The 251,978-nt window shown below is 43.2% G+C and overlaps 9 protein-coding genes and 2 non-coding genes across 25 annotated transcripts; 7 read left to right on the top strand and 4 right to left on the bottom strand.

Annotated features, from left to right (window-relative positions):
• Positions 1-6,233: 6,233 nt before the first annotated feature.
• On the bottom strand, positions 6,234-6,315 carry trnal-uag. Its single transcript has one exon. It is a non-coding gene; the product is annotated as a tRNA-Leu (tRNA).
• Positions 6,316-15,722: 9,407 nt separating this feature from the next.
• On the top strand, positions 15,723-39,429 carry eef2k (eukaryotic elongation factor 2 kinase). 4 transcript variants are annotated; one of them, XM_024401499.2, is made up of 19 exons: positions 15,723-16,155; positions 18,899-19,177; positions 19,854-19,919; positions 21,478-21,578; positions 24,197-24,257; positions 25,920-25,957; positions 26,979-27,150; positions 27,271-27,420; positions 28,681-28,813; positions 28,938-29,065; positions 30,315-30,546; positions 30,871-30,938; positions 31,057-31,134; positions 31,402-31,461; positions 32,174-32,308; positions 32,400-32,588; positions 36,410-36,534; positions 36,722-36,900; positions 37,054-39,429. In XM_024401499.2, the coding sequence occupies exons 2-19, from the start codon at positions 18,929-18,931 to the stop codon at positions 37,167-37,169; spliced, it is 2,280 nt and encodes a 759-aa protein (XP_024257267.1). In that variant the 5' UTR covers positions 15,723-16,155; positions 18,899-18,928; the 3' UTR covers positions 37,170-39,429. The 4 variants fall into 4 exon arrangements, with proteins under 4 accessions (XP_024257267.1, XP_024257269.1, XP_024257268.1 ...); XM_024401501.2 differs by lacking the exon at positions 19,854-19,919; XM_024401500.2 differs by lacking the exon at positions 31,402-31,461.
• Positions 39,430-48,948: 9,519 nt separating this feature from the next.
• Positions 48,949-49,030, top strand: trnal-aag. The gene has a single exon. It is a non-coding gene; the product is annotated as a tRNA-Leu (tRNA).
• A 250-nt stretch (positions 49,031-49,280) lies between these two features.
• On the top strand, positions 49,281-62,697 carry LOC112224390 (DNA-directed RNA polymerase III subunit RPC5-like). Of its 2 annotated transcripts, none has more exons than XM_024387918.2 (20): positions 49,281-49,402; positions 56,079-56,178; positions 56,310-56,360; positions 56,463-56,540; positions 56,693-56,808; positions 56,924-57,006; positions 57,118-57,275; positions 57,359-57,478; positions 57,580-57,665; positions 57,788-57,832; positions 57,920-58,011; positions 58,105-58,225; positions 58,431-58,512; positions 58,685-58,744; positions 58,928-59,085; positions 59,199-59,260; positions 59,355-59,848; positions 61,137-61,214; positions 61,478-61,603; positions 61,932-62,697. In XM_024387918.2, the coding sequence occupies exons 2-20, from the start codon at positions 56,140-56,142 to the stop codon at positions 61,986-61,988; spliced, it is 2,106 nt and encodes a 701-aa protein (XP_024243686.1). In that variant the 5' UTR covers positions 49,281-49,402; positions 56,079-56,139; the 3' UTR covers positions 61,989-62,697. The 2 variants fall into 2 exon arrangements, with proteins under 2 accessions (XP_024243686.1, XP_024243685.1); XM_024387917.2 differs by having other exon boundaries at positions 59,352-59,848.
• A 13,485-nt stretch (positions 62,698-76,182) lies between these two features.
• LOC112224389 (cerebellar degeneration-related protein 2-like) lies at positions 76,183-87,965 on the bottom strand. 2 transcript variants are annotated; one of them, XM_024387916.2, is made up of 6 exons: positions 86,953-87,965; positions 84,883-84,995; positions 80,822-80,970; positions 80,388-80,558; positions 78,295-78,511; positions 76,183-78,147 (listed from the first exon to the last, which is right to left on the bottom strand). In XM_024387916.2, exons 2-6 carry the CDS (start codon positions 84,919-84,921, stop codon positions 77,503-77,505), a joined length of 1,221 nt encoding a protein of 406 aa, XP_024243684.1. In that variant the 5' UTR covers positions 84,922-84,995; positions 86,953-87,965; the 3' UTR covers positions 76,183-77,502. The 2 variants fall into 2 exon arrangements, with proteins under 2 accessions (XP_024243684.1, XP_024243683.1); XM_024387915.2 differs by lacking the exon at positions 86,953-87,965 and adding an exon at positions 86,004-86,640.
• Positions 87,966-88,524: 559 nt separating this feature from the next.
• Positions 88,525-93,630, bottom strand: LOC112224388 (zinc finger protein 888-like). Its single transcript, XM_024387914.2, has 7 exons — positions 93,450-93,630; positions 92,672-92,874; positions 92,465-92,566; positions 92,264-92,353; positions 91,949-92,059; positions 91,706-91,829; positions 88,525-91,595 (listed from the first exon to the last, which is right to left on the bottom strand). The coding sequence occupies exons 1-7, from the start codon at positions 93,475-93,477 to the stop codon at positions 89,263-89,265; spliced, it is 2,991 nt and encodes a 996-aa protein (XP_024243682.1). The 5' UTR covers positions 93,478-93,630; the 3' UTR covers positions 88,525-89,262.
• A 14,234-nt stretch (positions 93,631-107,864) lies between these two features.
• Positions 107,865-114,794, top strand: LOC112224387 (ER lumen protein-retaining receptor 2). The gene is made up of 5 exons (XM_024387913.2): positions 107,865-108,183; positions 110,634-110,734; positions 111,106-111,264; positions 111,737-111,989; positions 113,565-114,794. The coding sequence occupies exons 1-5, from the start codon at positions 108,093-108,095 to the stop codon at positions 113,597-113,599; spliced, it is 639 nt and encodes a 212-aa protein (XP_024243681.1). The 5' UTR covers positions 107,865-108,092; the 3' UTR covers positions 113,600-114,794.
• LOC112224386 (zinc finger protein 841-like) lies at positions 114,089-136,000 on the bottom strand. 2 transcript variants are annotated; one of them, XM_024387911.2, is made up of 7 exons: positions 135,637-136,000; positions 122,970-123,172; positions 122,752-122,853; positions 119,380-119,472; positions 119,120-119,230; positions 117,824-117,947; positions 114,089-117,719 (listed from the first exon to the last, which is right to left on the bottom strand). In XM_024387911.2, exons 1-7 carry the CDS (start codon positions 135,929-135,931, stop codon positions 114,991-114,993), a joined length of 3,657 nt encoding a protein of 1,218 aa, XP_024243679.1. In that variant the 5' UTR covers positions 135,932-136,000; the 3' UTR covers positions 114,089-114,990. The 2 variants fall into 2 exon arrangements, with proteins under 2 accessions (XP_024243679.1, XP_024243680.1); XM_024387912.2 differs by lacking the exon at positions 135,637-136,000 and adding an exon at positions 129,586-130,056.
• Positions 136,001-151,504: 15,504 nt separating this feature from the next.
• On the top strand, positions 151,505-174,000 carry LOC112224384 (zinc finger protein 420-like). The gene is made up of 7 exons (XM_024387910.2): positions 151,505-151,681; positions 167,858-168,060; positions 168,169-168,270; positions 168,423-168,515; positions 170,886-170,996; positions 171,102-171,225; positions 171,331-174,000. Exons 1-7 carry the CDS (start codon positions 151,654-151,656, stop codon positions 173,811-173,813), a joined length of 3,144 nt encoding a protein of 1,047 aa, XP_024243678.1. The 5' UTR covers positions 151,505-151,653; the 3' UTR covers positions 173,814-174,000.
• A 9,340-nt stretch (positions 174,001-183,340) lies between these two features.
• Positions 183,341-199,154, top strand: LOC112224383 (diacylglycerol lipase-beta-like). The gene is made up of 15 exons (XM_024387909.2): positions 183,341-184,176; positions 184,666-184,817; positions 185,067-185,241; positions 194,942-195,209; positions 195,299-195,421; positions 195,523-195,650; positions 195,848-195,974; positions 196,084-196,167; positions 196,253-196,330; positions 196,439-196,519; positions 196,603-196,730; positions 196,845-196,913; positions 197,392-197,464; positions 197,601-197,848; positions 197,970-199,154. The coding sequence occupies exons 1-15, from the start codon at positions 184,082-184,084 to the stop codon at positions 198,163-198,165; spliced, it is 2,025 nt and encodes a 674-aa protein (XP_024243677.1). The 5' UTR covers positions 183,341-184,081; the 3' UTR covers positions 198,166-199,154.
• A 1,929-nt stretch (positions 199,155-201,083) lies between these two features.
• Positions 201,084-248,006, top strand: LOC112224382 (C-Jun-amino-terminal kinase-interacting protein 4-like). Of its 9 annotated transcripts, XM_042306095.1 has the most exons (31): positions 201,086-201,719; positions 214,555-214,675; positions 220,263-220,333; positions 221,800-221,897; positions 227,032-227,176; positions 228,827-228,895; positions 229,630-230,113; positions 230,318-230,408; positions 230,624-230,760; positions 230,973-230,999; positions 231,107-231,164; positions 231,390-231,542; positions 231,662-231,722; positions 233,363-233,493; positions 233,735-233,791; positions 234,459-234,461; positions 235,679-235,858; positions 236,047-236,179; positions 236,294-236,389; positions 237,950-238,117; positions 238,266-238,437; positions 238,549-238,758; positions 243,179-243,347; positions 243,440-243,568; positions 243,653-243,801; positions 243,901-244,049; positions 244,199-244,370; positions 244,599-244,712; positions 245,048-245,221; positions 245,299-245,436; positions 245,557-248,006. In XM_042306095.1, exons 1-31 carry the CDS (start codon positions 201,420-201,422, stop codon positions 245,667-245,669), a joined length of 4,272 nt encoding a protein of 1,423 aa, XP_042162029.1. In that variant the 5' UTR covers positions 201,086-201,419; the 3' UTR covers positions 245,670-248,006. The 9 variants fall into 9 exon arrangements, with proteins under 9 accessions (XP_042162033.1, XP_042162029.1, XP_042162030.1 ...); XM_042306096.1 differs by lacking the exon at positions 234,459-234,461; XM_042306098.1 differs by lacking the exons at positions 201,086-201,719; positions 234,459-234,461 and adding an exon at positions 207,993-208,154 and having other exon boundaries at positions 233,735-233,792; positions 235,677-235,858.
• Positions 248,007-251,978: the final 3,972 nt, after the last annotated feature.

Below are 251,978 nucleotides of genomic sequence, written 5' to 3'. Positions count from 1 at the left end.
CAAGAGAGACCCTCAAGTGTTTTAGTACTATATCTCTTGACACAATGATGGAAATAATCATGGCCTCTAAACCTTCAAGCTGCATACTGGACCCTATTCCAACTAAACTACTGAAAGAGCTGCTTCCTGTGTTTGGCCCTCCTATGTTGAACATAATAAACGGCTCTCTATCCACCGGATGTGTACCAAACTCACTAAAAGTGGCAGTAATAAAGCCTCTCTTGAAAAAGCCAAACCTTGATCCAGAAAATATAAAAAACTATCGGCCTATATCGAATCTTCCATTCCTCTTAAAATGTTAGAAAAAGCTGTTGCACAGTAACTCACTGCCTTCCTGAAGACAAACAATGTATACGAAATGCTTCAGTCTTGTTTTAGACCCCATCATAGCACTAAGACTGCACTTGTGAAGGTGGTAAATTACCTTTTAATGGTGTCAGACCGAAGCTCTGCATCTGTCCTCGTGCTCCTAGACCTTAGTGCTACTTTTGATACTATCGATCACCACATTCTTTTGGAGAGATTGGAAACCCAAATTGGTCTACACAGACAAGTTCTGGCCTGGTTTAGATCTTATCTGTCGGAAAGATATCAATTTGTCTCTGTGAATGGTTTGTCCTCTGACAAATCAACTCTAAATTTCGGTGTTCCTCAAGTTTTAGGACCACTATTGTGTTTTCACTATATATTTTACCTCTTGGGGATGTAATTCGAAAACATAATGTTAACTTTCACTGCTATGTGGATGACACACAGCTGTACATTTCAATGAAACGTGGTGAAGCCCCAAAATTGCCCTCGCTAGAAGCCTGTGTTTCAGATGGCTGCAAACTTTCTACTTTTAAACTCGGACAAAACAGAGATGCTTGTTCTAGGTCCAAAGAAACAAAGAGATCTTCTGTTGAATCTGACAATTAATCTTGATGGTTGTACAGTCGTCGCAAATAAAACTGTGAAGGACCTCGGCGTTACTCTGGACCCGGATCTCTCTTTTGACGAACATATCAAGACTGTTTCAAGGACAGCTTTTTTCCATCTACGTAACATTGCAAAAATCCGAAACTTTCTGTCCAAAAATTATGCAGAAAAATGGTTAGACTACTGCAATGCTCTACTTTCCGGCTACCCGGATAAAACACTTAATAAACTTCAGTTAGTGCTAAATACGCTACAGTCACAAGACGCAGGCCTCCTAATTGTCCCTAGAATTTCTAAGCAAACAGCTGGAGGCAGGGCTTTCTCCTATAGAGCTCCATTTTTATGGAACGGTCTGCCTACCCATGTGAGAGACAGACTCTGTCTCAACCTTTAAGTCTTTTCTTTAAGACGCATCTCTTCAGTGGGTCATATGATTGAGTGTAGTCTGGCCCAGGAGTGTGAAGGTGAATGGAAAGGCTCTGGAGCAACGAACCGCCCTTGCTGTCTCTGCCTGGCCGGTTCCCCTCTCTCCACTGGGATTCTCTGCCTCTAACCCTATTACAGGGGCTGAGTCACTGGCTTACTGGTGCTCTTTCATGCCGTCCTTAGGAGGGGTGTGTCACTTGAGTGTGTTGAGTCACTGACGTGATCTTCCTGTCCGGGTTGGCGCCCCCCCTTGGGTTGTGCCGTGGCGGAGATCTTTGTGGGCTATACTCGGCCTCGTCTCAGGATGGTAAGTTGGTGGTTGAAGATATCCCTCTAGTGGTGTGGGGGCTTTGCTTTGGCAAATTGGGTGGGGTTATATCCTTCCTGTTTGGCCCTGTCCGGGGGTATCATCGGATGGGGCCAAAGTGTCTCCTGACCCCTCCTGTCTCAGCCTCCAGTATTTATGCTGCAGTAGTTTGTGTCGGGGGGCTAGGGTCAGTTTGTTATATCTGGAGTACTTCTCCTGTCTTATCCGGTGTCCTGTGTGAATTTAAGTATGCTCTCTCTAATTCTCTCTTTATTTCTCTCTCTCAAGGGACCTGAGCCATAGGACCATGCCTCAGGACTTCCTTGCTGTCCCCAGTCCACCTGGCCGTGCTGCTGCTCCAGTTTCAACTGTTCTGCCTGCGGTTATGGAACCCTGACCTTTTCACCGGACGTGCTACCTGTCCCAGACCTGCTGTTTTCAACTCTCTAGAGACAGCAGGAGCGGTAGAGATACTCTCAATGATCGGCTATGAAAAGCCAACTGACATTTACTCCTGAGGTGCTGACTTGCTGCACCCTCGACAACTACTGTGATTATTATTTGACCATGCTGGTCATTTATGAACATTTGAATATCTTGGCCATGTTCTGTTATAATCTCCACCCGGCACAGCCAGAAGAGGACTGGCCACCCATCATAGCCTGGTTCCTCTCTAGGTTTCTTCCTAGGTTTTGGCCTTTCTAGGGAGTTTTTCCTAGCCACCGTGCTTCTACACCTGCATTGCTTGCTGTTTAGGGTTTTAGGCTGGGTTTCTGTACAGCACTTTAAGATATCAGCTGATGTAAGAAGGGCTATATAAATACATTTGATTTGATATTTGCATACCGCCCCAACAGATCCACAGATGATGCAATCTCTATTGCACTCCACACTGCCCTTTCACACCTGGACAAAAGTAACACCTATGTAAAAATGCTATTCATTGACTACAGCTCAGTGTTCAACACCATAGTGCCCTCAAAGCTCATCACTAAGCTAAGGACCCTGGGACTAAACACCTCCATCTGCAACTGGCTCCTGGACTTACTGACGGGCCGCCCCCAGGTGGTAAGGGTAGGTAACAACACATCCACCACGCTGATCCTTAACACGGGGTCCCCTCAGGTGTGCGTGCTCCTGTATTCCCCGTTCACTCATGACTGCACCGCCAGGCACGACTCCAACACCATCATTAAATTTGCCGATGACACAACAAAGGTAGGCCTGATCACCGACAAGGCAGCCTATAGGGAGGAGGTCAGAGACCTGGACGTGTGGTGCAAGGACAACAACCTCTCCCTCAACGTGATCAAGACAAAGGAGATGATAGTGGACTACAGGAGAAGGACTGATCAGGTTGAAAGCTTCAAATTCCTTGGCGTCCACATCACCAACAAACTATCATGGTCCAAGCACACCAAGACAGTAGAAGAGGGCACGACAAAACCTATTCCCCCTAAGCAGACTGAAAAGCTTTGGCATGGGTCCTCAAATCGTCAAAAGGTTCTATAGCTGCACCATCGAGAGCATCCTGATGGGTTGCATCACTGCCTGGTATGGCAACTGCTCGGCCTTCGACCACAAGGCACTACAGAGGGTAGTGCGCACGGCCCAGTACATCACCCGGGCCAAGCTTCCTGCCATCCAGCCCCTCTATACCAGTGTCAGAGGAAGGCCCTAAAAATAGCCACCCTAGTCATATACTGTTCCCTTGGTACCGCACGGCATGCGGTACCGGAGCGCCAAGTCTTGGTCCAAGAGGTTTCTAAACAGCTTCTACCCCCAAGTCATAAGACTCCTGAACATCTAATCAAATGGCTACCCAGATTATTTGCATTGACCCCCCCACACACTGCTGCTACTCTCTGTTATTGTCCATGCATAATCACTTTAATAACCAGTGCCCCTGCACATTGACTCTGTACCGGTATCCCCTGTATATAGCCTCACTATTGTTATGTTACTGCTGCTCTTTTATTATTTGTTACTTTTGTTTCTGACTTTTTTTTGTATTTTCTTAACTGCATTGTTGGTTAAGGGCTTGTAAGCAAGCATTTCACTGTAAGGTCTGTTGTATTCGGCGCATGTGACAAATAACATTTGATTTGATTGACCGTTGGAGACCACTGCTCAAGAGCAACAAGTTAAATAATTTAGAGGCAATGCTACCAAATACTAATTAAGTATATGTAAACTTCTGACCCACTGGCAATGTGATGAAAGAAATTAAAACTGAAATAAATCATTCTCTCTCTTATTATTCTGACATTTCACATCCTTAAACTAGTGGTGATACTAACTGACCTAAGACAGGGAATTTTTTACGAGGATTAAATGTCAGGAATTGTGAAAAACTGTGTTTAAATGTATTTGACTAAGGTGTATGTAAACTTCTGACTTCAACTGTAGATGTGACCCAGCCATGGCAAGCTGCAGGTTGGGCAGCCATGATCATGGATCTCTTATTTAGAGGGATTCACTGGAAGCCATTTGCGACAAATTTAAATACCACAAAATAATGTTCCAGATACAGACTTATTTCTTAGCAGTAAGCATTCTAACTAATAAATTATGGAATTGTCAACAATGCCCTTGAGTGGACTCCTCTTTGTAATGACTATGCAACACCACAAGATGGCAGTAAAGTAAAGGTCTTTGTCATGGCTATTGTAGTTTCACCACTAGTCACCAGTCTATGAAACAGACATGTTTTATAGTTCACCTGAATTACCAAGGTTTTCTAACTCGTAATTAGGGCTGTCAGAGTTCAAATCAAATTGTTTTTGTCACATGGGCCGAATACAACAGGTGGTAGACCTTACCATGAAGTGCTTACTTTACAAGCCCTTAACCAACAATGCAGTTCAAGAAAGATTTAAGAAAAGATTTACTAAATAAACTAAAGTAAAAAAGTAATGAGCCTGTATACAATAACGAGGCTATATACAGGGGGTACCGGTACCGACACATCTCTGAATACCCATCGCAAGACCCACCGGTTGATGCTTATTTATAAAACCCGCTTCGGCCTCATTCCCCCAATCTGAGATATCTACTGCAGCCCTCATCCTCCACATACAACATCCGTTCTACCTGTCACATTCTCCCCAGAGCAGACACATCCCTGGGTCGCTCGTCTTTTCAGTTCGCTGCAGCTAGTGACTGGAACGAGCTGCAACAAACACTCAAACTGGACAGTTTTTTAAAATCTCAATCTCTTCATTCAAAGACTCAATCATGGACACTCTTACTGACAGTTGTGGCTACTCTCCGTGATGCATTGTTGTCTCTACCTTCTTGCTGCTGTCTGTTCCCAATAAATGTTTGTACCATGTTTTGTGCTGCTACCATGTTGTGCTGCTGCCATGTTGTGTTGCTACCATGTTGTTGTCATGTTGTGTTATTACCATGCTGTGTTGTCTTAGGTCTCTCTTCATGTAGTGTTGTCTCTCTTGTTGTGATGTGTTTTGTCCTATAAAAAAAATATATATTTTCATCCCAGCCCCCGTCCCAGCAGGAGGCCTTTTGGTAGGCCGTCATTGTAAGTAATAATTTGTTCTTAACTGACTTGCCTAGTCAAATAAAGGTTAAATTTAAAAAATGTGGTGATGCAACCAAACCTTTTGAGGATCTGGGGACCCATGCCGAATCTTTTCAGTCTCCTGAAAATGTGTTGTCGTACCCTCTTCACAACTGTCTTGATGTGTTTGGACCATGATAGTTAGTTGGTGATGTGGACACCAAGGAACTTGAAACTCTCAACCTTCTCCACTACAGCCCCGTCGATAGTAATGGGGTCTGTTCGGCCCTCCTTTTCATATAGTCCACGATCAGCTCCTTTGTCTTGCTCACATTGAGGGAAAGGTTGTTTTTCCTGGCACCACACTGCCTGGTCTCTGACCTCCTCCCTATAGGCTGTCTCGTTGTTGTCGGTGATCAGGACTACCACTGTTGTGTCGTCAGGAAACTTAATGATGATGTTGGAGTCGTGTTCGGCCATGCAGTCGTTGGTGAACAGGGAGTACAGGAGGGGACTAAGTACACACCCCTGAGGGGCCACAGTGTTGAGGATTAGCGTGGCATATGGGTTGTTGCCTACCCTTACCACCTTGGGGCGCCACATCAGGAAGTCCAGGATTCAGTTGCAGTGTTTAGTCCCAGGGTCCTTAGCTTAGTGATGAGCTTTGAGGAAACTATGGTGTTGAACACTGAGCTGTAGTCAATTTTAGTGCACTCATTTGTTTTAATCGTATTGTCTGAAAGCGTTCAAAATACACTGAAAGCATCCAAAATACATAAGCGATGAAAACAACAATGCGATGTCAAAACAAGTTGATATTTGGATGTGTGTGCCTTATCAAGGTGTGCTTTATCAATTTAGACTTCAATATTCTTGTAATGCTTTTTGTATAAAAAAAATCTTAATTTACAGTTCAATTTGAGAAAATGAATTGTGATTAATCACAGCAAATCCTGCAACTAACTCTTAAATGTTTTGTATATTGTTTGACAGCCCTACTCCTAATACATTGTTCTGTGTAGTGTAGAGATAATTAAGACCTGACGTTTAATCAAAATATTTTGGCAGCGGTGGGATTCGAACCCACGCCATCGAAATGACTGGAGCCTAAATCCAGCGCCTTAGACCACTCGGCCACGCTACCTTCCGAAGTACGGAAACGGATTTGAATATATACAATATTTCATAGGGGGTTCCAAAAGCAATAATATTTTAGTTTTGACTTTACCTTGCCAACATAACAGACGGAGACGTCCATAATACCAGTGGTGGTAGGTTTACTTCGCTGGAAGATTGCTAACTTGTTGCCGCCAGGGACCCACCCTTTCATGGGGCTAACTACTGTAGCTAGACTTGGGCTAGAAAGTTTAGCTGCAGAATCATGCATTGCAGTCTTTTGAAATGTAGATAACCTTAGAGAAGAGAACTTCAGGTAAATATTGCGATAACAACCCCTTTCATTTGTGGCTACTTACTTGAGATCCCCTTTTAACACTAACAGTTGTTTTTAATTTTGACTTTCACCACGTGGCTCACCAATGCTGCGTTCATAACCAAGATGGAAGGTGGTAATTTACCTGGATAACAGAATTTACGGAAGTTAAATCAGAATCACCTTTATTCGCCAGATACATGTGCATGTAAAGAAATTTGACTGAAATGGTGCTGCCACAATAAAAAAAGAACATGCACACAATAAACAGAATATAGAGACAGGATATATAGACGCAGAATTTACACAATCCACATACAGTATGTACACAATGAACACCAAGCAAAAAACTAGACTACACTATAAGATACAATATGAATTGTGCATGTATAGATGTACTAATAAAGACATTTACAGGATGATGTGCAAATTGTTCACCTAATACCTTTTTTGCATTATTGGTTAGGGGCTTGTAAGTAAGCATTTCACTGTTGTAGGTCTACTACACCTGTTGTATTCAGCACACGTGACAAATAAACTTTGATTTGATTTGAAATTGCAATAATCTGTGTGTGTGTGGGTGACCTTCTGTGTAAGAGATGGGTGCCTTTTTAAAAGTGTAACTTGGACCCAAAAAACGCTTGATTTCGCCTAATTTTAACATTCTGTCAAAAAGATCACGTTCCACTTCATAAAAAACATGTTTACCCGTCTCAAGAGATTAAATCAAATCAAATAAATACTATAGTAAGTGCCTGTTACGTGCCAAATAAAGTCACAGGGTTGAACGTAACAGGGTTGACGATTTCATCTTAAATCAGCCATGAATCCGCTGGTGACGTGGGAATGGAAGCTTGTTATGTGCAACAGGGAGGGGCAATTGAATGCAAGCTTCACAAAAAATAAATACATGTTATATCATTTCTAGCCTGTCTATGGATAAGATGGTCGACTTGTTATGCTTGACCCGCTCAGTTTCCCTCCACAAAACACCAGAAAATGGCCAAATAGAGTAGAACCAGCTGACCTGATATAAAGAATGATAGTAAAAAGCTTTAGAGTACCTTAAATAACATTTTGGGCAAAAAGGCAAACTCAGCTCCATCATTCATTGAATCAGATGGCTTATTCATCACAAAACCAACTGATATTGACAACTATTTTAATGATTTTTTCATCAGCAAGTTTAGCAAACTTAGGCATGACATGCCAGCAACAAATGCTGACATTACCCATCCAAGACTTGCCTAGTTAAATAAAAGTTCAATTCAAATTTAAAAAGTATAACTGACCAAATTATGAAAGACAAGCATTGTAATTTTGGATTCCGAAAAGTGTGTGTGGAAGAGGTGAACAAATTATTGATCCAATACATGTTAGCTGTTGTCTACCAACAATGACAAGCCACCTGGGTCTGGCAACTTGGATGGAAAAATACTGAGGATAATAGTGGACAATATTGCCACTCCTATTTGCCATATCTTCAATCTAAGCCTACAAGAAAGTATGTGCCCTCAGGTCTGGAGGGAAGAAAAAGTAATTCCCCTACTCAAGAATGGTAAAGCCCCCTTTACTGGCTCAAATAGCCGTCTAATCAGCCTGTTACCAATTTAGTAAACTTTTGAAAAAAAAATGTGTGTGACCAGATACAATGCTATTTTCAGTAAACAAATTGACATCAGACTTTCAGCACTCTTATAGGAATGAACATTAAACATGCACGGCACTTACACAAATTACTGATGATTGGCTGAGAGAAATTTCTGATAAAAAGATTGTGGGAGCTGTTTTGTTAGACTTCAGTGCAGCTTTTGACATTATTGATCATAGTCTACTGCTGGAAAAACGTATGTGTTGTGGCTTTACACACTCTGCTATATTGTGGATAAAGAGTTACCTCTCTAACAGAACACAGAGGGTGCATCTTCAACATAATCCAGATAGAATCAGGAAATCCCCAGGGCAGCTGTCTAGACCCCTTACTTTATTCAGTCTTTACTAATTAATGGCATGCCACTGGCTTTCAGTAAAGCCAGTGTGTCTATGTACAGTATGCGGATGGCTCAACACATTACAGATCAGCTACTACAGCGAGTTAAATTACTGCAACACTTAAAGAGCAGCAGTTAGTTTCAGAATGGGTGGCAAGAAATAAGTTAAGTTATAAATATTTCAAAAACATTGTATTTGGGACCAATCATTCACAAAACCCTAAACCTCAACTAAATCTTGAAATGAATGATGTGGAAATCGAGCAAGTTGAGGTGACTAAACTGCTTGGAGTAACTCTGGATTGTAAACTGTCATGGTCAAAACATGTTGATGCAACAGTAACAAAGATGGGGAGAAGTCTGTCCATAATAAAGCGCAGCTCTGCCTTCTTAACAGCACTATCAACAAGTCAGGTCTGACAGGCCCTAGTTTTGTCACACCTGGACTACTGTTCAGTCATGCGGTCAGGTGCCACAAAGAGGGTTTAGGAAAATTGCAATTGGCTCAGAACAGGTCAGCACGGCTGGCCCTTAAATGTACACTGAGCGCTAACATTAATAATATGCATGTAAATCTCTCATGGCTCAAAGTAGACGAGAGATTGACTTCATCACTACTTGTTTTTGTAAGAAGTATTGCTTTACAATTCTGGCGAAAACCTGGACAAATATTGGGATTAAGTGAGTTAAAATCTTCCTAGAAGTCACAGAGGGTACATTGAGGGATGTCAAAATGCTGAATCTTGGCACTTTAGCAAGTATAATTCATATTTAATTCTCCATGTGTTCTATATTAAAGGACACTTCGTTTCATAAAAGAGGCTTTAAATTCAATATTGGTAGGCAATTTCTACTTCAAATATCAAAGGGGCAAAAGGCACTCTTCATGGAATGACCCTCGTGCAGTTGAATGAGTATATAAATAGTGTAGATTGTGTGTTTATGTAAGCGTGTGTGTGTGTGTGTGTGTGTGTGTGTGTGTGTGTGTGTGTGTGTGTGTGTGTGTGTGTGTGTGTGTGTAAGAGAGATGGATGTGTGGAGAGTCAGTGCAAATAGTCTCTAAGGTGCAGGTCTGAGCTGATAGACAGCTAGGGTTAGGTGTTCAACAGTCTGATGTCTGATCGCCTTGTGGTAGAAGCTGTCTCGGGGGCTGTTGGTCCGAGACCCGATACTCCAATACCGTTTGCCAGATGGTACCAGAGTGGTGATAAATATACTTGTGTATTGTGTACAGTACTTACGGTTTCTACTGGCTCGCTGCCAGCTGCACAAGAAGGGGTGTGGCCAAATTCTATTTGATGTGACTATTGGCCAGAAATACTTTGTGGTTGTCAATGACGGTAAGTAATACGTGCAGGGAGTGCATGTTGCCATGGTGGACGGGTGGACCACAGGCGTGTTTAGCAGGACACAAAGTTTTAAAACATTCGTGAAATTTCACATATTAAGGAAATTACTTTGATTTTTCGGCAGTTAAATCAGAATCACCTTTATTCACTAAATACATATGCATGAAAAGACATTTGACTCAGTAAAATAGTGCTGCCACAATAAACAGAATAAACGGACAAGACAAGTATTCAGACCCCTTGACTTTTTCCACATTTTGTTACGTTGCAGCCTTATTCTAAAATGGATTAAATATTTTTTTATTTCTTATCGATCTACACACAATACCCCATAATGACAAAGAAAAACATTTAAAACTGAAATATCACATTTACATAAGTATTCAGAACCTTTACTCAGTACTTTGTTGAAGCACCTTTGGTAGCGATTACAGCCTCGAGTCTTCATGGGTATGACACTACAAGCTTGGCAAACCTGTATTTGGGGAGTTGCTCCCATTCTTCTCTGCAGGTCCTCTTAAGCTCAGTCAGGTTGGATGGGGAGTGTCGCTGCACAGCTATTTTCAGGTCTCTACAAAGATGTTCAATCGGTTTCAAGTCCGGGCTCTGGCTTGGCCACTCAAGGACATTCAGAGATTTGTCCCAAAGCCACTCCTGTATTGTCTTGGCTGTGTGCTTAGGGTCATTGTCCTGTTGGAAGGCAAATCTTTTCCTTCTATCCTGACTAGTCTTCCAGTCCCTGCCGCTGAAACACATCCCCACAGCATGATGCTGCCACCACCATTCTTCACAGTAGGGATGGTGCCAGGTTTCCTCCAGATGTGACGCTTGACATTCAGGCCACAGAGTTCAACCTTGGCTTCATCAGACCAGATAATCTTTTTTCTCATGGTCTGAGAGTCTGCAGGTGCCTTTTGGCAAACTCCAAGTGGCCTATCATGTGCCTTTTACTGAGAAGTAGCTTCCGTCTGGCCACTCTACCATAAAGGCTTGATTGGTGTACTGCTGCAGAGATTAACTCTGTCAGAGTGACTATTGGGTTCTTGGTCACTTCCCTGACCAAGGTCCTTATCCCTCGATTGCTCAGTTTGGTCGGGAGGCCAGCTCTAGGAAGAGTCTTGGTGGTTCCAAACTTCTTCCATTTAAGAATGATGGAGGCCACTGTGTTCTTGGGGACCTTCAATGATGCAGAAATATTTTGGAACCCTTCCCCAGATCTGTGCCTCGACACAATCCTGTCTCTCGACACAATCTTGTCTCGGAGCTCTACAGACAATTCCTTTGACCTCATGGCTTGGTTTTTGCTCTGACATGCACTGTCAACTGTGGGACCTTATATCGACGGGTGTGTGCCTTTCCAAATCATGTCCAATCAATTGAATTGGCCACAGGTGGACTCCAATCAAGTTGTAGAAACATCTAAAGGATGATCAATGGAAACAGGATGCACCCGAGCCCAAAGTTGAGTCTCATAACAAAGGATCTGAATACTTATGCAAATAAGGTATTTCTGTTTTTGCTTTGTCAATATGAGGTATTGTGTGTAGATTAATGAGATATTTTCCATTGGGAAAGAGAAATGGCCCTATTTTTACCAGAAAAGTTAGCTCATCCACCATGGCAGAAGAGGAAGATCCAGACTGTTGATTGGGAAACAAGAACAAACTTTGAGGCATGTTGAGGGACCACTTGTCACGTTGTCCGAGGTGGGTTTGTGTTATGATAAACAATGCATTTTCTGTCCAGATAAAGATGATGATACAGCATTGAAAAATACCTACCAATGCATTCCTCAGACCATCCGGTGCATGGATATCCTGTGCCAGTGTGATGACATCCTGTGCCAGTATGATCTGAGCGCAAGTGTCCAGTTGTAGAGACTACAGCAGATCGAGCCTGTGGACAGACAGGTCAGTAACTCATCAAATGTGATACAACAATTCATGTGTATATTTATCTGCAGAGTATATGTGTATGTGTATGGTTCCAATGATTTAAGATTGGGTGTTGAGGGACCACTTGTCACATTATCCAAGCTGTGTTTGTGTTATGATAAACAATGCGTTTTCTGTCAAGATAAAGATGGTGATACAGCATTGAAAAAGACCTACCACTGACCAAATGTCTCTTTTTTTCCAGTCTAACAGGAGTGCATCCTTCAGACCATCCGGTACATGGACATCTTAGTCCAGTGTGAATCGAGCATCCAGTTATACCAGGCGGTGTCGGAGGAAGGCCCAAAAATTGTCAAAGACTCCAGTCACCCAAGTCATAGACTGTTCCCTTTGCTAACGCACGGCAAGCGGTACCAGAGTGCCAAGTCGAGGTCCAAAAGGCTCTTACCCCCAAGCCATAATACTGCTGAACAATTCATCAAATGGCCACCCGGCGTATGTGACAAACATAATTTGATTCGATTTTTGATTTGATTTGATCAGCCCGGCAGAGCAAAACTAAGATGTGGGGGACCAGGAGCTGTTAGCTGTCGTAAAAGCCTTGAAGGCGTGGAGACATTGGCTTGAGGGGGCTAAACACCCTTTTCTCATCTGGACTGACCATCGCAATCTGGAGAACATCCGGGAAGCGAGGAGACTGAATCCTTGTCAGGCAAGGTGGACCATGTTTTTCACTCGTTTTGTGTTTACCCTCTCTTACAGACCAGGCTCCCAGAACGTTAAGGCAGACGCATTGTCCCGGCTGTTTGACACAGAGGAGCGGTCCATGGATCCCACTCCCATACACCCAGCTTCTTGTTTGGTGGTGCCGGTAGTGTGGGAGCTGGACCCGGACATTGAGCGGGCGTCACGTGCAGAGCCCTCTCCCCCTCAGTGTCCAGCAGGGCGTCTGTACGTTCAGTCTGCTGTCCGAAACCGACTGATCTATTGGGCCCACACGTCACCCTCCTCTGGTCATCCTGGGATAGGTCGGACAGTGCGCTGTCTTGATGGGAGGTACTGGTGGCCCACTTTAGCTAAGGACGTGAGGATTTACGTTACCTCCTGCTCAGTGTGCGCCCAGTGCAAGGCTCCTAGACACCTGCACAGAGGTAAGTTACAACCCTTACCCGTTCCACAACGGCCGTGGTCGCACCAGTTGGTGCATTTTTTAAGTCCTGTCGTCTCCTCCCTTTGCCTGGTCTCCCTACGGCCTTACAAATTGCGGAGGTCCTGTTTACACACGTTTTCCGGCACTATGGGGTGCCTGAGGATATAGTGTCTTATCGGGGTCCCCAGTTCACATCAAGGGTCTGGAAGGCGTTCATGGAACGTCTGGGGTTCTCGGTCAGCCTTACCTCAGGTTTTCACCCCGAGAGTAATGGGCAGGTGGAGAGAGTTAACCAGGATGCCCAGAACTTGCTACGCCACTCCTCCACTAACCTTTATCCCTTTCAATGTGTATTAGGGTATCAGCCGGTTCTGGCTCCTTGGCATCAGAGTCAGACCGAGGCTCCTGCGGTGGACAATTGGTTCCGGCGCGCGGAGGAAACCTGGGAGGCCGCCCATGTCAACCTTCAGCACACCATACTGCGCCAGAAAGTTGGCTCAGACAGTCACCGCAGTGAGGCCCCGGTGTTCGCACCAGGGGACAGGGTCTGGCTCTCGACCTGAAACCTGCCCCTCCGCCTGTGCTGCTGGAAGCTGGGTCTGCGGTTTGTGGGGCCGTTTAAAGTCCTGAGGAGAGTGAACGAGGTATGTTATAGGTTACAGATACCCACTAATTACCGTTCCATGTGTCTCTCCTCAGGCTTTTGGTGGCTGGCCCGCTCCAAGAGGCTTAAGTGCGGGATGTTACTCCGCCCCCTCTGGACATCGAGGGGTCCCGACGTACTCCGTTCGATCCATCTTGGATTCGAGATGTCGGTCAAAGGGCCTTCAGTACCTAGTGGACTGGGAGGGGTACGGTCCGGAGGAGAGATGCTGGGTTCCGGTTGAGGACGTATTAGATCCTTCCATGCTGCAAGAATTCCACCGTCTCCATCCGGATCGCCCTGCACCTCGCCCTCCGGGTTGTCCCCGGGGCCGGTGTGGATGCGCAGCTGGAGCCGTGCTTCAGGGGGGGTACTGTCACGACTTCTTCCGAAGTCGAAGCCTTGCCTTGTTCGGGCGGTGCTCGGCGGTCGACGTCACCGGTCTTCTAGCCATCATTGATCCATTTTTCATTTTCCATTGGTTTTGTCTTGTCTTCCCACACACCTGGTTTCAATCCCATTCATTACATGTTGTGTATTTAACCCTCTGTTTCTGTTTCCCCTCATGTCTTTGTCAGAGATTGTTTGTTGTTCAGTGTTGTGTTGGTTTTTGTATTGGTGCGCGACGGACCCTCGTACCCACTTTGTTTATTGTTACATTTAGTGTTGGGAGTATGGTTAGTTTATTGTTATTTAATAACTCCATTACACTCAGTTTGATTCTCCTGCGCCTGACTTCCCTGCCACCTATACACACGACTCTGACATGAAAGCTCTTACAATATTCAACAATGACATTTCTCTAAAACAGGCTATAGGCTACATGTGCACCACCAAGTCAGAACAGTAGGCTAAATTATGAAGCGAAAAGGGACCAAATTAATAGGGTGAGGCACATGGGCTACTAACAGCTTACTACACAACATACACTTAGTATTAATGTATTAGCTACAGTATACATATCTCCCTGGCATATTACCTCATTTATGCAGCAGCATACCATTTTTGGATTCACCTGGTTGTTCCCACTTGAACAGGAATGTGGCACGGCGGTCCTTCGTGGGCAAATTTTGTCATCAAACTTTGTCATTCTCTGGATTTATGGTGCTTTCAATACAACTGGAAACTTATGACGTTAGTGATCTTCAGGTTGGAGCTCTAGAAAGAGGCCTGAGTTCCCGACTTGGAATTCTGAGCTTGTTGTCATTGCAGGCAATCTCAACGCTGTGCGTTACAGGGAATGCCAAGAGTGTGCAAAGCTGTCATCAAGGCAAAGGGTGGCTACTGAAGAATCTCAAGTATAAAATATATATTGATTGTTTAACGTTTTTTTGGTTACTACATGATTCCATATGTGTTATTTCATAGTTTTGATGTCTTCACTATTATTCTACAATGTAGAAAATAGTAAAATAAAGAAAAACCCTTGAATGAGTAGGTGTATACAATCTTTTGACTGGTACTATATATATATATATATATATATATATATATATATATATATAGCTAAACAGGTGGGGCTCAAAATGATGGGTCGCCCCTGCTTGTAATATAACCTATTGGGTCGCCCCTGCTTGTATGTAATATAACCTATTCTGGGAGCCTAGTGAGTGTGTGTGTGTACGAAATATTTGAAGTGTTTGTAAAATTCACGATGTCAAAAAGGAATGGCGGAAAAACGATTGTAACGATTTCCGTGTTTTACTGCTAGGTTTTATGGATATTATGACACATTTCCCCCCCAAAGAGTTGTGGATTTTTGTCAACCCTCCCGATTCAGGATATATCATTAACATAGTCATTGCACGCTTTGTGTAAGACCTATTGAAGATTGATATGTATTTATTACTATGGTGTGGATCGTTCTCCATTGTTCAGAATATACTGTACCATCTTCAGTCATATGCTTGGGTCAATAGCTTTTGACGAGAGAAAACCAAATATCCACCGAATATCAAATATAAAACACATTTTATCTTAGTAAATAACCTTGTTTATTTGTGTACCGTACTTGCAGTTTATATTGGCTCACTGCCAGCTGCACAAGAAAGGGTGTAGCCAGAAATACTTTGTGGCTGTCCTAGACTGCAAAGATACGTGCAGGGAGTACAAGTCGCAGTGGCGGACGGGTGGACCAAGGGCGCCTTCAAAAAAAAAAACGTTTTGGAATGTTCAGATAGAGATGTCATGAATAGATGCAACATGATTCCTTGGTCTTGTTCTTCTATATGTTTATATCTGAAACGTTCGACAACGTTTGGTAACTGAACGTGGCCCAGGGAACAGACAAAACAGAGAAGCGCGACTCGTCCTGGATCCTCAGGCCAGAATCCACCACAAGTCCAGCAGTGGTCCTCTGATTTGGCATGCACCTGGAGTAACAGCTGTCAAGCTAGCAACTACCTGAAAACTGCAAATACCGCCAGACAGACAAACCGCAGGAGACGAAGAGGAAGTTGGTGGAGGATTGTCAGGGCATGCATATTTTCATCAAGTAGTCTCTGTCCACCGTTATTCAGATTAGGTAAGCAATAGCAGTACTGTCTGTCTTTGCACACACGTGTTACGTAACTGCACTGCAGCAAATGTTTTTATAAACCCGGGTCTTTACAATAATATTGTTAACAGGTGAATTAACAGGGTCTAGTATCAGCGTACAGCAGACTGGGGGTGTGTCGTGTGGGGATTTGTGTTGTGACGATCGCCTGCACACCAATACGTGCCACGCGAGAGTTGGGTTGGCTACACTAGTAAGCTAACGTTACTTCTCACGCCATAACGTTATCAGAACTACGGGAAAGCAGTGCTCGACATGCGGGGGCGAATGACACTGTACCGATGTTGTGAAAAACTGACTTTCCGTCCAGGCTGCTATGCTACTTAAAAAAACTTGGAGGAAAATATTTGGCCACGTTAACTACTGCCGGCGTTGTGCCGAAAATCTCCACCTGCCAAAATCCCCCCCCCTTCGCGTGAACGCGCACACTAAATTCTTCCATGCTTCGACTTGCTTGCTATTTGAGATTTCTGTTCTTCCCTCCCTTGTCAGTTTAGCCTACATTTCACTGATCTTAGTAGCAGAAAGCATTTTTATTTTATTTGTGTCCCTTCAAGGCAGCTGTCAATGATCACGTTAGGCATTTCATTATATTTTTTCTGGCGGTTTGATCGCAGGGGAGGCACTAGTAAAGTGCAGTTTTCGGTTTGTTTCTAGTGTATTAGTCTATAAATACATGTCTTTGCCAAAATTCGTCATCTCTCCCACGTCTTATTCGACTAGTAGTTGTTCTTAACTGTTTATTGCCTGCCTAAATTTTACTCCCTCTGTTTATATAACACACATACATTCATTTCGGTTGCCTATCTTAACGTTTGTTCCATAGAAAGTATTTGACTCTAGTGACCAAATTAAGGAAATTAGTGGGTAGGTGGGTGGGTCGGCAGGCAAGAAAATGGCTTTACCGAACCGAACCCCCCACGCGATAAACATTTCAGAACACCTACTAGTCGAATAAGACATGGGAGAGATTATACATTTTGGCAGATCTATTTATAAACTAATACACTTGAAACAAATAACTAAACCGAAAACTGCAAACATTGCTTGTGCCTCCCCTGCGATCAAACCTCCATTTTAAAAAAACGCAGCCTAACGTGATCATTAACAGCTGCCTTGAAGGACACAATTGTTTTTTTAAAGGCTTTCTGCTACTAAGATCGGTGAAATGTTGGCTAAACTGACAACGGAGTGAAGAGCAGAAATCTCAACTAGTAAGCAAGTCGCAGCAATGAAGAACGCGAATGGGGGGAGAATTCTGGCAGGGGGGGCACAACACTGGCACAACACTGACACGGTGATACAGCTTCCCAGTGGGAAACAGGCACCTTGATACAAGGGTTAGCCACAACTGTTCCGATCTGAGATTCAGGCAGGCAGTAAATACATTTTAACCTTTCAGGTTGGAATGTACAGCTGCCTAGCCTGTGCCCGAGCCCCTTTGCCCTCCTATAAATAAGTGCCCTCGCAGCTCATGGATTTTTAAATATTTTTTATGAATAACTTTTTGAGTTAAATGTTTTGTTTATTTTCAATGTTTTAATTTGAAATGTATCGAGTTTCAAATCAAATTAGCTAATTTCGTAAACTCTTGAACCAATGAATATTCCCCGCCCCATGTCCCCTGTATTAACTGGGGGGTTCGAGCCTTGAATGCTGATTGGCTGACAGCCATATACCACAGGTATGACAAAACATTTATTTGTACTGCTCTAACTAGTTGGTAACCAGTTTATAATAGCAATAAGGCACCTCAGGGGTTTGTGGTATATGGCCAATTTTCCACAGCTAAGGGCTATGGCATTGCGTAACACCCCGTCAGGCCTTATTGCTAAAGTGACCATTTGCCTACATTTCCGATGTATCTTTCATGTTTATCTCTCACTTATGGACAGAGAAGAGGGCAGATATACTTTTTTTTAAAGAGGCAGTTGTCAGCAGCCGAACAAACAGCATAACTGGCTAGCAGGTAGACCTCATCATTCACTATCAGCTGATAGCCTCTCTTTTCCTGAAGTCAATTGTCTCCAGTAGTCAAGTTAAAAGGCCTAGCTGGCACTTGCTTGCTAAGAATGTCAGGAGTGAGTGTGTTGCAGAAAATGAGTAGGCCTGTAAATGTTGACATTTTGGCTACAGAGGTGGTTGGTGTGTATTTAGAGTTATGTATTATGGTGGTGCCGTTTTTTTTCCTGAAGCGGCTCGGGATATTTTTGGGAAAACATACCTCAATCTTAAGATGGAAGATGTTGCTGTACCCCTAGTTATACCATTATCCAAAATAATTTAAATGTGGGCGTGGCATGTAGTGAAATGCTAATGAACGTTTCGTGTGGAGTTGTACCTTGTAGGAACTGCAGTCCGTATATAGACATGGAATTTACGGGTGTGATTGAGTGAACCCTGACCGAGGGTTCCTACAGTCCTGCTGCATTTAAAAAAAAAATGGTAATGCCTGTAGTAATAATTATATCTTAGTTATAAAATAGTTGTAATATAGTTATTTTCAAAATTGTTCCTGTATGCAAAGTAATACCATCATCCACATGGGACAATTTCATTGTTGCATTTGTGATTGATTGAACACAGTTAAACACACTTAGCTAGATTGTCATTGACTCAAAAGCAGCCATCTGTCGGTTTGTCTCTGTGTGTACATTAATATTCACATCTTTGTGTGCGTGTATTTTTTTCTTGTGTTAACCCATCCCAGTACTCATCACACAGACCCCTACCAGTCAACATGGAGGATGAACTGATATTCAGTATGGATGAGGTGGGCAGTGCCCAACGTAACCCACTGCAACAGAGGACCCCTGATCAACGGGCCCCGGCTCTTAGCAACGCTTACGATAGCGACGAGGACGACTATTACATCTGTCCAATCACAGACGACCCTGTCAGCCAGGCCGAAGACATCTGTGGCTATTTAAAGAATCTCGTCCACAGCAAGCAGCTGTCTAACTCCCCCCAAAACTCATTCTCCTACAAGGTGAGCAGCAGTAGTGTAGGTGCAATATTCACACGGTTCAGTACATTCTGAAAGTGCCATGGTGTACTGGGCAAAAGCTGACAGGACAAGAGCTGACTTGTTGCTTTGTACTGTTGCTCTATTGTCAGTATGCAAAATGGTGCCCCTCCTCTCACTGCTAGAGATGTGGTCAGAACAACTCTGCCTTAGAGAGAGGGCTTTCTCCTTATATCTTTCTCTGCATGTCTGTGTATGTGTGCATCTGCTGTGGCTGAGAGCAGCAGCTTAACTGCCTCTTGTCTGTGTGCTCTTTCTCTCTCTCAGAACAGTAAGTACCCAAAGAGCGTATCTCCCTTCATAATGATGTGATATGTAAACATCCCTCTCACAGTGCGACCCTTGGCCTTCTGATCCAGTAGTCCAGCCTGTAGAGTGGGCTTGATGTAAAGGAATTAATAGCCCTTCCTCATCAGCGTTATAGTTATACATACAGAGTTGGGAAGACTGTTAGAGATGTAGAATTTATGGGTCGCAAGGTTGGAACCAAGTTCCAAAACACATTCTACTGTCAATAAGGCCAAGAATTCCGTTTTCATGGAATGTTCATAGTCAACTAAACTCAATAAGTATTTTTCTCTGTAGCTCATGTATGGTTAAGTTGCTGATATAAAACAGTTAATTTCTCTACTCCACATAGAATGAAACGGAGAAAGAAACTCCACAACAGTCTGTCGGGTTTGGGGCGTTTTCTGACAATGCACGGGTACGTTAATCATCATGTTTAATTTACCCCTCCTTTTGCATCAGTGACTGCCTCCTTCCTCCTCACCTTCCTAATATTAATTTACTCTTTAAATCATTTATTCCTTCCTCCTTTCTTTTTCCATTGTACCTGCATGATCGTTTCCCTACCCAAGAAATGTGTTTTTTCCTTTAGTTATTAAACAAAAATCTAGATCCTTAATCCACCTAACTGTCATGTTTACTCTCCCCTAACCCATGCAGCAGTCCTCAGGAATCTTATGAAGAGTTAGGCTAATGTAAATGTAATAAGCAGCAAGTAAGCACATTATGATAATGGTTGAAACAAACAGTATTGTTTCTCTTATTCTAAATGTAATTTTCAGCTCCAGTGCAGTAGAAAAGCAGCAACCAGGCATGCTGCTTATACAGTACCATAGTTTACCACTACTATATCTTATGTCTGGTGGTCCGGTTTTGTGCGGAGATGGTGTCTCTCATCACAAGGGTACAACTGCACCAGAGACACAGTATGTATATACCATCAACTGGGACGTGTGAAGGGACACGCAAACTTCAAGTGACCAGGGGCTGACGTGCAATATCTGGTGTATGTTTCTCACCAACCAGCAGTGGCCTTCAGCCTGTTAAAAACATGACCTTCATATATCAATGTAAATAGTTCAGGCTAAATATACACCAGCCTAAAATGCCACATGTTTGTGAGTAGGAGGGTGCTACTGTAGGGGAGGTTCAGGTTACTAACAGGTTTACGTTAATAGCTAATGCCACTTGGACCACTGTTAGTTCTGAGAAAGTGGAATGCAACAGTCCAGAGTTTTTGGTTGGGAAAACCCCTGGCCCCAAGTGCTGGCTGTGGTTATTAGCTGGTTATTGTGCAATGTAGGGCTCATGGGTGACAGCTAGTGTGACACTTCTTAATCTTCCAGTAGGTCGTTTGTGGTCAGAAAATACTTTTGGCCCTGTGTCATATAATCCTGTCCTGATTGAAGCAACCTTCTCATGATCCTCTGTTGATGTGTGTGTCTGTTTGCCATATCTCTCGCTGTATTGTGTTTTCCTCTATCAATTCAAAAGAGTGATTTGCATGTTCCTCAACACTTCCACAGAACCGGAAAGATTAGCAATCCACCTGTCAGGACACTTAAAGATGGAATCCGCAGTAGGGCAGTAGCCCTACTGTCTGCCCCACCACCAGCGTGGTTGTATTTGTTTTGTTGATGAACCGGATGTGAGAAGCGTTACGCAATGTGGTAAATAAAAATGTCAGCACATATTCTGCTGTTCTATTGCGTGTGAAATGATGTCGGAGGGGGGAAAAAACTGTTTGTTGTTTGCAGTAACGTCTTTGTTTTTGTAATATTGCAAACTGCCGTGGCAGTTTCACCATTAAGGAGTCTCCCGTTTTAATCCTGCTATCTGGGTTTGTGTGTAGACAATGTATCTGTCTGTTTCATGTATATATCCCCAGTGTCTGACGCTTCCCTTAACATAAGCTGTATTACACAGTGAGTGTGATGGTTACCTAAAATATATGTCATGTTTCCCCATTGTCCCAGGCGGTGTGGAAAAGAGCCATAGAGAAGGCTAAGGCCATGCCTGACCCATGGGCTGAGTTTCACCTGGAAGAAGTCAAGACAGAGCCATGCATACGATACAGGTACATATTCCTGTGTTTGTGTGTCAGTGGGCTTGATCCCTACCCTGTACTAGAGTTTAGAGGTTGACCGATTAATCAGAATGACCGATTAATTAGGGCCGATTTCAAGTTTTCATAACAATCTGTAATCTACATTTTTGGACACCGATCATAGCCGATTATATTGCACTCCACGAGGAGACTGTGTGGTAGCAAGGAGCCAAGTTAAGGTGCTAGCTAGCATTAAACTTAACTTATAAAAAACAATCAATCTTAACATAATCACTAGTTAACTAGACATGGTTGATGATATTACTAGTTTATCTCGCTTGTCCTGCGTTGCATATAATCGATGTGGTGCCTGTTAATTTATCATTGAATCACAGCCTACTTCGCCAAACGGGTGATTTAACAAGCGCATTTGTGAAAAAAAAGCACTGTCGTTGCACCAATGTGTACCTAACCATAAACATCAATGCCTTTCTTAAAATCAATACACAAGTATATATTTTTAAGCTGCATATTTAGTTAATATTGCCTGCTAACATGAATATATTTCAACTAGGAAAATTGTGTCACTTCTCTTGCGTTCTGTGCAAGCAGTTTATGCAGCAGTTTGGGCCGCCTGGCTCGTTGCGAACTGTGTGAAGACCATTTCTTCCTAACAAAGATCGTAATTAATTTGCCAGAATTATACATAATTATGACATAACATTGAAGGTTGTGCAATGTAACAACAATATTTAGACTTATGGATGCCACCCATTAGATAAAATACGGAACAGTTCCGTATTCACTGAAAGAATAAACGTTTTGTTTTCGAAATGATAGTTTCCCGGATTTGACCATATTAATGACCTAAGGCTCGTATTTCTGTGTGTTATTATGTTATAACTAAGTCTATGATTTGATAGAGCAGTCTGACTGAGCGGTGTAGGCAGCAGCAGGCTCGTAAGCATTCATTCAAACAGCACTTTCCTGCATTTGCCAGCAGCTCTTCGCTGTGCTTCAAGCATTGCGCTGTTTATGACTTCAAGCCTATCTACTCCCGAGATTAGGCTGGCAATACTAAAGTACCTATTAGAACATCCAATAGTCAAAGGTATATGAAATACAAATGGTATAGAGAGAAATAGTCCATTAATAACTACAACCTAAAACTTCTTACCTGGGAATATTAAAGATTCATGTTAAAAGGAACCACCAGCTTTCACATGTTCTGAGCAAGGACCTTAAACGTTAGCTTTTTTACATGGCACATATTGCACTTTCACTTTCTTCTCCAACACGTTGTTTTTGCATTATTTAAACCAAATTGAACATGTTTCATTATTTATTTGAGACTAAATAGATTTTTATTGGTGTATTATATTAAGTTAAAATAAGTGTTAATTCAGTATTATTGTAATTGTCATTTTTACAAATGTGTATATATATATATTTATAAATCGTCCGATTAATCGGTATCGGCTTTTTTTGGTCCTCCAATTATCGGTATTGGCGTTGAAAAATCATAATCGGTCAACCTCTAATAGAGTTGTTGACAAATACACACCATCCCCCACCCCTGCCCTTTCTGAAGGTACAGTACATGATATCACTCCATTTCCAATGGCCCTTCCAAGTTTTCTTGGCCAGTGCACAAAGTTCCCTCGTGGCAGATATCAGGGCTGCCTGCCCACACCAAAACGCTTCGTTTGAAGCCAAAAGGTGCATTCCGGGGTCAGTCATTCCAGTATCGCTGCACATCTAAGAATAATGCTATATCGTTGTTCCTGAGACGTTGAACATTTCTCCAGGCATTGAGATTACATAGAACTCGCCCAAATTCTCCAGGCAGTGCAGCCACGAGAACAACTAGAGGGATGCCCCCCCCCCCTTTAGATAATAGGGGTTAGACTTCTGCATTCTCTAACGTGTTTGTTTGTATTACTAATCACCTCTTACTGTATGACAAAGCCCATAGGGGGAGAGGTGTGTCTGGGTTGATTTTTAACCCGTTTGTAACCTTACTCTTCTTAAGCCTCTCTGGTCTCTTAGCTATTGGCTTTGTGCCATCTTCCTGTTCCATGCCTCCAATATGACAAACATGGTACACAGAGTTCTGGGCCGAGAAATACGCATGGAACGGCAGGACAGACTGTGTAAATATTAGCCTTAGCCTCTGGGTCTGCTGTGTGTCTTCTTATCTGTGTATGGCTGACCCAGTCTCAGACAAACCAAGCTTTCAATATCAGTGTGCGTGTTTGAAATGTTCCCCTAATTTATTGTGACATGTAACATCAATATCATATTGGTAATAATGGCATTCCAACAGAACAGAGTACAAACAGGCATATTTGTTGAGTTTGTTGTTGGTAAACACACACTCAATTGGTTGACAAGAATTACATGCTATTACCACGGATCTGAGGATAAGCAGCTCAGGTCCTGGTCAGAACAAATCCATGTACTCTGTTTGTTTCTATCTTCTGTCCTAATCCTGACCCCTTCAGTGTACATAGATCATTGTGGTCGAGGTTACACTTTCTAGTCATCACCATGTTGGTTACACAAGTCCAGAATTCTGGCCCATATAGAATGGAATAATAATGTTTGATTAATGTTTGGTGAATGTTATTTGCTTTATCTTTCCTCAGGTACAATGCAATCACGGCGGCATGGTCTCAAGACACAGTGCACATCAAGGTTTCTGGCCAGGTATGCCTCCGCTCCTAAATCATCAGTAATCTATAATTGTATTATTGATCAGAACATATGTATGTGGAATATACAGTGAACAAAAATAGAAATGCAACATGTAAAGATTTGGTTTCATGAGCTGAAATAAAAGATCCCAGAAATGTTCCATACACACACATTTTATTTCTCTCAAATGTTGTGCACAAATTTGTTTACATCCCTTTTAGTGAGCATTTCTCCTTTGCCAAGATAATCCTTCCACTTGACAGGTGTGGCATATCAAGATACTGATAAACAGCATGATCATTACATAGGTGTACCTTGTGCTGGGGACAATAAAAGGCCACTCTAAAATGTGCAGTTTTGTCACACAACACAATGCCACAGATGTCTCAAGTTGAGGGTCTCAAGTTGAGGGAGTGCTGGCATTGGCATGCTGACTGCTGGAATGTCCACCAGAGCTGTTGCCAGAGAATTGATTGTTCATTTTTCTACCATAAGCCGTCTCCAACGTTGTTTTAGAGAATTTGACAGTACGTCCAACCACCCTCACACCCGCAGACCACGTGTAACCACGCCATCCCAGGACCTCCACATCCAGGTTTTTCACCTGCAGGATCGTATGCGACCAGCCACCCAGGACAGCTGATGAAACTGGGTTTGCACAACCAAAGAATTTCTCCACAAACTGTCAGAAACCGTCTCAGAGAAACTCCTCGGCATGCTCGTTGTCCTCACCAGGGTCTTGACCTGTCTGCAGTTTGGCATTGTAACCGACTTCAGTGGGCAAATGCCCACCTTCGATGGCCACTGGCACGCTGGAGAAGTGTGCTCTTCACGCCTGAATCCCGGTTTCAACTGTACAGGGCAGATGGCAGACAGTATGGCGTTGTGTGGGCGAGTGGTTTGCTGATGTCAATGTTATGAACAGAGTGCCCCATGGTGGCGGTGTGGTTATGGTATGGTCTAGCATAAGCTATGGACAACAAACACAATTGCGTTTTATCAATGGCGATTTGAATGCTCCGAGATGCCGTGATGAGACCCTGAGGCCCATTGTCGTGCCATTCGTCTGCCACCATCACCTCATGTTCAGCATGATAATGCACGGCCCCATGTCACAAGGATCTGTACACAATTCCATGAAGCTGAAAATGTCCCAGTTCTTTCATGGCCTGTATACTCACTAGACATGTCACCCATTGAGCATGTTTGGGATGCTCTGGATCAACGTGTATGACAGTGTTTTCAAGTTCCGGCCAATATACAGCAACTTCACACAGCCATTGAAGAGGAGTCGGACAACATTCCACAGGCCACAATCAACAACCTGATCAACTCTATGTGAATGAGATGTCGCACTACATGAGGCAAAAGGGTGGTCACACCAGTTACTGACTGGTTTTCTGTTCCATGCTCATAGTTTTTTTTTTTTTTTAGGTATCTGTGACCAACTGATTCAAATCTGTATTTCCAGTCATGTGAAACCAATAGATTAGGGCCTAATACATTTATTTTAATCTGATTTCCTTATGAACTGTAACTCTTAGAAATGGTTGCGTTTTTAAATATTTTTGTTCAGTGTAGTGACACTGTTTACTTGAATGTGAACGTTTACAAAAGCTTGGTAAATTGATTGACTTTCTCATATGATTGATTTGTAATTTTTCTTTCTCACAGCCTTTTGGACGCGGGGCCATGAGGGAATGCTTCAGAACGTAAGTTTCACTCATTATCTAACCTGTACCCCCGCACATTGACTCGGTACTGGTACCCCCCTGTATATAGCCTCGTTATTATTTGTATTATATTTTTTACTTTATTTACTAAATATATTTTTTACTTTATTTACTAAATATATTTTCTTAATTCTATTTCTTGAGCTGCATTGTTGGTTCAGGGCTTGTAAGTAAGCATTTCACATTAAGGTCTACTATACTTGTTGTATTCGGCAAAGGTGACAAATACAATTTGATTTGGATTTAATTTGATTATCGTTCAGAATCGTTCAGAATAATTAGTCATGTTTGCCATACAGTCTGAAAAGACGGCACAAGATGCACAGGTCCCCAATTCACGTTCCACAAGTATCGCTCTTAGACCCATTTAGTCCAGCTTAGAGCAATACATAGATATCCAAATGGAACCAAACATTCCATAACTACAACATTCTAATTCACATTTTTTTTATGGAATGTGATCACCATTAAACTTGTCATGGCACCCAGTAGAGTTCTCTATCTCAAACTTAGTTTGCTGAACTCTGGTCGAGCCTGACTTTTGCAGCTATAGGCAGCGGGAATATTATTAATATTATGACCTTATTATGATTTGACCTCTTTCTGTGGGAACAGAGTACGGGAGGCAATGAGGCATCCGTCATGTCTAGATCAGACCACTAGCAGTCCATGCCTTCCACAGAAGAACATCCCTCTTACAAACACACAGAGGAAATAAGCCCTTGCCCTCTAACAAGCCCAAACACTGTTTCTAACCACACAAAAAACATGTTTATGGTTTATCATCAAAAATACACAATGCCCAAGAGATACACAATTTCAAAACCTTGGGAATATTGTAGGATTTATTTGGGTAATACCATCTTAGTTTGTTGTCAGTCTGATACACAACTAACATTCTCCAGGGTTTACTTTTTTTAAACGTTCCTTTCATTTTAGTACAGTGCCGTTCTTGTCTTTCAATGCCTCTTTTTCCATATTTCCTTTCCTTCTTCTACAGGAAGAAGCTGTCTAACTTCTCCCATAGTAGTAACTGGAAGTGTGCGTGTAACTATGTGACGAAACGCTACATGGAGCCTGTGGACAGGGATGTGTACTTTGAGGATGTCAGGCTGCAGATGGAGGCCAAACTCTGGGGAGAAGAGTACAACCGCCACAGGCCACCCAAACAGGTATGGATGGAACATTTTAATTAACCAATGAGTCATCCTGTTGATTGATAGATTGATTGGATTGTGGATTTTCCACATTTTAAGTTAAACTAACCACTCCTCCCTCTCTCTCCCCCCCAGGTGGACATCATGCAGATGTGTGTGATTGAGATGATGGAGCGTCCAGGTAAACCTCTGTACCACCTGGAACACTACATAGAAGGGAAGTACATCAAATACAACTCCAACTCTGGCTTCGTCAAGGATGACAACATCAGGCTCACTCCACAGGTACAGTGGGTGTTACTACTGTAGATTTATTGTCCAACTCTATATATAACTCCTGAGCTGCAGAAACCGAAGATGCATCTTCATCTTTCTGTTATCAATTGCTAGATTTTTCAATATAATAGATGTGGTAGAGAGGTCAATAGAACTTGATTATGTACATTAATCCTGCTGCTCTGATTGGATAGAGTGTTGCTGTATTTCTCTGTTTCGGTCTGATCATTCAGACTGCTGCTGCCTCCTACTATTTGACCTTTTATTGAACTAGGCAAGTCGGTTAAGAACAAATTCTTATTTTCAATGGCGGCCTACCCCGGCCAAACCCGGACGACACTGGGCAAATTGTGCGCCGCCCTATGGGACTTCCAGTCACGGCCGGTTGTGATTACAGCCCAGGATCGAAGCCGGGTCTGTAGTGACGCCTCTAGCACTGAGATGCAGGGCCTTTGACCGCTGTGCCACTCGGGAGCCCATAAATGAAATGGTAAAGACGTTGAGGACAGACACGGGTCAGACATGCACACCCCTCCGCTGAGTTTAACCTGAGGCTTGTTTGGTCTATAAACGTCCATGGAGATGGGTATTTCTTTCTACATTTAGTTTTTTTTTGATCACGAGTATCATTCGATCCGACTATCAACTGTCAATTTATGGATATGAGTATGGCCATGTTAGCACACCCCTAGCTTGTATGGATGTCAACCCCATTACATGTTTATCATCGTCACCAATCAACTGCATTGTTGTTAAAAAAGACTAAACGACCAACGCCAATTTCTGTATGTTAGCTATGCTACCAGCTTATACGAACGGGAGTTAGCATTTAGCAGTCACTTCTTCTAAACCTGAAAATGAACAACTTCTAATGTTATGCAGCGAAAACAGCATCCTTCTTTCCCTCATGGTCTGTGTTCCATTGACCTCTTTACCAAATCTATGCTTTTTCCCCCCCTTTGTTCTGTGAACCTGCAACCTTTCCAAATATCTGTAAGCCGCCGTCTTTTTGTTGTCTGCCTGTAACCCTAGTATTTTTCTTTCTGCCTGTAACCCTAGTATTTTTCTTTCTGCCTGTAACCCTAGTATTTTTCTTTCTGCCTGTAACCCTAGTATTTTTCTTTCTGCCTGTGACCCTAGTATTTTTCCTTCTGCCTGTGACCCTAGTATTTTTCCTTCTGCCTGTAACCCTAGTATTTTTCCTTCTGCCTGTAATCCTAGTATTTTTCCTTCTGCCTGTAACCCTAGTATTTTTATTTCTGCCTGCAGGCATTCAGTCACTTCTCGTTTGAACGTTCGGCCCACCAGCTGATCGTGGTGGACATCCAGGGGGTGGGGGACCTCTACACGGACCCTCAGATCCACACAGAGAGGGGGACAGACTTCGGAGACGGAAACCTGGGTACGGCTTTCTCTCACACAGTCAGTGTTAGCAACACAATGAGGTAGACTGACATTTTGAATTGTGACCCACCTTAGCGAAAGACTTTCAAATAGATTACAACATATGTGTGTGTGTGTTACAGGTGTGCGGGGCATGGCACTGTTCTTCCACTCCCACCTGTGTAATAAGATATGTAAGAGTATGGGGCTCACACCCTTTGACCTCTCCACTGCAGAGAAAAGCCATCTAGACTGCACCAACACACTGCTGGTGAGACCATAGAAATACAGTGCATTCGGAATGTATTCAGGCCCCTTCCCTTTTTCAAATTTTGTTACGTTACAACCTTATTCTAAAATGTATGAAATAAATAGTTTTCCTCATTGACACACAATACCCTTAACCTTATTAAAAAACCTTATTTACATAAGTATACAGACACATGGCTATGAGTCTCGAAATTGAGATGAGGTGCATCCTGTTTCCATTGATCATCCTTGAGATGTTTCCACAACTTGATTGGAGTGCAACTGTGCGAAAGGCACACACCTGTCTATATAAGGTTCCACAGTTGACAGTCCATGTCAGAGCAAAAACCAAGCCATGAGGCCAAAGGAATTGTCCGTAGAGCTCAGAGACAGGATTGTGTCGAGGCACAGGTCTGGGGAAGGGTACCAAAACATTTATGCACATTGAACTTCCAGAAGGACAACCATCTCTGCAGCACTCCACCAATCAGGCCTTTATGGTAGAGTGTCCAGATGAAAGCCACTCCTCAGTAAAAGGCACATGACAGCCCTCTTGGAGAATGCCAGAAGGCACCTAAAGGACTCTGACCATGAGAAACAAGATTCTCTGGTCTGATGAAACCAAGATTGAACTCTTTGTCCTGAATGCCAAGCATCATGTCTGGAGGAAACCTGGCACCATCCCTACGGTGAAGCATGGTGGTGGCAGCATCATGCTGTGTGGATATTTTTCAGCTGTAGGGACTGGGAGACTAGTCAGGATTGAGGGAAAGATGAACGTCAAAAAGGTCTCTGAATGTCCTTGAGTGACCCAGCCAGAGCCCGGACTTGAACCCAATCGAACATCTCTGGAGAGACCTGAAAATAGCTTCAATTTTCTATTTTTAATACATTTGCAAACATTTCTAAAAAAACTGTTTTTGCTTTGTCATTGAATAAATGTATTCAAAAACAATTTAATACATTTTTGGAACAAACCTGTAACATAACAAAATGTGGAAAAACTCAAGGGGTCTGAATACTTTCCAAATGCAATGTATAATCATCTTGAAGTAGAATCAAAGGGCATGTGGCTGACACACAGCATCACATATCTTCTAGGTATAGCCACAGTCGTCATATTACCACAGAAATTATATCAGTACATTAGACAGAATACTACCTCACCACAGGCTAAGACCTCGGTCACTGTTTGCAGCTTTTATGCAGCTATTTAGAATGGTAATTTTAGTAATCTTTTAACAATATTTTCAACTCTCTACTCCAATCAGAAGTCGGCCCAGACGGTACTGAGGGGTAGTGAGGAACAGTGTGGTTTCACTCGTTTTCGTACTATATCAGGGGGCCGTGTGCCCCCACTTCTCTCCCACCTGTCGGAGACCTCGTCTGGGGATGACTCTATGAGTGACATAAGTGACTCCATCCCCTGCTCGCCCCTCGCCTTCCCCGGCTCTCCACTAGGACAGCACTTCTCTATGGGCTCCATGGGCAGGTCTCCTCTGGGTAAGAACAGTTTTTAGAGGTTATAGTTCACCCAAATTACAAATGTATCAAATATTTTGAAGATCTAGAAGGTAATCTGTGGGCCTGTAAAGTCAATAACCCACCATATGGGTTTGTTTTCTTATTTTCAGCTCAGCATTAACATTATGTTCCAAATAGCATGCCTAAATCCCCATAAAACTGACTTCAAAACAGTTTTATTTGGTACCCGAGGCTAGAGTGCTCTGTTTGAGATATAGTTGAACTACTTCAACTTGATTTAAAAAAGATAATAATTATCAGCCATTAAACATTTTAATCTAACGTCTGGTTTCTCACCCTCAGGTTGGTCTTTCATAAATGAGATGGATGAACGGGAGAAACACAACCGCAGCCACAGCCCAGAACACAAGGTCAGTCAAGGCTTTGTTGAAATGACTCTGGTGATTCTGATCACAAGAATGACATTAGTTATGGTTGGTTGGCATGTACTGAGGGCTGTGTTTTTTATTTTTCTTCTTCTTCCTGTAGGACTCAGAGAATGGAGGAGACAGTGGTTGTCCAAGTGAGAGGAGGAGTGAAGGGGACCCAACCGACCATGCAGATGGGGTACATCTTCTCCACACCAACACTTGGTCTTAGTGAGCCTGTCCATCATAAATGCTTTATGGAAACTATGAACTGCTGTAATTGTCAACTGCTGTTATTGTTCATGTTTGCTCACCATGACATGGATTCTTTCTTGACTCACCAGCATTTAAAGCTGTTCAACTATTACCCTTTGTATAGCTATGTTAGTGTGAACCTGGCCCTCTCTTTAGCTCTGTTTATGGCCTCTTAGCAGTAGGTTTTATACTGTATGATGTCACCATGTAGGCCCGCCCCCACCGCTACAACAGATACTACTCTGAGTCGGACGAGGACAGTGTGAGACGGGTAAACAAAAATAACGATGTCTAATCTTCCATCACCACCATAATCAACAAAGCCACCATCGCCATAATCAAATAATCCTGTCTTCATCCCTCTGTGTCACCTACTATCCCCTTGCTCACTAGTGTAGTGTTCCTGCTATCTAATCTTTGCCTTCATCCATGAGCTAACTGAGTTCTTGCTGCTGTCTGTCTCCTTACTAGAGAAAGGTTCCCAGCAGATCTTCCCCTAACCCAAACTTAAACTCTCCTGCCATAAACACCCCCAACAGCCAACCGGTGATTCCCTGCCCTCTGCATGAAGGCCTCTAACACAGGCCTCTCCCTCTAGTGTGGAGCAGCTGTTGATTTGAAACTTGCTTGTTTTCTAATGACACATGCTTAGTATTGGCAAAAGTTTGAGTGCACCCAAAAAACTGAATGCAAACTTGTTGAAACACAACAGAGAAATCACCAGCAGCCCTGTGTTTTAGTCTAATTCCTTGTTTGGCCTGTCCATGTCAACATGTCTACCTGCCCCAATACTTATCAAATCACCTAACCAATCAATCAGTCTAACTGCCTGTTCACCAGAATCATGTTCCGCCTCTTAGTGCATGCCTGGAGTGTGAAATATGATTTGCATTAGTGCTTGAGTTGTTGTTACTTTGAACAAGCAATACTATAGATACAGTGCTTCATTGTCAATTTCCTAAGCTCTGTGTGTCTGTGTCCAGCTGACAGATGATAAATGGAGTGTCTACCACTCGTCTCGTTCTCACATCCACCGGCCATCCTGTGTTGCTGTGGAGATGGAAAGACTTGACTCGCTGATCCTGGAGAGGAAGATTGGCAAGTCCATCCTGGGGAAGGTGAGTGGCGCGCACGCACGTGCACACACACCCGCTCACCCACCCACACACTAAAAACACACACTATATCTCCTCTGGACTCTTCCCCCAGGTGCACCTGGCGATGGTGCATTACCACGAGGCTGGTCGGTTCTGTGACAAGGAGGAGCAGTGGGACCAGGACTCAGCCATGTACCACCTGGAGAGAGCCGCCATGTGTGGGGAACTAGCGGCTATCGTTGCCCTGGGACAGTGTTACCTACAGCTGCCACACCATATACTGTCAGAGATGGAGCTAGAGGTATTTAATCAAATCAAATTGTATTAGTCACATGCGCCGAATACAACAGGTATAGTAGACCTTACAGTGAAATGCTTACTTATGAGCCCCTAACCAACAATCCAGTTTTTAAAAATTCAGATAGGAATAACAGATAAAAGTAACAAGTAATTAAAGAGCAGCAGTGAAATAGCAATAACAAGACTCTATACAGGGGGGTACTGATACAATGCGCAGGGGCACCGGTTATTTCAGGTAGTATGTACATGTAGGTAGAGTTATTAAAGTGATTATGCATAGATGACAACAGAGAGTAGCAGTGTTGGGGAGGGGGCCTTGCGGTCGGAGGCCGAGCAGTTGCCATACCAGACAGTGATGCAACCAGTTAGGATGCTCTCGATGGTGCAGCAGTAGAAACTCTGAAGACACATGCCAAATCTTTTCAGTCTCCTGAGGGGGAATAGGTTTTGTGGTTCTCTCTTCACAACTGTCTTGGTGTGTTTGGACCATTCTAGTTTGTTGGTGACGTGGACACCAAGGAACTTGAAGCTCTCAACCTGCTGTACTGTAGCCCAGTCGATGAGAATGGGGGCGTGCTCGGTCCTCTTTTTCCTGTAGTCCACAATCATCTCCTTTGTCTTGATTACTTTGAGGGAGAGGTTGTTGTCCTGGCAACAGACGGCCAGGTCTCTGACCTCCTCCCTATAGGCTGTCTCGTTGTTGTCGTTGATCAGGCCTACCACTGTTGTGTCATCGGCAAATTTAATGATGGTGTTGGAGTCGTGCCTCGCCATGCAGTCATGAGTGAACAGGGAGTACAGGAGGGGACTGAGCACGCACCCCTGAGGGGCCCCTGTGTTGAGGATCAGCGTAGCGGATGTGTTGTTACCTTCCCTTACCACCTGGGGGCAGCCCGTTATGAAGTCCAAGATCCAGTTGCAGAGGGAGGTGTTTAGTCCCAGGTCCTTAGCTTATTGATGAGCTTTGAGGGCAGTGTGGTATTGAACGCTGAGCTGTAGTCAATGAGTAGCATTCTCACGTAGGTGTTCCTTTTGTCCAGGTGGGAAGTGTTGAGTGCAATGGAGATTGCATCATCTGTGGATCTTTTGAGGCGGTATGCAAATTGGAGTGGGTCTAGGGTTTCTGGGATGATGGTGTTGATGTGAGCCATGACCAGCCTTTCAAAGCACTTCATGGCTACAGATGTGAGTGCTACGGGTCAGTAGTTGTTTAGGCAGGTTACCTTGGTGTTCTTGGGCACAGGGACTATGGTGGTCTGCTTAAAACATGTTGGTATTACAGACTCAGACAGGGATAGGTTGAAAATGTCAGTGAAGACACTTGCCAGTTGGTCAGCGCATGCTCGCAGTACACGTCCTGGTAATCTGTCTGGCCCTGTCTGGCCCTTGTGAATGTTGACCTGTTTAAAGGTCTTACTCACATCGGCTTTGGAGAGCGTGCTCACACGGTCTTCCGGAACAGCTGGTGATCTCTTGCATGTTTCAGTGTTATTTGAGTCTAAGCGAGCTAGAAGTAGTTTAGCTCGTCTGGTAGGCTTGTGTCACTGGGCAGCTCTTGGCTGTACTTCCCTTTGTAGTCTAATAGTTTGCAAGCCCTGCCACATCCGATGAGCATTAGAGCCGGTGTAGTACGATTCGATCTTAGTCCTGTATTGACGCTTTTCCCGCTCAGTGCGGATGCTGTCTGGTTGGGGTATGTACGTACGGTCACTGTGGGGACGACGTCATCAATGCACTTATTGGTGAAGCCAATGACTAATACTCCTCAATGCCATCGGAGGAATCGCTGAACATATTCAAGTCTGTGCTAGCAAAACAGTCCTGTAGCTTCTTAGCATCTGCTTCATCTGACCACTTTTTTATTGATATAGTCACCGGTGCTTCCTGCTTTAATTTTTGCTTGTAAGCAGGAATCAAGAGGATATAATTATGGTCAGATTTGCCAAATGGAGTGCGAGGGAGAGCTTTGTATGCATCTCTGTGTGTGGAGTGAAGGTGGTCCAGAGTTATTTTTCCCTCTGGTTGCACATTTAACATGCTGATAGAAATTTGGTATAACGGATTTAAGTTTCCCTGCATTAAAGTCCCCAGCTACTAGGAGTGCCACCCCTGGGTGAACGTTTTCATGTTTGTTTATGGGGGAATACAGCTCATTCAATGCTGTCTTAGTGCCAGCTTCTGACTGTGGCAGTATGTAAACAGCTACAAAGAATAAAGATGAAAACTCTCTCGTTAGGTAGTGTGGTCTACAGCTTATCATGAGAAACTCTACCTCAGGCGAACAATGGCTTGAGACTTAGATATCGTGTACCAGCTGTTGTTTACAAAAATACTTAGACCTCCGCCCCTTGTCTTACCAGGTGTCGCTGTTCTAGCCTGCCGGTACATTGTATAACCAGCCAGCTGTAGGTTGATGTTGTCGTCGTTCAGCCACGACTCCGTGAAGCATAAGATGTTAGTTTTTTTTACAGTGCATTTGGAAAGGATTCAGACCCCTTGACTTTTAAAAAATATATATACATTACAGCCTTATTCTAAAATGTATTAGATTGTTTTTTTCCCCCATCAAACTACACACAATACCCCATAATAACACATTTATAAAAAACTGAAATATCACATTTACATAAGTATTCAGACCCTTTACTCAGTACTTTGTTGAAACACTTTTGGCAGCGATTACAGCCTTGAGTCTTCTTGGGTATGACGCTACAAGCTTGGCACACCTGTATTTGGGAAGTTTCTCTCGTTCTCTGCAGATTCTCTCAAGCTCTGTCAGGTTGGATGGGGTGTGTTGCTGCACAGCTGTTTTCAGGTCTCTCCGGAGATGTTCGATTGGGTTCAAGTCCGGGCTCTGGCTGGGCCACTCAAGGACATTCAGAGACTTGTCCCGAAGCTAGTCCTGCGTTGTCTTGGCTGTGTGCTTAGGGTCGTTGTCCTGTTGGAAGGTGAATCTTCACCCCAGTCTGAGGTCCTTAGCGCTCTGGAGCAGGTTTTCATCTCTCTGTACTTTGCTCTGTTTCTTTCCCTCGATCCTGACGAGTCTCCCAATCTCTTCTGCTGAAAAACATCCCCACAGCGTGATGCTACCACCATGCTTCACCATAGGGATAGTACCAGATTTCCTCCAGGCGTGACACTTGGCATTTAGGCCAAAGAGTTCAATCTTGGTTTCGTCAGAGCAGAGAATTTTGTTTCCAAGCGGGTCTTCATGTGCCTTTTTTACTGAGGAGGAGTGGCTTCCATCGGGCCACACTACCATAAAGGCCTAATTGGTGGAGTGTTGCAGAGATGGTTGTTCTCCTGGAAGGTTCTTACATCTCCACAGAAGAACTCTGAAGCTCTGCCAGTGTGACCAAGGCCCTTCTTCCCCGATTGCTCAGTTTGGCCGAGCGGCCAGCTCTAGGAAGTGTCTTGGTGGTTCCAAACTTATTCCATTTAACAATGATGTAGGCCACTGTGTTCTTGGACCTTCAATGCTGCAGAAATGTGCCTCGACACAATCCTGTCTCATTATGGACAATCCTTTACGAGCTCATGGCTTGGTTTTTGCTCTGACATGCACTGTCAACTGTGGGACCTTATATAGACATGTGTGTGCCTTTCCAAATCATATACAATCAATTGAAATTACCACAGGTGGGCTCAAACCAAGTTGTAAATGACTTTGTCTTTATGGGGTATTGTGTATGTAGATTGAGGATTTGTATTTTTTTAAATCCATTTTCGAACAAGGCAGTAACATAACAATGTGTATTGGAGAGGTGTCTTTTGAATCTCTCTCTGTTATTACATGGCTATATGTTGCTGTCTTGTCATCAGGACAACTCAGGGAGCCGTATGAAGGGCTTTAAGTTCCTTCTGCAGGCTGCTGAGGCAGGACACAGATCCTGCATGATCCTGGTGGCCAGGGCCTTCGACACCGGCATCAACCTCTCACCAGACAGGTCAGAGACTGGTGGAACATATCAGAAACAGTATCAACTTGTGATGGGCTGTGTCTAAAATGGCACCATATTTATTGATTAGCCTACATGGTGATATCTACCTAGAGATCTGAGAAAGATTAGAATTGATCAGGACTGTGAAATGGATATTATAAAAACTATTATAAGCCTTCTCTGTGGTTCTCAGGTCCCAGGACTGGAAGGAGGCGGTGAGATGGTACAACTGTGCCCTGAACATGACAGACTATGATGAGGGGGGCGAGTTTGACGGCATGCAGGACGAGCCTTGCTACCAGCTGCTGGCCAGAGAGGCTGAGATGTACCAGGAGGGGGGCCACAGCCTGGACCCAGACCCACAGAGAGCAGGTAAGATACAGCAGAGAGAACCACACCTGAGCTTAGAACCTAGAACTATTAGCCAACAGTCCTAACTCGAGCCTTCAGTGTGATAACCTTTGTTGTACTTACAGTAACGAACCAAAGACTCACTTTCTCTCTCTCTCTCTCTCTCCTGTGCAGGTGATCTGTTCACAGAGGCAGCAGACTCAGCCATGGAGGCGATGAAGGGCCGACTGGCCAACCAGTACTATATGAAAGCAGAGGAGGCCTGGGGCATGATGGAGGAAGAGGAGTAGGAGACGGGCTGGCACTCTGCAAGGCCAAAGGAATCGGCGAAAGCAGAAACAAGCTGGCACCCAGGATAATGTTGTGATGGATTTTCCTCCCTAATGGTTTAAAGTTTACAGACACATTTACTGTGTGATTTCCAAAATGCTGTGTGATTATTTGATCTGTATATGACCTTTTATGCATCCGTCCTCTAGCCTAGCTATCTTTCTTGGTGCTTCAGAGGGAATTATGTCTGGTCCTTGCCTTGTACATTTTTCCCCTTTTCTATTCCTGTCCCCCTTTGGACTAATGAATATGGTTGCATTTCAGAGGCAATTTACCTAACTAAAAATAAGCCATTTCAAACTAGAAAAGTACACTTCCTAAAAAAGAATGTGCTTGCTAGCTTAAAGGGATATTTTAGGATTTTTTCAATGAGGCCCTTCATCTACTTCCCCAGAGTCAGATCCACTTGTGGATACCAATTTTATGTCTTTGTGTCCAGTAAGAAGGATGTTGGAGGTAGTTTTGTGTGCCAGTGCTACCTAGCATTAGCACAATGACAAAGTCTATGGGTATCTGCTAGCATGCTAGTAGATACCCATAGACTTAGTCATTGTGTTAAAGTTAGCCGTGTTAATATTTGTAGCTGAAATTGTTACAGATAATTAGCATTGTAAGTGTCTACCATTGTGTTCTTACGGTTGGCATTGAATTCATGATAGTTTATACAAATGAATTGAAGTTGGGATAGCCTAAATATTTTGAAGTTGGTATTGTAGTTTATTCCATGGGTCTCATTCAAACCCATGTTAATATATGGTAATGTGAAATGGTTATAGTATAAAAAAATCTGAATGCAAGCACGCTAAGTTGATTTCAAAGTCTGGTTGGAGTTGATAGCTAAGCATCCCGACACTGTACAGCATCCCTTAAGGCGTGCTTCAGTTCGGCTGGCCCTTAGCCAAACTCGGCTAGCCAAACTGAACTAGTGGATCCGGGATGGGTAGCATCAAGAGGTTAAAACACATTCGCTCGAAAAACAGAACGAAAAGCGCCAATAATACTGTTTGTCCATTTTGAGATGAAGTAGCAAGTTTACACTTCTTCAGAATAGTCAGAAATAATTTAAAATAAAATCAAGAAATGTCATTCATTTTGATGTTTTTGCCTAGGAGATCTTAGACCCACAATTTTACATCTAACTAGGATGTTTGGTGCAGTATTATTTTATGAAAACGACTCATCTCTCGTTGAATGACAGACATTATGGAAGAATCCCTACTGTTGACCTACAGTATACTTCGTTCGGCTCCAAACTTCGGCTTGCCTCCAGAAAGAAATGTGTGCCTGAACAGCCGGGAAAAAAACTAATCGAAGTCCGAAACTTCACAAAATGTCGTCATAATATATGCACAAACTCTACCAAACTGTTTCGGCTGGAAAGTGTGCAGATGCCTTTTAAAAATACGGTGACAATTTCAGAAATGAAACTGTTACTGCAAGTTCAGGTGAACACAAAACAACTCAAATGTATGAAAATGTCTATACATTTCAGCTATTTCAAAAACATTGCTCTGCTATTAGTATTTTTACTGTATAAATGTTGTGCTCAACGAGAAAATTCTGCTTACACTGCCCTGCTTAGAGGGGGGCAACGGTCGGCCGAGTGTCGTGTGCGACCTCCGGAGGTAGCGTTCGAGACGTGAGAAATGTGCAAGTTTACATTACGATTATGTCTCTCGAGAATCCCTCAATTCTCCTTAATAATCTTCAATGAGAATAGACCCTTAAAAGGTTCAAGAGGAGATGCGTTTTGACTTTTAACTAAAAGGGCCATTAACTAAAAGGTAATGGTCCTTTTATTGCCATTAAATGCATTGGAGATAATGTTAAAAAAAAAATGTAGTTCAAAAAGTATAAATGCTCTAAAATGAATACATTCTCAAGCAATCTAAGTTTGGGCTGGTTGTATGTTTTTAAAGTTTTGAGTTCATAACTTAAATCGTTTAAGCTCTAGAGCGGGTGGAAGATATCCAATAATAAGAATGCATATTACATTTTAAGAAATCTAGAGTGGTCGTGCCTTCAGCAAGCACTTTAATTCATGTTTGATTCATGAAATAAACATTTCTTGAACAAATGTTGTTTACTTTGTGTTGGTTTCGCCTAACACTTTTGTAATAGAGGGCACTTGTTGCATTGTTTGCATACTTGTGTATATGAATGCATGGAAGTAGCTATATGTAAATGTCTTGACTTTGGAATAAATATGATTTTATTGCATTTTAATGTTTTTATATATATATATATATATATATATACACAGTGCCTTCGGCGAGTATTCCGACCCCATCACCTTTTCCAAATTTTGTTAGGTTACAGCCTTATTCTAAAATTGATTAAATGTTTATTTTCCCCCAATCTACACACAATACCCTGTCATGAAGTGGCCCTCTTTGGGTATAGCGAGTACCCTCCCCCTCTATCTCACCACCTCTCTCTTTCCCCTACACCCAGGCTCTGTTATCTCAAATCAAATCAAACTTATTTATATAGCCCTTCGTACATCAGCTGATATCTCAAAGTGCTGTACAGAAACCCAGCCTAAAACCCCAAACAGCAAGCAATGCAGGTGTAGAAGCACGGTGGCTAGGAAAAACTCCCTAGAAAGGCCAAAACCTAGGAAGAAACCTAGAGAGGAACCAGGCTATGTGGGGTGGCCAGTCCTCTTCTGGCTGTGCCGGGTGGAGATTATAACAGAACATGGCCAAGATGTTCAAATGTTCATAAATGATCAGCATGTTCGAATAATAAGAAGGCAGAACAGTTGAAACTGGAGCAGCAGCACGGCCAGGTGGACTGGGGACAGCAAGGAGTCATCATGTCAGGTAATCCTGGGGCATGGTCCTAGGGCTCAGGTCCTCCGAGAGAGAGAGAAGGAGAGAATTAGAGAACGCACACTTAGATTCACACAGGACACCGAATAGGACAGGAGAGGTACTCCAGATATAACAAACTGACCCTAGCCCCCCGACACATAAACTACTGCAGCATAAATACTGGAGGCTGAGACAGGTCATATCTCCGGTCATAAATTCCTAGAGAAGACTCTCCTGAGGGCCAGGCAGTATAGAGAGAGAGGGTTTCACAGTAGAACAAAGGAACTTCTTCTACATCACAGAACTTGAGAACTGAACAATATCCATGTTTTGGAGAATGTGTAAACAGTCGATGGAGAAGCCAGCTATGACCGGTCTTTTTTGTTTAATGTTTGTGACCTCACGAGAGACAATACAACCACATTACCATAACTCTGTTTATACAAGAGCCTCTGTTATGAGGTTTGAGTCTAATTATTGGATTAAATGAATGAGTAAAGATTAAACTATTTGTGAAATTAAGTAATGTGATTTTAAACTGTTTAATGAAAGGGAATCCAATTCTCTTTAAAGTTGAACTAAGTCATTGGCCCGCCCCATGAGTACAGACATTGATCTGGCTCATGGGACAGCCCATTTTACTGTTCCGAATAAAAACCCCACCTGGAGATATCCTCTTCAGACCATGCCTACCTCGGTCAGCTCAGGCAGCTAAGGTTGAGTAGAGACCACAAGAATCTCAGTATAAGCTAAGGTTGTAATGGTGGTTTAAACACTGAGACTATCGATTCCGACAGAATAAGAGCAACTCTTCGATACTAATTACTAGTCTGCAGCTAGGAATTATGTACCATTGAATGCGAAGACCGACAACCGCCGAAACATCTATCCTATAAGAACATTTCTGAATTGGACTCTGAAGTATCCATTCTAACCACGAAAGACTCCTTGGAAGCAGATGGAGAGACAAGCAGATGAACTTTCCAACAGAAAGACGGACGATTCCAACAGAGATCACGACGACACACTGAGCGTAAATATATACACTGCTCAAAAAAATAAGGGGAACACTTAAACAACACAATGTAACTCCAAGTCAATCACACTTCTGTGAAATCAAACTGTCTACTTAGGAAGCAACACTGATTGACAATACATTTCACATGCTGTTGTGCAAATGGAATAGACAACAGGTGGAAATTACAGGCAATTAGCAAGACACCCCCAATAAAGGAGTGGTTCTGCAGGTGGTGACCACAGACCACTTCTCAGTTCCTATGCTTCCTGGCTGATGTTTTGGTCACTTTTGAATGCTGGCAGTGCTTTCACTCTAGTGGTAGCATGAAACAGAGTCTACAACCCACACAAGTGGCTCAGGTAGTGCAGCTCATCCAAGATGGCACATCAATGTGAGCTGTGGCAAGAAGGTTTGCTGTGTCTGTCAGCGTCGTGTTCAGAGCATGGAGGCGCCAACAGGAGACAGGCCAGTACATCAGGAGACGTGGAGGAGGCCGTAGGAGGGCAACAACCCAGCAGCAGGACCGCTACCTCCACCTTTGTGCAAGGAGGAGCAGGAGGAGCACTGCCAGAGCCCTGCAAAATTACCTCCAGCAGGCCACAAATGTGCATGTGTCTGCTCAAACGGTCATAAACAGACTCTTTGAGGGCCCGACGTCCACAGGTGGGGGTTGTGCTTATACAGCCCAACACCGTGCAGGACGTTTGGCATTTGCCAGAGAACACCAAGATTGGCAAATTCGCCACTGGCGCCCTGTGCTCTTCACAGATTAAAGCAGGTTCACACTGAGCACATGTGACAGACATGACAGAGTCTGGAGACGCCGTGGAGAACGTTCTGGAACGTTCTGGCTGGAGTGTGTCAGCAGTTCCTGCAAGAGGAAGGCATTGATGCTATGGACTGGCCCGCCCGTTCCCCAGACCTGAATCCAATTGAGCACATCTGGGACATCATGTCCCGCTCCATCCACCAACACCACGTTGCACCACAGACTGTCCAGGAGTTGGGTGATGCTTTAGTCCAGGTCTGGGAGGAGATCCCTCAGGAGACCATCCGCCACATCATCAGGAGCATGCCCAGGCGTTGTAGGGAGGTCATACAGGCACGTGGAGGCCACACACACTACTGAGCCTCATTTTGACTTGTTTTAAGGACATTACATCAAAGTTGGATCAGCCTGTAGTGTGGTTTTCCACTTTAATTTTGAGTGTGACTCCAAATCCAGACCTCCATGGGTTGATAAATTTGATTTCCATTGATAATTTTTGTGTGATTTTGTTGTCAGCACATTCCACTATGTTTAGAAAAAAGTATTTAACAAGAATATTTCATTCATTCAGATCTAGGATGTGTTCTTTTAGTGTTCCCTTTATTTTTTTGAGCAGTGTATATTGATTGCAATTATTCCAGAATGAGTGAGCATTCATGTGCAAAGGATTAGCATTTCAATTGTTATAATTATCAACTGTGTAGTGACTTTTGTCTTTCGCGCCCTTCTCAGTCCACACCCACCTCTTTTTGTCTACCAAGTCGTCATATCGGCTTAGCCCACTAGGGAAACTCCCCTATCATTTCATTGTAACCATATCTACTGTGTTGTTTGTTATGCATTTCTGTGATTATTTAGCTAGTCAATAAATGATTAAGACAATTGATGTATGGATGATTCATAGTGAAGGCTGGGTTCGTGCAGATAACCAACAACTTATGACATTTAGAATGAGACTAACGTGAGGTAAAGAATAATTAATTAATTAGAAGACTAATTGATCAGATATTAAAATATCAGAAAAGTTATATTAGGAGAATTATAACTTTGTAAACTGAAGATTTTCCTTGGTGCCCCAACTTCATAGTTAATTACATTTACATGATTAGTTTAATCACGTAATAATAATTACAGAGAATTGATTTGATAAAATAACAGTCTTCAATTTAATGATGCCAAAGACACGACAACCCCATAATGACAAAGAAAAGACAGATTTAGACATTTTTGCAAATGTATTAATAATAAACTGAAATATTACATTTACATAAGTATTCAGACCCTTTACTCAGTACTTTGCGGCAATTATAGACTCTCGTCTTCTTGGGTCTGTCGCTACAAGCTTGGCGCACCTGTATTTGGGGAGTTTCTTCCATTCTTCTCTGCAGATCCTCTCAAGCGCTGTCAGGTCGGATGGGGTGCATCACTGCACAGCTATTTTCAGGTCTCCAGAGATTTTTAATCGGGTTCAAGTCCAGGTTCTGGCTGGTCCACTCAAGGACATTCAGTGACTTGTCCCAAAGTCACTCCTTTGCTGTGCTTAGGGTTGGCCCCCCCCTTGGGTTGTGCCGTGGCGGAGATCTTTGTGGGCTATACTCGGCCTCGTCTCAGGATGGTAAGTTGGTGGTTGAAGATATCCCTCTAGTAGTGTGGGGGCTGTGCTTTGGCAAAGTGGGTGGGGTTATATCCTTCCTGTTTGGCCCTGCCCAGGGGTATCATCGGATGGGGCCACAGTGTCTCCTGACCCCTCCTGTCTCAGCCTCCAGTATTTATGCTGTAGTTGTTTATGTATCGGGGGGCTAGGGTCAGTTTGTTATATCTGGAGTACTTCTTCTGTCCTATCCGGTGTGCTGTGTGAATTTAAGTATGCTCTCTCTAATTCTCTCTTTCTCTCTCTCGGAGGACCTGAACCCCAGGACCATGCCTCAGGACTACCTGGCATGATGACTCCTTGCTGTCCCAAGTCCACCTGGCCTTGCTGCTACTCCAGTTTCAACTGTTCTGCCTGTGATTATTATTATTTGACCATGCTGGTCATTTATGAACATTTGAACATCTTGACCATGTTCTGTTATAATCTCCACCCGGCACAGCCAGAAGAGGACTGGCCACCCCACATAGCCTGGTTCCTCTCTAGATTTCTTCCTAGGTTTTGGCCTTTCTAGGGAGTTTTTCCTAGCCACCGTGCTTCTACACCTGCATTGCTTGCTGTTTAGGGTTTTAGGCTGGGTTTCTGTACAGCACTTTGAGATATCAGCTGATGTACGAAGGGCTATATGAATAAATTTGATTTGATTTGTCCTGTTGGAGGTGAACCTTCACCCTTAGTCTGAGGTCCTGAGCGCTCTGGAGCAGGTTTTCATCGAGGATTGCTATATAATTTGTTCCGTTCATCTTTTCCTCCATCCTGACTAGTCTCCCAGTTCCTGCTTCTGAAAAACATCCCCTGGTATTGGCCAGGTGATGAGCGGTGCCAGGTTTCCTCCAGACGTGACGCTTGGCATTCAATCTTGGTTTCATCAGACCAGAGAATCTTGATTCTCATGGACTGAGAGTCCTTTAGGTGCCTTTTGGCAAACCCCCAAGTGGGCTGTCATGTGCCATTTACTGAGGAGTGGCTTCCGTCTGGCCACTCTACCATAGGGCTACCCGTTCCTGATTCGAATCCAGGCTATATCACATCCGGACGTGATTGGAAGTCCCATAGGGTGGCAAACAATTGGCCCAGCGTCGTCCGGGTTTGGCCAGGGTAGGCCGTCTTCGTAAATAATAATTTGTTCTTAACTGACTTGCCTAGTTAAATAAAAAATATAAAAAGGCTTGATTGGTGGAGTGCTGAAGAGATGGCTGTCCTTCTGGAAGGTTCTCCCATCTCCACAGAGGAACTCTGGAGCTATGTCAGAGTGACCATCAGGTTCTTGGTCACCTCCCTGACCAAGGCCCTTTTCCCCCGATTGCTTAGTTTGGCCGGGCAGCCAGCTCTAGGAAGAGTTGGTGGTTCCAAACTTCTTCAATTTAACAATGATGGAGGTCACTGTGTTCTTGGGGACCTTCAATGCTGCAGAAGTTTTTTGGTACCCTTCCCCAGATCTATGCCTCGACACAATCCTGTCTCGGAGTTCTACGGACAATTCCTTCAACCTCATGGCTTTGTTTTTGCTCTGACATGCATTGTCAACTGTGGGACCTTATATAGACTGGTATGTGCCTTTCCAAATCATGTCCAATCAATTGAATTTACCATGGGTGGACTCCAATCAAGTTGTAGAAACATCTCAAGGATGATAAATGGAAACAAGATGCACCTGAGCTCAATTTCGAATCTCAAAGCAAAGGGTCTGAAAACTTTATGTAAATAAGTTGCAGTCTGTTTTGGAATGGGTGGTCAGTCTCTCTTGGCTAAGAGTTGAGAAGAGACTGACTGCATCACTTCTTCTTTTTATAAGAAACATTAATGTGTTGAAAATCCCAAATTGTTTGCATAGTCAACTTACACACAGCTCTGACACACACACTTATCCCACCAGACATGACACCAGGGGTCTTTTCACAGTCCCCAAATCAAGAACAAATTCAAGAAAGCATACAGTATTATATAGAGCCCTAATTGCATAGAACTTCCTTCCATCTCATATTGCTCAAATAAACAGCAAACCTGGTTTAAAAAAAACAGATAACGCAACACCTCACGGCACAACGCCTCTCCCCTATTTGACCTAGATAGTTTGTGTGTATGCATTCATATGTAGGCTATGTGTGTCTTTAAAGAAAATGTATGTAGTTCTGTCCTTGAGCAGTTCTTGTCTAATGATGCTCTGTATCATGTAATTCTGTTTTGTATGGACCCCAGGAAGAGTAGCTGCTGCTTATGCAACAGCTAATGGGGATCCTAATTAAATACCCAAAATATCAAATATTCATGATAAAGATCATTTTTTGCCACATTTTTTTCAGTTTTACTTTAGTGCCTTATTGCAAAAATATATATATTTATTATTCTGTAAAGGCTTCCTTTTTTCACTCTGTCATTTAGGTTAGTATTGTGGAGTAACTACAATCTTGTTGATCCATCCTCACTTTTCTCCTATCACAGCCATTCAACTTTTTTTATTTGTATTTATTTATGTCTTATTATTATTTTTAAAATGTTCCCAATTGGTAGTTACAGTCTTGTCCCATCGCTGCAACTCCACTACGGACTCGGGAGAGGCAAAGGTCGAGAGCCATGCATCCTCCCTGCCAAGCTGCACTGCTTCTTGACACACTGCTCACTTAACCCAAAAGCCAGCCACAACAATGTGTCGGAGGAAACACCGTCCAGACCGTGACTGAAGTCAGCTTGCAGGACCCGGGCCAAGACACTAGGCCAAACCCTCCCCTAATCCGGACAATGCTGGGCCAATTATGCTGCCTCATGGGTTTCCTGGTCACGACCGACTGTGACACAGCCTGGAATTGAACCCAGGTATGTAGTGACGCCTTATACCCCTGTGCTACTCGGGAGGCCAACTCTGTAACTGTTTTAAAGTCACCATTGGCCTCATGGTGAAATCCCAGAGTGGTTTCCTTCCTTTCTGGCAACTAAAATTAGAAGGACGTCTGTATATTTGTAGTGATTGTGTGTATTTATACACCATCCAAAGTGTAATTAATAACTACCCTGTGCTCAAAGGGACATTCAATGTCTGTTGTTTTTTACCCATCTACCAATAGGTGCCCTTCTTTTTGAGGCATTGGAAAACCTCCCTGGTCTTTGTGGTTGAATCTGTGTTTGAAATTCACTGAGGGACCTTAGAGATAATTGTATGTGTGGGGTACAGAGATGAGGTAGTCATTCAAAAATCATGTTAAACACTATTATTGCACACAGAGTGAGTCCATGCAACTTATGTGAGATGTTTTATCCTGAACTTATTTAGGCCATAACAAAAGGGTTGAATACTTATTGACTCAAGACATTTCAGCTTTTCATTTTTTATTAATTTGTAAACATTTCCAGAAACATAATTCCACTTTGATTTTAAAAGGTATTCTGTTTAGGTCAGTGACACAACATCTCAATTTAACCCATTTGAAATTCAGGCTGTAACACAACAAAATGTGGAACAAGTCCAGGATACTTTCTGAAGGCATTGTATGTGTGTGTGTGTGTGTCGTGGTGTCAGTGTAAGTATGTGCGGGTAGAGCCCAGTGTGTGTGCATAGAGTCAGTGCAAGAGTCTTAGTGCAAAAAAGGGTCAATGCAGGTAGTCCGGGTAGCCATTTGATTAGTTATTTAGCAGTTTTGTTTAGAAGTCTTGTGGCTTGCGAGTAGGAGCTGTTCAGAGTCCTGTTGATTTCAGACTTGGTGTATTGGCACTGCTTGACGTGCGGTAACAGAGGGAACAGTCTGTGGCTTGTGTAGCTGGAGTCTTTGAAACATTTTTGGGCTTCCTCTGACATCACCTGGTATAGAGGTCCTGGATGGCAGGGAGCTCAGCCCCAGTGATGTACTGGGTCGTACGCACTTAAATAAAAATTATTTCAATAAACAACATGAAAAACAGACTGTAAGAAGCACTCATCATTTCAAATAGTCTACATCTCGTATTAAACATCATATAAACACTCTAAATAGATCCGGTGCCAGACAGGTAGCAAAAGAAGGAACTAAACTGAATCATTTAGGCTATATTATTAGCCTGTTATTTCAATTAATTCAAGGCTCTAGCCTACAAATAAATACATTGTGAAGCATATGCAAGTGCAACACACTCAGCTGGCAGGAACATTATGTGCTCAGCATTTAAACAACATTTCGTTGTAGTAAATCATTTTAGTCTATAAATGTGAATTACTGTGACTTGGAATTAAATGAAAATTGCTTTATTAGGCTCAGTCTACAGTGCCTTGGAATTAACTTTTAGAAACACGAGTTTGTCCAGGGTCTGTGGCTTCAGGTTCATGCAATGGTGCCTGGAGAGCAGGCCGGCAGTGGAGAATACCGTCTCTGTATGGAACCATACTATGAATGCTAAACACCCTTCGGGCCACTCTTGCCAAGCTGGGCAGGGATGCAGACTTGTTTTTGGCAACAAAACAAAAAGATTTAGGCTAAATAACCCTATCAAAACGGATAGCTCCTTGAAAGAGGTCATGTCAGGCTTATAGGGGACAAAATCAATGATAGCCTATTGTATTGATAATATAACGAAAATGAATTAAACGTTTCAGAGATTTGATTCTTTGTTTATAAATACTTTGCTATAGTGACAGACACACTTAGATAGCTATCCACCTCGTTCCATTCTGTTAGCATGTGCACTTAGTACATCATTATGTTTCTTTATGAAAATATTTAGCAAACTCCATGACAGTAGCTAAAGCAAAAATCTAATGTATTTATAAAGCCCTTTATAAAGCCCTTCTTACATCAGCTGATATTTCAAAGTGCTGGACAGAAACCCAGCCTAAAACCCAAAACAGCAAGCAATGCAGGTGTAGAAGCACGGCGGCTAGGAAAACCCCCCTAGAAAGGCCAGAACCTAGGAACAAATCTAGAGAAGAAAGCAAGTGGCTATTGTAGCACACAATTAGCCTACAAATGCATGCTGGGCCGGGCATGCCATGAGCTTGTAAAGTGATGGCTTTTAATAGTACTGGAGCGAAATTGGAGAGGGCAAGAAAGACAATGCTCCAGTATTTGGGAAACTCGCTCTGCGCTCGATTCAAATTGGGCACGCTCTCCAGCTCGGCTCCGCTGTGCTCTGGTATGGTCACTGTGGGGAGGAGTTGTCAAAGTACGTATTAATGAAGCCGGTGACTGATGATTTGGTAAAATCCTCAATGCCATCTGAGGAATCACCAAACATATTCCAGTCAGTGCTATAACAGACCATATACCACGGGTATGACGAAACAGTTATTTGTACTGCTCTAATTACATTGGTAACCCGTTTATAATGGCAACGAGGCACCTCTGGGGCTTGTGGTACATGGCCAATATACCAAGGCTAAGGGCTGTATCCAGGCATTGTACCACAACCCCTCGGCCCTTACTGCTTAGTTATCAATATTTAGCGGAAATGCTGACTGTTTGTAAACAATTAAAGAGAACAATATGTATTAATTGTGTTATTTTCCACGCTTATGTTATGTGATAGCGTGGCCGAGCGGTCTAAGGCGCTGGATTAAGGCTCCAGTCTCTTCGGGGGCGTGGGTTCGAATCCCACCGCTGTCAATATATTTTAATTTTTTTATTTTATCCCGGGTGATGTACTCAGACAGTGCAAGCGGTAACTCGCGAACAGGGAAGACTATAATTATGTATACACTGTATTAACAAAACGTAGCAATGCTACTCAATTTCACACACGGTATTATGACATCAAGTACATGATCTTATTTTAAGAGCTTTTGCGACATCTGCAGGCAAAAAAAGTTAACGTTTTTATCGCTTTGCATTGTGGGAACAGAAATAGCAGCTCCTCCCCACGTGTGGCCATGTCTGTGTGAAGCTCTACAGCCAAGCAACATGGCAGCATTCGCAGACAGCCACCTCACCTAAAGTGAACGTGAATGAAATAAAAGAGAGGAACGGTCAAATGGGCAGGTGAGATTTAGTCATCAGTTTAATTGATATACCAGTGAAAACTTGTTTTAAAACAATCGAGGCATGGCAAATAACTTTCAATTATTTTGATTGCTCGGTACATTAATAGTTAACGTTACAGATATAACGTTAGCTAGCCACAATTACTTTGCTGTTTTGGACCGCGTTACTCTTGTTAATTCACGAATTTGTTTTGTTTAATGATTCGTTTTGACTCACTGGGTTTGGTCGAATGACTAGCTCGCTAACACAGATATGCTAGCTAGTTAGCTATTAACGTTAGCCGCCTTAAGCAGGTGACTTGTCATGATGTGTCAATGTAAATAAGCTATGTACGCTAACGGTAGCAAATTCCACGAACGGATGTTATTTTACTGCGATAACTACACATGATAAAGGTATTTAGCTACGTTCTTACACCTTTAACTTAGCTACATGGCTAGTTGTTGGCTAGTTAGCTATGTTGCTTATAGTGATAATGTGTGTCTGTAGCTAACGTTAGCTAGCTCGATGGTAGTCTAATTAATCAGTCTGTAACACACAAGTCATTGTAACGTTATAGTTAGTCTGCCTAATAGGGGAAATGTTCCTTACCAGCCAGAATGTTGAATACAATTACATTTACTCGACCAGTTGTCTGTGGGTTTTGTCCTTAAGCTTGTTGGAATTTGAGACAAGGTATGCACAGGAAGGTATTGTTTACCTAATGAAATGTTATGTCACATGCGCCAAAACACAACAGGTGTGTAGACTTGACTGTGAACTGCTAACTTATTGACCAACAATGCAGAGTTTAAAAGTAATGAATAACAAGGCTATATACAAGAAGGTACGAGGTAGTTGAGGTTGGTGCGGCAGGGAAGCCTAGTGGTTGGAGCGTTGGACTAGTAACCGGAAGGTTGCAAATTCAAATCCCCGAGCTGACAAGTTACAAATCTTGTTCTGCCCCTGAACAGGCAGTTAACCCACTGTTTCTAGGCCATCATTGAAAATAAGAATTTGTTCTTAACTGACTTGCCTAGTTAAATAAAGGTAAAAAAATATGTAGGTAGGGGTAAAAGTGACTAGGCAAACAGGATAGATAATAAACAGAGTAGTAGCAGCTTTTATGGAGAGTGTGAAAGCGGTTGTTGTGTCTGACATCCTCCCTGTAGTCTAATCATCGTCTCAGCAAACTTGATGATGGTGTTGGAGTCGTTCATGGCCAAACAGTCGTGGGTGAACATGGAGTACAGGAGGGGACTAAGCACGCACCCCTGAGGACCCCAGTGTTGAGGGTCAGCATGGCAGATGTTGTTACCTACCCTCTCCACCTGAGGGTGGCCCATCAAAGTCCAGAATCAAGTTGCAGAGGGAGGTGTTAAGTCCCAGGGTCCCGAGCTTGGATGGACTACGGTATTGAACGCTCAACTGTAGTCAATGAACAGCATTCTCACATAGGTATTCCTCTTGTCCAGGTGGGAGAGTGCAGTGCAATAGGGATTGAGTTGTCTGTGGATCTGTTGGGGCGTTATGCAAATTGGAGTGGATCCAGGGTTTTCATGGTTCCAGATTTGAGTCCCATGGTACAATAGTCATTTAGGCAGGTTGCCTTCGAGTTCTTAGGAACAGGGACTACGGGGGTGTGCTTGAAACATGTTGGGATCACAGACTGTGATAATGAGATATTGAACATGTCTGTGAAGACACCTGCTAGCTGGTCAGCTCATGATCTGAGAACGCGCCCTGGAATTCCAAGTGGCCTTGCGAGTTTGAACTTGTTTAAAAGTCTGGTTCGGTTCGGCACCGAGAACATTAATCTGTTTTTTTAAATTGGATATTTGGTTTTCTTTGTCAATAGCTATTGAACCAAGCATATAATGAACATTTTATATTCTGAATCAGAGGAGGATTGAGATTTATTTTTGAAAAAATTATTCAGGATATACCATGCCGCATATGTGATATAAAACTCTGGCGGGGCCATGGGTGGTCCTGGGAGTGTATAGGTCCACCCACTTGGGAGCCAGGCCCACCCACTGGGAAACCAGGCCCCACAGGTGAAGAAGCTGGGTGTGGAGGTCCTGGGCTGGTGATAACAGAACTTTTAAGTCAGAATTGGCTGTAATTATGTTGCAGCTTCAGCAACACGGACAGTGCAATAAACGCTGTTGATGTTCTGTGGTGGTCGCTGCAGCAGGGAGGAGAGCGAGACAATGGGTGCTAGTCACAGTCACTTGCTGTCAAGTATGAGCCTGGCCGTGCACAATAGAATCGATTGCGGTCGGACTCCTTCTAGTCGTGTCTTACTTAGTTCATCAAACTGTGTGGTTAAAGCATCAGACAAGCTCAGTGCATATGTTTATTAAAACACAGGTAGTCTATATATGGAAAAATACACGTTTAAAAATGTCAACCAATTGATTGGTCAAAAGAACCGATCTAGTTTCTGCAGAAATTCTTCGGTTGTGGACTGGCGTGGTTACACGTGGTCTACGGTTGTGAGGCCAGTTGGACATACTGCCTAATTCTCTAAAAGTACGTTGGAGGCGGTTTATGATAGAGAAATTGTAACATTAAATTCTCTGGCAACAGCTATATCTTAAGTTATAAGATATCTAGGCGCGTGCTTCACACAGTGAGTGACTCAGATTGCTCTAGTCTTGTCGTTGTGTGCTTGTCAACAAACACCACATGACTGGGGACTACCAGTAAGCTTCATAATGAAAATTATGTGACAGATGAACTGAAGAACGCAATCTGCTTTATATCCTGTCTTATTGTACTAGTTAACTGCCAGGGTTTAGTTAAAGTAGCTACAAATATTCAAATGTAAACTTGTTTTTTTTCTTGAATCGTACTCCAACAATTTTGATACTTCATCCTCCCTTTTAAACTCCATGACACTCCCTCCATTGTCACTATTAACTTAGGGCTTGGGGCTCATTAGTATCTTGGCAAGGAAACAAAACATGAAGCGGATTTAACTTCTTTAGGAAAATAGCCCTAATGTTAGAAACAAACAATTTTGTTATCCGGAGTCCGATGTAGTTATTTTCCATGCTATAGCACACAATATATTACATACAGCAGGTTTTTAAAGGACCAAAGAGTTCGGTCTGTTTTGTGTGTTAATTTTTGCCATGGAATAAATATTGCGATACTAGTATCGTCACAGCCCTATATTAACAGGAGATAAAAGGTACTCGGCCTTGTCGTGACTAACTTTAATCTGAAGACAGTTAGCTTATTAGATGAATAACAATGTTTAATTGTTACCTGATTTTTATTTTTTATTATTCATGTAACAATTAACTCATTAGGGTCTGGGGCACCACGAGAGTGGTTCTTTAAAGAGTTATCATCCCCAGAGTTAAACTCTAAAGGTCTTTATCTATCACATCTATAAACAGATAACTTATTAATACTAACCTAGTATCATATCACCATTCTAAATCTCCCTGCATCTGCAAAAACCTGAGCCTTACTTATGATTCAGTACTCCACAAATTGGTACATTTTTATTTACTAGCTAATTAAATGAGAACACAGGATAAACACACACACACTGCACCAGTTATTGACTGGAAACATAATACGCTGAAAACAGGTCCCTAGCAGAATGACATCAACATGGATGCTTGTTAACTTCTTGCGTCGAGCCATCCCGGATCCGGGATCGTGAATACAGCCTCAAGCTCATTACCACAACGCAACGTTAACTATTCATGAAAATCGCAAATGAAATGAAATTAATATGCTAGCTCTCAAGCTTAGCCTTTTGTTAACAACACTGTCATCTCAGATTTTCAAAATATGCTTCTCAACCATAGCAAAACAAGCATTTGTGTAACAGCTAGCGCAGCTAGCGTAGCATTTAGCGTTAGCATCAGCAGGCAACATTTTCACAAAAAACAGAAAATCATTCAAATAAAATAATTTACCTTTGAAGAACTTCAGATGTTTTCAATGAGGAGACTCTCAGTTAGATAGCAAATGCTCAGTTTTTCCTGAAAGATTATTTGTTTAGGAGAAATCGCTCCGTTTGGTGCGTCACGTTTGGCTACCAAAAAAAAAACGAAAAATCACTCATCAAAACTTTTTCCCAAATTAACTCCATAATATCGACTGAAACATGGTAAACGTTGTTTAGAATCAATCCTCAAGGTATTTTTCACATCTCTTCATGATATATCGTTTGTTGAAAGCCTCCTCTCTCCTCTCAATCACTGGATGACTGCGTGCAGCTTGTAGATTACGCACCAATTTAGACAAAGGACACCGGGCGAACCCCTGGTAAATGTAGTCTCTTATGGCCAATCTTCCAATGATATGCCTACAAATACGTCACAATGCTGCAGACACCTTGGAGAAACGATAGAAAGGGCAGGCTCATTCCCGGCGCATTCACAGCCATTTAAGGAGACAATGGAAAACAGAGCCTCAAAAATTCTGCCCATTTCCTGGTTGAAGTTTCATCTTGGTTTCGCCTGTAGCATGAGTTCTGTGGCACGCACAGATAATATCTTTGCAGTTTTGGAAACGTTAGTGTTTTCTTTCCAAAGCTGCCAATTATATGCATAGTCGAGCATCTTTTCGTGACAAAATATTGCGCTTAAAACGGGCACGTTTTTTTATCCATAAATTAAGAGTGCCCCCTATATCCAAGAAGTTAAAGAAGATATTTAAAAGGAGAGAGTGGGACAGAGACACTTAACATTACCACATTCAGAAACCACTCTCACCTCCAATAACCATATACTTTGCACACAAACCACCACCCGCTTTGAGCAAGAAATCATGAATGTATTTACGTGAAAGGGGGTTGGGGTTTTTCGTGTCACGCTTGTAAGTCTCTGTCGGAAATGGTTCCAACAACTCTTCTACTGTTGTCCTTCTTTGTAGGTGCCTGGTATCCGGTGACTTGTCATTTAATCCTGAACAGAACTACAGAGTTGATTTTCCTTCCATTTGCTATTGAAGATACTTCTTTGGAGATAGGCTAGCCAGCTGTATCGATGGTTCCCCAGTGGGGTGATTTAGAGTTGTGTAATACGATTGTTTGAGCAGAGTAACAGGATGGTCCTTCTTAAATTCACTTTCAAAGATCCTTTACTTAGGGCTGCTTATCAGCCGTACCAGTGAGGCGAGTTTATCGTCTCCACCTCATGTTGAGATTCGAAGTTAAAACCATTTTAAATGCGCAGCTTCACGCTTTTCTGGTCCAATGTGTTAATTTTTCAACCCATCATGTATACCTTTTGCTTGAAAGGGGTGGTTCTGGCAGGCTGGCACGATCCCTGACCTCACTCTGGGGCGGTGATTACACACTGTGCAAAGTTATGGAAAACAATCTCTTAACATCTCTCTAACAAAAACACAATTTTTCATATTACATGCACAACCCATAGAATGGAAATGTCATCTATGTAGTGGGTATACTTTCCAAGTTACAGTATTTCCTTCATAACATTGTTAATGACATCACAAAATAAAACACAATTAAATTAGTGTTCTATAGATTGCTTCTGACCATTTCCCATGTTCTACGTTAGAAATATTTTCCAGGTTTAGCTTTTGAACATGTTAGAGTTTCAGAGGGAAAAAGTCTGAGACAAAGCACATTCCTTTGGTAGATTTTGAGAGCACAGGCCTGAATCTTCTCCCTTGATTTACAACAGGATGTGAGTTGTTAATCCCTGCTAGTTCTTTCCATCCCCTCTATGGGTGAGAGGGTGTCTGAAGTTATTCATTGCATATCTGATCTGACATATTTGGGTTCTTGTAGTCAGTCATGACATTGTTTTATATTCGCGAGGTCCAGTACTAGCTGTATATACGGGAGACGTAGGTCTATATTCTGAAGACGCAGGTTTGATTTTAGCGCCATTCTTCTGCGTCATAATTCACAAGACTTCTCTCCAACTTTGCCACTGTCTCAACCTGGCCAGCTAAGCTTATGCGCAGAAACACGTAATTAGGTCTAACGGTTGTCTCGTGCCGAACTGCTCATGTGCAAGCCTTGAAAGGCTCTCTGTCGATTTTTGACAAAGGAAAACGTGTCACTTACACAAGGTTCGAATAATAACATGTTGAGCTACTTAAGACATTGGCTCGAATCTACATTGTGCCTTTAGATTTTGAGAATTAACAACTAAAGGAAGAAACATTTCCCAAACTCGTCTGGAAGCATTGCAATGTTGGGCCTCTGGGTTTAGCAATTCTGTGGCATCTCTAGTTAGTTTTCCATCCAATTGGTGACAGATTTTCACATTAATATTCAATCATCTGCATTAAACAATATGCACATTTTCCCAACAGATGTTTCCATCAAATTGATTAAAGGCTGCGTGTGATGAGTGCACATAAAAAATATCCTTGGAAGTTAAATTCCCACGTACCAAATAAAGTTAAATGGGTTTTTATCGCATCATCAACTCTACTGATGGTTTTCTCAAAGAAACATTGCATTGTATAGCAAGTGTGCCCACTCTGGTATTGGCACATGTGCTCTATACTGTATCTGCACGTATAGTTTACATGATGAGATTATTATGGACAAAAGAGCAAGATTATTGTTGTCAAACGGAAGCCGAGCATCGATCATGTAACCAGAATAAGACCCTTGATATATTTATTGTAAAGTAGCCTCTGTTAGTTTGAGTGTCTCCGTCACTCAGCATTTCTTTCATCCTAGGTTGGGTCCCCAGAGGTCTGCTGCTCTTCTTTGACGTCTCCCCCAGACCTCTCCCCTCACTATGGCCAGTGAGGAGGACGATGACCCCATCATACAAGAGGTGAGTGACTAGTTTCCCCAGTTCCCCATTTACCAGTATGTTTCTGCCCAAGCCTAGGTTTGATTTTCTTGGCAAGGTGATGATGAGTGATGAAAAGAATATGAACCCAAGCCTTCCCTTTCTGTCTTCAGATTGATGTATACCTAGCTAAAAGCCTTGCGGACAAGCTATATCTGTTCCAGGTAAATCTACATCTATTCGGCATCAAGCTGTGTCGATTTGATATGTTTGTGGTAAGTCATTCGTTAACCTTCCTTTATCTTGATTTTTTTCTCCTTTTATAGTATCCAGTACGCCCTTCCTCTATGACCTATGATGATGTCACTCATCTATCTGCCAAGATCAAGCCCAAGCAGCAGAAGGTGTTACAGGGCTCCCTTGTTAAAGAGATTTCCATCTCCCATTGATACCTAAATGACAACTTATGATCCATCTTGGATCAGCCTGTTAATTATAAAACATATCAGCCTGTTAATTATAAAACATTCTTAGATTACAATTTGTCTCCCTGTAGGTGGAGTTGGAGATGGCCATTAACACTCTGAGTCCTAACTACTGTCGAAGTAAAGGAGAGCAGATCGCCCTCAACGTGGACGGAACCACCTCAGAGGACTCCAACACCTACTCTGTGTGAGTGCAATACTTTGTGCTGGTTCACTTCTTAGAACTCTGTCAGTCCTTACGTCTCAGTTGTGCATGTGGCATGCTGGGAATTGACACTGACCATTGATCAATCTCCTTGCAGGAAGATGATGGACAAACAGACGTTCACATCCATCCAGTCCACAACCAACACCTCCAGATACGCTGCTGCTGTCTTCAGGAAAGGTAGCTGTGTTTCTGTACATTCATATCCAATCAGCCCTCATCAGCACTGTCATTGCTCTTTATGTTCGTGTCAGTATCTAAATGTTTGTCACTGACCTGTGTTGTCACCAGGGGAGCTCCACATCACGCCGCTGCAGGGTATCCTTCAGATGCGACCCAGCTTCTCCTATCTGGATAAGGCTGATGGCAAACACAGAGAGCGGGAGGCTGCTAACGAAGGGGGAGACTCTTCTCAGGATGAGGTGGAGGAAGACGTCAAGGCTGTCACTGTAAGGAAACACACAGTTACAATCACAGTTCTCGCACAATGATCCTCTTAAAACAATTGTTGAGCTCCGTTTCTTCGCTCTAGGTGAGGTTTTCCCGTCCTGAGTCGGACCAGGCTCGTCAGCGGCGTATCCTGTCGTACGACTTCCTTCAGAAGAAACAGGCAGAGGAGCCCTGGGTCTACCTGCACTACCACGGCCTCAACGTAATGAGGCGGTCTCATGCACTCTTTTCTGACCTCTGTGAATCCAAGTCACTGCCAGTACCAATTCAACACCTACCTTATGTGTGTGTGTGTGTGTTTAGGATGGCCGTTCGGACCACGAGAGGCAATACCTGTACTGCCAGGCCATGGGAGGCTCTGAGAACACAGAACTGGTAAAAACACCAAAGTGAGTACTAACACGTAGTGTCCCTATTTAAGTGTCTGCTTTTGCTTTATTTTTGTGCTGCTTTTGTGTGACCTCATGTCTCTTTCCTCCCACTCCCTTTATTCATCTCTCTCTTCTCTCAGGGAGTACCTGGCAATGCTCATGCCCCCTATCACAGAGGAGAAGATGTAAGTAACACTTACATGAAGTGTGTAATGTACTACTCCATGTTGTAACATTTCAGGTATGAAACCGATGTCCTGTGTGTGTATCAGTGTGAGGCCCGTAGGTCCCAGTAACGTGCTGTCCATGGCCCAGCTCCGGACCCTGCCGCTAGGTGACCAGGTCAAAACCCTGTTGAAGAACGGTACGCTCACTAACTGCTAACCTTAACGGAAATTGAAGTATTTGTACAGGCTTTTCTCCATCTTATTCTTTCCATTTCTCTCCTCCCCTCTAGTCAAAGTGATACCGTTTGCCAACCTGATGGGTTTGTTGACCCCTGGGACAGACTCCACTGCGGTGCTGCGCTGCATCCAGCAGGTGGCACTACTGGTGCAGGGTAACTGGGTGGTCAAGAGGTGAGACCAGCAGAGCAGGACTGTGGAGGCACTAGGCCCTAGGTACCAGGTTCACAGATCAAAATGTAGTTCTAATTCTGGTTTAGTTTTCCAATAACTAGATTATGAGATTATGCTTGAATACTAAAAATATATTTATATTGTCCCAGAAATATTTCGGGTCATGTTCCTGAAACCAATTGAACAGTTTTTTTTCTTCCCTCAGTGACGTGCTGTATCCTAAGAACAGCTGTAGTCCCCACAGTGGTGTGCCTGCTGAGGTGCTGTGTCGAGGAAGAGACTTTGTGGTGGGTCACACTGTTTATATCCCTACCATATCTCATAGCACATCTTCCTGCACAGGTCCACAATCAAATGTACCACACGACACAGGTTCAAATTTCAAGAGACTTCATGGTGAAATGTTTTTAAAAAAAAGTTGTCTTTTGAATCCTGTTAATGATCTGTTTCTCTTTTCAGATGTGGAGATTCACTCAGGAGCGCTCAGTGATGAGGAAGGAGGTCACAGCCATCATCAAGGTAATCAGCTGTTTAAACAGTTGATACTACTAGTGATACATAGACCTATAGTCTCTCACCTGGCCAAAGATGGATATACACAATTAAAGTACAACTTTATTTAAAGTACATGGTGTAACACACTCACTAACAGTTAGCCCTAGAGGGTGTTACTAAATGTCTGTTCACACCTATTATTTTCAGCTCCTGCCGGAGGATGTGAAGGACTTCTTGGAACACATGGCGGTGCCTCGTATAAACCGTGGCTGGGAGTTCCTGTTGCCAAGCGACAGTGACTTCATCAAAAAGCACCCTGACGTGGCCCAGCGGCAGCACATGCTGTGGATTGGGATACAGAGCAAGTAAGAGACGATATTCGCGAACACACACTATCACTCACTGTTTCTCTTGGTATGGTAATGTGGAAAGAGACTGTGGGTTGATTTTATTGTTCATGGTGGTTTTGTGTTTGCAGATTGGAGAAGGTCTTCAACTTCTCTAAGGAGGACCTGGTATCCAAAAAGGACCCACAAACAGGTGTGTACTGATTGTGTGCTCATAGGAAAGTCCCTCTGGCATAAGGTATTTATGTGTCTGTAGCTGAAAACTGTGTGCCTCTCTGTTAAAGAAGCTATGCACGTGAGTGGCGAGCAGCGTCTGAAGGCAGCCCATGAGCGTGCACGACAGAACCAGCCCTCTCTTCAGAAGGACCTGAGCGCTCGTCGACAGGGAAAGGGTGGAGCCGGACCGAGCGGTGGAGCCGCGGTCAGAGTCAAAGAGGAACCTGTCAGCGACGGTGAAGACGAACCCATGGACACATCCTCTTCCTCCTCCGCTCTCCCTAACGGGTTGGTAAACGGTTACCCATCCGCCGCCACTTCCGCTGCCTTGAATCCTCATAACGGGCACGGCGGGACTCCCATGCCCTCACCGTCACCTGAGCTGAGGGACTTTGTGTGGAACATGTTCAGGAAGCAGCATGTGCTGACGCTGAGCGAAGTCAAGAGGCTGTTCAACCTCCACCTGGCCTCCCTGCCTCCCGGAGACAGCCTGTTCCACTCCATCTCAGACCGCCTGCTACAGGATACTATACTGATGAGCCACTGCAAACAGATACTGGTGCCTGTGAGTATTAGAGCCCTAACCCTGCTACAGGATTAGTATCCGATGAGGTTTGGTCTTGGTTTAAGATTGTGAAAAGGACATAAGGCTGGGGATGGGGTTAGTTCCACTAGAAAGCGTAAACTGACAACCCACTGTGGTACTGGAGGATTTCAGTTAGACAGGCCTATTCTTCCACCCGATGAGTAAGCCTGGATATCCAAAGAAACAAATCCTCTCCCTGAACTAAAGAGATCGGCGTTAGACTCCCAGCCAGATGAAACTTAACCTCCCTGGGCTCACTGCTACTCCTGAATGGTGGTCTCTTGCTTGCCTCCGGAGTGCGGCTATCACCTTTCCTAAACAGAATAACAAACTAACGGTGGTTTTGGTATGTGACCTATCCCTGTAGCAGCACACCAGCTTTGCTCCTGAGGGTAGTAAGTAGGTAGTAGAGAGCAGTGATGCACTGGAGGGTTGGCCTTCTCAGGTTCAGCTCTGAATAGAGCCTGATGGCTGTGGGATTGTAGAATCTAGCTGTTCAATTGAACTACAACCCACTGGCCTGCACTGTACCTTAGGTGAAGCCTACATTTTCCTGTGAGGTGTGGCTCTTCAAACTTTGCTCTCATTGTTGTGTCCTATGGAATTAAGACATATCAGAGAAACAGTTGAATGAACATTGTTAGCATTAATACCAAGACACACCTATTGTATGGACATGGAGCTCATCTTCTCCCTCCTATCCGATCCCCTTTCAACCTGGCTTAGGTTCTTATCCTCCTCTCTCCTCAGGGGGTGGTAGGGTTTTAGACCCTGGAGGGGTGGAGGAAACCAGCCCACTGTTAAATAGCTTCTGTTATTGGCTGAGAGGACAAAGCCTATTACTGGTTAGAAATTGGCCATAATCACAGATCTAGGATCAGATTAACCGTAAACATTAGGCAGACGGAAGGCAGACGGAGGGCAACTTCATCCTATCCCAGCAGGGATTAATGCCTACAGGGAGTGGAGAGGGTTGATTTAGTGATTGGTTTATTTGTTTTGGTCATTTAGCAGATGCTCTTATCAAGAGCAACTTAGTCATCTTATGAACACAGCACGCCTGTCTGTAGATGTGCATTGCCTCAGTGTTTTTTGGGGATTGGGAATAATCCGAAGTGTTGTTAAAAAAAAAAGTCTCTTCAGTCTGTAAATCCAAGTGAAATGAGATTGTGAGGTTCACTGCAGCGGTTTCTTTCCTGTCGCCTTAGTTTCTTCAGTTGTCATTCTCTTCAATAGTTGTTTCCTTCCTCTCTTTTCTTCCCTGTAGTTTCCAGCCCAGAGCACAGCAGCTGCTGATGAGCAGAAGGTGTTTGCTGTGTGGGAGACAGGAGAGACCTTCGACAAGGTAACAACAACAGGGGCCCGGGTGGGGTTCTTTTAATCAAGTCTGTACAAATGTTTTTTTCCCCCCTTTTTGTTCCACATTCCTACTGCACCCACGGAATCACTCTGAGTATGTGTATGTCCTGTATTATGGTTTGAAGTCATGCAGAAATACATTGATCATGTCTTAAGCCGTTTGCCTTCTCTGACTTGATCAGGATGTGTTTAAAGGACCCTATTCTACTGTCGACATTTCAAGAGCTTGTTGTATGTCCTGCCCCTCAGCATCGTCAGGTCCTGTATGAGATCTTCATGAAGAACTACCGGGTGAGGAGGAACGTGATCCAGACCAGGCTGACGCAGGAGATGGGAGACCAGGTTACCAAGGATGATGTGGACCGCCTGCTTAAGGTACGACTGGTCTCCGAACATAGTTATAGAACAGACTGTTGAACAGCGTCTCAAACTGGCTTTAGAAACAGGCTCTAGAATGGGCTGTTAGAACCAACTTTATAATAGGCTCTGGAACCAGCTTTAGAATGGGTTCTAGAACCAACTTTATAATAAGCTCTGGAACCAGCTTTAGAATGGGTTCTAGAACCAACTTATAATAGAGTTGCCATTGAGTAACTGAGTGTGTACAGAGTTGACACAGTTGCAAAGCTCTAGGAACCCCTTCAGAACTGTCTCAAGAACCAGCTGTGTTTCTAACCTATGTTCTCTGGTCCTTCCTTATTAGGAGTGCTGTGTGAGCTTTGGAGGGATGTGGTACCTCAAGGGTACCCTACAGTCCTGACAACGTTGAGGACATGCCCCTGTGGCCACCATCAACCAACCAAACCCACTCCCCCAGAGCCTAGTGGGAGGGCTCTGTACGGGGAGGCGGGACAGCCAGACACACAAACCAATTGTAGCCCTCCTGCCCCCAGCTCTCCGGACTGGGATTGGAGGAATGAGATGTCCGTCATTTGCTCCGGTCAGAACATGACACTTGTTGTTAATTAATGCAGCTAAAGAAGTCACTTCTAAGCTCGGCCCAAACGGAGCCGATCTGTTGGACAGAAGACCTTCCATATTCATGCTAAGGGCTGGAGCAGGAGCAGAGGAGATGTATATGACTGAGACAATACTGAAAAAGTTGGAGGTGATGTACAATGCCATTATTTCCCAATCTGTTTCTCTAGTACCCCCCAGAACTGCTAATTTTTGCTCTAGCCCAGAACCGGTACACTTGATCCAACTAATGTAGGTGGGCTGGTTCAGGGTCTGAGCACAAATGTGCAGTCCTGGAGGTACTCGAGGAATGGATCGGGGAACACTATACCAAAAGTTTTGAGAATGACACACACATTCATTTTCACAAATCTGCTGCCTCATTTTGTATGATGGCAATTTGCATATATTCCAGAATGTTATGAAGAGTGATCAGATGAATTGCAATTAATTGCAAAGTCCCTCTTTGCCATGCAAATGAACTGAATCCCCCAAAAACATTGCCACTGCATTTCAGCCCTGCCACAAAAGGACCAGCTGACATCATGTCAGGGATTCTCTCGTTAACACAGGTGTGAGTGTTGACGAGGATAAGGCTGGAGATCACTCTTGTCATGCTGATTGAGTTCGAATAACAGACTGGAAGCTTTAGGAGGGTGGTGCTTGGAATCATTGTTCTTCCTCTGTCAACCATGGTTACCTGCAAGGAAACATGTGCCATCATCATTGCATTGCACAAAAGGGCTTCACAGGCAAGGATATTACTGCCAGTAAGATTGCACCTAAATCAACCATTTATCGGATCATCAAGAACTTCAAGGAGAGCGGTTCAATTGTTAAGGCTTCAGGGCGCCCAAGAAAGTCCAGCAAGCGCCAGGACCATCTCCTAAAGTTGATTCAGCTGCGGGATCGGGGCACCACCAGTACAGAGCTTGCTCCGGAATGGCAGCAGGCAGGTGTGAGTGCATCTGCACGTACAGTGAGGCGAAGACTTTTGGAGGATGGCCTGGTGTCAAGAAGGGCAGCAAAGAAGCCACTTCTCTCCAGGAAAAACATCAGGGATAGACAGATATTCTGCAAAAGGTACAGGGATTGGACTGCTGAGGACTGGGGTAAAGTCACAGTCGCTGATGAATCCCCTTTCCGATTGTTTGGGGCATCCGGAAAAAAGATTCTCCGGAGAAGACCAGGTGAGCGCTACCATCAGTCCTGTGTCATGCCAACAGTAAAGCATCCTGAGGCCATTCATGTGTGGGGTTGCTTCTCAGCCAAGGAAGTGGGCTCTCACAATTTTGCCTAAGAACACAGCCATGAATAAAGACTGGTACCAACACATCCTCCGAGAGCAACTTCTCCCAACCATCCAGGAACAGTTTGGTGATGATCAATGTCTTTTCCAGCATGATGGAGCACCTTACCATAAGGCAAAAGTGATAACTAAGTGGCTCGGGAACAAAAAAATCGATATTTTGGGTCCATGGCCAGGAAACTCCCCAGACCTTAATCCCATTGAGAACTTGAGGTCAATCCTCAAGAGGCGGGTGGACAAACAAACAAAAAACAAAATCTGACAAACTCCAAGCATTGATTATGTAAGAATGGGCTGCCATCAGTCAGGATGTGGCCCAGAAGTTAATTGACAGCATGACAGGGCGGATTGCAGAGGTCTTGAAAACGAAGGGTCAACACTGCAAATATTGACTCTTTGCATCAACTTGATGTAATTGTCAATAAAAGCCTTAGACACTTGTGAAATGCCTGTAATTATACTTCATTATTCCATAGTAACATCTGACAAAAATATCTAAAGACACTGAAGCAGCAAACGTTGTGGAAATTAATATTTGTGTCATTCTCAACTTTTGGCCACGACTGTACTATGCCATTGAGAAATTAGACAATTTTGATAGTGATCCTTAATTATTTTGTTTTTGAATTATTAAGCAAATCAAATTGTGTTTGTCACATGCTTCAAATACAACATCTTACAGTGAAATGCTTACTTACAAGCCCTTAACCAACAATGCAGTTAAGAAAATTACCTAAAAAATGCAATTAAGAAATTAAATAGAAGTATTTTACTAGACGGAGGGTGGTGTCTGCTAAGGAAACAAGTGAATGCAGTTCATAGTCGAATTGTTTTTATTTTTTTTCTCCACAATTTCGATCTTGTCTCATCGCTGCAACTCTCAGCGGGCTTGGGAGGTGAAGGTCGAGTCATGCGTCCTCCGAAACATGACCTGCCAAACTGCGCTTCTTAAATTACAGGTCGTAGAAACATGTCAAACTAAGTATAGAATCAATCTTTAGGATGTTTTTATCATAAATCTTCAATAAGGTTCCAACCGGAGAATTCCATTGTCTGTAGAAAAGCACTGGAACGCAGGTCGCTCTCATGTGAAATGCGTGTGACCAGGACCTGGCTCTCTGCCAGACCACTGACTCAAAGAGCTCTCATCCGGCCCCGCATCACAGTAGAAGCCTCATTCAAGTTTCTAAAGATGGTTGACATCTATTGGAAGCCTTAGGAAGTGCAACACAACCATTATCCCACTGTGTGTTCAATAGGGGCTGGGTTGAAAATTGACCAACCTCAGATTTCCCACTTCCTGTTTGGATTTCTTCTCGGGTTTTTGCCTGCCATATGAGTTCTGTTATACTCACAGACATCATTCAAACAGTTTTAGGAACTTCAGAGAGTTTTCTATCCAATACTAATAATAATATGCATGTATTAGCAACTGGGACTGAGGAGCAGGCCGTCTACTCTGGGCACCTTTCATCCAAGCTACTCAATACTGCCCCTGCACCCGGAAACCAGCTGCACCACTGTGTCGGAGGAAAACACAGTTCAACTGACGACAGAGGTCAGCCTGCAGGCGCCCGGCCCGCCATAAGTAGTCGCTAGAGCACGATAAGCCTAGTAAAGCCCCCCCCCCCCGACCGAATCCTCCCCTAACCCGGACTATGCTGGGCCAATTGTGCACGCCCTATGGGACTCCCTATCCCGGCCGGTTGTGATACAGCCCAGGCTTAAACCCAGGTCTGTAGTGACACCTTCAGCACTGCGATACAGTGCCTTGTACCGCTGTGTCACTCGAGAGGCCCAGTCCAATGATTTTAACCTGATAGTGGCCTTTAAAAAAATAAAATAACAAACATTTGTCATTTTACTATTCGCCTCCCCCGGAGTTTAAGGCCTTAACTAGGGTAGCACATTGCCAGGCTTGAGTTTTTAAATTCTCCTTACTCTTTTCTTGACTTTTAATTTAGGGAGAGTGGAGGAATTATAACTTTGGTTAGATATTCACTCCCCCGTCACTGATACAGACCATACAGAGGACAGCCCAGCATCGTGTTGAGGGTTGTAGACGGGTTGGCTGACATCGCGAAAATGATGCGCTCATCGATGTGGCTGGAAGGCGTAAGTTATGATTCTGAATGGTCAGATAGCTAGCAACAATGACAAGTTGCAATGTGGGTGGCTCGTTTCAGCTTGTAACTTGTTAACCCTTTGACGCATACAATCACTTATTGGTGATCAATATTGAGTGGTCCCTGCAGCGTACGATCTCAAATACGTGATTGGAACAGTAGCAACATAACGTATGACGCAACAAACGTCTAAACACCATTGTTGTCTGAACAGCATCTAAATATTTTTTGTACTGATGGAAAGTAAAGGTCTTAAAAGGTCGAATAAAGTTTATTGTAAAAGATAAAAGCGAACTTCATCATCCAAGCATCACATGGAACACATCCACAGCTCAAACTCATTCAATAAACCAGTCTAACACAAGTTGGCAACCTAACAGCTAGACTAGTTTACAATATACCACATCTCTGGCGAGCACAAAAGACGAATGTCATGTTTAGAAAATAAATGCGTGTCAGCTAAACTAAAAGCAGCTACATTCTTTATGATTGCAGCCATGTTTTTTTACATTTTGCGAGAACTCCCTAATCCCAGAAGGCGACTTCACTATAATGCCGCATTCAAAACTGGGAAATTGGAAATCTCCGACTTCAGTGTATTGAAAACCACTGGGAACTCTGAAAAATAATGAGCTCCGACTGGTGAAAATTAGATTTGAACGCCGTACAACTCGGGGCCTCTTTCTAAAGCTCTGACTTTCCGACGTGAAGGTCATGATTTTACCTTGTATTTTTCCGAGTTCCAAGTTGTTTTGAACAACCTCCATAAGACGCAAATAAACGAAGTCAAAGATTGCCCATTGCCCAGAAAATATCATGTTAGTTTGGCCACTTTTCAGCATATTACAAATCTGCATGAGCTTGTTACCAGAGAACATGACAAGTTTACAGTTTTTGACCAATCACACAAAAAAAAAATGTTATCACCTCATAGATCAATACAAAAATACAAGCCTATTGCCTAGCCGTAGCTCGAACAGGGCTGACAGATTTGGTTGAAACCATTTTAGTGGAGTTTGAGTGGCATTCATTTAATTTGTGGGGGGTTTCAGTGCATGGGGGAAGGTATCGTGGGGGATATGATGGAGGAAATATTACTATGATGGGGGATTTATCAATACATGGGGGGCAAACACAGAAGTTTATAAACTATAAATATACTGTGTACTGAGTAATACTTGAAGTTTATATAAATGTAACCAAGTTTTGGAAGGAGAATGATAACTGACCCACAACATTCATCCCCTTAGATGGCACCAAAGCTTAATCCTGTCTCTCTCCATAGTTTACGATAACCCATTATATCTACATCCTCGCTTCACTCGTGCCACGTTCTCTGCATACAACATAGCTGATTAGACTTACGCACCATTCAATCTGATCGCCTGCACAAACTACCTCACTTTGTTGCTTACATGACTTTGTCCACCACCCTGTTCTCATTCTCCTCGACCAGGCTAAAACCTATCCAAGCCATAATACTCAGCGCATTTGAGAAATATCTTCCTCGCTTGGTGACGAGGCAGGCCTCTGTAGGCTACATGTCCAGTGGTGATAATACGTTGACATGGTGATGAAATGTAGCCACCGCTATAGCCTAGTTTTTCCAGGGGAGAATAAATTTGTCATTTTTTTAAATGAAGAGAAAGTATTTAGGATGCCAGCCTTTCCCGGCCTTAGACATGTTCGGCATATGTGCTATATATGCTCATACCACGCTCACTTGTTGTATGCCACTATTGTATCAAATACACCGGATTTAGTGCCTCAGGTTTCCCGCCCTATCTCACACGCAGCCCCGCATACAGGCTAATACCAAAGCCTTTTTCAGATAATAATACATGTAATATACATAATATAATTATAATACTATAGATACTCACTGCTACTATTATAGGAATAACGTTTTATAAAGCCTCATATGAAGCAGACATTGCAGTATTGATACAATGCAGGGTGTAGAGAATAGCGACAAAATGCAACAATCAAATTCTCCCAACAGCAGGATAGAATTCTGGTACCGCATGCTAAAAACTCCCTCTGTAAGGCCCGTGTATTAATATTTAGAACTTACGCGTCAAAAGGTTAATGATACCATGTCGTGTTTTGACTGATGTAATTTCTATGCTATTATGGCAAAAATTCACAAGCTAGCTAACCAACAACTCTAATGATGTATTTGAGGAGACAAGTGCTCATTGTGCAAATGTATTTGTTTTCAATAAACATTTGGAGAATATAATTGACATGTCAACAGTCTAAGGGCTAACACACCCCCCCATCTATTTTTCCCCATAGTTGCACACGTGTTGGTTTTGTTCCTAAACAGTCTATAAAACTGATTGTTGTACAGCAATCAATGAATAGTTGGATCAACATGAGTAGATAGACACATTAAACTACTGTTGTGAGTAAACTAAAAGAGAGGAGTGTGCCGAGGACTGAGGTGAATTATAATACAGGAGTGAATTGGTGTTGAAGTTATTGCAATTTACAACCAAATACTGTCTGAATAAAACTTACATTTTTTTATTTAACCTTTTATTTAACTAGGCAAGTCAGTTAAGAACAAATTCTTATTTACAATGACAGCCTACTCCGGCCAAACCCCTTCGAGGCTGGGCCAATTGTGCACCGCCCTACGGGACTCCCAATCACAGCTGGATGTGACGCAGCCTGGTAGCAAATCGTTTAAACTGTGGAGGTGAATGTTACTTTGAAAGAAACTTAAACAAATTCATTTTATATTCGATAGACATATTTCAAAACTGGACAGTTATGCACGTGGTAGTGGTTCCTCGTGGAAAATGTGAATAAAAACAATTGAATGTCGATTGGTTTGCTATTATTTAATGGTTAGAGTTTTGAGAAGAAAAGAGGATTGGCGACTTCTGGGAGATGAGTGGATTTCATTGTTGGCGCATTCAAAGGAAGCTAACAGAGTACATGTTAAAATATCTGCCAGCATTGTTTGGACCTGGTATGATTTGGTTAAGATATGCTTACTGCTGTGTCGCTCCTTGCTCCCATCTTAGGTCTCTATAAAAGTGCCTCCGCAGACATTCAGGACAAAATAAGTAATCACTGATATTAATATAAGAGGTCAAATTAGACAAAGTTGTTTGTTTTTCTGACTAGATGCTTTTGTTGATGTTGAAAATAGCTATCTGGCATTTCATGAAGACTTGCACAATCAGTGCAACCGTCTGAAGCATTCCACAACTTTCTGTCCATGCAGTATTCAGGTTTTTCAGGTGTATTAATTTGATCAATGATCTCAATAGGCTGTTGGTTATTTTTCCATTGGTATGTTCTTTTGCTCAATAAAAATTGCAATAATGGAAAGCCTATTGTCTGATGTTCATATCCTTGAGATAAGCTGTCACACACACACACACACACACGAGTGGATTGCTTGATATGCCAGTATTACATGCCTGTTGATGTACAGGTCTTGATGTGATTTAATGAGAAACAGCAGAGACACAAATGACAGAGGGAAACAGGATCTTTTAGTGGTGATGAATGATTTACTGAATTGTAATGGAGAGAACACAGCCCCTTTCATCTGTCATTCAGTCTACTCTGTGGCCAGTTCCATTTTTAAACCTGTAGAATTAAAGACCTTTGAGTTGGGTGACTCAGATCTAAGGTACATTTTGTGGTGAGGTCTAAGGTGAGTCAGAGGAACAGGAGAGGTGCAGGGACTGACCCCAGTTTAGCCCCTCCCACCAGCCTCCACTGGTACAAGCCTTATCAACATGTCTGCCAAGAACACTGTAGTTGACATTTACAGTAACTAAAATACATCAGTTAACAGTCACTCAGATTAAAGGAGTGATGTGTGGACTCAATGGTAATCTATTTTATTCCTTGACTACTATCAACAGCATCATAGGACAGTTAATGTTACATACACAAACATTTAGCAGATGCCAATTCCATACAACATTACCATATAAACAGCAGTGAATGAAGTGTAGTACATGTGTCCCACACAAGGACTCATCTACCGTGGGCTTATTCTGCATGTACACAAGATTTTACTTCTGGGTTAACCGATTATACAAGGTCATGTTTTATGTGAAGAAATAATATGTGCAAATGTATGGCACGTTTGTGTTTGAACCGGAGCATGACGACTCAGGACACCCACAGAGTGCTGTTCTCCGTCTTACAGGGACACCGAAGAGCCTTCACAAACTCCAAACCCTGGATAGAGGGGCTCAGTGAATTTGGCGTAGTGGTTCAGTGCGTCAGAGGAGACTGTAAAAGGACAGAGTGCCACCAGACCAGTCCAGATACATAGAAAGGTAACCAGATACACACTTATTCTGCAAGAGTGGGAGGAGGGGACTTGTTAGGTAGTGTTTTCATTATTGTTCCAGGCAATGTAGTTGCCATCAGGACATGCCATTGCAACCGAGCCAGGTATTACCACCCCTTCCTTTTCTGCTGATTCTTTTATACAGTTGAAGTCGGAAGTTTACATGCACTTAGGTTGGAGCCATTAAAACTTGTTTTTCAACCACTCCACAAACTTCTTGTTAACAAACTATAGTTTTTGCAAGTCGGTTAGGACATCTACATTGTGCATGACACAAGTCATTTTCCAACAACTGTTTACAGGCAGGTTATTTCACTTATAATTCACTGTATCACAATTCCAGTGGGTCAGAAGTTTACATACACTAAGTTGACTGTGCCTTTAAACAGCTTGGAAAATTCCAGAAAATGGCTTTAGAAGCTTCTGATAGGCTAACTGACATAATTTGAGTCAATTGGAGGTGCACCTGTGGATGTATTTCAAGGTCTACCTTCAAACTCAGTGCCTCTTTGCTTGACATCATTGGAAAATCAAAAGAAATCAGCCAAGACCTCAGAAAAAAATGTGTAGACCTCCACAAGTCTGGTTCATCCTTGAGAGCAATTTCCAAATGCCTGAAGGTACCACGTTCATCTGTACAAACAATAGTACGCAAGTAGAAACACCATGGGACCACTGTCATGAGAATTTTTATCCCAATGGTTGAACTCAACTATCACTATACCTTTGACCAATTCCCAGAGGTTGTAAGGCCCTGGTTAATGAGGAATTAGACAAAGTCCCAGTCTGCAATAGATCAATACTTTATTCAGAGAGCGCTCTGACTTCAAAATGAGAACACAATCTTTTTATCTCTCTCACGCACACACACACACGCAAACTCACATCAGTAGGGACTCCACCTCCCTTTAGATGGGCTGTATTTTTCCACAATACTAACACACAGTTTCTCATTATCTTCTGCAGGCCTATCCATTTCTAACAGTTACTACCCTACCTAGGTTGGGGAGGCCTCTTTTCTGTTATTGGTTTCAGAGTTATCACAAGTTGAGAGTTCAGTTGGCCTTGAATGTCTCAACTATACCCAGCTCATATTGCAAAAAAGTAACACAATGGCCGAGTCACACACATTATTGAATAATGACTCTAACACGTTTCATACAATTATATGGTTTCAGGGTGGAATACTTTAGTCATTATCTTAAACATACAAATTATTCTATCAATCCATCCTTTGACTAAATATTACATCTTGATACAACATTTGTCTATTACAAAATCACATTATCACACACAAATGTATTTACAACGTCTATTTCACCTCACCTGGGGATATTTCTACTTCCAGTTAACTCTTCCTTTTGAGATTTTCACTATAACCTTCACACGTTAGAACTAAGAAAAGTTTTATCTAATTGTAAATTATCGGCGTTGAAGGGATCATCAGTGTCCATCATGCGTCCTTTGCTGGTACAAGCCCACCATACATCAGTTATAGGTGCAGTGAGGTTAAGAATTTTCTCCTGTGCTTCTAAACCTAAGTCAGTCACATTAACAATCAGTCTTACATCCATTAAAATCTCATAAATTCCTGGTGCCATTCTTGTGTCTATAACACTGGTACTCACCAGGAGTTAAAGTGAACCGAGGTGGGTTGGCCGAGTACCTCAATCTGGCCAACCCAATCCCTGTACAGTTGTCTGCTTTCCTAGGGAATTGTTTGTTTACCTTAAATCCTACCTTGACCTTCTTTGACTCCTATTCTGTAAGTCACTCGTCCTTGATGGTCAGTGTGTTATATAGTTTGTCTTTTACTTCTTATCAATGACAATGGCGTCGTATAATTAGTACCGGAAGGTGGTGGATCTGGATGTATCAGAAAGGTTACCAAGACTATGATGCAGCTCAGAGTCTCTAATATTCCCAAAAACCGCCAACCCTCTCCTGCCCTTAGTCGATCTGCTAGGAACCACCCCATACCCACACCTCTATGAGTGCACACAGTGATGATAGGTCAGGATAGGGAATCTTCGTTAGGGAGGTAACCTCCGGACCCTATTGGTACTCGGTTCTGCTCCCTAACTCTGTGTGTGTTCAGCAGTGTTTGTATGTGTTCCTACCTTTTTGCAGTGGGTAACTTGGACCCAAGTGGCTCTCTCTGCCATTCGGCAAAGGTGGTGGTTAACAGAACCTGGTATGGGCCTTCCCAACGGGGCTGCTTCCAGTCTTTTCTCCTCAAGGTTTGAATCCACACCCAGTCTCCCGGTTGGATCGAGGGAATCACCTTCTTCTGTAACTCGCCTTTAGGACACAAAAGCTTTGACATACGGGTTAACACACAACCTTCTCATGTGTTCTGCTAAGGTATGTTCTATTTCTATATCTGCTTGCTCTGGTCCTCCCAATTCGGGCATTCTATATGGTTTACCTGATTAGCTAAAATGTAATCCATTGTTTAAAGAAATAGATCCTAGTAAACCAACTCTAGGGATAATATCTGGACCTAATATTTTAGCTACCATAATCGTGTCCGCCAAGTAAGTTGGGAACGCTTCTAACCATTTAAATATTAATCTATTATTAAACACCCCTTCTTTCCCTCACTTTGGGATAGTTCAATGAAGTCCATTTCCAATTGTTGGAATGGATATTCTACCTGGGGGTATTCCCCCAGTGGTGCTCTTACTCTAGCTCGATGATTATTCTATGCACAGATAACACATAGTGAACCATTTATTTATTTATTTTCCAAGCAGTTAGTTACACCATAGGCCACAAAGTGTTTCCTAACCTGCTCTACCATCCCCCCTATTGCCTAGCACAATATTACCGCATATCTAAACAGTAACTTTAAAAAAAAATTTTTTTATCCTTATACCAGACATTATCTCGTAGAATTACCTCTTTCTTTTTCCACATGTCCAATTCCTTTTGAGGTGCTTGTTCTTTACTTTACTGTAAGAAATCTTTGTCAATTGTTCTGTCCTCTTTAAGATTTATCTGTGCTGCTGTGGTTTTGAAGCTGCCTTCTTTGCACTCAACTTCCCTATATAGAAAGCATAATATAGCACCCAGACTCTGCAGTAATGAATAATTCCAAGAAAACTCATGTTTTTTTTTTTTTTTTTTTTTTTTAATTCATAGGTTTTGGTACTTCCAAAATCATCTTTTTTCTAGAGGGGTTCAGAATACACCCTTCTCAAATTATAATATATCCTAGATAAATGACCTCGGTTTACCACAATTATAATTTCCTTTTACTTATCTTATGGCCTTATTCTACCATATACGTATAAATCAACATTTAACTTCCCTCTGGGGGCTCAAATTTTCCTAAATTACTAATAATTACTTTAAATAAAATCTATAATTTAACTTCGGGACACCTTATACTTAAATAACTCCCGTTGACCCCCCCGTTGTCAACGGGTCCTTGGGACCATAACACGGAGGGTACAGCTTCTAACTCCTCTTCCTAAATTAAAAACACATCATCCTGTCATTAATTGGGCCCCACATCTAAGTGGACCCCAGGTTAAGTTCTCGCTTCTCCAATTCAGTTTTCATCTATACCTGTCTATAAATTAACCATGCTGGTCTCCACTCAGTAACTGTTACCAATCAGTAGTTAATTTTCCCTAATGAACCCCTTTCCCCAATGCCAGCCATTCCTCAGATGGTTCGTTCACTAAAGACACGTGTGGTCCCCCTGTCTTTTCCTATTCTCTGTCTGACGGCCCTTTCCAGTTCTCCTGTGTTCAATTTGAAACTGGCCAAGAGACCCTCTAGATCTCTTCTGAATCCCTCTATTCCTGTCTTAGGATGTGCGACTCCTTCGGCTCTTCTGCTCTGCTCTCTATCGTGTCTGGTTGTGCTCTGTCCCCAGCTCTGGGGTTGGGTAAGGCTATGATTGGGAATTGGGGTATCGCCTCATCGTCATCTAACCATTCTGTGTCGCTTCTGTCATCTCTCAATCCTGGCTTATTATGAGATTCTAACCTTCCTAACGCTCCAGGTCTCCTGCTCCTCACTCCCAGTCTCTCCCTCTCATTCTCCTCAAATTCCTTCTGATCTCTCTCTTGCTCTCCTCCTAGCCCCCCTCCTCTTCCTACTACTCCCAAACCATCAAGGTCACTTTGGGCTCAGCATAGGGCGGGGGAGCCCTTCTCCGTCTGACGATCTTTCTCTCTGTTCTTTCTTTACGTTTATACCTTTCTTTCTTTTATTTCCCATAACAGTCAGTGTCAAGTATGGTTTCTGTTCCTGTTGTAATGCTAAATCTTTGTTGGCCAATTCAAATACCTCGTAGTCTAGATCTAATGAGTCCTCACTCTCACTATCCTCCTCTTCCCAATCTAGTCATGTTTCCTCCTCTTCTTCAGTCTTCCTGTCTCCTACTATTCTTGTTCTGTCTTTTCTGTCTGTCGCGATACTGTCTTTGTCTCTCATCCTTTGGAGGAGCTCTACACTCTCGGGCCAGACGTCCTGTTTCGTCACAATTAAAACACTTTCTATCGTTTGATCCTGTTGGCTTAAAATATGTCCTAAATACTTAACATAAGTCTACCATAATTAAAACTTGTTCTTGCTAACTTTATAACCTTATTCAACAAAAAAATATAATACTATAATATAAATTTTACAGCCTTGTGTTAAATTTCTCACAAAAATATAATCTCCCCACAACAACAGCTAACTACCGAAGGGAGAATAAAACCCAGAATCCAAACCACCCCTAACTATCTTGGTGAACTAAAATTTAAGAAAAACGAATTTACCAAATCAATCAGAGAAATATCTACTATCTAATTTTACCAAATTTAGGAGAGTACTCGAATCAGGGATGCAAGAAACTATTATAAGGAGTAAATAGAAGTTAATATAAGTCCAGCACCATTCTCTATCCTACTAAGGGTGGAGCCTTTCGGACTAAAAACATGGACAAGTTTCATAAAACATCTTCTCCTCCAATAATAACATCATTATCCATTATTTAAGCAGAAAATGAATATTTACAGGGCATTGGTGTTTCTACCAAGAAAAATCATTAAGAAAATGCCAATGTCCAAGAATGCAAATGTCTTAACCTTGTTTATCATCAAAGGCTCCATGCTTGGATTATATTGGCAGTATCATAGACAGGTCATTCTTCATGGACACACATCTGGGCACAAGTGAATCTGGTCTCTCCTGATTCATTCCTCAGAGAGACTCATATTAGAGTCAGTGGTCCCCTTCTCTCCCCAGAGACTAATTTTTAGAGTCAGTGGTCTTCTCTCCCCAGAGAGACGGATTTTGGAGGTGGATATAAAGGCTTTGAGAAACCCATCAGTGTACAGTGAACACATGTGGTTTTGTCTTGAAGTGGAACAATGGAAGACAAAGTTTTTAAAAAGTTATCCCGCAGAAAATCTTGAAATCATATGTTAAAAAAAAATTTGGTCAGTGATATTAATTTGTCTATTTGTTTCTTAGCTTTTAAAAATCTATTGCATAGCACCATATTTCCTCATCACCGCCATCTTCATGCCGTTTCATTTCTTACAGAGAAACCAGCTCTATTCATACACTGGAAGGTTCAGCAAAAGGTTTGTCTACATTCCAGTTAGTGCTACGTATGTTTAGTTTGTATAAAATAAAGCTTAAATCAGGAAATAGTTTTATATCTACATCTACTTTACCAAACTTTTCTCCTTTCAAAAGACAGCCTAATTATGTACAGGTACAATCATAATATAAAATTCTTATTGGCATTTGCAACAAACTGATTTTGAGCACCGATTGCCTGGAACTAAAGATTATACTAACCCTCAGAATTTGTCTTACTCCTCATTTCCAAAACACCAGACTTTTTACTCCTTCCAACTCAACTGTTTTGTAAAATGCCAAACAAGGCAAGTGAATCTGTTACTATGTAGACTATTAAATACAAATAAATAAATGCAATTTAGCAGCACTCTTACCCAGAGCAACTTACATGTTCGTACAGGTTCCCCATGAGAATCAACCCCACAACCCTGGTGTTGCACACATGTATACAGTAGAAAACAGCGACTTAGAGTCCCACCGTGCTCTGCCCTCCATCCGGTCCCTTCTGCAAAGTGAGAGTTGTTTCACTGTCTTGTGATACCAGTGTGATGATGTCCCTCTGTGTATAAACTGGTTTGTTAAAATTGCATGGGTGATGATAGCACCTTGACAAACCACGTAATAACTGACCAATGGACACACAGAATCCTCTTAGAGTTTGCATTCATCAAAGGTTACGCATACATTTGACAATATTTTGGTATCTAATACAGTGAACAGGGACTACTAATAGCACTTGTTATACAGTGGCAAGCTACATAAAGTGTCAGAAAAGAACAACGATCCCTGTGCAAGTCTTAAGTGCATCTCAATACAATGTGATTTTACAGTGATGTCCACTAAGGATGTGGCTATCATGAACAATTAGGATAGCATGAGTTTAAAAAACATTTGATTAACCAGACAGTTTCTGACAAAGAATCGGAACAGCACTTATGAAATGTCTACATTGTCTGTCATTGTATTCGTAAAGCACATCAATATCATAGCACCGTACAGTATATAGCTGAGTTTTGGTATAGCCTCAGTAGATTATCACTAGCTACTACATTATTCATTAACAACTCATTCTTCGTACCCAATTACTTTCGTTTTTAAACTTCAGGATCGGGCAAAACACTTTGAAGACATACAGTACAATTGAGAAAGATAGAGTTCCGGAAATTATAGTGCAACTTGGACCTTACATGAGCACCAAAAACCATCAGGTGTTTTTTCTGGTAAAATATTCAGAAACTTTTAATAATGACAAAGATCTAGGCCAAACATTTCATAGCTACAGCTGTTCATAGCTGTAGTTGATGTTTATTGTATAGCTGCACTGAACAAAAGCGATAACAAGCTCTCCCTTTTTAAAATGTACAGATTGCCTTCACACCTTGCCTTGCAAGGTAACTCATTACCAAGAGTAGGAAACAGTGGCATTTCTAGGCACACAAAGATGGTAAAAAGTTCCCGTTTTGACCATCAGGCTCAGACAAGTCACTTTAAAAGGATGTGCAACTTTTGATTTAACAGTGCATAGACGTACCATTGAAAAGAGCTAGTCCACAGAAATAGTTTCCAGAGGTCCTTGGTTTCTCAGTGTACAGTAAAGTTGCCCTTAGATGCTAAGCAACTGGCTCAGGTATACCTGGGAGATTGAGGCAGAATTATGTACAATAGACTGAACGTTAGGCACTGTTGTTTCCATGCATAAGAGCTGGTGTATCTTGCCTTTCTTTAGCTGTGCCAACGTCCATAGATAACGATGAGCCCTTTGAGAAGGTTATCAATTCATCTTCACTTCTAACAGATTTAACACGTCAGTTCCCAGGCACACTTTTAAAGTCTTTCAAATAGTTTACAGTAAGGTGTTTTGCTTGCTTAGTAGCTTGCACATACAGTATGTCCCAGCTCCAATTCGGGAGAAAAATAGCTTGTTCAGCACAAACCCATTTTTCTACGTTTATTTGCGAAAGTAATGCTACTCCAGCTGCCAAGACTTTCCCCTGTTCTCACTCAGATCCTCTTTGGTTTTCTTGATGCAGGTAAAGATCTCCTTGAACAGGGCCTTGTACTCAGGCTGGTGAAGTTCATCCTCCTGGCCCTGGCGGAGGGAGGCTGGGCTTCGTGGGCGGACCAAGGGGGCTCCGCTGGGCTTTTGGACCTCCTTTTGGCTGTGCTGCTGGCTTGGGTCCTGCTCCCCCTGGTGGCAGCGCCGCAGCAGCGCGTCATATTTGACCTGCAGGGCGCTGTACTGAGCGTCAACCTCGTTGAGAAGGGAGATCCCACGCTGCTTCACCACCTCCGAATGGCGGACGCACGAACGCTCGTGGTCATGACTCTCGTATACGTCTGACCCCTCACCCCGTAGAGACCTAAGCTGCTTCTCGCTGTTGCAGTGCTTTAGGACATCACAACCTTTCACCTTGGAACGGTAGCTGACCTCCATCAGGTCTCCCTCACTCTCTCCATCCTCCCCCATCCCCCTCTCCTGGTTCAGGGGGAAGAAGAGGGCATTGGGCAGCATGCCCAGGCTGACCCTTGACCTCAAAGCTTTGTTGCTGTAGTCGGCTCTCCACAGCTGACGAAGCTCCTCAGCCTCACACTCCAGCTCCACTAGTCTGGCCTGGAGAGAGAGAGAGAGAGAGAGAGAGAGACTGGATTCAGTAATGTCACATGGAACTCTTGACTTTTCCATTTCCCTACAAACGATTTGAATTTGAAGCACGCATCTGCTTCCAATTATTCTGTGTGTGTTGCTTCTCTTCCTCACCTGGCACCCCTCCATCATTCCCAGGCGCTGCTCTAGTGCCACATTCTCATTGGCTAGGTGGTCTGCATCTCGCTCTGCCCCCTCTCTCCGAGCACGTTCATTGGCCAACTGTGTCTGTAGGGAGCGGAGCGATCTCCGTAGTGACTCCTGCTCCTCCTCCCGCCACGAGATGTCAGAGGGAGACCAGGGGTCATCCGAATGGTCTCCAGAGTAGACACTTGAGTACCATGGAGGGGTCAGAGAGAATCCAACCAATCAAACTTTAAAAAGGATGGGAAACAGCTTTTGTTCCAGTCCAGACCAGCACTTACACCTAATTAGTGTAATAAAGTCACTGATAAGCTGCCAATAAGACTAATCAGGGAGTGATGTTTAGTGAAGGCCGAGATGAGTGGCCTTACGGGTGGAAAATTATCTTAAATCAAATCCTGTGGGTGACAACTGTGACCAGTGCTCAGTGAGGTCAGTAGGGAGAGAGTACTATAAATCTGCTTGGCATGTGTGTTTATCAGTGACCTATGAGTTTAGGCCTGGATTAAAGGAGAGGAGCCCATCCCTAACTCAATAACACGGTCTGAACTGCTATGGCATCAGAGGACAGGAATAGGGCTAGAGTACTAGCAGCGGCACTAGTCCCCTTCAACAGCTGCAGTGTACGGCGAGAGAGGTAAGAGAGCGAGAGAGAGAGCCAAACCGCAATGCTAGGGCAGGGCCAAGAGACTTGTTGAAACATAGTGGTATTGAATGAACGCAATCTAAAGTGGGGCTCAGGGCCTTAGGCCATCAAGAATAGAACAAACTAATGGCAACTTCAGTGGGGCTACGTCTTATCACAAAACAATTTCTACCTGCAGCATAAAAACAATTATTAATGCACAAGCTATTCAGCTGTAAATATCTCAAATGTTAATACATTCAGGTCCTTTAGCCATTTTGCCACAACTTTGGAAGTATGGCTTTTTTATTGCGGTTTTGGAGCAGTGGCTTCTTCCTTGCTGAGCGGCCTTTCAGGTTATGTCAATATAGGACTCGTTTTACTGTGGATATAGATACTTTTGTACCCGTTTCCTCCAGCATCTTCACAGGGTCCTTTGCTGTTGTTCTGGGATTGATTTGCACTTTTCGCACCAAAGTATGTTCATCTCTAGGAGACAGAACGAGTCTCCTTCCTGAGCGGTATGAAGGCTGCATGGTCCCATGGTGTTTATACTTGCATACTATTGTTTGTACAGATGAACGTGGTACATTTGGAAATTACTCCCAAGGATGAACCAGACTTGTGGAGGTCTACAATTGTTTTTCTGTCTTGGCTGATTTCTTTTGATTTTCCCATGATGTCAAGCAAAGAGGTACTGAGTTTGAAGGTAGTCCATTAAATACATCCACAGATACACCTCCAATTGACTCAAATGATGTCAATTAGCCTATCACAAGCTTCTAAAGCCATGACATCATTTTCTGGAATTTTACAAGCTGTTTGAAGGCACAGTCAACTTAGTGTACATAAACTTCTGACCCACTGGAATTGTGATAGTGAATTTGAAGTGAAATAATCTGTTTGTAAACAATTGTTGGAAAAATTACTTGTGTCATGCACAAAGTAGATGTCCTAACCGACTTGCCAAAACTATAGTTTGTTAACAAGAAATGTGTGGAGTGGTTGAAAAACTAGTTTTAATGACTCCAACCTAAGTGTATGTAAACTTCTGACTTCAACTGTATATACACAACAGTATGTGGACACCTTTAAATGAGAGGATTTGGCTATTTCAGCCACACCCGTTGCTGACAGGTGTATAAATTTGAGCACACAGCCATGCAATCTCCATAGACAAACATTGGCAGTAGAATGGCCCATACTGAAGAGCTCAGTGACTTTCAACATGGCAGTCATAGGATGCCACCTTTCCAACAAGTCAGTTTGTCAAATTTCTGCCCTGCTAGAGCTGCCCCAGTCAACTGTAACTGCTGTTATTGTGAAGTGGAAATGTCTAGGAGCAACAACGGCTCAGCTGCGAAGTGGTAGGCCACACAAGCTCAAAGATTGGGAACGCCGAGTGTGTGTATTTCATGTATGAGTGTTGTGATCTCACCTGTGTGTGCGTTGCAACTCATTCAGGCAGGACACGCTCTGCACCCCGTAGGGCCGCCATGATTCTGCAAGGGGTTTCCTATGGGGATTAGCAGGGGCGGTCTTCAGATCCTCTACCTGACGTTGCAGATCCTCCACCTGGGTCTGCAGAGCCTCGATCATCTCTGTGAGCCTGGAGAGAGACTGACTAATCAAGTTGCTTTTGCCCTCACACATTTAGCTCTCCTCTCACCAACTCAAGTCGTTCACCATTTCATCTGTATTCTCTGCAGAAAGACTCAGGCTGTGTCCCGATTCTCCACCCCGTCATTGATTTAGATTCATAGGATTGGTATAAGCATTGGCTGAAGGGAGTTTCCACCACTGTTAAGATTAATTTGAGAAATTGTGCGAGAAGGGTGAAGAATTGGGACGCAGCCTCAGGTTTCAACCCACCCCTGGATCTTGTGCTGGGCGGTCCTGTTGTCCTGTACCAGGCGGGTGTTGCTCTGCTCCTGTTCTCTGGAGGACTGATCTAACTGCTCGTACACCTTAGCATGCTGATCATTCACCTGTCTCAGGAGGTCCACCTGCTTAGTCAGGTACTGGAGGGAGGGAGGGGGATGGAGGAGAGAACCAGGACTCAGTATCATCACATAACCGGCCACCTTCAAATTCACAATTAATTTCTACTTTGAATCCAGATGACATATTGGTGTAAAGTACTTAAGTAGAAATACTTTAAAGTACTATGTAGTAGTTTTTGGGAGTGTCTGTACTTTACTATTTCAATTTTTGACAACTCATACTCCACTACAGCCCTTGGCTGTCCGTAAAAAAAAAAGTGTGCCGTCTTGTTGGCTTTAATATAAGGAACTTCATGTATAGCATTTGCTTTTATTCAATAATGACAATTTAGTACTTTTTACACCACCGTACATTTAACTATACTGAACAAAAATATAAAATGCAACATGAAACAATAAAGATTTTACTGAGTTACAGTTAATTTAAGGAAATCAGTCATTTGAAATAAATTAATTAGGCCCTAATCTATGGATTTCACATGACTAGGAATACAGATATGTATCTGTTGGTCACAGATACCTTAAAAAGGTGGGGGTGTGGATCCGAAAACCTGTCAGTATCTGGTGTGACCACCATTTTCCTCATGCAGTGCAACACATCTCCTTTGCATAGAGTTGATCAGGCTGTTACTATGGCCTGTTGTCCCACTCCTCTTCAATGGCTGTTAGAATTTGCTGAATATTGGTGTACACATCGATCCAGAGGGTGACATTTCTGGTGAGTATGCAGGCCATGGAAGAACTGGGACATGTTCAGCTCCAGGAATTGTGTACAGATCCTTGCACCATTTTTTTTTACCCTTAATTTTACCAGGTAAATTGACTGAGAACACACTGGGGGAATAGTTGCAGGGGATTAGGTGATTAGGTGACATGATGGTATGAGAGCCAGACTGGGGATTTAGCCAGGACACCAGGGTTAAAACCCCTACTCTTACAATAAGTGTCATGGGATATTTTAGTGACCACAGAGTCAGGACACCAATTTAACATCCCATCCGAAAGACACCCTACACAGGGCATTGTGATATTTTTTTTAGACCAGAGGAATGGGTGCCTCCTACACCACTTCCAACAGCATCTGATCTCCCATCCAGGGACCAACCCTGCATAGCTTCAGACGCAAGCCAGCAGTGGGATGCAGGGTGGTATGCTGCTAGCATGGGACTGTGCAGGTGATGGCGGCGGATGAATGGCACGACAATGGGCCTCACGATCTCGTCACTGTACCTCTGTGCATTCAAATTGCCGTTGATAAAATGCAATTGTGTTCATTGTCCACAGTTTATGCCTGCCCATACCTGAACCCCACCGCCACCATGGGGCACTCTGTTCACAACGTTGACATCAGCAAACCACTCGCCCACACAGCGCCATACACGTGGTCTGCGGTTGCGAGGCCGGTTGGATTTACTACCAAATTCTCTAAAACAACGTTTAGGGCGGCTTATGGTAGAGAACTTAACATGAAATACTTTGGCAACAGCTCTGGTGGACATTCCTGCAGTCAGCATGCCAACTACACACTCACTTAAAACTTGAGACATCTGTGGCATTGTGTTGTGTGACAAAACTGCACATTTTAGAGTGTCCTTTTATTGTACCCAGCACAAGGTGCACATGTGTAATGATCATGCTGTTTAATATGCCACACCTGTCAGGTGGATGGATTATCTTGTCAAAGGAGAAATGCTCACTAACAGGGATGTAAACAAATTTGTGCCCAAACTTAGAGAAATAAATTGTTTTTGTGCGTATGGAACATTTGACACATTTTTATTTCAGCTCATGCAACCAACACTTTACATGTTGCGTTTATAGTTTGTTCAGTGTAGATACTTTTAGACATTTTAGTCAAGTAGTTTTTTACTGGGGGAATTTCACTTGAGTCATTTTCTATTAAGGCATATTTACTTTTACTCAAGTATGACAAGTGAGTACTTTTTCTACCACTGAGATTACACCATTGTACTTGTTCACGTCAATACAATTGGTTTTAAGCCACTACATACAAGGCATACACATTATTTCATTTGGCTGCTTGTTCAGCCATGAATGAGATCAATCAAACTTGGCAAAATCAATGACCACTACCTCCTGGCTGGGCGACTATCATTGCTTTGATAGCAGCATGTCTGTAATGGCGTTTGAGTGGTCTGAATGAGTGTCTGTAATGGCGTTTGAGTGGTCTGAATGAGTGTCTGTAGGAGCGTAACAATTCTGGCGAGAGGCTGACTCCTGAGGAATGTAGAAAGGCCCCAGCACAAGGTTAAGGTCAGGCTCTTATTAACACAGGTTGATTCAGACTGAAGGTCTAAATACACTAACAATGGTGCTGGGATAACATAACACTTTCTCTGCTTCTCCCTAAACCCTTCGTCTTCTGTTTTTCTCTATACATCTCTCTCTCTCTTTTCCTTTGAGAACAGTTTATCTAATCAGGGTAAAACAGGGAGAATGCCATAGATAATAACAGTTCAATATCTATGGAGAACGCTGTGAACCTTTAGTCAGCTCATGAAGTAAGATCAGCCACAAAACACCTACTAAAAACATAAATCCTGGCAATAAAACAAATACTGCTACAGTAGATAGGAGCTGTAAATTATCTTGCCACGCAGTTATCTACTTAGTATTTTGAATTCTGCATGTTAATATCATGAAAAATTGTGGTGATGATCTATTGTGTAACATATTATAGGCAAGGTAACATAATTCACAGCATCAGCTTTCTCCTGTACCGTTTCTACATGCAGTCAGGTCATGAAATGGATGGCACCTTCAGAGAGATTAATTCTGTCAGTCAGCCGTTTCAGAGACGGGGGAGGATTTAGGAGTCGCACATCCAGAGCTGACCCTGCTCAGGGAAATTAAATCCAGAGCTCATCTGGAAATTAGTGGCGGTTGCTGACCATACAATATAGATTCAGTATTGATACAAGAGAAGAAGAAAAAAATATCACTGAATGTGATATTTAAATACAAACTCAATAATTGGCTTAATAGATTCTATAGCATTATAGCATGGAGAGGCTATTTAATCTAACATTATTTTGAGTCACAACAAAACAATGGCGGCAATGTTGGTTCAAAGGTATGTCCAAAAAATTAAAGAGGACAACTGATATGGGCAGTCTATCTTTCCTAGTCAAATCAAATTTATTTATATAGCCCTTCTTACATCAGCTGATAATATGAAAGTGCTGTACAGAAACCCAGCCTAAAACCCGAAACAGCAAGCAATGCAGGTGTAGAAGCACCTGAAACTTCACTAAACAAGGTGAAAAGCATTGAGGTATGCTGTTTTCAAAGGAGTAAGAGATCCCAATCAGTGCACTACTGTTTGATAATGGTTTTGTAAACACTTATCACCTGGGGATTTCTAGTATAGAAAAAGAAAGACAAGGATTGGAATATAGATTTTGTAGCCTTGTCTTGACAAAACCATTTCAGATGAAAAGTCTGCATTATAAAAAAGCCATTATATTCTGTTACCTTTGTGTTTCCAGAGTCCTACCCTACATGGACCCATGGTAAACAACAGGTGCAACCGAGAGATTAAGTAATCAGTCCATCAGGGTCCAACCCTCTCATTTCAGCTTCAAAGGGAGTTAATGGTAGCCTGCCTTTTGGCAATATGGAACACTGATTTGATTAAGGAATTAAAGGAGCACAAATCTGAGGAGAGATCCTTTTGTTTTCAACATCTCTTGTTTTCAACTGGAACAGATTGTAGCCTAACGGACAGGCCTCAGGTGTCAACTAGTGCTCGATTACTTAGATAATGTGTGCTTGTGCTGGGATGGGGAAAAAAACCTGCACACACTACAGGAAATGCCTATAGCTTGGAACTGTGTCTGCTGACTACTGATTGGTCAAACCCAGTTACCTCTACCCTCGTAGCTACAACCTGATTGGTTAAACCCTTACCTCTATCTCCTGTAGCTGTTCCTGATTGGTGGAGTACATCTGCTGCAGACCCTGCTCCAGCTCTCTGTTCCTGTCCAGCAGGGTCTTCCCCAGCTCAGCAGCTAGGTGCAGGTCTACATGGCAGAAAAGAGAGAACAGAGAGTGATCATTTATCGATCCTATTGTGTGTCACCAACGAAATAATGGCTTGGGCAAAGACGCGGCCATTAGTGCGACAAGAGGTTGCAGAGGGCACCTATGGCTGTGTCTGTGCCTCAATGCTCAAGGTCAGGTACATGCATCCATCTTGCAGACATGGGTTGGTGTGTCAAATACACGCTACTTGTGCTGCCCATGATTTACAATAGTTTGCCAACAATTGCCTACAATGGAACTGATGGAATATAGACCCCAAAAAGGGATAAATCAAACACACATCAAATATATTGGAGATATGTAGGCTATTTGACCCATGTCAGGGAATTTACAATCAGAAAGGTAAGAAATATATACATCTACCTTCATCACTCTGGCCTAATTCAAGCGTTGTGAGACTGTCTCATGTACAGGATTTGTGATGGAGTGAGTTTATGAGCATGAAAACTGAATAGATGTTTCTAGAGGCATTTCCGTTTCCTTATTTCTATTCCAGCATTCATCAATAGATAGCCAATGATAGATATTGAACAACGCAAATTCGTGGAATAAAACCTTAATATGCAGAGAAGTACATTTAAAAATGTGTAGCAAAACTAAGACAAAGGATTCATTTTTTCAAATGGTTGCCTACTAAATCCATGGCAATGGAATGATAGCCTAGGGGGTGATGGAAATTCTGCTTGAGACTACCTTGAAATATTTTTGTCCGAAGTCCGACAGTGTGTTCTGCCGCAGTAGGCTACCAAATGTGTCTCGTAGCATGTAGGCTACTACATTTGCTAGTGACATGACACCTGCTATATGAAATTGGCGGTGCACCAGGCGCTCATTGTTTCAGCGCCTGCTTGAAAATAATTTTGTCTTACGCTGTGTCAAATTGTGGCCAATGCCTGGTTTATTGCTGCCGGCCACTTACACGCACAGCCCAGGTCGACCCGCGCTTTCCCAGTCTCGGTCATAATTATGGATATAATAATATTTACCATGTTCAAGGTCCTGCTTGTCATACCAAGGTTCATCCTCCTGGATTTCGAATTCTTCCACCTCAATCATATCTGTAAGCATATTCGGCCACAATGAATCCCCGACTGATCAATGGGCTTTCATTGGAATAGGTAGGATACTAATTTCGCAGCCAATGCAACATGCCTTTGAGATATATTGATCCACCAAATGCGTTTCCCCTCATCAGCTGTCTAAAGCGTATGTCTATTCACCGGCTACAACCACAGTATGATGAAACTGCCTAAGCATCGCACTCCACACACATATCCCCCTCCAGCAGCAACGTAGTTTACCACGTCAGTAAACGCGCACTGGCCTATTCTTCTTCTCATTCTTTGATATCATGGCGTTCGCACATTTTGTTTGTGCATGTTGCCACCTACTGTGCGGTAGTGTGTGGTCTATCACGTTACATTACATGCTAAAAGAAAGAAAGGGGGACTATCTCTACGCCTCTATACCACTATTTAAAAAAAATGTGTAACACCATCCCATTCCACTACTTTGACCTTAATTGATCATACACCATAACAACAGACTCTTTCGTTCAACACACCATGTAACTATTCTGCAGCAAAGCCTTGTGCACCAGTGGAGGCTGCTGAGGGGAGGACAGCTCATAATATTGGCTGGAATGGAGTGAATGGTATGGTATCAAACACATGGTTTTTATGTGTTTGATACCATTCCATTCACTCCATTCCAGTCATAACACTTTATTTTAGACATCATTATGAGCCGTCCTCCCCTCAGCATCCTCCACTGTCGTACACCTAAGTACTTCTCTGCAGCTGCCATCACAACATCTATTTTCTGTGACTTACATTACATTTATGCGGTACAATTGAAAACCAGGGCAATGAATGCTAAAAAGCCAACCTCAGTGAAGCACAAATTCGTATCACTCTGTATTGGCTTACTACTCACCTTTGATCCCTCATCCTCTACTCTCTTCACTGCCTCAGCATACGACACCTTCTGTTCAACTCTGACCCTGGCAACCTTAACCTGTCTCTCTCGCACTGGGCACTTCTGACATATCCTAACATGACTTTGTCAGGTAAAAACTCTTGCTTCAAAACTCAAAAGAACAGTGTCTTCTCAGTTGCTCCACCTCAACACTTAATACCACCCAAGCCATCACTCCTTTCAAAGGCGCCCTGCTCTGGAGAGCAAAGCAAGTCACAGGTCTTGTCCCAAGGCGTGTGAAACACAGAAAATCATCACTTTGAGCTACCTTCAGCAATTTAACAGTACCCAATTTATTATGGATCCCCATTATCTGCACTCTTCCTGTGGTCCGGCAAAATTAATGCAGTTATACAACTTTAAAAACATTACAATATATTCATTACAGAATTCACAACACTCTGTGTGCCCTCAGGCCCATACTCCACTACCACATATCTGCAAGGCAAAATCCATGTGTGTGTATAGTGCGTATGTTATCATGTGTTTGTATGCATGTGTCTGTGCCTATGTTTGTGTTACTTCTACCCAGCCTGAGACATGTGGGTCAGCCAAAAGGAAGGGATCATCCTTTGCATGACCATTGGGGTGAGGCTCGGACTCTGAGATCTTCATCACTCTTGTCAGGTAAAATTTCTGAGCCATGGTTTGTATTCTTCCTCAACACACAATCTTCCCTCTGCACTCAGCTTTTCTCCTTCTTCCTCGCTGTCCATAACCACATCTACCCTGTCACAACGCTCATGCCGCGCCTTCATCCGCTGTTCCGTTCAACACCCCCATTCTGCTCCTTCATCCACTGTATTGTTTGCAGAACATGCACTGATGGCCTTTCTCCAATACCCAACTTCTGTTCCTTAGCCCAATTTACTAGTCTGGCTCTCTCTGTCTTCTCCATGTTTTTAAAACGTGCTGCACCCTTGACCTTGCAATTACACAAGTTCTTGGCAACATACTGCACTGTTATTTTCTATCAGTTACTATTGCACTGCACACTTCCCTTTGCTGATAAGTTGAAATGACGTAGGCATCCTAAGTGTGTGCCATTGGATGACTTGTACTATCGAGTATGAATAGTCTTGCCTTCCTTTACAGGCCTACTAAGCTATCTGCATATTGTAGGGTCTGGGAAAACTTGTGCACATAATTCGTTCATCGATGTCTACTCCAGCCAACCTTAATAGCCTACCTCTGAAAATACCTATTAAAGACAGTTATCACAGACCATAAAATACATAATAAATACACAAATTAACTATTGAAAGCATTATTTAAAAAATATTTTGTATTCACAATCATTCAATACATTTTATTTGTACTTGAAACAACAAAGCTACGCCCTGTGCATGAGAACAGGCCCAGGGGTCTCATAGGCGGCGTTTAGACAGGCAGCCCAATTCTGATATTTTTTTCCACTAATTGTATTTTTTTTTTTTTAAGTCAATCACACCAGATATTTTTCAGAGCTGATCTGATTGGTCAAAAGAACAATTAGTCAATAAAATATCAGAATTGCCCATCTAAAATCAGCCATAGGGACCATTATTAAAACTGAAACATTATTGGGTATGATTGGCAGGAAACCCCTTCCACTGTAGAATGCACTACAGCATACATAGACTAGTCTAGTATCTATCTGACAGTACGAAAATGTCAGAGCCTTATCTTAGAAAACCCCTGAACATCTTGAACTTTGAGCTCCACCTCTGTGTTGTGATGCTGCTGATCATCACCGTTCATAAACAGATGCTGCCCTCATGTTTTTTGTCCAATTTTGTAAAGTACAAAACTGAAAATATACATTTCACCATACATTTCAGAAAGCACAACTTATGTTGACTGACAAAAACAATGTACATTCCAAAAGCATGGCCCTATCTACTTTTATTCAGAGTGAAGTGTGAATGGATGCTTGAGAAAGATGACAAACTCCCTCTAGCGGCGAGTACAGATCTGCACCAAAATACACATGGTTTTATTTGAATGAGGATAGATAAAAAGCCGTTGACTAAACAACTATCCAATCTATTGCATCAGTGTTAATAGCTTGCATTATTTCCAACTCTTGTCCCTAAAAGCATCTCAGGGATACATATTCCTAGACAGGTCATGTTTCTTAGATCCTTAATTTTTAAGACAACATTTCAGAAAAGATCCAGAATAAATTCACAACATAGTAATGAAACATTTTGTTCCTCTAACATCTATACAGAAGAAGAAGAAAAATACAAAGAAACAAAATAAAATAATCCCTGGACTTGAACTTGTTCAGTGTTCTTTCCTGTCATGTGCTTTCAACAGGTCTGCCCGACTGAAAGCTTTCTCACATTTCAAACATTTGTGGGGCTTCTCTCCAGTGTGAATCATCATATGCCTTTTCCGTTTCCTAGAGTCATCAAATTTTCTTCCACAGACAGAACAAGGATAAGGCTTCTCCCCTGTATGAGTTCGCATGTGTTGAGTGAGATAACAGTTTTGAGTAAAACCCTTCCCACAGACTTTACACTTGAATGGCCGCTCCCCAGTATGGTATCTCATGTGTACCTTCACTTCAGATTTTGATTTGAAACTTTTGCCGCACTCCAATTCGGTGCATTTAAAAGGCCTCTCCTGAGTGTGAATCAGGTCATGCCTTGTCAATGAGGACATGTTCAGAAACAGCTTACCGCAGTATGTGCACGGGAAACGCACCCCAGCATGATGTCTCGCCACATGGACTTGTAACGTCCTTTGTAATGCGTAAGATTTGTCACACTGGGAGCAGGAGAAGTGTTTATCTTCAGGTTTTCTGTGAACACACAGCATGTGCATTTTCAGTTTTGCATTGCTGATAAATCCCTTTCCACACTCCCAGCAAAGGCATCGTTTCTCTCCGGTATGTATTCTCTCGTGTTCGACAAGAACCGCTGATAAGTTAAACTTCCGTGGACAGTGGGAGCACTGGTATGGGAGGTCTCCGGTGTGAGTCCTCTCGTGTCTGATGAGAGCTGCTAAATCAGTGTAGCTTTTATCACAGGAGGTGCAGAGGAATGGCCCGCTGAATTTATGGGCATCCAGATAGTGTTTCTTAAGGGGCTTGACCCCATTGAAGCTGTTTTCACACATGGTGCATTTCAAAGGCTTGTGCGACAGCTTGTGCCTGTCTAGCTTTACTGGGTCTGCAAACATCCTACTGCACTCAGTGCAGTGGAGGGGGCTGTGGGTGAGTGCATGTACCTGGGCCTGGGCCTCTTCAGGATCAGCTCGCAGCACCTTGCACACAGTCTTTACAATGTGCTTCCTCATATCATAGATGTTCTTGAATGTCTGCCCACAATGAGGACATTTGTGAGGGCGCAGATCTGAGTGGGACCTCATGTGAACTTTCATGCTGTAAGATTTTGGCAAACGTTTTTTGCAAATGCAGCACACTTTTGACTGCTTGTGTTTTTCGGTCTTGCTAGGTTCGCCAGATGGGTCGTAAGATGGGTCCTGGGGAGTACTGGTGGAGGATGAGTCACTGTCCTCGGGTGTTGCCTCAAGAGTAACACCACTGGACGGCTCCGTGTCTCTTCCCTCAGGTTTCTGGATTGTGTCCTTCTCATCACTATCTGGAGATCTGCTACGCCTTTTCTTGGAGTCTTTTTCACATTTTAGTCTCGGTTTCTCCAAGCTTTGTGGGTCCTTGTAACTCATATCACACATATTCGACCTGCCTTTGAGCTGCTTGGATGTTTCACCTTTAGGTTCTGACACAACTACTTTACACACATTTTGCCGATGTCTCCTCAGATCAAAATGGTACAAGAAGCGTTTCTTACACTGGAGACACTGAAATGGGCGCTCACCTGTGTGGATTTTCTGGTGTCGCTTCATGTCAGCACCTCGACTGAAAGTCTTCCCACAAATTGGGCATTTTTTGAATGCATTTTCTTCTGAAAGTTCTGTTTTGGTTTGTTGCCGTTCTCGTGCTAGCAATGTCTTCATCTTACGCCCCCTGTTTTGTCTAACTGGTCTAGATGGTAATATCAGGTTAGTAGTATCAATTCTTTGTAGCTCCACTGAAGGCTTGTGAAGCATTGAGGATATGATCTTATCAGATACATCTATGCTTTTCATTTGTTCTCCATGACTTCCACTGTCTTTATGAGTCTTTATTTGGGGCTTTCTGACACTTGAATCTTCATAAGGCTGTGCCACCCCATCTTCCCCGATAACCATCACTGTTCTGTACCTGGGGTTCACTTCTTCAACAATACCTTCCGTCTCATCTTGTACTGGTCCAATCCCCAGAACATTCTCTTCTTCATTTCCGTCATGAACCTCCATGTCCTCATGTTCCACAGGGTCCGTTAACTCTATAGATTGTTTGTTGTTTTTCTCACATTCCACCCTCTTCTCGCTTTTTATTACATCCATACTTGTCCCGGGTTCCATCTCTGTGTACTCTGTCAGTGTTGCAGAGTCCACTTCCAACTCTTTGGTAAATGTATCCATGAAGACATTCAAGGATAATGTCTGTGTTTCTGACTCTGTCTGTTCAGTTGCAATCACCACCCTTTCTACTGGAGGGAGACAGAGAGCTGAAAGAATGCAGTCCCCATCGGAGGAAGACAGAGTATCTAGAAAGGGAAGCGAGAAATGAAAGACAATGGTTAAGAAGTGAATAAATGTCAACGTCCCCTACAGAAGATTGGCCAATATCTACATGCGTCCTATGATAGATGTCTACCATGGTTGTCCAGCTGGCTGAGGTCTCTGTGGTACTGAAGCAGGGTTTTCAGCTGCTGAGGGTGAGACACAGACTGCACACATTCCTCCAGAACAGAGGGGACATCGCTGAGCAGGGACGCAGCCTGACACGGAAGGAAAATGGATACGATTTAGGGGTGATTCAAAATATACTCTATGAATGAACCTTTGTGAATAGCGATCCTTCACTGAATTGATGAAGGTACTCTTCTAATTTCAGTACCTGTTGAAAGTTTGATACTGGAAGTAGCTTCTCAAGTCTTGAAAGAAACTGACACATTAGTTTCTCGATTGCTGCATCATACTTGGGACCAAATTCCACAGGAAAAACATCCTGAGAATAAGAAATTAGTATAAAATAAATAATATCTGATATAAGAACATTTGGCACCTGCAACTCACATGGACACATACAGCTGTAATCAGAATAAAAGGAGGCCTTAAAAAAAGGTCAACATTGTTTATAAATAACAAAGACTACGAGTGTGCACTTCTGGGTAGTAGTATACCTACACAGCTATTCCAAAGCCACACTGACCTGGAAGAAGTGTTCCATCTCATTTGGGTCGTTCAGCAGGGTTTGAATCAGCCCCAGAAAGTTAGATTCAGATAAATCTTCATCATCAGTCTGCAAGAAAGAAAACACTTTTGTTATAATGATCATTATCAAATCAGTTGTGTGGGACTGACTGACTGGCTGATGTAAACCTTTGCTGAGTCTCTGACCTTAAGAGCTCACCTGTGTCCCCCAGAGAGGTGTGAGGGTCTGTATCCTGTCCAGGTGTGGCTGAATGGTCTGGAGGTCTGTGATCGGCTTCGAGCGACACAACTCCAGGACCAGCTGAAAGCAGAGCAAACCTGTCAGGAGACTTAGAGACCATAAACATGACTAATTATGATCATATCTCCCCCTTAATGATGAGCACTAGCTCCACCCCTCTCTCACCCGTGCTCGAAGACCCAGAATAAGTTGGGCCCTCTGTCGGATGTTCAGAAGCTCTGGAACCATCTCTGTGACCATGGTAACAAACTCCTCCAGCATCCCATAATCCATCACGTGTCTCTGCTGGATCGTTTGCCAGATGGCTGCTGAAACCAGCCGCAGTGGCGGGACCATGAGGCGCAGAGAGGGGAGAGGAAGAGGGGGACCTGAAACAGAGAATTTGACATAGGTTGTTCACAAATCAAGCACTCATTATTGCACAGCACATCAAACTTTAGCGTGTGGAACTACTATGTGTGTCATTGTCAAGAATGTTGTGTGAGTGAGAAGACCTTGTCCATCCAGAAACAACCCCTAGCCCTTCCCTTGGAGTCACAGTTTTCCTTTTGATTAGCTTTGGGGAGTTGATCAAAGCGTGGATCTAAAATAATGGGGACAGGTTGCAGGGTTGTTTCTGGAAGGGCCTAGAGAAGCAGTGAAACGACTGCAAAGCAGCAAATAAATTAGCTTGTTAGCTAGCAAGCTAAAACGTCAAGGAAGTGTAATTATTCTACTGCATTATTCATTAAAAGGCCGGGCATGAAATCAGAGAGGTTTAGAAATGCTGCACAACTTCAATAATTCCAAATAAAAGACCCGCAAAACATATTATAGACGTTCTGGAACGAGTCCAGTTCCCGCACAAAACAGTAGGAAGTTAGCCATACTTAGCTAGCTAGCTAAGTATGGCTAACTATGCCCTAGCTCTAATATCGTATACATTGCTAGCTATACATGTTACCTTTCCCCCCAGACATTTGTTTTTGCATGTCTCTCCACTGCAGTCACACTAGACACACGAAAATGCCAATCGTTTTTGCCAATGTGTGCCACCCAATAACTGCATATAAGAAGGCGTCACCAGCGAGGAAGAGGCGAAGCGAGAGGGTTTACGCCGCCCAAAATCAGTCCACCAAAATAAAGGCCAGGAAGTGAGGCACTTTGTATGGAGGTCAAAGTGGATAACAGAAAATGTAATTGCTAATTTGCTACGTCAGGCTTATTTGGTTGAATAGACGTTTCGTAATGGTTAGGTTGTTACGAATGCACCGATATAAGGCAACGCACGCGGCATTTCTGCAACTTTGATAACAATTACTTTATATCGGAGTAGTGTATGCGCTTCACACGCGTATCTGCATTCTCATTGGCTAGAATGGTCCCGCCTGATCTCGCCTCCTCCCACCTGCCGTCCATTTTTGAGGATATGCAGTTCCACTGTTGGAGTGGTCACTTGATAATCTTGTCAATATATGAAATAATCTTCGGTGCCACTGTGTGTGAGTACTGCGGGGACCTATTTAAATGTAACACACGAGGTACCGGTAAACGTGTAAACGGGCTTGTTTGACATTGCAGCCGACTGACTGATCTACAAACCATCATAAATAACAACTCGTTATTATTTGTAGATCAGTCAGTCACCATTTACCCTCAATGCATCATGGATTTCCAACACGACCAGTTATAACTAAAGCGCCTCTGTGGCATAACCAGTTGGGTACCATCATTCCAAACACTTAAAAGGCACACCCTCAAATTAAGTCGACACTTCTGATGACGTTTCATAACGTCTGACGAGTATACACTTGCAGGACGAGGGGAGAAGGATTTTTTAAAATTACATTTTAATTTTATTTATTTATTAATTCTTTTTTTTGGGGGTGGGGGGGGTCCACAGGACTCTTCATCTTTCTTATTGGACAACACACTTCCAACACGCTTAGAACATGTTTCATGTAAAAACAGGAACATTTAAACAAAGCAAGGGAACGTCAGGGAGAACCGTTAATAAACCAGGACTAAGGTATTACCCTAGGAGAACCAACTGTGGAGGAGGGAGGCACAGAAACACACAACTCACTATGGGGCGGGTCGCACTTTGCTTCCTACACAATCATGAAATGCTGTTTAATTAAAACAAGATTTTAGTGTGTTCATCTTGCCTGCAGACACTTTGTTGATATGACCACTGCAGATCTGCATCATGTTATTCAGCTTGACTTTGTGCTAAAAATCTGTACGGACAGTAGATAGTATACTTATAAAATCACTGCTAAGGTGTCCTGGAGGGCAGGTAGTTTGCCCCCGGTGATGCGTTGTGCAGACCTCACTACCCTCTGGAGAGCCTTACGGTTGTGGGCGGAGCAGTTGCCGTACCAAATCTGTACGGACAGTAGATAGTATACTTATAAAATCACTGCTAAAAATATTCCAATGTTAACAATACGCCTTGGAGGGGGACCACGAACACTGGGGCAGGCTGGGGGGAAGGGTTGGGGACAGAGGTTAGGGGTCAGGGGTTGGCAGTGTTGCTACTCAGACTAGCTTCCTCCTTCTCCACCCCCTCCATCTGGTTGGACTTGGCGCCTCCGTTCTCAGAGTGGTTCTCAAATCAAATCAAATTTTATTTGTCACATACACATGGTTAGCAGATGTTAATTCGAGTGTAGCGAAATGCTTGTGCTTCTAGTTCCGACAATGCAGTAATAATCCAACAAGTAATCTAACTAACAATTCCACAAAAAAAACTACTGTCTTATACACAGTGTAAGGGGATAAAGAATATGTACATAAAGATATATGAATGAGTGATGGTACAGAGCAGCTTAGGCAAGATACAGTAGATGGTATCGAGTACAGTATATAGATATGAGATGAGTATGTAAACAAAGTGGCATAGTTAAAGTGGCTAGTGATACATGTATTACATAAGGATGCAGTAGATGATATAGAGTACAGTATATACGTATACATATGAGATGAATAATGTAGGGTATGTAAACATTATATTAGGTAGCATTGTTTAAAGTGGCTAGTGATATATTTTACATCATTTCCCATCAATTCCCATTATTAAAGTGGCTGGAGTTGAGTCAGTGTGTTGGCAGCAGCCACTCAATGTTAGTGGTGGCTGTTTAACAGTCTGATGGCCTTGAGATAGAAGCTGTTTTTCAGTCTCTCGGTCCCAGCTTTGATGCACCTGTACTGACCTCGCCTTCTGGATGATAGCAGGGTGAACAGGCAGTGGCTCGGGTGGTTGTTGTCCTTGATGATCTTTATGGCCTTCCTGTAACATCGGGTGGTGTAGGTGTCCTGGAGGGCAGGTAGTTTGCCCCCGGTGATGCGTTGTGCAGACCTCACTACCCTCTGGAGAGCCTTACGGTTGTGGGCGGAGCAGTTGCCGTACCAGGCGGTGATACAGCCCGCCAGGATGCTCTCGATTGTGCATCTGTAGAAGTTTGTGAGTGCTTTTGGTGACAAGCCGAATTTCTTCAGCCTCCTGAGGTTGAAGAGGCGCTGCTGCGCCTTCTTCACGATGCTGTCTGTGTGAGTGGACCAATTCAGTTTGTCTGTGATGTGTATGCCGAGGAACTTAAAACTTACTACCCTCTCCACTACTGTTCCATCGATGTGGATAGGGGGTGTTCCCTCTGCTGTTTCCTGAAGTCCACAATCATCTCCTTAGTTTTGTTGACGTTGAGTGTGAGGTTATTTTCCTGACACCACACTCCGAGGGCCCTCACCTCCTCCCTGTAGGCCGTCTCGTCGTTGTTGGTAATCAAGCCTACCACTGTTGTGTCGTCCGCAAACTTGATGATTGAGTTGGAGGCGTGCGTGGCCACGCAGTCGTGGGTGAACAGGGAGTACAGGAGAGGGCTCAGAACGCACCCTTGTGGGGCCCCAGTGTTGAGGATCAGCGGGGTGGAGATGTTGTTGCCTACCCTCACCACCTGGGGACGGCCCGTCAGGAAGTCCAGTACCCAGTTGCACAGGGCGGGGTCGAGACCTTGGAGGGTACTATGGTGTTGAATGCCGAGCTGTAGTCGATGAACAGCATTCTCACATAGGTATTCCTCTTGTCCAGATGGGTTAGGGCAGTGTGCAGTGTGGTTGAGATTGCATCGTCTGTGGACCTATTTGGGCGGTAAGCAAATTGGAGTGGGTCTAGGGTGTCAGGTAGGGTGGAGGTGATATGGTCCTTGACTAGTCTCTCAAAGCACTTCATGATGACAGAAGTGAGTGCTACGGGGCGGTAGTCGTTTAGCTCAGTTACCTTAGCTTTCTTGGGAACAGGAACAATGGTGGCCCTCTTGAAGCATGTGGGAACAGCAGACTGGTATAGGGATTGATTGAATATGTCCGTGAACACACCGGCCAGCTGGTCTGCGCATGCTCTGAGGGCGCGGCTGGGGATGCCGTCTGGGCCTGCAGCCTTGCGAGGGTTCAGCGGCCTTTCTTAGTTTTCTTCTCCTCCTTGTCATTCACAGCCTTCTCTTTCTTTGCTGGTTTCTCCTTATGGCCTTGGGTTCAGTCTTGGCTGGGGCTGGTTTTGCTGATAACCGGGTGGATCTCCTCGGGGGCTCCTCCTTGGCATCCCCAGCAGCTCCTTGCTTTCTCTTGGGCATGTTGGATTCTTGGCGATTCTCTTTCAGATGGAACTATAAAGTGTTTAGCTAGCTAGCTGTTGTGAGTTGGGTGCATGTGAAGCCAAGTGTCTGCTGTTGCCTGGTCCGTCGGAACAAATTGTTTTTAAATGGACAGCCTATGCCCGGAAATTTGTCAGTCGTTCATCCCGCGAGGTTTGTGTTTTCAGCCACCGGTAGCTTGTGGGTGTTTATATGTGCTACAGTCAATAATGATTGCATGTCTACTTATATTAACTATTTAATTATTAAAATACGCCTATTGTATGATAGCTAGCAAATTAATTAGCTAACTAACGTAGGCCTGTAGGCCATGAAGGAAAATGTTTGATTTCTACAATTTCCAAAAGCTAACCAAACAAAACCATAATTACTTTTACGAGTCGTGTTTTTGCCGTCATGTGCATTAGTAGCACAATTTGTAACCTTTTTACATGAGTTTTTAACTTACATTTGTTTGTTGACATATCCATATTGACACTGAGGTTTTAAGTTTCGACTGACTTTTCTTAGCGGATGTACAATCATCGCAAATTGAATTATGGGGTGTTTCAGGCCCCGAGGTGAACATAATTTACAATAAAATTTGATTTGATTTGATTGTACACTCACAAACTCGATCAAAAACGAAGGCTGAGGGGCTTACGTTGCAAACTTCCCTTGTTTGGCTAATCGTTTGGACCGACGTCCAAGATGGGGAAGAAGATTCCCCCAAGGGCATACGGTGAGGATATGTGGACGAGGGTGGGTCTTTAATGAGTTTGAAACGCAGCCTTGGTGTTGTCGTAGAAATAGTTGCTCAATAATATTTCTCAGACACCGGAACTTGTGAATTGAAATAGACTTTATTACAAAGTAACAAGCCGAGCTGGTCCATGGAGCAACTGACTTTCCAGCAACGGCACACACTCTTTATACAGTTTTCATCCTTAAGTCACACAGATAGTCACTCCTCTTCATGTTAATTATTCATCCCCTTGGGTATTTAGCCACCATTATCTTTTTTGCCTTATCACTTATTTCTGCTTGGTTTACATTTATTGGCACAGACCTTAGGGCATAGATTCTACTGGTGGCGTAACCATAGCGATGATACAAAAATAAACAAACATGCACACTCCTAATGTAGGTGCATGTCTAATGGTGATTTTAGTAATATACAACCCTATGCTCCTAATGCACATCTAATGAACCTTACGGTACTAGGTAATGGCTTCCCTTAGCCTAACAACCTATTGATGAATTGTTTCCTTTAGCCTAATGACCCAGGCACATATGGCTTCCCTTAACCTAATGACCTATTGATTAATGGCTTCAGAGTCCACATCTAATGGCCCAGACACATATGGCTTGATTCTGCTTACTACTCTAAGATGTATAATGTGCACATACTGGAAAATTCCCCAAAAATCCCTCCTTTGGGGCTTACTGTGTCCCAAATCATAAAATTTGTTCCAGTACAAGTGAGAAGGGAAGCACCTTCTATGTTGCTCTCACCTTATCAACCATTGCTTCACTTTCTCATTCATACTGGGGAGGCAGGACCAAACATCTCCTTTCACATATAGCTAGAAAGAAGTAAAAGAGGGCCTCCTGGGTGGCGCAGTGGTCTAAGGCACTGCATCGCAGTGTTAGGTGTGCCACCAGAGACTCCGGGTTCGAGCCCAGGCTCTGTTGCAGCCAGCCGCAACCGGGAGGTCCATGGGGCAACGCACAATTGGCCTAGCATCGGGAGGGCCTGGTCGGTAGGGATATCCTTGTCTCATTGCGCACTAGTGACTCCTGTAGTGGGCTGGGCACAGTGCATGCTGGCCATGTGCACAGTGAATAATTTTGCACGCCCAATTTTTCAGTTTTTGATTTGTTAAAAAAGTTTGAAATATCCAATAAATGTCGTTCCACTTCATGATTGTTATTGTTATGATCCATTCTAGGTTTTTGTTTGTTGATATCCAAAGAAATATTGATTCAAATCCTGACTTAACCTCATCTCTTGCTTTGTATTCTTTGGGGATTCCTCTAGGTTGTCCTATTGCATCTGAATAGACATTGGGGACTTATATTCTCTCCTTACTCTGTTTTGTAGTTTGTTGCTTAGTATTACTAGGATTCCTTTCAGTAACATTTATCTGTTGAATCAACCTAACTCTTGCACAAAGGCCTGTCCATCCTTTTGGTAATGTTTCCCTTAATCTTTTCCCTCCACATATCCAGAAGAAATCTGCCACTACCACAGTCTGTTCTTCATATGGTGCAATTTATGGTAGTGCTAGAGTTTGCTTTTGACAACTATCGTGAGTAATTACTTTTCCCACCCAACTTCCAGCTGCTTGATACGTAGCCCTTTTTGGTGTGTCTGCATTCCAATTGGTGTCATTAGTTAAGTGCCGTGTGGTCTCACATGTGCCTCTAAACTACCCCATCACATGTGCCTCTAAACTACCCCAACTACCCCATGTTAAAACATTCATACGGTTGGTTATAATCTATTCAATATTTATATGGGGTCTCTAACTTCTGTGCTTCCACCCGTACATCCATTTTTTATTAAAGTCAGCACAAGCCCTATAATCATAAGGATTAGGTCCCACCATTCATCATTTCAGTGGAAAGGGCGCACACAATAAGCAATTTGTCAGTCTAAATTTGGATGCTGTATATTGAGCCCATTCATACCATTCATTTTTTGCTACTTTCTTCAAAGATGTGTCCTTGTATAGTGCTGGGGTTGAATCATCAATTGGGGTTACAGTCTCCTTTTCTTGACTTAAACTACTGGGATTGGTTAGAAGGTTCCAAATGTTTTGGAGGAACCCAACTGATTCTGATGTTTCTGGCTTTTTTGTAATGGTAGTGGACGGTAGCTGGGTTGATACTGCTGTTGTTTTTTCTGCAGTCGTTACTGTTGTTGTTTTTTCTGCAGTTGTTACTGCTGTTGTTTTTTCTGCAGATGTTACTGCTGTTGTTTTTTCTGCAGTCGTTACTGCTGTTGTTTTTTCTGCAGTCGTTACTGCTGTTGTTTTTTCTGCAGTCGTTACTGCTGTTGTTTTTTCTGCAGTCGTTACTGCTGTTGTTTTTTCTGCAGTCGTTACTGCTGTTGTTTTTTCTGCAGTCGTTACTGCTGTTGTTTTTTCTGCAGTCGTTACTGCTGTTGTTTTTGTTGCAGTCGTATCCCTTCAGACCATTTAGAGCTAACTATTTCTATTATATATTCTTCACCTTCATTTTGGTCATGCTTTTCCATGGTAATCAGCCAATTAGCTTCTCCTTTGTTTATTCTTAAGTTGCATCCTTTTAAGTCCCAGATGGCTTCTCCCCTCATCTGATGATGGGACCATCCACAGAGTCGTATTTCTGGTAGAGGTCTGGTTCTCTTAATTGAGAGGGACCTCTGAACTTCTGCTTTCATTATTGTTTGGGATGGAATGGGGATGCTGATCCTATTTTTTTCTAAATAAGATTTCGTAGAAACTTGTTTTCTTACACTACTTTTGGCATACTTTATGGTTGTAGGTGGGTTTGTTACCATGTTTCCTAGGTTTGCTGCTGTGGCTGTCAAGGCTATTTCACCACTCTTCAGTTGTTTTGGTTTCCAATGTCTGTCAGGGAGACCATGTGAGGGCAGAGAAGTCGATGGTAGACACAGGCAACTGACATAGACATAGACAATAACCCAGGAAATACACAAAGAAGATGGCTGCCTAAATATGGTTCCCAATCAGAGACAACGATAAACACCTGCCTCTAATTGAGAACCAATCTAGGCAACCATAGACATATATAAACACCTAGATAATAAACAATCCCACAAACCTACAAAACCCCTAGACAGTACAAAAACACATACACACATGGTTATATGTACTTAATTGAACATGCGCTACCCTTGGATTGTCACGCCCTGACCTGAGTATTCTTTGTTTTCTTTATTGTTTTGGTTAGGTCAGGGTGTGACATGGGTGATCCAATTAAGTTCAATTAACATGGGTTCAATTAAGTACATATAACCATTGAGGAAGTTTAAATCTAAGGATTGGAGGGAGTACAATGGAATTATCATTATTATTAGGTTTTGTTTGTAGTCAACGTTTGGGTTTCTGAATCGGTGTAGTATAATGAAATGCTGACCAAGTGGTTGTGTTTTTTTTCTGGGAAAAGGAGTGCTTCAATGTCTCTCTTTGGAAATGTTTTCTGGGGGCAGGAATCTTGTAGGGAGCGAGTGAGATAGAGGCATATTTCTACCAAATTGAAAAGGCCTGGAAATGTTTTGTTTGTTTAGAACCTGGGGGTTGCCTTTGGGTTTGAGGAGATTTCCATTTTTCGTAGAGACAAGATATCTTAAAGGGGAATTTTAGAAGTTTTATTTTCTGAGTTTTAATTAAACACATAAATTCTTTAGATAAGGGAATGTTCTGGGAACCTGGGATACAGCATGTAGAAAATGTTTGATGTTTTTTCTTTAATTTGTCTAATATAGTAAGAATTACTCATCAAAGGTTAGTGATTCATTTCATCTCAATTTCTGCTTTTTGTGTCTCCTCTCTTTGTCTTGAAAAAATGGCTGTGTTTTTCTGTGTCTTGGTGGTGACTTAACATAATCGTTTGTGGTGCTTTCGCTGTAAATCCTTTTTGAAATCAGACACTGTGGCTGGATTAATGAGACTTTTATCTTTAAAATGGTGCAAAATACTTGTATGCTTGAGGAATTTTAATTATCAGATTTTTGTTGTTTTGAATTTGGCGCTCTGCACTTTCACTGGCTGTTGCAGAGCGGAACCCCAGTCCTAGACAGGTTAACATAAAACCTCAATAATGTTCCAACCGGAGAATTCCTTTGTCTTCAGAAAAGCACTGGAACGAGAGGTAACTCTGTCGGGAGCGCGCGTCATGAGACCCAGGCACTCTGCCAGACCACTGACTCAAAGAGGTCTCAAAGGATTCTCCTTTATAGTAGAATCCTCATTCAAGTTTCTAAAGAAGGTTGACATCTAATGGAAGCCGTAGGAAGTGCAACTTTATCCATATCTCAATGTGTATTCGGTAGGCCAAGCTTTGATAAACTACAAACCTCAGATGTCCCACTTTCTGGTTGGATTATTCTCAGGTTTTCACCTGGCATATGAGTTCTGTTATACTCACAGTCATCATTCAAACAGTTTTAGAAACTTCAGAGTGTTTTTTTATCCAATACTACTAATAATATGCATATATTAGCATCTGGGTGTCACGTTCTGACCTTTATTTCCTTTGTTTTGTCATTATTTAGTATGGTCAGGGCTTGAGTTGGGTGGGCAGTCTGTTTGTTTTTCTATGATTTGGCTATTTCTATGTTTCGGCCTAGTATGGTTCTCAATCAGAGGCAGGTGTCATTAGTTGTCTCTGATTGAGAATCATACTTAGGTAGCCTGGGTTTCACTGTGTGTTTGTGGGTGATTGTTCCTGTCTCTGTCTTTGCACCAGATAGGACTGTTTAGGTTTTCCATGTTTATTGTTTTGTAGTGTTCATGTGTACATTTACATATTAAAAGAACCATGGACACTTACCACGCAGCATTTTGGTCCTCCGATCCTTCTCGCCTCTCCTCTTCAGATGAAGAGGAGGAAATCCGCGGACAGAATCACCCACCCAACTCAGACCAAGCAGCGTGGTAAACAGCAGCGACGACAGCAGCAGCAGCAACAACAGCGGCCAGCATCACAGGACTCCTGGACATGGGAGGAGATACTGAACGGAGCGGGACCCTGGGCACAGGCTGGGGAATATCGCCGCCCCAAAGCAGAGCTGGAGGCAGCGAAAGCTGAGCGGCGGCGATATGAGGAGGCAGTACGGCAGTGCGACAGGTACGAGAGGCAGCCCCAAATTTTTTTTTGGGGGGGGCAGACGAGGTGTGGTACTAAGCCAGGTAGCAGACCTGAGCTCACTCCTCGGGCTTATTATAAGCAGCGCATTACTGGTCAGGCACCGTTGTTACGCACGCCTCTATGAAGAGGCAACGCAACACCCTGCTACAACTAAACTCTCCGTGAAGCGAAAAAGGTATGGACTGTAGGTGCAAGTAAGAATGACAACAGGCAGAATGTGGTACCATTTACAAGGACTTTATTCCTTTACACGGTAATATGGGGAAAAAGGGGCTGGACGGAACCAAAGCAAAGAAAGTAAATCTCAAAGCCCCCCCTCTCCTATCTTACCTGCCTACCCACTACTTACCTAATTTAGCACCACCTGGTGCCCTAACCAAAATACAAGGGGTGGTCCGCCCAGGTCTTACCTAGTGTGTCTAGACAGCGAATATGCTACGGGTATATGTATGCCCGCGGGCCTCTTGCCTAAGCACTCCCTAGGTGCCTTCCCCTTCCCCCCTGGGAACAAATGAAACAGAATATTAAACAATTTTAAACAAACTAAGAAACAAAAGGATGTCAAATAAGTTCTATCTGAGCAACAAACTCACAGAACATACCACTTTCCAGCAATGTACTCCCAGCAAAATCAACCTCTATCACAATCAATCTCAGCAATCCCTACCTCCAGCAAAATCTCTACCTCCAAAAAGATCTCTAACAAATCTCTAACAAATCTCTAACAAATCTCTAACAAATCTCTAACAAATCTCTAACAAATCTACCTCCAGCAAAATCCTCTACAAAAAGAAAAAAAAGATCTCCTGAACAGAACACTGGCTTTTATATAGCTTCTGAAGGAATGGGGAATTGGAGACAGCTGTGTCTTGACGAGGGGGCGGGGTCAGCTCTCCAATTAGCCCTGGAGTCGACCAATCAGCTGCTTGAGGGATTTCAGGAAGCCATTTCCTGAAATAAACACATGCAAATACACAAACTACAACACATAATCTGGGGAACGTAACACCGTGTTATGCGGTTAAGCGCACGGTGTCGCCAGTACGTGCCCATAGCCCGGTGCGCTATAGGGCAGCCCCCCGAGAGTGCCATGCGAGTGTGGGCATCGAGCCAGGGCGTATGGTGCCTGCTCAGCGGGTCTGGTCGCCGGTACGCAGTTTTGGTCCAGGTTATCCTGCGCCGGCTCTGCGTGCTGTGTCTCCGGGGCGCTGGGAGGGTGCAGTGCGTCCTCTGCCTGCGCTCCGCTCGTGCCGGGCAAATGTGGGAGTGGAGCCTAAGGGAGAGGTGCGTGTAGTGAGCACTAGATCTCCCGTGCTTACCCACAGCCCGGTTCAACCTGTGCCTGCACTCTGGAGGGTCCGGGCTAGAGTAGTTGTCCAGCCTGGGGAAGTGGTGCCAAGGTTGCGCACCAGAGCTCCAGTGCTCCCCCACAGCCCGGTCCTTCAGGTGCCTCCTCCTAACACCAGGTCTCCTGAAGGTCTCCCCAGCCTGGTGGTTCCTGTGGCAGCCCCACGCACCAGGCTGTCTCTCTGTCTCCTCCCTGCAGGTGGTCCTGTCTGTCCGGCGCCGCTGCCGGAGCCTCCCGCCTGTCCGGCGCCGCTGCCGGAGCCTCCCGCCTGTCCGGCGCCGCTGCCTCCCAATAAGGCAATAAGGCGGACTAAGACAATGGTGAGGTGGGGTCCGCGTCCCGCGCCAGAGCCGCCACCGCGGACAGACGCCCACCCAGACCCTCCCCTATAGGTCAAGGTTTTGCGGCCGGAGTCCGCACCTTTGGGGGGGGGTACTGTCACGTTCTGACCTTTATTTCCTTTGTTTTGTCATTATTTAGTATGGTCAGGGCGTGAGTTGGGTGGGCAGTCTATGTTTGTTTTTCTATGATTTGGGTATTTCTATGTTTCGGACTAGTATGGTTCTCAATCAGAGGCAGGTGTCATTAGTTGTCTCTGATTGAGAATCATACTTAGGTAGCCTGGGTTTCACTGTGTGTTTGTGGGTGATTGTTCCTGTCTGTCTTTGCACCAGATAGGACTGTTTAGGTTTTCCATGTTTATTGTTTTGTAGTGTTCATGTGTACATTTACATATTAAAAGAACCATGGACACTTACCACGCCGCATTTTGGTCCTCCGATCCTTCTCGCCTCTCCTCTTCAGATGAAGAGGAGGAAATCCCTGACACTGGGACTGAGTAGGAGGCAGTTCACTCTGGGAATGCTATTCGTCCAAAAGTGAAAATGCTGCCCCCTTTCCCAATTAAGTTAATTATGTTAAGTATTTAGGACATATTCTGAGCCAACAGGACAGGGACATATGACATCTGTGGTGATCCAGGATCATTGAGAGCATCGAGATAACCTTAATCAAACTATGTAATAACCTTAGAGATTACTACCATAGACATGTTGATTTTTCAAAAGAAATCAATGAGTGCAGACAGGGCGACAGTGAGACATTTAGTCAATATTTGAAAACAACCTATATTTGATGCTGACGGTTATAAGAAAGAGCGGCAGACAGATAGTAGAGAAGGGCTCCCCCGCCCTATGCGGAGGTCTAAGGTGACCTTGATGGTTTGGGAGTATTAGGAGGGGGGGGGCAGGAAGTGAGCAGGATAGAGAAAGAGCAGAAGGAATTTGAGGAGAATGAGAGGGAGAGACTGGGAGTGAGGAGTGTTACGAAGGTTAGAATCTCATAAGCCAGGATTTGAGAGAAGATATGTGTGTATGTATTTATATGTGTGTATGTATGTACTGTCTGTCACAGTCCCCAATTTACCATAAGCTGTATTTTTATCAGTTTTTTTAAATCTAATTTTACTGGTTGCATTAGTTACTTGATGTGTAATAGAGTTCCATGTAGTATTGGCTCTATGTAGTACTGTGTGCCTTCCATAGTCTGTTCTGGACCTGGGGACTGTGAAGAGACTTCTGTCGGCATGTCTTGTGGGGTATGCATTGGTGTCCGAGTGCCAGTAGTTCAAACAGACAGCTCGGTGCATTCGACATGTCAATAACCGCTCAGAAATACAAGTAGTGATGAAGTCAATTTCTCCTCTTTGATGCAGGAGAGATTGACATGCATATTATTAACATTAGCTCTCTGTGTACATCCAAGGGCCAGCCGTGCTGCCCTGTTCTGAGCCAATTGCAATTCCCTCTATGTGGCACCTGACCACACGACTGAATAGTAGTCCAGGTGCGACAAAACAAGGGCTTGTAGGACCTGCCTTGTTGATAGTGCCATTAAGGCAGAGCAATGCTTTATTATGGACAGATTTCTACCCATCTTAACTACTGTTGTATCAATACGTTTTGACGATGACAGTTTACAATCCAGGATTACTCCAAGCAGTTTAGTCACCTCAACTTGCTCAATTTCCACATTATTCGTTACAAGATGTAGTTGAGGTTTAGTAAATGATTCGTCCCAAATACAATGCTTTAAGTTTATGAAATATTTAGGACTAATTTATTCCCTGCCACTCATTCTGAAACTAACTGCAGCTCTTTTTTAAGTGTTGCAGTCATTTCAGTCAATGAAGTAGCTGACGTGTATAGTGTTGAGTCATCCTCATACATAGACACACTGTCTTTACTCAAAGCCAGTGGCATGTCGTTAGTAAAGATTGAAAAAAACTGCCCTGGGGAATTCCTGATTCTACCTGGATTATGTTGGAGAGGCTTCCATTAAAGAACAACCTCTTTGTTATGTTAGACAGGTAACTCTTTATCCACAATATAGCAGGTGGTGTAAAACCCTAAAACATACATTTGTTATAGTAGCAGACTATGATAGATAATGTCAAAAGCTGCACTGAAGTCTAACTAAACAGCCCCCACGATCTTTTTGTCATCAATTTCTCTCAGCCAATCATCAGCCAATTATGTAAGCGCTGTGCTTGTTGTATGTCCTTCCCTATAAGCATGCTGAAAGTAGCATTGTATCTGGTCAACAACAACAAAAATCCCAAAAGTTTACTAAGAGTTGGTAACAGGCTGATTGGTTGGCTGTTCGAGCCAGTAAAGGGGCATTACTACTCTCAGGTAGAAGGATAACTTTTGCTTCCCTCCAAGCCTGAGGGCACACACTTTCTAGTAGGCTTACATTGAAGATATGGCAAATAGGAGTGGCAATATCGTCTGCTATTATCCTCAGTAATTTTCCATATCACTGTGCAAATGGTCTGTTCTTTGTTGAAGTATATTGCTTTAAATGTATTGTCTTATTCTGGGTTGATACTTAATATCTCCAGCAATAACACATTGTGAAACTGTACATATAAATAGTTGGATCTCCATTGATTCAGTCAAACACTTTCTACCTGTTGTATTTTCAACTGGGCAGTGTCGTTCTGTTACAATGACACTGGTATCTGGATTGATTATTGATAGTAATACGAGACCTTATCAGTGAATACCTCCAAACTGAATTATTATGGGCAGCAAAACTCGTTAACGTTAAATAATGTGCCACTCACTGTGTATTTTACTTCAAAAATAATATCCCCTCAACAACAAATACATTTATTTTTTCTGCGACATGTCATTCTTGATCTTCATATTCAATAGTAAACTTTTGTATCTTTTAGAAAGCGCAATAGACGTTTGAGATGACGTGTAAATGTAGTATCAGATTAGGATGTAATTTGAATGAAGGATATTTGATGTGTGTCATGTACAATGTGCATTTGACTGACTGGTGATTATTTCACTTTCATATGAATGTCTTCTGCAAAGTTGTTGTTTATTCCACTGACAAATTCTCAAATTAGTCTATGGGTTAGTTTTTATAAATATAGTAGTTGAAAATATAAAATATTTCCGTGATCACGGGCGTGTCCAACCTCTCATTAGGCGAACGTACATTTTTTCCCGGCTTGCATTGGGCGCGACTATCCTTGGCCACGTCTCCGGGCCACGTCGCGCATTACTCGCCATTTTCCCATCCAGACCGTGGAAAACGTCGATTTAGGTGCCTGACAGACCCTATTGTAAGGTTTTAAACCTGCAAGTAACGGAGGCTTGAAGGTCGTATTTGATTTGACCCGCATAGGTTCGTTCTAGCGAAGGCACAGCCGCCTGCAGCACCCAGCAGAATCATGAACATTTTCAGACTCACTGGTGATCTCTCACATTTAGCAGCCATCATCATCCTGCTGCTAAAAATATGGAAAACCAGGTCCTGTGCTGGTGAGTAAGATTCCCATTTGGACTATTTGCAAGCTGCATACATCTCCAATTGCCATCTCAATTCCAATGCAATGTACCTAGCTATTAAACTAGCAACGTTTCTTTGTAGTGGATTTTTGTTGACAAGCTAACTGCTACTAGGCAACTAACGTTAGTTTGAGGCTTCATCAAATCAGATTGTTAGCATTGATGCTAGCACGGCCTAGTAAACAGGACAGTGTTGCGAAAGGACAAAGTCCACAAATCAAATACACCCAAATGAAATGCATGCAATGTCCGTTGCTAAGTAACGTTAGTTGACTTGTGTTGAGTACCCCACTCATTTATTAGCTAGCGATATCAGGTCAACATCTGCGCACGTCAGTTTACAGGGCCCACTAAACGCTTTTCAGTGTGTGGTATGTCCTGCCTCATCATCCCTGTTGTAGTACAGAAACCTTTGATCTTAGTCCGCTAATTCACCCCCCCCAGCGTCGCTACCCTGGTCTGTCCTTTGATGTGGTAGCGCTGTCACTTAACGCGGATAATATGGTAAAAAAATATATAATTGCTGTCAAATGCACAGCTGATACAGGACTTTGTTACTCTAACTTATACAGAATTAAAGTAGTCAATTTCCAATGTCCCCTGGGAATTACAAGGCTTGTTGCAGTCTGTTGTGTAAGGCCACAAGACTTCTAAACAAGACTGCTAACAAGCTAATCAAAGGCTACCTGGACTACCTGCACTGACTCTACCCACACACTCAGACATACTGACACCCCAACACACGTGTACAAACACACTATCACACTCACCACATATGCTGCTGCTAGTGTTTTATCTAGCCTGTTGCCTAGTCACTTAACCCTACTTATATATACAGTACATAGGTACCTCAATTAGTACTCAATTAGTACCCCTCCCTGCACATGAACTCGGTACTGGTACTCCCTGTATATAGCCATGATATTTTCTACTCCCTATATATAGCCATGTTTTATTTGTTATTCACTGTGTATTTATTCCTTGTCATTACTTAAATTTATTAAATCTTTAATTTTTGGAAATAGACCTGTAAGTAAGCATTTAACTGTTAGTCTACACCTGTTGTCTATTAACCATGTGAAAAATACAATTGGATTTGAAACAGGTTTGGGGTTGAAGGTTAGGTTTAAGATGATCTGACTTGTCAAAGGAGGCACTGATACCTGTCACGATCAACAACTTCAGTAGGCAGGTAGCTTCTCACACAAGAGATTGGATTTGACACATTCCAGCCAGGCAAAAATCAGTTTGTGCTCAGGTACTGGGCCTGTCATTAGAAACATAATCTCATCACTGCAAGCGCTGAAGTTTAATTCAGTTTTTAATATACTCTTGTCTAGCAATGTTATTCATGTATTTTGTGCTTCTTGACTACAAGAGGGTGCTACCACTTGCCAGTGTTTGCAGGTTGGCCTTCTGAGGCGGAGCAGCTGTAAGTCTATCTATGTCTCTGTTTTAAAATTCTTTGGATTTTTATCACAGTTGTCTCTACCTGGCCATGCTAGAGAGGAAAGAAGCTCTCAAAACATAACTGAGATTGTAGCCACTGACCATAGCCATACAATATCTTTGTGTATTGTTCAGGCATAGGAAGGTTGAGGGATGGATCTTCTTTCAGCACAGTGTGAAATAGTAGGTTTTTGCCATGGCAAGCCCAGGATTGTACATCAGGTGGTCTAAGCATTTGTATGTGATAATGCTGTACTAAGCCTACTTCTTATCAGACACTCAGTTGGTTGTGTGTTTGCAATTCACCTGTATGGAGTCCGACTAGCTTTTACCTCATCAAAGATGCTAAGTGGATTTGATCTGTCATGTTTTCATTCCTGCAGTTAGAATCAGAAATTAATGTACGCAAGCATCACAAACAAAGGTCACCTTATATTAATTTGATGTTGCTGCTTGTGGAATAAGTCACAGCCATAATGCCTGTAATGTCAGGAATTGCCATAGCAGTACCTTCAAGTTGATGACATTGACAAGTGTAAGATGGAACACAAAACATTGTAGTTGAGTCTGCAGGTCCTAACTGGGTTAGCCAGTGAAATGGGACAAAATTAGCTTTCCGGGTTTCGATTTCTACCAAGGGGCCACCAAAGTCCTTGTTCAAAAACACTTCTTTCCTTTCTGCCTCCCTGAGAATTAACACTGATCTGACCTGACTGGATAGGTGAAAGCAAGGATTTAACTTCATAGCCTCACACCAACCCTGTCCAGTGAGATCAGTGGTTACTCTAAGGAAGGATGCAAGGTTAACATCTCAATTCTTTCACAATTCAGATGAAGTTAATGAGACCGAATGAGAAGAAGCCACTTAGGGCTTTTGAGATGTACTCATGGTGGACTGTTGTGAGTTTAGAAGAGAAGAGAGACAGACATCTGACGTCTCATACACTTGGTTGGTGTTTTGTCTCTCTTGATAGGTATCTCTGGGAAGAGTCAGATCTTGTTCGCCTTGGTGTTCACCAGTCGCTACCTGGACCTGCTCACCTCCTTCATCTCCCTCTACAACACTACCATGAAGGTGAGACAAACACAAACAATGGACCTTGTGAGGGTGACAGGCTAATCCTCTTAGAGATCTTTTTTCAAGCAACACACCCTGCCCATTCTCTATAGTAGTGAGATCTACTCACGAGTCAATATTGAAGTACTGTTAAGTTGACACACCCTTGTATACCCAAGGTTCATTGGTGTATGAGTGGGTGCATCAAGAGTGTGTACCTCTAATTATGGAAACCACTAGTACGTTGAAAACACAAGCAGCTAATTTGCTCACTTTTCTAATCGGTTTCTGAGGTTGCCGTGTGCTTAACCTAATTGGATGTATACACACATCTTCCAAATAACAGTGAAAGGGATCAAGTTAGTGATTGGTGTATTGTATCGTTTAAGGTAATCTACATTGGCTGTGCGTACGCCACCGTGTACCTGATCTACGCTAAGTTCAAGGCCACCTATGACGGTAACCATGACACCTTCAGAGTGGAGTTCCTGGTCGTCCCCGTAGGAGGGCTGGCGTTCCTTGTCAACCACGACTTCTCTCCCCTCGAGGTAAGGACACACACCCTCTTGTCTCTCATTAAGATGAATGCATACTGCATTATACAGCAACCGATAGAGGCATTTTTTGGGGTTAAAAGCAAACGTCACATTCGAGTGATGCGTGCACATTCTCGCAACAAAACGCCCTGTCGCAGTTAGCATACACTGTCGGTACCTTCAAACTTAGCAGTGAGTGATGACCATGAAAACACAGAAGACTGACTATAGCTATGCTCAACAAGTATATTGTTCTTCTATCTCCATTTGTGATATTTTACCATGCCTCGCTGGCTTGCTAGGTAATCAATGCTCTGACATTTGCGATGTTGTCATGACGATAAGTCGGATGTGATCATATTTACTTTCATGTAAACAAACCGCTTTCTGATTCGGAACTGCGCACGCAACTTTTCACGACACCGCCGGGAAATGGGTCTACACAGCCACACACTCCACCTCTCACTATCTCCTCTCCCTCTAGATCCTGTGGACGTTCTCTATCTACCTGGAGTCGGTGGCCATCTTACCCCAGCTCTTCATGATCAGTAAGACGGGCGAGGCGGAGACCATCACCACCCACTACCTGTTCTTCCTGGGCCTGTACCGGGCTCTCTACCTCATCAACTGGATCTGGCGCTTCTACTTCGAGGGATTCTTCGACATGATCGCCATTGTGGCCGGTGTTGTTCAGACAATCCTGTATTGCGACTTCTTCTATCTGTATGTGACAAAAGGTGAGTCGAGCTTGCAGTCTTCGGCCTTATTTTCTAAGTTTGGAGCAGTGTTTCCGCAGCAGTCATTTAACTGTTGTGTTGCGCCACGGCAAAATTGCCACCACTCCAAAAAAAACATGGAAACATATTTTGGTCGGCACAATTTGAAGGTGTTAGAACGATCTCCATTTACTTTTCCTCTGCAAACAAAACAAGCAATTAATAGAAAAAACAGACAACCTCGTAGAATATTTTATCTACCTAGTTGGCTTGTGTGTTCTATACAAGATAAATATTCCTCTCCAGGTGCATTCAAGTTGCCGTGGCGCAGCACACCTCATCCCCATAATGTTTTTATTTACTTTGCTGCTCTTTTGCACACAAATATCACTACTTACACATCATCTGCTCATCTAGCACTTGTGTTAATCTGCTAAATTGTAATTACTTTGCTACTATGGCCTATTTATTGCCTTACCTCATGCCATTTGCACACACTGTAGACTTTCTTTTTTTCCCCCTATTGTGTTATTGACACTACGCTTGTTTATCCCATGTAACTCTGTGTTTCTGTCGCACTGCTTTGCTTTATCTTGGCCAGGTCGCAGTTGTAAATATAAAATGTATTCTGACAAGCAGTCAATGCACAACTATTCTTGCAATCGCAAGGAAAACAGCAGCTTTAATGGCCTTTGATAAGAGGGCGATCCCAGCTTTCCATTCCTACTTTATTTATTTCTCAACTCACAAATGTGTGGACTGAACCATTTTTAAACCAAGTTTTTAGCAGGGTCATGGTTAAACATGCTCTGCAATTCACTGAGTGAATAGTGGGGCTAAACATAACACTGGTCAATTGTAGGGTAACTAGGGGTAAAATGCTACCCTACACATTTTTTTGAGTGACTTAAAAAAAAGTTGTACAATAAGTTTCAACCAGGGAAAGTGTTGAGGGAATAGTGACATGAAGTGGTTTCTGTGGGAGGTACAGGCATGGTCATGTTATGCTGGGTGCCAGGTTACCCCTCTGCCAATAACGGCACATTTTCAGTTTTCCCCTCCCCACTCAGAACATTCCCAGACAGTCCTTGAGAAATTGCCTTTTGTGAAGATATTTTTTAATTGAAAACAATCCCAGTAAGGTACATGTTATCCCAAAATGGTTTAATATTGAGATAGAAATGGCTGCATTGGACCTTTAAACTTCAGTATATACACTGTAAACACTCAGTAAAAGATGGTGGCCAGTATGTTGCAATAATCTTTAGTGAACTATTAACAGAAAATATTTACAAAATAGCTACGTATAGGAGCAGATCATCATTGTACATGAGAACACACAACTGCAACGCATTTCGAATTCTTGTGCACCATTATGCACGATGCTTGAATGTATTCTTTTGCCAATATTATCTGTTAATAGTTCACTAAAGTTTATTGCAATGTAATGGCCGCCTTCTCGTCTTCTTTCTCAAGTTCATTCTTGAATATACCTGCCCACATCTCCACTGTAAAACACTCACCGGGAACTTCTGGTATTTGTCATAATGTGCTAAGGTCATCTGTTTAACCTAAAAAATCTCTCCTCTGTTTCAGTACTGAAAGGAAAGAAGCTGAGTCTGCCAGCCTAAGTGCCAAAGATCACCGATTTGGCAGACTCGCTGGGGGGGGTGGCACATGAGTTGCCCCCCTCCCATCCCCCCGCCAGTGTAAGATGCCTGAGACAGAGAGCGAGCCGCTTAGTTTGTCCTGTTTTTTGACCACTATCAGCAACACCTGTTCAGGAGGGTGCAAATGTCAGAGCGCTCAGATAGAAATGTATTGTATAGAGCTAGGGAATTTTCAGCTCTATTAATTATATTTCCATCTGCAACGCTTCACCTTGTTGAATGCAACCCAGAACAAACCCGAAAAGGCCATCCTGAAGCCTTCGGACTTCTGTTTGATGCATCTTGCCTGACCTTTTTTTATTACTCTGTATAAAGGAAGAAAAGTTTTCTAAATAAAAATGTGTACTCTGATTTGACACATTAGTGAATGAGCTGAAAACATAAATTGCCTGTGATTTGGCACTGTAAAATATTGGAGCGGACTTCGTGGTGGGATAGTATTGACTAAAACCGTTTAAGAGTATTTGCAACCTCAAATGTACTTTTTTTTTTTCCCTTCCTTAATCCAGAAAGAGGGGAAGTGTAATGGACTGTTATTCCCTTGGCTTTGGTTGGCAAACTTTTGTATTTTTTTCGCTTTCTGACCCAGTGTACATTCCTGTATAAAGACAGCCAGTTACTGTTCATTCATGACCTGGTCAATACTTAATATCCCACAAAAAGATTAAACTAATCAATTTATAGTTTGAATTGACCTGTAACTGTCACCTATTTGAAATCTCACTTACACCCCCAAAGAGTTTCACTGAAATACAGTATCGATAAACTGCCTTATCTTCATTGCTGTAAATTGCTTTCTTCATTTAAATTTACACCAAATCCCCTGTATCTATATTTTACTACCTGAGTATCATTTCAAAATGAGTCCATTCATTGGCAATATATAGGCTACCAACTCAGACATCAGCTCCTGAAACCAGTCATGTTTTATGCAGATTCATGTTTCTTAATGTCCATAGATTAGTCTACATGATGTGCATATTGTTGAGCTCACTTCAGATCTTTGACACATGATTATGGGCATTGAATTGTAACCAGACATCTGCCTTTAATTATTTGGCCTCACATGCAGATCATTCCTATTTTTTTTTTTTTTTACTGAGTTCTTTTGCATGCTGTTGCCACCACAAATAAAGATTTTACGGAAAACACTTGACTGAATGAGAAGAGGTGGGTGTTGATTGTACTTTATTAATACCAGAAGGAGAAAGTAGTCATTACAGCCATAGCAACAAACAAAATGTGCATGGTAAGGTTAGGCTGTCATTTGTTACTGGCTACATAAGCAGTTAATTTACAATTGCAAAACACAAATCCGCATTTATAGAGCATTGAGAACAAATTATCTTTAACTAAAAAGCTGGATGGCATTTATCTTGATGAGTCCGCAAACGGTCTCTACGATTGAAAGCTTTCCCACAATCCGTACATTGGTAAGGCTTCTCTCCTGTGTGCGTTTTCATGTGTCTGCTCAACTGATGGGAGGTGCTGAAGGACTTGTTGCAGGTGAGACACGAATACGGTTTCTCCCCGGTATGACTTCGCCGGTGTATGGTGAGATAATGGGCTTGAACAAAACCCTTCCCACAGTCCTTGCACTTGAATGGCCGGTCTCCAGTATGGTATCTCATGTGTATCCTCAGTTCAGATGCAGATTTGAAAACTCTGGTACATTCCTTATATGTGCAGGAATAAGGATTCTCCCCTGTGTGAATCAATACGTGTCTCGCCAATGGGGCAGGGCTATAGAATCCCTTACCGCAGTAGGAGCACGGGTAACGCACCCCTTTGTGATATACATTCTCATGCATCTTCATTTGACCTTTGTCCCTGAAAGCTTTGTTACACTGGGAACAAGGGAAACGTTTCACCTGAGGAGTGTGAACACGATTCATGTGTGTTTTCAGAATCCCCTTGGATTGGAAGCTCTTTCCACACTCCCAGCAAAGGCACGGTTTCTCTCCTGTGTGCGTTCTCTGGTGTGTCACAAGAGCAGTTTCAAAATGGAACTTCTTGGGACAGTGGGAGCACTTATATGGAAGATCCCCGGTGTGTGTCCTCTCGTGTCGGACGAAGACAGATAACTCGGCATAGCTTCTCTCACAGTAGGTGCAGCGGAACGGCCCGCTGAACTGATGGTCATCCACGTAGTGTCTGGAGAGGTATCTTATCACATTGAAGCTCTTCTCACACATGGTGCATTGAACCGGTTTGTGCTCTACCTTGTGAATTGCAAGCGTTTCTTGGTCTGGAAACATCCTTCGGCAATAGGCGCAGCGGAGCGGGTTGTGGATGCGTTTGTGTGCTGTCAGTGTGGATTTTAGCCCGAATTCCTTCCCACATTCATTACACTTGTGGATTTTCTTTTCCCCTAATTCAACAGGTTCACCCTTCCTCACCTTGCAGAACAGTCTCATGTGCCTCCTCAATACAAAGTCGAACTTGTATTTCGACCCACAACGGGGGCAAGCATGTGGGCGCTCATCTGAGTGAGAGAGAATGTGATATCTCAGGTATCCCGATATAAATTTATGGCAAATAGGACACCTTGCACAGCGTTTGGATGATCCTATAGGTGTGTTTGGTTCCGGGGTGGAAGATGGGTGTTTGGTTGCATTGGTGGAGGACGACGACTCACTGTCCTCAGGTGTTTCCTCAATAGGAAAGACACATCTTTCAATATGTTCCTGGAAGCTCCTCAAGGTCTTGTAAATCTTCTTACAGGTGGGACATCGATAGGGCCAGTCACCAGTGTGGGTCACCATGTGTTTCCTCAGAACTGCAGGACGCTGTACAACCTTACCGCACACCTTGCATGTCCTACGCTCCAGAGACCTTTTTGCTCTCGCTGATGACCCCTCCACAGAATGCATGTAGGTGAAGGCAGAATTCTGTTTGCTCAGAGTTGCAGAGAGTTGTATGATTCCTGCTTCACATGTCATGCTCTGCTGGTGTGTACTGCCTGATGGCCCTGGGTCTGTCTGCCCCGTAGCTGGAGGACCACGGCTCTCTCCAAGCTCCCCTTGTTGACGACTCAGAAAAAGACAAGCCTCTTCATGAGCCTTCACACTGTAATCGTGCTTGAAGGTCCTCTCACAGTTACTACATTGATGGATTCCTTTTTTCGGATGGGACTCCATGTGGATCTTCAGTTCGGAAGAGTTAGGGAAGATGTGTTTGCACACTCTGCACTTTTTGGGCTCAGTGTGGATAATCTGATGCCGCTTCATGCTTGAACCTGTTGCAAAAGTCTTCCCACAAACAGGACATGTCTTGCAGACAATGCGTTTGAGGTTTTTTTCATTTGGGCCTGCTTTTTGTCCTTGCGGACGTGGTAAAATTTTCTTCAACATCAGACCCTTGTATTGCATCACTGATATGGATGACTCATTGTCCTCAGGTGTTTCCTCAATAGGAAAGACACATCTTTCAGTATGTTCTTGGAAGCTTCCCAAGGCCTTGTAAATCTTCTTACAGGTAGGACATTGATAGGGCCAGTCACCAGTGTGAGTCAACATGTGTTTCCTCAAGACTGCAGGACGCTGTACGACCTTACCGCACAACTTGCATGTCCTACGCTCCAAGGACCTTTTGGCTCTTGGGACCTGTTGATTTGATTTGGGGGTCTGTGTCATGTTAGCAATGACAATCCCTTGTAGGTCCACCGAGGGTTTTTGTATCATGGAGAATCTGATTTCTTTAGACATGCCCATGTTTCTCTTTTGTTCAGGTTTGGGCTTTTTTCTGAATTTTTCATAATGGGTTTCTTCTTGCGTTTTGATTAGTTTAAAAGGCTTCTCTATACCATCTTCCCCTATACCCATCACTGTTTCGTACTCTGGTTCCACCTTGTCTGTCTCTGGGTCAGCAAACCCTGCATCATCCTCCACCTCCTCATCATCACTAACAGAGGATGTTTTGTTTTTCTCACATTCCCCTGATCTGCTATCCACCCCTTCTCTTTCTTTTACATCCATACGTGTTCCTTCTTTTTTCACCTCTGTTGTAATTACCACCCTTTCCACAGGAGGAAGACAGAGAGCTGAGAGAATGCAGTCCCCATCGGTGGAAGATGGAGGGTCTGAAAAAGGGAACCAAAATGCAACACAGACTTAAATTTGCAATGGGGGGGGTCCAAAACAAATCCATGATATAGCATGAAAATGATGGGTGCGAGATGCCTACCATGGTTGTCCAGCTGGCAGAGATCTCTGTGGTATTGAAGCAGGGTTTTCAGCTGCTGAGGGTGAGATATGGACTCAACACATTCCTCCAGAACAGAGGGGACATCACTGAGCAGCAAGGCAGCCTGACACAATAAGGAATAGAGTTAGAAGGAATATACAGTACCAGTCAAAAGTTTGGACACACCTACTCATTCAAGGGTTTTTCTTTATTTTTTACTATTTTCTACATTGTAGAATAATAGTGAAGACATCAAAACTATGAAATAACACATGGAATCATGTAGTAACCTAAAAAAAGTGTTAAACAAATCAAAATATATTTTATATTCTTCAAAGTAGCCACCCTTTGCCTTGACAGCTTCGCACACTCTTGGCATTCTCTCAATCAGCTTCATGAGGTAGTCACCTGGAATGCATTTCAATTTAACTGTTGTGCTTTTCTAAAAGTTAATTTGTGGAATTTCTTTCCTTCTTAATGCATTTGAGCCAATCTGTTGTGACATGGTAGTGGTGGTATACAGAAGTCCAGATCCTCTCTGGCTGGGCCACTCAAAGAGTTCAGAGACTTGTCCAGAAGCCACTCCTGCATAGTCTTGGATGTGGCCTCTGCTCCATTCATCCTTCCCTCGATCCTGACTTGTCTCCCAGTCCCTGCAGCTGAAAAACATCCACACAGCATGATGCTGCCACCACCATGCTTCACCGTAGGGATGGTGCCAGGTTTCTTCCAGACATGAGACTTGGCATTCAGGCCAAAGAGTTCAATCTAGGTTTCATCAGACCAAAGAATCTGGTTTCTCATGGTCTGAGAGTCTTTAGGTGCCTTTTGGCATTCTCCAAGCAGGCTGTCATGTGCCTTTTACTGAGGAGTGGCTTCCGTCTGGCCATTCTACCATAGGGCGTACAATTGGCCCAGCGTCGTCCAGGTTAGGGGAGGGTTTGGCCAGGGTAGGCCTTCATTGTAAATAAGAATATGTTCTTAACTAACTTGCCTAGTTAAATAGGTTAAATAAAAAAGAAAAAGTTGTAGAAACATCTCAAGGATGATCAATAGAAACAAGATGCACCTGAGCTCAATTTGAGTGTCATAGGAAAAAGGGTCTGAATACCTTTACAAATAAGGTATCGTTTTTTAATATTTTTAATACATTTGCAAAAAAAATAATTGAAAAACCTGTTTTTCGCTTTGTCATTATGGGGTATTGTGTGTAGATTGCTAAGGAAAATATTGAAAAAGTCAAGGGGTCTGAATACCTTCCGAAGGTACTGTATATACTTGTATTTCTACTAGTACCTGTTGGAAGTTTGACACAGGAAGTAGCTTCTCCAGTCTCGATAGGAATTGCCACATGAGTTTCTGTATGCCTACGTCATAACTTGGACCAAATTCTACAGGAAAAACATCCTAAAACAGAGTAAAGGAATATAAGCTATGAAAACATCTTAGAAGAGTATTATTGGATTTCTGGAAATACACAGCAGTGGAAATACACATAATGGAAGTGACCCACAACTCCATAGCCAAATCAATTCCATAGCCAAATACTTACTGACCTGGAAGAAATGTTCCCTCTCGCCTGGGTCTTTCAGAAGGGTTTGAACCAGCCCCAGGAAATTGGATTCAGATAACCCTACCTCTGCATCAGCCTTAAACACAGAATATTATTATTTTTGGTTTTTAAACAACTAATTGACCATCCTCGGTTCAATTATTTGAATTCATTTTGTTCTTTTTTCCCCTTCTGTGAGCTCAATGAACACATTGCACAGTTTCTCTAGAAAAATAAAATCTAGACGGAACTGTGCGATGTAGTAGGGAGTTGTAGATTCCAACAGGCCAATATTCTGCATAGTTTAACACAAACAAACATAGTAGTTAACTACAATGACCATAATTCATTGCGCATCTACTTGTCCAGTCTGTGTATCTTTTATGCCTGCTACGAAGAGAGAAGAATGCGTGACCTTGAGGTGATATAGAGAGCAGCTGTTGCTTCGTGAGGTATCGCTACCTGAAAATACATGATCTAAGTGATGGATAGTTGGTATTCAGCCTCATGTATTTCGAAAAATAGTGATTTTAATGTGAATGAATTATGGTTAACTTCTTAAGGTATAAGGGGCAGCATTTTCACTTTTGGATAAATAGCGTGCCCAATTTCAACTTCCTGCTACTCATGCCAAGAATATAAGATATGCATATTATTAGTAGATTTGGATAGAAAACACTCTGAAGTTTCTAAAACTGTTTGAATCATGTCTGTGAGTATAACAGAACTTATGTAGCAGGCAAAACCCCGGGGACTAACCGTTCAAACATTTTTTTTTTTGAAGTCTCTGTCTGTTCAGTGAGTTCTCATTGGCAAACGATACTTCTTAGGAACTTGTTTTCAGTTCCTACCGCTTCCACTGGATGTCACCAGTCTTTGGAATTTGGTTGAGGTTATTCATTTGTGCAATGAAGAAGTATGGCCATGTAGGAACTGCGTAACACTGTTGAGAGTTACGCAAGACTTAAAGTAGCTTGGATTGTTGTTTTCCTGTATTGAACACAGATAGACCAGACTTCAATTTGATCGATTATTAACGTTTAAAAATACCTAAAGTTGTATTACAAAAGTAGTTTGAAATATTTTTGGCAAAGTTTATAGGCAACTTTTGAAATATTTTGTAGTGACGTTGCTTATTTTGGAAGCTGTTTTTTTCGAGATCAAACGCGCCAATAAATGGACATTTTGGATATATATGGACGGAATTAATCAAACAAAAAGGACCAATTGTGATGTTTAAGAGACATTGGAGTGCCAACAAAAGAAGCTCGTCAAAGGCAGGGCACGTTTTATATTTTATTTCTGCGTTTTGTGTAGCGTCTGCAGGGTTGAAATATGCTACTCTTTGTTTACTGTTGTGCTATCATCAGAATATAGCTTCTTATGCTTTCGCCGAAAAGCCTTTTTAAAATCTGACATGTTGGCTGGATTCACAACGAGTGTAGCTTTAATTGAGTATCTTATATTTGTGATTTAATGAAAGTTTGATTTTTATATATATATATATTTTTTAATTTGCCGTGCTGCATTTTCCCTGGCTTTTGGCCAAGTGGGACGCAAGCGTCCCCTATACCATAAGAAGTTAATAAGTGATAAGCATTAAATGGGCAGTCACTACCATCATGGGACTTTTATTAATAGTTTTTCTGCATTGTTACAGCATTCAACCCACATAATGTAAAAATATACACTGCTCAAAAAAATAAAGGGAACACTAAAATAACACATCCTAGATCTGAATGAATGAAATATTCTTATTAAATACTTTTTTCTTTACATAGTTGAATGTGCTGACAACAAAATCACACAAAAATGATCAATGGAAATCAAATTTATCAACCCATGGAGGTTTGGATTTAGAGTTGCACTCAAAATTAAAGTGGAAAACCACACTACAGGCTGATCCAACGCTGATGTAATGTCCTTAAAACAAGTCAAAATGAGGCTCAGTAGTGTGTGTGGCCTCCACGTGCCTGTATGACCTCCCTTCAACGCCTGGGCATGCTCCTGATGAGGTGGCGGATTGTCTCCTGAGGGATCTCCTCCCAGACCTGGACTAAAGCATCCTCCAATTCCTGGACAGTCTGTGGTGCAACGTGGCGTTGGTGGATGGAGCGAGACATGATGTCCCAGATGTGCTCAATTGAATTCAGGTCTGGGGAACGGGCGGGCCCGTCCATAGCATCAATGCCTTCCTCTTGCAGGAACTGCTAACACACTCCAGCCACATGAGGTCTAGCATTGTCTTGCATTAGGAGGAACCCAGGGCCAACCGCACCAGCATATGGTCTCACAAGGGATCTGAGGATCTCATCTCGGTACCTAAAGGCAGTCAGGCTACCTCTGGCGAGCACATGGAGGGCTGTGCGGCCCCCCAAAGAAATGCCACCCCACACTATGACTGACCCACCGCCAAACCGGTCATGCTGGAGGATGTTGCAGGCAGCAGAACGTTCTCCACGGCGTCTCCAGACTCTGTCACGTCTGTCACATATGCTCAGTGTGAACCTGCTTTCATCTGTGAAGAGCACAGGGCGCCAGTGGCAAATTTGCCAATCTTGGTGTTCTCTGGCAAATGCCAAATGTCCTGCACTGTGTTGGGCTGTAAGCACAACCCCCACCTGTGGACGTCGGGCCCTCATACCACCCTCATGGAGTCTGTTTCTGACCGTTTGAGCAGACACATGCACATTTGTGGCCTGCTGGAGGTTGCCCTCCTACGGCCTCCTCCACGTCTCCTGACGTACTGGCCTGTCTCCTGGTAGCGCCTCCATGCTCTGGACACTATGCTGACAGACACAGCAAACCTTCTTGCCACAGCTCACATTGATGTTCCATCCTGGATGAGCTGCACTACCTGAGCCACTTGTGTGGGTTGTAGACTCAGTCTCATGCTACCACTAGAGTGAAAGCACCGCCAGCATTCAAAAGTAACCAAAACATCAGCCAGGAAGCTTAGGAACTGAGAAGTGGTCTGTGGTCACCACCTGCAGAACCACTCCTTTATTGGGGGTGTCTTGCTAATTGCCTATAATTTCCACCTGTTGTCTATTCCATTTGCACAACAGCGTGTGAAATGTATTGTCAATCAGAGTTGCTTCCTAAGTGGACAGTTTGATTTCACAGAAGTGTGATTGACTTAGAGTTACATTGTGTTGTTTAAGTGTTCCCTTTATTTTTTTGAGCAGTGTATATAATACTCAAAACTGAAAACTGTGATTATTTCTGTAATAATCTAACAAACTACATAAAAACAGCAACCGCTCAGCACTACACTTAGTCTGCATATGTTTTTTCCATGTCATATCAGAAATACATGAATGTCTATCACTGACCGGTTTAGACATTAGCTGAGGCTCTGCCTTAAGGAGCTCACCTGTGTCCTCCAGAAAGGTGTAAGGGTCTGTATCCTGTCCAGGTGTGGCTGAATGGTCTGGAGGTCTGTAATCGGCTTCGAGCGACACAACTCCAGGACCAGCTGAAAGCAGAGCAAACCAATCCAGGACACGTATGAGACAATAAACACTACTAAATATGATCATATCCCATCTTAACCATCATAATGAGCACTAGCTCCACCTCTAACTCTCTCACCCGTGCTCGAAGACCCAGAATAAGTTGGGCCCTCTGACTGTCATTCAGAAGCTCTGGAACAATCTCTGTAACCATGGTAACAAACTCCTCCAGCATCCCATAATCCATCACGTGTCTCTGCTGGATCGTTTGCCAGATGGCTGCTGAGACCAGCCGCATTGGAGGAATCATAAGCCGCAGAGAGGGGAGAGGAAGAGAGGGACCTGAAACACAGAAATTTACCAAATGATAAAACAATACCTCAACCACCCACCACCCGATGCTCCAGAAGAGGCGAGGGAAGTGCCAAAGCTAAGACTGAGCTTCTATCTCAAGGACATAAACAGCCACCACTAAAAAGAAGTTTGAATGATGAGCAACAAGTAGTGAATTAATGAGTACTGACTAGTGAGTGATGAGTTAAACACTCACTACCAGTCAAAAGTTTTAGAACACCTACTCATTCAAGGGTTTTTCTTTATTTGTACTATTTTCTACATTGTAGAATAGTAGTGAAGACATCAAAACTATGGAATCATGTAGTAACCAAACAAATCAAAATATATATGTTATATTTCAGATTCTTCAAATAGCCACCCTTTACCTTGATGACAGCTTTGCACAATCTTGGCATTCCCTCAACCAGCTTCATGAGGTAGTCACCTGGAATGTATTTCAATTAACAGGTGTGCCTTCTTAAAAGTTAATTTGTGGAATTTCTTTCCTTCTTAATGCGTTTGAGCCAATCTGTTGTGTTGTGACAAGGTAGGGGGGTATATAGTTGATGGCCCTATTTGGTATAAGACCAAGTCCATATTATGGCAAGAACAGCTCAAATAAGCAAAGCGAAACGACAGTCCATCATTACTTTAAGAGATGAAGGTCAGTCAATACAGAAAATGAAGAACTTTGAATGATCAAGCTCTATGATGAAACTGGCTCTCATGAGCACCGCCACAGGGATGGAAGACCCAGAGTTACCTCTGCTGCAGAGGATACGTTTATTAGAGAGTTACCAGCCTCAAATTGCAGCCCAAATAAATGCTTCAGAGTTCAGGTAACAGACATCTCAACATCAACTGTTCAGAGGACACCGTGTGAATCAGGCCTTTATGGTTGAATTGCTGTAAAGAAACCACTACTAAAGGACACCAATTATAAAAAGAGACTTGCTTGGGCCAAGAAACACAAGCAATGGACATTAGACCGGTGGAAATGTGTCCTTTGGTCTGGAGTCCAAATTGTAGACTTTTGGTTCCAACCGCCGTGTCTTTGGGAGACGCTGTGTGGGTGAACGAATGATTGCCGCATGTGTATTTCCCACTGTAAAGCATGGAGGAGGTGTTATGCTGTGGGGGTGCTTTGCTGGTGACACTGTCTGTGATTTATTTAGAATTCTAGCCACACTTAACCAGCATGGCTACCACAGCATTCTGCAGCGATACACCATCCCATCTGGTTTGCACTTAGTGGGACAATCATTAGTTTTTCAACAGGACAAAGACCCAACACACCTTCAGGCTGTGTAAGGGCTATTTGACCAAGAAGAAGAGTGATGGTGTGCTGCATCAGATGACCTGGCCTCCACAATCCCCCGACCTCAACCAAATTGAGATGGTTTGGGATGAGTCGGACCACAGAGTGAAGGAAAAACAGCCAACAAGTGCTCAGCATGTGTGGGAATTCCTTCAAGACTGTTGGAAAAGCATTCCAGGTGAAGCTGGTTGAGAGAATGCCAAGAGTGTGCAAAGCTGTCATCATGGCAAAGAGTGGCTATTTGAAGAACCTCAAATATAATATATTTTGATTTGTTTAGCACACTTTTGGTTACTACATGATTCATTGTGTTATTTCATAGTTTTGATGTCTTCACTATTATTCTACAATGTAGAAAATAGTAAAAATAAAGAAAAACCATTGAATGAGTAGGTGTTCTAAAACTTTTGACCGTACATCAATTAGTTAAAAATAATGTAATCATATGGGCAATGATCACATCAAATAGGTTAAAAAATGCTCGTGAAAATTATATAAAAGATATATTAGCTTGCTAGCTAGCTAGGTCTAACAATGTTATCTGAAAAAAGAAAGAGGCCATTGAGTATCTTTGTTTAGTAATTACCTTATTGCTACAGAATTGGACCACGATCAGACTTCACATTTTTTTGGTTATCATCGATTAGGGCGTTTCCACGTCAGCATGACACGAAAATAGTTTGGGTATCGTAAGATTGTTTTGGCAATTCTCACATAGAAACTTAATTGGGAGGAAGAATGTTTCATTTGCTTTTTGTATTTCTATAACAAACATATATTTTTTAAATCATGATGTAAGTGGCCATTTTAAGCTCCTTTTAGTCCCGACACAGGGGTTAAAGCAAAAAAAGTCCAATGACAAACTTATGTCGATCTCAGATCGATAGTCTGGGGCCAAGTTAACCTCCCCTTTCATGTAAGAAGGTTTGACCAATTCCAGTCCCCTTGCTGAGGAGGTCTGGGGAGAATTTACAGTGGGGCAAAAAAGTATTTAGTCAGCCACCAATTGTGCAAGTTCTCCCACTTAAAAAGATGAGAGGCCTGTAATTTATCATCATAGGTACACTTCAACTATGACAGACAAAATGAGAAGAAAAAAAAATCCAGAAAATCACATTGTAGGATTTTTAATGAATTTATTTGCAAATTATGGTGGAAAATAAGTATTTGGTAAATATCAAAAGTTTCTCAATACTTTGTTATATACCCTTTGTTGGCAATGACAGAGGTCATACGTTTTCTGTAAGTCTTCACAAGGTTTTCACACACTGTTGCTGGTATTTTGGCCCATTCCTCCATGCAGATCTCCTCTAGAGCAGTGATGTTTTGGGGCTGTTGCTGGGCAACACGGACTTTCAACTCCCTCCAAAGATTTTCTATGGGGTTGAGATCTGGAGACTGGCTAGGCCACTCCAGGACCTTGAAATGCTTCTTACGAAGCCACTCCTTCGTTTCCCGGGCGGTGTGTTTGGGATCATTGTCATGCTGAAAGATCCAGCCACGTTTCATCTTCAATGCCCTTGCTGATGGAAGGAGGTTTTCACTAAAAATCTCACGATACATGGCCCCATTCATTCTTTCCTTTACACGGATCAGTCATCCTGGTCCCTTTGCAGAAAAACAGCCCCAAAGCATGTTGTTTCCACCCACATGCTTCACAGTAAGTATGGTGTTCTTTGGATGCAACTCAGCATTCTTTGTCCTCCAAACACCACGAGTTGAGTTTTTACCAAAAAAGTTATATTTTGGTTTCATCTGACCATATGACATTCTCCCAATCTTCTTCTGGATCCTCCAAATACTTTCTAGCAAACTTCAGACGGGCCTGGACATGTACTGGCTTAAGCAGGGGGACACGTCTGGCACTGCAGGATTTGAGTCCCTGGCGGCGTAGTGTGTTACTGATGGTAGGCTTTGTTACTTTGGTCCAAGCTCTCTGCAGGTCATTCACTAGGTCCCCCCGTGTGGTTCTGGGATTTTTGCTCACTGTTCTTGTGATCATTTTGACCCCACGGGGTGAGATCTTGCGTGGAGCCCCAGATCGAGGGAGATTATCAGTGGTCTTGTAGGTCTTCCATTTCCTAATAATTGCTCCCACAGTTGATTTCTTCAAACCAAGCTGCTTACCTATTGCAGATTAGGACATCTACTGTGTGCACGACAAGTAACTTTTCCAACAATTGTTTACAGACAGATTATTTCACTTATAATTCACTGTATCACAATTCCAGTGGGTCAGAAGTTTACATACACTAAGTTGACTGTGCCCCTAAACAGCTAGGAAAATTCCAGAAAATTATGTCATGTCTTTAAAAGCTTCTGATAAGCTAATTGGCATCATTTGAGTCAATTGCAGGTGTATCTGTGGATGTATTTCAAGCCATACCTTCAAAATCAGTGCCGCCTTGCTTGACATCATGGGAAAAATCTAAAGAAATCAGCCAAGACCTCAGAAGAATAATTGTAGACCTCCACAAGTCTGGTTCATCCTTGGGAGCAATTTCCAAATGCCTGAAGGTACCACATTCATCTCTACAAACAATAGTACGCAAGTATAAACACCATGGGACCACGCAGCCGTCATACCGCTCAGGAAGGAGACGTGTTCTGTCTCCTAGAGATGAACGTACTTTGGTGCGAAAAGTGCAAATCAATACCAGAACAACAGCAAAGGACCTTGGTGAAGATGCTGGAGGAAACAGGTAGAAAAGTATCTATATCCACAGTAAAACGAGTCCTATATCGACATAACCTGAAAGGCCACTCAGCAAGGAAGAAGCCACTGCTCCAAAACCGCCATAAAAAAGCCAGACTACAGTTTGCAACTGCACATGGGGACAAAGATCGTACTTTTTAGAGAAATGTCCTCTGGTCTGATGAAACAAAAATATAACACTTTGGCCATAATGACCATTGTTGTGTTTGGAGGAAAAAGGGGGATGCTTGCAAGCCAAAGAACACCATCACAACCGTGAAGCACGGGGGTGGCAGCATCATGTTGTGGGGGTGCTTTGCTGCAGGAGGGACTGGTGCACTTCACAAAATAGATGGCATCATGAGAAGGAAAATGATGTGGATATATTTAAGCAACATCAGTCAGGAAGTTAAAGCTTGGTCGCAAATGGGTCTTCCAAATGGACAATGACCCCAAGCATACTTCCAAAGTTGTGACAAAATGGCTTAAGGACAACAGTTAAGGTATTGGAGTGGCCATCAAAGCCATGACCTCAGTCCTATAGAAAAGGAGGAGGCAAGGAGGCCTACAAACCTGACTCCGTTACACCAGCTCTGTCAGGAGGAATGGGCCAAAATTCACCCAACTTATTGTGGGAAGCTTGTGGAAGGCTACCTGAAACGTTTGACCCAAGTTAAACAATTTAAAGGCAATGCTACCAAATACTAATTGAGTGCATGTAAACTTCTGACCCACTGGGAATGTGTTATTATTCAGACATTTCACATTCTTAAAATAAAGTGGTGATACTAACTGACCTAAGACAGGACATTTTTACTAGGATTAAATGTCAGGAAATGTGAAAAACTGAGTTGAAATGTCTTTGGCTAAGGTGTATGTAAACTATCGACTTCAACTACATTTGCCAACTGCTTTCAAAAAATGTTTTCTGCGATTGCACTAAGAATTGTTGTGCATTTGACAGCTTGTCAGAAAACATGTTTCCCTCCTATAGCTCTCGCAACTGGAATGTGCCTCGAGAGGAATATTTATCTCTCATAGAACACACAACAAGCCAACTAGGTAAAACTATTCTACCATAGGGTTGTCCGATTTTGTTTTAATAACATTACATGGCAAAAATAGCAACACTGGAAAGTTACATCCTGAGTGAAAGTATATAGGCTTTGAATTACTTTGCCAGCAGTTGAGCAGTGCATTATAGACTATTTAGTTTCCTAAATTTTAACATCAGAGTTTCATAAACAATCATGCATGTCAGTTCAGTGCACAGAGCAAATATTTTTGGGGGGAGAATACATTTATTTGGGAATATATTTCATAGCCTAATACAGACAGAAGCATGTCTGTTCTATGTCATCTCCAAACCAGCCCTCCTGGAGATTTTTATTGCGGATCTACACGGATAACAAAAACGACGTGCAGTGACGGGGAACATTAGCCTCTGCCTATACATGCCTCCTGTAAGACCCTACGATCTGTGAAACGTACATGATACAGACATCATCTTGGTGTCATTATACTCCTTATAGTGTGCTCTAAAATATGTATGTCTACATTCTGAAAATGTGTTAAACATAAAAAAATATCAAAAGTACCTTTTTGATTTGGTTCAATTTTAGACATACTGTTTAAAACACTACACTCTAAGTAGATAACATTTCCAGAGTGAGCTCACTGCTACGTTTTAAGTAATGATCAAATATATGAGCAACGCCAACACAGTGAATGGGAAATGGACTCAAAGGGCACTCCCTCTGCTGGTGATGTGCTGAATGTGCAATCTAAAGGAGGTCCGATTGGTTACATTTTTATGCATAAAATGGGTAATATTTTCAAAAGTACCAGATAGTACACTTTGGAAATTTGACGAATTTGAAGAGTATATTGTGTACTTTTGAGATATTCATATTAATATGTTGGATAAGTTCTTAGTAAACAATTATTTCAGAATCTAGAGACTTACTCCATATTTGGGACCACACTATAATGAGTATAATGATACCAAGATATCTGTATCATGTAGTTACTGTTCACGGATCATAGGATCTTACAGGAGGTATGTATAAGTAAAAAATGGCCTATAATGTCCACTTTCTTCACAATTTGCAAGGACAAATTTTGTCCTACAAATGTAAAAAAATAATCTAAAACATTCTTCCTCCCTATTGAAGTCTGTGACAACTGCCTGAACAATATTTTCAAGACACGCTGGGGGGGGGGGTCGTCTATTACAACGTTTACCTCGACATAGAACCTACCTTGTGACAAATATGTTTTTGTTCCTATTCATCAACATTCGGTTTCAGGAAGTTAGCCACTTAGCTAGCTAGCTCGCCATGTTTTTGGTTACTGGAGGTCTATCCACTATAGCTATATACCTTCCTTAGATAAGAATGTTTTTACCTTTTACTCCACGGATGTGTCTTTCCATCTTGAGTGTTCCTTGCAGTTACATCCGAAAACGTTTGGTATGAGAATGAGGTTAATAATATCCACGTTTACTCCCAAGTTTGCAAAATACGAAATGTCTCGCTTTTACATCCGTGTGGAAGCTATTTCGACAGTGTAATAGTTCCGACACAAGTTCGCTGGAGCGGAAAACTTGAGCTACGGAATAATTTTAGAGTAGGACTGCCGACCAGCGTTTTCATTACTAATAATACGGTTAGTGCTACCCGGGATCCTTGGGACGTCCCTAACCCTAACCTTTAAAAGCCAATTTATGCTTGAAATGAAAATGTGTTCGGAGGCTCCGTATGCATACAGATGCCAAATTGAGCTCTGTACCGCATCGCTGTGCGTCTCATAAATGTTGTAGGAATTTGACTTGAGGTGGGCGGGAGGTACTGTATAAACACCAACTCACTTCCTTGAAAACAGCTCTGCTCAACAGCTCTGCGCTGCAGTGGCGACCCGATTGGGAAAGGCCCCACCTGTTCTGAGTCCCACCCATTTAGCTAAAAAATAATAATTAAAGTTGCTAATGTTCTCTAGTTGCTCAGTGTTCTTTCACTCATTGGGACACTACATCACAGCAAAATCTACAGGGAGAGCTTGAAAATTCAAGCCATAGATTTACATTAGAAGTGCCCATCAAGGTAATTTGCCACAGATAAAAATGTCAAATTGCTTTGATTGGACTGATCGTGTCAACATTATACTTTCAAAATCTTAGCTAGCAAGCAAGACAAGCAGTCATCATCAGGAATCAAGTTGACAATCTACTGGCAAATCCTTGGACATAAACATTACACAACAATTTGGAAATCGCAAATTCATCAATGAGTGGTTTGGAAGGAATCATTGGCTAACTGCAAGCGTTGCAAAGCAATCACTAGCCTGCTAGTCAGTGGAGAGGGTGTGTGGTCCAAGTCTGGGTTTAAGGGTCTCTTTTCCAAGCTTAAAAGGATAAACATTCACATGCCATGGGTCAGAAAAGTTTGACAACCATGCTGTCAATCCAGCATGACTTCTACCGCATTCAAAACAACTAGAAACTCTGAACTGGGAACCTCAGACTTCAGTGAGCTCAAGACAACTGGGAACTCTGAAAAAAAACTAGCTCTGACTGTTATAATACTGTTATAACACGTTTTGAACTATCATCCAACTCGGAATTCCAAGTCAGAAACTCTGGCCTCTTTCTAGAGCTCCAACCGGAGATCACTGACGTCATGAGGCAACCTTGTTTTTTTCTGAGTTCCCAGTTAATCCATAGAATGCCAGACTTTGATGACAAAGTTTGATGACAAATTTGCCCACAAGAAGGACCGCCGCGCCACCTTCCTTTTCAAGTGAGCACAGCACAACAAGTATTGTATGCTGCTACAGAAATTATGTAATATGCCAGGGAGATATGTATAGTGTAGCTAAGAAAGTAACACTAACTGTATGTTGTGAGTAAGCTGTTAGTAGCCCATGTGCCTCACCCTAATAATTTGGTAACCCTAACCCTAACCCTAACCCTTCCCCCTCATAATTTAGCATACTGTTCTGACTTGGTGGTGCACATGTAACCTATAGCCTGTTTTAGAGAAATGCCATCATCGAATATTGTAAGTGCTTTGATTGTCTGCTCATCCTACAGTTCTGACTTGGTGTACAGGGAGAATACTGTAAGAACGGCCAATGTTCTGAATTCTGTCGCTGTACATTTCAAAAGTGCTGAACAAATAGTTACATTGACTACGTCCATCCTAGCTCACTCATTAATTTCTTAATCGAAATGACAGATTGCCTCTTATCTGCTCAAAACGTGAACATAAAATAATCCCGCACAAACAAGGGCGGGCTTCACAAGCATTTAAAAGGTAAGCAAATCAAGAAAACACAAATAGGAACAGGTGCAACTCATAAGACTAAACTAACAGAAAAGGGAAAAGTGGCGGCTAGTAGGCCGGTGACGACGACCGCCGAGCACTGCCCGAACCGGCAGGGGAGCCAACTTCGATGGGAGTCGTGACAGTGGGCACCGTTTGTTACCGTTATAGTGCAGTTAATGTATTGTTTAGTGTTGTGTGGTGGCTTTGCTGGCATGCACCCCCAAAATATTTTGGGAGTTTGCCTCACCAAGATTTACATGCTGAAATCGCCACTGCTGCAATGTTCCGCGAAGCAGACGTATGAATGCCTTGACTTCTGCAGAGGCCGTATCACCATCAGTGCTGCACGGCAAATGCAGAGGACAAAAGGTACTATAAATGTATAGCTCAATGAGCTCTACCAGGGCGTTGGCTAAACGGGCTACAGTTTATGTCAAAGTGATGTCACACTCTCGCTCTGAACTCTGGGTTTTCTTGTTTGGGCAAAAATCCATCATGCATCCTCTCACCTGATGCTGACTAGGAGGGATGCAGCTAAGACCGAAAGTGACATTTTCGTAGTAGGTTAGGAGAACCTACTCAGCAGGTTACTGTTAGGAAAGGGGTAGCTAAAATACTTTCACGGTCATCATAAACAGGAGACCAAGGCGCAGCGTGGTAGCGAACATAACGCTTTATTTAAAGAGAGAACACTGAACAGAACTTAAACAAAATGTGAAGCAATGTGGCTAGTGCAGAACAGGCAACTAAACATAGAATAACAACCCACAAAATATCCAAGGAATATGGCTACCTAAATATGGTCCCCAATCAGATTGAGAACCAATCTAGGCAACCATAGACATATAAACACCTAGACTAGAAAAACCCTAGACATACAAAAACCTGTAGACAATACAAAAATTAAACAAAACACCCTTGTCACACCCTGACCTAACCAAAATAATAAAGAAAACAAAGCTAAATTATATAATGAATGATAGTAAAAAGCTTAAATAAAATTTTGGGCAAAAAGGCAAACTCGGCTCCATCATTCATTGAATCAGATGGCTCATTCATCACAAAACCCACTGATATTGCCAACTTCTTGAATTATTTTATCATTGGCAAGATTAGCAAACATAGGCATGACATGCTAACAACAAATTCTGAACCTACACATCGATGTATAACTAACAAATTATGAAAGAAGCATTGTAAAAAAAGTATCATTGTCTATCAACAATGACAAGACACCTGGGTCTGACAACTTGAATGGAAAATTACTAAGGATGATAGCAGACGATATTGCCACATCTTCAATATAAGCCTACAGGAAAATGTGTCCTTAGGTCTGGAGTGAAGCAAAAGTCATTCCGTTACCCAAGAATAGCAAAGCACCCTTTACTGGCTCAAACTGTCGACCAATCAGCCTGTTGGGATGGCGCACCACAAATCAGTGAATTCCAAAAAGGGATGTAAAGAAACGTGTACAGGGTTGCGTTCTCAGCAGCAGCACCAACTGTCAGAAAAGGTATCCAAAATTGAAACGGGGTGGAATACCATCAAATCGTTTGATAAAGAAGAGGTAATTTATGAGAAACTAGGAGCCCGACCAAGGGGCCAAACACAACCAGAACCGCTTGAGCTGCCGATTGAACCACTAGATACAGCCATAAAAAGACCAGCCGACTGAAGGAGCAGTTGGGGGAACATAACTACACCCAATCATGGTAGCCCTTTTCCAACAACTTCTCATCTGCCTGGAGAGGAGGGACGAAGACCTCAAGCAGGAGTTCCGGGGCCTATGACAATCTATCCTCACAGCTCCTCACCAAGCGGAACTCGTCAGTGAGAGCACAAGATTGGGTCTGCCAACACCAGGACGTCAGAGGATGGACACAGCAGGGTCTCCAAGCAGTGATGAGGCCAGCCCCAGCACCAGGAGATCAGTCCAGCAGCACTAACGTCCACCCCCCAGCATTCCTGAGGAAGAAGCCGAAGATGCCTGCATACCAGCAGGGGGAGGACATTGAAAACTACCTGCTGAGGTTTGAGCGAATGGCCAAGACGTGGCGGTGTCCAGAGGTAGAGTGGGCCTGCAGGCTCGTCCCATTGCTCATGGGCAAGACCTTTAGAGGCTTACACAGCAATGGCTGAGGGGTTGTCCAACGTCTACAAGGACCTGAAGAAAATGCTGGTGAAGTTCCACATCTCCCTGGAGACCTACCGTCAATGCTTCATAGCTGCATCGACACCATCGGGTGAGTCGCTGAAGGAGACGTACCACAGTCTCAGGGGCCTCTACCGACAATGGGTTTGACCGTAGGAGAAGAACCAGATTAGAGATTGGTGAGGTTGTCATCCTCGAGAGACTTCTACAAGTTCTCCCACTCGACACTCAAACCTGGGTCCGAGAGCACAAGCCCAAGGATGGGCTTATGGCGGACAAGCTGGCACTGCAGTACCTTAATGCACGTGAAAGGGGCCCACTGTTACGTTCCCCAGTTTATGTGTTGTAGTTTGTGTATTTGCATGTGTTTATTTCAGGAAATGGCTTCCTGAAATCCCTCAAGCAGCTGATTGGTCAACTCCAGGGCTAATTGGAGAGCTGACCCCGCCCCCTCGTCAAGACGCAGCTGTCTCCAATTACACATTCATTCTGAAGCTATATAAAAGCCAGTGTTCTGTTCAGGAGAGAGATTTTTGGAGGTAGAGATTTGCTAGAAGGTCATTGCAGAGAGATTTTGAGAGGTTGATTTTGCTGGGAGTTCATTGCTCAGATAGAGCTTATTTGATGTCCTTTGTTTCTTAGTTTGTTTGTGAAATTGTTTAATATTCTGTTTCATTTGTTCCCAGGGGGAAGGGGAAGGCACCTAGGGAGTGCTTAGGCAAGAGGCCCGCGGGCATACATATACCCGTAGTATATTCATTGTCTATGCACAATAGGTAAGACCTGGGCGGACCACCCCCTGTATTTTGGTTAGGGCACCAGGTGGTGCTAAATTAGGTAAGTAGTGGGTAGGCAGGTAAGATAGGAGAGGGGGGGCTTGAGATTTACTTTCTTTGCTTTGGTTCCGTCCAGCCCCTTTTCCCCATATTACCGTGTAAAGGAATAAAGTCCTTGTAAACGGTACCACATTCTGCCTGTTGTCATTCTTACTCGCACCTACAGTCCATACCTTTTTCACTTCACAGAGAGTTTAGTTGTAGCAGGGTGTTGCGTTCCCTCTTCATAGAGGCGTGCGTAACACCCACCATGAGTGGCAGCATCCGCTCCAAGGAGTTTCAGAGACACAAGGAACATCAAAGATGGTGGAGGTAACTCTGGGGGGTATGTGTCTGGGAGGAGGGAGGTAAGGGATCATACAGTTCGCTCTGATGGAAGGGCCTAACCTGTTTTTACTGCCAGCAGCAATGGCACAAAACTTCAATGTGTCTACTTCATAAATCCAAGCTCTCAGGTTACAGTTATGTTCCCAGAGAGGGGGATGGTTTTCAGGATAGGCAGAGGGGGAAGGGTCAGTCTTGGTACCTGTAAAAGTGAATGGTTAAAGTCTTACTGCAATGATTGACATCGCATTTCGCTGTCTTTGATCAGAAAATGCCATGTACCTGGTTATGGCATTGATTATGGTCACCAGACACTCATCCAGTGTGTCCACGGTGACCAATCGCAGCAGCCCACAGCTGAGCTCACAGGGCCAGAAGTACCTCCTCAAAGTTGAGGTAATGGAGAAGCTACCTTTTGAGATGATTAATGGGAGGGATGTGCCTGTATGGAAATATGGGGGGTCAGTTAAATGAGCAGTCAGTTTGCCAGTCTGATGTTCATGTATCATGCTCAGTTGTCACTTGTTCCCAGGCCAAAGCTAATTTACAACCTCTGCTTGACTTGTGTGATAGTCTGTGCGAGGGGGGAACCAAAGGGCCCAGAAAGTAACGCCACCATCGGCGTCTTGAGAAGTATGTGGGGACTCCTGTGCCTGTCAGTGATGTGTCTGGGTTAGAGGTGCAATGGGATGTTCCACAAAAAAATTTTACACTTCAGAAGTCTGATGCAACCTTAAAACGTTTGTTTGACAAGGCCTTAGCTGGGGACAGCCAATCTTCATGTGGGGGGATTTACACAGTAGACAACCACATACTCTACCTTGGATCAGAAGCAGATGCAGGAAGTTAGTGGTGCCGTCCTCAAGGCCTAGGAAGCGAGGGAGGAACACTCCAAGGGGACGTCCTTCTTGGTCCGCAGAGTAGAAGAAGAGGCGGATTCGGAGAGGGTAACAGAGGCATGCAAGGGACGAGCAGAGGTCATACTGGCTCACCTGGAAGAAGGCAAACAAGATGAGCTGAAGCAGCTGTTTGGCAAGTATCAGAGGCCAGGAAGAACCAAGATCCTGGAACATGTCATCCGTTTGAAGCCTGACCAGAACCCTGTGCGCCAGCATCCTTACCACAACACTTAACAAAGAGCTGCAGTCAGTTTCAGAATGGGTGGCAAGAAATAAGTTAAGTTATAAATATTTCAAAAACATTGTATTTGGGACCAATCATTCACAAAACCCTAAACCTCAACTAAATCTTGTAATGAATAATGTGGAAATTGAGCAAGTTTAGGAGACTAAACTGCTTGGAGTAACATTGTCTCACAACTTGATCTGTTTCACCTGTCTTGTGCTTGTCTCCACCCCCCTCCAGGTGTCGCTCATTTTCCCCATTATCACCTGTGCATTTATACCTGTGTTTTCTGTTTGTCTGTTGCCAGTTCGTCTTGTCCCAAACAGCAAGCAATGTAGTTGTAGAAGCACGGTGGCTAGGAAAAACTAATAGCTAATAGCATTTCAATCGGTGACGTCACTCGCTCTGAGACCTTGAAGTAGTGGTTCTCCTTGCTCTGCAAGGGCCGTTTCATTTGTGGAGCAATGGGTAACGATGCTTCGTGGGTGTCAGTTGTTGATGTGTGCAGAGGGTCCCTGGTTCGAGCCCGGGTATGGGCGAGGGGACGGACTAAAGTTATACTGTTACAGATGCGCTCTGTGTTAAGAAGCAGTGCGGCTTGGTTGGGTTGTGTTTCGGAGGACGCATGGCTCTCAACCTTCGTCTCTCCCGAGCCCGTACGTGAGTTGTAGCGATGAGACAAGACAGTAACTACTAATAATTGGATACCATGAAATTGGGGAGAAAAGGGGTTCAAAAAAAAAATCATAAAAAAGAAAGGCCAAAGCCTAGGAAGAAACCTAGAGAGGGGTGGCCAGTCCTCTTCTGGTTGTGCCGGGTGGACATTATAACAGAACATGGCCAAGATGTTCAAATGTTCACAAATAATAATTATCACATCAAGTCAGCACCTCAGGAGTAAATGTCAGTTGGCTTTTCATAGCCGATCATTGAGAGTATCTAGGCGGGGCGGGGGGGCAACCCAGACAGGAAGACCACGTCAGTAACTCAATCCACTCAAGTGACACACCCCTTCTAGGGAAAGCATGGAAGAGCACCAGTAAGCCAGTGACTCAGCCCCTGTAATAGGGTTAGAGGCAGAGAATCCCAATGGAGAGAGGGGAACCGGCCAGGCAGAGACAGCAAGGGCGGTTTGTTGCTCCAGTGCCTTTCCGTTCACCTTCACACTCCTGGGCAAGACTACACTCAATCATATGACCTACTGAAGAGATGAGTCTTCAGTAAAGACTTAAAGGTTGAGACCGATTCTGCGTCTCACATATGGGTAGGCAGACCATTCCATAAAAATGGAGCTCTATAGGAGAAAGCCCTGCCTCCAGCTGTTTGCTTAGAAATTCTAAGGACAATTAGGAGGCCTGTAGTAAGCGTACGTGTAGGTATGTACGGCAGGACCAAATCAGAATGATGGGTAGGAGCAAGCCCATGTAATGCTTTGTAGGTTAGCAGTAAAACCTTGAAATCAGCCCTTGCCTTAACAGGAAGCCAGTGTAAGGAGGATAGCACTGGGGTAATATGATCACATTTTTTGGTGCTAGTCAGGATTTTAGCAGCCGTATTTAGCATTAACTGAGGTTCATTTAGTGCTTTATCTGGGTAGCCGGACAGAAGAGCATTGCAGTAGTCTAACCTAGAAGTAACAAAAGCATGGATTAATTTTTCTGCATAATAAATTTGCGTCAAATTGACATACCCAACAACGATATACGCCGCAGAGTTGATACTTGTAAAGCAGTTACAATGTCTACTATCAAGACTGTAAGGCATCATTTAAAAGGCAGGGAAGAAGGTCAAAGTAACCAGATAGAGCTGCACTGGAAGGACAGCAATTCCTTGTGTATGTCTGAACCCTCACATAAGTCAAGTCTCAACTATCAGCCCTCAAGTGCTTCCTACCAGTCTCAAAGCAACTCAACTCATCTGTCAAGAGACAAGAGGCTGCGGCGGAAGTTGCTGCTAACCAAGCAGCTTTAGAAGTAATGGTTAAGCAAGAACGCCAACTAGAAGAGCTTCAGAGACTCGAAGATGAAGATAAGAAGAGGACAGCGGAGCAAGAAGCCGAGGCTGTGAAATGCAGCTTAGAAGAAGCTAGGCTGCGAGTCAAGTTAGAGGTAGAAAATGCTGCCAGGCGAAGGACGCTAGAAGACAAGCATAGAGAGTGAGAGTGCCTAGAAGTGCTCAAGAAACTAAATGCTGCCAAGGCTGCGGATGCAAGTGTATGAGCAAGATGAAAACTCAGAGGACAAGAAGAGAGAACTACTCTCTAACTGCAAATCTGTGAAAGAAATCATGCACAGAAGTGGCTCATTTCACAGTCTCTCACCACAACATGTTGTGACAAGCACACAACAAGAAGATGGCACCAAGACCATGTTCAGGTTACTAGCGGAATCAATCAGCGATAGCCGCCTCCCCATACCAGAACCAGTAACATTCAATGGAGAGCCACTCTCGTACACTGACTGGAAGGTCTCTTTTCAGACTCTGATAGACAGGAAGAACATACCAGCAACCGAGAAGATATATTACTTAAGAAAATATGTCGGTGGGCATGCCAAGAAAGCCATCAAAAGTTACTTTATGTTAGGAACAGAGTCAGCCTACCATGCTGCGTGGACCATTCTTGAAGAAAGGTACGGAAACAAATTCCTAATCGCCAAGTCCTAAGCTCAATGCATGGCCTACGATAGGATCCAAGGACAGTCTTGAAATTAGAGACCTTGTAGACTTTCTTTGCAGCTGTGAAGCTGCTATGTCTCAGAATAAGGGCCTGGAGGTGCTTAATGACTGTAATGAAAACCAAAAGATCCTCGCTAAACTTCCATATTGGCTAACTTCAAGATGGAATAGAAAGGTCATAGACATTTTAGAAGAAACTGAGATCTTTCCTAGCTTCAGTCAGTTTGTGAAGTTTCTCACAAGAGAAGCCAAGATCGCTTGCAATCCTGTAACATCCCTTCATGCTTTGAAACCAAGCGAAGATGGAAAACCTAAGACGCCAAGGATTCAAAGCCCCGAAGCAAGGGTATTAGTAAATAACTCTGATGAGAAAGATACTGTTACTAGTTGTGTCTTCTGTGAGAAGTCAGGTCACAGTCTCCACAAATGTTGGAAGTTCTTGGATAAGCCCACCGCAGAGAGACAGAAGTTTGTTCAAGAGAATACATTGTGCTTTGGCTGTTTAAGGCCTGGGCATCGTTCTAAAGATTGTGGAAACAGGAACACCTGTGACACGTGTCAGAGGAGGAATCCATCCTGCCTGCACGAAGATCGTACTAAAGAAAGGTCAAGGGATAGGAAGACAGAGTCCCCACAAGATAAGGGGACAAGAGCGTCAAGTGAGGCCATATCTAACAGAGTCGTAAGGGACATTAACAACACTCACACCTCCACAATCATTCCAGTATGGGTGTCAACCACAAGCGAGCCAAATCATGAAGTTCTCGTGTATGCAATTCTTGACACCCAAAGCGACACCACTTTTATCCTTGAAGAGACAACAAAAGCTCTCAATACAAAGAAGGAGCCAGTACAACTGAAACGCTCTACAATGGCTTCAAGGAATACCATCGTGCCCTGCCAGAAGCTGTCTGGTTTGCAGGTTAGAAGGTTTTACTTGGAGAAGAAAATCCCTCTGCCAACTACCTACTCAAGAGAGTTTATTCTGGCAAACAGAGAACATGTTCCTACTCCAGAGACTGCAAGAGCATGGTCTCATCTTGAACACATTGCAGGGGAGATTGCTCCTCAACAGAGCTGTGATGTCGGTCTCTTAATTGGCTACAACTGCTCCCAGGCTCTCCTTCCAAGAGAAATTGTGTCTGGTAAGGGAAATCAGCCTTTCGCTCAGAGAATAGACCTTGGCTGGAGCATAGTCGGCTTTGGAAACCCATGTATCGACTATGGCGACGCTATTGGAATGAGTCATCGGGTTATCGTTAGACAGGTAATGCCAAGTCTACAATCTTCTTCCAACCTCACAAATCAAGTACACTATGTTTGTAGAACACACGTAAGAGAGGTAATCACAGCACTGGACATTATCAAGATGCTTGAATCCGACTTCAACGAGAGAGCTGCAGAAGAGGACCTCATATCTCAAGAGGATATCCGGTTCCTGACAAAAATGAAAGCGGGCATCAGACATAAGGACAATGGGCATTACGAGATGCCGCTGCCGCTTATTAAGGAAGAAAGACCCGACCTGCCGAACAATAAAACATGTGCAGTTCATCGTCTCAAGTGCCTGGAAAGGAGGCTAAGGAGAGACAAGCAGTACTACAAGGACTACACAGCATTCATGGAAGATACCATAGCTTGTGGAGATGCTGAGAAGGTTTCCAATGAGGAAATTAACAAGCACCCAGCATGGTACATCCCGCACCATGGGGTTTATCACCCACAAAAGCCTGGGAAGATACGAGTCGTCTTTGACTGCTCAGCTAAGTTTCGAGAGGCGTCCTTGAATGACCATCTCCTTACCAGTCCAGAGTTGACAAACACATTGCTGGGTGTCCTTTGACATTTTCGTAAGAGTCCAGTTGCAATCACGTGTGACGTAGAGCGCATGTTCCACCAGTTTCATGTGAAAGCAGAAGACCAAGATTATCTGCGGTTCCTTTGGTGGGTGTAGAGTCTCAACCCTCAGTGTATCGTATGAAGGTCCACGTGTTCGGCGCAGGTTCATCTCCTGGTTGCTCCAAGTATGGTCTCAAACATCTTGCGGTCGAAGTACGAGGAAGCTTCAGCGAGAAGTCTATCCAGTTCATAGAAAGGAACTTTTATGTTGATGATGGGTTGACGAGCGTATCGTCTGAAGCTGAAGCGGCCCAGCTGCTGAAAGAAGCAAGAGAGCTTTGCAGCGTTGGCAAACTTTGGTTGCACAATTTTAACTCTAACAGCAAAGAAGTTAAAACCACAATTCCCAAGGAAGAACGGGCAGAGGGTGCCAAAGACCTGGATATGGCTCTGGGTGAACCACGCATGGAGAGAGCGCTTGGTGCACTGTGGTGTGTCGCATCAGACGAGTTCCAGTTTAGAGTAGTTGTCAAGGAACGCCCACTCACAAGAAGAGGAGTGTTGTCTACAGAAGCCTCTGTATATGATCCGATGGGTTTGTGGCACCCTTTGTCCTGGCAGGGAAGCAGATCTTGCAGCAGATGTGTCGTGACAAGATCGACTGGGATGACCCCCTTCCAGATGACCTACGTTCCCAGTGGGAATTCTGGCTCCAAGGTCTACAAAACTTGTCTGAAGTAAGGATCCAACAAGGCTACTTGCCATCAAGTTTCAAGGAAGCACAGAGTTATGAGCTCCATCACTTCTCCGACGCTAGTACCTCAGGTTATGGAGAGTGATCATACCTAAGAACAATCAGCACAGCAGGAGAAGTTCATTGCTCCCTAGTTATGGGGAAGTCGCCCCTTCCAAGGTTACGACCATACCACGACTGGAACTTTCAGCAGCGGTGGTAGCTGTTCGAAGAAGTGACATGCTCAAAAGGGAGCTAGCGATACAAGTTCTACAGGAATACTTCTGGACAGACTCGAAGGTAGTTCTTGGCTACATCAACAATGAAGCCAGAAGATTCCACATCTTTGTAGCCAAACGTATTCAACGCATTAAGCAAAGCACAGATCCCGAACAATGGAGATATGTGACCTCTGAAGAGAATCCTGCGGATCATGCTTCCAGAGGTCTCACATCAGAACAGCTCATGGCTTCCAACTGGTTCACAGGTCTAGACTTTCTTTGGCAAGAAAACTTCCCAAAGGACAAGTCAAGGGGGGAGAGTTCTCAGACAACGATCCAGAGATGCAGAAATCCCTGGTCCATGATACCCAGGCAAAGGAAGAAAGATCGTTACTAGATCACCTTCACAAGTTCTCAGACTGGGCAAGAGTGGTGAAAGCTATTGCCAGGCTCAAACAACGTGTCAAGGAAGCCATGGGCTTAAAATGGAGGTCCAGTGAAGCTACAAGCAAAGAAGAAAGGAGAGAGGCAGAGCTCACCATTATAAAGATGGTTCAAGAAGCAGCCTTCTCCCATGAGATACACAACCTTAGGCATCAGAAAGACATCAAGACCAAAGATAAAGCAAACAAGTTGAGTCCATTTCTGGATGAGCAAGGTATCCTCAGGGTGGGAGGTCGCTTGGCTCATGCAACTCTTCATTCCCATGTGAAGCATCCAGCAATCCTGCCAAGAGATAGTCACTTGTCAGTGCTGCTCATCAAGACGATCAAGAAACCTGCAGACCCCTTTCACAGAAATCACCGGTGATTGGTGGGAGTGTAACTGACAAGTAACCTGTAAATCTATGTCGTTTTTTGTTTGAATTGTTTACGTGTTCGCTATGCGGGGGAAATGATAAAACAAGCGGAACTACGTAGCTAATAACTGTTGTAACGGGGACAGTATTGTAGCAACACACCTTTGGAGGGAAGGCAGTCCCGCGCTGTGTTAGCTAAGTTTTCATGTCATCAGGTGTAGTTCGTAAAAGTTGAAGCGTGTACGTTATGATGTTAACGTTATAATAATTAAGGATGAAGTGTGAATTCATGCCAGGAAAAATAAGTGTGAAGTTTGATTTCCTCCCTTCTGTAATAAGCAGCCAATGAGGTATTTTTCCTTTATTCATGTGTTTAATCTGATACTGTATATACTGTATATAGCTCCGGCTAAACTGTTTATGTATGTAAGCACTTCAGAGTTATACCAAGCTAAAAAGTCACTCATAAGATAAGGTTGTAAGAGTGTGCTTAACTGTATTTTCATTTACTTTATAGTTCTCACGGAAGGTGATAATTCTGACTAAAACTACAGAATAAAGCCGCCAGTTAAAATCAAGGAACGGTTGTGCTCGTGGTTACTGAAGGGAGCTACAGGGATCAATACAAATACAAGCTCCTTGCTTGTTTTGCCCACTATGATTAATTTGCTCCCAAAAATTGGAAACGACAGGCTGTGGTCTATCTTAGGTTAGTTCGTCACAACTGTTACGGAGTCTAGTTGATAGGTAATCAACTAGCCGGACTGTTCCCCGGGACTCCAGTTGTAGGGATTTGTACAATGCACAAACAAGGCTATTGAACCTGACATTGGTGTCTGTCTTTATTCCTTTATCTAACATATCATACTGAAACAACAACCGTCTCTCCTCCGTGATCCGGAAACCTGTAAGTGGTGATAAGTGGTCGAGGCGTGTGTCTATTTGTTAGTAGTGTTGATGAATAGGTACATGAGAAACGAGACCAAGTTGCAGTGACTCCCCCTATGAGAAGAAAAATAACAAACAGGGGTCTCGAGATCCCCAAACGTTCCCAGGGGGAAAGGTGTGATTTAGTCAGGGAGTATGGGGGTGCACCTCCCATTTTCCTTGGCTAAATAGATGTAGAATTTGGGACCGAATGTAGACCACTTAGGTCAGTTCTGACTTCCGTCAGTGTGCGGGAAGGAGTTGGAGCTGGTGTACAATGTGTGAGGTGGTGCCAAGGTGCGCCCAATTTACCTTTGACCTGGACTGAGTGTGAAGTAACCTCCTTCACTTCGTACGGACCAGTCCACCTGGGTTCCAGCCACTTTCTCTTGTGGACCGTTACCCATACCCAGTCTCCAAACTTTTACCTTCAGTGGTGCTGGAGCTTCCGGCAGTTCTCTCTCCTGGACCTTGCGAACCTGAACAGAGAGAGCTGCAGAAAGTTCTGTTAGTTCTCTTACATAGTTAGACATAGAAATTTGTTGCACATCAAGGGCGGGCATATGACCTCCCTCCCTTGGTGGGCCAGGCATGACTCTTCCAGTCATTATCTCATGAGGAGAGAGATGGGTGCCTGACCCTGGTGAGGCTCTCATGGCCATCAACGCCAGGGGCAGGGCTTCGACCCATTTCAACTTCGACCCGGCACATATTTTAGCTATTTTGAATTTTAAGCGTTTGGGGACCTTGGGACCGGGGTGGTACACAGAACCAAATCTGTGTTATGCCAAATCTTTCTTCCACCTGTCTCAGGCGTTTGTTATTGAAATGTGAGCCATTTGTCAAATTCTTTGGATGCCATACCTGGGTATTAGTTTGGTTTGTCAGCCACTTAACGACTGACCTAGCATCCCCCCTTCGCTGTTGGTATTGCTTCTACCCATCTGAAGAACCTATCTATCATAACTAGGAGATAGCGTTTATCTTTAGAATACATTATCGGGGCCCATGTCGGTGTGGTCTATGCTAATATCCTGAAAACATGCATTAGGTACTAAGTATGAGCCCATTGGAGTTTGGTATGGTTTCTTAGGATTGTAGCTACCACAAATGCTGCACTCGTCACAGAATAAGTCTGTCATATCTTTCATGTGAGGGTGCCACCAGATGTGAGACACCTTCTGTAAAGTCCTTAGTTTGCCTTCGTGGGTGGGCCCATGAGCTTCCCGTATTAGTTCTGGGTCCATCAGTGTGGACTGCACCATGGGCATAGGCTGAGTCTGTATAGATATTCACAGTCTTTCCTTTTCCTCTGATAAGGGCCTGCGTCAATCCGATGAGTTCAGCTAATTGGGCAGGTGCTGGTTGAGGGATGATGGCTGATTCAAGGGTAACGTGTGAGCCTTCTGGGCCTGCTGCACCACTGCATAGTCCGCCACATTACCATTCTCTCCCTTGTAGCAGCAGCCATCTGTGTATAACCATAGGTCAGGTTTGGTCAGTGGTGTGTTTCCCAGGTCGGGTCTTAGTTTCAATTCTTGAGCAGCTGTTTCGGTGCAGGAGTGAGGTAGCCCTTCTTCCGCGTTGAGAGCGTCGGCCATGTTCTTGTCCGTGTTATCTAACTTGGAGGAGTGGTACAGCAGCACCCTACGCTCCCCCTCTTGTTTCTAAAAAAGGACAGAGACCGTGAACCCCTCCTTTTCAGAAACATCCAGATGGAAACTCTTGGAATAGTCAGGGGAGGTGAGAGAGGCATCCGTAGAGAGGTCAGTTCCTTTTCTCGTGGTGATGGTGGGCAGCTTCATTGCCAAGGGGGGTATTCTCCTGACATACCCTGGAACGGCGCCTGCTGTGGTGGGTAGGAGGCAAATGGCACTGGGTGGTTGTATGCAGGTTGTTCACTCTGAATTCTTGATTGCGGCTGTGGTTGTGGCTGAGGGGATGGCCTGTAGACACCCCTCCCTCTAGGTGGACCGTAGAAGGGCCTTCCTCCCCTGGGTGGGCGCTGAGGTTGAGACAGTGGATATGGGCAGTCCCTGGAGTAGTGACCGGGCATCCTACAGTTGTAGCAGACTCCCCCACTAGGCAGTCCTGGAATCCATTGTGGCTGGAATGCAACCTGTGGTCCCCCCTCTGGTGCCATTGGCATTGGTGTTAAGTGCGCAGGGGCAGGAGCGGGTGCGGAGGTCTGCTGGACAGTTTGTTGCTGCATCATCTGGGTGACTGTTTTAGTGACCATATCGGCAATGTCTGTAGATGCCTCGGCCACCATCTGTTTCTTTGGTTTGTCTCCCCTCTTTTAGCTGTCCTCCCTGCACCATGAAGACCGGGGCCTGCACGGCGGCTGGGGTGGTGTGGGTTTTAAACGGGTTGTGTGGGAGGTGTGCGAATGGATTTTGTGAATAGGGAGGTGGCACTGCAGTCTTCTCTTCCTGTGGCAGTGGCGGGTATAGAGAGAGCGGGGCCGATGGGGTGGTAACGGTGGGCTGTGGTGTGTTGTGGTTGTTGATTGTGCCTTCGCTGACGTCAGCTGAGGCCCCAGCAAGCACGGCCATCATATCAGGTTTTCTGTGTGGGCGTGCCCTTTTTGTCTCCTCTATCGCCCATGTGCCTATTCTCAGCTCAGCCTCAGCTCTCTCTCTCTTCTCTGTTCCTCCCTTCTTGAAAAAATGGCTCTTATTTCTTTCTGCCTCACTCTCTTTACTATGTTTTACTGCTTCCTCTAATTCCCTCTCCATAGCGACGAGTTGCTCCCTTGACGGGGCAACTCCACTAATGTAACCTGCCTGTGTCCATCTCAGCCTAATTCCCTCCCATACCTTCTTTATAGCTTTATACTCCTGTTTTCCCCCTGATCTCTCCTGTATTCTCTGATCCAAGTATTCGTTGAATTTGAGTTTGGGAATGGTAGTTGTGGCCATTCTGTCGTTTAACTATGTCTGGGTCTTATGACTATCTTGGTGCACTTAGCCCGTCACTTGGTCAAAACCAGCGATGTATTCACGGTGCCGACACAGACTTATCTCTTGTGTCTCACCCTCGTGCACAAGGAGTTTTGTGGAATTACTGTACTAAAATATGATTATTATACTGATAATAAATAGATATTCGTGAGGTAACAATTAGCGCCTAGGGTAACTCGTTAAAGTAATTCCACAGCTACACACATTTCTTACTACCTGGCCAAATGTTGATGTCCCTAACGTCTACCTTTGGGTTAATGACAGTGTATGCAAAATGCCTTCTATAATATTTGTCAAATTAATTTTAAACTATATGTCAAATTAAATCCAAGCAATACCAGCAGCACAAAACCAATCAAATAATTACTCGACACGGTGGTCGGAAAATCTCCGCCCAACCCTTTGACTCAGCGGTCACACAGTTACACCACAGAGTCCCCAATCGATATTTCCCGGTCTCAAGAAACGGCCAATCAGTCACATTAATCTGGAGAGATCGGGTTTAATTCCTTCACTCCTAGTCCAATCTTAATCTGTAACTGATGCTCCTGGTGGGATGCCAACTCCACCAGTCCCAGTCTCAACTAACACTTCAATCGCTCAACAATGTTTCTCAATACGTCATTCACATTTCATTTTCACTGAGTCATCAAATCCTCACTGTACACCTAGCTGAGCGCCACATTGACTAGTGCCAGACTATATGGATAAGATTTTACAATACATCACAGTTCACATTTCACTATGTTATCAAATTCCTCCTCATGCCTTTTGCACACATTGTATATAGACTCCCCCCTTTGTTTTCTACTGTGTTATTGACTTGTTAATTGTTTATTCCATGTGTAACTCTGTGTTGTCTGCTCACACTGCTATGCTTTATCTTGGCCAGGTCGCAGTTGCAAATGAGAACTTGTTCTCAACTGGCCTACCTGGTTAAATAAAGGTGAAATAAAAAAATAAATAAAATAAAATAAACTGTACACCTAGTTGATTCATATCAACTATTGCCAGACTATATGGATAACATTTGACAATATATCACTGAGTCATCAAATTCCTCACTGTACACCTAGCTGATTCATATCAACTATTGCCAGACTATGTGAATAAGACCAATGTATCACCATCAAATTCCTCACTGTCACACCTAGTAGATTGCCACATCTACTATTGCCAGACTATATGAATAAGACGTCGTCAAATTCTCACCGTTACACCTAGTAGATTGTCACATCTACTATTGCCAGACTATATGAAAAAGACTTCACAATGTATCACATTTCATTTCATTTTGTCATCAAATTCCTCACCGTTACACCTAGTAGATTGTCACATCTACTATTGCCAGACTATATGAATAAGATTTGACAATGTATTTACACAGATATCATTACGCAATGCCTTTGGTTATCGGATAATTTTTCCATAAATTTAACAGCAATTCATACTCACGCATCCAGTACTCCTGATCATAATTTGGATATTGACTATGATATAATATGCAGATTTTGATTTAACCGGCTCTGCCTACCTTATAGTGTCGAGCTCTTTGATCAGTTTCCTGAGGCGAGTTGAATCCCCGATGGCTCCTGTAGACAGGTCGCCCGTCTTTCTAGAATCTGTCGTCAACTTGTCTTTTCTCTCATCAACTCTCTATGGACCGAATTCATGGGTTGAAAACCATCCTCTGCTACCAATTTGTTGATGAATAGGTACATGAGAAACGAGACCAAGTTGCGACTCTGGACAAGGCGGATAATGTATAGTAAAGGCCGTTTATTCAAGAGTAATGATATCTGGCAAAACGTGCTGCACGGCCCCATTCGTCCAGTTCTTATGGAACTATCGGAATAAAAGAGGCCGGAAACATGTCATACAGTTCATTTTATACATTGAAATGACGTAGGTAGATTCTGGTAGTCCTGGCTTCTGGTAGGTTGCTTGTAGGTGATAGACAGTCCCCTCCAGCCTGGTGTCAGCGTCCCATTGGCAGTTGGAAGAGTTCTTTGTCTTTGGAGCCCATCCCCAAGGGAGGGAGTGAGTGTGTGTAATGTGTGTGCGTTCCTGTCTTGGCAAGTCTGTGTGTCCTCGCAGTTAGTGTGTGGATGTGTGTGCGTTCATGTCTTGGCAAGTCTGTGTGTCCTTGCAGTGAGTGTGTGTATGTGTGTGCGTTCTTGCAGTCCTGGGATGTTGTGGCCGAACTGATGGCTAGCACCTGTGGCTAGGATGTATCCTGTTTTGACAGTGTTGTGGATGATTTAAGTGAGTGTGTGTGTGAGAGATATCCTGTATGAGGCCTAACATGTTTTACTGTGAAAATACGTTGCTATGTGTTGTCTTAGTTATAGCAATGCAATAGCAGTAAGCTGGTCATTTGCATAGGAAATAGCACTTCATTACAGTAGGCAAATGGAAGACGGTCCTCCTCTCCTCAATAGCGTCCTTTTGGCTAGGATACACTTGTGCTTCCTATCTAAATCCTTTGCAGAAGAGTTTTGAAATCTGCCAGGTTGCTTTGAATCAGCTATTGTTTTCTCAAAGGAGAAAAGCATGGAAACATTTAAAAACGATATGCTACTTATCCTTTTATCTATAAAAATATATCTTGCACAACTAGCTAAATTCGTTTTTAAAAATGTATTTCGAGATTCCAACATGTAAATGTAATTTGTCTGATGACGCGCGATTGGAGAAGGAGAGTCTCATTTTATACAAGCACATTTTCGTTCACTTTCCGACGTGAGTTGCTTCCCCCTGGGCAGCTGTATTATTATGTCACCGGCAGTAGCTAATGTGGCCAAATTTCTTCCTCCCAAGACTTATTTATTTAGAGTAGGATAGCAGGCAACAGGAGAAATTCCTTCTAATATTGGTACCATGATTGGTACACCATGTACAGTCTACTCAATCAATGGGGAGAGGGGAGCATGCATGGTATGCCAGCAACACAACAATCGGGCTGTCCTGGCACAGTGTCCTTCGCTCTTGCCTTCTGTCCCACTGTACGGTGAGGGAAGTACTAGCTAACGTTAGCTAGTGTAGCCAGTGTGGTGATGAAGCTCAGAACCTGAGCCTGGGTAACCTTAACGCATAAAAGAAACGCCTCAAACTAGATCCCCTACAAATTGTTCTTGACAAGAAGAAAATAAAATGTTGGAGGATGTTCTCTTCTGCACTGTTCAACCAATCCAGTAAATAAGGAGGAGGAGTTAAGATGGAGTGTTGCCTTGTTAACGGAGACACTATAAGGACACAGCTGAAGCTTAAATCGCCTAGCCAAAACCTAAAACTGACCCTTACCTAAACCCTAACTTTAACCAAACCCTTTACCCTAACATAATTTTACTAAATTCTGAAATGAAATATTGTTTTGAGCGTCAGGCGTGTCCTTATCCCTTGTTAACGTCCAAAAGAGGAAGATGCATCACAGGCTTTCTTTCCATTTCCCCTGAAAACCAGAACATCAGATGGTTGTGGACAACTGTGACTGTAGTGATTTTCACCATGAAAGTATGTCTTTGGTTCTCTGATGAAATTTGGTTGGGTCCTAATTGTCTCTGGCATAACTCGGGAACCTCTCGGTAGCATCCCACTGGGGAGAGCTAAAGGTTTTCCGCAGCGATAGGCATAGAACAGAGTTGAGTTTGGGCCTTGTTTTTCTGTGTGGCCACTGCTCATGCTCTCAAAATGTTGGGGCCTGGAGGAAACACGTTTTCGAGGTGAGCAAGACGATTATGAGATTAAGTTCCGTCAGGATGCAACCGGGCCGCAAGCAAAGTCGGGAGAAGAGGAGTATTGGGACAGGAACAAAGAAAGGTGGATTTCTGAGGAAGAATGGAGGGGAAAAGAGGTCAAAGAGAATGAGGAAAGCAGAGGTTGGATTTGAATTTGAGGAAGATAGCGCTAAAAATGGAGATGGACCGTATGAAGAAAATTGGTGTCAAGTGCAAACAGAGTGAGCTGTGCACCAGACTGAGTTCTGGAGGTGAAATGGAAGTGAATGAAGGCGAGTTAAGTGAAGGTGTGGTGAAGAGCTCAGAACCTGAGCCTGGCATCAATGGACATGATATAGAAACATCTGGTCCAGTAGGATTTTTGGACAAATTGTATCTTTGCCTTTTGGCAGATCCATTTGTGGTTTCAGCGTGGGTGGGAAAGGACTTGGGTGCAGATTAATCAGTGAAGGTAACCTGTTATGATACTGTATTTGTTTTGTGTTTCTTCTGACCAGAGGGAGCAGGTGCTCCGTGTTACGCAACTTGGGTTAATATCGGTTTCTTGCTTTGCTCTTAGGAACAGTGAACCATTAAAATGAGTGATTTCTGGGGTAGTGTTGCCTGCCGTTTGGTGCGACGCAGACCCGGTGTTGAGCGTGGTGAAACAGAGGAGTCACTAACAGTCCTTTTGAGTTTTGAGTCAGAGTCTTTACCAGACAAAGTCATGTTAGGATATATCATCCTGTTAGAGCTTTTGTGCAAAATCCACTGCACTGTTTCAGGTGCAACATTTATGGCCATGCGGCAGCAGTTTGTACAGCCTGGAAGTCCAGCCAATCAGAATGAGTTTTTCCCCACAAAAGGGTTTTATTACAGACAGAAATATACGCAGTCTGTGGTTGTGAGGCCAGTTGGACGTACTGCCAAGTTCTCTAAAACGATGTTGGAGGCAGCTAATGTTAGAGAAATTAACATTCAAAGATCTGGCAACAGCTCTGGTAGACATTCCTGCAGTCAGCATGCCAATTGCACACTCCCTCAAAACTTGAGACATCTTTATTTATTTTACCTTTATTTCACTAGGCAAGTCAGTTAAGAACAAATTATTATTTACAATGATGGCCTACCGAAAGGTAAAAGACCTCCTGCGGGAATGGGGGCTGGGATTAAAAATACAAATAAATGAAATAAAAATATAGGACAAAACATACAACAGTACATAATGAGAGACCTAAGACAACAACATAGCATGGCAGCAACACATGACAACACAGCATGGTAGCAACACAACAAGACAACATGGTAGCAAAACAAAACAGGGTACAAACGTTATTGGGCACAGACATCTGTGTCATTGTGTTGCACATTTTAGAGTGGCCTTTTTGTCCCCAGCCACAAGGTGTACCTGTGTAATGATCACGCTCTTTAAATCGGCTTCTTGGTGGATGGATTATTTTGGCAAAGGAGAAATGCTCACTAACACATTTGTGCATAGAATGAGAGAAAATAAGCTTTTTGTGCGTATGGAAAATGTCTGGGATATTCTATTTCAGCTCATGAAACCAAAACTTTACATTTTACGTTTGTATTTTTGTTTAGTATACAGTATACCGAATGATTCTGAACATTTCGAAGTCCCAATTTTGGCAGGCAAGTTTCAAACTCTCGCGGGAATTTGACATCACTTCGACATAAATTGTATCCCTTCTAGCAACGACCCGCTTCCAAGGAGGAAGAGGAAAATATTTGGCGCTTCACATTCAAGAACTTTGATAAACCTTACAACGTCACCCCCAGTTCCTAAGTATAGACGTGACTGCAGCTTGGACCGCACGATGAGAGGACACGTTTCAGTAAAAAATGGTAAAATGCAGTACAATTTGTAATCATTCTAATCCTAGCTAGTTAGTACAGACAAGCTAACGTTAGCTTTAGTAGCTATTTAGCTAACGTTATCAGTTAAGTTCACTTCCTTTTCTATTTGCTACGTTTAGGGAACAGTGCTGGTCAAATGGCTTTTTTTTAATCAGCGCATTCTCTTACCAAATAAATACAGCTAGCTAGTCATGTATTGGCAATATTATACTATTGGCTGAACCAGACTGTTCCGACCTGATTTAGGCAGCAAATACATCTGAACCTCAGAGTTAGGCCGCGATCCTTTGCCAGGCGTTGCGGACGTATGCCAGATCTTACAACGCCCGTAATGGTATTTTACTTATCAGCTAACCATTATGTTATAGCAATCTGTTGCCTGACTGCGCAGTCGATGACGTTGCATGCTACCATTGGTTGACGCATGTAACGCCTGAACAGGGAAACATACCTTTTTAAATGTTATTTATTTAACCTTGGCTATGAACGCAGGTTTAAAGTTCAAGTGAAGTGGGAAGGAGGTATTTAACACAAACATGGAAAAATCCACCTGAACCACCTCGAGCTGGTAATTACTACTAATTATCATTCCTGAGCTCTGACTTCTCCCACATGGTGTCCTTTGACTTCACCTATTAAGGAAATGACCTTACATTTTCAGCAGTTAAATGCAACAACAAAACATATATAAAAATCTATGTTTTTGAACACTATAATTTGTTTACCAACATGATAGCAGTACTTTTAGTTTATGGTTGACGCAGCTTGTTTGTCATTAGCCAGATAGTGTTTCTCAATGAGTTCCAAGCACTTGCATTTATTAATTTGATTTAACTAGGTAAGTCAGTTAAGAAGAGATTTTTATTTACAATGACTGCCTACCCCAGCCAAACCCTCACCTGGACGACACTGGGCCAATTGTGCACCACCTATGGGACTCCGAATCACTGCCTGTTGTGATAAAGCCTGGTCTGTAGTGAAGCCTCTTGCACTGAGATGCAGTGCCTTAGACCGCTGCGCCACTCGGGAGCCCTGCAACCGACTGGTATTTAGGACTTCCCACTTGGTTATGAACAGCAGTATTAATCTTTTATTTTTGTTATTTATTTCCCTTTAGAAATGCATGTAATAGGCCTCTGATTAAGTTTGCAGAACAATTTTCTGGAAATGTTGCAAAAATGCAACTTTGGGCTTTAATGGTAGGAAAAATGTGTGTTAAGAACCTGAAATACTATTAAAATCACATACAAATGGATCCAAAGCATTTACATGTGATGGAAATGGTAATGGTATTTATATCTGAAATCAAGTAACATTTGGTCTGAGCCAAATTGATCAACTTGACCAATCCCAATTTTTGTATTCCAATAAAAAAAAAAATCAAATGAGAAACTAATTTGTATTTTGCAATCAAAAACATATTTTTTGAAAGGATCAACTATTTTGTGAATTTTCTATTTATGGAGGACACCTAACTTGCATCTAGTAATATTTGGGTTGTCTTTTCTGGCTTAATTTGGAGAGAACCTTCGATCTTACCACCTCAACATGAAAGTGGTGAAGTTAGGTTTTGTCAATGGCAGTACTCTGAGCTCATAAGCCACTCATTTTGTTTAAAAAATATATACTTATGTTCTTTTGATGTGTATGTAGCGGGGGCATCAACGTTGCTGTAAGTGTTTGCTTGTCCATATTTGTATATTGTTTCGCTTCCAAAATCTAACTTGCCTATAAATATATGAATGTGGCCCTGTCTGTTTTACATCCCTTTAATACCAATGTTGTGTTTTTGCAACACCTACAAACTCCCTCTAGCTTAGAATGTTCTTCAATTTATATTTTTCTATATAATCATTACATCTTCAAGAAGAAAGGAAACATATTTAACATGTACTTGGCATGGATGTTCAACAACCTATGCTTGTATAGGGGACCAGTGATGTCAGACGAGTGGTAGGGATGTGCATCTTTCCCTTTCAAGATGTTTTGATAAGTATCTAGTAGTGATGCGCGTGCTGGAATTGATCATTCTAAGGGTTTTCTTTCATTCTTTTTAGTCTCTGACATTAGTGAGTAAGCGTTAGGGCTTATCTGTAATCGCCAAATAGCCTACAAGCCAAATGCTTTTGGGAATGGGCATAAAAAGTTAGTCGATCCTCAGAGGCTTAAAGTACATGTCAGCGTTTCTTTCAATAAGAGAAAAGCTGCGAAGTAGAGAGTAGAAAGACTAGATGGCCAGAAATGTAATGTTTGGGAAAGATTTGGTGAAGTGGTAGAGGATGATAGCAGTGCTGTGATGATAGCAGTTATGTGTGATTGTGAGGCACTATACAAATTCAACTGAAGTGATATGACGGTGAACTGCAGTCAGGTCAAGACCCTGGTGAGGACGCAAATGAGCTTCCCTGAGACGGTTTCTGACAGTTTGTGCAGAAATTCTTCAGTTGTGCAAACCCACAGCTGTACAGGTGGCTGATTTTGGATTATCCCACAGGTGAAAAAGGCGGATGTGGAGGTTCTGGGCTGGCTTTGACTGCAGTTGTGAGGCCAGCTGGAGGTACTGCCAAATTCTGTAAGACTATGTCGGAGGTGGCTTATGGTAGAGAAATTAACATGACATTTTCTGTCAATAGCTCTGGTGGACATTCCTGCAGTCAGCATGCCAATAGCATGCTCCCTCAAAACATGAGACGTCTGTGGTGTTGTGTGACAAAACTGCACATTTTAGTGGCCTTTTATTGTCCCCAGCACAAGGTGCACCTGTGTAATGATCATGCTGTTTAATCAGCTTTATATGGCACTTCTGTCAGGTGGATGGATTATCTTGGCAAAGGAGATATGCTCACTAACAGGGATGTAAACAAGTTTGTGCACTACATTTGAGAAATAACCTTTGCATGGAAAATGTCTGGGCTATTTTATTTCGGCTCATGAAACATGGGACCAACGCTTGGTACCATGCGTTTTTATATTTTTGTTCAGTGTACATTTTCACTGGAACAGGAGTGGAGTGTTCTTTCCGCATATTGAGATAATGCGAATTAGCAGTCGGTACCTCTACCGACGGGCCCTATCTTCATCAGCGTTGAACTTAATATGATAAGCTGATATTTAATATTTCAGAAACATGTTGGGTCATTTTCACAGATTTCTATTTCCTTACAACGGGTCAAACTGATGTCATTTTGGAAATACTTTTTATTTTTTGTATTGCGTTCTCTCCTGGCGCCTAAACATCTTTGCTCTGCGAAAGAAGCTGAGATGACAACTTTACCGATGTCAACTAGATTGACACATTCGTTCTATAGATTTAAAACATTATTCCTGGTGAGCAAGGATTTATTTAGTCTTTTAGGGCAACCTGTAATGACAGAAGAGAAGCTGCATGTATCTAATTATAGACAGTTGACTAACAAATTGAGAGCTTGGAACAAAGGTTCTATCTGCAAAAAGATGATTGAGATAATTGGCTTTCATGTTCTGAACTCTGTTTTCAGCAATTTGTATTATTTTTTTGAATGTATTAACATGACTTGGGGGTAGACTTGTTTTGTTTAATGGTCTGTCAATAACTCAATTGTTGAAATTACAAGCAGAAATGTATCTAAATTAGGCAAAAGAAAAATCACTGATTTGTTCCAGCTCTGGCTGTAGCCTACAGCGCATTTCCTATATTTGTGGGTTAAGGTTTGGTGGGGGCCTCAGTTTTTCACTTACTTATATAGATGGGCTATTAGCAATTGGGTGCGGGTTAACAAAAAGCTGATTCGTGCAGTGAACCGCATCGATTTGTTCTAACATTTGTTGCATGAACACATTCATTTTTCATTTATAGTTTTACAATCTGCTACTGGTGGAGCTCATGAGCTGGGCCTCTGTGCTGGATCTATCTGAGCTTGACTTCTGTGTAGGGCTGGGCGATTTTATATATTTTTTTCATTGGATAACGATAATCATCACGATATTAATCAAATGTTTAAAAGGTAAACCCTTAAGTCATGAGCAAGAAAAAAATAAAAATTGTGCAATTCAATATGCATTAAAACTGTTAAACTAATGGCACATCACCGTTTGTTGGGGTAGTTGTCTTACAAGCAAGAATGACAAGTCTGTCTACTGTCTCGAGCTTTAATGATAATTATCACAATTTTAATCAAATGTTTAAAAGGTTAATTTCTGCTAAAGACTACAGCCTGCCTGAATAAACCGAAGGCTTTCATGTTTCTTATTCATTGTCAGAAGTAGAACTCACAAATAACATTAACTCCACTTTTTATTTAAAGCTATAAAGCCTTTGTCAGGTGGCTGACTTTGGGGATCTTTTTTTGGTGGATCTTCCACCAGTCCAGTGGATTGGTTTCACGGTCAGCATCAGTAGACTGAAGGTAGCAGCTGAGTTTTCAGTAAGACCTGTGGTGGTGTAGCATGGCTTTTGGAAAAATCTGCCCTGTGACTCTTTTTAGCTGGCAGTTGAGGTGAAGCAGCAGCAACGTCTCCCTGTGCTGGGCTTGGGTTTTCATGTCCCTCATTGACTATCTCTGAGACAGCTTTGCTTTTATGTGGCCCACCTTCTCTTTGATGTAATGTGTTTTTAAACCGAGGGTCGACCAACGAGCCTTTGTCCAGGAGGTCGTCTGTGGCTAGATCATCATATTTCTCTTGCAGATAGTCCATGACCAACATTTGATGGTTTGGGTGAGCTCTGTTTCACCATCATCAGGTTTGACTGAGTCCCCAGGAGGCGAGAGCGTCAATGAGCTCCTCCTGCTATAGCTTCACCCGTGCTATAGCTTCACCCGTGCTATAGCTTCACCCGTGCTATAGCTTCACCCGTGCTATAGCTTCACCCGTGCTATAGCTTCACCCGTGCTATAGCTTCACCCGTGCTATAGCTTCACCCGTGCTATAGCTTCACCCGTGCTATAGCTTCACCTGTGCTATAGCTTCACCTGTGCTATAGCTTCACCCGTGCTATAGCTTCACCCGTGCTATAGCTTCACCTGTGCTATAGCTTCACCCGTGTGGTTGTCAGGAAAGTGTGATGTTTGAAGGCATTTATTTCGAAGATTCCACTCTTTGTCAATATAGTGTATAGTAAGGATAATATAAGGCTCTGATGTGCGACTAGACCACAGATTGGTAGTAGTAGCAAAATACGTCACCTGTCTTGAGCTTTTCCTTAACTATTTCTCTACACTATTTGAGTTTAGGCTGTGCAGTGTGAGGGAAATGTTTGCGGCCAGGGAGCATGTACCCGGGGTCAATTAAATTGATGAACCTCTTGAAACCTTTGACTGCTAATTGGTAGCATGTCCTTAGCAATGCAATGCAATGCATAATAGCATTTGTGATGTCTTTTCGATGTTTGCTCGTAAGGCATAAACGCTGTCAGCGTTGACTGCTTCGGGGGAACATCCCTAGATTGGCTGGTGCTTGGTTTTATCAATACCGTGGCTCAAACTTTCTGCATGTTATGAAGAGGGATTTTGCTTCAGATTGTGGAAAAGGTTTGTTGTATTACCAGACTTGGTAGCCACCTGTCTACGGCACAATTTGCACCCAACATTGCTCTGCTCTTTGTCGGACTTCAAAAAGCCAAACCACTTCCAAATAACTGAAACAGTTTAACCCTTTTTATCAATTTCTTTGTTGGAAGCTGCTCCTTCTCCATGGCTCAGTGCCGCTGTTTTTGCCTACATTCATTTTTCGTGCTTAAGTGGCTACTCCATCACTCAAGGTGCTAAGTGGTTTTTAGTGGGTGTATACCTTTCCACGTGCATGTTGTCACTTCTCTGCACGTTCCTGCTGCTTCAGAGGTGAAATGGACTGCTGTACCTAATTATTCTATATCAATATTATCAAATTAATGTTTTTATATTGTTATTGAGGGAAGTAATTCCCTCTAATTATTGATTTATCTCCCAGCCCTACTTCTGCATGTGTAAATGGTGTACGCTCAGTGGCAAATTTAACCTCTGGGATATGTGGGACACTTGCGTCCCATCCCACCTGGCCAAAAGCCTGGGAAAATGCAGAGCGCCAAATTCAAATAAATTACTATAAAAATTTAACTTTCATTAAATCACACATGCAAGATAGCAAATTAAAGCTACACTTATTATGAATCCAGCCAACATGTCAGATTTCAAAAAGGCTTTTCGGCGAAAGCAAACAATGCTATTATCTGAGGATAGCACCTCCATAAACAAAAGAGAGAAAGCATATTTTAATCCTGCAGGTGCGACACAACGCAGAAATAAAAATATAATTCATGCCTTACTGTTGACGAGCTGCTTTTGTTGGCACTCCAATATGTCCCATAAACATCACAAATGGTCCTTTTGTTCGATTAATTCCGTCTATATATCCAAAATGTCAATTTATTTGGCGCATTTGATTGATCCAGAAAAACACCGGTTCCAACTTGAGCAACGTGACTACAAAATATCTCAAAAGTTACCTGTAAACTTTGCCAAAACATTTCAAACTACTTTTGTAATAAAACTTTAGGTATTTTTTAACGTAAATAATCGATTAAATTGAAGACGGGATGATCTGTGTTCAATACAGGAAGAAAACAAACTGTAGCATGCTTTCTGGTCACGCGCCTCTATCTAACAGTACACTTCAAGTGACCCTCGTTCAAGATGGCCGTACTTCTTCATTACACAAAGGAATAACCTTAACCAATTTCTAAAGACTGACATCCAGTGGAAGCGATAGGAACTGCAAGAAACATGACATAGAAATTTGGATTCCCAATGAAAACCCATTGAAAAGAGTGACCTCAATAAACAAAACAAAAATCTGAATGGTTTGTCCTCTGGTTTTTTTCTGCTAAATAAGTTCTGTTATACTCTGATATGATTCAAACAGTTTTAGAAACTTCAGAGTGTTTTCTATCCAAATCTACTAATATGCATATCTTATATTCTGGGGATGGGTAGCAGGCAGTTGAATTTGGGCATGCATTTAATCTAGATGTGAAAATACTGCCCCCTGTCACCAAAAAGTTTTAAAAAATATATATTTTTAAAAATGTGTAATCTTCTATTAGATACACCACCCCGTTCACGAAAATGGTTAGTTCCTATAGACAGCGAGTCATTTATAAAGCATGCAGACAGAGGCATTCAGTTACTGTTCAGTGGAATGTTAGAATGGGCTAAATGAATGACCTAGGCATACTATGTAGACAGTTTATCGGAGCCGTAAAGGAGATTAGGCATCTACCACTCCACTACCACTGTCAGATTAGGGGGGCAATATAGCCTTTTTTTTTTTTTCTTTTTTTTTGTCCCCTTCACTTTGGTTCTGAAATCACCATCACCCACTAATTGACTTGGCACTTCTGCAGATATTTATCCTATACAAATTAGCTATGATATAGCTAAACGTTAGGGACACCATCCTAATATTGAGTTGCACCCCCATTTGCCCACAAAACGGCCTCAATTGGGGGTGGCAGGTAACCTACTGGTTAGAGTGTTGGGCCAGTAACTGAAAGGTTGCTAGATTGAATCCCCGAGCTAACAAGGTAAAAATCTCTCGGTCTGCCGCTGAACAAGGCGGTTAACCCACTGTTCCTAGGCCGTCATTGTAAATAAGAATTAGCTCTTAACTGACTTGCCTAGTTAAATAAATAAATGGTTGGCATGGATTCTACAAGGTGTCAAGTGTTACACAGGGATGCTAGTACCTGTTGACTATATGCTTTCCACAGTTGTCAAGTTGGCTGGATGCCTTTTGGGTCGTGGACCATTCTTCATACACAGGAAACTGAGTGTGGAAAGACCCCGCAGCATTGCAGTTCTTGACGCACTTAAACCAGTGCGCATGGCACCTACTACCATACTTTGTTCAAAGGCATTTAAATATTTTCAAGCCCATTCACTCTCTGAATGGCACACATGCACAATCCATGTCTCAATTGTCTTGAGGCTTAAAAATCCTTCTTTAACCTGTCCTTCCCTTCATATACACTGCTTTGAAGTGGATCATAGCTTTCACCTGGTTAGTCTGTCATGAAAAGAGCGGACTGAACACAGCGGTGCAGATCACTTCAAGATAAAAACGTACTATTCAAACTCTGACTAAATATTAGCACTTCACTCCACATACTCATGGGTAATAACCTTCAATCTGGATAACAAACATTTCTCTAGCCTTATATCTACCAAAATAAACCAACCAAACATGTCTGAGAAGCATGGAGAACCAATCCCCAAAAGAACACGAGACTCCTCAACGGACAGACGATTTATGCTTTTTCACCACCCGGAATGCTAACGGTGGAAACCGATCTGATGATAAACTGGGCATACTTGAATTAGTCATTCAAGCTATAAAGAAGTTGAAGGCGAGCCTCCAAGATGAGTGACACAAGCTGTGACGACCAAGGAAACGGACAAGCTAAAAGGTACATTCAATAAGATGGAAACGGACGTTTAATGAACTTCAAAAAGGAGAACATCTTTGAGAGAAGCCTTGACATACAGACAAGATATATGAGAGAGAATCTGTTACTTACTGGTATCAAAGAAAAAGGTGCAAATCGTGGTGAAAGAATTCTTTCTTAGTGCTGCAGATCCCAGACTATGTTGTAGACAAGATCCAACTCTGAACGTGTACACCGTTTAGGACTGGGATATGAGCACCCAATCATTGCCAATGTTTATTTTTATTTTTAAATAACTGGTTAAAAGCCTGGGTAAAAGACACACTGGCACGAAGAGGCATGAATGATCAGTTCCTGAAAAAAGGTGCAGAACGGTGCAAAGTTCTGCACCCACTCTTCAAGGAGAATAGATTAATAGGGAAATGTGTAGCTCTCATAGTCGATAAACTGTATATTGATAACGTAATGTTCACACACCCATACTACTCCATGGCTATTCTAAATATTTAAGTTCCCATGGAGTTGAACAATGGAACACCCAATACTATCCATGGAAGGGATTGTAATAAAAATGGGGAAAACAAAACACAACAATTAATAAAGAAATAAGCTACAACTACACCATTCAAGGAATGTTGTAACATAATTAGTATTTGACTTAATATTTATATTTTATAAATAAATAAGATTTCATTAGAAGAAAGGATAATTAACTAATTAATATATCAAATAAGGAACTGGAACAAAAGTACTCAATCAACATGGTAGTGATAAGAACACTGCAAACAGAGGGCATAAAAAGCACAGTATGTGCAGGTGTATTGTGATGGAAGATGGGGTGTGTTTTTGCGTTTGGAAAAGTGTGGAGTTAAGTGAATGAAAAAGGAAAATGGTTACGAATACCAGAGTTTATATTTTTGCGAGCAGGGCTTGTTTATTTTAATTTTTTATTTAACCTTTATTTAACTAGGCATCAGTTAAGAACAAATTCTTATTTTCAATGATGGCCTAGGAACAGTGGGTTAACTGCCTGTTCAGGGGCAGAATGACAGATTTGTACCTTGTCAGCTCGGGGATATGAACTTGCAACCTTTCGGTTACTAGTCCAACGCGCTAACTACTAGGCTACCCTGTGAGAGCTCTTTAAATTTTGTGCAGATATGAGTTATACATTTTAAAATGTAGTTTAGTTATTGTCCTATCATGACGGAACAGTCCCCAACCTTATACCCTAGACACCCACCTGAGCGACCCATACACTAAGGAGAAGTCCTTCTGTTTTATGGGCCTACTGTAAGTAGCCTTAACACAGCCAAAATAAAGAAATTCAGAGACCCACTAAAGCACCACCCCCTCAAGATTGAGTCTGCCTGGCAGTGTTGGTCCTACAAAGCCAAAGGGTGAGAAACTCCCTTAAAAGGACTCGTGAGAGGCGACGGTCAAGAGCAACGCATCCTCCGAAACACACAACCCAACCAAGCCGCACTGCTTCTTGACACAATGCCCACTTAACCCGGAAGCCAGCTGCACCAATGTGTCGGAAGAAATACCGTACACCTGGTGACCATGTCAGCATGCACTGTGCCCGGCCTGTCACTAGAGTCGCTAGTGCGCGATGGGACAAGAACATCCCTGCCGGCCAAACCCTCCCCTAACCCAGACGATGCTGAGCCATTTGTGCGCCGCCCCATGGGTCTCCCTGTCGCGACCAGCTGCGTCAGAGCCTGGACTCGAGCCCAGAATCTCTAGTGGCACAGCTAGCACTACAATGCAGTCAGTGCCTTAGACCACTGCGTCACTCGGGAGGCCCGACCCCAAAGCAACTCTAAAGTATAATACATCCTGTGTGATTTCAACAGATTTGTTAAATTAACATTTGTCTTTGGATAATTTCTATCTAACATTCCAACCTCGTTTAGCATGATCTATTAAATGATGGCGTTCTACTATTTGTATTAATTTGCACCACTGTCAATTACAGACTTTTAAATTTTGAAGTCTAATTGCAAAGTCCACTATTGTGGCTAGCTTCACAGATGGGTCTGACCACCATTAATCAAATAAGAACTCTCTTATGAATTTGGGTTATTTTAGATGATGACAGCTAGCTATATAGTTAGCTAGCTAACTATATAGCTACTGAAACAGATGTAGTTTTGCTGCGTTTTTGGGGAAGAACATTGTTTGCATCCATGAGCTAGCTAGTTTTTATTTTATGACCAGCACTGTATATGTGGATATATTGAAGCAACATCTCAAGACATAAGTTAAAGCTCGGTTGCAAATGGGTCTTCCAAGTGGATAATGACCCCAAGCATACTTCCGAAGGTGACCTCAATCCCATAAATTTGTGGGCAGAACTGAAAAAGTGTGTGCGAGCAAGGAGGCCTACAAACCTGACTCAGTTACACCAGCTCTGTCAGGAGGAATGGGCCACAATTCACTCAATTTATTGTGGGAAGCTTGTGGAAGGCTACCTGAACTGTTTGACCCAAGTTAAACAATTTTAAAGGCAATACGACCAAATAATAATTGAGTGTATGTAAACTTCTGACTCACTGGGAAGGAGATGAAAAAATTAAAAGCTGAAATCATTCTCTCTTCTATTATTCTGACATTTCACATTCTTAAAAGGAAGTTTTGATCCTAACTGAACTAAGACGGGGAATTTTTACTTGGATTAAATTTCACGAATTGTGAAACTGAGTTCAAATGTATTTGACTAAGGTGTATGTAAACTTCCGACTTCAACTGTATCTAGGCAAGTCAGTTATGAACAAATTCTTATTTACAATGATTGCCTACCCCAGCTAAAGTTTACTAAGGGTTGGTAACCGGCTGATTGGTCGGTTATTTGAGCCAATAAAGGGGGCTTTACTATTCTTGGGTAGCGGAATGACTTTAGCTTCCCTCTAGGCCTGAGGGCACACGCTCTCTAGTAGGAATACATTGAAGATGTGGCAAATAGGAGTGGCAATATCGTCTGCTTTTATCCTCCAGTAATTTTCCATCTAGATGGCCAGACCCTGGTGGCTTGTCCTTCTTGATAGACAACAATTTTTTTCACCTCTTCCACACTAACTTTACGGAATTCAAAATTACAATTCTTGTCTTTTCATAATTTGGTCCGATATACTTGGATGTTTAGTGTCAGCGTTTTTGTTGCTGGCATGTCATCCCTATGTTTGCTTATCTTGCCAATGAAAAAGTAATTAAATTAGTTTGCAACATTAGTGGGCTTTGATGAATGAGTCATCTGATTCAATAAACTGGGGTGGAAGAAAAAGTAGGTGGGCGTGGGTTCCCCAGTAGCTTATGTAGGTTTGCTGCTTGCTAAGAGTAGCTACTTCGCTCCTGTCGTCCTCTGCAAGGAGTTGCTACATTGAAAGTCAACGCAGGCCACATTGTCTTGGAACAAAACAAAGTAAACGCAGCTCCTGCAACGTTGGAAACGTTCCATAGTGGCCACCGTTTGAGACAGCCGAGCCAGCTAGGGTAGCTGGGCTTTTTCGCCTCTCCCCCTATATGGAATCTGGCAGGATCCCGGGACCGATAGCAGCGCTCACAACAATTTAGCCCAACAGACGCAGGATTCAAAATAAAAGTATATAAAAACAATTCCAGCTTTTAAACAGAGGTCTTTTAGTTCAGGTTTCAGCGTTCAACAACAAACATATGTCTAGTAACCCTAGGTGTAAAATAGTCATTAATGGCTACTTAAAGTATTAAACTGTCAAGAGGAGCAAAACAAGTTTGTTCACTATCAGCATATCTATTTAGTATGGCCATCAATGTTGAGATTACTTGTTGGTTCTGATTTTAATAGCTAAGGGCTTAAAAACAAAGGTCATTGTATGCTGATTCATGCTTTCTTTTAAATCCACAATTTGGATCCCTCCACAGGTCTCTAATAGAGGATCTAGATACTTTTTACAACCAAATTTATGATATGCATCGGATCACCAAAAAATTAAATGTTTACATTACTGTGTAGTTAATCAGACCATTTTATTGGTATTCTACATATCCTGAAAGAAATGATCTTACTACAATAAATGATCTTACAACAAACGGGTCAGATTTTGCTACCATGAAAAGGAAAATACCTGTATTTGTGGAAAAATCACCCTGATTCACTCTAGTCATATCCCAGTTGACCTATTTGCTTATGGTCTTGCCTACATATAACCACTTGTTTTTTAAAATTATTTTATGAGCAAAGAATACTCACTTATTTGGAACGGCAGGCCAGACAATTTCAACTGGGCATTTTATATAATTAATGTGAATTCAGTGGGCAGAAATTATTAAATATTAAAGCATTAGACCTTTCACTGAAGGTTTCAGTCATACAAAAGTTATTCTTAAATCCGAACTGGTTCTCCTAGCAAATTAGGGTGAGACATTACTATGTTCAAGAATGGCCTTTTTCCTTTTATTCAGATTACAACCTCTCACTTTCAGTTATTTGAAAAGGAAATAATCTTTCAAAATATCTCTTTTTAAAACAAGCCATAGAAAGTTTGTTGCAATTTCAGTTTAACCAGAAAAGACAGAACAAATAATACAACAAATATTGTGGTTAAACTCAAATATACTAATTTATATTAAAAAATGTTTAAAAAAAAAAAGTTGTCTTTGTAAGGGATATCATAAATAGGACTGGTGGTGTTGTCACGCATGCAACTAATAAAAAATATATGGACATGTTTCCAAAATTACCACCAACTAATTGCAGCATTCCCGCAAAAATGGAAGCGGCAAGTAGAAGGGCGAGAAAGTAAAGAAGTTGTCTGTCGGCCCTGCATTAAAGACCAAAATTGGTTTCTATTTTTTTTGTTTTTATAAAGTATACTGGCTTCATTTAAGGACCAAAAAATTGGCAACTGTGCCATATAAATTGCAAAATAGGAAAGGATAAGTTCATTAGAGTTACCAGCCTCAGAAATTGCAGCCAAATAAATGCTTCAGAGTTCAATTAACAGACATCTCAACATTAACTGTTCAAAGGAGACTGCGTGAATCAGACCTTCATGGTCGATTTGCTGCAAAGAAACTACTACTAAAGGACACCAATAAGAAGAGACTTGCTTGGGCCAAGAAACATGAGCAATGGACTTAGGACCGGTGGAATTTTGTCCTTTTGGTCTGAGTCCAAATTTGAGATTTTTGGTTCCAACCGCCATGTGTTTGTGACGCAGACTAGGTTAACGGATGATCTCTGCATGTGTGGTTCCCACCGTGAAGCATGGAGGAGGTGGTGTTATGGTGTGGGTGCTTTGTGGTGATGCTGTCTGTGATTTATTTAGAATTCAAGGCACACTTAACCAGTATGGCTACCACAGCATTCTGCAGCGATATGCCATGCCATCTGGTTTGGGCTTAGTGGGACTATCATTTGTTTTTCAACAGGACAATGACCCAAAACACACTTCCAGACCATGTAAGGGCTATTTGACCAAGAAGTAGAGTGATGGAGTGCTGCGTCAGATGACCTGGCCTCCACAATCACCCGACCTCAACCCAATTGAGATGGTTTGGGATTGGTTGGACCGAAGAGTGACGGAAAAGCAGTCAGCAAGTGCTCAGCATATGTGGGAACTCCTTCAAAACAGTTGGAAAAGCATTCCGGGTGAAGCTGGTTGAGAGAATGCCAAAGTGTGCAAAGATGTCAAGGCAAAGGGTGGCTACTTTTGAAGAATCTCAAATAAAATAGATTTTTATTTGTGGAACACTGTTTTGGTTACTACATGATTCCATGTGTTATTTCATAGTTTGTCTTCACTATTCTACAATGTAGAATTTTTATTTTTATTTTTTTAAACAAACCTTTGGATGAGTAGGTGTGTCCAAACGTACGACTGTACTGTGTGTGTGTGTGTATATATTATAACAAAATATATTGGGGATTGGAAATGATGCAATTACATTGATGGAAGCTACAATCTATCTGTGCTATTTAAGCTGATCTGACCCCCCCCCCCAAAAAAAAATGTTTAGTACAACTTTGGATTTCACCTCCCCATCTTGAAATCAAATGGAAGTTTGGAAGTTGAGCTTCTTTTCACCTCCCGCTTTGGCCATGCAGTGTGCCTTGAAAAAGTGATTCCTCGTCAAGAAATTATCAACTTTACCCTGTTTACCTAAAAATGACCATATACACTTTGTATAAAGCTAAACTTGTCGATGGTGAACCTGAACAGTCGAAATCAAATCTATTGTAAGCTCCTTTTCAGGAGGTAGGATATGTCTCTGGTAAAACACAATTTTCGAAAGCACCAAGATAACAATTGCAGCTTTCAAAACAACTCCACTCTGGGGGGGAATAGCTCCGACTGGGGAGAAATTGTTGGTCATTCAACTCGAAATTCCAAGTCAACTCTGGTATATTTCTAGAGATCGGACATTCCGACCGGAAGATTACCAACATGATTTGACCCTGTATTTTTCCCGAGTTGCCATTTGTCTTGAAAGCACCCCAAAATCTAGAAAATGACATGGGTCAGTCAACTAATAAAACCTAATATAATGCAAGCCATTGTCACATTTGAGTGCTGAAGGTGCCATGCAGATGATCAGGCTGCCTGCATTGCGTTGGGCATAGTGCGCAGTTTGACTATGTTACTGATATTCCCTAGGGTTGTTCGGCATGCAAAATGATATGTAGATCACTGAGTATCAACACCGTTATATGCTGAGTCTGACACTGAAGGAAAGGATGCATGAGTTGTCACAAAATATTTCTTATTTTTGGTAGATAGTTAGGAAACTTACGTCAGCAAAACATTTGAGTGAATTGGTGATTTGCAACGCTATAATACATTTTTCTGACTGACTCCTGCTAAATTTGGATCGGTTTGGGGTCCGTGGACCGACGCAGTACTCTCAAACATTTGCATCGGGGACTGATGTGTATTGTTAAGGCTGTAACGATTCACCGAGTGGACATGTTTCTAATGTTTGAGGCTATTGATGCCACAAATATACTGACACACAACAAATACTATTAATGGATACACCTGGGTCTAAGGAGACACACTAATGTTTGACTTTTGTTGTTGTTTTGTTTAGGGCCTATACAGGATGCAATTTAGGAAACTTGTTTTTCCAATGTTGGGTCTCAGGGTTAAGGTGGACAGAGCAGGGTGGGATATGGCAGGGAAAACTTACCTCAGTCCAGAGATGGAAGATGTCTCTCCTTCTAATTATCCTAAATTGAAGATTGAAATACTGCTAGTTTGTAATTAAACTGCCTTTTTCATCCTCATGCTAGGTAGCAAAGGCCATTTTGGGATAGCCCATATAACTTTGTGCTGAACAACAAAGGAGCCTGATTGTCTGACTATCCTTTGTTGCTCAACGCAACGTGCCATTCTAAAATGGCTGCTGTGGCTTCTGCTACCTAGCATGAGGACAAAGGCAGTTTGAAATACTGTTAGTTTTTAATTAATCTTCTTGATGTCATTTTGGATAATTGGATAATTAGGAGTACGGCGACATCTTCCATCTCTGGATGAGGTACGTTTTCTCAGCCATATCCTGCGCCGGCTCCACACTTCCCTCATTTTGGCAGCCGTGCGTTCTTACCTGAGTTTTTGTATTTACTGCCTGAATCTCAGGTCAGAACGATCTGGCTAGTATTGGCTCAAACACATTTTCTTTTTACCACTAGCACCCATTTTTGCATTGTTCAACCCTGACTGTAACTGAATCAATTGTAACAAAAGGCATTGCTGTCCTCATTAAAACCAAATGCTCTATTTCAGTTCCCCCCCTTCCTCTCCCTGCTCTGCGCCTCATGGTCCCACCACTGCGCCTGGTCTCAGCAGCCATCTGGCAAACAATCCAGCAGAGTCATGTGATGGATTATGGGATGCTGGAAGAGTTTGTTACCATGGTCACAGATGTGGTTCCAGAGCTTCTGAATGACAGTCAGAGGGCCCAACTTATTCTGGGTCTTCGAGCACGGGTGAGAGGGAGGGGCGGAACTAGTGCGCTTGTGCGGAAAGATGCATGACTAAATATGTTTTTCATGTCTTCCCCTCTACATTTTCTGACTTGGATGCTCTGCTTTCAGCTGGTCCTGGAGTTGTGTCGCTCGAAGCCGTTCACAGACCTCCAGACCATTCAGCCACACCTGGACAGAATAAAGACCCTTGCACCTCTCTGGGGGACACAGGTGAGCTCCTCACGGGCAGAGAATCCGCTAATTTCTGTCGGTCAAATATTTCTGATATGACTGATCCATTAGGTCAAACATATGCAGCATAAATGAAAAGCTATCATTTAGGATGTCCTGATTTAAGGCAACATTTATATTCTGTGTTTAAGGCTGATGCAGAGGTGGGATTATCTGAATCCAGCTTCCTGGGGCTGGTTCAAACCCTTCTGAAAGACCCAGATGAGAGGGAACATTTCTTCCAGGTCAGTGGGTATGGAATAGTTGTCAGTTCTATGTGACTGCTGTATGTTTCCACAAATGAAAAATCCCAGGAGATTATTTAATAGATGGTTTATATTCCTGACCAACCTGCCTTCTAAATACACCTCTGCTGTCTTCAACCAGGATCTCAGTGATCACTGCTTCATTGCCTGCATCCGTAATGGGTCCGCGGTCAAACGACCACCCCTCATCACTGTCAAATGCTCCCTAAAACACTTCAGCGAGCAGGCCTTTCTAATCGACTTGGCCCGGGTATCCTGGAAGGATATTGACCCCATCCCGTCAGTAGAGGATGTCTGGATGCTCTTTAAAAGGGCTTTCCTCACCATCTTAAATAAGCATGCCCCATTCAAAAAATGTAGAACTAAGAACAGATATAGTCCTTGCTCTATAGTCCTTGCTCTTGACCAGCACAAAAACATCCTGTGGCATACTGCATTAGCATCAAATAGCCACCGCGATATGCAACTTTTCAGGGAAGTTAGGAACCAATATACACAGGCAGTTAGGAAAGCAAAGGCTAGCTTTTTCAAACAGAAATTTGCATCCTGTAGCACAAACTCCAAAAAGTTCTCGGACACTGTAAAGTCCATTGAGAATAAGAGCACCTCCTCCCAGCTGCCCACTGCACTGAGGCTAGGAAACACAGCCACCACTGATAAATCTACGATAATCGAGAATTTCAATAAGCATTTTTCTACGGCTGGCCATGCTTTCCACCTGCCTCCCCCATTTCACCTTCACCCAAATCCAGATAGCTGATGTTCTGAAAGAGCTGCAAAATCTGTACCCCTACAAATCAGCTGGGCTAGACAATCTGGACCTTCTCTTTCTAAAATTATCCGCTGCAATTGTTGCAACCCCTATTACTAGCCTGTTCAACCTCTATTTCGTATCGTCTGAGATCCCTAAAGATTGGAAAGCTGCCGCAGTCATCCCCTCTTCAAAGGGGGAGACACTCTTGACCCAAACTGTTAGACCTATATCCATCCTGCCCTGCAGTCTTTAAGTCTTCAAAAGCCAAGTTAACAAACAGATCACCGACCATTTCGAATCCCACCGTACCTTCTCCGCTATGCAATCTGGTTGCCGAACTGGTTATGGTTGCTGCTCAACGATGCTCAAGGTCCTAATCGATATCATAACCGCCATCGATAAGAGACAATATTGTGCAGCCGTATTCATCGACCTGACTAAAGCTTTCGACTCTGTCACTCACCGCATTCTTATCGGCAGACTCGACAGCCTTGGTTTCTCAAATGACTGCCTCTCCTGGTTCACCAACTTCTCAGATAGAGTTCAGTGTGTCAAATCGGAGGGCCTGTTGTCCGGACCTCTGGCAGTCTCTATGGGGGTGCCACAGGGTTCAATTCTTGGGCCGACTCTTTTCTCTGTATACATCAATGATGTCGCTCTTACTGCTGGTGATTCTCTGTTCCACCTCTACGCAGACGACACCATTCTGTATACTTCTGGCCCTTTGGACACTGTGTTAACTAACTTCCAGATGAGCTTGAATGCCATACAACTCTCCTTCCGTAGCTTCAAACTGCTTTTAAATGCAAGTAAAACTAAATGCATGCTCTTCAACCGATAGCTACTCGCCCGTCTAGCATCACTACTCTGGATGGTTCTGACTTAGAATATGTGGACAACTACAAATACCTAGGTGTCTGGCTAGACTGTAAACTCTCCTTCCAGACTCGCATTAAGCATCTCCAATCCAAAATTAAATCTAGAATCGGCTTCCTATTTCTCAACAAAGCATCCTTCACTCATGCTGCCAAACATACCCTTGAAAAACTGACTGTCCTACCGATCCATGACTTTGGTGATGTCATTTACAAAATAGTCTCCAAATCTCTACTCAGACTACATTGAATTTGCTATCACAGTGCCATCCGTTTTGTCACCAAAGCCCCATATACTACCCACCACTGCGACCTATGCTCTCGTTGGCTGGCCCTCGCTTCATATTCGTTGCCAAACCCACTGGCTCCAGGTAATCTATAAGTCTTTGCAAGGTAAAGCCCTGCCTTATCTCAGCTCACTGGTCACCATAGCAGCATGCGCTCCAGCAGGTATATTTCACTGGTCATCCCCAAAGCCAACTTCTCCTTTGGCCACCTTTATTTCCAGTTCTCTGCTGCCAATTGCAAAAATCACAGATATATATATATATATTACTTTCTATTGTGTTATTGACAGTACGTTTGTTTATCCCATGTGTTACTCTGTTCTTTTTGCTGCACTTCTTTGCTTTATCTTGACCAGGTCGCAGTTGTAAATGAGAACTTGTTCTCAACTGGCCTACCTGGTGAAATAATACAATTTTAAAAACTCTGTTTTAGGATGTTTTTCCTGTAGAATTTGGTTCCAGTTATGATGCAGCCATACAGAAACTCATGTGGCAATTCCTTTCGAGACTGGAGAAGCTACTTCCTGTGTCAAACTTCCAACAGGTACTAGTAGAAATACAATTATATAGAGGAACCATGGGCTTGACACTTACGCAATTGTGAATTCTACCTATATTCCTTCTAACTCTGTATTCCTCATTGTGTCAGGCTGCCTTGCTGCTCAGCGACTCCCCCTCTCTTCTAGAGGAATGTGTTCAGTCTGTGTCTCACCCTCAGCAGCTGAAAACCCTGCTTCAGTACCACAGAGACCTTGGCCAGCTGGACAACCATGGTAGGCAATTTCACAGGACCCATATAGATGTTGGCTTTTCTTCTGTAGGGACAAAAACATTTTCACTATACAAAGTTTCTTTAATTTATCCTCTTCCCTTTCTAGATACTCTGTCTTCTTCTGATGGGGACTGCATTCTCTCAGCTCTCTGTCTCCCTCCAGTAGAAAGGGTGGTGATTGCAACTGAACAGACAGATTCAGAAACACACGTATCATCCTTGAACGTCTTTATGGATACATTCACCAAAGAGTTGGAGGTGGACTCTGCAACACTGGCAAAGTACACACAGATGGAACCCGGGACAAATATAGATGTAATAGCAGAGGATAGGGTGGAATGTAAGAGAAAGGAAAAAGCATCCTCAGTTATTAATGACGAGGAAGAGGATAATTCAGAGTTTGCTGAGACCGAAGAGGTGGAACCAGCGTATGAAACAGTGTTGGTTTTAGGGGAAGATGGGAAGATGGCACCTTTAGTCAAAACCAATAAACTCAAAGGGCTCAAAAGAGACAGAAAGGACACCAGTGGCATGCCTGATGGAAAAAAACACAGAACACCTAGCCCTCCACAAATGAAAAGCATAGACCTGTCTGATACGATCATATCGTCCATGCTTCACAAGCCCTCAGTGGAGCTACAAAGGATTGACACCGCTAACCTGACGTTGCCCTTAGAACCAGTGAGAAGAAACAGGGGTCGTAAGATGAAGACATTGCTAGCACGAGAATTGAAGCAAACCAAAACTGAATTTTCAGAACAGAAAAAACGTGTCTGCAAGAGAGTTAAAACACCCCAAAACCCCAATATGTGCACAGTGTGTGGACGTGTCTTATCCCGCTTTTCAGACATGAAAAAGCACATGCAAACCCATAAGAACGGTCGCACCTATCAGTGTCGCAATTGTCAGAAGACTTTCAAGCACTTGTACACTTTGCAAACTCACAGAAAGTCATGTCTGTTTGGAAATGGGCAACAAGAGGAGATTCCCTCTGTAGAGGGCAGTAGTGTTCCGTTTACTATGTGTGAGGCAGAATTCGCACAATCCTCAATAGACCGTAGAACATGCAAGGTGTGCGGCAAGATTGTGCATCGCATTGGATACTTGAGTACCCACATGAAGATTCACTCTGCGAATCGTCACTATTCACTCGGCGAATCGAAAGCAGTCCAGAAAGCATCACCTGAGGGAGAAGACACCGAGCCGTCCAGTGGTGTTACTCTTGAGGCAACACCTGAGGACAGTGACCTATCCTCCACCAGTACTCCCCAGGACCCAACTTACGACCCAGAACTCAGCCAGATCAAAAGACCAAAGTGCTCCAGCACAGCAAAGAAGTCAAACCGAAAAACCTTCCAAAAACCAAAACATATGTGCCGTATTTGTGGTAAATACGTGACTGCTGGAGCCTTTGAGTATCACATGAGAACTCACTCAGGCGAGCGCCCTTTCTCCTGCCCTCATCCTCAGTGTGGGATGAAGTTCATACACAGCGGAGGTTTGCGGGTCCATCTCAGACGCTATTGCAAGGTTCGGACAGTTGACGCTGCTGAGCTCGACAGCTTCAACATACGTTTTGAGTGTGACAAATGTGAGAAGACATTCACGATCCAATCAAAACTGAGGAAACACAAACTTATCCACGGCCCGCTCTACTGCACAGGGTGCAGGAAGGTATTGCCTGACTTAGAAACTTTAACCAGACACAAGCTTTGGCACAGGCCCGTTCAGTGCAGCATGTGTGAGGAGAGCTTCATGCTCACAAACCTCAGAACACACTATCTGGATGTCCACAAGTTCAGCGGACCGTTCGTCTGCACCCACTGTCCGAAAAGCTACAAGAAGTTCCATTCCCTCATCAAACACGAGATGGTTCACACCGGGAACCTCCCCTTACAGTGCTCCCAGTGTCCGAAGAGATTCATCTACAATTATGACCTAGTTGAACACGAGAAAAGGCACTCTGACGACAGGCCTTGTCTCTGCTGGGAGTGTGGCAAGGCCTTCTGTACCAACATTGACCTGAAACAACACATGCAGAATAGCCACGGTGAAAAATCCACAGAGTGTCGTTTCCCATGTCGCCATTGTGGGAAACCCTTCAGGCTTAGTAATTCCCGTGCGAACCATGAGAAGACTAAGCATGGTGGGGTGCGCTACCCGTGTACGTACTGTGGCAAGCAGTTTGTTTGTGCAAATGCATTGAAAAGGCATGATCTGATTCACACTGGGGAGAGACCTTTTAAATGCAACCATAAGAGTTGTGATAAGGCTTTCAGGTCGAGAGCTGAACTGAGGATACACACGAGATACCATACTGGAGAGCGGCCGTTCAAGTGCAACGTCTGTGGAAAGGGCTTTGTTCAAGCCAATTATCTCACTACGCACTACCGGACTCATACTGGGGAAAAGCCGTATTCATGTTCCGTCTGTGACAAAAGCTTTAACTACCATGACTCCCTGAAGAGACACATGTCTACACACTCAAACGAGAAGCCTTATAAATGCTTGGACTGTGGAAAAGCTTTCGAACGTAAAACTCTGTTGAATGTACATAAACGATCATGTACATCATTATTGAAATGTTAATCCCTCCTTCCGCCCAATTGTGCTTTCATGTAACAAGATGTACATTTGATAAGATTGTGGCCTGAGTGCATTTCCCACTTTATTTTTGTAATTTTTTGTTGTGGCCAGTCAATGTTTTACCCTTTTCAAACAACTACAGTTATGCGAGAAAAGTATAAGTGAAACTAAATAAAAGTAGAATAAAATACTTGGTTATGGTTTTGTGTATGTATAACACTGTTCTTTCAGTTCCTCTCCTTGTCTCAACCTGGTCACATCGGCTACTGTTGCCGAAAGGCTGGCAAATGGCGATATTGAGTTGTTTCATCTTACCGTCCAAAAGGAATCTATGCAAGATTCGTAATGAAAGTATGCATACTTTCTATTTTTTCACCTTCTCGCCATTAGATCGAGTAAATGAGGAAATCCATACCGTTGCAGCCTGAATGGAGAATGTTTTATGTACAAACCAGCCCACAGGATATGAGTGTACCGGCTGCATAAATTCCCTTTGGATGATGAGATAAAACTACTCAAAATCGCTATCTGCTGGCCTTTGGACTATAGATTGTTTTCGTGATGATGTTAGCTAAACCATGTGCATGCTTCCATGGTGCAGAAGTCAGCGTGGTGTGATTCTGGATGGATTGCTAGCAAGAATGACAAACTGCCATGTGGGGTATCGTAAGTGGCTCGTTTCATCTTGTTATTGATACCATGTCTTGTTTTGACTGATTTCATATTAATGCTAATGTGGCTAAATTTAGCTAGCTAGCTAATCAACAACTGTAGTGATATGAGAGAAGTGCTTATTGTTGCAAGTGCTTTCAATAAACATTGGAGATGAAATGTAGATTACATGTCAACATTATAAGCCAACCCCGTCTGTTTTTCACAATAGTTGCTCACGAGTTGGTCTTGTTGGTAAACAACCGAGTTGGTCTTGTTGCTTAACAAATTCCGTCTATGGCGCACACATCCCTGTCTAGGTTTGTAGTAATCACATATGGTGTCAAATCCAATTCAAAAGTTGAACGTGCACAAATTGGAGCGTGAGCAAGATGAAACCTCATTTCCCGACCATCAAGAGAGAAGAAATATGATCAAGCGAGCAGAGATGTCCTGCGAGTTGTTAGGGTTGTGTCAAATCGAATCTGGTATCAGGATAAATATGACATTGAGTCACCGATTGTATACTATGTATTTTTATTAGCTAAGCAATAAGTGGTAAATGCAATTTTCGTATATACGGGCTCTCTGTTTCACCTCGCAGGGCAAACAGAACTGACTTGTTCCTGACAAAGATATTATAAATATACTGACAGAGGTATTTCCTGCTTCCGAGCCAGCCTGTCCGAGTCGCGACTGGGCGTGGTTGAGACTCACCTAGCCTATCTTTGATTGTTGGCGCAGAGGCTGGTCCCAGCCCCCTAAGCGCTTCAGTGGTCAGTCGTTGTAGAATATACAGTTCTCAGGCACCTGGCTCCTGTTATCTAACAAAATACAGTTCGTTCTCGCAACACTACGTTCTGAATGTGCTCCCCCCAACTCATTGCACAGTCCCTGTCTTCATGTCATTCTGTATTTTTCCATCATGAGAAAGGCCCATGGCCCTGAAACTGTTAACAATGTCTCAAGTCAGCAATGTTGCATAACACATACATCCACACAAACCAACAGCAAATCATATTCAATCACATATGATATGGTAACGGGCTATAGTGCATAACACAGAAACTCACAGAGTGCGCAAGCCAGGCGGGAGTGCACACTGAACTTGAAAGCTTGCAGTGTGGCTGAGCGAGCAGAACATTGTCACAGATCAACAACAAAAAAGTAAAACTCCATCTAAAACAATGACATGAGCACTGTCCCAATTAATCTCTGCTCAACTCCTCACTACTCACATCCTCCTCAACTCATTGGAGGAGATCTGAGGCGAGGAACCTGGGGTCGTCTCCAATGGGGTTTTAGAAGGAAACGCAATGGTCAGTCCTTGTATCCATAGCTCTGTCTATGAATTTGAGTGGTTACATTTCTCCAACCCCATCCCTCAGATCCAGTGAAGATCTCCAGGTTCTTCAAGTGGGGCATCTGCATAATCTATAGAGGTCAGAACAATACAGGAGATGGAATTAGATTTAATATGGAGTTGAAATCCAAATTTAGAGTACTTGTACAATCCATAGATCTTGGTCAAAAGGTCAACAAAAGTAGGGCACTGGAGTTTTAGGAAGGTGGAGCAATACATGCAGTATGCTGAGTTGTGTAAGGCATAAGATGAGTTGGTGACTCACTGGTCCAAACTTGGTGTTCTCTGCCTCATTGGTGTTGTGGTCCAGGGAGATGAAGTAGAAGCCTGACTCCACCTTGTCAAGCATTGTTCTCTCAACACAATGACCGGTCTCCTGAAAACAACTGGAGTGAGCGGGAGGAAAACAAAATGTCAGGAAATGTCAGAGTTCAATTGGAGTTTACATGTTTTAACACCTTAATGTGCATTCAAGGTAACAGTCCAAGACCGCTATGGATAATAATTTAGTCAAAAAAATGATAACTCACGATGTGGGACTGGATTGAGCTGAGCTTCAGGGCAATTCCATGATAACAGAGATGCTGATGCTCAGATTTTTTTTCTTTAAAATCTGTCAAACAACCCACTCCCATGTATCTCTCACAAGAAATAATTTTCATGATCTCTGCTCTGATACAAAGTAAAACAACCGAGGAAGAGGCTTTTGGCATGAATGCATCGGCCATCACTGGAGAGTGAGCTGCACATTTGAGTCAGTGAAAAAAGCATTTTTAGGATTTTAATTTCCTCATTGTATCCTACAATGTGTGTTGCCACACAGCAAGGCCTAGGCTATTGATGGAGTCAAGTCAAGGTTGTTTTTAATTGAGCTCAGATTCTGTGTCAAAGTAGCCTGTGAGGTACTGCACTGACACAAATGACTGACTTGGTTGAAAAATGGATAATAAAAAGATTGTGGGAGCTGCACTGTTAGATTTCAGTTCACCCTTTTGATATTATTGACCATAACCTTGTTGAGAAAACGTATACTACCGTTCAAAAGTTTGGGGTCATTGAGAAATGTCCTTGTTTTTGAAAAAGTGAAGGCTATTCCATGTGAGAAATGGCCAAGAAACTGAAGATCTTGTACAACGCGGTGTACTACTCCCTTCAGAACAGCGCAAATGGTCTCTAACCAGAATAGAAAGAGGAGTGTCTAGTTTGAGAAACAGACACCTCACATGTACTCATTAAATAGTACCCGCAAAACACCAGTCTCAACGTCAACAGTTTAGAAGTGACTCTGAGATGCTGGCCGTCATTCACAGGAGAAAAAGACGGAGATATCGAGGACAAAGGTCGGGATGCCTTGTCAGGATCTGGCAGCGAGTGGATAATTTTCCTTTACCATTGGTCCTAATTGTCACACCCTGATCTATTTCACCTGTTTTGTGCACTCTGTACATTCTGGATTCTGACCTGGTTTATGAACTTCTGCCTGTCCTTGACCTGCCCTCTTGCTCGCACTTAGTTTTTCAATAAATAGCAGAGGCTCGAACCATCTGCCTCCGGTGTCTGCATCTGTCTCTCGCTCTGTGTCGTTATACTATTAGCCAACGTGCAATAATTGGACAATAAAATAGACAAACTACAAGCACGTATATCCTACCAACGGGACATTAGCTGTAGTATCTTATGTTTCACCGAGTCATAGCTGAATGACGACATGAATAACATACAGCTGGTGGGTTATACACTGTATCGGCAGGATAGAACAAGGCGTGGCGGTCTATGTATATTTGTAAACAACAGCTGGTGCACGATATCTAAGGAAGTCTTGAGGTTTTGCTCGCCCGAGGTAGAGTATCATAAGTTGTAGACCAAATATTTACCAAGAGTTTTCACCTATACTCTTCGTAGCTGTCTATTTACCACCACTAATCAATGCTGGTATTAAGACCACACTCAATGACTTGTATAGGGCCGTAAGCAAACAGGAAAACGCTCATCCAGAGATGTTTTACCTCATTTCTACTAGCATGTTAAATGTGCAACCAGAGGGGGTGAAAAAAACTCAACCACCTTTACTCTACACACAGAGACGCATACAAAGCTCTCCCTCGCCCTCCATTTTGGCAAATCTGACTATAATTCTATCCTCATGATTCCCGCTTACAAGCAAAAACTAAAGCAGGAAGCACTAGTGACTCGGTCAATAAAAAAGTGGTCAGATGAAGCAGATGCTAAGCTACAGGACTGTTTTGCTAGCACAGACTCAAATATGTTCCGGGATTCTTCCGGTGGCATTGAGGAGTACACCACATCAGTCACTGACTTCATCAAAAAGTCTATCGATGACATCGTCCCACAGTGACCGTACGTACATACCTCAACCAGAAGCCATGGATTACAGGCAACATCTGCACTGAGCTAAAGGCTAGAGCTGCCGCTTTCAAGGAGTGGGACTCTAACCTGGAGGCTTAAAAGAAATCTCGCTATTCCCTCCGACGAACCATCTAACAGGCAAAGCGTCAATACAGGACTAAGATCAAATTGTACTACACCAACTCTGACGCTTGTTGGATGTGACAGGGCATGCAAACTATTATAGACCACAAATGGAAGCACAGCCATGAGCTGCCTGGTGACACGAGCCTACCAGACGAGCTAAATTACTTCTATGTTTGCTTTGAGGCAAGTAACACTGAAAAATGCATGAGAGCATCAGCTGTTCTGGATGACTGTGATCACGCTCTCCGCAGCCGATGTAAGATCTTCAAACAGGTCAACATTCACAAGGCCACAGGGCCAGACGGATTACCAGGACGTGTACTCTGAGCATGCGTTGACCAACTGGCAAGTGTCTTCACTGACATTTTCAACCTCTCCCTGTCCCAGTCTGTAATACCAACATGTTTCAAGCAGACCACCATAGTGCTTTGAAAGGCTGGTCATGGCCCACAGCAACACCATTATCCAAGAAACCCTAGACCCACTCCAATTTGCATAATGCCCCAACAGATACACAGATGGTACAATCTCAATTGCACTCCACACTGCCCTTTCCTACCTGGACAAAAGGAACACCAAATGTGAGAATGCTGTTCATTGACTACAACTTAGCGTTCGACACCATATTGCCCCCCAAAGCTCATCACTAAGCTAATGACCCTGGGACAAAACACCTCCCTCTGTAACTGGATCCTGGACTTCCTGATGGGCCGCCCTCAGGTGGTAAGGTAGGTAACACATCCGCCATTCTAATCCTCAACACGAGGGCACCTCAGGGGTGCGTGCTCAGTCCCCTCCTGTACTCCCTGTTCACTCATGACTGCATGGCCAAGCATGACTCCAACACCATCATTAAATTTCAAAATTTTAAAATTCAACAGTGGTAGGCCTGATCACCGACAACGATGAGACAGCCTATAGGGAGGAGGTCCGAGACCTGGCCGTGTGGTTCCAGGACAACAACCTCTCCCTCAACGTGATCAAGACAAAGGAGATGATTGTGGACTACAGGAAAAGGAGGGCCTGTATCATCGGCGGGGCTGTAGTGGAGCAGGTCGAGAGCTTCAAGTTCCTCATGGGCCCTCAGATCCTCAAAGTTCTACAACTGCACCATCGATTGCATCACTGCCTGGTATGGTAACTGCTTGGCCTCCGAACGCAAAGCACTACAGAGGGTAATGTGTATGGCCCAGTACGTCACTGGGGCCAAGCTTCCTGCCATCCACCTTTATTTAACCAGGTAGGTTAGTTGAGAACAAGTTCTCATTTACAACTGCGACCTGGCCAAGATAAAGCATAGTAGTGTGAACAGACAACAACACAGAGTTACACATGGAGTAAACAATAAACAAGTCAATAACACAGTAGAAAAAATAAAAAAAGAGTATATACATTGTGTGCAAAAGGCATGAGGAGGTAGGCGAATAATTACAATTAAGCAGATTAACACTGGAGTGATAAATGATCATATGGTAATGTGCAGGTAGAGATACTGGTGTGCAAAAGAGCAGAAAAGTAAATAAATAAAAACAGTATGGGGATGAGGTAGGTAAATTGGGTGGGCTATATACCGATGGACTATGTACAGCTGCAGCGATCGGTTAGCTGCTCAGATAGCAGATGTTTAAAGTTGGTGAGGGAGATGAAAGTCTCCAACTTCAGCGATTTTTTTTTTTTTTTGCAATTCGTTCCAGTCACAGGCAGCAGAGAACTGGAAGGAAAGGTGGCCAAATGAGGTGTTGGCTTTAGGAATGATCAGTGAGATACACCTGCTGGAGCGCGTGCTACGGGTGGATGTTGCCATCGTGACCAGTGAACTGAGATAAGGCGGAGCTTTACCTAGCATGGACTTGTAGATGACCTGGAGCCAGTGGGTCTGGCGACGAATATGTAGCGAGGGCCAGCCGATTAGAGCATACAGGTCGCAGTGGTGGGTGGTATATGGGGCTTTGGTGACAAAACAGATGGCACTGTGATCAACTGCATCCAGTTTGCTGAGTAGAGTATTGGAAGCTATTTTGTAGATGACATCGCCGAAGTCGAGGATCGGTAGGATAGTCAGTTTTACTAGGGTAAGTTTGGCGGCGTGAGTGAAGGAGGCTTTGTTGCGGAATAGAAAGCAGACTCTAGATTTGATTTTAGATTGGAGATGTTTGATATGAGTCTGGAAGGAGAGTTTACAGTCTAGCCAGACACCTAGGTACTTATAGATGTCCACATATTCATCCAGGGGGGTGATGCTAGTCGGGCGTGTGGGTGTAGGCAGCGAACGGTTGAAAAGCATGCATTTGGTTTTACTAGCGTTTAAGAGCAGTTGGCGGCCACGGAAGGAGTGTTGTATGGCATTGAAGCTCGTTTGGTTAGATAGCACAGTGTCCAAGGAAGGGCCAGAAGTATACAGAATGGTGTCGTCTGCGTAGAGGTGGATCAGGGAATCGCCCGCAGCAAGAGCAACATCATTGATATATACAGAGAAAAGAGTTGGCCCGAGAATTGAACCATGTGGCACCCCCATAGAGACTGCCAGAGTACCGGACAACATGCCCTCCGATTTGACACACTGAACTCTGTCTGCAAAGTGGCAGCTTTCCAATCCTTGGGGATCTCAGACGATATAAAAGAGAGGTTGAACAGGCTGGTAATAGGGGATGCGACAATGGCGGCGGATAGTTTCAGAAATAGAGGGTCCAGATTGTCAAGCCCAGCTGATTTGTACGGGTCCAGGTTTTGCAGCTCTTTCAGAACATCTGCTATCTGGATTTGGGTAGAGGAGAAGCTGGGGAGGCTTGGGCGAGTAGCTGTTGGGGGGGCGGAGCTGTTGGCCGAGGTTGGAGTAGCCAGGAGGAAGGCATGGCCAGCCGTTGAGGAATGCTTGTTGAAGTTTTCGATTATCATGGATTTATCGGTGGTGACAGTGTTACCTAGCCTCAGTGCAGTGGGCAGCTGGGAGGAGGTGCTCTTGTTCTCCATGGACTTTACAGTGTCCCTGAACTTTTTGGAGTTAGAGCTACAGGATGCAAATTTCTGCTTGAAAAAGCTGGCCTTTGCTTTCCTGACTGACTGTGTGTATTGGTTCCTGACTTCCCTGAACAGTTGCATATTGCGGGGACTATTCGATGCTATTGCAGTCCGCCACAGGAAGTTTTTGTGCTGGTCGAGGGCAGTCAGGTCTGGAGTGAACCAAGGGCTATATCTGTTCTTAGTTCTGCATTTTTTGAACGGATCATGCTTATCTAAGATGTGAGGAAGTTACTTTTAAAGAATGACCAGGCATGCTCAAATGACGAGATGAGGTCAAAATCCTTCCAGGATACCCGTACCAGGTCGATTAGAAAGGCCTGCTCGCAGAAGCGTTTGACAGTGATGAGTGGTGGTCGTTTGACTGCGGACCTGTAGCGGATACAGACAATGAGGCAATATACCAGGCGGTGTCAGAGGAAGGCCCTAAAAATTGTCAAGACTCCAGCCACCCTAGTCATAGACCATCACTGACCCCCCTTTCCCGTCTGTTCTCACCCTCTTCTGCCACTCAGTCATGCTGGTCTTCAAAGTCCTACTCCTTTACTAAACCCTGGCATCCTTGACTTCACTACAATGTTCTTAGTTAAACCAGAGATCGTATAGAAAACAAAACCACATTGGCTTTGGTTAAACATTAGCTAACTAGCTAAAGTTAGTTTCAAAGACAGTACAAAAACTCTGTGGTTAGTTAGCTTGCTAACGTTAGCTTTCTAGTGAGCTGATATTAACCTATATTGCCCCATCAATAGCGGCTTTAATAGCAGAAGTTCAAATAACTACCTATTTTAATATTGAAATCATAGTTGATTAGCTAGCTAGTTGGTAAGCTAGTTTCTCTACTGAAAAACTATCAAACTTAGGCTGACTTCTTTATTATCAGCCATTGTTCACCTTTCACTGTACTCTTTCATCTCTCTGGTAAAAAATCTGGTTAGAGAGCAGTGAAGCTGTGATTTGTCCAAAAACCTAGCCAATTGTGTTATAGTAGACTGCTACAGGCCATGTTCTTTGGCTAGAATTTCCCCTATTATAAAATTAGAGTAAGCGGTTGCGAGAGCAAATGGATTTTGGAGATCAAACTGGTTAATTGGTGTGAGAGGGAGAAAAGACATCAGTGTGTGCATGGAGTTTTTAAATTTGCAGTCATTTCTGAGTCTTGACATGTAAGTATTTCTTTAGGAAAACAAAAATCTCTGTTTTCATTAATTTACTACATGTGGCAATGCAGTTCTGCTCACACAAAGTCACACAGATTCTCTCCCTGTGCATTGGCTCCAACAATAAGTACCTTTTATCTTGTCTTGATTTAGCTGGAGGAAGTTGTGAGCAATCCAAGTATTTAAATCACTAATACAGTCTTTATTTATATGTGGAGATAAAATCCTCTGGTGACACAGAAATGAAAAGTTGTGTATTGTCTACATAGCAGTGAAAATCAATGCTGGGCTTTCTGATAACGCTGCCAAGGGGTAACATGTATAAACTGAACAGTATCAGACCAAAAATCTTACCTTGTGGAACGCCACCTGTGATACGTATTTTGTTTGAGTTGTGTTCACCAAGGTTGACAAAATCTCAACTGGTTAAATAGTTCCTAAACCAATTTAGAACTGGACTGGAGAGGCCAACCCACCTCTCCAAACTGTCCAGAAGGACATCATGGTCAACAGTGTTGAATACAGCACTTAAAGACAAGAGTACGGACAGAGAGCTGTTTGGCATCTGGGGGACAAAATGCAATTTCAGAATGGGGGGGTTGTTATTATAACATAATAACAACCCTCTTCTTCACCATGCATTTAAAGAGTTTTACATCGTCAACATGTAACTCATCTCTGTCTTCATTTCCTCAGGGACCATCAATAATCCGGGACCAGCGCTCCATCCCGGTGCTGGTGTATGTGCAGGCGAAAAAACAGATTGGGATTTTTCCACATACAGGGATTAATCAACATATTCAATGATCTGATTCTATATTATATATATTTTTAAACAATAGTGATGTGACAATCAAGTATTTTTAATTGTCTTGGCCTAGACCACAAAACAGTTGAAGCAACTGATAACGACACGAGAAGCGGAACTTTATTTTCACAGCACGTCGTTCGACAGGTTTTTTTTAATAGACACAATCACTAGAAGAAAACAAAACATTTCGAGCAGCTTTGTTTGCTTCTGTACTGGCAGCCTGCTACCTATATTAATCATTTTGGGGAGTTTTTCCTCAGATAAATATGTAAACCAATGCTGTTGACGATGGCTTCCAGGAATTTACCAGGAATTAAATGACCGGTGAAGATTGTGCGCAATAACAATGGTATCGTTAGCCCACTCCTTGCTAGCTAACGTAGCAAATCGAATTCAACGAAGCCAAATAATCTAGCTTTATTTTTAATTTTTTACAAATCCGTGACATTACAAATAGATTGTGAACAAGTGTGCGGTCATTTAGCTATACATGGGCTCTTATTGAGGGGACATGCTAGCTAGCCTAGAGGTTCTAGCTAATAGCTAGCAAAGCGCGTTAGCCTAAATTCGACGAAAGCAAATGTCAACAAAGTAACGACCTTCCCTTTTACATCAATAACAGTAATTTCACGATTGAATGTGTTGCGAAATGGCCATCTTAAAAAAGTAGCATTTGCTTCTCCGAAAGATAACAAATCAGAACGTTGTCAAGTTAGCTAGCTAGGTAACGTTATTTATCTCGTTCCTGACAGTGATTGTAGTGTAGCTATTTGTCATGCCTGGAATGATAGCGTTTGGTCGGCGATGGGGCATCGCAAGCGACGACCTGGTCTTTTCCGGCTCTTTTGAGCTGTTCGTCAGGGTTCTATGGTAAGTGAACTCAACATTAATGGAACGATATTCAAAGCAAAGGGAGGGATGATGCAAAACTTTTTGTCATTTCATACCACGTGCAGTAAATGACAGCTGTAAACGTAGCTGTCAGTAGTCGTAGCTACATAGATCCCACACTCAGTAGCACCTTGTTGTATTCTCTCATTGTTTGTATTTCACTTTGATTTATTATACAAGCATGAAAAACACAATGCTATCCTCCCTGCTATGCCCAACCCACAACCTGGTAAAGGTTGCTGCACTAACCTCTATTGGGAAGTATTCATTATGCCGAATATGTTGCAAGACGTTAAACAAAAGCAAAAGGAGAGAAACGGGAGGGTACCAACGGAATTTGTCCAATAGAAACTTGTTCTGTTTTGCAAGTGTTTGAACTAATGATTATCCCCTGGTATTGCTTTGATGTGTTTTAAGGATCTAAAAAAAATCTAATCAATCATGCTGTATCTCTTCACTGCCCTACAGGTGGATCTGGACGCTGGCTCTGTACACTCTCCATAAGGGGAAGTTTGACTGTTCAGGTGGGAGAGTTCTACACAGCTACCTGGTGGTTTTACTGGTCCTGTTGGCTTTCATCATCCTGTCTTTATGTGCCATCGTCTACGTCAGCGCTCAAGGTGAACCTTGCACACTTTTACTGTTATGACATGATGAAAGGAATTTACATGAATTTACTGTATTATACACTGGGTTTAGAATTGGTGTGATATATATTCTAGTTTTTTTTATTTTATTTTTACCACTTTTAGTAATATATTCAGTGCAATAAACAGGTCTGGTTGTCATAACATATGACATAATCCTCCTCTTCACCATGACTCAGAGTTTTACGTTGTCAACATCTTTGATTGTCTTTGTTTCCCCAGGGACCATCACTAACCCGGGCCCGCGACGCTCCATCCCGGTGCTGGTGTATGTGCGGGCGATGCTGTACGTCCCTGAGCTGATCTGGGCCATCCTGGGGGCCATCTGGGTGTCTGATGACAGCCGGGGCTGTGAGCCTGCTGAGGTGGGGGCCGTCATTGCAGCAGTGGTCGCCAGGTGGGTGGGAAGAATGTTTTTTCCTGTACGTATACTGTGGTATGATTTTGGGGATTTTCATGAAATTTAATCCATAGAAGGGACCTTTTTTGACTCCATAATGTTTCATCTGTATGTGCTACAAAGGAAATTGGTGTCATATGAAGCTTTACCACTTTCTCTGTATTATGAGAAATATTTTAATTTCAATAACAATGTCCTTACATTAATATATGGATATTGAAAAATCTAAACATAAATATTGAAAATATACAATTTGACATTTCATATTGTTGAACATAATATACACTAGGAGCATATCAAAGTGCGATTTCTGCTAGTTTTTATGGCCCGTTTTTATACAGAGACATTTGTATAGTAGGCAATCACAGCCCTCCTTTTACATGTATCAAATCATATTTTCATTGGTCACCAACACATGGTTAACAGATGTTATTGCGAGTGTTGCGAAATGCTTGTGCTTCTAGTTCCAACAGGGAAGCAATATCTAACACGTAATCTAACAATTCCACAACAACTACCTAATACATACATCTAAAGAATGGAATAAGAATATATACATAAACTCAGCAAAAAAAGAAACGCCCCATTTTCAGCACCCAGTCTTTCAAAGATCATTTGTAAAAATCCAAATAACTTCACAGATCTTCATTGTAAAGGGTTTAAACACTGTTTCCCATGCTTGTTCAATGAACCATAAACAATTAATGAACATGCACCTGTGGAACGGTCGTTAAGACACTAACAGCTTACAGACGGTAGGCAATTAAGGTCACAGTTATGAAAACTTACGACACTAAAGATGCTTTTCTACCGACTCTGAAAAACACCAAAAGAAAGATGCCCAGGAGGCATGAGGACTGCAGATGTAGCCAGGGCAATTGCAATGTCTGTACTGTGAGATGCCTAAGACAGCGCTACAGGGAGACAGGAAGGACAGCTGATCGTCCTCGCAGTGGCAGACCACGTGTAACAACACCTGCACAGGATCGGTACATTCGAACATCACACCTGCGGGACAGGTACAGGATGGCAACAACAACTGCCTGAGTTACACCAGGAACGCACAATCCCTCATCAGTGCTCAGACTGTTTGCAATAGGCTGAGAGAGGCTGGACTGAGTGCTTGTAGGCCTGTTGTAAGGCAGGTCCTCACCAGACATCACCGGCAACAACATCGCCTATGGGCACAAACCCACCGTCACTGGACCAGACAGGACTGGCAAAAAGTGCTCTTCACTGACAAGTCGCGGTTTTGTCTCACCAGTGTTGATCGTCGTATTCGCGTTTATTGTCGAAGGAATGAGTGTTACACCGAGGCCTGTACTCTGGAGCGGGATCGATTTTTAATTATTATAATTTTTTTTAAGGGGGAGGATCCGTCATGGTCTGGGGCGGTGTGTCACAGCATCATCGGGCTGAGCTTGTTGTTATTGCAGGCAATCTCCACGCTGTGCGTTACAGGGAAGACATCTTCCTCCCTCATGTGGTACCCTTCCTGCAGGCTCATCCTGACATAACCATCCAGCATGAAAATGCCACCAGCCATACTGCTCGTTCTGTGCCTGATTTCCTGCAAGACAGGAATGTCAGTGTTCTGCCATGGCCAGCAAAGAGCCGGATCTCAATCCCATTGAGCACGTCTGGGACCTGTTGGATCGGAGATTGAGGGCTAGGGCCATTCCTCCCAGAAATCTTGGTGGTAGAGTGGGGTAACATCTCACAGCAAGACCTGGCAAATCTGGTGCAGTCCATGAGGAGGAGATGCACTGCAGTACTTAATGCAGCTGGTGGCCACACCAGATACTGACTGTTACTTTTGATTTTGACCCCCCCTTTGTTCAGGAACACATTATTCCATTTCTGTTAGTCACGTGTCCTTGGAACTTGTTCAGTTTGGCTCAGTTGTTGAGTCTTATGTTCATTCAAATATTTACACATGTTAAGTTTGCTGAAAATAAACTGAGATGAGTAATGCAAGATAGTTGAAGTCGGAAGTTTACATACACTTAGGTTGGAGTCATTAAAACTCGTTTTTCAACCACTCCACAAATTTCTTGTTAACTATAGTTTTGGGATGTCAGTTAGGACATCTCCTTTGCATGACACAAGTAATTTTTCCAACAATTGTTTACAGACAGATTATTTCACTTATAATTCACTGTATCACAATTCCAGTGGGTCAGAAGTGTACATACACTAAGATGACTGTGCCTTTTAAACAGCTTGGAAAATTCCAGAAAATTATGGTATGGCTTTAGAAGCTTCTGATAGGCTAATTAACATCATTTGAGTCAATTGTAGGTGTACCTGTGGATGTATTTCAAGGCCTACCTTCAAACTCAGTGCCTCTTTGCTTGACATCATGGGAGCAATTTCCAAACGCCTGAAGGGAGCACGTTCATTTGTACAAACAATAGTACGCAAGTATAAACTCCATGGGACCACGCAATCGTCATACCGCTCAGGAAGGCGACACATTCTGTCTCCTAGAGATGAAGGTACTTTGGTGTGAAAGTGCAAATCCATTCCAGATTAACAGCAAAGGCCCTTGTGAAGATGCTGGAAGAAACAGGTTAAAAAGTATATATATCCACAGTAAAATGAGTCCTATATCGAAATAACCTGAAAGGCCGCTCTGCAAGGAAGAAGCCACTGCTCCAAAACGGCCATTAAAAAGCCAGACTACGTTTTGCAACTGCACATGGGGACAAAGATTGTACTTTTTGGAGAGATGTCCTCTGGTCTGATGAAACAAAAATAGATCTGTTTGGTTGTAAAGCCCATTGTTATGTTTGGAGGAAAAAGGGGGGAGGCCTGCAAGCCGAAGAACACCATCCCAACCGTGAAGCACGGGGGTGGCAGCATCATGTTGGGTGGGTGCTTTGCTGCAGGAGGGACTGGTGCACTTCACAAAATAGATGGCATCATGAGGTAGGAAAATTGTGGATATATTGAAGCAACATCTCAAGATGTCAGTCAGGAAGTTAAAGCTTGGTTGCAAATGGGTCTTCCAAATGGACAATGACCCCAAGCATACTTCCAAAGTTGTGGCAAAATGGCTTAAGGACAACAAAGTCAAGGTATTGGAGTGGTCATCACATAGCCCTGACCTCAATACCACGGAAAATGTATGGGCAGAACTGAAAAAGCATGTGCGAGCAAGCCTACAAACCTGACTCAGTTACACCAGCTGTCAGGAGGAATGGGCCAGCTCTGTCAGGAGGAAGGACCTAAGACATTGAATTTATACTAGGATTAAATGTCAGGAATTGTGAAATACTGATGTATTTGTATTTGGTTAAGGTGTATGTAAACTTCTGACTTCAACTGTATGTTAACGTTATTAAAGTGGTCAATGATTTCAAGTCTATCTAGGCCTCTCTGTGTTAGTGGTGGCTGGTTAACAGTCTCATGGGATGGAAGCTTTTTTTCAGTCTCTCGGTCCCAACTTTGATGCACCTGGACTGACCTCGCCTTCTGTATGGTAGCGGGGTGAACAGGTAGTGGTTCGGGTGGTTGTCCTTAATGATCTTTTTGGACTTCCTGTGACATTGGGTGCTGTAGGTGTCCTGGAGGGCAGGTAATTTGCTCCCGGTGATGCGCTCTGCAGACCGCACCACCCTCTGGAGAGCCCTGCGGTTGTGGTTGTTGAAGTTGCCGTACCAGTCGGTGATACAGCCTGACATGCTCTCAATTGTGCATCTGTATAAGTTTGAGGGTTTTAACCTCTCTGGGAGGTTGAAAAGCCAGGGAAAATGCAGAGCGCCAAATTCAAATAAATTACTATAAAAATTCAACTTTCATTAAATCACACATGCAAGATTGCAAATTAAAGCTACACTTGTTGTGAATCCAGCCAATATGTCAGATTTCAAAAAGGCTTTTCGGAGGAAGGAAACGATGCTATTATCTGAGGATAGCCCCTCCGTAAACAAGAGAGAAAGCATATTTTGTTTGATCCAGAAAAACACTGGTTCCAACTTGAGCAACGTGACTACAAAATATCTCAAAAGTTACCTGTAAACTTTGCCAAAACATTTCAAACTACTTTTGTAATACAACTTTAGGTATTTTTTAACATAAATAATTGATCAAATTGAAGAGTGGATGATCTGTGTTCAATACAGGAAGAAAACAAACTGTAGCATGCTTTCTGGTCACGCGCCTCTATCTAACAGTACACTTCAAGTGACCCTCGTTCAAGATGGCCGTACTTCTTCATTACACAAAGGAATAACCTTAACCAATTTCTAAAGACTGTTGACATCCAGTGGAAGCGATAGGAACTGCAAGAAGGTCCCTTAGAAATCTGGATTCCCAATGAGAACCCATTGAAAAGAGTGACCTAAAAAAAAAATCTGAATGGTTTGTCCTTGGGGTTTTGCCTGCTAAATAAGTTCTGTAATACTCACAGACATGATTCAAACTTCAGAGTGTTTTCTATCCAAATCTACTAATAATATGCATATCTTATCTTCTGGGGATAAGTAGAAGGCAGTTGAATTTGGGCATGCATTTCATCTGGATGTGAAAATACTGCCCCGTCACCAAGAAGTTATGTGACAAGCCAAATTTCTTCAGCCTCCTGAGGTTGAATTATAAAAAATAAAAAATGATTTAACCTTTAACTTGGCAAGTCAGTTAAGAACAAATTCTCATTGACAATGATGGCCTACCCCGGCCAAACCCTGTGCGCCGCCCTATGATTGTAGGAAACAACATCTTCACTTTGCTGATCCTCAACACTGGGGCCCCACAAGGGTGCGTGCTCAGCTGTTGCGCCTTCTTCACCACACTGTCTGTGTCGGTGAACCATTTCAGTTTGTCTGTGGTGTTTACGCCGAGGAACGTATATCCACAATTTCTGGTTAAGGTAGGTTGTCAGTGGGTACATCATCTCCTGTGTACTTCCTTATAAACTCACCCGCCGAATCGGTGTATATGTCGATATTATTCTCTGAAGCTTCCCGGAACATGTCCCAGTCCGCTTGATCAAAACAATCTTGAAGTGTGGATTCCGATTGGTCAGACCAGCGTTGAATAGTCCTTATCCCGGCTACATCCCGTTTGAGTTTCTGCCTATAGGAAGGCAGGAGCAAAAGGGAGTCTGGTGTTTTGTGGGTACAATTTAATGAAGCTGCCAGTTGAGGACTTGTGAGGCAGCTGTTTCTCGAACTAGACACACTAATGAACTTGTCCTCTTGCTCAGTTGTGCACCAGGGCCTCCCACTCTTTCTATTCTGGTTAGAGCCAGTTTGCGCTGTTCTGTGAAGGGAGTAGGTCACAGTGTTGTACTAGATCTTCAGTTTCTTGGCAATTTCTTGCATGGAATAGCCTTCATTTCTCAGAACAAGAATAGACTGACAAGTTTCAGAAGGAGCGTTCTTTGTTTCTGGCCATTTTGAGCCTGTAATTGAACCCAGAAATGCTGACGCTCCAGTTACTCAACTAGTCTAAAGAAGGGCATTTTTATTGTTTCTTTAATCAGCAGTTTTCAGCTGTGCTAACATAATTGCAAAAGGGTTTTCTAATTATCAATCGGCCTTTTAAAATGATCAACTTGAGTTAGCTAACTCAATGTGCCGTTGGAACACAGGAGTGATGGTTGCTGATAATGGGCCTATGTACCCCTATGTAGATATTCCATTTTCAAAAATCAGCCGTTTCAAGCTACAATAGTAATTTACAACATTAACCATGTCTACACTGTATTTCTAATTAATTTGATGTTATTTTAATGGACAAAAAATGTGCTGTTCTTTCAAAAACGAGGACATTTCTAAGTGTACGGTAGTGTATATATTTACCCCAAAAATATATGGGGCATTGGAATTGATGCGGACAATTACATTGATGGAAGCAACAATCTATCCGCAATTTTAAAGCTGATCCACCCCCGAAGTTATTTGTTTATTTGAACTTTTAAAAAATGTAAAGATTTGCTATGGTAACGTTTATAAATTGGATCATAACTCTACATCTAGTAGAGATCCCACTCTGGAACTTTGATATGCCTGTAGAGTATGTTATGTTAAACAATATATTTAAAAATGTGCCAATCTAAGAATGGAATATTCTTCAATATTCATTTTTTAAAATCGAAATCAAAATACTACTCATATTACAGAGCAAGCGTTAAAGCTTCATGACACACATTTTTGCTTTGTAGCACATACAGATGAAACATTATGCTATTATGTCTTAAGGAGGCCTGGGTAAATTAAATTAATTATTTCTCAATAATGCTTTAAGATACAAACTTCAAATATTTTAGGCAGGGAAAAACCTGTTTTGGCGATTTTTATATCATAAAAATAAATCAATCACAGGACGTTTTTAATCATTCAGCAGTTTTTACCAGATTAAGTACAATACCATTGGAAATGTTTGTTGAAAGTTCTATTTATATTCCTGAAACTTTAGTTGAAAATGATGCTTTTGCTGCTTCCTGTTAAGACATATTGATAATAGCCCAATGTCAAAACACAGTTTTAATGTCCAAATCAATAAACGATATTCAGAAAGAGTTTGTGCTATATTGAAAACCTAAAGTATTCTATCTACACATGTAATCATATTACTTTTTTTCTTCTAACGAGCAGCATATAAACTGGACACAATCATTTTGTTTTGACAAATGGCAAAAATCACTCATTTAGGGGGGGATGCGCTGTTGAAACTACCACAACGAATAAAAAAATAAAAAATACATCACTAATGAGAGGACAACCTGCAGAACAGTCGGTTACATTTTGAAATGTTGCATTTTGATACGGGCAGTGGTGTAAAAATACTTTAAAGTACTACTTAAGTAGTTTTTTGGGGGTGTCTGTACTTTACTTTACTATTTATATTTTTGACAACTTTTACTTCAATACATTCCGAAAGAAAATAATAAACTTTTTACTCCATACATTTTCCCTGACACCCAAAAGTTCTCATTACATTTTGAGTGGCTAGCAGGACAGGAAAATGGTCCAATTCACACACTTATCAAGAGAACATCCCTGGTCATCCCTACTGCCTTTGATCTGGCGGACTCACTGAACGCAAATGCTTCATTTGTAAATTGTGTTGTGCCCCTAGCTCTCCGTACATTAAAAAATAAGAAAATGGTGCCGTCAGGTTTGCTTAATATAGGGAATTGGAAGTTATTTATACTTTTACTTTCAATACTTAAGTATATTTTAGCAATTACATTTACTTTTGGTACTTTAGTATATTTAAAACCAAATATTTTCAGACTTTTACTTAAGTTGTACTTTACTGGGTGACTTTCACTTTTACTTGAGTCATTTTTTTATTAAGCCATCTTTACTTTTACTCAAGTATGACAATTGGGTACTCTTTCTACTTTTGGTTTGAGCGTTGGGCCAGTAACCGAAAGGTTGCTAGATTGAATCCCCAAGCTGACAAGGTTAAAATCTGTCGTTCTGCTCTTGAACAAGGCAGTTAACCCACTGTTCCTAGGCCGTCATTGTAAATAAGAATTTGTTCTTAACTGACTTGCCTAGTTAAATAAATAAATTCCACCTCTGGATACAGGGTCACCAAAACAGAAAGGGAAACACAACACTGTTTTGTCAATTAATCCTATTGATTACCACTTTGAAATCAATTGTGCGAGAGGGGGGATATGAGGTTGCACATCCTGTTAACTAACACAGCTATAAAAAAAAAACACACAGAATCTGGGAATAATTTTTACGTCACTGGTTAGAGGATCATTTTTGGTGTAAAACTTACATTTAAAAAAAATCACTTCCATCAATATCACTCTGAAATCAATAGAACAGGCAAACGTTTGGTGTAGCGCTGTTTAAACTAACACTATTCAAAGGCCACATGGAGTAACCTATACATGTTTGGTTAGATGAGAATTTGTAGAAGGCTTCTATTTATATTTTGGAATGGAGGATGTTGATTTCGGGAGGCTGCCATCACTGAAAAGTTAACTTGTGTTAACTTCAATGAATCACGACCCGCCATAGGATATCAACAGTGACAACGGTTGGCTGTTATTTAAGGGATAGTTCGACTGTCAAATTCGTTTATTGGTGTGTGTGTGACCAGCAGCTTTTATAAAGAGACCGCCCAGAATTATTTGTATTGTTTGAGAAAGGAATTGATATCTGCGTTCTATATCCTGCGAACCCCCACCGCCCCCAGTGCATATGACAAAACCAAAGATAAGATCGATTGCAGATCAATGTGTCACCATGTTGACTAAACTTTTACACTAACATCACCAATCTGAGGTAAATGGGATGTGTAATTCGCCACAATTCAATGTGGTCAAAACGTCAGCTTGTGTACACTGACATAATGTGTCCAACCGACCTCACAGCCGCAGACCACATGTATTGTGTCGTGTGGGGGTGAGCGCTTTGCTGATGTCAAAGGTTGTGAACAGAGTGACCCATGGTGGCGATGGGGTTATGGTATGGGCAGGTATAAGCTATGTACAACGAACACAATTGCATTTTATCGATGGCAGTTCGAATGCCCATTGTCGTGCCATTCATCCGCGGCCATCACCTCATGTTTCAGCATGATTATGCACGGGCCCCATGTTGGAAGGATCTGTACACAATTCCTGGAAGCTAAACAAGTCTGTTCTTCCGTGGCCTGCATACTCACCAGACATGTCACTCATTGAGCATGTTTGGGATGCTCTGGATTGACGTGTATGACGGCGTATTCCAGTTTCCACAAATATCCAGCAACTTCTCACAGCCTTAGAGGAGTGGAACAACATTCCACAGGCCACAATCAACAGCCTGATAAACTCTATGCGAAGGAGATGTCGCGCTGCATGAGACAAATGGTGGTCACACCAGATACTGACTGGTTTTCTGATCCATGCCCCTTCCTTTTTTTAAGTTGTCTGTGACCAACAGATGCATATCTTTATTCCGAGTCATGTGAAATCCATAAATTAGGGCCTAATGAATTGATTTCAATTGACTGATTTCCTTAAATGAACTGTAACTCAGTAAAATATTTGAAATGGTTGTTTATCATTTTTGTTCAGTATAGTAACACATCATGGAAAGTAGCGTTGTATACATTTTTTAGATGGCAAGATAATTCAAATAAACTCACAGATTTGTTCAATAATCAGATTTCTTACTAATTGAACCATTTAGAGATTTAAAAAAGTATCTTATGCACAACTTAACCTTTATTTAACCTGGCACCCTAGAAAGAGCTCCCATAGTGACTGTGCAGCAGCCCATTCATTTGACATCTCTGAATATTTTATTTATTTAACCTTTTATTTAATTAGGCAAGTCAGTTAAGAACAATTTTTTTGTTTTTAGAATGACGGCCTACCCCGGCCAAACTTTCATCTAGACCAGACGACACTGAGCCAATTGTGCGCCGCTCTAATACACTTCCTAATATTTAGGTGCATGGCTTTTGCCCTCCAGAACAGTCTCAATTCGTCCGGGCATGGACTACAAGCATAGCTTTCATCTGGATTCACCTGGTCAGTCTTTGTCATGGAAAGAACACTCAGTGTATGTCAACAATCCTTCCTCCAAAGGACCCTTCTATAGATTACATTTATTGAAAATCCAAAACACCACGGTCCTGTTTTGTGAGGTATTGCCCATATAGGCCTACATCCTACCTGAATATACAGTACATTGGCAGTTTACATTGTGTTTACATTCCTCTCCCTCCCTGGCAGTTGGATCCTGCTGCTGTCCACAGGGGTGGGAGTGCTGTTTGTGTTCGACCCACTGGGCAGCCGCCTTCCTGGGCCTCCGTCCCAGGAGCAGCTAGGGGTAAGGGACCTGGAGAGCAGTGAGGGCTCCCAGCTCCTGTCCACCGCCCGCTCCGTGGCTGTCAGGGTGTGGGAGAGCAGGCTAAGGCTGCTCTGCTGCTGCCTGCCTCAGGATGAGAGCCACAGAGCTGCGTTCTCCAGCATAGCTCAGCTTGTCAGCGGATTCTTCTCGGTGAGTAAGGGAAACAGGGTGTGTCTGTGTACATCTTGTTGGTCAGTGTGACTTTTTTAAAAACGAATCATGTTTTCATTGTGTGTTAGGATACAGACCTGGTTCCCAGTGACATCGCAGTGGGTCTGGCTCTGCTACATCAGGAGCAGGATAAGAAGGAGCAGTGTAGGGATCCAGACGAAGTCCTGTCTCACAGCCCCTCATCACCTATCGTAAGTACTGGAGTCAGTCAATAAGTCTGTCAATCCATCCAAAAATAATCAGTGCGTCCATTAAATTAATCAATTACAATTTGTGTGTGTTTGCTCTGCAGGCAGAGGATCTTGAGGCAGAGCTGGAGAAGGCAGCCCACTGTATGCAATTTGCTATAGCAGCGTATGGCTGGCCCATGTATGTCTACTCCAACCCACTCACTGGAGCCTGCAAACTCAGCGGGGACTGGTAAGACTGTTACACCTCTAATTTAACGTGCTCATCCTTCTCGATTTTTGAGCCAGGGTGTGAAAGTAATTTGGCCACTTTGTTAACAGCAATATCTAGAGGAGTGGACACCACTTACATAACTACATAAACAAAAACACAAGCATTCCTACATATGCACTGTAAATACTTATATGCCCGTCTACTGTGTGTTTCAGCTGTAAGACCCAGTCTGCTGAGTATGACATTGTCGGAGGAGACAACATGGGCTGCCATTTCTCCTCCATCCTCCACAGCACCGGCCTACAGTACAGAGACTTCATCTATGTTAGCTTTCACAACCAGGTACTTCGACTCAGGGCAAATCTCAAGTGAGATCCTATTCCCCATTAGTTTGCAACCTTTGGCCAGTACTGAATTCTCTACTGATGAAATGCAACCCTGTGTGTTCCAGATCTATGAAATTCCATTCTTTGTGGCTCTGGACCATAAGAGAGAGGCAGTACTGGTGGCTATCAGAGGAACACTGTCACTCCGGGTGAGACTCCTCCATCACTCCGTTCCACCTATCTATCTATTGATCTCTATCTCTCACTCACTCTTTCATGTACATTTCTGTGTAGGATTTGCTGACTGACCTGTCTGCAGACTGTGAGAACCTCCCAGTAGAGGGAGTGTCAGGAACATGCTATGCTCACAAGGTAGATAGAATAATCACATTACTTCATCTATTGAATTTACATGTCTATGAATTTCTATCAGAACATTCTCTATTTGTAGATAGGAGCTGTAACCTCTGTGTTTCACAGGGCATGTCTCAGGCAGCCGGCTACATCTATAAGAAACTCCTCAACGATGGCATTCTAAACCAGGCTTTCACCATCGCACCTGTAAGTCTCCTTACCTGTCCTCTCTCCGACAAAGTACATTTGTTGTAACCTTAGAAGCCCTAACTGTGTGTGTGTGTTTTCAGGAGTACAAGCTAGTCATCACAGGCCACAGTCTTGGAGGGGGTACAGCCTCTCTCCTGGCCATTCTATTACGTAGCTCCTTCCCCACCCTACAGTGTTACGCCTTCTCTCCACCAGGGGGACTCATGAGGTACCAACACACATTCAAATAATTCATGCTTAGCATTATGTCAAGTGAGGATTTAAGTTTGTGTAATGTACATAGTATTATTCAGATTCATTTTCCTTTGTGCTCCCTCTGCAGTAAAGCCCTGGCGGAATATTCCAAAGACTTTGTGGTGTCTGTGGTGTTGGGGAAGGACTTGGTGCCAAGGTGAGGAGAGGAGCCACTTTAGACTGAGATGCCCCCCTCCTCTTGTCATGTGCTCTGTACTCCCATGTTTATCTCAGACAAAAGTTTACCCTGAAACAAACTGTGTTCTATCAATGAGTTTCTCAGTATTACACATTATTATACTAGTACACACAGTGGACCAGGATAGGGATTCGGAAACTCTTGTTTTATTCATGTGTCAGTGTGTCAACTCAAGTGGAAAGTCCTGGTTTCTGAGTCTGAATGTGAAAGTGCTGTGGTGTAGAGGCTATTCCTGACTCTGAACGATGGAGACGCTATATTTAGGATCTGCCCCCTTATTACAGGCACACAGAAAATGAGAGCAACTCTCCTGCCCTCTCACTCTCTTTTCCCTCTCGCTCTCTTCTCTGAGTTAGTTCAAGTGCTTGTTCTGTGTTTTGGTGAAAGCACAGATTTGATTCATTTTTCCTCTCTCCTCCACTTCCATCTCTCTCAGGTTGAGTTATCCCAACATGGAGGACTTGAAAAGGAGAATATTAAAAATGGTTTCTAATTGCAATAAGCCCAAGGTGAGAACATTAAAATTAAAATCCAAAATTGAGTAAATGAATCAAATAAGTTGGGCAGAATCCTAACTTTGGAGAGGGACCCTTATGATTTCTGATGACTTCTCTCTCTCCCCCTCTCCTTTTCCCTCTCCCTCAGTACCGTATCCTACTCCAGGGCTGTTGGTATGAGTTGTTTGGGGGAGATCCTGATGACTTCCCTACTGAGATGGACAGGCGGGAGGAGGAACTTAGCCAGCCGCTCCTGGGGGAGGAGACACTGCTGATTCGTGGCTCCTCATCCTATCAAAGCCTGGCTTCCGAGGACTCGCCAGTACACTGCGCCCACCTGCCACTTTATTTACCGGGACGTATACTGCACATTACAGAGGACGGCCCATCGCGGAGGTGTGTATGGCGCAAACACACACACAAAATACATTACACCCATGTCTGCCTTTGTCATTGACCAAAGTTTTTGTCTTCTACTTTTTCTTTCCCTTCCTTCCCTCCGTCATCGCTTCTCCAGGTCCTGTTTTTCCCAGGTGCGTTACCGGGCGGAGTGGTCCAGTGAGACAGCATTCCGGAGTGTTCTCATCAGTCCTAGGATGATCGCCGACCACATGCCTGATGCTGTACTCCGATCTCTCCACAGTATGACACAGGACAGGCCCTTCAACCTCTGCCCCTCGTCGCTTAGCAACAGCCACCTCAACGTCATCTGAGTCACTCTGCTACACACGTACACACAACTGGACAGGGCGAGCCTGACTGTCTGTTGCGAAGGCTGTCCCCAGTCCTTTGGTTCTAGTTTCATCTCTTCCCGCCCCATCTCAAGTCCCCTCCCAGTTTCTGTCCCTGTTTTGTCCCTACTCCATGACCAGGATACTCAACAGCGAATACAAAGGGACAAGACAATTGGACTCCTCGATTAAAGGACTGTCTTTCTCATTAGGCCTTTGGAAAGGGTGTTGTCATTTGATTATTTATTTATGTAGTAAACATTTGTTGCCATTTCATTGGTTATTGCTATCTTCTTCTGAGTAATTCCATGAACTGTCATTGTGTCCTTATCATCCATTGTGCTCTGTGTACATACCTAGATTGCAGTGTTACTGTAATTCCAAAAGTGTACATTCAGATTTTATTTTATTTTGTATATTTTTTTTATTTAGGCTGCTGATTTTGAGATTATTTTTTGCTTATGTAACTATGCTTTGTCTTGTGTGGAATGTCTAAGACTTAAAAAATTGCTTGAGGTAGAATTTGTCCTGGACCACAGATCTAAGATCAGATGACCCCCCCCCTCCCCCTCTCTTTACCCTAACCATAAGGGTGAAGAGCAATATCTGACCTTGCATCAGTCTTAAGAGGACATTTCTACCTACTCAAAAAATCAGGGCCCTATGCATTGCAGATCAACAAGTCTCCAATACTCCCAATGCTTGACCAGTTTGTTTTGCCCCATATATGCTAAATCAGTAGTGTATGAAACAAATGAGTTAATTGGCATGAAAACAACTTCTAGGTGATATGTGGTAGCCTAAATGACTCTAGTTTCATGACACATGTTCTGTTAACATATATACATATACATACTTTATAAGGTAATTAAATATTGAAAAATGAAAGTCAAAGTAATGGTTTGCATCTTGAATTGTGTATTTGTGATGATGGACTTATCATACAAATAAACTTGTCATTAGTCACTGCAGTTATTTTTGTATTTGGAGGCTGGTTTACTTACACTACCAGTCAAAAGTTTGTACACACCTACTCATTCAAGGGTTTTTCTTTATTTTTACTATTTTCCACATTGTAGAATAATAGTGAAGACAACTATAGAATAACACATATGGAATCATGTTGAAACCAAAAAGTGTTAAACAAATCTAAATATATTTGATATTCTTCAAATAGCCACCCTTTGCCTTGATGACAGCTTTGCACTCTTGGCATTCTCTCAACCAGCTTCACCTGGAATGCTTTTCCAACAGTTTTGAAGGAGTTCCCACATATGCTGACCACTTCTTGGCTGCTTTTTCTTCTCTCTTGTGGAGGACAGGTCATCTGATGCAGCACACCATCACTCTCATTGGACAAATAGCCCTTACACAGCCCGGAGGTTTGTTGGGTCATTGTCCTGTTGAAAAACAAATGATAGTCCCACTAAGCCCAAACCAGATGGGATGGCGTATCGCTGCAGAATGCTGTGTTAGCCATGCTGACAGTATTACCAGCAAAGCACCTCCGCACCATAACACCTCCCCCTCCATGCTTTACAGTGGGAAATACACATACGGAGATCTTCACCCACACAGCGTCTCCCAAAGACACAGCGGTTAGAGCCAAAAATCTAAAATTTGGACTCATCAGACCAAAGGACAAATTTCCACCGGTCTAATGTCCATTGCTTGTGTTTCTTGGTCCAAGCAAGTATCTTGTTATAGGTGTCCTTTTAGTAGTGGTTTCTTTGCAACAATTCAACCATGAAGAGGCTACAGAGTAGCCTAGTGGTTAGAGCGTTGGACTAGTAACCGAAAGGTTGCAAATTCAAATCCCTGAGCTGACAAGGTAAAAATCTGTCGTTCTGCCCCTGAACAGGCAGTTAACCCACTGTTCCTAGGCCATCATTGAAAATAAGAATTTGTTCTTAACTGACTTGCCTAGTTAAATAAAGGGGGAAAAAAATGAAGGCCTGATTCACACAGTCTCCTCTGAACAGTTGATGTTGAGATGTGCTTGTTACTTGAACTCAGTGAAGCATTTATTTGGGCTGCAATTTCTGAGGCTGGTAAAACGAAGGTAACTGGGTCTTCCATTCCTGTGGCGGGCCTCATCAGAGCCAGTTTCATCATTGCGCTTGATGGTTTTTGCGACTGCACTTGAAGAAACTTTCAAAGTTCTTAATTTTCCGTATTGACTGACCTTCATGTCTTAAAGTTATGATGGACTGTCGTTTCTCGTTGCTTATTTGAGTTGTTCTTGCCATAATATGGACTTGGTCTTTTACCAAATAGCCCTATCTTCTGTATACCACCCCTACCTTGTCACAACACAACTGATTGGCTCAAACACATTAAGGAAAGAAATTCCACAAATTAACTTTTAAGAAGGCACACCTGTTAATTGAATTGCATTCCAGGTGACTACCTCATGAAGCTGGTTAAGAATGCCAAGAGTGTGCAAAGCTGTCATCAAGGCAAAGGGTGGCTATTTGAAGAATCTCAAATATAAAATAGATTTTGATTTGTTTAACACTTTTGGTTATTACATGATTCCATATGTGTTATTTCATAGTTTAAATGTCTTCACTATTATTCTACAATGTAGAAAATGGTACAAAAAAAAAGAAAGAAAAACCCTTGAATGAGTAGGGGTCCTAAAACGTTTGATCGGTAGTGTACCTTATTTACTAAACATTTGAAAAGTCCCCAAGCAATTTTTAGAGACTACCTGTTGAGTTAAAGCAACAGTACAGTGCTGAGGCACATTGAACAAAGTTGGCAAATTAGAGATATGAACAATATTGATGTGGACAGTACTATTGAATGAAAAACACTTAAAACGGATTAGCGGTACATTTTCTCCCCTAGATCCCTCCCAGCCCTCTTATAGCGTGTGACGTCACTGTGACGGGCCAGTCATCAACAAGAACACAGAAGCTCATCTGTTGGGAAGTCGGGAGGAGAACTAACTGAAAACCCGGAGCCAAGTAGAGACTTTTCTATTTAGCCCCCCTTATAAGTCAACCGTCCATAGGAGAAAGGGGTCGCAACTTGTTTAACGTCGTTTGTTTTTCTCTTTAAAATAAAGAAAGTAGCTAACGGTAGCTCAGTTAGCTATATTTAAGGGACACTATTTGGTCTCGCTTCACAAATAAGGATAAGGCAGGTTGCTGCTGGCAGGCTTTCTCAAGTAGCTTTTTCCTCGGCTAACCTGCTAACCTTAGTTTGCGAGAAGAAAAGGAGGCAAGAAAATGGAGTTGGACGATGGAGTACTCTACCAGGACGACTCTGGTAGTTCGGCGATGATGTCCGAACGGGTGTCGGGTCTGGCGAGCTCCATTTACCGGGAGTTTGAACGGTTGATCGGTCAGTACGACGAGAACGTTGTGAAAGAACTCATGCCGCTCGTCGTCGCGGTGTTGGAGAACTTGGACGCGGTGTTCGCGGAGAACCAGGAGCACGAAGTCGAGTTGGAGCTCCTAAAAGAAGACAACGAACAACTTGTTACCCAGTATGAGCGGGAGAAATCGCTCAGAAAATCTGCAGAAGAGGTGGGTTTGAGTCCTCGACTGTCAAAGAAAGGGGGAGAGTAAGACAACTTTCGCAGACAGACCACGAAACTGATCGAAAAACTGCTTGCTACTGCTAGGCCACTCAAGCTAGCTTTGACAGTTCAAGCGCAAGTGTTGTTGCGCAATGTTCAACAACAAGCACAGACTGTACCGAATAATGTAGCTACTATTCCCATAGGGTTAATTTGCACATAGCAGGGCCTATTGCCTGTGAGAACTTGCAAACAATTATGCATGGACTAGATTGCTTGCTAGCTTTAAACCCTGAAAGTCAATGTTGGTAAACTGCACAGGCTAATCTTATAAAGCTATAGCATTCTGAAGCTAGCAGGACATGTCATCTGGTTGCAACAGCTGATGACAAGGTTACATATTACTCATTTGACACTGTTGCTAATATTTTGGCTGGTGACATTACTTAAGTCATTTGCTTCATGGGTGGTTTTGGATGCACATTTTTTTTTGTAGACTAACTTGCTTAATTTCATGCCTGCTGTCCAAACTGGATGCATACTCCTGCAGCCATGCATTAGTCAGCATACAAATGGAGCTACACCCAAAGGGAATTACTCTGACAGTATATTCCAAACTTGTCAGTGTTTCTCAAATAATGGGTCAGGACCCAGTGGTGGGTTGCGGCTGACTCCCTTTAGGTCACTGCTCTAGATAGTTTGAACCTAGCCGTACAGCTTTCTGGCTAAAAACATTTGTCTGCTTGACTTGGTAGAGTCAGATTGACCATAAGAGCAGTTGCCAAATGAGATTTGGTCATCCCATCCAAATCCAAAACAGGAGTGTCATTGGAAATTTGAGTGCCACCTTATCTCTTTTCTCTCTCTCCTGTTTGTTCTGCCACCACACACTGCAGTCACTCCAGACAATGAGACTACTCACTTTCTGTCCCTCTCTTTCGTTCCCTCTCTCTCTTGCTCCCCCCTCTCTCTTTCTCCCCCATCCCCCTGCCTTTCACCCACTAGGCCAAGGGTACTCGACTACTATTTGAGAAGGTCCAGTGACATATATTTCCTAGGTGGCAAAAGCCCGGCTGGATTTCATCCATTATTGACGCTGTGTTACGACGTAGTAACACACACAGTCGTCTACGACTTAGCGAACATGTTGTTATATAAAGTGTACATTAAATGAGACTAAGAATTTGAATTAATTGCAACTTTATTTTGAATGTAAACATGTGCAACATTGCTGAGGAACAAAGGCGGATGCATAATTGCCATTGCACATAGGCCTTGAATAAAAAATATATATAAATTAAATAAAGTGCATGTTTTCTGGAGAACAAAGGAGAGTTGAACCAAAAATAATAATCTGAATGCACAGAATGTCACTGTGGGCCATGCAATGTTAATGTGTGTCACTTTGGGCCTTGCATCAATGAGAGAAATTACACTTTGTCTCCTGCCAATACTTTGAACCTTGCCACAAATGGTATGAAAGCAACTCTGAGACACTGGTGCAGGTGTTCATTGGTGAGCCTGGTGCGGTATTTGTTTTTAATAAAGTTCAAAAAGTTACGCACAGCGGTCTAAGGCCATGGATCTCAGTGCTAGAGGTGTCACTACAGACCCTACTTTGATTCCAGGCGGTATCACAACCGGCCGTGATTGGGAGTCCCATAGGGCAGCGCACAATTGGCCCAGCGTCGTTAGGGCCGGGGTAGGCCGTCATTGTAAATAAGAATTTATTCTTATTAACTGACTTGCCTAGTTAAATTAAAACTAATGTGGAGAAGGCTGATTCACAGCTGTATGTGGAGCCAAACATGGTCAGGATGTATAGTGCCAGTTTCTTGAGAACAGGGAGATCGGCTGCAGGAACCATCCTTTCCTAGAAAGTGACAGGGTCACAATCACCAGCCTACTCCTTCAAAGACACATTTTCTTGCAGCTCAAACAACTCCCTTTGCAGTGATGCAGCATCTACCCATCTGAACATCTGTTTTTGTTTCTTCTGACAACTTTGTCACATTTGTGACCAATAAAGGGTTCTGTGGATGAGCAGCAGCAGCTCTTGTCCAACAGTGATGTCATCAAAGCGAGCCTAGAAGTTATCCATCAGCTTCTGGATAAAATCAACATGGTTGGGAACGTCTTTGTTTCCCTGCATTTATATGAGAAGATTGGGAAGTGGACAAATTTTCCCTAGAGATCATTCTTGAAAAGCTCATTTCTTCTGCAAAGCACGGACTGCTGTTATCATATCACACACGTTGTTGTCCCGTCCCTGCAGCTTAACATTCAGTTGATTAAGGAGTGATGTAATGTCTGTCAAAAATGCAACTGTTTTTGTCTTCTCCTCATCTTCCAAATACTGAGTTGCCTTGCCACTCTTTTACTCTGATAAGAAAGTTTTGATTCCCAACCGAATGGCCCAAAAGCATTCCAAAACCCTGCCTTTGCTGAGCCATTTGACATTGTTGTGCAGTAGTAAGTCATCAACTGGTATTGGCCTCTCAGAATGCCTCGTACCAGGCGGTTTGGTAGGGATGCTGTTGCTCTCAAAAAGTTGATCAGTTTCATCATTGTTGTCATGACTTCTGAATACTCTTTTCCCAGACTGGCACACAGGACAGTTTGATGGATAATGCAGTGTTATGATGTGAGGGTGGTCCTCTTTCAAATGTGCAACCAGTCTCCTCCCTCTTCCTATCATGGCTGGAGCTCCATCTGTGGTGATGGAAACCACTGACTTCAGAGCTATCCTCCTTTTTGTCATTATCCCTTTGATGGCCTCATGGGTATCCTCTCCCCATGTTGGTGCTTCTAGATGTTTTAAGCCCAACAGCTCCTCACATAATTCCTTCTTTGTTTTGTTATACAATCTGACAAACACCAGAAGCTGGGTATCGTCAGTGTTATCTGTTCATCCTCAGCTAATGAAATGCATGCTGAATCTCTGAATGGCCTGGAAGTTGTGAAGTTACATCTTCAGCTAATATTTCACTTCCTCATTGCTGTGGAATCTGACAGTGGGATCTGTTTGATCTTTTCCCAGAGATCATCTTTTTGTTTACCTTCAAGCAAGGTGTCAGCACCTTCACAAATCTTATTTTACCATCTCCGCGTCTGAATTTTTTTTCCCAAAACCCAAGCTATCCTCAGTGAACACTCGTTGCACGTTGTTGGGCTGTCATTGGAATTTGAGTAAGTTAATCTTGTTTGTTCTCTCCTCCGTGTTCAGGGGATACGTCTGATCAAAATGACTATGCCTGCTGTCATAATGGCGCTTAACATTGACACTTTTCATGAGGGCTGTGGACTCAAATCTTTCTGTTTCTTTCTGCTTGCTTGTCCCAAGCTTCTGCAGAGGATATTTTGATTGATGTGATTGGGTAAGACGTGGCCTCTTGTATTTGCATATAACCACATGTTTGGATTAGACGTGGCACTAGTAAATTTGGGCGTTGCTTCGAGAGAGAGAGAGGTTGCCGAGTTAGAGGCCGCGGCCCTCGGTTGATTTTCTTTTTTATAAAGCTGTCCAAAAATATTTTATAGACTTTTTTTAATATATAACAAAATGCGATGTCCGGTCCGTATTGACCCGCTTTCCGCCCGTTGAGTTTGGCTGCACTAGGCTATCTGCATGTCTGTCTCTCTGTCTCATCACACTGTTCTAGTGCTGTTGTGATTCAGCCCCCCCCGCCCCCCCATGTCATTAATCTCTTTATTCCCATAACTGCCAAAGTGAAAGCTCCTATCCTCTCCTAAAGATGGGTTTAACAGGTCAAGTGATCCTTTGTTGGCAGCAGCAGTGCTGTTGTAATTTAGCCATGTTTAGCTTTCTCTCAGCCTGCCAGACAATACTGTACATGAACACGGCTTAGGAGACCTCTTGTAGTGTTGGTTATGGCTTGTGTGTGTCAGGTGCTCTGCCCTTTCAACTTCCTTCACATCAGCAAGGTGTGCATTTACAAAAATAATGGATTAGTGTTAACTAGTACATTATAACACAACTTAGACAACAATTGAAGGTCACAGTGGTAATGTTACAAATCTGTCTGATCCTTCACTTTGTCCTGTCAAAGGGCATTGCTAGCGCTAACTGCTTTCCTTTCCACCAAAATGGGAGCTTATCTAGTACATTGAGTACAAGGCCTAGATTTGATTCGACATGTCATGATTTGAAATCTAGGGTGGGGCTGGGTGGGGACTGATTAATGCGTTTGTGTCTTCCTGAGGTAATTTGCTTTGCACTGCACAGGCATGACTTTTTCCTCAGAGCTGCAGTTCAGTGGAGTGTGGAAAGACGAGCTCAGAGTCTGGTCATAAAGCTTCATAAGTAGTTAAAGCTGCAATCTATATGTAACTTTTTAGATGACCTGACAAAATTCACATAAATGTGTTAGATCTGTCATTCTCATTGAAAATAAGTTCAAGAAGCGGTAGATCTGTTCTATATGCACTTTTTCTATGCTTCCCATTATGAAGTTTTTTTTTGTGCTTTTTTTTGTACACCAACTTCAAACAGCTGAAAATACCAGATTTTCGATTCTGGAAAATATATTTCACAGCGTTTTAGATGGTACAATGATTTTCTACACTCTACAGTTGAAAAGAGTTGAGAAACCAGTTGTCCTGTGTTAGATTCTTCACCAGTGTTAGGCCTAGGTGTTTACTTTGAGGTTAAAAAACACTATGCTTAATTGACTTTATACACGCCTGGTTAACTCAATGACATCAGTCATGTTGGTCATTAGGCTCTAGAAAACCATCCAATCCACATGCTCATGGCTGTAAAAACCCAAACACCTGCCTAATAGACTATATAAGTAAAGACAATATGGTTCTCAGCCAGTAAACAACACTGAAGACAGACACCCCAAGTACTTCTTGGGACAACCCATTAAATGCTGTTGTGACTCAACTGCCAGACAAACAGTCCTAGTAAGTCCAGTGTAACCCTGATCTCTCCCAGAGCTGAGCTCAGTGTAACTCTTCCGAAACGGACTGTGACTCTACACTATAGACAGGGAGAGGAAGAGGGCAGGGCCAGGCAGGAAATTGCTGGGAAAACAAGACTTAGTGAGTTCCTCTCTGCGGCCAGGATGCTCCTCACACCCATTCCCCCTGACATCAAAGGGTCACGGTTCAGAATGATAATGTCACAGGGTGATGTCAGAGTCGTGTCATTCCTGCCTATGTCAGTCAGGCTCTAACCAAAAAGCCCCTGTTTCCTGTGCCAGGTATCTGTTATCACACAGCATTTATCAGGAGCAATTTGAAAGCTTCAAAGCATGTCATTGAATTGGGGCTGGAAAACAGAGGTCGGGGGTGTTTATCTAAAGTGCATGGTTCAAGAGTCAACTGTAATAGGCTACATCCCCGTTCCTTCTCCCAGAAAACAAAACGCGCCGTGGATCTTGATTTATTTTTCAAGCTATATCACACTATTTTACATACAGCAAGTTTTTAAAGGAACAAAGAGTACAGTCTGCGATACTGGTATTATCGCAGCCCTCTATTGAACCCGGTTTATTATTTTAAATCAAGACCGAACCTGTTAGCCCCACAATTGGATGTCACGGCCCAGACCATTTGTATGGTTTGTTGATTTGGACAATTTACCCGGATGTTTGATGTTGATCTAAGTTATGATTTAATATTAAATCAATGAAATGTTTATTGGTCACATGCTTCGTAAACAACAGGTGTAGACTAACAGTGAAATGGTTACATACGGGCCTTTCCTAACAATGCAAAGACAAATAATTAGAAAAATAATAACAGAAGGACTAAATAAACAATGAGTAAGCATATCTTGTCTGTGTACATGTGGTACCAGTACTGGTTCAATGTGTAGGTTAACAAGGTCACTGCGGTAGGGATGAAGTGACTAGGCAACAGGATGGATAATAAACAGTAGGGATGCACCAATATGACATTTTTGGCCGATACTGATATTTTCCTTGCCAAACAAAATCCCAATACCGATGACCGATATTTACAATTTGAGGCCTTTTAAGCATTCTAGTACAGATAACTAGTTGACACACACACACACTGACCAAAAAGTTATTTTGTTGGCATTTACGTATGTCCCCATTACCAGTAAAACATAATCAAAACCTATTTCTTTCACTCATTGCTGTGCTGTTTCGTTGTTAATTTGTTCAGTCGTTACATTCTCAACCAGGTTTTCATCATACATGTCAAGCAGTGAAGTTTCAGCTCTGTCTGTGGCCTTTTCTGTTGTGGGTTCTCTTCCTCGGTGCGCACTGGCGCTGTGTCCATTTCCATCTTGTCCAGCTGTGTCTAACATTTCACGTAAACCCTGTTTCTTGTCTGCATCGAAGTAGCAGCCCTTGTACCTAGCATTGAGCATGATGGCGACACCGTAAAGAGGCTCGGAGAGAATGCCACCGAATCGCTTGTTCACAGCCTCTAGTAGAGTACTTTTGTAAGTTTTAACCGCACGGTCTGTCTGCAGTTTTGTTGAGCATGCGTTTCAATGCCATGACAGAGGGTATCACGTCTTCTGCAGGCACAGTTGATGTGCTTATTTCTCCAGCCAGTTGTTCAAGCGGAGCTAAGCATATCTGTTCATGTTTTCAATGAGAGTCCATTGATTTGTATTGACTGTTGCAGGTAACTCATAGTCGGTTGCGTACTCGCCAAGCACTCGTTTTTGTTCCAGCAGGCTCTCCATCATGTAGAAAGTACTGTTTCATCTGGTGGAAACGTCTCGCTTAAGCCTTTCTGTTTTCACTCCAAGCTGCCCCTGTATTGCTTGCAGGCGGCTGTATGCGAGCTGTGAGTGTTTATAATGACCCACTATCTTCCTACCTGTTGCCACTGTGTCAGATATGCTGCGTTGGGTCAAAACACCTTCGTTCACAGCCAGTTGCAGTGTGTGTGCCTTGCACGGCAAACTGGCGACTCCGCATTCTTCCAAAGCCTTTGTCATGTTACGTGGATTATCACATAGCACAGCGTGTACTTTGTTCTTGGTGATTTTCCAAGTTTCAAACATGTTCTCAAATGCCATTGAAGTGGCAGCAGCTGTATGACAACCAGCACATTCTTGAGCATGCAATACATCTTTCCTCAGTACGAAATCCTCGTCGACCCACTGTGTTGTCAGACTCCGCATGCTCGTGGGGCTGACATCGCTGGTCCAAATGTCAGTCGTGAAGGTAATAGCAGTGACGCCCATAGCAAGTAGCTCATGGATGTGGTTTTAACAATACTGTGTAACTCCGGTAGGGCAACATCTGAAAAATAGCGCCTACTTGGTAGTGTGTGCCGGGGCTTGAGGTGCTCGACCAGTCGGCAAAAGCCAACATCATCCACAATAGAGAACGGTTGATTGTCAAGGGCAATGAATTCTATTATCTTGGCGTTAATGGATTCTGCCTTTTGAGTTGTCTCGCTGAAATGGTCTTACTCTTTCAGATGACTGCTCGACTTGAACTTGTTTAGTTGTTGGAAGTGTGAGCTTAGTTTTAGTCTCTGAACGTCTGGGGGTGAAGAACTTTGAAATGACTAATTAGGTTTGTGGTATTGAAAGATTTCACTTTCTCCCCTCTGGAAATAATAGCAGCACAAACGTTGCATATGGCCTTTCTGTTATCTTCCTTTGAAACGTCATAATAGATCCACACAGCAGACATTGTGGGCCAGGTTAGGAATGCTGTGTTGCACGTGTAGCGCTGTATTTTTTTCGTGGCGTCATTGCGTCATCTACCTACGTTATACAGGTATGCCGTCGGTTTTGCACTTCGGTGTTTAAACTATACATAGAGCCGATGTTGGCATTTTGAGCTAATATCATCCGATTCTGATATATCGTGCATCCCTAATAAACAGTAACTGCAGCGTATGTGATGAGTCAAAAGAGTTAGTGCAAAAAGGGTCAATGCACATAGTCCGGGTAGCTGGTAGTTGACTGTTTAACTAATTATTTAGCAGTCTTATGGCTTGGGGGTAGAAGCTGTTCAGGGTCCTGTTGGTTCCAGACTTGTTGCAGTAGCAACGCTTGCCCTGCAGTAGCAGCGCGAACAGTCTGATTTTGGTGGCTCAAGTCTTTGATAATTTTTAGGGCCTTCCTCTGACACCACCTGGCACAGAGGCCCTGGATGGCACAGAGATTGGCCCCAGTGAAGTACTGGGCTGCATGTATTAATGTCTGCAGCACCTTGCAGTTGGCTGCCAAGCATTTGCCATACCAAGTGGTGATGCAGGCAGTCAACATGCTCTCAATGGTGCAGCTGTAGAACTTTTTGAGGATCTGCGGGCCATTGGAAAATCTTTTCAGCCTCCTGAGGGAGAAGAGGCATTGTCATACCCTCTTCACGTGTGTGTGTTTGTGGGGCTATGAAAATTCCTTAGTGATGTGGATACTGAGGAACTTGAAGCTCTCGACCTGCTCCTCTACAGCCCCGTTGATGATGTGGGTGTGCTCGGCCCTCCATTTCCTGTAGTCCAGGATCAGCTCCTTTGTCTCCTTTGTCCCCCCCCTGGTCTCTGACCTCCTCCCTATAGGCTGTCTCATCGTCTGTGATCAGGCCTACCACCTTTGTGTCATATGCAAACATAATGATGGTGTTGGAGTCGTGCACAGCCGTGCAGTCGTGAGTAAACGGGGATTTGGGATTTGAAGACAAGCACACACAAAATGTTCTGCCTTTCTCTGATTGAATACCCCCCCTTTGTTTTTACACTGCTGCTACTTGCTGTAAATTATCTATGCATTGTCACTTTACCAATTACCTTTATTAACCTGTACCCCCGAACATTCACTTGGTACCGGTACCCCCTGTATATAGCCTCGTAAATGTATTGATTAGATTTAAAAAAAACTTTAGTTTATTTATTTATTCAACTGTATTGTTGGTTAAGGGCTTGTAAGTAAGCTTTTCACGGTAAAGTCTACACCTGTTGTATTCGGCCCGTGACAAATAACATTTGATTTGACATCTAACTGATCTTGCTAACCACAAATGCATGGCCCTTTTTAGTGACTTTCAGTATCTCTTGGCCAATCAATCTCCTACCTTTTTTTGTCAGAACCGTCTTGCTATCCCAGCCGCCCAGTTATACCCAGGCGAGACCCAAAGAAGACGCAGTGCACTTAATAAAACTCCCTGTCAATAGAATGTTCATACACTGGGGCACTGTGTGTGTGAAGGGACAAAGGGAGCATTATGCGTGTTCAGGAGGAGAGGAGAGAGGGAAGAGGCAGATAGCACACCAGAGAAAGTTCTACTCGTTATTGTATGAACACCCAACTATGGGTCATATGATCACCCATCTATGGGTCATATGATCAGCAGCACGGAGAAAGTGTGTGTGTGTCAGTCAATAGGAGAAGGCGGTTAGGTTCTAGGGAGGGATGTTAGGAATTATGCTTTTATGATAGTAATTTCTGTGTGTGACTTGCACCCTTGTGTTTAGTGCTGTTTACAGATTAAGTCCCAATACCCTCTCCCCTTCCTCCTCTCCCAGCCCCCTTGTTCAGTCCAGGCTTCATGTAGCCTAATGCTCTTATTAGATTTACTATGAAGTCTGTGCCTTTACTGCCTTTCAGACCCTTTCTCATACCTTCCCACGTTCCCACAGTTTTATTTATCCCATTTTCTCTCTCTCTCTCGCTCGCTAGGCTTATGCTTTCATAACCATTTGATCAGGGCCTTGACTACACCTACAGCCAAAACGTTTTGCTTTATATCAGTGTAGGCAATTAAGCAGGTCACATAGACATTCTCCGAGCGCCTTTGGCCTAGCTTACATCTGCTCTTTGACACATAGAAAGTGGTGTTCATGTTGAGAAGAGCCAATTAGTTCCAGTAGGCCTCCGGCGGAGCAAGGGTCTCTGGTGATAGTCTCCACCAGCAGATGACTGCTCATCCCAGCCGATGGGCTGGCTGAGCTCATGATCACAAGACTCAAGACTGTTTTGTGTGTGTCGTGCTAATGAGCGCAAACTTTAGTTCCAGCCTAGTGTTATAACACAAGATTCAACTCAGTCTAGTGTCAGGTGTGTTAGTGCCGGGCTAGGACGAAAGCCTGCAACACTGCTCTAACAGGTCTCTATTAACAGTCACAGGCTGGTTCAGCTCTTTCTGTATGTTTCTAATAAGCTAGGTGATATGCAGTTCTATGTGTGTGTTTCTCTCTCATTCCCATGGACAATTGTTGTGAGTTTTGATCTGAAAGAAGTTACTGAGATCTAACAGACAACAATAAGACTCACTGCCTGACACTGATATTGTCGGTACAACGCATAAACGCACTCAAAAGCTGTGGCTGCGTGCACAATTTCACAGTATTATTCCAACCTCAGTGTGGAAATATATATATATATATATATATATATACACACAAACACACTACCGTTCAAAAGTTTGGTCACTTAAAAATGTCCTTGTTTTTGAAAGAAAAGCTAATTTATTTGTCTGTTAAAATAACATCAGTTGTGCACCGGGACCTCCCACTCCTCTTTCTATTCTGGTTAGAGCCAGTTTGCGCTCTTCTGTGAAGGGAGTAGTACACAGCACTGTACGAGATCTTCAGTTTGTTGGCATTTTCTTGCATGGAATAGCCTGTAATCGAACCCACAAATGCTGATGCTCCAGATACTCAACCAGTCTAAAGGCCAGTTTTATTGCTTCTTTAATCAGACCAACAGTTTCAGTTGTGCTAACATAATTGCAAAATGGTTTTCTAATGATCATTTAGCCTTTTTAAAATGATAAACTTTGATTAGCTAACACAACGTGCCATTGGAACACAGGAGTGATGGTTGCTGATAATGGGCCTGTGTAGATATTCCATAAAAAATCTCATTTCCAGCTACAATAGTCATTTACAACATTAACAATGTCTACCACTGTATTTCTGACCAATTTGTTATTTTAATTGGCAAAAACTGTGCATTCAGAAACGAGGACATTTCTAAGTGACCCCAAACTTTTGAAAGGTTGTGTGTGTATACAGTAGAATTCGGAAGTTTACATACACCTTAGCCAAATGCATTTAAACTCAGTTTTTCACAATTTCTGACATTCAATCCTAGTAAAAATTGCCTGTCTCAGGTCAGTTAGGATCACCACTTTTACTTTAAGAATGTTAAATGTCAGTATAATGATTTATTTCAGCATTTCTTTCTTTAATCACATTCCCAGTGGGTCAGAAGTTTACATACACTCAATTAGTATTTGGTAGCATTGCCTTTAAATTGCTTAACTTTGGTCAAATGTTTCGGTAGCCTTCCACAAGCTTCCCACAATAAGTTGGGTGAATTTTGGCCCATTCCTCCTGACAGAGCTGGAGTAACTGAGTCAGGTTTGTAGGCCTCCTTGCTCGCACACACTTTTTTTCAGTTCTGCCAAACACATTTTCTATGTGATTGAGGTTAGGGCTTTGTGATGGCCACTCCAATACCTTGACTTTGTTGTCCTTAAGCCATTTTGCAACAACTTTGGAAGTATGCTTGGGGTCATTGTCCATTTGGAAGACCCATTTGCGACCAAGCTTTAACTTTCTGACTGATTTATTTAACCTTTATTTAACCAGGAAGGGCCCATTGAGATTTAAAATATATTTTTCAAGAGCGTCCTGGCCAAGATGGGCAGCACCAATTCATTACAAAAATTACAGACAAACAACATGAAAAACTAGTAATCTAGTAAAATCCATAGAATTCACAAGAGTATAACAAAATCAAAAACAGAAAATTAAAAACATTGACATGTCAGGGAATCCGTCTCAAGATCATTCATCAGTGATTTAAAAACACCAATCGGGACAAGTTTCAAGAATTGAAAGTTCCTTCAAGTGCAGTCGCTAAAACCATCATGCGCTATGATGAAACTGGCTTTCATGAGGACCACCACAGGAAAGAAAGACCCAGACTTACCACTGTTGCAGAGGATAATTTCATTAGTTACCAGCCTCAGATATCGGCAATTAACTGCACCTCAGATTGTGCACCTCAGAGTTCAAGTAACAGACACGTCTCAACATCAACTGTTCAGAGGAGACTGCGTGAATCAGGCCTTCGTGGCTGAATTCCTGCAAAGAAACCACTACTAAAGGACACCAATAAGAAGACACTTGCTTGGGCAAAGAAACACAAGCAATGGACATTAGACCGGTGGAAATCAGTCTTTTGCTCTGAGTCCAAAGTTCAGATGTTTGCTTCCAACCACCGTGTCTTTGTGAGATGCAGAGTGGGTGAACGGATGATCTCTCCATGTGCTGTTCCCACCGTGAAGCATGGAGGAGGTGTGATGGTGTAGGGGTGCTTTGCTGGTGACACTCAGGGATTTATTTAGAATTCAAGGCACACTTAACTAACAGTATGGTTGCCACCGCATTCTGCAGCGATACGCCATCCCATCTGGTTTGCACTTAGTGAGACTATCATCTGGTTTTGTTGATGGTGGTGGAAAATGCTGTCTCAGGAGCTGTTCCAGAATCTCCCATAAGTGTTGAATTGGATTGAGGTCTGGTGACTGAGATGGCCATGCCATATAGTTTGTTTTCATTCTCATCAAACCATTCATTGACCACTTGTACCCTGTGGATGGTGGGGTATTGTCATCTTATGGGGCCATGGTAGTCAATAATGGGCTGACCAGTATTTTTTTATACATGACCCCCTACACATGATGGGATGTGATTTTCTTAATTAGCTCAGGAACCACACCTGTGTGAAAGCACCTGCTTTCAATATACTTTATCCCTCATTTACCCTCATCCCTCACGTTTTTGACAGCACTGGGTCTCTAACGCATACAGACACATGCCGTTGTGTTATTCAGTGTTTTAGTATCTTTCTGTTTCTGTCTCTGTAGAGGTACATGGTGTTTGAGGACAGTCAGGAGATGGAGAAGAAGGACCTTCAGAGTCGACTGGTCCTGCTGGAGTCACAAACACGTCAAACGGAGCTCAAGACCAGGAACTACTCGGACCAGAGTGAGTCAATCATTATGTCTTCTAGGACTGGAGGGGTGAACCCTAATGGAAGGAATAATGAGAAAGACATTACAAGTGAAGGGCTCAGGATTGTGCTCATAACTTGGGGCTGGAAGACCAATATATTTACTGGGTTGTACTGTATCTGCACGCCATAGAAACAAACAACCCACACGATGCTGCCAAACACACCCTCACGAACCGTGGGAAGGTCATTACATAAGGAATAAACTCAAGAGGTGACAGTTTGGAGGTATCTAAGTGCCAGTCTAAGGGAGTCTTGAATGGAGATTTTAATTTCATTTTTCAATCCTTGCATCACACCTCAAACTCAGTTTATTCTGATCTGCTGAGTTGGTGTTTGACTGTGAACGATCAGGACTGATTGGGTTAAGTAGCTACTTTATGGGTGTCTGTCAGCTGACCCTGACTGAGTACACGCACGTGTCACCTGACTTGATATTCACTAGTGCTCACAGCCAAGTCCACAATTCTTGTTCTTTCCTATTCAGTTTTCCTCTTTTCCACTGTCACTACGTCTTCTTTTTTTCCCACTTTCAGTTCTTTCCTACTTGAACAGTTTTCACTCTCGGTCTTCTCTCTCCTTAAACTAGACGGGGAGAGACAGAGCAGTAATTCTCTTGAGTCATTTTGATGTGAAATCCAGGCTAGCTCATAGTCAGCAGATGTGTGTAGACTGTAGCTGATGAACCGAACAGTTATAATAGACTGCAAGCCGTAAACATACAGTACTTCCACTTCCCAATACACACATGTTTTACTATCCTTGTGGGGACCTAAAATTGATTTCCATTCAGAATCCTATTTTCCCTAAGCTAAAAATAACCTTTGTCCTCATGAGGACCTGGGAAGGGTCCCCACGAGGGAGAATTTTGTAGCATAGTACCAATGAGGATAGTAATAAAAGCCCACCCTCACACACCAGGTGGTTTCCTAAAGGGTTATTTCTGTCTGTACATTCTCTAGTTGGTTCCTCATTGTCTACTGATAGTCAATAGTCATGGTAACAAATAACTTGAAAATCACACAGCCATCTGAGCTAATTCCTAGGCATTCTCTAAACCACCTACGATGGTCTGCGTTAAAAGCCTGCCCTAACGAGTCTCTTTTCTGTTGTTGTGAATCAAATCCCTGCCGAATGTCTCATTCTACTAAAAGCCAACTCCAAAATTCCAATGACAACAGTCTGGTGTTAGCCAGGCTACCATAGAGATGTGTGGAGGTAGCAGATTATATTAGATAACTGTGTTGGCAGTTAGTGACATTAACTCCTGATGCTGTGTTGGGAGGGTCATTGTCAATGAGCAGATGGTAGTCCTGCTTGGGTTAGTGTCTCAGTCTCACACACACTGCCTTTGTGAGAGGATATTGTTAGGCTGGGCAATCGTCATCGCGTACACACAGAACGTTGTCAGGGTGTTTTCACTATAAACAGTCCATGCCAGCCAAGTTGCCAACAAAGTGGAATAAGTAACAGGGCTCAAGACCTATCCTTTACTCAAATAGAGTGGATTCTAAAGTCTGTTTCTAGTGTGTTTGGGTTCCTGCTTGTGCATTTTAATCTTAAAGTTTAAACATGGCTCCTGTGTGTGTGTGTGTGTGTGTGATAACTGGACAGAATGGCTTAGAATTCCTAATGTTTTCCATAGGATTATGGCTACTCTGACCCATAACCCAAAATATTTGAGTGTTTGAGCCAGCCAGTGTATTTTACTAGTGTGCTAATGACACCTGGTGGTCATGTGTTGCTACTACAACCGACAGCAATTTAAAACCGTACTTGGTTTCTCATCTGAAGCCTAGGCCATGTTCAGTTCGAAAACGTTGAATGTTGTGGATAGAAATACCATGACAAGAGCTTTTCTTTTAATTGAACCTTTATTTAACCAGGAAGGGCTCATTGAGATTTTAAACCTCTTTTTTTTTAAAGAGCATCCTGGCCAAGATGGGCAGCACCAAGTCGTTACACAATTTCAGACAGACAACATGAAAAACTACAAGTAATCTAGTAAAAACCATAGGATTCACAAGAGTATAACAAAATCATAAAATAGCAAATTAAAAACATTGACAGGTCAGGGAATCAGTCTCAAAATCCTTCATCGGTGATTTAAAAACACCAATCGGGACAAGTTCTTCCAGTTTAAAAGTATTTTGTAAGGCGTTCCAAGCCGATGGCACAGAGCACATAAAAGCTTTTTTACCAAATTCAGTTCGGACATATGGAGCAGTTAGCAGAATAAAGTCCTGTGAACGAAGAGAATACCCACCACATTTCTGAAAAATAAAAATGCCTAAATAAAATGGTAGTAAACCCCAAATGGCTTTGTAAATAAAAGTGTACCAGTGACTGAGCCTATGAGTGTCTAGAGAAGGCCAGCCATCCCTGGTATATAAAAGTGCAGTGATGCGTAAGGGTTTTGCAGTTTAAAATAAATCTCCATGCGCCATGGTAAAGGGTGTCAATTGATCTTCAACACTGAGCTGAAGCATTCATATATAAAATATCCTCATAGTCTAGTAAAGGCATACATGTAGCTGATACTAGCCTCCTTCTGGCTTCAAAAGAAAAACCGGCATTATTCCTAAAATAAAATCGCAACTTCAGCTTCAATTTTATTGAATATGCAATTTAAGAGAGGCCGTCATCAATTAAAATTCCAAGATTTTTGAGGTTACAGTCTCAATCTCATTACCCTGACAGGTAGTAATAGGTGAAAGGTTCAGAGGTCTATTTCTTGCTTTAGAAAACACCATTTAGTTTTGTCAGTGTTGAGGATAAGCTTCAATTGACAAGGTATGTTGAACAGTATAAAAAGCAGTTTGCAAGTTCTGGAAAGCTTTTGTGAGACGAGGTACAACAATAAATAACAGTATCATCAGCATAAAAGTGAAGTTGTGCATTTTGCACATTTTTGTCTACATTTTTTATATAAAGAGTGAATAAGAGGGGACCAAGTACAGAGCCCTGGGGTATACCATTACAGACAGACAATTTAACAGACATGGGCCCATCAAATTGAGTGCTAAGAGTTCTATCAGACAGATAGTTAGCAAACCATGCAACTGCATGCTCCAAAAGACCTACACTCGACAATCTCTGCTTCCAGTATAGCATAATCAACTGTATCAAAATCCTTAGCGAGATCAATAAAAAGTGAGACAGTGCTGTTTTTTTGTCAAGGTGATATAATTTAAAACCTTCATGGCTGCTGTAATTGTGGTATGCTTCTTCCTGAAGCCCGATTTAGTACATTGATAAAATAGTTGGTATATAACTTCTTTTTTTTTAGCTGTTCACTCAAGGGTTTCAAGTATTTTCACCAGGGGTGACAGCTTTGAGATGGACCTATAATTATTTTTTAAAGTGGTAGGACAAATGCTGAATTCTAGATCTTTGGTATTTCATTACATTCCAGGGTTAGATTGAACAGATATGTAAGTGGTTCAGCTATGAAATCAGCTGCCAGATTTAAAAAGCAGGGATCCAAAAGATCAGGACCTGCAGGCTTTCTCTGATCTAAGGATTTCAGGGCTTTATGTACCACCTGCACTGAGAATGGCAAAAAGCTAAATGTTTGACCAGCTCTCACTGCTTCATCCACACAGGGTTGTACAGAGACAGAGGACACTGAATCAAACAGCCTACCAGATGATACAAAGTGCTCAATGAAACAATTCAGCATTTCAGTTTTGTCATATATCAACAAAGTCCTTCAATACAGATGACGGTAATTCATTAACATTATTGTTTCCAGACATAAACTTAATATCCTTCGAAAACTTTCTCGGGTCATTTAGGTTCAGTCGTAACAGGAATAAAATATTCAGACTTGGCCTTCCTGAGAAGAAAAGAACACTTGTTTCTTAACGGCCTAAAAATAAGCCAATCAGCATCAGAACATGATTTCCTGACTTTAGCCCAGGCTAGATTATGGTTGTGAATAATACAAGACAGCTCAGAAGAAATCCATGGATTATCCCGCCCTTTAACTCTGAACCTGCGGAATGGAGCATGTTTGTTTACTATTTGGAAAAAAACATCATGAAAGAATTTCCAGGCAGTTTCCACATCAGGAATAAGCTCAATCTAGCTCCAGTCAAAATAAAACAAATGATGAGAGCCTGCTCATCAAAACTCTATAAATTTCTCTTACGAGTAAAGCGTGGGTTTGTCTTAGTATTTCTAACAGCAATGACAGCACAATGGTCACTTAAATGTTCTGCGGTTGTTGTTTTTTTGTTGTAATGATTTATGTGGATATTTGTCAATATCAAATCAATCAGAGTAGGTTCCTCTGGACATTTGAGATTTGGGAAAGTGGGTGAGTTAATCAACTGGGTAAGATTCATAGAATTACAAAACATATATAAATCATTAGACACCGGCTTTAACCAACACCAGTTGAGATCACCAATCAAGATCATTTCACTGTAAAGAAGTTTAGATGTAAGGTGCATCAGAGAAGACAATGCATCACCAAGAGCAGAGGGGGGTCTATAACAGACAATCACAGTTATAGAGAGACCCTTTGAAACCTCAATATTCAAAGCAAGAAATTCCAACTGTTAAAAATAGAGCTGATGTGATTCCTTATTTAAATACCAAAGAGGTATATCTGTTCTACATCATACATTTCTATCTGAACGTTGGCCAATGTTGTGTCCTGCTAAACATGGCCCTGGTTTGGGACAGATATTACTGATTGGCATCCAGTAATTGGACCGTGCTCCCACCCATCCAGGACATCTATTCGAAACGGTGCCTGAGGAAGGAACGCAGCATCAAGGACCCCACACACCCCAGCCATGAGCTGTTCTCTCCCTTACCGTCGGGCAGACATTATCAGAGCATGAGGTCTGATACCAACAGGCTCAGTGACCATTTCTATCTACAAGCCATCAGACTGCTGAACAGTTGAACTGGACTGATCACCTACTCTGATTCTCCGCACCTTAGAGTGTGCACACACACACACACACACACACACACACACGTATACATTCATGCTACACACACCACAACTGCTGCTGCCAGGCTACAGACAGAAGTCTGTGTGAGTCGGAGAACACCTGCATGTTCGTGAGGCTCATCTGTCCAGAGCGGTCATCATCGTTTGTAGGCCAAGCCGTTCAGACGCTGAAGACTAATTTGTGAGAAGACTGATTTTCGGGATGTGTCATGGTCTGACAAACCCAGCTCTAGCTTTGTTACCTTTCACCTCAGATGTGTTGCATAGGCGGATGTGGTGGATTGAGATGCATCCAATTGAAAAAATAGAATAAAAACATCTCTCTTAAACTGACAGATTTCTAAAAATGATGCTAATTAGATTTACGCTGGGGCACGGACATTCGAAGTATAAATTACCTAAGTTACAATAGATTGCCATAGATTTTCTGTTTATTACCCAAATTACTGAAGGTTCCTGTAACTTCCGCAAATTACCGGTTGCTTCGCAACCCTTGGAATGACCCTATAACAGTTGTTTTAGGGTTCTTTTCCCTCATTAACCATGTAGTTCTGTTTGACTGAGATCACACACCGACCTGTTTTCTCTCTCAGTTGGCAGATTGGAGGAACGAGAAGCCGAGCTGAAGAAGGAGTACCATGCCCTCCACCAGAGACACACAGAGGTATGAGGGGGAAGAGAGTGTTTTGTGTTGGGACTGTTCCTTTTGTAGGTCTACTGGGCAAACTATACTGAACACAAATATAAATGCAACATGTAAAGTGTTGGTTTCATGAGCTGAAACAAAAATTCCAGAAATGTTCCATAAGCACAAAAAGCTTATTTTTTTAATCAAATTTTGGGCACAAATTTGTTTACAGCCCTGTTAGTGATCATTTCTCCTTTGCAAAGATAATCCATCTCCCTGACAGGTGTGGCATATCAACAAGCTGATTAAACGGCGTGAACATTACACAGGTGTAACTTGTGCTGGGGACAATAAAAGGCCACTCTAAAGTGTGCGGTGGTGTCACACAACACCACAATTGGCATGCTAACTGCATCAATGTCCACCACAGCTGTTGACAGAGTAATTAACATTCAATTATCATAAGCCGCCTCCAACGTTGTTTTAGAGAATTTGACAGTAGGTCCAACCGCCCTCACAACCGCAGACCACGTGTATCCACGCCAGCCCAGGACCTCCACATCCAGCTTCTGCACCTGTGCCCCTGCCCAGACATGTGAAATCCATAGATTAGGTCCTAATAAATTTATTTCAATTGACTGATTTCCTTAAATGCACTGTAACTCAGTAAAATTGTTTCATGTTGCATTTATATTTTTGTTCAGTAGAAATCATGTAAAACTCAGGGCTTCACGATTGGCGCAGTGGTCTAAGGCACTGCGTCGCAGTTCTTGAGGCGTCACTACAGACCCGGGCAGACTCCTTGTGGCTGACTTCGATCGTTAGTTGAACTGTGTTTCCTCCAATACATTGGTGCAGCTGGCTTCTGGGTTAAGCGGGCGGGTGTTAAGAAGCGCGGTTTGTCTAGTCATGTTTCAGAGGAATCATGACTCGACCTTCGCCTCCCGAGCCCGTTGGGGAATTGCAGCGATGAGACAAGATCTCAATTGGATATCACAAAATTGGAGGTAATTAAAAAAAAAGGCAAGTGAAACTCTAGTATTGGTAAGTGTCTGTCAAACATAATGATGCTGTTGGAGTCATCTCCCGCAGGAGAGCGGGAAGGAGAAAGAGGGAGTTAGAATTGGGTCAGTTTAAGGAGATTGGAGCAATTTTCCCAGTGTTAAGTATGTTGTCCAGTTGCCTCAACTCAGTCTGCCTAAAGTCTGTTCTCTAATCTATTACTAACACATTGGCCCAGACGCCAAAACAAACAAGCCTGCGAAGAGACCATGACGTTTTAAATATGAACAGAAACGTGATTTTAGAAGCTCACACAAACGCATGGGGACAGCTGAATACCCCACAGGACGGGAGGCTGTCTGTTCCAGCTGTACATCCACACAAAACTCCTCTAAGAAACAACAGGCATCATGGCCATGTTCAAATAATCATTTGAATAGGACCACTCCCTGTCCACGCTAACCCCTCCTGGATCTCCCTATGTGGTATGTCCCATGCAGATGATCCACAGCTACATGGAGCACTTGGAACGTGCCAAACACCAGCAGCACGCGGCGGTGCAGGAGGCGCCAACAGACACAAGCACAAGCAGATCACGGTAAGATCATACAACTATTCAAGTCCCATACGGAGATCACTGCGTGGACAGTATCTGAAGTTGTACACGAACACTCTCATATAACAGTGCTTCCTTAATGGTGTATTAATAGTGGCTCATGGCCAGTTCATCCTGGGTACTGTGTAGGTGTCATTGGCTTAGTTGGCTCCTCACCCTGGTTCAGTGTGTTTGTGAGAGAGTACATTGATGTGAAGTGCTTCATCGTTGCAGGCGCCACTCCTGCGCTCTCTGCTCTCCATGGGCACGATTTCCTTTTAGGTCAGAACCTGATAGAAGATGAGAGATGTGAGGTAGGCATGAGGGGCTGGGCAGAAGGGGGGGAGGAGGGGATGGGAGGAGAGGAGGCAAAAGGGATGGAAAAAGAGGGGACGGTGGTAGGAGGGGGATATGTGTGTGGGGGGAGGAGGATATGTGTTGAAGTGGGGGGAGGAGGATGAAGAGGAGATTAGGATAGATATTGAGTGGGATTATGCCATGGAATCAGAGGTTTGGCAGTGGTCAGCTGCAGTAATCCCACAGTGTGATGGAGATGAGTGATTCAGAGCTGTCATGTTTTAGTCAGCTGATCAGATTAGTGAAACAGCAGTAAAAAGAGGTCATGGTCTCCTACTGGGCAAACTTTCCCTCTCTGGACTGTTCAAAATGATGTTAGTTTGACTAGTACATCAGATCAAAGCAGTTTGTGTAGCTTTTTAGATTTAAACAGCATTTGTGTTTGTGTTCACAAGGAACTCATTTGTGATTTCTGTGGTTTTCCTAACAGAAGTGTGGTACATTTATTAGCTTTTGTGTATGTGTATGTGTGTGTGTGTGTGTCAGCAGCCCTCTACAGCCTCTCAGTAGCAGCAGACGCTGTCAGTTCCCACAGGGTTTACCTCCTCCCAGTCTCTCCATGGCTCAGCCAATCAGCATCGAGCTGAGGGGAGGCATATGTTACCAGCTCTGATGCTGCCTCAGCATCCGAGAGGGGGAGGGGAGAGAAAGGGAGGGTGAGAGTGACGGCGACAATTCTAGACTGCTCAGCGACATCAGTGTCGCAGTTTAGGAAAGAAAGAGCATCGTCTGCCAGAAAGAGGATACAATACATCAAGAAAAGTGAGGCGAGGAGTGTCCTCTCTCTCTCTCTCTCTCTCGATGATGTCACAGCAGTGTTGAACTGAAGCCGGCATCACTCTACAGTAGCAGCTGCTGCTCTGTCTCTCTCTGCCTCCGCTGCTGCTGCTCATGGGATTACTGCTGCTGTTGTTTCTGTGGCCGTCGCTCGTTGGCCCGCTGGTCTGAACACACACCACGCCACACACTACTCTCCAGCCCGAGTTCCAGATCTCCTGTACCTGAGCATTCTTCTCTTCAACACACGGCAACAGAGTGTGTATGTGAGGAGTACTTTGTCGACAGAGGGAGAAGGAGTATACTCTAGTTTGCATCGTCATCCAAGGGACAGTTTGTAAAAGCCCCAGAGGCGTGTGTTTTAGCCCCCTGGCGGTCGCCCCCTTCCCCTGGTCCCGGCAGTGAGAGGCGCTGGGCCATGTTCAGGGGGGGGTCATGAGCCCGAGGTGTATGCTGCTGTTTGTCTTTGGCTTCGTTGGGGGGGCCGTTGTTATTAACTCTGCCGTGCTGGTCTCTCTGTCTGTCCTGCTGCTGGTGCACTACTCTGTCTCCACTGGCCTCCCTGCCCTGCCCACCCTGCCACGACCCAGCAGGTAGTGTGTGTGTGTGTGTGAGAATGAAACACAGCCTACTGTAAGTCACCCCCACTCCTGCAGGTAACTCTCTGTGAAAGGTATGGGTGTGTTTGTTTACCTCCTTTCTCTCTTCTCCATGTCCTCGTCTTTTCTCTCTCTTCTCCTACATCTCTAATTTCCTCCTTTCTTCACTCTTTCCAATCTCTGCTTCAATCACTTGTTATTTTATATGGTTGCTTACCCCTCCGATTGACTCCGTCTCCTCCCTCTTCCCCTTGCTTGTTTACTTGCCGTGGGGTAAAGCCCAGTTGCCATGCTTTTAACATATGGTTACCATGCTGTTGCTGTGTTGGAGACAAACAGCCAGGCAGTATGTTTCTGCAGGCTGAAAGTAGGTCAGGAGAAAGCGCCTTCTCAGCCAGTAAATCACAGCAATACTCACATCCATGATAACATGACATTTTACTTGCTTTCATTTATCCTTTATTTATGCAGTTGTTCCTATTGAGGGGAAACATGTCCTATACCGGAGGGACCTGTCAAAGCTTCATGTTATTTTTGGTTATTTTGGATATTTCTTTGAGAGTTGGAAAATTTTGTTTACCATCCAATTTATGTCAAAATGGCAGGCATTGATGGTGAACTTTGTTGCCCTAAGTCTCTCTCTCTCTGTCCCTCTTGTGCAGTCTGTGCTCTCGCTCTCTCTCCCTCGCTCTGTTGCTCTCGCTCGCTTGGTCTGTCTGTCGCTCGCTCGCTCGGTCTTTCGCTCGCTCTCGCTCTCTGTCCCGCGCTCTCACTCTCTGTCCCGCGCTCTCACGCTCTGTCCCGCGCTCTGTCCCGCGCTCTGTCTCGCGCTCTGTCTCGCGCTCTGTCTCGCGCTCTGTCTCGCGCTCTGTCTCGCGCTCTGTCTCGCGCTCTGTCTCGCGCTCTGTCTCGCGCTCTGTCTCGCGCTCTGTCTCGCGCTCTCTGTCTCGCGCTCTCTGTGCCCCGCTCTCTGTGCCCCGCTCTCTGTCCCGCCGCTCTCTGTCCCGCCGCTCTCTGTGCCCCGCTCTCTGTGCCCCGCTCTCTGTCCCGCCGCTCTCTGTCCCGTGCTCTCGCTCTGTGCCGCTCTCTGTCTCACGGTCCCAGTGCCGCTCTCTGTCTCACGGTCCCAAACTCTCGCTCTCTGTCCCGCGCCCTGTCCCGTGCCCTGTCCCGTGCTCTCGCGCTCTGTGCAGCGCTCTGTGCAGCGCTCTCTGTCTCGCGCTCTCTGTCTCGCGCTCTCTGTCTCGCGCTCTCTGTCTCGCGCTCTCTGTCTCGCGCTCTGTCTGCTCTGTCCCCGCTCTCTGTCTCGCCGCTCTCTGTCCCCGCTCTGTCCCGTGCTCTCGCTCTGTGCCGCTCTCTGTCTCACGGTCCCAGTGCCGCTCTCTGTCACGGTCCCCCGCTCTCTGTGCGCCCTGTCCCGTGCCCTGTCCCGTGCTCTCGCGCTCTGTGCAGCGCTCTCTGTCCGCGCTCTCTGTCTCGCGCTCTCTGTCTCGCGCTCCGCTCTCTGTCTCGCGCTCTCTGTGCTCTCTGTCCCGCTCTCTGTCTGCGCTCTCTGTCTCGCGCTCTCTGTCTGCGCTCTCTGTCGCTCTCTGTCTCGCGCTCCGCTCGCTCTCTGTCCCGCCCGCTCTCTGCTCTCTGTCCCGCGCTCTCGCTCGCTCTCTGTGCGCTCCCCGCTCTCTGTGCCCCGCTCTCTGTGCTCCCCGCTCTCTGTGCTCTCCCGCTCTCTGTCCCCGCTCTCTGTCTCGCGCTCTCTGTCCCGCGCTCTCTGTCTCGCGCTCTCTGTCTCGCGCTCTCTCCGCTCTCTGTCTCGCGCTCTCTGTCTCGCGCTCTCTGTCTCGCGCTCTCTGTCTCGCGCTCTCTGTCTCGCGCTCTCGCTCGCTCTCTGTCTCGCGCTCTCGCTCGCTCTCTGTCCCGCGCTCTCGCGCTCTCTGTCCCGCGCTCTCTGTCGCGCTCTCTGCCGCGCTCTCTGTCTCGCGCTCTCTGTCTCGCGCTCTCTGTCTCGCGCTCTCTGTCTCGCGCTCTCGGTCTCGCGCTCTCTGTCTCGCGCTCTCTGTCTCGCGCTCTCTGTCTCGCGCTCTCTGTCTCGCTCTGTCTCGCGCTCTCTGTCTCGCGCTCTCTGTCTCGCGCTCTCTGTCCCGCGCTCTGTCCCGCGCTCTCGCTCGCTCTGTCCCGCGGTCTCGCTCGCTCTGTCTCGCGCTCTCGCTCGCTCTCTGTCTCGCGCTCTCGCTCGCTCTCTGTCCCGCGCTCTCTGTCCCGCGCTCTCTGTCCCTCGCTCTCTGTGCGCTCTCTGTCTCTGTCGCTCTCGCTCTCTGTCGCTCTCTGTCCCGCGCTCTCGCTCTCTGTCCCGCGCTCTCGCTCTCTGTCCCGCGCTCTCGCTCTCTGTCCCGCGCTCTCGCTCTCTGTCCCGCGCTCTCGATCTCTGTCTCTTGCTCTCTGTCTCGCTCGCTGTCTGTCCCCCTCTCGCTCTCTGTCTGTGCCTCAATTTCAATTCAATGCTTTATTGGCATGGGACAAATATGTTAACATTGCCAAAGCAAGTGAAGTAGATAATAAACAAAAGTGAAATAAACAATTGTTATTCTCTCTTTCTCTCAGTTCAATTTAAGGGGCTTTATTGGCATGGGAAACTCTCTCTGATTCTCTCTCTTTAGGAATCGGCCTGTAGTGGTGTGTATTGTCTATGGACTGCTACCATTCCATACAGCCTGCTCTTTTCAACATGGAAGCCTTTGTTTCTGCCTACTGTACCTTTTTGATAGCTCCTCATTGATGTGGGTGGGTTGATATTGTGCTCCACTTCCATTGATGTTCAGAGGCTGATAATGTTTGATGCTTAAAGCAAGGGAATATTTGTTCACTTCAGAGATCTATAGGGTCTATGGAACATGTGACAATGAAAATCCTTGAAAGTGTGTGATGTATTGGGTCATCAGAGAACTGTGGGTGCTGAGAGAGAGCATGGAAGTGTGGAAGCTAGCAGGTGAGTGTGTACGCTGTGCATGAAGGATTTGTTTTGTCATTAGAGGGGAGCTAGAGGAAGGACGCAATGTGTGGAAAAGAAGAACCACCACAGTGGGAATCTAACAGCTCTTCAGTCACTGGCCTGTTATAGAGACGCAGAGGTTACTGAGAGACCGATGTATCAGAGTGATGTCACCCCTCGTACTAAAGCACCCAATAGAAACCGCTGTAGTGCCTCCTTGCAAAGTCTCAACCAGGAGTATTGACTTGCGTTTTTAATCACAACACACTGACCAGCCTCTGTAAGGCTTATAAATCAGCTCAGTGACTCCATTATGAAATCCTTTATTACAGGGCACACCTCACACTCTTACACTATCCAACACTGTCACACCTTTCTCAGTGGATTTCACCTCACCCTCCTCTTATCTCTCTGAATCCAGGAAGGAGCGTCCCATCTCAATGGGGTTATTCCCATTACCAGGATATGATTTGACCAGTGACTCGCAGAGGGAAGCTGTTGAAACACCGTCTGAAGCCTGGAGATGTAAGGACCTGAGCCACCCTCGCTCCAACACCAGCCTCAAGGTATCAATATACTCCTCACCTGCCAGTCACTTTAAACTGATGCAGAAGTTATTCTAACATTCGCTGACTGTTTTGGACATACTTTTCAGGAATTCACTGTGTGAGTACAAAGTGAACTCGGTGGTTTGAATCTGGACCCCACCCCCCCCATGTCTCCTCTTAGCTTTTCCCAGGAATCTGAAGGGTGACATAAGATGTGTAATTTGGCCCAGAGTAGATAGTTAGTGTGGAAACAGACTCTTTCAACCGTTCACTCTGCCAGAGGACGGGAAGGCTTATTGAAAAGGAAGTTTGATACAGTGTGTACCAAAGCACGAGAGGTAAACTTGGATCAGTGTGGCCGGAATGCCTATGAAGGCATCGAGGGAGGACAGGGGGGCTGTGTGTAAGTCTGCGGGCCCATGGAAGTGGTACCATTCGGGGCCAGGAGGAGGGGAACAGAGGAGAGAAGAGAGGAACAGGACAGAGTGTCTGAGCAGACCAAAGGGAGGCTTTCTGCTGGGGCCACACGAGAACCTCACCATGGTTGCCGCGAGCAAGGTTCCGTCATGAATATTAATGAGTGATCGGCTGATTAAGTATTCATTTGTTGTGATATTTTACTCCTCGTGGCCAGATAGAAAGGATTCAGATACCAGGAAGGGGGCTTCATGTCAGAAGTTACAAGACAACATTTGACATAAGATACGAGACCAGTAGATGAAACTCAACTGCCGATGTTTCAGCTCAGCCCTGGCTGCTACTAAATCATCTTTTTACTTAATCCTCCTCTCTATCAAACCTCTTTTCTTTCTCTGTCCCTTATCCCACTAAACCATCCCTTTCTCACTTTCACGGTGGATCTCTTAAGCTGACTTTTAAACACACACACTGCCACACACACAGCCACACACACAGCCACAGTTCAGACTCACAGGGGCCCCTTTGTTACAGCCTCTGACTCGACATTTCCCAAAGATTTATAGTTATCGGTTACAGTCCCCCCTCCCACTTTCTCTCTCTCATTCTCTCTCACCCCTGCCAATTATATCTCCCTCTATCTCAGGTTTGTATACAGACACACACTGTGTCAGCAGAGCTTAGGGTTTTTTGTCATGGAAAAGCGTCAGCTTTATCAGTCTGATGGACAGAAGAGAAGCTAGGCTCTGATAGGCTGACAGGTGATACTATGGCAACGGCAGAGAGGATGACGCCAGCGAGGGGAAAGCGGGGGGAGTCCACCCAAGGGTAGAGGAAAAAGTAGAAGGGAAAAGAGAGGTGGGGAGAGTGAAGGACAGAACATGAGAAACTCTGGTGTAGTGGATGTCAGCCAGTGTTATGCCAATGGTCTTTTCCGAGGTTATTCTTAAAAGCCATATAAAGTATGTAATGCAATCAGTTGAATGGTTGACTGCAGTAGAAAGCCTGGGTAGACAACCTCTGGAGGAGCTGCTCATCAGAACATCTAACCCGTTCAGTCCAACACGTCGGACTCCACCGGCCCTTTCACTTGATCCACTGTCTTTATACTTAATTCATGATTTGCAATAATCTTTTTCAACATAAATCTGCTGCTCCACTCCCTCCCCCTCCCCCTTCCTCCCCCTCCCCCTTTCCAGTTGTGATCACTGCTCTAAAACGGGCCTTCACTGTAATTTTTCTCTAAACCAGTTGGGGGCACCAGACTCCCAGAGCAGAGGGCAGAGGCTTTCGGCCAATCAGCAGGCTGAACAGAACCAGGTCCAAACTACCGCGTTGTTGTTATAGCCTGTAGTTGCTGTGTTGTTGACCATGTAGTCTCCATAAAAGCTTCATCTAGCCTTTGTGCCGCCATTAGAACACAGTCCACTGCCAGCTGTATGCCACCCACACTGCTTACTCACCTGGACGTCAATGGTGTGACTGTGGGGCTGAATCTTAAATGATCCCTATTCCCTATGTAAGTGCATTACTTTCGGCCCTGTGGGGCTCTGACCTAAAGTAGTGCACTATATAGGGAGTAGGGTTCCATTTCAGATGCAACCCAGACTTTCAGGGTTAGTCGGCTTGCTAGGATTATTAATGCATAGAGCGTTCTCTCTACTTCAACCTAATCAACTAGCCTTAGCTGTAGAATTGACTAAAACTGATTTGTTGATTTGTTGTGTGCTCTAACAACTTTGTTGTGAATTGAGGTGGTTTTCACTTTCGCCTTTTTGTTTCAGTGGAAGATGTTTCATTTACTGCGTTTGGGGGGACTTTGTGTTTTTGTTGATTTTGTTTTGTGCACTTTATACCATTGCCTTGTGAATGTTTGAGTATTCAGGGATGATTTTGACTGGGTATTAATGGTTGTGTTGGATTGGCTAACCTTTTTTTCAAACATCCTTATTCCTTTTTGAGGGAAAGAAGTGAAGACTGTAGGAAATATGGCCCTTGTGTCCTTGACCATCTGTCAGGATCTCATTTATATTCCTCTTCTTTCTCTTCTGTAGGATGAGATGTCTAATGCGAACCGTGGAGGCTCCAAGTCCAACATGCCCATGTCTCCTAAAGGGGGCTCCAAGTCGGGGACCTCATTTGGGGCTCCCGCTCAAGGAGGTTCCAAAATGTCCTCACAACAAGGTGGCTCTAAATCAGGCACCCCCATGTCATCTCAAGGAGGGGACTCAAAGTCACTTACCCCATTGTCCACGCAAAACGGTGGCCCTAATTTGGTCATTCCACTGTCTTCTCAAGGGGGCGGGTCTATTTCGGCCAGTCCCATGTCTACTTCCGAGTCTGACGTTGCCATGGTATCGGTGAGCACGCCACTCCAGGAAGAGTTTGAGAAAGTGGGCAAGGGTCTGAACAGGAACCTGGACAGAAGCAACAGGAAGCCAGAGAACATTAGCAGTAAGAACACCACAGTACCAGAGGGTCAGGAGGGTCCAGAAAGACAGAACTTAGAACTGAGAGGAGGGTCAGGACCTCGCACAGGTCAGTACTGCAGCTCCAGGGTATAAGCTGTGATAACATGGGGATTGGCTATGTTGGGGACTTGGATTTGTTGTATTGTAAAACCTACCAAAAATGTGTTTGGCATCACATTGGCCTCACTAATGTATTCACCATGTCAAACATGCCGTATGTCCCACAAGAACAGTAATCTAACATGTTATTCTCTTTCCTCTCCACACGCAGCTGATGATAACAGTGAGTCGTTGGAGGTGCAGGCCATCATAGAGTCCACTCCTGAACTGGACATGGACCTTAGCGGCTACAGAGACGCCAGGTAGGGTCAACTGGAAGTAGTATTTCTATCTCTGCATCTCTATCCTGAACACTCAATCTCCCTTTATGTGTCAAACTGTACAGAAAATCCCATCCAGCTTGGTGCTTTTGAGCCGGATATATAAAACAAATCTATACAAATTGTATTTTATGATGGAATGTATTGTAGCTGTGTTCACTCAGATGACCTTTCTCCCTCCTCACATCCCTCTCCAGTACTCCTACTAAAGGAGCAGGAATAGAAAACATGGCGTTCGACAGGAATACTGAGTCTCTGTTTGCGGAGCTGTCCTCTGCAGGACCCGACATGGAAATAGATATAGCAGACATGGACGAGGGGGCTGACCTGCTGGGTAAGACACTCCCACCCTCCCTCTAGTTCTCCCCTTTTAGCTCCCAAACTCCCAAATGATGTCTAAAATATACAGTGGGATCTCCCTCTTGGTGAGGTTGTAGGTTCAGTGTTCTTTAGGCTGCGTATAGACCTGTTGGAGTCCCCGTAGAGTCATGTGCTGTTAGGTGATCCTCAAGATAATCTGTTTTGTTTTCCACCTCACATTGCCAGCATGGGCCTCAGACCTTAACTTCCTGGGTAAGACTGAAGGAGTGTGTGTATCATGCGGTTTATATCATTCCATTTTAGACAGGAGGAATTTCCATTTCTTCTTTCCCTTTTCATCCCTCCTTTCTCCTCCTAAGGTATGGGCCGTGAAGTGGAGCATCTCATCCACGAGAACACTCAGCTGCTGGAGACCAAGTAAGTTGTGTTTTCAAATCACCTGCATCCATGCTCCCGAAATCAACGAAACATGAATTTATCAAGCGCAACACTGTTCCATGTTGTGCAGTAGACAGCACACTACTGCCACCTGTTGTTCACGGAGGGATTTAGCTTCCATTAGAGAGTTCACCCAGGTCCCAGAGGAAGTATGTGTAGGGCCTAATGATCATGCCGTCCAATCTTTGTCCTCCGTCTCGTCAGAAATGCATTGAACATGGTGAAGAATGACCTGATGGCGCGTGTGGATGAGCTGTCGTGTGAAAAGGAGGTGCTGCAGGGAGAGCTGGAGGCTGTGACTCAGGCCAAGACCAGACTGGAGGAGAAGAGCAAGGAACTGGAGGAGGAACTCAAGAAGTCAGTCTCCACTCTACCCTACCTTTCTCTGTCTGTTTTCTTTCCCTGTTTAGATGAGTATAGCGTCCCCAGGCATCTCCAGTGTGTGTTCATCTCTAGTGTGTGTGTTTCTCTCGTAGGGTTCGGGCTGAGGCGGAGGAGGCCAAAACAAAGACGAAGAGTGAGAACAATGAGGAAGATGTGAGTTCTGTGTGTATGTGTTTGCTGAGATATACAGTTGAAGTTGGAAGTTTACATACACTTAGGTGGGAGCAATAAACTCATTTTTCAACCACTCCACAAATGTCTTGTTAAAACTATAGTTTTGGCAAGTCGGTTAAGACATCTACTTTGTGCATTCCCAACAATTTTTTACAGACAGATTATTTCACTTATAATTCATTGTATCACAATTCCAGTGGGTCAGAAGTTTACATACACTAATTTGACTGTGCCTTTAAACAGCTTGGAAAATTCCAGAAAATGACGTCTTGGCTTACCTTTCAAACTCAGTGCCTCTTTGCTTGACATCATGGGAAAATAAAAAGAAATCAGCCAAGACCTCAGAAAATGTTTTTGTAGACCTCCACAAGTCTGGTTCATCCTTGGGAGCAATTTCCAAATGCCTGAAGGTACCACATTCATCTGTACAAACAATAGTACGCAATTATAAACACCATGGGACCATGCAGCCGTCATACTGCTCAGGAAGGAGACGCGTTCTGTCTCCTAGAGATGAACGTACTTTGGTGCAAAAAGTGCAAATCAATCCCAGAAAAACAGCAAAGGACCCTGTGAAGATGCTGGAGGAAACAGGTACAAAAGTATCTATATCCACAGTAAAAATGAGTCCTATATTGACATAACCTGAAAGGCCGCTCAGCAAGGAAGAAGCCACTGCTCCAAAACCGCCATAAAAAGCCAGACTACGGTTTGCAACTGCACATGGGGACAAAGATCGTACTTTTTGGAGGAATGTCCTCTGGTCTGATGAAACAAAAATAGAACTGTTTGGCCATAATGACCATCGTTATGTTTGGAGGAAAAGGGGGAGGCTTGCAAGCCGAAGAACACCATCCCAACCGTGAAGCACGGGGGTGGAAGCATCATGTTGTGGGGGTGCTTTGCTGCAGGAGGGACTGGTGCACTTCACAAAATAGATGGCATCATGAGGTAGGAAAATGATGTGGATATATTGAAGCAACATCTCAAGACATCAGTCAAAGTTAAAGCTTGGACGCAAATGGGTCTTCCAAATGGACAATGACCCCAAGCATTCTTCCAAAGTTGTGGCATAATGGCTTAAGGACAACAAAGTCAAGGTATTGGAGTGGCCATCACAAACCCCTGACCTCAATCCCATAGAAAATGTGTGGGCAGAACTGAAAAAGTGTGTGTGAGCAAGGAGGCCTACAAACCTGACTCAGTTACACCAGCTCTGTCAGGAGAAATGGGCCACAATTCACACAACTTATTGTGGGAAGCTTGTGGAAGGCTACCCAAAATGTTTGACCCAAGTTAAACAATTTAAAGGCAATGCTATCAAATACTTATTGAGTCTATGCAAACTTCTGACCCACTGGGAATGTGATGAAAGAAATAAAGCTGAAATAATTCATTTTCTCTACTATTATTCTGACATTTCCGATTCTTAAAATAAAGTGGTGATCCTAACTGACCTAAAGCGGGTTATTTCTACTAGGATTAAATGTCAGGAATTGTGAAACTGAGTTTAAATGTATTTGGCTAAGGTGTATGTAAACTTCCGACTTCAACTGTATGTAGGTGTGTGTTTGCTGAGGTGTGTGTGTGTCTGAGGTTGCTGATACCACTTCTTGCAGGCGGATGTTCCCACGGCCCAGAGGAAGAGGTTCACCAGGGTAGAGATGGCCAGAGTCCTGATGGAGAGGAACCAGTACAAGGAGAGACTGATGGAGCTACAGGAAGCTGTACGATGGACAGAGATGATACGGTAGGGAGGAGGAGGGAGAGGAATCATGTGACAAGCTGAGCTAGTCCAAAAGAAAATTATTCATATTGAAGAGTTTTTGTATTCCAACCACACAATGTGCTTACTGGTAAACATGCATCCCTTCTAGTTTGTGTTTTTGTGTTTTCTCTCCTGGGCGATTCTAGCTAGTTGAGTAACAAGATCGTTTTTGTCTCAGCTGAATAGTGATAAGTCATTAAATGTGTTGTAATCTTTCCCTCAGCGCATCGAGAGAGAATCCAGCCACCGCAGACAAGAAGAAATCCAGCATCTGGCAGTTGTAAGCTTCACTCCCTTCCTACCGTCTCTCCCTTCCTACCGTCTCTCCCTTCCTACCGTCTCTCCCTTCCTACCGTCTCTCCTTTCCTACCGTCTCTCCTTTCCTACCGTCTCTCCTTTCCTACCGTCTCTCCTTTCCTACCGTCTCTCCCTTCCTACCGTCTCTCCCTTCCTACCGTCTCTCCCTTCCTACCGTCTCTCCCTTCCTACCGTCTCTCCCTTCCTACCGTCTCTCCTTTTCTACCGTCTCTCCTTTTCTACCGTCTCTCCTTTTCTTCACTCCTTCAATGCAATCCTTCCCCTTTACCACACATCTCTCCTTTTCTTCACTCCTTCAATGCAATCCTTCCCCTTTACCACACATCTCTCCTTTTCTTCACTCCTTCAATGCAATCCTTCCCCTTTACCACACATCTCTCCTTTTCTTCACTCCTTCAATGCAATCCTTCCCCTTTACCACACATCTCTCCTTTTCTTCACTCCTTCAATGCAATCCTTCCACCTTTACCACACATCTCTCCTTTTTTGCGTGCTCTCCTTTTCTCTTTACACTCCACATCTAGGAGCTGTCATAGCACACTTATAGCTAAAACCACTGTAAGATTGTTGATGATCATTTAATCTGATTTTCCCTTTTTTCTTCTTTCTTTTCATGTTTTGATCTCTAGTGTGTAGGTAAACCTTTTGACAGGCTAATGGGTCATTTTTGTATTTGGTTCTTAACAAACACATCAACAAACCAGGGAGTGTCTGCCTGATCAGGGAATGGCTTTCAAAAACATTTCAAAAACGATTCACCTACAAATGGAAGACAGAAGTGTGTGTGTGAGCGTGCGCGCGTATCAGTGTGCTTCAGCGTAGTACACATATTACATATTTGACTGAAATGTCTTGTAAATTGCCATTTCCTGAACTAGGCTCCCCTGTTGTGTTTCAGCAGGAATGGTTATGGTGTGTAATGCAGGGGATATAGCATTAAGCTGTTGGAGAGGGGTTGCGTGTATTTGAATGCATGTTTATTTATGACGAAATCCCTTGTCTCTCCTGTTGCCCTCTGCTCCTGTGGTCCCTCTCTCTGTTGTATCCCGCCTGACGTTGTTGTCCTATCTGTATGCAGGAGGTGTGTTGGGAGTGGTTGGGATGGGTGATGGGCGTGGAGAAAGAGGGTATAACTAGTGGAATGGATAGTTGTATTCTAGAGTCAGATACTGTAGTCAGAATGGCGTATGTGGTTGGACATTTTTCTAAACTGATACACTGAGTTTAGTCTTGAGGCTACTTTCTGCTACATGGAGAGGGTCATACAGTCATCTATACGTTTTTGACCTGATGATCTGTAGCTATTTGATCTTCAACTGAAAAAATCCTGATATTTATGGACCTAGTCTTTTCATCTCACTCTGTTACTAAACAAGCATCGTCTCTAGAGCTGGAATAAGCAGCAATAGTTTGTAACTGTGTGTGTTCTGTGTTGAATTGCTAACTGCCTGGTTTGTATTACAGTACTAACCAATGCATTCCCTGCTCTCCCATCCCCTGTAAAATCACAGAGTGGAGACTCGCTCGCTGCTTTTGGTCGGTGTAGTCTGATCTAACCAATCTGATTGAGAAAGGTCTCTTTGCATCATGGCACTGGAACAATAAACATTGTTCTGACCTTTTTTAAAAAAAGTTTGCCAAGCTCTGTATGGTTCTGATTTTTGCTGTGATTTGGGTACTGAGATGGGTACTTGAAGGTGTGATTTTTGGGGGGGGGCGTAATCAAACCTTAATTTGATTATTTATCCCTTAAACCCTGCTGCTGCTGCTTTGTCTGCCCCTCTATATGTGTATGTGTGTTCTTTCTTTCCACCTTCCTTCTCCCTCCATCCCTCCCTCCGTCCTCCAGTTTCAGTCGGTTGTTCAGTTCGAGTGGAGGAGCGGCTAAGAAGCCTGCGGAGGCTGCGCCAGTGAATGTGAAGTACAACGCCCCCTCCTCCCAGGTCCAGCCCTCTGTGAAGAAGAGGAGCGCAGCTCTGCAACAGCTACCCAGCAACAAGAGCAAGGCTTTCGACTTCCTCAATGAGGAGTGAGTGTTGGAGACGTCTACCTATCTGTCCATTTCACTCATGATCCAACCAGTCTTTCACACATCAAGGATTCAATCATCGTTTGGCCCCACCTCCATGCCACCATCCATTCTTCAATTCATTTACCCATCTACGCTGGACAGTATGTCCAGAATAGATTAGATGTTTTTTTTCTCCCCCAATTCAGGTCTGAGTCAGGCAACGTGGTGTCTCGCAGGGAGCAGAAGAGAGCCCAGTACAGACAGGTGAAAGCCCACGTTCACAAGGAGGACGACGGCAGGGTACAGGCCTACGGGTGGAGCCTGCCCCAGAAATTCAAGGTAGGACAAGTGTCTTAGTGCATTACTTTATACTAGACTTTATACTAGACGAGGGCTGCATATTAAGTTAGGTTCAGTGACTCCAGGTATGCTGACCACTGTGTTATATTACAGGTGGCCAATGGTGGTCAGACGTTAGAGAACAAGATGAAGAATCTACCTGTACCTGTCTACCTCCGACCACTGGATGAGAAAGATGCTACTATGAAGGTGTGTATGTGTACCTTTCCTTACCTTGTATTTCTCTCCATACAGTACATTCAGAAAGTATTCAGACCCCTTGACGTATTTAAAACAGATACCTTATTTACATAAGTATTCAGACCCTTTGCTATGAGACTCAAAATTGAGCTCAGGTGCATCCTGTTTCCATTGATCATCCTTGAGATGTTTCTACAACTTCATTAGAGTCCACCTGTGGTAAATTCAATTGATTGGACATGATTTGGAAAGGCACACACCTGTCTATATAAGGTCCCACAGTTGGCAGTGCATGTCAGAGCAAAAGCCAAGCCATGAGGTCGAAGGAATTGTCGGTAGAGCTCCTAGACAGGATTGTGCCGAGGCACAGATCTGGGGAAGGGTACCAAAACATTTCTGCAGCTTTGAAGTTCCCCAAGAACACAGTGGCCTCCATCATTTTTAAATGGAAGAAGTTTGGAACCACCAAGACTCTTCCTAGAGCTGGCCGCCCGGCCAAACTGAGCGATCGGCGGGAGAAGGGCCTTGGTCAGGGAGGTGACCAAGAACCCGATTGTCACTCTGACAGAGCTCCAGAGTTCCTCTGTGGAGATGGGAGACCTTCCAGAAGAACAACAATTATGCAGCACTCCACCAATCAGGCCTTTATGGTAGAGTGGCCAGACAGCCACTCCTCAGTAAAATGCACGACAGCCCACTTGGAGTTTGCCGAAAGGCACCTAAAGGACTCTCAGACCATGAGAAACAAGATTCTCTGGTCTGATGAAACCAAGCTTTAACTCTTTTGCCTGAATGGCAAGCCTCATGTCTGGAGGAAACCTGGTACCATCCCTACAGTGAAGCATGGTGGTGGCAGCATCATGCTGTGGGGATGTTTTTCAGTGGCAATGAATGAGAAACTAATCAGGATCGAGGGAAAGATGAATGGAGAAAAGTACAGAGAGAGATCCTTGATGAAAACCTGCTCCAGAGCGCTCAGCACCTCAGACTGGGGCAAAGGTTCACCTTCCAAAAGGACAACGACCCTAAGCACACAGCCAAGACAATGCAGGAGTGGCTTTGGGACAAGTCTCAATGTCCTTGAGTGTCCCAGCCAGAGCCCGGACTTGAACCAGATCGAACATCTCTGGAGAGGCCTGAAAATAGCTGTGCAGCAATGTTCCCCATCCAACCTGACATGGCTTAAGAGGATCTGCAGAAAATAATGGGAGAAACTCCCCAAATACAGGTAGGCCAAGCCTTTTAGCGTCATACCCAAGAAGGTTCAAGGCTGTAATTGCTGCTGAAGGTGCTTCAACAAAGTACTGAGTAGAGGGTCTGAATACATATGTACATTTTGATATTTCATTTATTACATTTTTTATAAATTAGCCAACATTTCTAAACCTGTTTTTGCTTTGTCATTATAGTGTATTGTGTGTAGATTGAGGGAAAAAACATTTTAATACATTTTAGAATAAGGTTGTCTCGTAAACAAAATGTGGAAAAAGTCAAGGGGTCTGACTACTTTCTCAATGCACTATACTGTATTGTTGCGTATTGCTAACTGTGTGTATTTATCTCCTGTAGTTGTGGTGTGCTGCAGGTGTGAACCTGTCGGGGGGTAAGACCCGTGACGGCGGGTCTATAGTAGGTGCCAGTGTGTTCTACAGTGACCTGACCAGCCCTGGTCCTGAGAGTCCTCTCAGGAAGACGGGATCACAGAGCAGTCTGGACAAACTGGACCAGGACCTAAAGGTACATATACATCACACACAGTCACATGGTCATACAGCACACACATGCTTGCACTCATACAACAGACAGACAGGCTCATAAGACACACGTGTGTACGTACAGTAAACACACACACACACTCATACAGTCTTTTCCGTTGTGTGTGTAGGAGCAGGAGAAGGAGCTGCTCCACCAGGAGGAGCTGTCCTCTCTTGTGTGGATCTGTACCAGTACTCAGACCACCACTAAGGTCATCGTCATCGATGCCAACCAGCCTGGGAATGTCCTGGAGAATTTCTTTGTCTGCAACTCCCATGTCCTCTGCATCGCCAGTGTGCCAGGTCTGCGTGTGTTTGTTTGTGTGATGTAAACTGAAGACGAGGCTAAATGTTTTTGTTTTGATTGTAGCTAATCATACCATGTTTGTTTATACATGTTTATGTGTGTGTCAGGAGCCAGAGAGACAGACTATCCGGCAGGGGAGGAGGTGCCCCATGACGCAGGGTCAGGTGCTGAGTGCGGGACTCTGCAAGCCAGCACAACCAGTATTTGCTCAATGGGTGAAGCTGGAGTGCTGGCAGGGATCAATGTGGTTGGCTGCTCTACAGAGGGGACAGTGGCTACCCCCCAGACAGCAGGAGCAGAGAACGACACCGACACAGGTAAGATTATAACACCCACGCAGGCATACAGTTGAAGTCGGAAGTTTACATACTTAGGTTGGAGTCATTAAAACTCGTTTTTCAACCACTCCACAAATTTCTTGTTAACAAACTTTTTATTTTATTTTTTTTACCTTTATTTAACCAGGCAAGTCAGTTAAGAACATATTCTTATTTTCAATGACTGCCTAGGAACAGTGGGTTAACTACGGGTTAACTGCCTGTTCAGGGGCAGAACGGGGGCAGAATGACAGATTTGAGCTAAACGACTACCGCCCCGTAGCACTCACTTCTGTCATCATGAAGTGCTTTGAGAGACTAGTCAAGGACCATATCACCTCCACCCTACCTGACACCCTAGACCCACTCCAATTTGCTTACCGCCCAAATAGGTCCACAGACGATGCAATCTCAACCACACTGCACACTGCCCTAACCCATCTGGACAAGAGGAATACCTAAGTTAGAATGCTGTTCATCGACTACAGCTCGGCATTCAACACCATAGTACCCTCCAAGCTCGTCATCAAGCTCGGGACCCTGGGTCTCGACCCCGCCCTGTACAACTGGGTACTGGACTTCCTGACGGGCCGCCCCCAGGTGGTGAGGGTAGGCAACAACATCTCCACCCCGCTGATCCTCAACACTGGGGCCCCACAAGGGTGCGTTCTGAGCCCTCTCCTGTACTCCCTGTTCACCCACGACTGCGTGGCCACGCACGCCTCCAACTCAATCATCAAGTTTGCGGACGACACAACAGTGGTAGGCTTGATTACCAACAACGACGAGACGGCCTACAGGGAGGAGGTGAGGGCCCTCGGAGTGTGGTGTCAGGAAAATAACCTCACACTCAACGTCAACAAAACTAAGGAGATGATTGTGGACTCTTCAGGAAACAGCAGATGGAACACCCCCTATCCACATCGATGGAACAGTAGTGGAGAGGGTAGTAAGTTTTAAGTTCCTCGGCATACACATCACAGACAAACTGAATTGGTCCACTCACACAGACAGCATCGTGAAGAAGGCGCAGCAGCGCCTCTTCAACCTCAGGAGGCTGAAGAAATTCGGCTTGTCACCAAAAGCACTCACAAACTTCTACAGATGCACAATCGAGAGCATCCTGGCGGGCTGTATCACCGCCTGGTACGGCAACTGCTCCGCCCACAACCGTAAGGCTCTCCAGAGGGTAGTGAGGTCTGCACAACGCATCACCGGGGGCAAACTACCTGCCCTCCAGGACACCTACACCACCCGATGTTACAGGAAGGCCATAAAGATCATCAAGGACAACAACCACCCGAGCCACTGCCTGTTCACCCCGCTATCATCCAGAAGGCGAGGTCAGTACAGGTGCATCAAAGCTGGGACCGAGAGACTGAAAAACAGCTTCTATCTCAAGGCCATCAGACTGTTAAACAGCCACCACTAACATTGAGTGGCTGCTGCCAACACACTGACTCAACTCCAGCCACTTTAATAATGGGAAGTGATGGGAAATGATGTAAAATATATCACTAGCCACTTTAAACAATGTTACCTAATATAATGTTTACATACCCTACATTATTAATATGTATACGTATATACTGTACTCTATATCATCTACTGCATCCTTATGTAATACATGTATCACTAGCCACTTTAACTATGCCACTTTGTTTACATACTCATCTCATATCTATATACTGTACTCGATACCATCTACTGTATCTTGCCTAAGCTGCTCTGTACCATCACTCATTCATATATCTTTATGTACATATTCTTTATCCCCTTACACTGTGTATAAGACAGTAGTTTTTTTTTGGAATTGTTAGTTAGATTACTTGTTGGATTATTACTGCATTGTCGGAACTAGAAGCACAAGCATTTCGCTACACTCGCATTAACATCTGCTAACCATGTGTATGTGACAAATTAAAATTTGATTTGAGATTTGGGGCAGAACGACAGATTTGTACCTTGTCAGCTCGGGGGTTTGAACTTGAAGCCTTCCGGTTACTAGTCCAACGCTCTAACCACTAGGCTACCCTGCCGCCTATAGTTTTGGCAAGTTAGTTGTAAGTAATTTTTCCAACAATTGTTTACAGACAGATAATTTCCCTTATAATTCACTGTATCACAATTCCAGTGGGTCAGAAGTTTACATACCCTAAGTTCGTTGTGCCGTTAAACAGCTTGGAAAATTCCAGAAAATTGTGTCATGGCTTTAGAAGTTTCTGATAGGCCAAATGACATCATTTGAGTCAGTTAGAGGTGTCCCTGTGGATGTATTTCAAGGCCTACCTTCAAACTCAGGGCCTCTTTGCTTGACATCATGGGAAAATTAAGACATCAGCCAAGACCTCAGAAAAAAAATGTAGACCTCCACAAGTCTGGTTCATCCTTGAGAGCAATTTCCAAACGCCTGAAGGTACCACATTCATCTGTACAAACAATAGTATGCAAGTATAAACGCCATGGGACCACGCAGCTGTTATACCGCTCAGGAAGGAGACGCGTTCTGTCTCCTAGAGATTAACATACTTTGGTGCGAAAAGTGCACATCAATCCCAGAACAACAGCAAAGGACCTTGTGAAGATGCTGGAGGAAACAGGTACAAAAGTATCTTTAGCCACAGTAAAACAAGTCCTATATCGACGTAACCTGAAAGGCCGCTCAGCAAGGAAGAAGCCACTGCTGCAAAACCGCCATTAAAAATCCAGACTACGTTTTGCAACTGCACATGGGGACAAAGATCGTACTTTTTGGAAAAATGTCCTCTGTCAGATGAAACAAAAATAGACCTGCTTGGCCATAATGACCATCGTTATGTTTGGAGGAAAAAGGGGGATGCTTGCATGCTGAAGAATACCATCCCAACCGTGAAGCACGGGGGTGGCAGCATCATGTTGTGGGGGTGCTTTGCTGCAGGAGGGACTGATGCACTTCACAAAATAGATGGCGGTAGGAAAATAATGTGGATATATTGAAGCAACATCTCAAGACATCAGTCAGGAAGTTAAAGCTTGGACGCAAATGGGTCTTCCAAATAGACAATGACCCCAAGCATTCTTCCAAAGTTGTGGCATAATGGCTTAAGGACAACAAAGTCAAGGTATTGGAGTGGCCACCACAAAGCCCTGACCTCAATCCTATAGAAAATTTGTGGGCAGAACTGAAAGTGTGTGTGTGAGCAAGGAGGCCTACAAACCTGACTCTGTTACACCAGCTCTGTCAGGAGGAATGGGCCAGAATTCACCCAATTTATTGTGGGAAGCTTGTGGAAGGCTACCTGAAACGTTTGACCCATGTTAAACAATTTAAAGGCAATGCTACCAAATGCCAATTGAGTGTATGTAAACTTCTGATCCACTGGCAATGTGATGAAAGAAATAAAAGCTGAAATAAATCACTCTAATGTTATTCTGACATTTCACATTATTAAAATAAAGTGTTGATCCTAACTGACCTAAGACAGGGAATGTTTACTCGGATTAAATGTCAGGAATTGTGAAACAGTTTAAATGTATTTGGCTACAGTGTATGTAAACTTCTGACTTCAACTGTACACACACACACACGTATCTTTTTTGTTGTTGTGTGTTCGCTCCAGACACCAAGCCCCTCCCCCTGCCACTCACCACAACAACGAGGAAAGCTCTTCTCCCTCTTACAACAAGCAGTCAATTCATATGGACACCGAAACACATTGAGACATTTTACTGTAATAGAGGAGAACGTAACCTTTGTAACTATGCCCTTTTATGTCTCAACTCCCAAAATGTAGAACAGAGCAGACCCTACTAAGATGGGAGTATCCATTCAAGTGATTGTGGAAAATGAATGCTCAGTTTCTGTCCTGTGCGGCACCTTGTACAGCTAGCTGCATATTATCCAGACTGTATGCTAGCTGTCTAGCCTGTGTTTTATAAATGTGCAAAGAGCATAAAAATATGCATTTAAATACGGAATTGGCAACTCGTTCTCATTCTGCGAAAGAAGCGTCTTCTTATCCAGGTAGGCCACTTGATTTCAATATCCTAAACTCAGTGAACAGGCTGGGTTGTTCAAACAGTTGGAGACGGACAGGAGGGTCTATTCATAACAGATCAACTGTTCTAACATGTTAGCAAGCAAATAGATCCATTTAAAGCTAGACTTTAAATATAAAGATTAGCTACTCACTAGCAGGTGGGCCTGTGCTTGAGAGATTGTTAACGCCTGCTACCAGAAGGTAGCCATTTATTAGTGAATGTGCATTTTGCGTGGTTCTGGTTAAATGTGTAACAAAAAGGGTGTTTTCATAGACCAGATCAGTGATTATGGCAAAAAAACAATATTTCCTTCTCCTGTCCTTCCCTAAGTCAAAAGTGATTATCTATTGAATACTCTGCTCTTACACCTACAGTATCTCCTTCTCTCCTCTCTGTGTAGACGCCAAGGCTGCAGAGGAGGCTACTGAGGCTACAGAGGCCAGTGCGGGTCCTGCAGGCCCGGAGCATGACTTAAGTCAGAGGGGAGTCTACACTGAACATGTCTTCACTGACCCTCTGGGAGTACAGAGCACTAGTCCTGGGGAGAGGCCAGCCAACTACACACAGAGGTATGGGATACAGGGATGCACACACTCCACACATACACACATACACACCACCCACACACACACACACACTAACATCCTGTTTCTGTTCTCAGGGAGTCTGATCTGGTAAAGGATGGTGTTAGCTCCAACCCTAACCCAGAGGAACAGGACCTGATGAGAGAAGAAGCCCAGAAGATGAGCAGTGTTTTACCCACCATGTGGCTTGGGGCACAGAACGGATGGTGAGACGCCGATCAATTTAATCAATCAGATCAGTTTATCAATCTCATATTGATCTCATCAGTCAAATGTGTGTGTGTTCCCAGTGTGTACGTGCACTCGTCAGTGGCCCAGTGGAGGAAGTGTCTCCACTCTATAAAGCTGAAGGACTCTGTCCTGGGCATCGTCCATGTGAAGGGGAGAGTGTTGGTGTCTCTGGCTGATGGAACACTGGCTATCTTCCACAGAGGAGTGGGTAAGGCTGATATGTTTTTTAGTTTCTTGTGTGACTGTGTCCATTTAAAGGATTCCTACATTGGTGCTTACACACTGCTCTTACTCTCCCCCTCTCCAGATGGTCAGTGGGACCTGACTAACTACCACCTACTAGACCTGGGCAGACCCCACCATTCTGTTCGCTGTATGACCGTGGTTCACGACAAGGTCTGGTGTGGCTACAGGAACAAGATCTACGTGGTCCAGCCCAAAGCCATGAAGATAGAGGTACGTCTGACCCGTTCATGGACGCAAGCACGCACAAGAACCCCCCCACACACACACACACACGGACTCACACAGACTCAGTCCACAGATTATAGTTGTAATCCTCCTCTCCTTTTCCATCCCTCCCCTCCCCCTCTCCTCCACTGTAGAAGTCGTTTGATGCCCACCCCCGTAAAGAGAGCCAGGTGAGACAGCTGGCGGGGGAAGGAGATGGTATCTGGGTGTCCATCCGACTGGACTCTACTCTGAGACTGTTCCATTCCCACACACACCAACACCTGCAGGACGTTGACATAGAGCCCTACGTCAGCAAGATGCTGGGTGAGGAACCAAGGCCATTTACACCTGTTGCAGTTGATGTAGGTATTGTGTGTTCTACGTTCTATGCTTCTAAAGCAACTTGATTGTGGTGTTTGTGTCCTCATTGTTAGCTAGTTTTGACTGATATGGGACAAGGGTTCACAGCATTAGCCCAAGTGACATATAGGAAATACAGACATATACTTCATTATTCCTCTTTTCTTAATGTGTCATGTTGGTCTCCCTCAGGTACGGGGAAGCTGGGCTTCTCCTTTGTCAGGATCACAGCTCTCACGGTGTCCTGTAACCGTCTTTGGGTCGGCACTGGCAATGGAGTCATCATCTCTATACCTCTCACTGACAGTAAGGGGAAGTAATGTCTCTCTCCCACTCTCCATCCCCCTCTCTATGCCCACTACTCTCTCCCCAATCTCTATTTAATGATGCATCTCTCTCCATCCTTCTCTCTCCCCTCCCAATCTCTATTTAATGATGCATCTCTCTCCATACTTCTCTCCTCTCCCAATCTCTATTTAATGATACATCTCTCTACATCCTTCTCTCCCCTCCCAATCTCTATTTAATGATACATCTCTCTACATCCTTCTCTTTCCCCTCCCATTCTCTATTTAATGATACATCTCTCTACATCCTTCCATCTATCCACCCTCTCTATTTAACGATTCATCTCTCTCTAGCCGATAAGGTGATGGCAGGACCAGGTAAACCTGGCGGAGTGATCCGTGTGTATGGTGATGAGAACAGTGACAAGGTGACGGCTGGAACCTTCGTACCCTTCTGCTCCATGGCGCACGCTCAGCTCTGTTTCCATGGTCACCGAGACGCAGTCAAGTTCTTCACCGCTGTCCCAGGTAATTTCACTTCTCTTCCCTCTCTTCTTCTCCTCCTCGTCCTGCCTTTTAACTGATCAAGGTCCCCCCTCCCCCAGGTCATGTGATCCCGTCAGGTGCAGGCGGAGCAGCGGAGGCTGGGGGTGACAACGGGGCAGAGGAGCACCCTCAAAAGCAGTTTGGCAAGTCTGTTCTGGTGATGAGTGGAGGAGAGGGATACATCGACTTCAGGATGGGTGAGTTGGCATGGACCATCACATCACACTGACAAGTACAGTCAGTATATGGCAGGGCATGAAAACATAGATATTTGTATGAGATGAAGTGGCTTAATGTGTGTGTGCGTGCGCGTGTAGGTGATGAGACTGAAGAGCCACTGGACGAGCCCACTCTGAAGCTGCAGCCGTTCCTGGCCAAAGCTGAGAGGAGTCACCTGATCGTCTGGCAGGTCATGGACAGCCAGGACTGAACTGTAACCTCTGACCATGCCACGGCGATGAGGAGCCTATTTAAAGCAGGAACAAGCTGTCCATTCAGATTCACTCTTTTGCATGTTTATTTTTGTTTATTTATTTTCTTCTAATTTTGGTTTTGTAATCTTTGTTTTGTTTTATGTTTTTTTAATTAAATGTTTTATTTTACTTATTGTATTTTAAATCTGATACAAGACCGTTGCGCTTCTATTATTATTATTATTATTATTATTATTACCGGTATTACTACTAGAATGATTATTAGTGAAAACAAAAAAAATGGTGATTTAATTTTCTTAGATCATATTTTGCACCTGGTTTTCTATTGGATGCTTAGGGTCCAACCCCTCTGTCCAAATACTGTTTGGTGATTGGTGGAATCAATGCAGGGTCAGGGTGTTTCTTTGGCCTCCCCCTCTGTGCTTTCTTTCAGATAGACAGAGAGGAGACAATAGTGTATAAGAGACCTGCTCACAGGAGAATAATGATGGTTTATTGGTTATGATGTGTTTTGAAATGCAAAACCAAATCAACCCCATGATGTCTCACATCGTCCAATAAGAAAGAAGGGATTACTGGACAATCCAGCAAGTGAGCCAATCTTTTGTGTCCTGAATGACACAGGCGTGCTCTTCTTGCGTGATAGATTTTATTTTGTGAGAACATGGCTCTTGATTGTATGAAAGACCGTTTTTAATCAATTGTAAGAGTTTTCTGGACCTGGGATCAGTGTTGTTGACTGGGCTTATGTTTAGGCTAACCTAATAGGTCTCTGATCAATCATGTCCGTAGCTGCTGGGGCAGAGAATCGCTTTGTTTCAATACTTAGGAAATGCCCCTTTTCTTTCTAGGTGTAATGATTGACAGGATTGACATAGGATGGATACATATAGATTAATAATTTATTACCTCATGGAAGGAAGGCAGTGTTGCATTGCAAGAGTGTTGGAACAGGGCTTCCGTCTTTAGTTTCTGGGCCGTTGCTCTCCCGCCTTCCCTCCCTCCCACCAGCTAGAGCTTGCAGACACTTTACCAAAATCAACGGCTGCCTTATGTTTGAGAGTTGAGAAAAAAATGTTGAAAACTACATTATGGACTTTAAGTGGGACAGATTTAATTTATTCCTATGTGAAAGAATGTTACATGGCCGGTTACCAAATAAAGTAAATGTGTGGCCTTGTAGCTGCATGTTCAGCCCCGTCTCTCTGTAAATACAATAACATTTTGCCAGACCGTCTTTGTTAAAATGATCATGGTGTATAGAATAGAGAGATATTTTTAAGCTGTCATCTCTGCCAATAAACTAAGCACTCTCCGAGAGCAGAGATGTTGGTGTATAATAGCTGGCGTCTCCGCTTCTGGAGTCTTTTGTGCGCTGAGAGTAGATGTTACCCATATAGGCACAGATCTAGGATCAGTTTATCTTCTCTAAATCCCAACATGAAACATTAAGGGGAACAACTCAACACTGACCTTAGATCAGTGTCTAGGAACAACTTTCTTCTACCTTTTGTACACTAGAGGGCAGGGTGGCTCCCCCATAGGTTGCTATGATACTGACGTTTTCAGACTCTAAGCCTATTTTTATTAACTTTTTGTACATTTAGTCTTTTTAGTCTCTGGTTGCATCTAAAATGACACATTGATTCCCCATCTAGTACACTATTTTGGCCAGGCTAGTTGAAAAGTAGTGCACTAGAAAGGGGGGTAAGGTTTCATGTGTCTCTGGTCTGTGCATCAACAGATTTAGCTGGTGTCTGTCCTGAGGGGTGAAAGTGTGTGTTTCTTTCCAGAAGACCCCTCATATTGCAGTTCAGCCATTTCAGTATTTATTTCTATGAAAGAGCCTTTGTAGTTCAGAATGTAACTTTGTACAAAATGAAAAATCACCATATATGTGAGCGGCCGACTTGATTCGTTCTTATGTAGCAAAATTTGAAATTGTGTTTTTTACATTAGATATTATTTTGACAATGATTGTTATTGGAATGGTCAATACATGAGTGGGTGAATTAGAGAGAAACTACTGAGCTATGCACTACATCCACAGGGGAAGGTTGAGTGTTCTGGGTAGGAGTTGTCATCGGGCAGTGATCTAGGAACAGCTTATCCTTACAAAATCCTTCATTATGGTTAAGGTGAAAGGTGTAAAACATCAGTGCCTAAGATCAGCTTCTTCCTACTCTGTGACCTGTTCATTAACCTCCAGGTTAGTCGTGTGTGTGTGCGTGTCCCCAGCAAAACTGTTGTGATGCATCACCTATGTACTGATACAGCGTCTCAGCCTTATTCTTTTAGCATTCAATTAAACTGACTTTATTTTGGGGGGGAAACTCTTGTGTCCTCTCGTTATTTGGCTGTGGAGCGCTGCCTGTTGAAGTTCAAGGAATACCTCTGGAAACACCCTCTCTCGTTCTCTCTTTATTTCGCCCTCTCTTCTCTCTAATGCTCTGCCACAGTATCGATTGCTTTAGGATAGGCAGAAACCAACATATAGCACAACTCTGTCTTATGTTGCCCTGAAATAGTATCTCTGCTGTATGTGTGTCTACATTAACTGGATAGATGATAACCTTGCAAGGCCAGACAGAACGCCTGTAATCAATGAACCACCTTGATTTCAATGCAGTGTTTAACTATTGACTTTTTACATATAGCATCATACCATAATATCACACCTGTATCCTAGCCTACTGCAATAGAGGGGTGGCAGGTAGCCTAGTGGTTAGAGCGGTTGCAAGATCAAATCGCTGAGCTGACAAGGTAAAAATCTGTTGTTCTACCCCTGAACAAGGCAGTTAACCCACTGTTCCTAGATTGTCGTTGAAAATAAGAATTTGTTCTTAACTGACTTGTCTAGTTAAATAAAGGTAAAAATCAGACAGGCTCTATTTGAACTCCTGAAAAGAGATCATCCTTCACTGAAGAAAACACGTTCCCTTTTCTTCCTTGCCACCAGGTGTCAGTGTTGCCCCACAGTCTGGTGGCATCTGGAAGGGGGCATTACTTAAAGCCAATTGAAACACCTCTCCCTTTGCTCTAATTGGCTTTTAACTGTTCTTTTCATGGATTTAATGTTCCATTCCATCCCAATAATGTACAAAATCTGCGATGGCACTATAGCCATGTGTGAAATGTGGTGCCTCTATCGCAAAAGCCACAATTGTTTCACTTAGCCGCTAGACAATAAGGATGTCATAACATTTCTGTTAGTGCATATTAGGGTGTGAGGATGGATGGTGACTTTGGACAGGACACATGGAGGGGGTGCCTGGCCTGCTGCGCTGCCCCCTGGCCCACACATTTATACCACCCATATCAGCAGATCATACACACCTCCCTCTCCCTGCTTCCCTGCTCTCTCAGGGTGTAGTGGTTATGTAATGAGCCAGCTGGTGTCTCTTGGGGAGGTTGGCTTGGCCTTGGCCCCATGACGCTTGCAATGCCAGGGTTCTGGGTTCGATTCCCACGGGGGACCAGTATGAAAATGTCGCTTTGGATAAGCGTGTCTGCTAAATGACTAGAATGTTTCGGCACACAACATCCCCCGCTGCCCAGGCCTCTGTCTACAGTCCAACCAATAACACTGTGGGGATCACTCTATTTTATGTAAAGGGTAATATCTCAGGTGCCTGAATCAATCCTGCATTGGCTGCAGTGCATGCATGCGTGTCTGTGTTGTCTGCCCAAATGTTTCATTGCAGGGCCAGATGGGTGCAATGAGGTGAGTGCTGAATCTTTTGAATGGTGTATTTCTACCACAAGGTATAACTCATTGTCATTATCATACTCACAGAAAATACTCCACATATAATGTAGGACCCATATCAATTCATCCTTAGCTCTGTCCCTCTGCTGAGGGCAGTTTGTGTCTGGGTTTCACAGTTATCATCTGGTCTTTCAGATCATAGGTGTCACTGGACCCAAACACACAGCTGCAGTCTCTCTCTTTCTTATTCTCTCCATCTCTCTGTTTATCTTCCTCCTCTGTGATGTCTGAGTGTTCCTTCCCCAGCTCTGTCACCAAAGGGGATTTGCGTGTGTGTGTGTGTGTGTGTGTGCACGCTGACACAGCACATCAAAGGGTCTACTAGAGACGGTGTCTGGGAGAATCAGCTTCAGAATGCAGGCTGCTCGCCCTCGGCCTAGACACACCACACACTCAGACTTAGACATAGTCTGGCAGAGAACAAAACCGATTTTTAGAGTAGACAATCAAATAGAATCCACACACAGACATTTCAGAATAGAATACACTGGGCATATTGAAAGGAGAGGTCAGGTGATTGGAATCCATTGTCCAAAACATTCTTCCTCTGCCGTAGTGGAGAATCAGCAATTGCTGACCAACTCCTAAATTTGGACCTGAAAATGGATGCCATAGACAGATGAAATTCAGGTTTGGTTTGCCTGCCATTTGCTTCTGCTGGGTTAGTGAAATAGAATACCCTCTCTTCCATACACTCAGATATCTGTGAAAGAGGCTCCTAAAGCCACTCAAAGCTGCACAGACTCAGTGGTTTGAGATAATGCTAACATCTGAAGTCCGTGTCCAATATCAGCTGTCATGTCCTTATTTCAAGGTCTTTTACGCTGCCCTGCCCTTGAGCAAATAAGTTTAAAACTCTAAAAATAGATGTTTTCCCTGATACAGTAGCTGAGGAGATAGCCACGAGGCTGGAGGAGCTACCGGAGGTGTAATTTCAGACCCTGTAACTATGCAGAAGGCTGTAACAGTCAAATATGCTGGCTTTGATTAATCACTTCAAAGATGTTCCAAGGGATTTGTAAAAAAAAAAAAAAAAGGTATCATGGAAAGAATTTGTTTAGATCTCTAGGTACCACAAGGACCATTGAATGAGACTAGAAGTTAGATACCATTCATGATAGAACTTCAGGTATGTTTGTTTTTGTGTTTTTCGTGCTTGCCGCTACTATTTTCAGTAGCATATGACTAGGGGAAATTAGCATGAAAACATAATCTGCATAAATTCAATGATCAGATAAGGAAGCTTGAAGATAAATTGCTTCGATTTCATGTAATTTAATCCATGCAAAAAAAATATGCTTGAGGAGAGAATGTTCCAGAATGTTTCTTTCAAAAGCTGAGGATAAATGTTCAGAATGTTTTGCCACTTGTGCTGCTGAGTCACAATGACCCAATATATGTATATTTTGATATTACTCCATAGTAAACAATAAATAAATCTATTTTGGTAGCTATATAGTTGAATTTATTCATGTCTACATTAGTTTTTGACAATTATATCCTATTACCACTAAATGCATACTTTTAAATTATATTATGGGAACTGAACATCAAAAAATATATAAAACATAATTTTTTGTAGAGAGTACCTATGCTACTGCCCCACTAAAACAAATACATACTTAAAAACATGTCATTTTGTCATTGAAACATTTGATTGAAGTAATGTAATCCATTCATTACTGTGGAGTACTGCTTCTTCTGAGGAGTACTGCTTCTTCTGAGGAGTACTGCTTCTTCTGAGGAGTACTGCTTCTTCTGAGGAGTACTGCTTCTTCTGAGGAGTACTGCTTCTTCTGAGGAGTACTGCTTCTTCTGTGGAGTACTGCTTCTTCTGTGGAGTACTGCTTCTTCTGAGGAGTACTGCTTCTTCTGTGGAGTACTGCTTCTTCTGTGGAGTACTGCTTCTTCTGAGGAGTACTGCTTCTTCTGAGGAGTACTGCTTCTTCTGAGGAGTACTGCTTCTTCTGTGGAGTACTGCTTCTTCTGAGGAGTACTGCTTCTTCTGTGGAGTACTGCTTCTTCTGAGGAGTACTGCTTCTTCTGAGGAGTACTGCTTCTTCTGTGGAGTACTGCTTCTTCTGAGGAGTACTGCTTCTTCTGAGGAGTACTGCTTCTTCTGAGGAGTACTGCTTCTTCTGAGGAGTACTGCTTCTTCTGAGGAGTACTGCTTCTTCTGAGGAGTACTGCTTCTTCTGAGGAGTACTGCTTCTTCTGAGGAGTACTGCTTCTTCTGAGGAGTACTGCTTCTTCTGAGGAGTACTGCTTCTTCTGAGGAGTACTGCTTCTTCTGAGGAGTACTGCTTCTTCTGAGGAGTACTGCTTCTTCTGTGGAGTACTGCTTCTTCTGAGGAGTACTGCTTCTTCTGTGGAGTACTGCTTCTTCTGAGGAGTACCAATATGGCAGCCGGTGGCTTCAGAGCCTCTCATTGACCATTACATAGCATCAGCAATCCTCTATTGGTCAATATTCATAGGTTGCACCTCCGTCACTCGGTAGCGTCACGCCATTGTTATGAACGTTCTCCAGCTGCCC

This window comes from Oncorhynchus tshawytscha, linkage group LG25 (genome assembly GCF_018296145.1).
Source record: "Oncorhynchus tshawytscha isolate Ot180627B linkage group LG25, Otsh_v2.0, whole genome shotgun sequence".
NCBI lineage: Eukaryota > Metazoa > Chordata > Actinopteri > Salmoniformes > Salmonidae > Oncorhynchus > Oncorhynchus tshawytscha.
This window is presented reverse-complemented; position numbering and strand designations above follow the sequence as displayed.

Bases quoted from the DNA above. Each gene is read 5' to 3' on its own strand.
- LOC112224389 (XM_024387915.2), bottom strand. From the start codon at position 86,085: ATGCTTACAGATATGATTGAGGTGGAAGAATTCGAAATCCAGGAGGAT. The intron at 84,996-86,003 runs GTAAATATTATT...TCTGCCATGTAG, and splicing joins CAAGCAGGACCTTGAACATG to ACCTGCACCTAGCTGCTGAG. The intron at 78,148-78,294 runs GTGAGGAAGAGA...CTCTCTCTCCAG, and splicing joins GAATGATGGAGGGGTGCCAG to GCCAGACTAGTGGAGCTGGA.
- LOC112224386 (XM_024387911.2), bottom strand. From the start codon at position 135,931: ATGCTGGCGCACAGGGTTCTGGTCAGGCTTCAAACGGATGACATGTTC. The intron at 122,854-122,969 runs GTGAGAGAGTTA...CTCTGCTTTCAG, and splicing joins TTCTGGGTCTTCGAGCACGG to CTGGTCCTGGAGTTGTGTCG. The intron at 117,948-119,119 runs GTACTAGTAGAA...TTATTGTGTCAG, and splicing joins CTGTGTCAAACTTCCAACAG to GCTGCCTTGCTGCTCAGTGA.
- LOC112224384 (XM_024387910.2), top strand. From the start codon at position 151,654: ATGAGAGGACACGTTTCAGTAAAAAATG. The intron at 151,682-167,857 runs GTAAAATGCAGT...GCTCTATTTCAG, and splicing joins ACACGTTTCAGTAAAAAATG to TTCCCCCCCTTCCTCTCCCT. The intron at 168,061-168,168 runs GTGAGAGGGAGG...CTCTGCTTTCAG, and splicing joins TTCTGGGTCTTCGAGCACGG to CTGGTCCTGGAGTTGTGTCG.
- eef2k (XM_024401499.2), top strand. From the start codon at position 18,929: ATGGAGGATGAACTGATATTCAGTATGGATGAGGTGGGCAGTGCCCAA. The intron at 19,178-19,853 runs GTGAGCAGCAGT...TACTCCACATAG, and splicing joins AAAACTCATTCTCCTACAAG to AATGAAACGGAGAAAGAAAC. The intron at 32,589-36,409 runs GTATTTAATCAA...TCTTGTCATCAG, and splicing joins TGTCAGAGATGGAGCTAGAG to GACAACTCAGGGAGCCGTAT.
- LOC112224382 (XM_042306095.1), top strand. From the start codon at position 201,420: ATGGAGTTGGACGATGGAGTACTCTACCAGGACGACTCTGGTAGTTCG. The intron at 230,409-230,623 runs GTAGGGTCAACT...ATCCCTCTCCAG, and splicing joins AGCGGCTACAGAGACGCCAG to TACTCCTACTAAAGGAGCAG. The intron at 238,438-238,548 runs GTCTGCGTGTGT...TGTGTGTGTCAG, and splicing joins CTGCATCGCCAGTGTGCCAG to GAGCCAGAGAGACAGACTAT.
- LOC112224390 (XM_024387917.2), top strand. From the start codon at position 56,140: ATGGCCAGTGAGGAGGACGATGACCCCATCATACAAGAG. The intron at 56,809-56,923 runs GTGAGTGCAATA...ATCTCCTTGCAG, and splicing joins GACTCCAACACCTACTCTGT to GAAGATGATGGACAAACAGA. The intron at 61,215-61,477 runs GTAACAACAACA...CCTGCCCCTCAG, and splicing joins CAGGAGAGACCTTCGACAAG to CATCGTCAGGTCCTGTATGA.
- LOC112224387 (XM_024387913.2), top strand. From the start codon at position 108,093: ATGAACATTTTCAGACTCACTGGTGATCTCTCACATTTAGCAGCCATC. The intron at 110,735-111,105 runs GTGAGACAAACA...GTATCGTTTAAG, and splicing joins TCTACAACACTACCATGAAG to GTAATCTACATTGGCTGTGC. The intron at 111,265-111,736 runs GTAAGGACACAC...CTCTCCCTCTAG, and splicing joins ACGACTTCTCTCCCCTCGAG to ATCCTGTGGACGTTCTCTAT.
- LOC112224383 (XM_024387909.2), top strand. From the start codon at position 184,082: ATGCCTGGAATGATAGCGTTTGGTCGGCGATGGGGCATCGCAAGCGAC. The intron at 184,818-185,066 runs GTGAACCTTGCA...TTGTTTCCCCAG, and splicing joins CGTCTACGTCAGCGCTCAAG to GGACCATCACTAACCCGGGC. The intron at 197,465-197,600 runs GTGAGAACATTA...CCTCTCCCTCAG, and splicing joins CTAATTGCAATAAGCCCAAG to TACCGTATCCTACTCCAGGG.
- LOC112224388 (XM_024387914.2), bottom strand. From the start codon at position 93,477: ATGCAAAAACAAATGTCTGGGGGGAAAG. The intron at 92,354-92,464 runs GTGAGCTCTTAA...TCTTTCTTGCAG, and splicing joins CACCTCTCTGGGGGACACAG to ACTGATGATGAAGATTTATC. The intron at 91,596-91,705 runs GTAGACATCTAT...TTCCCTTTCTAG, and splicing joins CAGCCAGCTGGACAACCATG to ATACTCTGTCTTCCTCCGAT.